At 41.6% G+C, this 222,776-nt stretch overlaps 18 protein-coding genes across 26 annotated transcripts; 8 read left to right on the top strand and 10 right to left on the bottom strand.

The window, feature by feature from the left end:
• Positions 1-4,986: 4,986 nt before the first annotated feature.
• On the bottom strand, positions 4,987-9,508 carry LOC6037590 (glycerophosphodiester phosphodiesterase 1). Its single transcript, XM_001847434.2, has 5 exons — positions 8,847-9,508; positions 8,612-8,784; positions 8,348-8,546; positions 5,520-5,704; positions 4,987-5,463 (listed from the first exon to the last, which is right to left on the bottom strand). Exons 1-5 carry the CDS (start codon positions 9,162-9,164, stop codon positions 5,301-5,303), a joined length of 1,038 nt encoding a protein of 345 aa, XP_001847486.2. The 5' UTR covers positions 9,165-9,508; the 3' UTR covers positions 4,987-5,300.
• Positions 9,509-16,493: 6,985 nt separating this feature from the next.
• On the top strand, positions 16,494-36,190 carry LOC6037589 (ATP-dependent DNA helicase Q5). Its single transcript, XM_038266080.1, has 5 exons — positions 16,494-17,614; positions 17,683-18,332; positions 18,395-19,474; positions 24,727-26,575; positions 35,505-36,190. Exons 1-5 carry the CDS (start codon positions 16,807-16,809, stop codon positions 35,585-35,587), a joined length of 4,470 nt encoding a protein of 1,489 aa, XP_038122008.1. The 5' UTR covers positions 16,494-16,806; the 3' UTR covers positions 35,588-36,190.
• LOC6037587 (bifunctional 3'-phosphoadenosine 5'-phosphosulfate synthase) lies at positions 36,114-65,286 on the bottom strand. Of its 2 annotated transcripts, none has more exons than XM_038266082.1 (4): positions 64,832-65,286; positions 43,155-44,637; positions 36,648-36,799; positions 36,114-36,587 (listed from the first exon to the last, which is right to left on the bottom strand). In XM_038266082.1, exons 1-4 carry the CDS (start codon positions 64,868-64,870, stop codon positions 36,372-36,374), a joined length of 1,890 nt encoding a protein of 629 aa, XP_038122010.1. In that variant the 5' UTR covers positions 64,871-65,286; the 3' UTR covers positions 36,114-36,371. The 2 variants fall into 2 exon arrangements, with proteins under 2 accessions (XP_038122010.1, XP_038122009.1); XM_038266081.1 differs by lacking the exon at positions 64,832-65,286 and adding an exon at positions 52,860-53,448.
• A 30,285-nt stretch (positions 65,287-95,571) lies between these two features.
• Positions 95,572-107,731, bottom strand: LOC6037586 (UTP--glucose-1-phosphate uridylyltransferase). 2 transcript variants are annotated; one of them, XM_001847430.2, is made up of 3 exons: positions 107,413-107,731; positions 96,828-97,453; positions 95,572-96,758 (listed from the first exon to the last, which is right to left on the bottom strand). In XM_001847430.2, the coding sequence occupies exons 1-3, from the start codon at positions 107,440-107,442 to the stop codon at positions 95,873-95,875; spliced, it is 1,542 nt and encodes a 513-aa protein (XP_001847482.1). In that variant the 5' UTR covers positions 107,443-107,731; the 3' UTR covers positions 95,572-95,872. The 2 variants fall into 2 exon arrangements, with proteins under 2 accessions (XP_001847482.1, XP_038122087.1); XM_038266159.1 differs by lacking the exon at positions 107,413-107,731 and adding an exon at positions 100,200-100,710.
• An 8,633-nt stretch (positions 107,732-116,364) lies between these two features.
• On the top strand, positions 116,365-119,679 carry LOC119768992. Its single transcript, XM_038260862.1, has 4 exons — positions 116,365-117,828; positions 117,880-117,951; positions 119,191-119,450; positions 119,676-119,679. The coding sequence occupies exons 1-4, from the start codon at positions 116,602-116,604 to the stop codon at positions 119,677-119,679; spliced, it is 1,563 nt and encodes a 520-aa protein (XP_038116790.1). The 5' UTR covers positions 116,365-116,601.
• Positions 119,680-121,944: 2,265 nt separating this feature from the next.
• Positions 121,945-125,371, bottom strand: LOC119770741. Its single transcript, XM_038266160.1, has 3 exons — positions 125,205-125,371; positions 122,614-122,784; positions 121,945-122,556 (listed from the first exon to the last, which is right to left on the bottom strand). The coding sequence occupies exons 1-3, from the start codon at positions 125,262-125,264 to the stop codon at positions 122,542-122,544; spliced, it is 246 nt and encodes an 81-aa protein (XP_038122088.1). The 5' UTR covers positions 125,265-125,371; the 3' UTR covers positions 121,945-122,541.
• A 78-nt stretch (positions 125,372-125,449) lies between these two features.
• Positions 125,450-126,826, top strand: LOC6037585 (ATP synthase subunit b, mitochondrial). Its single transcript, XM_001847429.2, has 3 exons — positions 125,450-125,610; positions 125,911-126,230; positions 126,302-126,826. The coding sequence occupies exons 1-3, from the start codon at positions 125,583-125,585 to the stop codon at positions 126,668-126,670; spliced, it is 717 nt and encodes a 238-aa protein (XP_001847481.1). The 5' UTR covers positions 125,450-125,582; the 3' UTR covers positions 126,671-126,826.
• A 3,665-nt stretch (positions 126,827-130,491) lies between these two features.
• On the top strand, positions 130,492-134,140 carry LOC6037583 (glutamic acid-rich protein). Its single transcript, XM_038263515.1, has 3 exons — positions 130,492-131,081; positions 132,552-132,608; positions 132,667-134,140. Exons 1-3 carry the CDS (start codon positions 130,637-130,639, stop codon positions 134,070-134,072), a joined length of 1,908 nt encoding a protein of 635 aa, XP_038119443.1. The 5' UTR covers positions 130,492-130,636; the 3' UTR covers positions 134,073-134,140.
• On the bottom strand, positions 131,079-132,595 carry LOC119769825. Its single transcript, XM_038263516.1, has 2 exons — positions 132,021-132,595; positions 131,079-131,970 (listed from the first exon to the last, which is right to left on the bottom strand). Exons 1-2 carry the CDS (start codon positions 132,521-132,523, stop codon positions 131,097-131,099), a joined length of 1,377 nt encoding a protein of 458 aa, XP_038119444.1. The 5' UTR covers positions 132,524-132,595; the 3' UTR covers positions 131,079-131,096.
• Positions 134,141-145,114: 10,974 nt separating the features above from the next.
• LOC6037582 (HEAT repeat-containing protein 5B) lies at positions 145,115-153,254 on the bottom strand. 4 transcript variants are annotated; one of them, XM_038260624.1, is made up of 8 exons: positions 153,094-153,254; positions 150,835-152,805; positions 150,504-150,777; positions 150,383-150,415; positions 146,949-150,087; positions 146,282-146,884; positions 145,865-145,879; positions 145,115-145,789 (listed from the first exon to the last, which is right to left on the bottom strand). In XM_038260624.1, exons 2-8 carry the CDS (start codon positions 152,793-152,795, stop codon positions 145,449-145,451), a joined length of 6,366 nt encoding a protein of 2,121 aa, XP_038116552.1. In that variant the 5' UTR covers positions 152,796-152,805; positions 153,094-153,254; the 3' UTR covers positions 145,115-145,448. The 4 variants fall into 4 exon arrangements, with proteins under 4 accessions (XP_038116552.1, XP_038116555.1, XP_038116553.1 ...); XM_038260627.1 differs by lacking the exon at positions 150,383-150,415; XM_038260625.1 differs by lacking the exon at positions 145,865-145,879.
• Positions 153,255-153,380: 126 nt separating this feature from the next.
• LOC6037581 (putative glutathione-specific gamma-glutamylcyclotransferase 2) lies at positions 153,381-154,237 on the top strand. The gene is made up of 2 exons (XM_001847425.2): positions 153,381-153,689; positions 153,745-154,237. Exons 1-2 carry the CDS (start codon positions 153,429-153,431, stop codon positions 154,198-154,200), a joined length of 717 nt encoding a protein of 238 aa, XP_001847477.2. The 5' UTR covers positions 153,381-153,428; the 3' UTR covers positions 154,201-154,237.
• Positions 154,238-158,285: 4,048 nt separating this feature from the next.
• Positions 158,286-166,320, bottom strand: LOC6037580 (serine/arginine repetitive matrix protein 1). Of its 2 annotated transcripts, none has more exons than XM_038260629.1 (5): positions 164,380-166,320; positions 164,236-164,287; positions 160,368-160,418; positions 159,080-160,286; positions 158,286-159,017 (listed from the first exon to the last, which is right to left on the bottom strand). In XM_038260629.1, exons 1-4 carry the CDS (start codon positions 166,102-166,104, stop codon positions 159,091-159,093), a joined length of 3,024 nt encoding a protein of 1,007 aa, XP_038116557.1. In that variant the 5' UTR covers positions 166,105-166,320; the 3' UTR covers positions 158,286-159,017; positions 159,080-159,090. The 2 variants fall into 2 exon arrangements, with proteins under 2 accessions (XP_038116557.1, XP_038116556.1); XM_038260628.1 differs by having other exon boundaries at positions 158,635-158,949.
• An 87-nt stretch (positions 166,321-166,407) lies between these two features.
• LOC6037578 (39S ribosomal protein L47, mitochondrial) lies at positions 166,408-167,427 on the top strand. Its single transcript, XM_001847422.2, has 2 exons — positions 166,408-166,610; positions 166,683-167,427. The coding sequence occupies exons 1-2, from the start codon at positions 166,516-166,518 to the stop codon at positions 167,383-167,385; spliced, it is 798 nt and encodes a 265-aa protein (XP_001847474.1). The 5' UTR covers positions 166,408-166,515; the 3' UTR covers positions 167,386-167,427.
• A 35-nt stretch (positions 167,428-167,462) lies between these two features.
• Positions 167,463-180,680, bottom strand: LOC6037577 (pyruvate dehydrogenase phosphatase regulatory subunit, mitochondrial). 2 transcript variants are annotated; one of them, XM_038260630.1, is made up of 4 exons: positions 179,224-180,680; positions 168,123-168,889; positions 167,871-168,061; positions 167,463-167,810 (listed from the first exon to the last, which is right to left on the bottom strand). In XM_038260630.1, the coding sequence occupies exons 1-4, from the start codon at positions 180,647-180,649 to the stop codon at positions 167,555-167,557; spliced, it is 2,640 nt and encodes an 879-aa protein (XP_038116558.1). In that variant the 5' UTR covers positions 180,650-180,680; the 3' UTR covers positions 167,463-167,554. The 2 variants fall into 2 exon arrangements, with proteins under 2 accessions (XP_038116558.1, XP_038116559.1); XM_038260631.1 differs by having other exon boundaries at positions 167,871-168,046; positions 168,111-168,889.
• A 391-nt stretch (positions 180,681-181,071) lies between these two features.
• LOC6037576 (lanC-like protein 3 homolog) lies at positions 181,072-182,508 on the bottom strand. Its single transcript, XM_001847420.2, has 2 exons — positions 182,247-182,508; positions 181,072-182,186 (listed from the first exon to the last, which is right to left on the bottom strand). Exons 1-2 carry the CDS (start codon positions 182,434-182,436, stop codon positions 181,111-181,113), a joined length of 1,266 nt encoding a protein of 421 aa, XP_001847472.2. The 5' UTR covers positions 182,437-182,508; the 3' UTR covers positions 181,072-181,110.
• Positions 182,509-182,629: 121 nt separating this feature from the next.
• Positions 182,630-183,777, top strand: LOC6037574 (mediator of RNA polymerase II transcription subunit 6). Its single transcript, XM_001847418.2, has 3 exons — positions 182,630-182,958; positions 183,015-183,295; positions 183,355-183,777. The coding sequence occupies exons 1-3, from the start codon at positions 182,765-182,767 to the stop codon at positions 183,729-183,731; spliced, it is 852 nt and encodes a 283-aa protein (XP_001847470.2). The 5' UTR covers positions 182,630-182,764; the 3' UTR covers positions 183,732-183,777.
• A 10,561-nt stretch (positions 183,778-194,338) lies between these two features.
• Positions 194,339-197,045, bottom strand: LOC6037573 (mucin-5AC). The gene is made up of 3 exons (XM_001847417.2): positions 195,310-197,045; positions 195,060-195,235; positions 194,339-195,005 (listed from the first exon to the last, which is right to left on the bottom strand). The coding sequence occupies exons 1-3, from the start codon at positions 196,703-196,705 to the stop codon at positions 194,880-194,882; spliced, it is 1,698 nt and encodes a 565-aa protein (XP_001847469.2). The 5' UTR covers positions 196,706-197,045; the 3' UTR covers positions 194,339-194,879.
• Positions 197,046-201,574: 4,529 nt separating this feature from the next.
• Positions 201,575-215,132, top strand: LOC6037572 (GTPase HRas). Of its 2 annotated transcripts, none has more exons than XM_038262082.1 (4): positions 201,575-201,908; positions 212,709-212,849; positions 212,926-213,041; positions 213,109-215,132. In XM_038262082.1, exons 1-4 carry the CDS (start codon positions 201,770-201,772, stop codon positions 213,283-213,285), a joined length of 573 nt encoding a protein of 190 aa, XP_038118010.1. In that variant the 5' UTR covers positions 201,575-201,769; the 3' UTR covers positions 213,286-215,132. The 2 variants fall into 2 exon arrangements, with proteins under 2 accessions (XP_038118010.1, XP_001847468.1); XM_001847416.2 differs by lacking the exon at positions 201,575-201,908 and adding an exon at positions 203,740-204,958.
• Positions 215,133-222,776: the final 7,644 nt, after the last annotated feature.

A 222,776-nucleotide genomic window follows, 5' to 3' on the forward strand; every position in this document is an offset into this window, starting at 1 on the left:
AAAAAAATATTGTTATTGCATTCGAAATATATGAAAAAATCCCGATCGATCGACACCCACATCGTAAAAACGAAAATTTTGAGTATTTTTTTTAGAAAAAACGTAGTTTTGTGAAAATGTTGAGTATTTTCAAAAAAATTGTTATTGCATTCGAAATGTATGAAAATATCACGATCGTTTGATACCAACATTGTAAAAAATGAAATTTTGAGTATTTTATTCGAAAATACGTAATTTTGTGAAAATTTTGAGTATTTTCTAAAAATGTTGTTTTTACATTCAAAATGTATGAAAAAAAACCTGATCATTTGATACCCATATTATAATAACAATATATTTTTGGTTTCTTTAGAGAAAAAAATGCATAAACCATGGATAATACAATATGAAGTTCAATAAAGAAAACGCAAACCAGTTTTAAGCGGTATACGCACTTTGAAAGGAACCGGACATGAAAAATTTCAAATGGTTAGAAGCGGCAGCGAAAGCAAGCCAAAGAGGGTGAAGAAAAGCCATAAAAAATATCCCACTCCTTAGTTCTGCTGTTCATAAAGCCGTTTTTAGACTCCTTTTCTTGGGAGGTGCATATTAGCGTTTAACTATTTTATTTTTAAATGTTTAAAATTCAGTAAATTTACGATGAAAAAACGCCACATAAAGTTAGCGAATTTTAAAATAATTTGGAATATTCCGGGTAATTATTTTTTGTTCTGTTTGGTTTAAAATATAATACACGTTGATTGATTTTTTTTATGGTTTTTTCCAGTTTTATGATTTTCTAGTATTATTAATACCAAAACTGGGAACTTTGCGTACACTTTTACTCAACACCACAGAAACATAACATTTTATTTCACTTATTATACTATTTCTATCGTTTGGTGAATTAAAAATGATCTTTTTGGGAGAGATTAGAGCAAACTATTCTGATGTTTGAATTTTTAAGTCTCAGCAGAACTGGGATAGCTGAATGGTGAATTTACGTGATGAAAATTTAGAAAAATTGTACTGATACAAAAATTGCACTGAAAATTTAGTGTCAGGGGGTAATATTTTGTATCTTGAAATATTTCTAATTCTCAATGTAACTTTCTTCTTACAATACTTTTAAAATAACTTATTTTTGCTTTTCCTCAAGCAGATTTTAAATTACTGCGAAATTACCGTGAAATTTCTATAGTTCATAATTGGCATTCAACGAAATTTGATGTTCGCTGTTCGCTTAAATAACCCATATTCATAAACAGTAAGCTTTTTTCCACACATAAGGATACGTTTGAAATTTTTGCGAAAAATACTGGATTTCCTCCTAAATTCTAGAGAAGAAAGTACTGCTACTGGCTAAAAATAGCTTATCTAGAAGAGCACATGCTACCCCATTAACTCAAAAATATTAAAATCAAGACATTTAAACTTGTTAACATTGCTTCTGTTCTCAATAATGTCCCATATGCATTTTCAACACTTGTGAGATAATGTTTGGTTCAAAATCGAGTACTCTTTCAGAAAAAAACTAAGAATATACAGTACTTTGGTCAACAAAACTGGAGAGAAACAAATAGCCTTATGTCTGGAAAAAACTTTCTTTGCCTTTTTCTCAGTTTGCTTCTTTTTCATGTGAGACACTTGCTGAAATGAAAAGATCAGTCGAAAATTGATTTAATAGTTAATTCAAGTATAAAAGAGAAAATCAACTTTGTTGTGAAAATGCGAGTGGCTAGTGGCTGATTTAAAATGTTATTTTGAGGAAAGGACAACTAGTACAACGTAGTATTAAGGCTCTGGAAGGCATCATCCCCAATCGACCATTTGGCGGCCATGTTTGTTTTAGAAAAAACATTCAAATCTTGATTCAGAATGTTTCAATCAAAAAAAGGTTTTCTTTTCAATTTCAATTCGGTTTTATTTGTGAATAATCAAATTACAATTTGTACATATTATGAACCTAACAGAGTTTTTGTGTTCATTTCAGCTGTGTGTTACGTCTTAATTCGGTTTAGAGCAATTATTACTGTTAATTAAATGCACAAACAAGAGTAAGAAAAAGTTTTCAAAAAACTTACGCAATTGCTAATGATAGGGGATAGGAATAGAAAAAGCTTACAACTAGATCACAGCAAAATTTAATCAATTATAGATGTGCTTGATCATCAGCTCCCCAAGGGCCAGGAATTGCTCCGCTTTGTTACGGCAGGTCCGGAACCGCGTCATCATCTCCCCCGCGAGAGCAAAGAACTCCGGCAGGGTAAAGAGATCTTCCCGGTGACTTCTTGCTGGGCCGCATTGCCGCTACCGGCAGCGACCACGCTGGCGAACGATCGACCCCATCCAGGAGGGAACGCTGGGTTGTCCGCTGGAACTGTACGATGACCAGCAGCCGGCACGGTTACGCTCGTACTTCGCTGAGGAGGGTGGGACGCTGCTGCTTGCTTTTTCCTCTTTACCTGCTCCTCGATGTAGGTTTTCCGTGCGCTGCATCCACGGTAGTTGCTGGTATGGTTACCTCCACAGTTGGCGCACTTGATGCGCGCCTTGGTTTGCTCTGCCTTGTCCCCCAAGTCCGCCTTGCACGGCAGTGCGCACGCCTCCGAGAGGTGTGTTTCACCGCACTTCACGCAGCGGGGCGGGAGGTTGCAGTTCCGCGAGCCGTGGCCAAATTTCTGGCAACGGTGGCATTGCGCTGCGTCCGTCGGGTTCTTTGAGTAAAACCGCCAGTTTACCCAAAGACCGTCCAACGCCTTAGTTTTCCGCAGGTCTTGAATTTTGACGGTGCCGCGGTCGAAGTACAACAGGTACAGTGTGTGTGTACCTGTGACCGTTGTCTTCCGCGAGAGGACTTTATGTCACGCGGCGTAATTCCAGCACCCGAGAGGTCCTTCTTTAGGTCGGAGATCGGGCGGTCTTGGTACCCCTGCAAGACGACCTTCACGGCAGTCTTCTGCACGGGATCGAATGTGTAGAACTTGAAGTTTTTATTCTTCAATTTCTCCACAACCAGGTCGAAGTTCTTGCTGTCAAATGTGTAGACTTGCACTGACGACTTACCGATTTTCAGACAATATCCGAGGCCTTCCAGCAACTCGTCAATATCGTCCGTCAACGTGTCCAAAACATAGATTGGAGGTGGTCTACGTTCCTTTGGAGAATTATTCGTTTTTGACGTCAACACTTTCTTCCGTGCACGTTCATCGTATTCGTCGTCGTCGGTAGTGCTGCTACCGTCGGTGTTGTTGTTGTTTTCTTCGTCGTCGCTCAGCATCTGGAACTCGTTCCTGATGGGAATGTTGGCGGATGTCGACGTGTTGGTCGCGGCACCGGAAGTACCGGAACGGGTTCGCACTGGTGATCTTGGAACATATCCGGGATGTAGTAACTTTTGTCGATGCCTTCTGCGCTCACGCTCCCTGCGCGATGGCGGTCGACACGGCGTTGGCTTGTTTACCTTTTGCACACGGCCGGTAGACGAACTTCGCGGGTTTTTCGAGGCCGCACTCGAACTGCCACGGCCACGGCCGGCCTTCGGCATGCTGCAGGAGCAAACTCGCGGGTAATCACGGTAGACTACGGCGGAAAATTTCGAAAAAACTATAGAGCACTGAGCACTTGACTGCTGCTTGCTCTCGTGCGTACACGGAGGTGAAAAAAAAAAAAAAAAAGGTTTTCTTTGTGTTGTTTGTAGAAGCATTTCACATATTGTGATTATTTTTTAATTTCAATTTACTACATATTTCTGGACCCTGAATTCAGAACCATCATTGACAGTCATTGCCCCAAAAGTGAAGGACACCATCTACCACCTTAACCACCCAGGCTCATATTTGGGGAAAGGTGTGTCAACTGGATACCTTTCTGCCATGTGTCTTATATATGGACTCTCCTTTGCAAAGTTATTCATAAATGTTTGCTCCAGGGGTGATGTACATCTAATATGTATGTATACGGTAAAAAAATGTACATCTAGGGCAGCGATTCTCAACCTTCTTCTTCTTCAATGATCTAGGCTCTAACTCGCGGGTAATCACGGTAGACTACGGCGGAAAATTTCGAAAAAACTATAGAGCACTGAGCACTTGACTGCTGCTTGCTCTCGTGCGTACACGGAGGAAAAAAAAAAAAAAAAAAAAAAAAGAAAGGGTTTTTGTGTTCTTTGTAGAAGCATTTCACATATTGTGATTATTTTTTAATTTCAATTTACTACATATTTCTGGACCCTGAATTCAGAACCATCATTGACAGTCATTGCCCCAAAAGTGAAGGACACCATCTACCACCTTAACCACCCAGGCTCATATTTGGGGAAAGGTGTGTCAACTGGATACCTTTCTGCCATGTGTCTTATATATGGACTCTCCTTTGCAAAGTTATTCATAAATGTTTGCTCCAGGGGTGATGTACATCTAATATGTATGTATACGGTAAAAAAATGTACATCTAGGGCAGCGATTCTCAACCTTCTTCTTCTTCAATGATCTAGGCTCTAACTTGTGTGTAAACCGTGTAAACTAAAAAAATGCGTTGCATACAATCTTGCATCAAATCCAGGGGTGTCTGATTGTTCTCCTCTCTTTTCAGCCCATGACACTTTGATATCTGCGCACAATATAATGATTTCGGATAAAGCAATGGAGAAAACAATACAATTATGAGATTGGTAAATCACTTTATTCATACATTTTGATACAAAACAAATGCGTGAAACTAGTTTTCGAAAATACGATAGCAAAATTGATTACAGTTTTATTTAATAATAGCTTACGTAAATGCTTGCAATCATGAGAAAATGAATCAATTGTTGTAAATTATTCGAAATATGTATAGCATTACTGAGTACGGTTTCGTTCGATTTCGAGTTACATAATAATCTACCGCAAAAAGTTCTGTTGAGATCCTGTCCACTTTAGCGGCAAGAGTATCGATACGAAATGCAATGAAAAACTAAACATGACGTGTTGAAATCTTATGACAATATAACCAAAACTTAAAATGTAAAAATAAATACGTATATTCTACAAAAAACATAGAATAATTTTAAACAAAAAAAGGAACACAAGAAAACTGCACATAAAGCTTCATGAAATGCAAAACCAGATGGCCTCTAGAACTATGCACATCGTCACACGGTTGGTTTTGTTCGACTAAATTACATCTTCTGATGCTGCTGCCATTTTTAGTATGTAACGTAAAATCCCTGCTGGAGACAACCCTCTTTTCTCCCTCCTTACTGCTACACTGCAAAATGACTAACACGCGGCGGTTGTGTATAAATATCGTTCGATGTCGTAATGCACTGCTGGCCAGCGCTAATGGCGCTTGGACTTGAAGATGATTTGCGGCTCGGAACGCAGCGAATCCGTCAGATATTGGGTTTTGGTAACCTGCTGGAAGTAGCGCTTCTCGTTCGGTGAATTGATCTTGTAGACTATCGGCCGCACCCCGACGTTGTGCCACAAGGTGGAGATTTGCCTGAAATGGGTTTAATTTTAAAACTCGTTTCTTGGTATAAAAATGAAATATCTTACGCGTTGAACTCATCCTTGTGGATAAACACGAGGCTGATGCCGATGACCGGTGCGATGATGTTCCGGAAAATGGCTCCGTAAACGGACATCAGGATGGTTGACGCACTAAAGTATTGCTGGGCACGTGACAGCGTCAGTTTGTCCATCCAGAGACCGCATACCAGATCCGGGCAGTGCTGGCGTAACTATAGGTGAATAGGTTTTAAGAAGGAATGTAAATTTTTAAATAACAATCATGAGCCAATCAGAACTAAAGCCTAAAAAGATGCAGTTGGTTTTCAAATAAAATTAAATTATTTGCTCTACAGCATTGCCTTGGCGTTCTCAATTGCGAGATTCCTACTCGAAACTTGGTGTTCGAAAGCTTGATTGTTGAGGCAATTGCAAACCTCTTTTTATACCTTAGCTTCCATTCACCCCGGGGTTCGAACTGACGACCTTTGAATTGTTAGTCCAACGCCTACCAGCGACTCCACCGAGACAGGACCCTGGGAGACGATTCCTAGACCTGGATATTTACTTCCCCGTCCAGAAAATCAAATTCCCCGCCCAGAAAATCAAATTTCCACTAAATTTCTGGAGTAAATGGGACGAAGGCCGTAAGAGCCCCTTTTCAAATGATGTTCCAGATTTTGCGATATGGACTAAACGGTAAGCGCACTTCAGAAGGAACCGGTCATGAAAATTTTCAAAATGGCAGCAGCAGCGATTGCAAGCCAGAGAGGGGGCGAAGAAAAGCCCCAAGAAATCGTTCCGCCTCCTTTGTTCTGCTGTTCGTAAAGTTATTTCCAGACCGCTTTTCTTGGGAGGTGTCAAATTTCGAACCAAAAAAACCGTATTGGCGTAAAACCTAATTGGTGTCATTGACACTGTCAAACCATCGGAGTTTCAGTGTATCATAAAATGCAATACAGAAAATACGATTCAAATAGGGCAAAACTATCTAAACAATTTTATGTAGAGTAAATAAAAATAAGAAAATAAACGGTAAGAAATTATGAAAAATTTAAATGGAAAATTAAGCTTGTCAACTAATTTAAACATATTTTGCAACGTTTTTTTCTAAAGTTTAGATCACCGATTGGAAAAAGTAAACAATCAATACTCAAAGATCCGCATAGATCTGCATGCTTCTAGACTTTTTGAAAGGTTTTGAGATTACCTAACTAACGATAAGTTGGATGATGAAACCGGGCATAATTTCCACACAGATACGGATCCGGCTCAAAAACGTACATAAATATCACATAAGTCGACGGTAACATTTCAAAAGGCATCATGTACATTTTGGCACTTTCTGGGTTATTGCATATTCTAAAAGTACTCCTAATAAGCTACCTCTCCACCAAAAATGAGCAAAAGTTACTTCAGTAAAGTCTGTTTAATCATGATTTTAAATAAAGTAACATAAACAAAATCTCTGCCATCAGCAGTCCCTGTTTATATAGCCCTGTCAACCTGTCAAACAAAAGGCTACATAAACCTCGTGACGAAAAAAAAGCAACATGAACAAAGCGCCATGTACATTCGGCGAAGAAAAACGAATCATAACAAAGCGCCCCCCTCAGTGACAGCAGGGTGATATCGACGTTGGTGATTTCAAAAGAAGTTATGTTTGTTTTTCTCAAATAAAATTATGGAATTAATGTTTTATTGAATTTGGATGATCAAGTATCAATAAAAGCAACGTTTTTCATCGTTTGTTATCATTAGAACATCTTATTTGGCTTTTATATTAAAATGGGAATTGAAAATGGATGCTCAACATTCAAATGCGTTTTTCTCAAAACGCATGGTTTGTACATGATGCTTTTTGAAATGTTGGCATCGAAGTGGTCATAACTTGGGACACGGTTGCCAAATCGACGGCAACATTTCAAAAGGCATCATGTACATTTTGACACTTTCTGGGTTATTGCATATTCTGAAAGTACTCCTAATAAGCTACCTCTCCACCAAAAATGAGCAAAAGCTACTTAAGTAAAGTTTGTTTAACAATGATTTTAAATAAAGTTACACAAACAAAATCTCTGGCACCAGCAGTGCCTGTTTATATAGCCCTGTCAACCAAACAAAAAAGTGTCCACGTGGTTTGTGGATGGTCTCTTTGGCATAGAGCTATCTAAGCCCTATCTCACGCACACTAGCTTACCGTTTGTTTTTGCTGGCGAGTACAAATTTTAACCTAAAAACCATTCGTGTACAAACACGCAATACATGCGCACGTAGATAACTGTATTCCCGGTAAAAATGCTTGTTTTTTTATAATGTACAGTGCCATCCCGTTTTTAGCAACACGAAATTTGCAAACATTTCTGTTTGCCAAAAATCAACGTCAATTTCGTAATTGTTCATTATTGTATGAAGTTCAAGAATGGTTTTCGGTCAACAATTTAAAAAAATGGAGTAGGTTGACGAGACGAGAAAAGGTGTCGAAAAGTCCTGTTGCCAAAACGGGATGACACTTTACGTGTTTAAAGTTCTGCTCTAAATCTGTCTGATCTCAACAGGATCCTGCCCTCAAACAACTTGCTATTCAACTCTTCAAAGCACTGAAAGAATTTTTGATCTAAATCAAATGCGTTTCAAAATTTATATAATTTTGTGGAACAATCATTGACGTCCTAGTTGGCAATCATTAATTAATGACAATTTTTATAACTTTACAAGGGATGGGATAATCGTTACCAAAAGGAATCAGCATGTGTAGGGCACTATTCTAAACAACTTGTTGAAGGAATTTTGTCAAAATATTGAAAGCGACGCAAAATTTATATCTTTGAACGAAAAATCATGACAATGATGAAAGTCTTCACGTTAAACCCTACCTGATAGATCGCCACCGGAGACGAGCAGCAGAACACAATTCGCTTGGTGAAGAGCGAGTTTTTACCGATGGCCTCCTGCAAGATTTCGACCATCTTTGCATTGGTGTGCGACGCCAGCAGGAACACGGTCAGCTCGTTCGTTTCCAGCAGCTTCAGCAACCGTTCAAACGTGAGAACCTTTTCCGGCTGAAAGTGCTGACTGTCGGAGAAAACGGAAGCTGGGTTAGTTTTTTGTTAAATACTCATTCCTAAGGGTCCACTAACCCCAGTGGGTGGTGTTCAGTGATGTTAAAGTTTTCGAGTGCATTCAGCTTGAGCCCGTGAACCGGCAGGTTGATGTTGGCCTTCTCCAGGGTCGATCGGTGCAGCACAACCAGGTGGCCGTCGTTTGTGATGCTTAGGTCGAGCAGTATGTTGAAGCATTTTTGCGAAAGGCACTGAGAAGGAAAGGTTTTCAGTAAGTGTGTCAAAGGTGAAACTTCAGCACAGTGAGTCATACATGGTTGATGGCGGCGAGAGAGTTCTCCGGTGCGTCGAAGGCCCCACCCAGAATTGGCCAGTATAGCACCTCGGACCCGACCTCCTTCTCGCTGCGGTGAAGCATCGATTGCACAACCTCTCCGGCAGGGCATTTCAGCTTGACAAACTTGGACGCAATGCAAACCAAAAAGAACAGCAACATCAACCACGGTATTCCGACCGAGGCAAAGTTACAGCACAGCCACAGTGCATTGAACAGAAAAGTGAAGCATGTCGTTAAGAACCAAAATAGCTGATAGATCATTTTCAACACTTTGACGATTGTCGTAAAATACATGTAGATTGGCGATGCCTCCTCATGAGATGCACCCTGATTGTTGGTAGCTTAAGCTAGCAGCTATGGCAAAATCGAATTTCGACTAACAAAGTCACCACATTTTTCACGACACTTTTTCCAGCACAGAAAAGTTTCGGAAAAAACACCTTTTCTTCTCGCCCCCTTAATCTATATGTACATACTGTTCGAACGACTCGGTGAATCTGTCATGGTTCACAGAAAAAAAAGAGACAGATTGTACCGCAATACTGCTCTTGCATGCCTGGAAGCATATCGAACCGATGAAGTCATTGCGCATGCTGCTGCTATCTTCACTTCCCATCACAGCCGTTCGTACATTTTGCACAATGTACGTATCGGTCGGATACACAGGCGGCTTTTGACAGGTCGAGCCAAGCTGAACATAGAGGTTGGTAGTGGGAGGTAGAAAGAGGAGAGGTCGTTTACAAACAACATATCCCATAGAGTACCGCTAAACGTCACCCACTGCGATGTTACGTTTATGCTCGTGCGATGTTTCTGATATGCTGTCAGCAGCATACACCCAAAGCGATCCAGAAAAAATATCATATTTGCCTCCTCTATAACAAACTTCACTCTCAAAACCTTCTATATCAAAACATCACTTTTAATTAAAGTTTTTTATGAAAACGTCTTAGACGGCAAAAAGGGCCAGGGCACCTGTGGAAATACAGTGTCCCATCCTCGAGGGTCCCGGGGCACCAAAACTTCTTAGCGTGGTGCTCCCAACGATTCATTGCTTTAATAACCCTTTCCTCCCCTGTAGATTCATTGAATGTTTTGTTGTTTGAACATTCGTGCTCAAACGCAATACATTTTAACGAATCATCTTTGCGGTTAACTGTACGCAGTTGGCCTGGCCGCTTCGACGCTTGTGATGTTTCAATGCATTCTAATGCAATGGCGCACTGCAAACGTTGATAATAGGTCTATTCCCGTACTTGCAGAATTGCAGAATTTCTGCAGCCAGCATAAGTCACTTTTTTGCAGCACGTTCCCGTACTTTTCAGCTCGCTCTCTTCATCTCTCTCTTTTGCAGAAGTTCTGCAAGGAGAGAAGCGGCAAAAATTTTGCCTGGGTAGCGCGTTTTAGTACTTTTTCTGCAACATTGTACACAGTTGAGTGGATTTACTCAAATTGGGTATTATTTTTTTAATTATTTCAAAATATTTAAAAAAAGATTGACAAAAAAGTAATTGAAAGAAGTTTACCTCTAGAACTGGGACATTATTGTTTTATGCAGCACAACATTTTATTTAAAAAATCAAGGATGTATTATTTATTAAATAACTAGAAATTAATTATGCTTAGCTAGAAATCATATATCAGAAACATTAGGTAAACAATTTAACAAATGAGAGTGGCAGGTAGGTTTAATAAATATGATGAAAAAAGACAAACAAAGGTTTTATATAGAAGGGACCATAAATACATGTTTAATAGCAGAATGTTTGAAAGATTATTCAGGATAATATAAATAAATTATGACTGGATGTCACATGAAAGAACAACGGTGACGCAATAAAATTGACAAATAAAGCAAATGATCACAAACTCAAAAATTTTGATACACATAAGTTAAGCAATCTGGAAATTAAGAAATCCACATCAAGAAACTAAAAAAAAACATCAAATTAGATATTTGAGAAATTTAAAATGCAAATAATTATATCAGAAAAATAAAAAGAAATAAATCACAAATTCAAAGCTTAAAAAATCATATAAATAAAAAAAATATTTCAAAATGATTAAAGTTCATAAAAATCTTAATTTAAAAAATTCAAAAAAAAGGTTGAAAAAAAATCGAAATAAGGTAACCAGAGTTTTTTTTAATATTTATTAGTTCAGAACACAACAAATTCAAAAGCTACAGTTAAAAATAATAAGATAGAAACTTAAAGAAATTATAATTTCAAATACAAGTAACATTAAAAAGTTTTGTAAATCAAAACTTTTAAAACTCAAATATAAATAAAATGGGAACGGTCAAACTTTCCAATCTCTAAATCCTCTTAATTTGAGTTTCTAACCTAAAATATGACTTCAAAAATGTGTATTTATTATGATTCAAGATGGCGTGGAAATTAAAGGTTCGAGAATTTAAGAATTTAAGAGTTTAACAATTTAAGAATTTATGAATTTGAGAATTTAAGAATTTTAATTTCGACAAAATAAATTTTTTTTATTCATATAAGAATACAAATTGGTAGCACCGTTAAAGGTATAATTTATTATTTGCCAAACAGTTTACCTGTTATTTAACACACATATTTAGTATATTCCGAGGTATATTCAAAAACAATTGAAGATCAAAAATTATTCCTAAACAAATATTTATTTGATATTATTAAACTCAAAAGAAATGTGTCTTTTAAAAGTTTTTAAAAACAATTTGTTTTTATAGTACAATTTTTTGTTGGGATACTAGCCGTGCTGTAATACTATTGCTTAAGTTATCAATTTTTTATCAGGTAAAAATATCAACACTAAAAAAATCGCTATATCATTTACATAAATGAACTAAGCCTGAAATCGTTAACATATAAAAAAAATCGTTCTCAATAAAACCAGACATAGAAAAACTACCCCAAAATCATTTGTTATTACAACTAAAATGCTCAATTTCACCAAACTTGCAGATTTTATGTAAGCGTGTAGTCAACATCCATCACACCAAATTGCAGTAACTTTTCAACAAGAAAGAGAAGAGAGAGCTTGCAGAAAAGTACGGGAACGGTTTTGCTGCAACTTCTACCTCTCTCACTGTAGAGGGATTTATCAAAATCCCTCAGAAGTTCTGCCTGAGAGAAAAGTTACTTTTGTTGCAGAAAAGTACGGGAACGCTCTGCTGCCGTTTTTGTGCAGAATTGGGTACTAAAGCCCTATGTAAATTTTTATGTACAACGGTAAAAAACACGATCAAAAACCATTTCTGATCACTTTTTTTTTCATTTTAATGCAAAAAAATAATAATGACAAGACAACATTTTTTCGATGGATCAACTATGGTCCCCTTGAAACGAGCTGTCAAGTAGGAGCTTTTCTGTCAAGAAGAACCGCGAGGTTAATTTTTCAAAATTGATTTTAAAATCCATTTTAAACTCTTTGTGGTCGTACAAACAAATATAATAACATAATCGATTTCACAATGACAAAATCCACCATGAAAAAACAGTTTTACAATCAAAGATAGATGTTCCCCCCTTGTAATTAGAAACTAAGCAACGATCATGTAGTCTACGTATGTTTGACGAATAAATAAATAAATAAAACGGTCATTGTACTCAGAAAAATAAGCATTATCACTGTAAACAATAATATTAGAAATCTAAGCTTCATTTTAGGACCCAATTGCAGAATTCTGCAGTACGAGAATATTCCTATTGTAATAAGGCCGAAGCCGTAGTGTAGACAAAGAGTCCATCTTGCTCTCGATCTTGCTCTTTCCTAACGTAAACTTAAACTGACGTGAGCAGGATAGACTCTTTGTTTACACTTCGGCTTCGGCCCTTTTTTTTTGTTTTGCTTGAAGTGCCAAACGAAAAAGTGACCAACCGCCTGGGGTCACGGTTACATCTGGGCTGGGACGGGACGGCTGGATAGAGTCTTCTTTTTGAATGTTTACGTATGTATTCTTCTTCAGTTTTTTTGCAAGAAAATTCGTGTTCGAATACAAATATCAAGCAATCTGTGATTCAGATAGCTTGACAATTCAAATTTTCTTGATGATGTTTTTCAACTCAGTGCTCAAGCATGTGGATGACTTTTTTTTGTTGAAATGTTGTTTAGTTTTTCCTCGAAGGTTTTTTTAATTTGGCTGTTAAAATTTGCGGTTGGACGTGGGTGGAGAATCCTGAGTTTATGTTCCATCGTTTTACGGTGGATACGTTCATAAGGAGCTGCCGGATACAAAACACTAGAAATGGTTGGCAAATCAAAGATGACTCGAGGTCACGCTCGATACGATCACGACAAGTCAAAAATGTTCACTTCTTCAATTTTTAATGTGTTTTTATATGAAAGATTTTAATTTTTGATTTGGATTTGAAAAATGCAATATGATTTAAATACGTTTTCTTACTTCAATCTAAAAAAAATCCTAAAAAGCCTGCAAGTCATTAAATGGGAGGGAAAGTTTTTTCTTATCTATAAATCTAGCAAAACAATGCCAAAGGGCCGTTGTGGGTTTGTAAACAAAGAGTGTGTCCCTTTCATGCCAGATGTAAACATCCTCTAGCGTGAGCAGGACACACTCTTTGTTTACAAACCCACAACAGCCCTTTGGCATTGTTTTGCTTGAAATCTGCTACTGTCGTTGTCCCGTTACGCAAAGAAAGTTAATAAATCTTTTTAAATCCAGTTCTACGATGTTGTTTCTTCACGCAAAATTTTAATTTCACGGGAAGCACAGGTTTAATATTGTTCAATGTAGATGACATTTCTATGTAACGCGCAAAAAAAATAACAATAGTAAAAACAATGGGCAAAATAATCGTCAGTTCATGAAATGTATTGTTTTTAAAAATGAAAATGTTGATAAGTCGACATTCGATGTACGATAGAAATAAATGCCTTTTAATAGAAAATATTTGAATCAATCTATTAATGCAATTGGGTACTAAAGTCCTATGCGAGGTCCTATGTCAATTTTTATGTACAACGGTAAAAAACACGATTAAAAACCATTTCTGATCACTTTTTTTCATTTTAATGCAATTTTTTTTTTGACAAAACAACATTTTTTCGATGGATCAACTATGGTCCCCTTGGAACGAGCTGTCAAGTAGGAGCTTTTCTGTCCCAGCATCTGGGATGGGATAAACAAAGAGAAAAAAACCTATTGTCAAACTAAACCACTTTCAACATGGCCGCTTCTGTCAACCTAAACCAGTTCTTTCTTATGAGGAGAAAATGAGAAGTATTGTAATTTGAGTTGAAAAAAAATAAAACAATTTTAAATCAATTTCACAAATGATTGTAAATTGGGTCCTAAAATGAAGCTTAGATTGCTGATATTATTGTTTACAGCGATAAAGCTTATTTTTCTGAGTGCAATGACCCTTTGTACGAGCACAAAGAGTTTAAAATGGATTTTTAAATCAATTTTGAAAAATTAACCTCGCGGTCCTTCTTGACAGAAAAGCTCCTACTTGACAGCTCGTTCCAAGGGGACCATAGTTGATCCATCGAAAAAATGTTGTCTTGTCAAAAAAAAAAATTGCATTAAAATGAAAAAAGTGATCAGAAATGGTTTTTAATCGTGTTTTTTACCGTTGTACATAAAAATTGACATAGGACCTCGCATAGGACTTTAGTACCCAATTGCATTAATAGATTGATTCAAATATTTTCTATTAAAAGGCATTTATTTCTATCGTACATCGAATGTCGACTTATCAACATTTTCATTTTTAAAAACAATACATTTCATGAACTGACGATTATTTTGCCCATTGTTTTTACTATTGTTATTTTTTTTGCGCGTTACATAGAAATGTCATCTACATTGAACAATATTAAACCTGTGCTTCCCGTGAAATTAAAATTTTGCGTGAAGAAACAACATCGTAGAACTGGATTTAAAAGATTTATTAACTTTCTTTGCGTAACGGGACAACGACAGTAGCAGATTTCAAGCAAAACAATGCCAAAGGGCTGTTGTGGGTTTGTAAACAAAGAGTGTGTCCTGCTCACGCTAGAGGATGTTTACATCTGGCATGAAAGGGACACACTCTTTGTTTACAAACCCACAACGGCCCTTTGGCATTGTTTTGCTAGATTTATAGATAAGAAAAACTTTCCTCCCATTTAATGACTTGCAGGCTTTTTAGGATTTTTTTAGATTGAAGTAAGAAAACGTATTTAAATCATATTGCATTTTTCAAATCCAAATCAAAAATTAAAAATCTTTCATATAAAAACACATTAAAAATTGAAGAAGTGAACATTTTTGACTTGTCGTGATCGTATCGAGCGTGACCTCGAGTCATCTTTGATTTGCCAACCATTTCTAGTGTTTTGTATCCGGCAGCTCCTTATGAACGTATCCACCGTAAAACGATGGAACATAAACTCAGGATTCTCCACCCACGTCCAACCGCAAATTTTAACAGCCAAATTAAAAAAAAACCTTCGAGGAAAAACTAAACAACATTTCAACAAAAGAAAAAGTCATCCACATGCTTGAGCACTGAGTTGAAAAACATCATCAAGAAAATTTGAATTGTCAAGCTATCTGAATCACAGATTGCTTGATATTTGTATTCGAACACGAATTTTCTTGCAAAAAAACTGAAGAAGAATACATACGTAAACATTCAAAAAGAAGACTCTATCCAGCCGTCCCGTCCCAGGGTTACATGACTGCCATCCACATACATACGAAGCGAATGAAGTCAAAATCGAACCAAGATCGAACCAAGTCGTATGCGCATCGAACATAATTTACATAAATAAAAACTTTTTCCGTTTTTTTTCTATAGAAAGATTTTAATCTCAAATTTGAACTAGGGGAACAGCATATAATTCCATCGAGAACCTAATATCAGCACTTTGGTGTTCAGTTATTGTGAAGGCAGACAAAAATCAAAATACGAGCGCAACCTGTCAAAGCCTGTTGCGCCACGGGCTGATGTACACGCTTACGACAAACCACTCAATTTTTGTATGGCGCAACAGATTTTTTTGCGGAACAGAAGAGATGCGCACTTCGGTTTGGTGGTGCGCGGATAATACAGCTAGTTTAAAGCATTTTCGACAGAAATTTAGTTATTATTCTAAAAGCGTAATTCATTTTAATACAACGGACAGGAAATATCAAACAAATTTCATTTTGTTTTAAAGAAACTGAAGCGTCCCGCCCGTGTGGATCAATCGGACCGCGCACTGGCTCACAATCCAGAGGTTGCTGGTTCGAATCCCGCAGCGGGCGCTCTTAAATTCTTTGTGTAAATATGGGTATTCGGCGCCGTCGCTCCGTGCCATACTCTAGTACACTTAGGAGCCCAGGGCGGCGAAGTCCTTGTAGTTAAAAAGGAAAACACTAGTGGTTGGTACTAGCAATGGTGGCCGACAGCTATAAAGTCAACTTCGTTTTTTCGAAGCTATTGTGTATTTATTTCATACGACCTTTTCAAAAACCATACGTAAACAATATTGACAGCGCCTCTGGTGGGGACTTCAGGAAACTGCATGCGTGTCAAATCCCTGCCGGGGGTTGAGTATTTTTTATCACGTAACCTTTGGACGACCCCATTTTCCCCTTCAATTCGTTATTAGGTCAAACTCGCTGGGCACCTCGAGCGCGCGCCATCTTTGTTTGGCAGTTTTGACAAGTGCGTGTGCGAGAGAAAAAATAAAGTTTTCCAGTTTTTGACGAGGGACGACGATATTCGTTTTGCGGGCCGCGAAATTCCGAGTGTTCCGGTCGCATTTCCGCCTTTTACGGGTCTCCAGAGACCAGGTGCAACCGGACCGGCTCGAGTTTTAATGGTTCCGGTGAATTTCGGCGCTGAAAAGTGTGGTAAATTTGCTCCTCTTCCCGGGGTCGCCGCAAAGAAGAGGGTTGTGAAAAAGAAGCTGCTCCGCGGTCCGGCAAACAAAAAATCCGTTTCGTGGGAAAATGTCGAGCGAATCTAACAGTACTGCTGACGAGGCAACCGACGAGTTGCGGAAGGAGGGCGAACCGGAGGAGAATGGAACCGGCGAGGGCAGTCCGAAGGAAGAGGTGAAGGAATCGGAGGAAACATTAGAAGACGCTGAAGTGAAGGAATCTGCTGCGGAAGAGGGAGAAGGTAAGGAGGAGGATAAGGTAGAGGCTTCACCGGTAAAAGAGGAACCACAGCATATGAAAGATGAAGATCTGTACGATAAGCTGAGCTGTAGTAGTCCGGAGCCGGGTGAACTGCCAGATGATGACGAACCGGTGGGATACAAACGGGAAAAGAAATACGAGCCAGTGCCAGCGGAGGGCAGTAGTTCCTGTGGGTATGATTCGGTGACAAGCCCGTACCAAACAAGCCGCGAACGGAAGCTGTCCGAGTTGGCGATGATGGACATAAAGCGCGAGTCCTACCGGAGTCCAGCGCTCGACGAAACTGACCGGATCGAGCGGCTCCGACATTCGACCTCCCGTGGGGCGAGCTACGATCGGGAAATCAAAAGTCCTGCGCTTCCCAAACAGGAGTACTACTCCGATCTGGACGATGACGACGACGAGGATCACACGCCGTCTGCCAGTCCCAAGATAAAGGTGACCGTCGATGAGGAGCCGCCGCCGGTTAAAAAGATGGCCAGCATTTTCGATAAGAAGGTTAAGAAAGAGGAAAGCAACTCGGACGGGATTCTGCAGGAGAAGCTAAAGCAGTACTTTGGCCACAACGACTTTAAGAGTCCGCTGCAGAAGGAAGCAATACAAACCATCATCTCGAGTAAGTTTCGATTCTATCATATGTAAGGTTGAAAAAAGGAACTCTGCTAATCTCCTACTCTTCCACAGGAACCCGCGACGTGTACGTCTCGATGCCGACCGGTTCCGGCAAATCGCTCTGCTTCCAGCTGCCCGGCGTCATGCAGGACAACCGGGTGACGATCGTGTTTTCGCCGCTGCTGGCGCTTATCAAAGATCAGCTGGACACGCTGGCCAAGCTGAAAATCCCGGCCGACTCCATCAACTCCAAGATGAGCAACAAGGACCGCGACCGGGTTCTGAACGACCTGAAGAGCATCCGCACGGACATTCGCTTTCTGTACATTACGCCGGAGCAGGCCAACACGGCCACCTTCAAGGAGCTGATGAAGCTGCTAGTCAAACACAAAAAGGTCGCGTACGTCGTCGTGGACGAGGCGCACTGCGTCAGCGAGTGGGGTCACGACTTCCGGCCGGACTATCTCAAGCTGGGATACCTGCGGACGGAGTACCCGTCGATTCCGTGGATCGCATTGACGGCGACCGCTTCAAAGCAGGTGGTGAGTGACATCTTTAAGAATCTGCGGCTGAAGGAGCCGGTGGCCAAGTTCAAGACGCCCTGCTTCCGCAAGAATCTCTTCTACGATGTGGTGTTCAAAAACTCGATCCAGGACGATTACATCCATTTGCGGGATTACATCGAGAGTATATTGGAGAAGGAGGACGTTGACGTTAAACCGGTGAGTTGTTGAATCGCTGCGGACAAGTTTTGCTCGAATCTAACCCATTCTTCGTCTTACAGAGCAAGAAAGCATGCGGCATCATCTACTGCCGAACGCGTGAAACGACGGAACGGGTCGCAAACAGTCTGTCCAAACTGGGACTGAAGGCGGCCGCCTACCACGCGGGCCTGAAGCAATCCGAGCGCGTGTCGGTGCAGGAAGATTGGATGGACGGCAAGTACCCGGTGATATCGGCCACGATCAGCTTCGGCATGGGCGTGGACAAGGGTTCGGTGCGGTTCGTCATCCATTGGGACATTCCTCAGAACGTGGCTTCCTACTACCAGGAATCGGGTCGAGCCGGCCGGGACGGGAAGAAATCCTACTGTCGCATTTACCACTGCCGGGAGCAGTGCAAATCCATCGATTTTCTGCTCCGGCAGGATCTCGGGAAGAGCAAAGACAAGGATGGCAAGGAGGACAAACACGACAAAGCAAAACTGGCTGTGAAGAACTTTGAGAAGATTGTTGATTTCTGCGAGAGTGCGTACTGCCGGCACAAGCTGTTTTCGGACTTTTTCGGCGACGATCCGCCGGACTGTAACGGAATGTGTGACGTGTGCACCGACCCGAAAAAGGTAGAAAAAGCCATCGAAACGTTCCAACAGCTGTCGGTGTCGGGCAAGCTCAAAACCAAAATCGGCTACGATGACAACTTTGCTGATCTGTACGAGGGCGGACGAAAGGGCTACGAAAACGACTACGCAGCCGGCAACGACGACGACAACGAAGACGACGGCGACGCACGGGAAAAGCGAGCCAAACGCGAAACGGAACTTCTCATCCAGAAGCAGTTTGCCCTGCGGAAGGCTTCCGCGGCCAAAGAGCTGGACATGCACAAAACCGCCTCCATCAGTCGGGTCAAGTTTGCGATGCAGACCACGGTGAAGGTTAACGGGTTGACGATTTCGTCGCGCGAGGCCAACCTCACGATGCTGGCGGATTTGCTCAAGAAGAATGTCGATGCATGCAAGGACACGGAACGGCCGGAGAACGAGCTCGTGTACAAGGACTTTGAGGATATTGGCGTGCAGATGGAGTACGAAGCGTTCACCACCAGCACCGTGGCCAGTTTGTACCGGAGGTCGATCGCCAAGCATGTAAGAGTTTTTTTTTCCATGATTTATCATCTAAATATGTTGTATTATTTATTCTTATCCGAGGTGAATTTTTAAGGGGGTTTGTTTAAGATTTCGATTCTGGGTTCGATTCCCATCTGCTGCAACCTTCCATCGGATGAGGAAGTAAAATGTCGGTCCCGGCCTTGGTTGTTAGGCCGTTAAGTCATTCCAGGTGTAGGAGTCGTCTCCATGCCATAAGTACAAACAACACACCAAACCAAGCCTACTCCGGTGGAATCGCTGGCGGCGGTTGGACTCGCAATCCAAAGGTCGTCAGTTCAAACACTGGGGTGGAAGGTTCCTTGGAGTAAAAAGAGGTTTGCGTGCTCTCCCCATTCAAGCCTTCGGACTCCTAGGTTCGAGCAGAAACTTGCAATAGAAACCACAAAAGACCCGGGGGTCGTTAATGTGGATGGTTTGATTTGATTTTTTTGTTTAAGATTTAAGCAAAGTTTGAGAAATAACGATTTTTGGGTCCTAAAATTTCAATTTCAGCTACAAATCCGGATAGTCCGGACTCAATCCAAAGGTCATTCAAAAAATTGTATCCAAAAATTTCAATCAAAATTCGTCGATCGTACAATTTGGAAGATCGTTTTTTTTATTCAAATTTAAAATATCAAAATATTGCTTTCTATTGCAATAATTGCTACTCGGCTCCATGCGACCTATCTCCTTTTTACTTCGAGATTCGAATGAAAAAAAAACGAAAAATCAGAAACTCTAAAATTTAAAAAAAAACTTTATATTCTAAAACTCTAAAATACTAAAATATTTTTTTCATATTCATAAATTACTTCTTCAATTTTCAATCCATAGATTACAGAAAATCACATAACTTTGGAGGATGTTTGGAGTCATATTTTAGAAAAGTAAATCATTAATGTACATCAATTTTTGGGCGCGCATAAATTTGTTTACTTTTTATTAAAAAAAAAAACATGTTTTGGAACACGAAAAAATGAGTTTCCTTGTATATATCAATTAAATAAACAGTTAAATAGTTGATAACAGATGCGTTAACGTATATTCAATCATTTTTATTGATTTTTGATAGACTTTCTTACCAATTTGTCCAAATTACTATCTTTTTCTAAATTTACAGTTTTCGCATAGAAAAATCAAACAAATATTGGAAAGTTGTACACCAAATTGTTGGAAATAATTTTTCTCATCCGAATCCGGCATAAGTTTTATAAAAATTGATTATGAAGGAAAAAACAAGTTTTTTCAAAAAAATCATCGGTTTACGCTATTTGTTCATAGGTGGCGACATGTGTCTTTTAGCTTTGCTGCAAATTCTCTATATTTAAATTTTCATAGATAACTGGCAAAGGGAGCGCGTGGTCGTTGAATGGTATTCGGAGTGAAAAGTGATTTTTTGTGTGCCTTTTGTCGTGAACTGTGTGTGTGTCGATTGCGGGCGGTGGGGCAACGCGCTTGCTTTACAGGATCGATCGTGTTTTTATGTGTCCTATTTCTTGCTAGCAATCATAATATCAGCCCTTCCTTTATCATCGTTGATCGGAGGGCACGCCGCCGGTTGAGGTTGTCGTAGTAATTGTGTTCCAAAGTAACAGGGTGTTTATTGTGTTTCCTGCTTTAGTTGATTGCGGGTGGCGATGCCACGCGCTTGCCTTACTGAATTATTTGTGTCTTGAGCATAATTTTCGTTGAGTTTTTGGTGTTTTTTGAAAGCATAATTAATTGTTTTGTGATTTTCAAAGCCCTTCCTATATCATCGTTGATCGGAAGGCACGGCGTCGGGTGGAAAATTGTGTTTAATTTTTTTTAATAATGTTTTATTTTTTACGGTGAAAAAGCCATTTCTATATAATGATCGAAAGACGCACTGACATTTTGGATCGTCGAAATTATAGTGGAGCAAAATAACTGTGTGTGAGTGATTTTGTGTGGTAACCAGAAAGACTTTCCCATAGCATCGTAGCTCGGGAGACATCGAAAAGCCAATACCTTATCCTACTAACCCAAAAAAATACAATCTCGTGATGCTTGAAGGAGATGCTGTGGATTCAACGGTCCCATGCGGTGTCAACAGGTATATATCGAAAAGTTATGTACTTGATGAGCCTGCAACTTCAACTATCGGACTAACATTCCTCGCTTTCGTTGAACTGCAGGCTTCTTGGGAGGGCGCCGGTGTTGACTAATAAAGTCGGGGTCTTTAGAGGTTAAACAGTGAATGGATGGTTGGCTCCCACTGATAATTTTTGATTCATTGTTTAACTTCAGCTGATATTTCAAAAACAAAGTGGCAGTCAATCATGCTCATGCTCAATATTTGAATTTTCATATTTTTGATGTGTTTAAATATTTTTTGTTTGTTCGAATTTTGGAATTATAATTATTTTAAAATTTCTTTGTTTTATACTTGTATTTTCATATTTCTGAACCTAATCTCTTATTAAGGAGGAATTATACTATGACAAACAAACTCGCATTTTTTGTCAGTTTGCCATTTTTGTTTGTTTGCCTGCATTTGTTTGCAGAATCGTTAGCCTGCATAAATTTTGCTTTGTTTGTGAGTTTGCGAGTTTACCAAACTGTCTAACACAAAAAGATGCGAGTTGGTTTGTCATAGTCTAATGCCACCTTAAAATGGTCGAAGGTAATGATTGAATTGTGACATGATGTTGAATTATCTGAAACTAGTTTGGCCGTTGCAAATATTTTTCAAAGTTTATGTGCCCCCCTCCTAAAAAAAGTCCAAAAAATCAGGGGGCAATTTTTGTTTTAAATTGAATTTTGATGAGCAGAGTGGCAGGTTGGTCGGATTTGTTCCGGAGAAAAACGCGTAGTTTACTTCAACTAAACTGGAGACTTTATTGAACCGCGTGCTTTTGTAACGGATGACGCAACACATTTGTTGTTGTTTTTGCAGCTCTGACAGCTGCCCGTGAGGTCGACAGGGGGTTCGGCCGACTTGTTCGACTCGATGACGACTACCCAAGTAACCGCGAAGCACTAAATAGCAGCATTAAATCAGCATTATATTGGCATTTAATACCAGCAAATAATGCTTCAAAACATTTAATCAGCACTTTTCCCTTGAGAAATATTTCAAGTGGCGCACAGTGATGCCGGTTTAATGCTTCGCCGAAAGCTCGAACAAAAACAAACTGCTTTATCGACGTCAAAGCTGGGGGAAAAAAAAAGAACAGCTGCTCCACTCACACTTGGTGGTGGGCCTCCTTTGTTTTTTTTCCTGTTCCATTTCATGTGTGAGTGTGACACTTTGATGTTATTCTTGCATTTTTCTCGTCGATCTCCAGGATGCGCGCCAGCCAACTGATGTATTCTGAAATGGGTGTTTGTTTTGAAAGTTTTAATCGATGTGGTTGATGCATCGAACATTAATTAAGACTTTCTTTCTGCTGTTTCGAGTTTACGTTGTCATTTCGTTGGATGGAAATTATCGATTATCACTCAGCAAATTGCGGCCATCCAGTCAAGTGCAGTACAATTAATTACGGGTTAAAAGGGACAAGCACTGGCTAACGGCTAACGGGAACTGCTTTCCGAGGAGTGCTAGGTCCACGGTTGGCAAAACTTCACAAAGTGTTTCAGACTTCCGGAAAGCAGCTTTTTGCTTGTGAGAAAAGTCATTCAATTTATCAGAGAACTTTTGATAATGTCCTTTGTGCTATGGGAATATGTTTTGAAAAATTTGGCTTCATTACAGGCTGCAGTTTTCCACAAAAAAAAACACTTCAATCAGCGGGAATTGAACCCAGTCCATGCAAAAATAAAACTGATGCACACTTGGGGAACTGCGCCTTAGCCCGCACGCTTATTGGAACGGTATGACGGGAGAAGGATTAAAGTCAATAAGAGCGTGCCTGGTTGAAATGTTTCCCGTATTGATGGGTTACTTTGTTGATAAACATCAAATGCTTTGAAGCACATTTTCAAGGTCTTAAATGGTGATTTAATACCAGTTGTAATGCTGCAAAGTTTTGGTACTTTGAAGCATTCGCAAAGCTTATTTACTACTTCAAAACATTCCAGTGCTGATTTAGTACTGATTTAATACATAAATTTAGTGCTTGTGGTTACTTGGGTACAGGGTTGTTCATCTCAACAAATTTTAATAAAAATAAAAGTCAAAGCAACTGAAAACAATCTAAAAAGCAAAAAAAAAACAAAATCAAACCATCCACATTAACGACCCCCGGGTCTTTTGTGGTCTCTATTGCAAGTTGCTGCTCGAACCTAGGAGTCCGAAGGCTTAAATGGGGAGAGCACCCAAACCTCTTTTACTCCAAGGAACCTTCCACCCCAGTGTTTGAACTGACGACCTTTGGATTGCGAGTCCAACAGCCGCCAGCGATTCCACCGGAGTAGGCTTGGTTTGGTGTGTTGTTTGTACTTATGGCATCGAGACGACTCCTACACCTGGAATGACTTAACGGCCTAACAACCAAGGCCGGGACCGACATTTTACTTCCTCATCCGATGGAAGGTTGCAGCAGATGGGAATCGAACCCAGAATCATCCGCTTACAAAGCGGACAGCGACGACGGCCTTAAACTTAAAAAAAAATAAACAAATAGTTACAAAAAAATATTTGAACAACACAAAACTTGGAAAAACACCATAAAAATCGTTCTGAAAAAGTTCAGTTCTGAAATATTAATTGAATTTAAAAAAAACTGAAGACTTTTTGAAGAATAGGCACCTAAGGGTTAAAAATCTTATTCTCGTGCCGCTGGGAGAAAACAAAATTGACGTTTTTTGCAGCTGTCAGCGCAGCTGTCAGCGCAGCTGTTTTTAATCCTTGTTGATAAGCTTTATCAACAGCGAAATTTTGGAATATTTAAAAATTAACAAAACCCAGTTAATTTTTAACAAATGGTTGCATAATTTCTATTTTCTTTGAAACAATTTGTAATTGAACTAGAAAAGACATTTAAATCTAACTTATTCACTTAAAGTAACAGCCTACTTTATTTTGGGTGAATATAGTTGCAAACGGGACTTATACGGGTTTCTTTTTGCGTAAGTTGAGTAATTATATACTTTATGTTAGTTTAAATTCCTTTTTTGATGTATAACGTGTAGAAAATGTAATTTAACATTGTACAATTGGAACCAGCATATTGACTCATAACCTCTGTAGAGTAATCCCGTTTGGAGCATTGGAAACAAACCTTTTGAAAACAAACTAATTTAATAAAAAAAATGAATAAAGTTGTCTTCTCCTCCCCCAGATATCCGCCATCAAAGCGGCCACGTCCTCGGGAATGCTGTACCCGGACCTGAAGCACCACGTGCCGCACGCCCGCAACTCGCACGGCGGCGAGTTCAAAACCATCGAGGCCGAGCTGAAGCGCAAGTATGGCAACGAAATTGTGGACGAGCTGCGCCAAGACGACGAGCGACGTCGCGGCGGGTCACCGGTGCATCGTGGCGGCGGAACCAACGGCAGACCGCGCGGCGGTGGTCGGTTTAACCACTCGCGGGACGGCATGAACCAAACGTCGATCAATTCGTTCTTTGGCAAGCAGCAGCAGCAGCTGGGTGGACGAGGAGGGGGTGGCATGGCAAGTCTGGCCACCTTGGACGACGGGGACATGTGGGACGATGGAGAGGATGGTGGAGGTGCGGCGGCGGCGGCGGCCCAAGCAGGGGCTGATGCAGAGTCGAAGCAGGTCGGGGAGAAGTGCGAGATTGAAGGGCGGAGGTCACCCTCGGTGGAGCTTGTTTCGAGTGACTCGTTTTCGCATCCCGCGAAGGACGACTGGGGAGAGCGGGAAGAGCGCAAGCACAAGAAAAGAAAGTCGAAAACGCGATCGCGGGATGCTTCGAGGGACCGATCTCCGGTGAGGCGCGAACGGTCGAGGGAAAAGTCCCGCGGCAAGTCGAGGTCGAAGAGCGGGCACAGATCGCGTGACAGGTCCAGATCGCACGAGAAACCAGCGTCGTATCGCTCGGGAAGATCGCAGTCGAGGGAGATCGAAGAAGGTCGACGGAAACACAGGAAATCCTGGAACAGACACGGCGACGAGGACGATCACTACGATAGTCGGCCGCGGAAAAGATACGCAGGCGAGTACGAATCGCAACCTGCGGTCAAGCGTCCACCATCTCCGCAAGAAGATTACAACTACTCCAAGCAAAAGTCACGCGTGTCCCACTACGATCGAGCGCCACCCGGCCCGTCGGAGTACAAGTCCTCGTACGGCGGCGGTAGAAACTATGGTGCTAGCAGCTACGACCGCTCGTCTTCTTCAATGGGCGCTGCCAACGCTTCGCTTCTCTCAACCGATGATATGTGGGACGAACCCGTGACGGCTGCCGCAAGCTCATCGAAAAAGGTCGATTCGGAAGAAGCCACCTCGAAATATACTCCTCCACCGCCCATGGTCAAATCACCTCCTCCACCACCCTCCATCGTTCCAGAGTCGAGCTACTCAACCGGCTACTCGATCTACAACCAACAAACGCTCCAATCGGTCGTCTATCCACCGGAACTCCCTCCCCCACCCCCACAAATTTCCCCCTCCAGGAAAAAGTCCTCTTCAAAGAAGAACTACGACTACCTTTTCGACGCTCCATCCTCGGACCACACCAAAAAGTCCTCCAGTACGCCCTCCTCCGCATCTTCGTCCGCCTCGTCCGTACCGGTCAACTCTCTGACCGCAGCCCAGTTCACCACGGCGGCCAAGATACACGCCACCATACAGAAATTGAACGCCGCCGTCAGCAGCGCCGCACGCAACGGCAACTCGTCCTCCTCCTCGTCCGCTTCATCGCTCTCGACGGCTGCGGCAGCCAACTCGTCCGCACCCGCACCGAAAAAATCTTCCAGCACCGCTTCCTCGACGGCGGCCGCCATTCCGGAGCCGGCGGCGGCAGCAGCAGTCGAGAAGCCAACGCAAGCAGCTGCTGCTGGTGGTGCCGTGGGTGAGCAGGAAAAGATTTCCAAGAAGAACCTGGCCGACGTCGTGATCCGCTTCCTGATGCCGTACTACCGCCAGCAGAAGATCAAATCGAAGGAGCTGTTCAAGGGGCTGGCGCGAGCCATTTCGCACAAGTTCTACGACGTGGAGGTTGTAGGTGAGTACTGCGTGGTGACTTCTGTTCAACGATTTATGGGATGGTCAGAAGAACCTGGAATTTTCATTTTAACCTTCCTGCGGTATCGGGGTCCTTTTCGGCCTTTTTGAAAATTAATTTTGTAACTTTTGCTATAAACATGCAAGAGCCTTGTAATTTTTTGACATTAAACTTATATGTAGTATAAATACACATTTCACAAAACAAATGAACTTCGGATGAGTGGAGCGTCCATAAAAAAAGTTACTTTAAAGGTATTGGGGTTCCCTTCAACCCAAAACTTTAAAAAATCTTCAAAAATTCCGAAACCGACCTGGAAAATTGGATTTGGTCACTGTGGCCATCGGGAATCGCCTACAACCAAAAAAAGACCATATGGAAAAGGAACACATCGTGCAAAAAAAGCAAAAACTGCTCGAGTGGTCCTTGACCTTGACGACCTTGTTAACCCGAATTGGGTCCTAAAATGAAGCTTAGATTGCTGATATTATTGTTTACAGCGATAAAGCTTATTTTTCTGAGTAGGGGAGAGAGGGGAGACTTGATCCCCTTTTTTTGTATCGCACATAACTCTCTCAATTTCTCACAAAACTATGATCTTTTTGCATGAATTGAAAGCTTAAACATTCAACTATGTTTGGCTGATAAGGGTATTTCATCAGATAAACTCTTCGAATAATGCCAAGCTTTTTAAAAAAATATTTTAAACCGGCATTTTCAAAATGTTGGGGGTAATTTGATCCCCCTTTCAACATTTTGAAGAAATCTTAAGCAAAATGTTTCTTATTAATCCAAACTTTTAATTTTCTATAAGATACAGCAATTTCACATTAAACCTGTACGTTTGTGTTCAAAATATAACAAGTTTAGCATGTGAAATATTTAAAAACTTAAAATTTTCTTTTTTAGACCAAAATTGAGCATGTTTACAAAAGCTGGTAATTTTTGTTTACAAAACTTTTGAAAAATGGTTCAAACTGCAGTTAGTTATGTACAACTATACTGAAGGAAACTATGTACGAAAACCCAGCCAAATTATTTAATCTTGAGGCTGATTCGAGTGACTGTAAAAATGCAGGGATCAAGTCTCACTAAACGCACTTTTTTAAACAATTGGTTGTAAAAATAGTATGACGATAAATTCAACGTCTTATGCGTAAGGGTTTTAGAGTTGATATGTTTATCAAACAATTCATGTCTAAAAAATATTTTTTTTAATAATTTTTGTGTGTTTTCTATACTTATCAAAACAAAGAAAAAAGATCTCTTGGAAGTTTTTTGCAGCATTTCTTCGAAATATGTGTGTAACTCAATCTGAACATTTTTTATTTTTTTTCTTTGTTTTCTACAATGAGTTTTAGTCAATTTCGCACAACTTTCTAGAACAAAGCTAATTGTTTTACCCACATGCTGACGAGATACAGGCTTGGGATCAAGTCTCCCCGGGGATCAAGTCTCCCCACTCTCCCCTACAATGACCCTTTGTACGACCACAAAGAGTTTAAAAGGGATTTTTAAATCAATTTTGAAAAATTAACCTCGGGACCATCCATAAACCACGTGGACAACTTAGGGGTTGGCGATTGTCCACGTTCCATACAAAAAGATTTTATTTGTATGGAAATTGTCCACGATAGGGGGGGGGGGGTATGAGATTTCCAAAAAATTGTCCACGTGGTTTGTGGATGCTCCCCTCGCGGTCCTTCTTGACAGAAAAGCACCTACTTGCCAGCTCGTTCCAAGGGGACCATAGTTGATCCATCAAACAAAAAGTTGTCTTGTCAACATTACAGCAATGCTGTAGGACGAATAATTTGATTTTTGTTTACAGCTCTAGAGTAATTTTTTTATAGGTCCTATAAACATGTGAAAGACAATAGCTTATAGGACCTTCTCAAAAAAATAGAGCTTTGGTGTAGATGCTGTAGTGGGGATCATTTGGAAATCACGTTACGCATTCTGTTTTTTCAGCACCCAAATTAAAAAAAAAATCCTAAGAAATTTAAAAATGCGAAATTCAAAAAAATCAAACATGCAAAGTTATAAAATTTAAAAGAGCTTTTTGATTGTTTTATTTTTGGTTTTGCCTTTTACACAAAAGAAAGGTATAGGCATATATCTGCATATAACGATTTAAAGAGCTAAATCTAAAAAACAGTTTAATTATCGCCCTAAAACGTTTTAAAGATCTGAAAAGTATCATTCCCTGCCGGGCATTTGGCGGCCATTTTTGTTTTAAAAAATCATCAAGTCTTGATGGGACCATCCATAAACCACTTCGACCACCAGTTTAGCGATTGTCCACGTTCCATACAAATACGAAAATTTTGTATGGAAATTGTTCACAAGGGGGGGAGGGAGGAGGTGGGTCTGAGATTTCAAAAAAAGTGTCCACGTGGTTTATGGATGGTCCCTAATCCAGAATGCACCATTCAAAAAATGGTTTTCAACATGGTGTTTGTAAAAGCATTTTACATATCGTAATATTTTTTTCATTGCAATTTACTATTTCTGGGCTCTTTATCCGCACCCATATTAACAGTCATTAATTTAACAGTGAATGCCACCATCCACGACCTTATTTGTTTTGTCTTCCTCACCTTACTGAGAAAATGCTATAAAATCACTCGAAAAATGAACTTCTTAATTCGACCTCCTAGCCCAACCTTCACGCAGCGATGGAAAAATCATCATTAAAAAAGAAAATCTTTTTTCGCTCATCAAGGGAAAAAATCAGAAAAGAACATGTATCTCCTCTCTTGCGCACGAAAGATCGGAAAAGGGAATTTCATAAAACCATCATCTTGATTATTCGGTGGAACATCTTTGCTTTTTGTAGCTGAGCAATGTGTGTAAACCAGGGGTGACCAAAGTATGGCCCGCGAGGTGATTTTTTGTGGCCCGCGGGCCTATTTTGAACGATCATGTAAAATGGCCCGTTGACCACAAGTAAAGTAATTTCATACTTATTTCAAAATTTAGGTTTATTTCAAACTTTTTTATGCTAATCCTTGAAAAAAAATATAAAAAAAACTTATATTTATTATTATTTTATCCTCATTTAAGGATTTTTTTTTAAATCTTAATAATTTAAATGATTTTACACGTTTTAATGTAAGTGGAACTAGTTAATATCGTCATAACTTTCATCAAACATTTTTGGAAATATTTATAAAACGTTTAAAGGCTGGTATGCTGATCGGAAGGAACGCAAAACTCCATATAAAAAAACGCCCAAGAAACGGTCAAGGAAAGGGTCACGAAAAGATTTTTCTTAAGCGGTACGCAGCTGAAAAGTAACAGAAACGGAAAGAAAGGAAGATTGCGTTTGACGTATCTTCGCACGGTGCTTATTTGCAATATGTGTTGATGAAAAAATCAAAGAATTGGCATTTTCTTTTTTGAATGCGACTGATAACTACAAACGTTTAAATAATTTTGTATTGGATATAATAATATTTAAAATTCCCGCCGAATCTCAAAATGCAGAATATTGAAATTTAAAGGACAGATTTAGTTTTTTGGTCGAAATGGAGTAAAAAAAAGAAGTTGTCTTTTTAGATGTCGGCCATCGTGTCATCAACTATTTATTGCTAGTACTCACCAGTACTCTATATTACGAGTCCCCTGCGCTGTCCGATTGATCCACACTCGCGGGACCAAAATGCAGTAAATCAGAGTGAAATTAAACATGACAATAATCATACAAATGTCTATGTTCTTACTGAAAATACAATAATAATCTGCAATTTTGAAATCCACCTAACAACAAATTCAAAAATATGAAAAATCAAACATTTCCGAAATTTCAAATAATTTTTTTTAAATAGTAAAGAAAATTTTAACAAAAATATGAAATTTGGAATGAATAATAATATTAATAATTTTAATATTAAAGTTTTTATAAATTCAATAGCTCAAAAATGTTAAAACTCGGAACGAATGTACAAGTCGAAATATCAAAAGTTTTAAAAATCCGAAACATAGAAATTCGTAATTACAAATTTAAGAAAACCTCGAAATTATAACAATCAAAAACTCTATTTCTTCCGAAATTAAAAAAATCTAGAATGAAAAATTAAGAATTTAAGAATTTAAAAATTTAGGAATTTAGGAATTTTAGAACTAAGGAATTTAGGAATTTAAGAATTTAAGAATTCAGGAAAAAAAAACTAAACATTTGTACCTAGATTTGTACCCAATTTGTACCAGCCTTTTTTAATAATTTCCAAATTTCCTGACTTCCGTATTTCCAAATTTACTAATTACCTTAACTTCCAAACTTCCTAAACTCCTAATTTCCTAGTTTCCTAATTTCCTAACTTCCTAATTTCCTAACTTCCTAATTTCCTTACGTCCTAATTTCCTAACTTCCTAACTTCTTAACTTCCTAATTTCCTAGTTTCCTTATTTAATTTCCTAACTTCCTTACTTCCTAATTTCAAAATTTTCTTATTTCCTAATTTCTTATTTTCCTTGTTTCCTTATTTCATAATTTCCTTATTTCCTAATTTTCTTTATTTTACTAATTTGCTAATATCATAATTTCCAAATTTCCTAATTCCCTGATTTCCTATTTTTTTAATTTCCTTATTTCATAATTACATATTTTTTAAATTATAGTTTTTCTTGTTTAAGAATTTAAGAATTTCTAATTTTTTGTTTTTTTTTTTAAAGAAATGTTCAATTATTGATTTCTTAATTTTGTTTATAATTGTTGTTAAAAGTTTTTGAATAAACATTTATAATCTATTTAACTTTTGAATATTTTTAATCTTTTTATTTTTTCCTCGAAACAACCTCAAGCGCGCACACCGTCAATCGCGCTCATACCGAACTGTCAACTTTTCTTGGGGGGGTCACGAAAAGAACACGCAACATTTCTTGACCGCGTTCCTTCCGATCAGCATACCGTACTTAAATGTGACTTAAGTAGAAATCTGAAATTATTGCAATAATATAAGTGTTAGCATTAGCATTAGCATTTGGAGGACGCCCCACCACCGGAAGGCTCCACAACGCTTATCCCACTGTTTGGTGTGGTTGTGTTAGACCCTCATCCGGAACAATAATCCAACACGGGAGATACCATGTCTTCATCTTTTGATGAGTGTGTAATACAGCCCAGCGCATAAGTGGGTCCTGGCCGGGTCCAAGCTACCTCAGGGATGGGGAGGATCGTTAGTAAACACCTATCTAAAGTGCCCAAGAACACCTACGTCACCTTAGTGGTATAGATGTTTGTAGGGAGGTTTTGGACTCAATGTTAGTAGGAGAGGTAGGCCGCTCCTTATTATTGCAATAATATAAGTGTTCTATATTAATTTGAAAGTTATAATGACCCTTTTATGAACTGACTCTCACAATTACTTTGCACTTAGAAAACTTACCTTGGGATTCGAAATCATGACAGTTGGATAACGAATCTGACTACCATCTGGTTCAGGCAGACAAAATGTTGAAATCGCATTAATAAGGCTGTTGCAAATATTTCACAAAGCTTTTGACAACCAACTGTCCCCTCCCCCTATTATTAAAAAATAGCACGACACAAAAAAATAATGGAAATTTAAGTGCAATCAGCTGAAATTAATTAAAGATGCATTGTTCTGCGTTTAGAATCATTCGACCATGTTCGGGTTTATTAAAAAAAAAATGAATTTTAGTGAATTTCTGATAAATAATAGTTTTTTCGCTGAAATGTTTTTTTTTTTGTCTAATCTTACATTTTTGTGCATTTTCTAACATGTTTTACATTGAAAATGTAGAAATTTTAGTTCTCAGCTATGTTTCATTAGTCATACTTACTTTGAAGATAAAAATACGATGTCAACAATACCGATAGTAAACTGCCATTTTGTGATTTCTGTTATTTTTAATTAACGAAAATGTCAATAAAATATCAAATATTTTTTGTGGTTTGGTTGAGCGTTTTAGCAGAATGCATTACTGTGAATACAAAGAGACGAGTTGTTCCTTTTAATTCCGCTATATATTTTAATATCTTGACAGATACGTATTTCGTCTACTACTTGCAGACTTCATCAGTGTTCTGTTCTCGACTCGAGTCGAGAACAGAACACTGATGAAGTCTGCAAGTAGTAGACGAAATACGTATCTGTCAAGATATTAAAATATATAGCGGAATTAAAAGGAACAACTCGTCTCTTTGTATTCAAAATAATTTTTAATAAAATCTATTTCGCTTATTTGGCCCGGCCTCCAAAAACTTGGAGCACCTTTGGTGTAAACAAAGTGAAATAAAAAATTTTATGTGGTGCTAACAAGGAAAATCACAAAAAGTCTTCTTTCTTTCCTGACCATAGAATAAAAAAAAATCAGAAAAAAGCTTTATAATTTTCATGAAAACAGAAGTTTAATCGACTGAAAGCAATTGAAAATGAGTTTATCAGCGTTTATAATCATATCTGCTCGAAGTACACGCCCCTGAACGAACCATCACAATCCGAGATGAGCGAACTCCGTGGATTACCCAGCAGATCAAGGCAGCCGTCGGGTTGAGAAACCTGGCCCTCAATCTCTACGCACGAAACCCGAACAGAAGAAGAGGAGACAACCAGTGGCTCGACTACGAACGCAAACGCGACCGTGCGAGCTCCCTTATCTTCGCAGCAAAGAAACGTTATGCAGAACTCCACTTCGCTCACGATCTTCCGGCAAAGAAACTTTGGTCCAATCTGAAGAGAGAGGGTATCCACAACACGACGAAACAGAGCTCATCAGCAGATATAAATGCAGACGAGTTGAACATCTTCTTTTCCGACGGACACCGCCGTCTGGGAAACGCCGCAACCCCCAGCCACCGCAACGCGCCAGCAGAACCATCTCACAGAACAGCAGTTGATCACGGTGCGAACGGATTCAGTTTTCGCCATACCAGCGTGGAGGAAATATGCAGGAAGATCTTCGAGATCGACACGAACGCAACCGGAACAGATGGTATCCCAATTTCGTTCCTGAAGATGCTGTGCCCGTTCATTCTGCCAGTACTCTGCCATCTGTTCGACGCCATCATCGAAACTCGGACTTTTCCTGCGCTGTGGAAAACGGCGATTGTCACCCCATCCCGAAAACGTCCAACCCAGTTCTGCCAAAAGATTACCGCCCTATCAGTGTTCTGCCCGCTGTTTCCAAAGTGCTGGAAAAGATCCTGCTCAACCAGATCACCGAACACCTGGATAACCCCAACAACCCCCTACTAGCGCGCAACCAATCCGGCTACAGAAAGGGCTACGGAACAACAACTGCTCTGGCAAAGGTCACCCACGACATCTACGGCAACCTGGATGCCGGACGCTGTACCGTCATGGTGCTGGTGGATTTTTCGCTGGCCTTTAACTGCGTGGATCATCAGCTGTTAGCCGCGAAGCTCAACCGAGAGTTCCGGTTCTCCAGACCTGCTTGTGAGCTGGTTTCGTCGTTCCTGGGAGAGAGAAAGCAATCGGTCCGGCATAGAAACGTGGTGTCTGCGGTGCGGGAGGTTACAGACGGTACTCCACAGGGGTCCTGTCTGAGTGCTCTTCTCTTCAGTCTGTACATCAACAGCCTACCTGCCTCTCTGAAGTGCAACTACCAGCTCTACGCAGACGACCTTCAAATCTATGTTTCTGGAGAAATCGGCGAAGTAGACAGACTGATCGGAACCATCAACATGGACCTCGAGGCAATCACGCACTGGGCTACTGAGAATCGACTGCACCCAAACCCGAAAAAAACCCAGGCCATCGTCTTCAGTAGATCTGGTAGAGTTGTGCCGCAATCGGATATCGTCTTCAAGGGTGAAGTTGTGCCTGTCGCAGAGAAGGTTACGAACCTGGGACTGGAGATGGACAGCGCCATGTCGTGGACGCACCAAGTGAACAGTGTCGTCCAAAAGGCCTACAACACTCTGCGGACCTTCCGACGATTCTCTGGAGTCCTCACTGGTGCCACAAAGCGGAAGCTGGTTCAGGCAGTAATAGTACCTATTTTCACCTATGGTGATATAGTGTACTACAGTGGGCTCACTGCCGCACTTAAACAACAACTACACCGGTGCTTCAAGTCTGCGGTACGGTTCGTGTACAATCTTCGTCGCCGAGACTCAACAGCAGCTGTAAGGCATTCAATTCTTGGACACGACCTTCCCGACAACTACAACCTGCGGACGTGCTGTTTCATCAAACGCGGATACGACGGCAACCTGCCCGAATACCTTCAGGAACACCTGGTTCACGGACAACACCAGCGCACGCGGTCGCTAATTGTCCCAAGGCACACAGCATCAAGCGGAAAGAGCATCATGATTGCCGGCGTTACCCTATGGAACAACCTGCCGATCGAGGCGAAGATGATACCAACACTATCGTCTTTCAAAAGTGCTCTGAAACGATCATTTCAAAATTAGTTATTAGGCCTTCTGCAATTTGTTTGATTTTATCTTTGGATCTTTTATAACCTCCTGTTGTTCCTTCCTTGACTTGATTTAAAGTGTTATGCTAACAAGTTGACGTGCCCAATAAAACAACAAATTACAAAATTAAAAAAAAAAAAAAAAAAATTTAGCATGTTTGGGCTTGTTTAAAAATATTTTGATTGTTTCTGAAATTCTGATGTTCGTCAAGGAGCTATTAGACTACGGCAAACAAACTCGCACTTTTTTGCACTTGACAGTTTGCCAAACTCGCAAACTTGTTTGCGACAAACTCGTGAACAAAGCCAAATGTATGCAGGCTGATGTTTCTACAAACAAATGCAGGCAAACAACCAAACTGTCAAATAGTTTGTTTGTCATAGTCTAATAGCTCCTTGATGATCCGATTGGTTTCATGTAAAATCAGAAGAAGCAGTTCCAGTAGTACCTTGACGGACAGATTTAAATGTTATCTTTTCAAAATAATTAATCTAACTTACTTTCCTTCCCTTGCAGTTGACCGAAAGGTGAAAAAATATATCGACGACCTGATGACGCACAAGGGTGTGATAAAGAGCGAGGCAGATTTCCCCCACTAGCTGCGCAACCCCGGCGGTGACGGCGACGACGTCGTCGGCCAATGTAAATATTAAATCGTCTTGCAAGGAGAAGATACCCGCAGCAGTAGTTTTACGAAGCAAACCAGTTGTCTGTAGTAGGATCCTAGTGCTTAAAAGTAGCAGAACAAACAGTTGAATTTCACGAACACACACACACTCACTCACAGCTTGCAGGAGACAGGTCTTGTTGAACAAGAAAAAGTGTAGCGTAGCGCACGAACAAGACAGAAGGGAGAGATTACTTACCAAGCTCACTCACGTAGGCCGTAGGAACCCAGATATTTATTGTTGATGAGTTTATTACTTTCTTGGAATTACACGATAAAACCTTTGAATAGTGTCACTAGAAGGGGAAAGCCGACCTTGGTTCGGCAACGAGAATGGTGATTTAGTTTCGGCAAATATCGCGATAAGATAGTGTTGTGGCAGTTGTGACTACTACCTGCATTTTTCCGAGTAGTAACAAATAAAAATTGAGGAATATATAAGTCAAAACAAAGCTCTGTACGGTTAGTATCCCCTTAAGGTTATATTTTTGTTTAATTCCGTTTATTCGTCCGAATAAACTTTGTTCTCGTACCACGATTAAATAATATAACAATATAAATCTGATCATCATTTTTTAAATTCTGAACACTACACAATAAATCAAACAAAGCTAAAACTAAAACACGAACGAATGACACGCACTCCAAGCCCGATATCACACGCCGTTGCCTAAAAAAAGAAGAAAACTTTTGTGCGCCCCACACTATCTCTCGCGTCAATTCGTCGAGCCGCTCTTCAGCGATTGGTAGTACTCGGCGAGGATCTTCCACGCTTTGGGTTCCATGAAGCCGAGCGGCGGATCCTGCCCGGTGCGGGCCAGCGTGCGCATCCGGGTGCCGGAGATGAAATCAAAGTCGCCCTTCCGGGCCGGATCGAAGAAGGCCATCTGCGAGACGGACTTGTCGTACGCGGCCACGCGGAATGGTAAGATCTGGAAGACGGTAGACGTGGTCAAATTCAATCAACACGGTAAGTTTGATAAAATATATACCTCAATACTGTCCAGTCCGGGGGCCATCTTGAGCACGCGCGCTCCGTGCGCACCGTCGTACAGATTGCCGTCCGGGTACATATTCTTGTCCGGGTGGGGCATCCCAGCGGGGTCGCGGCCAACGATGTAGAAGTTTGCACCAGCGTTCATTCCTAGTGGAGGGAGTAGAATTTTTGTGAAGGCAATTTTAGTTTTTTAATTCATCGTACTTTGGCATAGGAGTTTGTTGATTTTTTAAAGGTTTTTTTTATCAATTTAATTTATTTTATCTACCAAAAAAAAATTCAAAACGGACCTGAAATGGCGGAATGAATTCTGCCTTTCGAGTAATTCGACCACAGCAAAACCGTCCAACTCCAAGCGAAACTTACTTGGGGACACACCACCGTGGAGATTCTCCCTTGTCCCCTTAAAAAGTGGAGCATCAACACTTCACGTCTTCCAAATTTCCTTTTCTTGTCCCTGGTGCGCGATGGAGAAGGGAGCGGCCGGCAATCGACGGTGATAAAATCTGGTTCAGTCAATAATCAATTCTTGGGCAGCTTGGGCTCCACGCTCTACACTGGTAAACAGCATTACACTTTTTTCAGTTCACTTTTACACACTTGTATGGGATTTTTCAGTTCAAGTATGATTACACACTTTCATGTAATCATACTTGAACTGAAAAATCCCATACAAGTGTGTAAAAGTGAACTGAACAGTGTGTAATGTTGATTATCAGTGTATATAAAAAAGTTTTTTTTTTTTGTTGACGTTTCTGCAAACAAATGCAGGCAAAAAAACAAGGTAGGCAAACTGTCAACCTGTTCAAAAATTGCGAGTTTGTTTGTTAGTTTGTCATAGTGTAATACCTCCTTGACAGGCAATCAACCACTCAAATAGGGGTCGCAGAACTCGAATTTGATTTTAAATGCATGAAAATACAAACACACGAAAAAAAAATGTTCGTACAGCCGAAACTTTGGATAATTGTGTCTAAACTGTTTTTCTCTGACATTTTTCAAAACAGTAATTCTACAGAATTTCGTATTGTTTCTAAAGTTATAATGTTGGCTTATTTTGATTTGAATGAAATGTTGTCCTATTTATACCAAAAATGCGTGTGGATATTCATGAGAAGGGATTTTCTGATCGGTTTGGTGTTGTTTTTTTTATTAGAAGAAGTAAACCAGAGGAAAATGCCATAATAATAATTTAAAATTTCCCTCAGTTTCCATTCGTAAAATCTAAACGCAAAATTGAAACTTTTACTTTTCAAAAAAAAATCTAACCTTAAATATGGCTCTAAAAATGCTCCAAAGCTACCAGATTTGCTGTAATCTAAAATGGCGTCATTTAAGAATAACACTGACCTGCAATAATAAGGGCGGTTCGTCGCTGTTGCATACAACCCAAAAATTTCATGCAATATGTAGGAGAACCGAACAGCACTAATTCTCCATACAAGCTTTGGAGAAAAACCATTCGGCCCAGACAAACTATTTTTGAAAAATTTCAAAGTATACTTGATTCTGGGGATCCCAAACTTTATGCTTCCCCTCGAGTTGTGTCTGCGCAGAAATTTTGTTGGTCGGTGTTATTTCTAAAAAATTTATAAAAAATAAGAATCTCAATCTCAAGATTTTTTGAAACTTTTATTTTTGAATAAAGACTTTTTGAATTTTGACACCTTTAAGTTTTATTTAGAATTTAAAAAATATATATTTTTAAAATTGGAGAATTTTTAATTTTGAAGTGTTTGATAATTTATGAATAATTATTTTTATTCGGAAAAAAAATATCAAAAAGCTTTTAAGTTTTGAATAATACTTAATTTCTGAATAATACTTAACACCAAGTCGGGTATTTGTCCCTATTTTGGGCCTAGTACCTATTTTGGGTCTCCTAAACTTAATTCAACGAAATTGAGCAATTCACCAAAACTGGCACGAATCTGTCACTTGATAATGATACGTGCAGTCATTATCTTCATTTTGGTGGGCAAGAATAATTTACTTTTTCCTTCTAAATTAGAAATAAAGCAATAAAAATAGCACTCTTCACTATTTTCTTGGCAAATCGCTAATTGCCCATTAGGGCGAAAATTTTCACCACTTTTGCTTACCGCTTGTTGACACTCAGCGCCCGGCTTTCATCGCTCAGCACAGGAATGAGAGCCGTCGCCCGAATCTCCAACCACCTGCAATATATTTTTTTGTGGGTTGCACAATCCCGTTGAAAAAACAATCACCAAACTGCCACCAAATCAATAAAATAACTGATTAATAACTTCGTCCATTTCGGAGAGAATGGCAGTCCATTTGACACTTTTACAAATTGTGACAGTTAGAGAGCCTATATGGAGAGGCGAAATGTCACTTTCAGGGTTCCAATCGAACTGTCAAATCGGGGTTCCAATCGAGCAACAAGGTCATGTAAGAACAAGGTCGGAATCAATTTAAAATCATTTTGGCAAAAAAAACTAGACTTATAACAATCAAAAGTATCGTAAAACTGTTTTTTTTTTTTTTTTTGAAATTAAATATGTCTTTATTGAACATTCTTATAATAATTACATTTCTTTTACATGATAAGTGGTATGGCCTAATGCTCTTCATCTTTGTTATATTTTTCGTTTTCTTATTAACTGATCACATTTATTTATTTGCTTCAAATTGTTTTACATTATTGCATTGAATTGAATACATTTGGGTAAAAAAAAAAAAAAATCACTTTAACAACTAATCCTAACCTAAAACTAAAAAAAAAATAATCCATTGAAATATTCAAAATCACTAGAACGAGTAAACTACGAACTGTATTTTAAGATAAATCCTCCAAGCGTTCTTACTTGTTCCGCACGAGTTTTGCAACCACGCAGTGTTGTTGTCATCTCGATGAAAATGTTCAGAAGTTCTTGTGGTGAAAACAGATCACTGCTGCCTTCATCCGTTGATGCTGGTTGGTTTTCCCTCGATTGCTGACTGAAGCCAGGAGGTGTTGTGTTCTCTGCAACTTTTGCCGCTGATTCAACGGCAATGGCTGCAGATTTGGAACCACTCGAACAGATCCCACTCCAGGTGACGCCAAAGCAGGAAAATCCACGTCCGTGAAAGTTGGTGGTGTTTTGCGACGATTTGGTTGGTGCCTCGTCGTCGCTTGCTGCCGAATTTTCACAAACTCAGCTCGTTTTGGGCAGCTTCGATTCTTGGTCGAATGGTCGCCGCCGCAATTGAAGCATTTCGCTTCGATGTTCTCGTTGATTGTTTCGCAAGCTTGAGTTTTGTGCTCACCTCCGCAGGTTGCACAACGACTCTTGATGAAACAGTTCCTTCCACCATGCCCAAACTGCAAACAGTTCGAACACTGTGTCACGTCACGGTGCACTGGACGATAACGTTCCCAAGACACGATGATGTTGAAAATTGCCCGAACTGCCTTCAGCTCAGACGGCGTTGTCGATCCTTTCTCGAGATGAACCAGGTACAGTTGATCACGATACTTGATGTCCTTGTTGTGTCTCGTCATCTTGAAGACTTCGATCACGTTCAACTTCAGAGTTTTGAGCTCTTCTTTCAGCACACTTACATCCATGTCGTACAGGCCTCGGAGGACCTGTTTCATGGGGCGTTTACCTGGATCGTCATGGCTGTAGTATTCAATCTTTGTGTTGTTCAGGAAATCCCGAACGTAGTTGTAATCCTTTCTGGTAGGTAGCAGAATTTTGAGTCCATCAGCACACAAGCGAATGGAAGCTCGTAAAGCACCAGATTTGATAAATCCGGTCAGCCACTTTCGCACCGAATCCGATGACGATGTTTTCACAAAAATGGGTGGCAACTTTTCCCGTCGTTCAAATTCTTCCTTCTCGCTCACGTCCACAGGGAGGGTAGCAAACTGGTTTCCAGACGAATTTTGAGCGTCCTTGCTCAAACTGCCTGGCTTTGCAGGTAGCACTTCGGCATTCTTTAGCTTCTTCAAATCTGCCGATCCTGCTGGTGAGGACCGCCTCTTTTTCTTGCCGTGAGGCATTTTTTGCACTTTTTAGCACTCTTTTGGTTTGTGAGGGACACACGTCTGACTCGCTTCTCTGCTGATAGCAGACTAATCGTAAAACTGTTGTTGATAATAATCTGATAGTTTTTGTTATGTTTGTGCTTGTTCGGTACAAGAAAAGTGCCAGCACCAAAGAAAAACTACAAGTTTTTCAACCTTAAATTTGAATGACTTTGAGTGTTTGAAATTTCTCCCAGAACATTTCATTTCCCTACACTCAAAATCAGAAGTACCCTTCAAAAAGGGTTTTATCTACCCTTTATCTGTCATCCCAAAGAAAAAAAACCCTTTTTGAGGGTAACTTCCACCCTTTTTTTCAAGTTCACCCGTCGTCACCCTTTTGAAAAGGGTTACTACCGGTAAACTTGAAAAAAGGGTGGAAGTAACCCTCAAAAAGGGTTTTTTTTTCTATGGGATGACAGATAAAGGGTAGATAAAACCCTTTTTGAAGGGTACTTTTGATTTTGAGTGTATGTAGGTCCCTACCCTGACAGACGGACCGGGCCGACAACGGCCCGAAAACCGCCGGACGGCTCGACAAAACGGCCCGAATTCCGTCAGTTTGTCCGACGGAATTCGGGCCCTTTTCATGCGTATATGCAACACTTTGTCCGACGATCGTCGAAATCGACGTTTGAGAAAATCGACGTTGACGGGCCGTTGTCGGGCCGATTTCGGGCGACTTTGTTATTTAGATTGTCCTGCCATTGTCGGGTGCTCTCGTTTCGGATTTTCTGGGTTGATTTGATGAAAAATAAAAAACTTTTATTTGCAAACTATTCTTTTTTATTATAGTTGTCAAATGAAGGTAAGGGTAATATGTCACATTTAATTTTTCCACCTAAAGATTTGATTGAACAAATTCCAATATATTTGTGCAGGGATGGCCTTTTTTGTCTCGTAGTGCACAGATGCCAAGCTGGGAACTCGGGTTGGGTACATCCTTGGTCTTATCCTCGGTGGCCGTTTGTTTTTTTCAACTCCATCTAAAATAAAAATCTGGTTTAACAAAAAGTCTGAACAAACCATAATTTAAATATTCATTACCTCATTAGTTTATTGGTAGGTCTAGGTTCCATCCTGCCCAGAATCTGCTTTTTTCACAAAATATAATTTCACTACGAAAAAAAACTTATCACGTTGGAAACCCACGAAAATTTATCTGTCAATAATTTTTATCAACGCCTGCCAAGATTTTTACACGCACTAGATGTCGCCTTTTTGACATTCGATCAAAACGCACGACAAACGCTCGAAAATGGCAGGACTCAATCGACATCGAGTAGATAACGCTTCGAATCGCACGACCGCGGGACTGGCTACGCAACAAATATTTTATTATGTTTAAAACTCGTAAAGAATGATATAAATCATGTCCAAGCTAATTATGCACGTAATGCAAGTGAAATCAATCGTTCCAATGTTGATTTGTGGCTTAAAACATCACAATGATTGAGCAATGAGCATGTTTGTCGACCGAATTTGTGCGGCTGTATTGTGCGAGCTGGGGCTGAAGCGTACGTCAAAAAAGTTCGCCACGTGCTTCGAGATTTCAACCAATCAGAAGGTAGGCCGAAAATATGCACAAAGAAGGTCGTATGCTAGAAGCAATAATCAGAAGCAAATAGGGACAAAAAATTTTTCAGTTTCTCGGGCTTATGAGCAGCCTTTGAGAATACATCAAATAAAAAGTGCGCTCGGCTTAGTAGGCCCAAAATAGGGACAAATACCCTCTGTTTGTCCCATCGTTACACTTCTACGCATAATTGTCCCACCAAGTATTTTCTCTCATAGAATCACTAGTTCAACGAAGCATTATGCCTTGTTTACCTATTGTATAGCAAGAGGATCATAAATAGGAGTGATAAACTACTAACTGGGGCGATAAGGGACAAATAGGACGGATAGGAACCCACGAGATAATTATGCGTAGAAACACAAAAAAACGGTCGAAAAATTTCAATCGCGTTCTTCTCAGTTGCACTTTTTTGAACATAGAACAATTATGCGTAGAACGGCAGTAAGGCCGTTGCAAGTATTTTTTATGTTTATGTCCCTCGACTCTGACCAAAGTCCTAGGCATGGGGAGGGGGAGCGACATAAACTTTGAAAAATATTTGCAACGGCCTAACAACTTCTATGAAATCGATGTTTTTAAACTCATCTAAAAATTTCAATTATTTTAGAATTCCCTATAACATTTTTCCTTTATAACTTAATAGTAATTATATCCCTCTCAAAAACCAGCCCCGCCATCCGCGGCTGAACAAAAAAGTTATCCAGCAACTCCGCGCCGTCCGTAACAACCCTGCAGTCGTAAATTGAGGACGCTTTACGAACCACTATTCCACACCCGGCATTTATCGAACAAGGCCTGCTGAACTTTAAGCTTGATGGTTAGCTTAACAGTGGTCTTGATCCTTACACCATTTATGGACACTAGGGTGTACACAGAATCACAATACTCACTTGCTTTCGCATGCCACTGCACCTCGGTCGGACCGGCGTACATCATCGGAGACGGGAAAATGGCCAAAATGGTGTGTTCCCGTTTCAGCACTCCCGAATCTAGCACGGCCTGGTGTTGGGCCATCCGCACCGGCAGCGGCACGTCGTCGTCCTTGGTCCAACCCCCCAGTGGATGAAGCAGCAGAACCGGATTCTTGAAACCGCGCTCCACCAGCTGACGGCGACAGTCGCTCATCAGCAGCGCGTGTCCATTGTGGATGGGATTGCGCAGCTGAAAGGCAAATATGGCATCCGCTTTGATGTCCTGGAACTTTTTCCGCAGCTCGTTCGGCGTCAAACGATAGCTGTCCAGACCGTCGTTCCAAACGATACGCTCGAGCACTTCAACCTCGCCACCGACCAGATATTGGCCAGATTCCATGATCATCTTAATGTACGGATGGTCCCCGTTGGCGGTGCCAAATTGTCGCGCACATCGTTCCTCCTTTCGCTGAGCGTAAAACTCGGGCTTCCTCAAAATCGCCACCAACCGACCCTCGTACGATAACGACAGGGCACTGACTCCGTCTAGTTTGTTCTTATCACTTTCACTAACCGATAATACTATTGGAATGGACTGGTTTTCACGCATCGTTTCATCCTCGCTTAATACACAGTTGAAATGCAACGCCTGCAGATATTCCTTCTCGCGCATGAAACCCTTCAACGGGTGGGCCCAACCTTCGGCCAGCACTTGGAGCCACTGCAACTCAACGGTGCTGATTGGGATTGATGGCAGTGTTTTTGCTTCCGCCTCGACCTCAACTCTCAAGTGGTCCGCCACAAACAACTCCGGAATGGGTTCGTCTTCCTTGATGAACTTTGGTATAATGTTCTCGTCTTCAAGTAGCTTTATCAGCTTGTACGTCGACTGTCGTACCGTTACACCTTCCGTCGACACCGCCAAGTCCGGGCTCTCGGGTGCCTCGTACGCTTGCGTAACCCCCGTGAACCCTTGGATCGAACCCTGGCGAGCCTTCTTGTACAGCCCCTTAACATCCCGAGATTCGCACACCTCCAGCGGAGTATTGACGTGAATTTCAAAAAACTTCAAATCCGCATCTTTGTGAATCTTCCGCGCCATCTCCCGATCCTCGGCGAACGGCGACACAAAGCTGCAGATCGACACGACTCCACTGTCGGCAAACAGTTTCGCCACTTCGGCCACCCGACGAATGTTTTCCTCTCGATCGACCTGCGAAAAGCCCAGGTTCTTGTTCAACCCCGTTCGGATGTTGTCCCCGTCGAGGCCGTACGCAGGGATGCCCTTGGACACGAGGTAGGCTTCCAGCTCGAACGCGATCGACGTTTTGCCCGCTCCGCTGAGTCCCGTAAGCCAGAGCGTGCAGCCGCGGAAGCCCCGGCACAGACCGAGGTTCTGGCCACGCACCTCCCGGGTCACGTTGTGTTTCTGCTCGGTGACATTGGTGGCAACTTGCAGACACTGCAAAAGATGAGGAGAAGAAACATAACTTTAGTTTGCTACATTCGAAAAACCTTTCAAATTCGTGCGATCTTTGTTTTAAGTTGAAAGACGCTCCTCATACTGAGCCAATTAAGCATCAAAGTCTTAAATGTGCCTTCAACCTTGAAGAATCGTTAGAAGGGCTTCAACAAGCATGTGCATTACAAACACCACATGAGCTTTGAATGCAGGACTTGTTAATTTTGTGTTTCATCATCAGAAGGAACTTTGTTGTTTCAAATGTATACACCGGCATCAAAGGGTTACATTGCACAGTGTTCGGAATGGCAAAATTAAGTGGAATAAATTGATAACTCCTTTATTTGACGTCCTAGCCAAATGGTGTCTTCGGAAGAGTTGTTGTACTTGATAAGGGCTATCTTTTGAAGTTATTGACATACAGGGTGACGACCTTCCAGGGTGTCAACCAAGAACTAACTTTGTTGGATGACGTTGTAGGACTTTGGTGTCTTGGGCAAAGTTGTAGAGGAGAAAATTTCATGAAAGTTTGTCGAAGGCACCAAATTTGTAGCTCTTAATCTACTCGAGATATACGCCATTTTTGCAAAAATGGTTCAAAAAAGCACTTTTTTGGTGATAACTCAAAATGTTAGCATTTTAGCGGCCTACTATGTTCTAAAGAGTTGTTTATGACATAAAATTACACATCTTTGCCGAAGACAGCAAAATGTTTTGAGCCTTTATTGAAGAGTTATAACCATTTTTATGTGATTTTGAGCCTATTTTCAAGTTGCTATGTTTTCAAAATGGCGCATTTTGGCGCAAAACCGAACAATGCACCTGAAAGTACACACTTTCAACTACATTTCCTGAAAATATCTCCGTGTCTATCCGTGTCTATTTTTAGATATCTCGATTTGAATTTGACAGTTTTTAATCAATCAATACATTTTTTTTTCAAAAAAAAATAAAATTTCAATGGAAATTTAAGTGCAATCAGCTCAAATCAATTTAAAATGCATTCCCCTGCATTTAGAATAATTTTTAGCATGCTTGGGCTAGTTTGAAAATCTTTTGAATTTTTTGGAAATTTTCGATGTTTTATTAGGCCGTTGCAAACATTTTTCAAAGTTTATGTCGATTCTGAGTCGATATGTATACGTAAAGGTGGGCCTTTCTCACTAAGGTGAGGATGGCAAAAAGACTGCCTCTAATGTTAGATAACAGTCTTAAAGAGCCTTTTTTAATGTTTTTAAGATTTCAAAATCATAAATCGTCGCCGTCGTGCTAACTTGTCGTACGTGCATTTTGGGCCAAATTGAGTTAAGAACGCCATTTTGTGCATCTCACAATGCCACATCTTTTGACCTTCACAGATCCTCAAAATTCGATTTCAATCCTAAGATATTCAATGAAAACCAAAAAAGCTCCGAAAATTTTTGTCACTTTTTATATAAAAGTAGTTTTAATCTTGTCGTGCAATCTTGTCACTCCCTGAAAATTGATGTAAGTGCGACAAAAGGCCAAAGGGATTTCAACTTCAACCAAACTTCGGGACAATGCACAGAATGGTCAGCCAAACAAAACGTGTTTGTTATTGTTTACATTGCGTGCTCTCGTTTTTGTTTATTCAAGTTCAAACATTAAAACGCGTTTTTCTCGGAACGTCAAAATGACGGGTGCGACAAGATAGCACGACGACGACGAAATAAGAGTTGAATTTAGTATATTTTGCTTTTTTGAACCTAGTTGATACGGCCCTTAGTTGCTGAGATATTGCCATGCAAAGGTTTAAAAACATAAAAATTGATGTTTTCTAAGTCTCACCCAAACATCCCACCATTTTCTAATGTCGATATCTCAGTCACTAATGGTCCGATTTTCAATGTTAAAATATGAAACATTCGTGAAATTTGCCGATCTTTTCGAAAACAATATTTTCATTTTTTTAAATCAAGACTAGGCCAAACATTGAATATTACGCCCTTTTGAAATGTTAGCCTTGTTTTATTTTTTTGAATATATTGTTTTTTAAAAGATCGGAAAGTTAAATAAAAAATCACCATTTTTTTTACCGTGTATCATGTTTTTTCAGTGTAGTCTCTATCCATACCTACAACTCACTATGGGGTTTCAGGCGGCCATAAATCGAAAAGCCGACATACTCTAATTATTTTTTTTGGTATTTTTTTTTTCGAAAATAAACATTCTAACTAAGAAAAATCCGAAGTTTGAAAGTTGTAGGTTCAAAATTCACTGAATTGCAGACCTTCAAAGGCGAAAATGGTAAGAAAAAACATGTTTTTTGACAAAAAAAAATGATGATTTTATGTACTGTGTAGCTGTTTATGTATTTTTTCCTGCATCATTATATATATTCAGAAAGGTAATTGATTCAACTTTTCAATAACATTTTACAAAACACACTTTTACAGGCTAAAAAAAATAATAAAAATCAAAAAAGATGGATTTTTATTCAAAATTTAGTTTTTTTCAACTTTGTTAATGGAGTACTTTTTTTGTGTGCATTTGTGCGATCTGAAAATTTTGCAGCTTAAATTTTGAACCATGTCCTAACTTGTCTCCAAATTTCAAAGTGCACTTATGTGCACTTTTTGAGTTATGCCATTTTGAACATTTTGATTCATGCAAGAAAATTAATGATTTCGCGTATACGCTTGGTTAAAATCACATTATTTACCTGCGGAGGCAGAAATGACGTACCTGCTATGTATGTTTTGAAATTGATTTGATATTCATGACTTTGTTGGTACTTAGGTACGTTGAATAAAATTAGAAATTCCTATTCTAAGTATTTTACAGAAACGATTCGTCGAATATTCATATCAGTTCGTTGTTGTGTTCTTTTGAAAGTATGGATAATAATACCGTAGTGTCCCTGTACGATATAACGAAGCACTATTCTGAAAACGTGAGAACTGCTTTCGAGTATATTTGTAAGAATTACAACATTGCAGAACCATCACATGATCAACTCAGGAAAAACCACAGAGAAAAACTACGCATGCTGTTCTGTAGCTTCAAAACGAGGTATACAAAAGCCCATAGAAGAAGTTCATATTTTAAGTAATCTAACGACAATCGGTTACATAGTGATTTTGATTTAGAAGAATTTATCGTGGAAAACGTGAATTTTGCAAGTGGATCAACCAAAAACGTGGACGAGAATCCATACAATGTTCCATAAAATAAACCGTCTAAAATTCTAAAACACCGCATAAATCAAATTTTAATTGGGGGAGGGGGTCTTCAAAGAGAGGTGGATTTTAACTCAAGAAAAAGGGGAGGGAGATTGAACTTAAATCAGAAACTTTAACATAGCATAAACCGCCATTCCGTGCATCAAATAGACAGAGCAAGAATATTAAAATTCACCACTTTAATGCATGCGGCCTCAAATATATGAAAAAATCGAAAATTAAACTTTTTTTTTGAAAAATATCAAAATTCATTTGTTTTCATTATACTAAGTACAAACAACACAAAAAAGTCCCAAAAAAGCAAAAAAATATTTTTGGCCGCTCGCTTATATGGAAATACCCCATAGTGCAACTTAGCGGAAGACACCAAATCGACCAAAAAAATCCTTCAAAAGATACAGATTTTTGAATTTTCATACATCATTTTTGTATGGACAGTTGCCAAATTTGTATGGAATATTATATGGACAAACTAATTATGCACCCAAAGTTAAAGAACGAGAGGATAGTCCTAACGAAAAGAAACGTGAGGAAAGTGCTATTTTGCGAGAGTATAGTCCTCTCGCGTGTTCATTCGTTCATTGGAACAGTTCATCCTATTGAGTGGCTTATATGGACAAATGACCGCCACTTAGGCACCGAACCATGGTGGCCCATACGGCAAAGGCACGGTTCAATATGCCGAAGGTCTTAGGTTCGAGTCTCGGTGTCGGTACTTTTTTTGAAGATGAACCCATGAGTAAAGTACTCTCGGTAATTTCGGGATTTATCCTCTCCGTCCTCACACAGTACCATTTTACTACCGAATCGTGCTCTTTATCCTCTCGCATGCCGATGCCCAGTTCTGGGTGTGTAAAATGGCTTCTTTGGGCATACCGAAGGTACCAATAAAGTTTCAGCCGGATAAAAAAATGCAAACAAAAAATCGAATGACTGAAATCTGAGAGAATTTCTCATGTGGTCTAACCAAAATCACTCAGAAAGTCAAAAATATCAAAATATTAGGCTGCAACATTGTTATGACTCGGTCCTATTCAATATTGAAGTCATACTTGTTACAAATTTCATGTGATTTTTTTCTAAATGCCATCTTGACCCTAGGATGGTTGAATGGTTAGCATGTTTGCTTAGGTACCGTAAACCGGGGTGACTTTGATAGGATTTCAATTTGTTTTTGAAATATTTTCCAACAGGTAAGGTTTTTCTCAAGATTATTATTTTTAAAACATGTACTGGTAGGCCGTCCCAAAAAAATGAAAAGTTGTCAAATCTTCGGTGCTCACCCCTAGAATGATAGATTAGGATGTCAGGAACAATGTTTTCATACAACAAAAAATTCCCAAAAATGGTTTACAACGAAATGCGCGTAACAATCATACTAAAATCATTCAAATTTGGTCGCCTTGGGCTTCAAGTGATAGTTAAATGTCTCCTGAACAAATTCCTGTATAGACATAGTCCATAAAAGCTTGTGTCATCACCCCTTAAAACCAGTCAAAAAATTTGCAGCCAAAACTAATGCATTCAGCTTATAGGAAATTTTACGGAGATCATTTTGCTTTTTTTTACATTCAATTTATGTCCACGCAAAGCCGAGATATTTGCATTTTAGTGAACAAAAAGTGACGAATTTTCAAAATTCTTGGTATATAAGCGTTTTTAGCATAAAACATTGGCTACTATGATTACAAACGAGAAGGCATATATTTTGGATGTATTTATTTTGTTCGCTCAAAAACGATATTTGTTAATAAAATTTCATGAAAAAACCCGATTTAATCCCACCTGGGGTGAGATAGAGCCTTTCTTACAAAAGGAAGTTAACGGCAGTTGATTTTTTTTTTCAAAGAAATAGCAAAATAAAGAATGGTCCATTCATTAATCAATTCGAAACTCAACCATATTTTTTCATATAACTGAAAAGCGCTGGTTTTTGCCCCATTTGCCATGGCCGGTTGTAAGCTGTGCTCGCACACAAGCATTTTCGATTTTTAAAATCAGAACACATTGTTTTTGCGACAGAGATTTAGCTCACAATTTGCGGTGTTCATAATGTTTTCTGCATATCGCTAAATTGTTCGTATTCTCTGAGTGTTTTTTTTTTGCACTTTTCAAAATATTAAAAATTAACGAGAAAACAAAATAATTCCGTCTTGCTCCAGAGCGTTAAAGTGGTAACAAAATGACTGGCAGAAAGTGTTTCAACACCCGAGAATTTGACGTGTTGTAAACAACGATGTAACGGTAAAGCCGCATAAATGTTCTTGAAAGCTTTGAAACGCCTACTGTAATTCACTAAACTGTCATTTAGGCGTTAGGCAAAATTGTGAGCTTTCAATAAGCAAGCCAGAGTATGCATTTAGGCGTTTTTGGGATTGGGAAGCAAACAACGACTGAGCGCTCGGTGGGACTTCACTACGACAAACGCAAACGTACCGAATAAACCACCTTGGTGCGCTGGTACGATAAACAAAAATACTAATACACAAAAAGACTAGTACCGAAGCTAGAAAACCAAATCCGCGATGTGCATTGTCACTGGCACATGGGAAGCTTGGACGCTTCCCAGAAATTCGTTCGCCCAGATATCGATCAGAGAATGAGCAAAACAAAAAAGAAAGGCAAAAGAATGAGCATGAGGCTTCAGGACAGATAGCTGCTTGCGTCTAGTTTGCGTTCACTGAAGCTTAGCATAGAAAATAATGATAGGCGATGTGTGATGACCGAGCAATCGATAAAGCAACGTGCACTAAAAGGGGGTAATCTAGTATCAAAACTCTATACGCGCCAGCATTGCTCGCGTCTGCATGTGAAGCTCAACTTGACAACTTGTCGACGAAGCGACGAAAATCGATCGTCCATGATTTTTTGCAGATTTTTCGAATGAATATTGCTCGAGAAATGATTTGGGAATGAAGCTTGATTTGGCGTCGGAGCCAAAAGCAAATCCTATACCTTTCTTTAGTAAGAAAGGCAAAAATGGAAATTTTCTAAAATCTGAACGGTAAATCCGAATGAGGTCAAATTTGTTTCAGAACATCGAGTATGGTCTAGATTACGATGTGGAGAAAAAAAAATAGATAAAATGCCAAAGGAATAGTTTTGGCATTTGGTGAAAATTGGCTTTTACCTTTTTTAGGGGTTTTTCCCCCTCACAGTGAATTGGTCCACAAGCTGTAAATCAAGAACCACATTACCGACATGGATGAAAATTTGGGAGGATGTAGGGCTGGAAAAATGCAATTTTTTGGATAAATAAACGATTTCAATACTTCAATTTTCGACCGAATTTTTATTTGAAATCCGCCTGATTTGGTGAAAACACACTCCGAGTCCCCATAAAAAATGGATAAATTCAAATTTGGTATGGAACTGGTTCAGGTTCAGCACATCCCCTTTCAAATGCGCCCAAGAGAGCTTAAATCCATAATGTGGGCTCTGAGAAACCCCCTACCACAAAATTGAGCACTTTTTACCACACACGGACGTCACGCGTGCTTTACAGTAAATTAAGCGCCAAAATTCGGATATTGGAGGTAGACCAATTCTGTCATTGTCAATCGATCGGGCGTCGAAAATCGATCGTCCATGATTTTTTGCAGATTTTTCGAATGAATATTGCTCGAGAAATGATTTGGGAATGAAGCTTGATTTGGCGTCGGAGCCAAAAGCAAATCCTATACCTTTCTTTAGTAAGAAAGGCAAAACATGAGATTTTCTCACAATGTGACGTATGACAATGTGGGGAGTGATTTTTGAAATTTTTTGTCTAAAAAATACAAATTTTTCTCCCTAAAACGCCCTGCCATGCCCAAACACAAGCTTTTATGGACTATGTCTATACAGGAATTTGTTCAGGGGACATTAAACTATCACTTGAAGCCCAAGGCGACCAAATTTGAATGACTTTAGTATGATTGTTACGCGCATTTCTGATAAATACTCGAAAAATGCACTTTTTTCATTCAAGCTCCGCGCGCGAGTTGTAAACAATTTTTGGGATTTTTTTGTTGTATGAAAACATTGTTCCTGACATTCTAATCTATCATTCTAGGGGTGAGCACCGAAGATTTGACAACTTTTCATTTTTTTTGGGACGGCCTAATGTACTGGGGTAGGCCACACAAAGTCCATGCACTATTTTGGAAAAAAAAAGTTTTTTCAATAGTGTTTAGAAAAATAGTTACGTTAAAAATTCTTAGTTTAAATTCCGGGGTGACTTTGATAGTCATAGTTTTTCTTGTTAAAATCATATTTAAAGTGTTCAAACTTTATTTGTACGTTAATATACCATCACTAAAGTAGCTGATATAGTTTTAAAAAAAATCAATGTTTATATTTACGTATTTTAATTGTACTCTTCATTTTGCGGAAAAATCGCAAACCTATCAAAGTCACCCCGTTTTACGGTAACAATATCCAAAGGACAGGGGACCCATTCTAGAGCCTATTTGTCGTTTTTAAATTCATTTTCAATTTTTCAAATATTTCTTGGAAATAGATGGGTATCGAACCCAGAACCATGGCCGCTCGCTTCCCGCAGTAAAAGTTTTGGCAAATAGTTTTTTGCATTGTTTGTGCAATTTTGATTTTTTTATCTAGTTAAAAACTACAAACAAGTGCCTCGTAACATTTCCAAACAGAGGCAAAGGTGCACCACTAAAATCCATCAGCCGTCGTCAAAATCAATTGTACGGCGAACGTTCGAGCCGTGTTTTACCGGCACGTGGACCTGACGCAACAGTCACGCTCTTGGAGGTGCGTAAACACACGTTGACTCACTTTGCGTATAACAATATTGTACACGTTGCCCATCCCTCGAGCCCTGTTCGTATACAAGTGATTGCTTTAGTGTGGTCACTGGGAAAATTGCTGAATTTCAATTTAAAATTTGAATGTTGCAATTTACAGCAGATTAACTAAATTGCAACTCAAAGATAGATTCTGATACTAAACTGTATTTTTTTAAACAGTGCCCTCGTCCAAAAATGCAAAATAAGTTCAAATATCGCACATTACCTCACTTGTGCCGCCGTTGCAGTCTTTATGCTTGGTGCAGCGCAATTTTGCCACCTGCTGCTTCGGCTTCTCGTAGTTGGAGTTGTTCAAAATTTCGTTGTTGTTGGAGTTGGGGAACTTCCTTCGCTTGACAAACATTATTGCTTCCTTTCTCTCTACTCTTCGTCTCAACTGAGTGCGCGCGCACAAAAACACTTCTGAGGCTGCTGGAGCTGGAGCGCGATAAAGCACGAAAAACTCTCACTTTTATCAGGTCGCGTCGTCGTCGTGGAGATCACACACAGGCTTGTTTGCGGTCAGGCGCACACTTCCGGGAGGGTTTGAAAGGGAGTTCAACCAAGGGAGTTGAGCAGGGTTGCTGTCCCTTACGTAAGGCGTCCAATTATGGCAAAGGTGAAGATGCTGAGCTTACGCGAATCCCCCCCAAAAAAAAGACCGTTGAACACTTTGCTATTTCTGATCACGCGCAAAACCATCAGTAAAACAACTGAACCGATTCGCCCCAAGTCCGACACTAGACTAGTTGTGTTTACGACGAGACTCCAAAAACCCCGCACAAGAAGCAGCTCTCGAACAGTCGAACGCGAAGAAGAGCGGCGAGCGCGCGCGTGTGTACTTTCCAAATGAGGCCTTACCGACGACTAAGCCAAGTCTGGCCGCGCGAGAGATGCTTATAATCAGGCGCTTAAGCGCAACGACCGATGGGGTGACGATCGGGACGACACCTCCGTCGACCAGCGCCGTATGCATATTATTTTGTTCGAGTGGATCTAGCCAACAAACTTTGATGGACAGTTTGAAGAGGGCTACGCGGCAAGTACTCAAACTTTAATTATGTGAAAAAATGATGAAATTTTGGCCCCGGAACTTGGTGAAAATATGTGGTTACGTAAGGACGAAGATAACGATTTACTGCTCTACTGTTGTAACTTTTTTTAAGTTTCATATTAATAAATCACATTTAAAGTCAGCTGATTAAAGGTGCTAAGTTCAACTCCGTGAAAAAATGCATTGCAGACAAGTTTTTTTTGCAGACCATTGAATTCTGAATTATTCAACCACAATAATTTAAGGTGTTACTTATTTCGACATCAAAATTATGTCTCTGCTTTAAATTAAAAAAAAATCCAAAAAAATGTTCTATTTGAACCGAGACTTTTCAATTTGTAATGAAATAACTATAAAAATAAGGTGCTTTCTAGAATTAAAAATGCACAATTCAGACGAAGATTACAAAGACAATTATTGCTCTTGATTAGATAGCGACTGATTGTCAATAATGGTATCGTTTGTTCGTTGCCGCGGCTACTATTTTATACCGATTACATTAGTCAAAGTCTCCAACTTCTATTAAAATACAATCATCCCATTCGGAACACTCAAGGAGCTATTAGACTACGAAAAACAAACAAACAAAAAAACTCGCACTTTTTTGTGTTTGATAAGTTTGACAAATTCGCAAACAAAGCCAAATGCAGGCTTACGTTTCTGCAAACCAGTGTTGCGATTTTGAGGAGAAGCGCTACGTGAGCTAGCTCACGTTTGCTCCTGCTCATGTTTGCTCATATATTTTATGAGCGTAAATGCTCATCGCTCGCGCTCTCGCTCAGTTTTGCTCACTGAGCAAAATGAGCGGTAATTTTTCAACCTGTTACTTTTTTTCAGCAGAGCTTCGAATAGGCTCATGTTAATAATATTGGGAAAAGATATGTTTTTATAAATTATGTTTTTAGGCTTGGTGTCAGAGTTTAGGTGTCAAATCAGGATGTGAAATAATCCTATTAATAAAAACGTTACTTAATCCACCTTTAGGTGGTTGGTGCCTTCCTCATATTCATAAAGTCAATACATTCAGTAAAAATAGCAACATTCCTCCTTAACATGTTTAACAAATCAACTTTATTACTCATTTCTTTTGATATGGTTCGCAGACCTTCAATATTTCTGGCTCATCGGCAAGGTCTGATAAAAAACCTATCCAACGATAGTTCGCATGGAAGATTCAGACAATATTTTTATCACAATATCTGAAATCCAACCTCTAAAAATTTTATAAATAAAACTTAAGTGCCAATAACTTTTAATAGTGTTGTCAGATCCTTGATGTTTTACATCTATCTAACGATGGGTCGCATGATAGACCCGGACATCATTTTTACTGAAATATCTGAGATCCGTCCTCCAAAAAGTGTATAAATATCACTTAAGTGCCAATAGCTTTTGATAGGGTTGTCAGATCCTTGATGTTTTAGGCTCATTTGAAAGGTCTTTCGATTATCTAACTAACGATGGGTAGCATGATGGATCCGAACATCATTTTCATTGAAATATCTGAGATCCGGCCTCAAAAACGTGTATAAATAACACTTAAGTGCCAATAACTTATGATAGGGTTGTCAGATCCTTGATGTTATAGGCTCATTTGAAAGGTTTTTTGATTATCTAACTAACGATGGGTAGCATGATGGATCCGAACATCATTTTCATTGAAATATCTGAGATCCGGCCTCAAAAACGTGTATAAATAACACTTAAGTGCTAATAACGTTTGATAGGATTGTCAGATCGTCAATGTTTTGGGCTCATTGGAAAGGTCTTTTCAATACCTTTCTGAAAATGTATAACATGATAGGGTTTCTTGCAAAAACCACCATTTTTACAATCTTCCGGACATACGCCAAAATCGTTTTTTTAGCATAACTTTTGAAGTACTTAACTAAACTTGCTGATTTTAAATAGAGACCTATGGGACCCCAAGACGGATCGAATGAGACTATTACGGTTGAAATCCGTTCATCCAGTCCGGAGATAATCGAGTGACAATTTTTTTGTCCACCCTACACACATCCACACAGACATTTGCTCAGAACATGATTCTGAGTCGATAGGTATATGTGAAGGTGGGTCTACGAGGTCGAATTAAGAAGTTCATTTTTCAAGTGATTTTATAGCCTTTCCTCAGTAAGGTGAGGAAGGCAAAACTATTTAGTTAAGCTAAAAAAAGTATCCTTTAAGCAGGGTTACGAATGAGCGAGCGCTCACGGAAGGCATGCTCCTGAGCTGGTGAGCCGAAACAGGTAAAGCATATTTGCCACACATCTGTTTATGTTACAGGTACCTGTTTAATGGTCGTCGCTCCAAAGCAGAATGTGCAGAGTTGATCAACGTTGAATGGAAATGTCGCCGTTTGTTCTTTTTTTGTTTGATAAATTAAATTTTGTTGATGATTTTGTTTATTTGTGCCTCATCAACATAAAGAAGCATTCTGTTTTAAACTAAATTATAAAATCAAAAAATATTTGTTAAACCAATACATTAATAGAAATTGTTTGTAAAGAGTTTCAAGATTTGTTTCACCCACTAAATTAGGATTGAATGTATCAATGTTCCATTACTTTTAGTTTAAAAAAATATTTCATAGGTTAATGATAAGACTTTTTCATTTTTATTAAATGGTTTTGTAGCGGAAATAGGTGTAACAAATTCTTTAAATCTAATATGCGTCTTTCTTATCTATCTATCATCAATTATTGAGAGACTAAAATTATTCCTACAAAACAAATACAGAGCTTTTTACAAACTAACGTGAGCTATTTTTACATGTGATTTTAGCTTCTGTTGAATTTTGAAATTTTTACAATTGGAATTTTTCGATATTTTTTTACGTTTTTAATTTTTGAAACTAAGAACTTTAGAACTTTAAAATTAAAGAATTTTAGAAATTTGTAAATTTAAATTTTGGGAATTTTGAATTTTGGGAATTTTAAAATTTTAAAATTTTTAATTTTTGAATTGTAGAATTTAAGGATCTTAGAATTTTAGAATTTTAAGATATTTAAGTCAATTGTCAAAACAAGCATTTTGTTATTGGCTGAGAAAGCCATCCTGTTCGGATCACCAACAACGAGTTCTAGCTAAAAATATCCTAGGGAGCGCTCCATGAGCGAATTGTGAGCGCGAGCAAACGTGAGCTAGCTCTCGCAGCCAGGGATGCCACATGATTTTTTAAAATGTCTGTGAAAAAGTCTGTGTTTGTCTGTGCCTTTGTCTAAAATTCAAATATATCAATTTACAGTCACAGAAATCCATCAAAAAATGTGTTTTTAAGCATTTGAAGACTAACGAAATAATTATCGATTGATATTTTTACAAAATAACAATTTAATGAAGTTTTCAAAAAGTCTGTGCACCTCAAAACACGTCTGACATGAGCTCAAATGTCTGTGAAACACAGACAAATCTGTGTATCTGGCATCCCTGCTCGCAGCGCTAATCCTTACGAATGAGCGAAAAGCGAGCGCTCACGAGCGCGTCAGTGTCGCAACTCTGCTTTTAAGGAACACAACATGGTTTTTTTGTGATTTTTATTGCATCATGTTTTTATTTCGTGAACTCAACCTCAACCTGTAAATAATTCTGCATAATAAATGTCAAATCTGTGTTTAAGATGGATTGTACATCAGTTATCTCATTTATAGACTGGAGTCGATTTAAAATAAATAAATCAATAAATGAGCGTGCTCACAAGTAAAACCATTTTTTAATAATTAAAAAACGATTGCCTTTCTGTAAACAGCTTATTTATGACCCAAAAATTCCGTTCCTAGTTAAGTCTAAATTTGAAAGTTTAAATATAAAAAAGTAAATCTTTCCCAGTTCCTGAGGGGAACACCCTTGAAGAGTATCGGGCCCGGCATTTACAAAGCGGATTCAGTGGCAGTTTCATTCTCAACTTAATGTTAACATGTTAAGGTTAATGTTAAAGGAGCGGCCGTGGCTGACTGGTTACGGTGTTCGCTTTATAAGCGAATGGTTCTGGGTTCGATGCCCATCTGCTCCCAACGAGAAAGTTAAGAACACATGAATTTGAAATGATGAATGTGAACGAAAAATCAAAGTCGCTCGAGGCGGGGTTCGATCCTCCGTCCTTTGGATTGGTAAGCAAAAATGCTAACCACTAGGCCATGACGACTTGGTAAGCTTGGACTGGAATTAGGAATACTGTTACAGAGAGCGAGTTGTGGCGCTATTAGGTTTTACACCGTGACGTCATTTGACAGCTCGCGTGCACTGTTTACATAGACTTAGTCGCGTTCGAACGAAAAGTGCTGGGTATTTTTTTTATTCAAAATCGGCCGGAATTACAAAAGTCATGTGGTAAGTAAATTGTTAGTGAATTTATTTGCAAGATTTCAAGTTTTTTTTTTCAATTTATTGCAGGGAACTGCTCTCGGAGGTTTTCCGTTGTCGAAGGCCTGCGAAGCGGAACCACTCCAAAAGAAGCTAAAACGCTACCACCGCAACCCGCTCAGGCCTAGGAGGGTCTCCAGATTGTTAACGGATGTACCGGCGCAGAATGGAGTACGCGTATCGCAAGGAAGGACATGATCAAGCTGCTGTTTAAAAACATTCCGGAGAAGCCGCCGGAAATCGAAGAGCTGGGCGAGGAAAGAGTTAGAATCGTGCAGATGTGTGTCGGAGTTTCGGCGAATCCGTTTGCGGTGCGGAACTATTATCCTCCTCGTGGGCGATTCTTGACGTAGGCCTGACGGAAAAGGACAGTTTGTCCTTGGTTCAAATTAGTACGAACTGGTAGTTCGGTTCAACAAACAACTGGTCTACGGCACCTGGCAGCGAGGGTGCTTCAATCTACAACCAGCTAGAGACTTGTTCCTGGTTTCGAGTTTAATGTATGGACAGTAATGATATTATAAAGTTTTTGAGATGTTATTAACCTTGGAATGTTAAAATCCTGTTTGGCTTTTATTATAATCAGACGTTTTTATTTCTGACATATAAAATCAAACATTTTTTTAGTCAAAGAATTTATTTATCCTTAATAATTTAGCAGCTCCTTGATGACATGGTCCGCTAGACTGTAGTTGATTAGCATTCCGTTGTGGTCCTTCGGGTCAATCCGAATTGCAGGAAGGTCTTGGCGTTGGCCAACTACTTCATCTCGCTCGTTTTCCTGAAGCACCAGGATCATTTAGGGTGACCACTCAAGTCGGGAATTTGCCAAGATCCGCAAAAATCAGGAAAATGTCGAGAATTTGTATTTTTTTGTCAAAAAGTCGGGAATGCCAAGCACATAAGTGTCTTAACATTATTTTCTAACTCTTGAATAATTTTATAATATTTTGCACAGTTTTCAAATTTATTTCACTCAATTTGTCTTTTGCAACTTACTTTAAATTTAAGCTTTTAATATATATAGATACAGTCGACTCTCTGGTTGTCAATATCCAAGGGACCGTCGAGAAAAAGAATCATCAGTTTACAGAACGATGCAAAATGAAGACTCGATTGAAAATATTTTTTTCTTGATACCCAGCTATGGAAGAGAATCATGGCAACGTCCATCAAACAAAAACAAACTAATGTCAAACACCCTTCAAAGCTTCGTTTCGCCAAGAAAAATGTCTATGCAAGCCATGAGAAAATGAAATTATTGACAACCGGAAGATATTTTTAAAGCAAACAGAATCCAAGGGACCGTCGAGGAAGAGATCCTTCAAGCAAGGGAAAATATCGAGGAATGAAGATAATTGAAGTATGTAGATTGAAGGGACTGAAGAATTCATCGATAGATGGAGAATTATTGATATCGAGAAGATCGACAGCCAGAGAGTCGACTGTATTTTAATCTATTTCAGTATGAAAAGGCTATTTGAGATTATTATAATTGTGATTACTGTTGCAAAAATATTTTTTATTGTTTTTGTCACACACTAAAGGAATTCTGCCAACTTGAAACATTATAAAAAAAACAATTATAATTAACAAAAGTTTTTGAATTTTATAAAACACTGATTCATACCAAATAGCTTCATATATTTGATTAAATGGAGTTAAAACTCAATAAATGTGCCAACAATCAGTTTTAATTATCGTTTCGGATAAGATTTACATAGATATAGAATAGTTCGTTGAAGAAAAAATAAAGTGTATTTCTGAATACCCCTTGATTCAAGGACTGGTTTAGTTTATTGTAAGTTTAAGTTAGTTTTAGGTTTGATTATGTTTTCTTAACATTTAAATCACAAAAAGCAAACTAAAGCTGAAGGTGATCCACTTATTATGTAAATCAAATGTATTTATTATAAGAAAAATTCAATTAAGTATATTTAATTTTAAAAAAGTGAAAAAGCCCTAGGTTCTGGGTATATTCTAAAATTTGGTAAAATCTTATAAAAGGACATTATAGCCCAACTAATTCCAAATGAAATGACGATTTTTTGGAAGAAATATTATTATTTTCGCTAGCCTGTAATGTATGGCCATAATTTACTTTTACACCCCAGCATCAAACTTTTATGAATAACTTAAATTTTGTTAATAGTAGTTTATGCAACAAGTTGCAAAAAGAGGATTTTTTCAGCACGAGTCGTACATTTATCCAACGAGGTTCACCGAGTTAGATAAATACGAAGAGTGCTGAAAAAATCAAGTTTTGCAACGAGTTTCATACAACATTTTTTGCAATTCCAATAAACACCCATTGAGTGAAATTTTAAGTCAAATTTTCATGTATTTTGTCAATAAATCGTTTAAATAAAAAAAATGTTGAAAAGAGTTACTTTTCGAAACAAGTGCTGAAAAGTTCAACTTTTCAGCACCCATTTCAGTGCTGAAAAGTAGAACTTTTCAGCATTTATTTTGAAAAGTGTTGCTATACGATTAAGTTATTTTTGGTACAGAAAAGTAGGCTATTTCGTCGTTCAAGAATAACAGGAAAAGTAAGTAGTTTCACTACGGAATTGCAAAAAAGATATTTGAATCCGCTTAAACGAAAAAAAAAATCGATTAAAATCCAAACGTTTTTCGTTTAGAATGAGTTAAATTAATAACTTTTACGTATTAAAAATACGTGGCCGAATGGTTACGCTGTCCGCTTTGTAAGCGGATGATTCTGGGTTCGATTCCCATCTGCTGCAACCTTCCATCGGATGAGGAAGTAAAATGTCGGTCCCGGCCTTGGTTGTTAGGCCGTTAAGTCATTCCAGGTGTAGGAGTCGTCTCCATGCCATAAGTACAAACAACACACCAAACCAAGCCTACTCCGGTGGAATCGCTGGCGGCGGTTGGACTCGCAATCCAAAGGTCGTCAGTTCAAACACTGGGGTGGAAGGTTCCTTGGAGTAAAAAGAGGTTTGGGTGCTCTCCTCATTCAAGCCTTTGGACTCCTAGGTTCGAGCAGAAACTTGCAATAGAGACCACAAAAGACCCGGGGTCGTTAATGTGGATGGTTTGATTTTTTTGACGTATTAAAAATATTATGAATAATATTATAAGATTGCAATAAAATAAATGCAAAGAACATTGGATTAAGTTATTACAAATATGTATAAAGGATTTGCGTCTTCCAACATCAAATTAGTGGTAAATTAGTCTTATCAAAATAGGTTTTTCAATGAAGCGAAAACTCTATAGATCAACCGACGACGATCAACATTGATTCAAAACATTAAACATCAAAATTCACAAGATGGAAAAGGGAATCGGGTAAATTTTTTAAAGCGAATTCCTTAACACATTTTGAAGTTTTTTGATAACTAAAATCATGACAAATCAATAAGATTGAAAAAATTTCAATCTTTTTTCATAGCCAGTAAAAACAAAATCTTGATGTTTCTTTAAAAAAAAGTCTGATTCATAACAATGAAAGCTTTCCCCTTTGTAATATTTTTCACGAATTAATTGAAGTAATTTTTACTTAAATTGTCAAGAATTTTATATTTCATAAAAAATAATTTTAATCATTCTTTAGATAAAATTGGTAAGTATCTGGAAAAGTCAGGAAAAAGTAGGGAATTTGAAAATGAGATTTCAGTGGTCACCCTGGGCCTGGGATCACCTCCTCAACGCCAACGTGGCAGTCGATCGTCGACTGCATGTAACTTTGGCCACTCTTGGTAATCGCCACGGCAACCAGACGATCTCCATGATTCCAGAACTGGCGAAGAATGGGTGCCGGAGACCAGTTGTTTGTTGAACCGAACTACCAGTTCGTACTAATTTGAACCAAGGACAAACTGTCCTTTTCCGTCAGGCCTACGTCAAGAATCGCCCACGAGGAGGATAATAGTTCCGCACCGCAAACGGATTCGCCGAAACTCCGACACACATCTGCACGATTCTAACTCTTTCCTCGCCCAGCTCTTCGATTTCCGGCGGCTTCTCCGGAATGTTTTTAAACAGCAGCTTGATCATGTCCTTCCTTGCGATACGCGTACTCCATTCTGCGCCGGTACATCCGTTAACAATCTGGAGACCCTCCTAGGCCTGAGCGGGTTGCGGTGGTAGCGTTTTAGCTTCTTTTGGAGTGGTTCCGCTTCGCAGGCCTTCGACAACGGAAAACCTCCGAGAGCAGCTTCTTTTTCTTCTCAAACAGGACGATGAAGAGTCTGCCGGTGTTTTGCTGGTGGAGGAGGGCGAGGTTGCAGCGCTCGAGATTGAACTTGACCATGTCCTCGGGAGCTGGAGCTGGAGCACGGTGCGGTAGTTTCCTGGGACTTGCATGTCTTTGGTGATCGGTCCACTGTAGGTCATTCCAGGCAGAGCGTCGGAACAAGGCATTGCTTGACCATCTCCGCCAATAGCACGGCTTCGTTTTCGTTCGGGTTCAGCGAGCATGTAGACAAGTTTGCCGCCCACTTCGCCTTCGGTTCCCTGCAATAAATTTGAAAAAAAAAACTTGAAATCTTGCAAATAAATTCACTAACAATTTACTTACCACTTGACTTTTGTAATTCCGGCCGATTTTGAATTAAAAAAATACCCAGCACTTTTCGTTCGAACGCGACTAAGTCTATGTAAACAGTGCACGCGAGCTGTCAAACAGAAATACACGATTGAGGTTAGCCGCGACGGCGTAAAACCTAATAACCACGGCAAATAGTGTCCCGGGCATTCGTGGAAATACAATGTCCCATCCCAAAGGGTCCCGGAGTACCAAACCTTCTTAGCATGGTGCTCCCAACGAATACAACCAAATATCGGAGCGTATGGTGGTGTGTCCCCACGCTTCTTCCTCCCCTGTCGATTCAGAATTGTGTTGTTGTTCGAACACTCAGTGCTCAAACTCAACCCAATTACGAGTCATCTCTGCGATACGGCTTTACGCAGTAGGCCTGGCCGCTTTAACGCTTGTGATGTTTCAATGCATTTTCGATGCAATGGTGCACTACAAATGTTAATAAATGACAAGAAGAGTGCTAGGCGTCATCTAACCTAAGGCACTCTCCAGGATCCCTTCGAAAGATTGGCTGCGCTAGGGTCTGATTAGATTAGATTAGATTAGATTAGACATGTTAAGGTTAATGTTAACATTCCATAGGTCGCCTCCCTAAGGTGTCGTGATAAGGTCCAGTTTGTGACGATACACTACCTTCCCTTTACTAAGCAATCGATTCCAGAAGGGAAAAGATCACCAGTTGTGTTGGTCCGAGCCGGGATTTGAACCCCGATCTACCGCTTACGAGGCGGAAGCGTTACCACTGGGCTACGTGGCTCGTATGCTTTGTAAAAAGAGTGTCAGGAATTCTGAGCAAATGTGTCCAAATATTGTGAATCAGCCATTTTTCATTGATCGGGAATTTAATCAAATCTTTTAAATTATCAAACTCGACAAAATACTAAGCTGGCAACATTATATGAGTACATGCCCTATTTTCGTGATGAAATTATCGCAGGAATATGAAATGAGCTTCAAAAGTGGCAATCCAATCCAGAAATTAAAAATAGAAATGTGAGCCGGAAACATGGAGCGAAACTTTTACAGCTGTCATGGAATACTTCACAGCAGCTTGACAGAAAGTTTAGCTCCATGTTGCACTTTTGATTTCTCGATTGCCCTGTGCTAGATTCATCAACAATACTAAAAATCTACCTACATTGCTAATTAGTCACCTGTTAAGTCCTCATGCTCATGAATGAGCGAGCATAGCTTCTGGCTCGCATGTGCTCATTCAAATCACTAAAAAAGTGGCAAATCTGCAGAAATAAAAAAAAACTTTGAACTAAACGTGAATCCTTTTCAAATTTCAATTTTAAAGGACACTTTTTTAAATAACTTCGTGGTTTGATAATCAGAAAACATCTGTTCGGAGGAACTTAGCATCTAAACAAAAGGAAACCAAATTTAAAAATGCAAGAGGGCAAACCAACCGTAGACGCTTCTCCGTTCTTATCACTAGAACTCTTCAAACACGACGGCTTTATCATTTTTAAAACTAGAGCAAACGCACCAGGGTGAACGATAACCAACAATAAGTTGCACCCAACAAGACTAGTGCCATCGTTGAACAGCTTCATATAAATGTAGTTGAAACAGATGACTGCCAAATTTGTGCGGATCATGCAGATTCATCATTGCAAAAAGATTTATGATCTATTAATAATGCATGTTAGAATTTGTTCATTGTATGCAGTTAATTAAAAAAAAGTATTTTATTACCATTGACGATACTGTCAAGTGTTCCTGGGAAGCATTGTATGCATGGGCTAATTTCAAGTATCTTAAATGCAAAAGTTTTCAGGAAATTATCTTACACATTCTTATAAGCTACTACAACTGAGAAAAATAGCTTTGTAATATTTGTTTTGATTTTTTTATATTTACATACTACCCGCTACCAGAACCCAAAGGAATGTTCAATTCCATTTCTTGATTATTTTTTTTCCAGTCTGTTTTAGTGCAATACCAACATAACTTCAAATCTCTTTTTCTATCATCTTTTCGATCTATTTCGAACAAAACATCAAAATATACTTAAAAACCGCTCATAAGACAACATTGTACAAACATGGACTGAGTCAAACTAGAACACAGTGGTAGCATGTGCTCCCATATGGTGTTACGCGATTATCTGTACAGTACATAAATGCGAATTGAGTACGAACAATTCATGCTCATTCTATAATTTACCACTATTTATGCTAATGATTTGGTTCCATTAAAAGTAACTCACCGTTTTCTGCTTTTTGGTATCACTTCCGCTCGCAATCATAATTCTTGTTGATATGCTCCACCTGCTAAAGTCACTATTCTTGGAAATACTCTAGAAGCGTTGAATTAAAACCGTACAAAAAATAATTTCGATGTTCCACGTCTTCGCACTTTAGACAATCGCTCCTCTTCACTCTGAATGGGGCCACTTTTTTTTCTCTTCACTTCTGAAACCGGGAGGGACTCGCGTGCGAATTACACGTCGACGACGAATACTGACAGCGACGGTGGTGGTAATTAGCTTTCATTTACTGCCTCCAGTTTGATATTCCCCACAGTGTGATGGGACTATTCCGTCCTCGTCGTTGTCTCCCCACGCAGGTTCTTCCCCCAGGCCATTCACCACAGTTGGGAGTCAGCACACACGAGACGAGACGAGCCAAAACTGTGATAATGTAAACAAATCTCGGTCAAAAAGTGAAAATTTTTGACGTTTCACTTATTCCATGGTGCTGGGTGAGACCAGGAAGGTGCTGTGTCCTATCCCTCGCCTAGACCAGACCAAAATCATAGATTATTAATTACCTAGATGTCTCACTTCGGGATTTTGCCATACATCCATTTGGCGACACCCCTTTAGCGCTCCGAGCGCCACCACAGTCAAGTTACAGGTACTAATTTGGTTAAACGAATCATAGAGCTCTGTGACCGGTCAAAGTTTGTTTTGCTTTTGACATCGGCTAATGTCTTTCACTTTGCTTGCTTGATTGATTTTCGCGGCCGTAATCGAACTATCCCGAGTAGAGGCCACGGATGTGGTCTATTTCGCCGGCGAATTAAAAATTGTGCGTCGGCGATTCAAAACCGCCGTGTGCTTGCCATCCAACTCGTTTTTGTGTGATTTAATATTTGACGGAACGCTTCAACATTTAGTTCGGTGTGATGGTGGTGGATTTTATCTCTTTTTTCCAGCAGTTTTTTTTTTTTTTTTTTTTTTTTTTCAGGTAGTTTATTTAACAACAGTCGTACATTGTATACATAAAGCTATTCTCGACCCTACGCCTACAACTAAGCTAATTTAAGTCCCAATTCCTTTCTCTTTCCTAGTCCCGGTCCGAAAGAGCCCGGGGGGTAGTCCCTGTTCCACTCGGTCCAGACATGTGGTCAGGGGGGCCCCGGGGTTTCGGCACAATCGTGCACACTCATAATGATTCATCCAGGCGCCCCGGAGGAGCCGGAGGGTTGTCCCTGTTCCACTCAGACAAGACGTATGGTCAGGGGGGCCCCGGGTCCTCCGGGCGCGACAGTGGTGGAATCTCAGTTGAGTGCAACTTCAGCATACATAGAGCCATTTTCCGAATTGGGCTTTGAACCAAAGTTTGTTATTCCATCTAATTGTACTGATACTTTTCTTTAATTCAAATAGGCTACCTTTTGGAAATTTCTTTAACACAAAGGAAACTGCAAAACTAACTAGCCACAAAGCAGCTTTTTGCTTTTGGTCATTGGTTTGTATTTTCCAAGCAAGAATGTCTTCTGGGTCTGCGCAATTGATTTTTAAACGATTTGCTACGGTTTCTTTCAGCCATCTCCACACGTCCTGTGATGCGGCGCATTCCCTGAGCCGGTGGAAATTGTTGTCCTTTTTCCCACAGATTTCACAAATGTTGTCCGCAACTCGTCCTATCTTGTACTCGTGCAGTTTGTCCTTGTTCAACAGCAGATCGTTGTACAACAGGAACAAAGTGCTTCGGCTATCACTTGTGAGAAAATTGTGGCTCAGATTGTTCCACAGATTCTCCCAGTCCAGGTCGGTCAGCTTTTCTTCGATCTTAGGCACAGTTCTTCGTTGATCCACATGATAGCAATAGAGTAGTCGCACCGTGTTTAAGGTGTAGCTACTCCCCAGCTCTTCAGCTTCCACCAGCCAGTCCTTGGTGTTTCGTCCCAACACGTCCTTCTTGCCAAACTTCAGCAGCGAAAGATCCTTTTTCTCCTCGCCATCTTTTCCATACAGCACGTTTTTCTGAAACAGTGCCTTCGCTTTGGCTTCATGGTCTACTAAACACACGCCTCCTTTTCCTAGGTCCAGGTACAACTGATTCCTCTCGCACTTGAACACCTGACTCTGCCATAGAAAGGCGCCAACAGCTTTTCGAATCTCAGCAAGATGCTTGTTGTTCGGGGGGAACACCTGACACACGTACCACAACTTGGATAGAATAAACACGTTCAGCAGCCATGTCCTTTCCAACAAATTCAACTGTCGAACCCTATGTAGACTGATTCGAAACTTAATATCCCTTACAAGCTTAGCATAGTTGATATTGACGATGTCTTTCCAGCGCTCTGTAAACATCACTCCAAGGATTTTCAACTGTGTAACTTCTCGAAACTGCTGAGGTCCACATTTTGCTCCATTCAGCCGAAGGAAGCAAGATTTCTGTTTGTTCAGCTTAACACAGGAAGGTAGAGCGTAGGAATTGACAATTTGGAGGACCAAATCAAATTCAGCGTCATTCCTGACTAGGATCGCCAAATCGTCTGCGTACGCGATAACTCTAACGAACTGGTTGTCCATTAGAACGCCCTGGACGTTTTCAGCGATTCGCCGGATCAGGGGCTCAATATATAGTACAAAAAGTGCCATACTGAGCGGGCAACCCTGACGGACAGAGCTGCCAATAACGATTTCCTTTGTCATAAACCCGTTGAATATTACTCTGGATGTAGCCGGTTCATACAAATTCTTGATGCAGTCAATGAAAGCCTGCGGGATTCCAAACTTGTCCATAATTCGCCATAAAAACTTGTGGTTCACCTTATCTAACGCCTTTTCCAAATCTGTACTCAGGAGAAATGCTTTAAACCGTTTGGACTCAGCTGTCCTAAGCATAACTTTCCGCAGCTTTTTCAAGTTTTCTGCACAAGATCCGCTTTGCAGACATGCAGATTGTCCCTCTCCCAACAAATCACCAAGTACTGCATGCAACCTGTTGGCCAATATTTTGGTGAACAACTTGTAGTCCGTATTCAGCATTGAGATAGGGCGATACTTGTCCAGCGATGCCCCATCAGCTTCTTTTGGAATCAATGTTATAATTCCAGCCGAGAACTCTTTTGGAGGCTTCAAAGATCCATCCAAATACCCGTTGAACAGCTTCAGCAGGTCCTCCTTAACAATATCGAAATGAGTCAGATAAAACTCATACGAAAGTCCATCCGGCCCCGGAGACTTTTTCTTTGCTGCAGCCAGCGAAGTTGATTTCAACTCATCTTCGCTGATCGGTCGCAGCATCTGGTTGGCTTGTTCTACGGACAGAGTCTTGCTCACACTTCCTAAAGCCTCAGCAACAACACCTTCATCCGCCTGCAATGGATCGTTCCTGAAACAGTTCGAGTAAAATCCTTGAATGATGGCTTTCAATCGATCCTGGTCATCGGTTAGAGCTCCGTTATCCAGCAATTTGAAAGACGAAGACGCGCTGAACCGGTGGACCTGGTTGGAGACGTGGAAGATGTTCATCTTCTCATTCTCGATCAGCGACGTCCCAGAAAGTTTGTTCCCGAGGTACTGCAAACGTTGACACTCCATTTCCATGAGCCGTGATTTCACGATGGCGATTTCTGCCCGCACATCCAAACCATTACCTAGATCGACTGCCAATTCATTCAACTTCTGGTACTGAGTACTTTTAGCTGAGCTGATACGGCGGTTAAACAAACGACCTTGTTCTTGATAAAACCAAGTGATCTTTTTCTTCACAACATGATTCCACCAAATACTCCTATTCATCAAATGCACCGGTCTAGCTCTAAGCCCTTCGTACTCCACCAAAAATCGGTTGCTAATGCTGTCGTCCTTCAGGAAAGCTGGGTTTAGCTTCCAGTACCCTCTTCCACGCCTACACAGGTGTTGTGGGTCGACCTCGAATTTCAAAACAACGGCATGATGATCGGAGAAGGCAACAGCTACATTCTTCACCTCAAGTATCGTATCGAGGAAATCTCGTGACACGTAGAAGCGATCTAACCTTGATGCTGAATCGCATCGGTGAAAGGTGAAACCGGTGCAATCCTTTTCTTGGCCAGCGTCCTTCAACTGCAGCGCGCTCACCATGTCCTTAAGACCAGCTCCGATATTAGCCGAGCTATTTCGGCTGTCCTTTTTTGCCAAAACACAGTTGAAATCACCTCCAATGACTGTGTGGGAACACCCGGGTTTGACCACGTGGGCCGTGATACTATTACGGAACAAATCATCTCTTTCTTTGCGCTTGTCAGACCCAGAATGAGCGTATACATTGACGTAGTTGACGTCATTGCATACAATAGACACGATCCTGCCGCTCGGATCATAGATCAAATTTCTAAAATCTTGATTTTTACGGATCAAGATGGCAGTTCCTTTGTTCTGGCAACTAATATTAACGAAAGCTTTGTGGGACGAAATAAAACTAAAATCCTCAAAGTGAACCTCCTGACAGAATACAATATCAAGATCATTCAAGTGTACAAAATCATTGAGAAGTTGCTTGTTAACTTTTGTTTGGATGGCATTCAAATTGATCGTACCAACCTTCTTCGAAAACGTCATTTTGAATAATTACTTACGGTAGCACTTCTACGAAATCTGCGTCGCTCTCAGCGGTGACTTCCTGTTGATCTGATCTGGAAGCAGATCGGCTCTTGCCGGCCTGATCCTGTCCGGCGTTGTCATGTGGCCTCCGCTCACTCCTACTCCGTGATCGTAACTTCTGCACCAGGGTTACGCTGCCACCGGCTGGAACTTGCGGGATTGCTTCTCCTTTCCCTTCGGTACCTCTGCGGAACTTGTTCCGAGGTTTGCGTGCTGGACCATCCGGCAACACTGGCGCTTGAGGGGGGCCCATGGGCACTGGTGGACTGATCGGCAGTGAAGGTTGTGCCGGCGAGATCGGCAGTGACGGTTGAGCCGGCGAGGGCGACGGTGGCGGCGGTGTCAGCTGTACCGAAGTCGGTTCTGTTCCAGACACCCCGACGTCCATCGTGTCGCTGACAAGTTGCTGGTTCCGATTAGATTGCAGCAGCGTCATAATCATGGGCGGAGCACCATCACCTTTAGCGAAGGCAGGGAGAAGGCTCGTTCCAGCCAGGACCGAGCTGAAGCTCTTCCCGTTCCCATCCGATGGCTTAGCAAACTTCCGGGGACAGTTTGCCTTCACGTGCTCTGTGCTTTTGCAGATGAAACATTTGTTCACCAGTCCGTCGTAATATACGCGAGCCTGGAAATGTCTCACGCGGATTTGCGCTGGTAATTCCTTGGTAATTTCCATGTATGCTCCGCGCACGGTCGAGAAAACCGGGAAGCCCGTGTCCTCGTGATAGCGCTCGCGGATCTGCTGGCGAACAACGCCATACACCGACAGAACCTGGTGAATCTCCTTGTCCTCAATCTCTGGAGGTAGATTGAAGATGCGGACATATTTGAATGTCTCGTCCGCCTCCGACATCAACACATTGATGGATGTTCCGTTGCTGTAATTGAAGTTCATCACCGGCTGGAGCTTGTCCTTGACGGCCTTCATCTGCCGCTCGCTTTTGAACTTCACAAAGATTGCCTTTGCTTGGGTGTCTCGATGGATCGAGTAAATTTCGTTCGGTGGCATCTGCCATTCCCGGCAGAACCCGAACATTTCAGCATCCGACGGTTCCTGAGAGCCTTGTCCGAAGGCGAACTTCAGAGTATGAACTCTGACCTTGAATTCCGACATGGTTGTAAAACACATGTTCCGGTTGAGGTTAGATACGATTTTGGCACACTTTAGCCGCAGCGAGAAGCGGGCACCGATAGCATTGTCCAGTAGAACAAAAAGCGCTTTGTTGAGTGAAAAAGAACGAAATTAATCCGGGAACGAATTGAAAACACGTCTAACTGTGAGCACGACTGTTGCTCGAATGCAGTTGGGTTATCGGGCTCCATATTTGGGACGACGCGCTGGAAGGCTCCCCCCCCCCCCCCGTACCAAAATTCAGGCTACATTCCTGCGCGCTGGATGAAGAATATCAGCAGCGTGTTACATGATCTACTCTGCCTGAGCGCGCCAGCCAAGTATTGTTGGGAAGCGACTATGTTGCCATGAATTACTCCAGTTCTGTTTTGCAGCAACTTCCAGCTAAATTAATAAAACATTAGTATCAAAAGTGTCCCAGCATATCCCGGGCTTTGGGCTTAAGAAAGGACATAGACCTAGTGTACCCAGCATTTTGGCCCTGTTGGCTAAATTTGGGTTTTCTGTAGCGTTGGCTGGCACGATACACGGGGAAATATGAGTTCCTAAAATCGTGGTACGTTTTTTTCAAAATCATACCATAGGATTTGAACACTTTGTTCGTGGTTCCCTTTTTCATGAACGCTTGTTCACGATTTTGGGAACTCTGTTTTCTTCTTGTTTGTTTTATGTTAATTTTTAAAGTGATATGCTAAAAGAATAGTTTACGCCACATTTGCGCGTTTATCGTCCGTGTGAAACAGGTCGTTTCGAGGTGCTCCGTCTTTCAGCATTTGTTTGTCTATACAAGAGATGAACTCTTTCCAAATTCTAGCCCTCAACGACAAAGGGATTTGGGGTAAAACGGGATTTGATGTTTGAGGTTCGAAAATTTCGAAAAATCTTAACACTGATCGCATTTTCGTAAAACTTCTTTTCGTAAACATCAATTCCAACCCTCTTAGTTGCATTTGAAAGGTCTTTTGAAGTATTGCCATAAACGTCCAGGACTGGTTAGCTTTTGCCTATTTTCTGTTAAAAATTGATTTTTGAAATCCTTAATATCTTTTTGCAACAGCCTCCATAGGTTAGGGAATTTCATGCACTATATGCCTACGGAATTATTTTTTGACATTCGCTGTTTTTTTGCTTTTTTCGATTTTTCTATACCAAAATTCTTACAACGTTTGATTTTGCCCTGTAGGTCTACATGACAAATTAGATTGAAGTAGAAAAATGAACAAAGTCACATAGGTAGCTTTAAAAATTGATATTTTGTCTTTGATATTTTTCTATTCAATGTTTTTCAATTATCTATCTTAATTAAATATAAATGCCGTTTTATATAATATTTGTTTTATAATAAATAAATTGTAAATTTTCATTGTTATCAATGATTTTTCAATGCCTAGTGTCACTGAAATGCGAAATTTTGTTCTCATTTTATTTTCTCAATTACAGTATTTCTAAAAAGTGTGTACACAGTAAAAAATTGTGTAAATTTGGTAGTTGTAATTTTGGAGGGTTGAATATTACCTCTTTTATAATGTAATTTTACCTCATTTTAGACTGAAAAAGCGACATTTCAACAGAAAAGTGATAAAATTACACTTTTTCAGAGGAAAAATTACACACTTTTTCTGACATAAAAAATGGATCCTTGAGGAGTAGTGCGGTGCCTGTGTGGACGCGCAGTCCTGTTTTTTCGTGTTATTTTCCGTCTCTTTTATGTCGCTGTTCGAGTGCATGGGGTGACTGGTCATTATAATTAAATAATGGCATCAGTAGTGCGGTGCCTGTGTGGACGCGCAGTCCTGTTTTTTCGTGTTATTTTCCGTCTCTTTTATGTCGCTGTTCGAGTGCATGGGGTGATTGGTCATTATAATTAAATAATGGCATCAGTAGTGCGGTGCCTGTGTGGACGCGCAGTCCTGTTTTTCGTGTTATTTTCCGTCTCTTTTATGTCGCTGTTCGAGTGCATGGGGTGATTGGTCATTATAATTAAATAATGGCATCAGTAGTGCGGTGCCTGTGTGGACGCGCAGTCCTGTTTTTCGTGTTATTTTCCGTCTCTTTTATGTCGCTGTTCGAGTGCATGGGGTGATTGGTCATTATAATTAAATAATGGCATCAGTAGTGCGGTGCCTGTGTGGACGCGCAGTCCTGTTTTTCGTGTTATTTTCCGTCTCTTTTATGTCGCTGTTCGAGTGCATGGGGTGATTGGTCATTATAATTAAATAATGGCATCAGTAGTGCGGTGCCTGTGTGGACGCGCAGTCCTGTTTTTTCGTGTTATTTTCCGTCTCTTTTATGTCGCTGTTCGAGTGCATGGGGTGATTGGTCATTATAATTAAATAATGGCATCAGTAGTGCGGTGCCTATGTGGACGCGCAGTCCTGTTTTTCGTGTTATTTTCCGTCTCTTTTATGTCGCTGTTCGAGTGCATGGGGTGATTGGTCATTATAATTAAATAATGGCATCAGTAGTGCGGTGCCTATGTGGACGCGCAGTCCTGTTTTTCGTGTTATTTTCCGTCTCTTTTATGTCGCTGTTCGAGTGCATGGGGTGATTGGTCATTATAATTAAATAATGGCATCAGTAGTGCGGTGCCTGTGTGGACGCGCAGTCCTGTTTTTCGTGTTATTTTCCGTCTCTTTTATGTCGCTGTTCGAGTGCATGGGGTGATTGGTCATTATAATTAAATAATGGCATCAGTAGTGCGGTGCCTGTGTGGACGCGCAGTCCTGTTTTTTCGTGTTATTTTCCGTCTCTTTTATGTCGCTGTTCGAGTGCATGGGGTGATTGGTCATTATAATTAAATAATGGCATCAGTAGTGCGGTGCCTATGTGGACGCGCAGTCCTGTTTTTCGTGTTATTTTCCGTCTCTTTTATGTCGCTGTTCGAGTGCATGGGGTGATTGGTCATTATAATTAAATAATGGCATCAGTAGTGCGGTGCCTATGTGGACGCGCAGTCCTGTTTTTTCGTGTTATTTTCCGTCTCTTTTATGTCGCTGTTCGAGTGCATGGGGTGATTGGTCATTATAATTAAATAATGGCATCAGTAGTGCGGTGCCTGTGTGGACGCGCAGTCCTGTTTTTCGTGTTATTTTCCGTCTCTTTTATGTCGCTGTTCGAGTGCATGGGGTGATTGGTCATTATAATTAAATAATGGCATCAGTAGTGCGGTGCCTGTGTGGACGCGCAGTCCTGTTTTTCGTGTTATTTTCCGTCTCTTTTATGTCGCTGTTCGAGTGCATGGGGTGATTGGTCATTATAATTAAATAATGGCATCAGTAGTGCGGTGCCTGTGTGGACGCGCAGTCCTGTTTTTCGTGTTATTTTCCGTCTCTTTTATGTCGCTGTTCGAGTGCATGGGGTGATTGGTCATTATAATTAAATAATGGCATCAGTAGTGCGGTGCCTGTGTGGACGCGCAGTCCTGTTTTTTCGTGTTATTTTCCGTCTCTTTTATGTCGCTGTTCGAGTGCATGGGGTGATTGGTCATTATAATTAAATAATGGCATCAGTAGTGCGGTGCCTGTGTGGACGCGCAGTCCTGTTTTTTCGTGTTATTTTCCGTCTCTTTTATGTCGCTGTTCGAGTGCATGGGGTGATTGGTCATTATAATTAAATAATGGCATCAGTAGTGCGGTGCCTGTGTGGACGCGCAGTCCTGTTTTTCGTGTTATTTTCCGTCTCTTTTATGTCGCTGTTCGAGTGCATGGGGTGATTGGTCATTATAATTAAATAATGGCATCAGTAGTGCGGTGCCTGTGTGGACGCGCAGTCCTGTTTTTCGTGTTATTTTCCGTCTCTTTTATGTCGCTGTTCGAGTGCATGGGGTGATTGGTCATTATAATTAAATAATGGCATCAGTAGTGCGGTGCCTGTGTGGACGCGCAGTCCTGTTTTTCGTGTTATTTTCCGTCTCTTTTATGTCGCTGTTCGAGTGCATGGGGTGATTGGTCATTATAATTAAATAATGGCATCAGTAGTGCGGTGCCTGTGTGGACGCGCAGTCCTGTTTTTTCGTGTTATTTTCCGTCTCTTTTATGTCGCTGTTCGAGTGCATGGGGTGATTGGTCATTATAATTAAATAATGGCATCAGTAGTGCGGTGCCTGTGTGGACGCGCAGTCCTGTTTTTTCGTGTTATTTTCCGTCTCTTTTATGTCGCTGTTCGAGTGCATGGGGTGATTGGTCATTATAATTAAATAATGGCATCAGCAGTGCGGTGCCTGTGTGGACGCGCAGTCCTGTTTTTTCGTGTTATTTTCCGTCTCTTTTATGTCGCTGTTCGAGTGCATGGGGTGATTGGTCATTATAATTAAATAATGGCATCAGTAGTGCGGTGCCTGTGTGGACGCGCAGTCCTGTTTTTTCGTGTTATTTTCCGTCTCTTTTATGTCGCTGTTCGAGTGCATGGGGTGATTGGTCATTATAATTAAATAATGGCATCAGTAGTGCAGTGCCTGTGTGGACGCGCAGTCCTGTTTTTCGTGTTATTTTCCGTCTCTTTTATGTCGCTGTTCGAGTGCATGGGGTGATTGGTCATTATAATTAAATAATGGCATCAGTAGTGCGGTGCCTGTGTGGACGCGCAGTCCTGTTTTTTCGTGTTATTTTCCGTCTCTTTTATGTCGCTGTTCGAGTGCATGGGGTGATTGGTCATTATAATTAAATAATGGCATCAGTAGTGCGGTGCCTGTGTGGACGCGCAGTCCTGTTTTTCGTGTTATTTTCCGTCTCTTTTATGTCGCTGTTCGAGTGCATGGGGTGATTGGTCATTATAATTAAATAATGGCATCAGTAGTGCGGTGCCTGTGTGGACGCGCAGTCCTGTTTTTCGTGTTATTTTCCGTCTCTTTTATGTCGCTGTTCGAGTGCATGGGGTGATTGGTCATTATAATTAAATAATGGCATCAGTAGTGCGGTGCCTGTGTGGACGCGCAGTCCTGTTTTTCGTGTTATTTTCCGTCTCTTTTATGTCGCTGTTCGAGTGCATGGGGTGATTGGTCATTATAATTAAATAATGGCATCAGTAGTGCGGTGCCTGTGTGGACGCGCAGTCCTGTTTTTCGTGTTATTTTCCGTCTCTTTTATGTCGCTGTTCGAGTGCATGGGGTGATTGGTCATTATAATTAAATAATGGCATCAGTAGTGCGGTGCCTGTGTGGACGCGCAGTCCTGTTTTTCGTGTTATTTTCCGTCTCTTTTATGTCGCTGTTCGAGTGCATGGGGTGATTGGTCATTATAATTAAATAATGGCATCAGTAGTGCGGTGCCTGTGTGGACGCGCAGTCCTGTTTTTTCGTGTTATTTTCCGTCTCTTTTATGTCGCTGTTCGAGTGCATGGGGTGATTGGTCATTATAATTAAATAATGGCATCAGTAGTGCGGTGCCTGTGTGGACGCGCAGTCCTGTTTTTCGTGTTATTTTCCGTCTCTTTTATGTCGCTGTTCGAGTGCATGGGGTGATTGGTCATTATAATTAAATAATGGCATCAGTAGTGCGGTGCCTGTGTGGACGCGCAGTCCTGTTTTTCGTGTTATTTTCCGTCTCTTTTATGTCGCTGTTCGAGTGCATGGGGTGATTGGTCATTATAATTAAATAATGGCATCAGTAGTGCGGTGCCTGTGTGGACGCGCAGTCCTGTTTTTCGTGTTATTTTCCGTCTCTTTTATGTCGCTGTTCGAGTGCATGGGGTGATTGGTCATTATAATTAAATAATGGCATCAGTAGTGCGGTGCCTGTGTGGACGCGCAGTCCTGTTTTTTCGTGTTATTTTCCGTCTCTTTTATGTCGCTGTTCGAGTGCATGGGGTGATTGGTCATTATAATTAAATAATGGCATCAGTAGTGCGGTGCCTGTGTGGACGCGCAGTCCTGTTTTTCGTGTTATTTTCCGTCTCTTTTATGTCGCTGTTCGAGTGCATGGGGTGATTGGTCATTATAATTAAATAATGGCATCAGTAGTGCGGTGCCTGTGTGGACGCGCAGTCCTGTTTTTTCGTGTTATTTTCCGTCTCTTTTATGTCGCTGTTCGAGTGCATGGGGTGATTGGTCATTATAATTAAATAATGGCATCAGTAGTGCGGTGCCTGTGTGGACGCGCAGTCCTGTTTTTCGTGTTATTTTCCGTCTCTTTTATGTCGCTGTTCGAGTGCATGGGGTGATTGGTCATTATAATTAAATAATGGCATCAGTGGTGCGGTGCCTGTGTGGACGCGCAGTCCTGTTTTTCGTGTTATTTTCCGTCTCTTTTATGTCGCTGTTCGAGTGCATGGGGTGATTGGTCATTATAATTAAATAATGGCATCAGTAGTGCGGTGCCTGTGTGGACGCGCAGTCCTGTTTTTTCGTGTTATTTTCCGTCTCTTTTATGTCGCTGTTCGAGTGCATGGGGTGATTGGTCATTATAATTAAATAATGGCATCAGTAGTGCGGTGCCTGTGTGGACGCGCAGTCCTGTTTTTCGTGTTATTTTCCGTCTCTTTTATGTCGCTGTTCGAGTGCATGGGGTGATTGGTCATTATAATTAAATAATGGCATCAGTAGTGCGGTGCCTGTGTGGACGCGCAGTCCTGTTTTTTCGTGTTATTTTCCGTCTCTTTTATGTCGCTGTTCGAGTGCATGGGGTGATTGGTCATTATAATTAAATAATGGCATCAGTAGTGCGGTGCCTGTGTGGACGCGCAGTCCTGTTTTTCGTGTTATTTTCCGTCTCTTTTATGTCGCTGTTCGAGTGCATGGGGTGATTGGTCATTATAATTAAATAATGGCATCAGTAGTGCGGTGCCTGTGTGGACGCGCAGTCCTGTTTTTTCGTGTTATTTTCCGTCTCTTTTATGTCGCTGTTCGAGTGCATGGGGTGATTGGTCATTATAATTAAATAATGGCATCAGTAGTGCGGTGCCTGTGTGGACGCGCAGTCCTGTTTTTTCGTGTTATTTTCCGTCTCTTTTATGTCGCTGTTCGAGTGCATGGGGTGATTGGTCATTATAATTAAATAATGGCATCAGTAGTGCGGTGCCTGTGTGGACGCGCAGTCCTGTTTTTCGTGTTATTTTCCGTCTCTTTTATGTCGCTGTTCGAGTGCATGGGGTGATTGGTCATTATAATTAAATAATGGCATCAGTAGTGCGGTGCCTGTGTGGACGCGCAGTCCTGTTTTTTCGTGTTATTTTCCGTCTCTTTTATGTCGCTGTTCGAGTGCATGGGGTGATTGGTCATTATAATTAAATAATGGCATCAGTAGTGCGGTGCCTGTGTGGACGCGCAGTCCTGTTTTTTCGTGTTATTTTCCGTCTCTTTTATGTCGCTGTTCGAGTGCATGGGGTGATTGGTCATTATAATTAAATAATGGCATCAGTAGTGCGGTGCCTGTGTGGACGCGCAGTCCTGTTTTTTCGTGTTATTTTCCGTCTCTTTTATGTCGCTGTTCGAGTGCATGGGGTGATTGGTCATTATAATTAAATAATGGCATCAGTAGTGCGGTGCCTGTGTGGACGCGCAGTCCTGTTTTTCGTGTTATTTTCCGTCTCTTTTATGTCGCTGTTCGAGTGCATGGGGTGATTGGTCATTATAATTAAATAATGGCATCAGTAGTGCGGTGCCTGTGTGGACGCGCAGTCCTGTTTTTCGTGTTATTTTCCGTCTCTTTTATGTCGCTGTTCGAGTGCATGGGGTGATTGGTCATTATAATTAAATAATGGCATCAGTAGTGCGGTGCCTGTGTGGACGCGCAGTCCTGTTTTTTCGTGTTATTTTCCGTCTCTTTTATGTCGCTGTTCGAGTGCATGGGGTGATTGGTCATTATAATTAAATAATGGCATCAGTAGTGCGGTGCCTGTGTGGACGCGCAGTCCTGTTTTTTCGTGTTATTTTCCGTCTCTTTTATGTCGCTGTTCGAGTGCATGGGGTGATTGGTCATTATAATTAAATAATGGCATCAGTGGTGCGGTGCCTGTGTGGACGCGCAGTCCTGTTTTTTCGTGTTATTTTCCGTCTCTTTTATGTCGCTGTTCGAGTGCATGGGGTGATTGGTCATTATAATTAAATAATGGCATCAGTGGTGCGGTGCCTGTGTGGACGCGCAGTCCTGTTTTTCGTGTTATTTTCCGTCTCTTTTATGTCGCTGTTCGAGTGCATGGGGTGATTGGTCATTATAATTAAATAATGGCATCAGTAGTGCGGTGCCTGTGTGGACGCGCAGTCCTGTTTTTTCGTGTTATTTTCCGTCTCTTTTATGTCGCTGTTCGAGTGCATGGGGTGATTGGTCATTATAATTAAATAATGGCATCAGTAGTGCGGTGCCTGTGTGGACGCGCAGTCCTGTTTTTCGTGTTATTTTCCGTCTCTTTTATGTCGCTGTTCGAGTGCATGGGGTGATTGGTCATTATAATTAAATAATGGCATCAGTAGTGCGGTGCCTGTGTGGACGCGCAGTCCTGTTTTTCGTGTTATTTTCCGTCTCTTTTATGTCGCTGTTCGAGTGCATGGGGTGATTGGTCATTATAATTAAATAATGGCATCAGTAGTGCGGTGCCTGTGTGGACGCGCAGTCCTGTTTTTCGTGTTATTTTCCGTCTCTTTTATGTCGCTGTTCGAGTGCATGGGGTGATTGGTCATTATAATTAAATAATGGCATCAGTAGTGCGGTGCCTGTGTGGACGCGCAGTCCTGTTTTTTCGTGTTATTTTCCGTCTCTTTTATGTCGCTGTTCGAGTGCATGGGGTGATTGGTCATTATAATTAAAAAATGGCATCAGTGGTGCGGTGCCTGTGTGGACGCGCAGTCCTGTTTTTTCGTGTTATTTTCCGTCTCTTTTATGTCGCTGTTCGAGTGCATGGGGTGATTGGTCATTATAATTAAATAATGGCATCAGTAGTGCGGTGCCTGTGTGGACGCGCAGTCCTGTTTTTCGTGTTATTTTCCGTCTCTTTTATGTCGCTGTTCGAGTGCATGGGGTGATTGGTCATTATAATTAAATAATGGCATCAGTAGTGCGGTGCCTGTGTGGACGCGCAGTCCTGTTTTTTCGTGTTATTTTCCGTCTCTTTTATGTCGCTGTTCGAGTGCATGGGGTGATTGGTCATTATAATTAAATAATGGCATCAGTAGTGCGGTGCCTGTGTGGACGCGCAGTCCTGTTTTTCGTGTTATTTTCCGTCTCTTTTATGTCGCTGTTCGAGTGCATGGGGTGATTGGTCATTATAATTAAATAATGGCATCAGTGGTGCGGTGCCTGTGTGGACGCGCAGTCCTGTTTTTTCGTGTTATTTTCCGTCTCTTTTATGTCGCTGTTCGAGTGCATGGGGTGATTGGTCATTATAATTAAATAATGGCATCAGTAGTGCGGTGCCTGTGTGGACGCGCAGTCCTGTTTTTCGTGTTATTTTCCGTCTCTTTTATGTCGCTGTTCGAGTGCATGGGGTGATTGGTCATTATAATTAAATAATGGCATCAGTAGTGCGGTGCCTGTGTGGACGCGCAGTCCTGTTTTTTCGTGTTATTTTCCGTCTCTTTTATGTCGCTGTTCGAGTGCATGGGGTGATTGGTCATTATAATTAAATAATGGCATCAGTAGTGCGGTGCCTTTGTGGACGCGCAGTCCTGTTTTTTCGTGTTATTTTCCGTCTCTTTTATGTCGCTGTTCGAGTGCATGGGGTGATTGGTCATTATAATTAAATAATGGCATCAGTAGTGCGGTGCCTGTGTGGACGCGCAGTCCTGTTTTTTCGTGTTATTTTCCGTCTCTTTTATGTCGCTGTTCGAGTGCATGGGGTGATTGGTCATTATAATTAAATAATGGCATCAGTAGTGCGGTGCCTATGTGGACGCGCAGTCCTGTTTTTTCGTGTTATTTTCCGTCTCTTTTATGTCGCTGTTCGAGTGCATGGGGTGATTGGTCATTATAATTAAATAATGGCATCAGTAGTGCGGTGCCTGTGTGGACGCGCAGTCCTGTTTTTCGTGTTATTTTCCGTCTCTTTTATGTCGCTGTTCGAGTGCATGGGGTGATTGGTCATTATAATTAAATAATGGCATCAGTAGTGCGGTGCCTGTGTGGACGCGCAGTCCTGTTTTTTCGTGTTATTTTCCGTCTCTTTTATGTCGCTGTTCGAGTGCATGGGGTGATTGGTCATTATAATTAAATAATGGCATCAGTAGTGCGGTGCCTGTGTGGACGCGCAGTCCTGTTTTTTCGTGTTATTTTCCGTCTCTTTTATGTCGCTGTTCGAGTGCATGGGGTGATTGGTCATTATAATTAAATAATGGCATCAGTAGTGCGGTGCCTATGTGGACGCGCAGTCCTGTTTTTCGTGTTATTTTCCGTCTCTTTTATGTCGCTGTTCGAGTGCATGGGGTGATTGGTCATTATAATTAAATAATGGCATCAGTAGTGCGGTGCCTGTGTGGACGCGCAGTCCTGTTTTTTCGTGTTATTTTCCGTCTCTTTTATGTCGCTGTTCGAGTGCATGGGGTGATTGGTCATTATAATTAAATAATGGCATCAGTAGTGCGGTGCCTATGTGGACGCGCAGTCCTGTTTTTCGTGTTATTTTCCGTCTCTTTTATGTCGCTGTTCGAGTGCATGGGGTGATTGGTCATTATAATCAAATAATGGCATCAGTAGTGCGGTGCCTGTGTGGACGCGCAGTCCTGTTTTTTCGTGTTATTTTCCGTCTCTTTTATGTCGCTGTTCGAGTGCATGGGGTGATTGGTCATTATAATTAAATAATGGCATCAGTAGTGCGGTGCCTGTGTGGACGCGCAGTCCTGTTTTTTCGTGTTATTTTCCGTCTCTTTTATGTCGCTGTTCGAGTGCATGGGGTGATTGGTCATTATAATTAAATAATGGCATCAGTAGTGCGGTGCCTATGTGGACGCGCAGTCCTGTTTTTCGTGTTATTTTCCGTCTCTTTTATGTCGCTGTTCGAGTGCATGGGGTGATTGGTCATTATAATTAAATAATGGCATCAGTAGTGCGGTGCCTATGTGGACGCGCAGTCCTGTTTTTTCGTGTTATTTTCCGTCTCTTTTATGTCGCTGTTCGAGTGCATGGGGTGATTGGTCATTATAATTAAATAATGGCATCAGTAGTGCGGTGCCTGTGTGGACGCGCAGTCCTGTTTTTTCGTGTTATTTTCCGTCTCTTTTATGTCGCTGTTCGAGTGCATGGGGTGATTGGTCATTATAATTAAATAATGGCATCAGTAGTGCGGTGCCTATGTGGACGCGCAGTCCTGTTTTTTCGTGTTATTTTCCGTCTCTTTTATGTCGCTGTTCGAGTGCATGGGGTGATTGGTCATTATAATCAAATAATGGCATCAGTAGTGCGGTGCCTGTGTGGACGCGCAGTCCTGTTTTTTCGTGTTATTTTCCGTCTCTTTTATGTCGCTGTTCGAGTGCATGGGGTGATTGGTCATTATAATTAAATAATGGCATCAGTAGTGCGGTGCCTGTGTGGACGCGCAGTCCTGTTTTTTCGTGTTATTTTCCGTCTCTTTTATGTCGCTGTTCGAGTGCATGGGGTGATTGGTCATTACAGGGTGACCACTCAAATCCCATTTTCAAATTCCCGACTTTTTCCCGACTTTTTCGAGACTTTTGCAGAATGCACAAATCATACGCATTTCTTAGCTAAAGAATGATTTCAAACAAAAAACTTTCTATAAGAAAGGTCAATATTAACCACAAAAAAATAAATGAATTTAAAAATAATCCAAATACAGTCGACTCTCTGGTTGTCAATATCCAAGGGACCGTCGAGGAAGAGAATCATCAGTTTACAGAACGATGCAAAATGAAGACTCGATTGAAAATATGTTTTTCTCGGTACCCAGCTATGGGAGAGAATCATGGCAACGTCCAGCAAACAAAAACAAACTAATGTCAAACACCCTTCAAAGCTTCGTTTTGCAAAGAAAATGTCTATGCAAGCCATGAGATAGTGACAATATTGACAACCGGAAGAGATTTTAAAACAAACAGAATCCAAGGGACCGTCAAGGAAGAGATCCTTCAAGCAAGAGAAAATATCGAGGAATAAAGCCAATCGAAGTATGTAGTTTGAAGGGACTGAAGAATTCATCGATAGATGGAGCAATATTGATATCGAGAAGATCGACAGCCAGAGAGTCGACTGTATAGGCATAGGCGACTGTATAGGCAAAAATGGAATTTAATTATTATGATTCAGAGTAGAAACACAAACAACTAGCCTTTGAAAAAAATATCGAAAATCCAATAATACTTATAACTTGTACTTATAACTGTGGCAGTGCGTGGCCGAATGGTTACGCTGTCCGCTTTGTAAGTGGATGATTCTGGGTTCGATTCCCATCTGCTGCAACCTTCCATCGGATGAGGAAGTAAAATGTCGGTCCCGGCTTTGGTTGTTAGGCCGTTAAGTCATTCCAGGTGTAGGAGTTGTCTTCATGCCATAAGTACAAACAACACACCAAACCAAGCCTATCCCGGTGGAATCGCTGGCGGCGGTTGGACTCGCAATCCAAAGGTCGTCAGTTCAAACACTGGGATGGAAGGTTCCTTGGAGTAGAAAGAGGTTTGGGTGCTCTCCCCATTCAAACCTTCGGACTCCTAGGTTCGAGCAGAAACTTGCAATAGAGACCACAAAAGACCCGGGGGTCGTTAATGTGGATGGTTTGATTTTTTGAACTTCCTTGTATTTTTTTAAATTGGAAAAAGTATAGTTTTTGATACTTCGTTTCATCTGAAATGACAAAGGTCAAAGATAACTGAACTTAAAATTTCGTTCCTATTTTTTTTAAACTTCATCATCATTTTAAATCAGTCATCAGAATGATCAAAACATAATTGCTGATATTATTCATTCAAAGGAAAATGTCAAGGAATTTATAAAAAAATGTTTTTGCCATGTTCCCTTTTAAATTTTGTAATTTTTGATATATTTTTTTCAATTTTAATTAATCTAGTGGTCAGTATTTAACTGTTTTTTTTTTTTTTTTTTCAATGAACATTCAGTTTGATATGATTTTATGTTTTACCACTTATTTCAAGCAAAATGTTTGAAGAGACATTTTTTTTAACAGTTTCGTAATAACTCCAACTTTTTTGGATTATTTTTTTGCAATTTCAAAATTTTCTTTATGTTTTCAAAACGTAAAAAAGTTTTTAAATTTTGGATTTTATTTAAACAATTAAAAATATTTACCAAAAAAACCATTGCCAAACTCAAGTAGGAATCTGTTTTCAAATATTCAATCTATGTGACAAAATGAAATAGAATCATAACTCTAAGCTGGCTATTAGGCTCTATTTTTATATTAGTTTATCATTAACTTAACCTCTTGTTTGATAAACAAAAGTTAATAAAGATCATATGATTCATGAAAAATATTATGAAGATCTGTGTCAAAGACTCCAATACTAGTTAAGATTTTGAATGTTTTGAACAGCTTTTCCACATCAAATATATTGAAATAGTGAAAAGAACCTTAAATTTTATGTAAGTTACTAAAGTTGAATTGAGCGAATTCAAATTGAAAATTGCACAGAATATTACAAAATTATTCAAGAGTTAAAAAATAATTTTCAAACAAGTATGCTTAGAATTCCCGACTTTTCCCGACTTTTTGACAAAAAATCATAAATTCCCGACTTTTTCCCGATTTTTTGCGGATTTTGGCGAATTCCCGACTTTTTCCCGACTTTCCCGATTTCCCGACTTGAGTGGCCACCCTGTCATTATAATTAAATAATGGCATCAGTAGTGCGGTGCCTGTGTGGACGCGCAGTCCTGTTTTTTCGTGTTATTTTCCGTCTCTTTTATGTCGCTGTTCGAGTGCATGGGGTGATTGGTCATTATAATTAAATAATGGCATCAGTAGTGCGGTGCCTATGTGGACGCGCAGTCCTGTTTTTTCGTGTTATTTTCCGTCTCTTTTATGTCGCTGTTCGAGTGCATGGGGTGATTGGTCATTATAATTAAAAAATGGCATCAGTGGTGCGGTGCCTGTGTGGACGCGCAGTCCTGTTTTTTCGTGTTATTTTCCGTCTCTTTTATGTCGCTGTTCGAGTGCATGGGGTGATTGGTCATTATAATTTAATAATGGCATCAGTGGTGCGGTGCCTGTGTGGACGCGCAGTCCTGTTTTTTCGTGTTATTTTCCGTCTCTTTTATGTCGCTGTTCGAGTGCATGGGGTGATTGGTCATTATAATTAAATAATGGCATCAGTAGTGCGGTGCCTATGTGGACGCGCAGTCCTGTTTTTCGTGTTATTTTCCGTCTCTTTTATGTCGCTGTTCGAGTGCATGGGGTGATTGGTCATTATAATCAAATAATGGCATCAGTAGTGCGGTGCCTGTGTGGACGCGCAGTCCTGTTTTTTCGTGTTATTTTCCGTCTCTTTTATGTCGCTGTTCGAGTGCATGGGGTGATTGGTCATTATAATTTAATAATGGCATCAGTGGTGCGGTGCCTGTGTGGACGCGCAGTCCTGTTTTTTCGTGTTATTTTCCGTCTCTTTTATGTCGCTGTTCGAGTGCATGGGGTGATTGGTCATTATAATTAAATAATGGCATCAGTAGTGCGGTGCCTATAAGGACGCGCAGTCCTGTTTTTTCGTGTTATTTTCCGTCTCTTTTATGTCGCTATTTGTGTACATGGGGTGATTGGATTTCTTCTTCTTCTTTTTTCATTTATTTTTTGTTCACGCGTTCGTTGGCCGATGAATTTTATTTTTGTTCTCTTTATATAGTTTTCGATAGAAACGATCCGATTTTTGTTTTTGAGACAAGCAAGTCGTATTGCTGGATTAAGTCCTTTCCATATCATCGAGGATCGGAAGGCACGTCGACGGATATGTTTTAAGGCTTATGATATAAAATAATGTTAATGAATGAAGCCCTTCCTACATCACCGTTGATCGGAAGGCACGCCGACGGAGTTTTTCGGGAGAATTGCGGTCGAATTAATACTATATTTAAATCCCTAGATAGGTATCTTTCCGCAGCCGGCTGCCTAAGATTTTTAAAATTTCAACCCATAAACAAATTGCTCATGGTCGCATCACCTACCACAGTGAATCCTGACCTCATACCCATCTTACTAACCCCTCAAAACTCATGTGATACTTTGTCGGAGACGCAGTCGATTTGGCGGTCCCATCACTCAAGTATCGGACTAACATTCCCATCCACTTCCCCGTGTCTTACCACTGGTCGTGGCCGGCGTCGGTATTGATCAGCACGATAGGGACCTTTGAAAATTGCGAAGGGGTGATGATTGGTTCCTACTTTTCATCTGTGGTCCACGGAGCAATGTTTGGGGGTCCTGGTCAATAACGAAGTAGCAGCTACGGGTAGACACCAATGCTATGCATAAAAAATGGATCCTTGAGCTCCCTGCAAAATTCTTTTTAAATAAGATTTATTCATAACTTCTTTAGTTTGAATCTTTTATACTTTGTAATTAGCACACTTTATATCCAATACATTTTTTCTAAACTTGTCATGGAATTGAAATTTTACAAAATAAAGTTTTGATTAGTTTATTTATAATTTCTACAGTTTAGTTAGTTTAGGTAGCAAGTAAACTTTATATTGAAATATTTTTTTTAAACTTAGCTAATGATTTTGGGTTGAGACGTTCGAGTATTGGTGATTTATCAGCAAATAACTTTTTTTCAAACAAAATCGAAAGATGTACAACCATTTTTGACAGTTTTGAGTCAACTGGGTGTTTTGTGGAAATGTCTGCTATTTGTTTTCCACACAGCACAAAGCCATATTCATACTCGTTTTTCTGGTAAATTCATTCGGCTATCGGCTTGTATGACCGTACGTTACAATGAATGGTAAAGCAAATTCAAATTATTTTTTCATCGTTTTACAGAGAAACCTCCTTTTACGCATAGACGTAACGCATTTTGATTGGCCATACAACATTTTTGAAATCTTTGAAAAGCAATTTGTAGGTTTTGTTCAGATCAACAAAACGCCTTTTAAAACTTGCACAAATATTGTATGGTTTAAGAGAAATCGACCAAACAAAAAGCGTAACGACTTCACGTAAAAAGAGGTTTCTCTGTACAATAAATTAAGGCAAAGGTATTGTAAAATACCAACCCAAGTAGCCTAGTGGTAACACATCCGCCTTGTAAGCCGTAGATCGGGGTACAAATTTCAGCTCGGACCAACACAACTGGCGATTTTTTACCATCTGGATGCATTTGCTTAGCACACCCAAACGGCGGTCGCATTATTGTGATGCATGGCGGCATGAAAGTATATCAGAATCTGCATGAAAACTGTCCTCATGCATTTTTTGCGATATAGGGGTATGACATTTTTGCCCGTTACCGACAATTATCGACATTACCGACGGCTTTTTGGTTGTACTTCTCAAAAAAACATTAACAGAGCGAGGATTGAACCACCAACTTTTTGGTTATTGATCCGACACGCTACCACCGCGCCAAAGACGCTTGATAATTTTTGTGTGAAAGAGCACCAACATATTCTTCTCTTTGGAGTGTTGCTCAGGGACGGGCCAGCATTATATGTGTTTGTGAGAACTGCAGATCGCTGACATGTTTACACGCGGGCAAAAATGATCTACGGGCTTGCTGCAAAAAATGTTACAAAATGTGACATTTTCTGCAGCAAATCCGCTGTTGCAGATTTTGAGATATTTATTTCCTTTCGGTGCAATGAGAAGGTAGCTGCTGTGCTGTCCTACTTGCATAAGCCGGTCGTGCTGAAAACAATGTGAAGGTTCGTTTCTGCTTTTTTTCTAACAAATATTTGATAAATGAAACATGCTTTAAACCTTTAATCTTTAAGTGTATTTTATTTATTGCACAATATTTTTAATGATGTTTTAAAACGGATTTGAATGGAAAGAAGGAGGTTATCTGTTAATCAGCAAATCAAGTAATTCAAAAATTCAAAAAAAATCAGTGTGAACAAACGAAAAAAAAGTTACATGGAGAGAATGCAAGTTGTTGAAAACACGTGAAATTAAAACGTCTTCTTCTTCTTTTTGGTCTCATGATGCATCAAAGATGAATCCTCATATAACTGCGACAAGCGGGATATGTTAAGTTTTTTTTGACTTTTCATCTCTACGGCTTTTCTTTTTCTGTTCCATGTTTGCCTTGAACTGGTCATTCATCGTCCTGAGCTTCCCGCAGATGAGCATGTTGAAAAACTTCTCCGTAATCATCAATGCACACGGTGTGCAAAGGGTGTCCACAATCAGTCTTGTCGTAATTTCCGCTGAGAGTTCCGGAGGCTGGTTACTGCACGATGTGGGATAATCGAGTTGGTCGTTCCGATATGGTGAAGGGATTGCACAGAGAGTTTTAGTCTAAAAGTTGAATTGAGAATAACATAAATCGTTAGAAGTTTGAATTTAATGATTTTCAGTAATCGAAAACAAGAAAAAAAAAATAAAAAAAACGTTGCTTAATCCACCTTTAGGTGGTTGGTGGCTTCCTCGCATAATTTTATCAAAATATCTGAGATCCGGCCTCAAAAAAAGTTTATTTAAAACTCTAAAGTACTTATAACTTTTGATAGGGTTGTCAGATCTTCAATCTTTTGGGCTTGGAAAGGTCTTTTGATTACCTATCCAACGATGGGTCGCATGATAGAGATCCCCAAAGTTTTGCGATTTTCGTAATTTTTGTGCAACTGAAAACTTTACACGCATTTTTTTTATATACATGCGAATAAAAATTCATCAAAATATTTGAGATCCGACCTCAAAAAAGTGTATAAATAACACTTAAGTGTTTCTTACAAAAACCACCCTTTTTACAATCTTCCGGACTTTATTCGAAATCGTTTTTTTAGCATAACTTTTGAAGTACTTTTCTTAACTTCATAATATTAACTATGGTCTTGTGGGACCCCAAGATCTCTTGGAAGTTTTTTGCAGCTCGTTTTAGAAAAATGTGTGTGACTGAATCTAAACATTTTTTAATTTTTTTTCTTTGTTTTCTACAATGAGTTTTAGTTAATTTCGCACGACTTTCTAGAACAAAGCTAATTGTTTTACCCACATGCTGACGAGATACAGGCTTGGGATCAAGTGTCCCCGGGGATCAAGTCTCCCCACTTTCCCCTATACGTGAAGGTAGGTCTACGAGATCGAATAAAGAAGTTAATTTTTCGAATGATTTTATAGCCTTTCCTCATTGAGGTGAGGAAGGCAAACAGCTTTAAATTTTATCTCTATCATTTTTTGTTTCCGAGTTATGGCCGTTTGAAAAAAGGGGTTTTTGAAAAAAAACGAAAATCGCAAAACTTTGGGGCGGTGCCAAAAAAAAAGGTGGTCCAATTTGATTCAAAATCGGGATTCTAACATATTTTGATAGTATCAACAGCTCCACCAAATTTGACCTTGATCCAGACCTTGTGCCAGTTGGCACGAAATGACCCATAATTACTTTTCCATGGCATGCAGAATTTTCAATATTTTAGAAATAAAGAGTGAAACAGAAAATAATACATACAGAATTTGAAAAAAAATAATAAACATACCCTTGGGAATGGCAGCGAGGGTTGACAAAGTCGGTATCCAGAAAATGAGCACTGCAGATAACGGCATTTTTGGGAAAATCCTTCACCCCACAGATAGACTTCCATGCCTCCATATCCCGGTACCTGCAAAAACGGAAAAATTTTAAAAACAGAGCAATGAATAAAAAATATAAAACAGTACCTGTTTTTCGTGAACACTCTGAAAAACGTTTTTGTACTCGGTCCAAAAGAGCGGGTCGAACATCCGGGGAAAAAGCAATGTCGATATGCCATTTCGTGATACGCTACGCGAAGACTTAGAAAGAAGTCACGATCAGCACCTCACCCGACACGTACTCGAATCACCAGGCGCCCCCACGGCACGGCCGCCGGTGGGGATTTCTCGACGCATGCGGCACACGAGCGGCGAAATGGTTCGCTATTCCTCGACGCAATTCTTCGACCAGGCAATTCCTTCACGCGGTCTACACCTCACCCGACACGTCCCGAGGCCGATCCAGAGGCGAGTGGGGGATTCCTTGACGAGTGCGGCACACAATCGGCGAAAAGGTTCACTATTCCTCGACGCGATTCCTCCACGCGGTCAGCACCTCACAGAGGCGAGTTGGTCCACCGTACTCGAACCACCAGGCGCCCCCACTAAAAGCACGGCTGTGGGCGACCAGGCGGCTTCACTCAAAAATTCCCCGGTGGAAGTTGCTTTTACGCGGTGCGAACAAATTATTCTCCGGTTAAAAACAAAACTCGTGGGAAGCAAAAAAAACTCGAGCAATGTCGCGGGAGTTATGACAGTTAATAAACAAAGTTTAAAAGCATCAGTTGCTAAGACTAAAATGAGGGTATGGTTTTCATCACAGTAACGTTTGTCTGTGTCTCCATGCACAGGCAAATTTCCAAAGCAAAATTAGCGCCTGTGAATCGCCACCAGGGGGAATTATGGCGTGGCGGTAGCGTCACCAGCCCCAACAGCGGAGTGGCGTATCTATATATAATTAGTCTATGCCAAAATCCATGATAAACTGACAGACCAAATCTGTCAGACCAAGACTGTCAGACCAAAGAGCAAAAAGTAAACAATCTTGGTCTTCGACATAGGTGCACACAAATCAAGAAAAGAAAATTTGAAAAAGAATTTTATTTTTCTAATTCAATGACTGGGTTTGGACTGCAAAATTGAATGTACGTCAGAAAATGATTAAACAGTGCAGCGTCCTGTACACCGACAATTAAATAAGCAGTTAAAAGCCTTATTCTTCCACTTTAATTTTTGGTGGCGTTTTCGGTTTACACCTGAAAAATCTTGAAATTATTTATACGGATTTGTGATTCCTCTCTTTCCATCATTCCCTTGGGTGAGACGTGAGATGTGCAACTTGGTGAGGATTTGATAGGGACGTTCAATATGGTGCCTTGATGAAAGTTGATTAAAATGATTAAAATTTAATAAAAGTTGTATATGTCTGGAGTTTTTTTTGAAAAGGTCCAATAAACCAAATTTCCAGTTTTTGCATTTTGGGTGTTTTTGAAACCGCCTTGAGTCAGGGGTATTAAAAAACACCCAATATGCAAAAACTGAAAATTTGGTTTATAGGGCCCGAGGGGTGAGACACATGCCCTAATCAATTAAGATTATCGCCTAGTTGATTAGAAATTTCAGTTAGTTGATTAGCATTTACGCTAATCAATTAGCGCATTCCCACCATTCTCCCAAGTAACATTTTAGGCTTTATCAAAGCTGTCACAACCGCTATAAAACCTATCAGCCAAAACCAACATTAAAACCCCTTAGTCGTAACAAACTCCCCAGAACCTTGATAAACCCCATTTAAAACCCAAAAGGACCTCCGCAAAAGGTTGTTACGGCCTATTTATAAAACCTACATAGAAGTTCAAGGCTTTACAACTGAATCCTAACAACATCCTCAAAGCCTTGTTAAAACCTTTGTTAAAACCTAGTCAGGAGTTATGGAAAAATGACATTTCATACGTCTTCAAACGTCTTATGCCAAATAGGTTTTATTTTGGCAAAAATAAGTCTTCGTCTTGCCAAATGAAATTATGGAGATGGTTGTCAAAAATGGCGATGATAAATAATAGATATTAGAGGTAATCCAAATAATTTGAAAGCTTATTTCTCGCAATTGATGGCTCAAATTCAGCTGCGGTTGAAATTTTATTAATAAATGTAGGGGAGATAGAGCCAAAAAATTCAACTCGCTTCATCAAAAATCAATATTTTGCAATCATACTGTTTAATGTTAAAAAATATTTTATTGCAATTCTTTGAAAAAAATGTTCAACATATTTTTAATCATCTATCGCTATATTAATCATACCAAAAATTCAGCATAAATGTGTGTTTTCATCAAATTTAAATCAAATTTTTCAGTTTTTTATTTTTTTCAATCAAGATGGCGGTCAATCATATTCAATCAGAGCACGCGTTTAGCGCCATATTTATGCACTGCTATTTGGCCGCGATAAATGCTCTTTTAGGAGCTTATGGGTTTAAGTGAGCTTTTTACATGCCTAATGGCACTTGACAGCTACAACACCCTAGGTTTTAACAAAGCATGCGATAAAACCGTTTGGCATGGCATTGTCATCTGGTTTTCAAGCCTCTATTAAAACTTTCATAAAACCTTATTGAAAGCCAGTCGGCTTTTATTTCCACCCGGTTTTATGTCCGAGGCATAAAACCCTGTTAGAACCTATTAATTAGCTCTTGCTTGTTGGTTGCGGTGAATGCCCAAATAAAACTATTAAGCAATCAAGATGCTACAATAAAACCTCAATAAAACTTGGTGGTGGCTAGTTGGTTTAAAAATGTTACTTGGGCTGTGCATTGTCTCAACAGTTGAATGAAACATGTGTTTTAAAATGCATTTTACACTATTTTTCTTGTTTTGCAATTATTAGTTTTCCAACAATGTAAGAGTTGACGAAAACAAAAATTTTAGCGAAAAAGAACTTTTTGCTGTAATGCAGACGGTAATGTGATCCCCTAGGTGTACTGAGCCCGAATCCCAAATATGAGCTTGATTGGTTGCGACAGGACCTGGCGCTTTGATTTTGAAGTTTAAATGGGATTTAACTCGTAAAATCGGTGCCTTCTGGGTTTTGCCAGTTTTGAGCCCCTTAACGATTTTTGCATTAGTCTCTCGTGCTTATAGTTCGTGTTCCTTGGAACAACTTTGTCGAAGAGTGCGAAAAGATTCGACGAATTTTAAGAATGAATGATTTTTTTCTCAACTCACTTCTGGCAGCACTTGCTGCTACGGCAGAAAAGATACAGGGTACCCAGTCACGAAATATTCTAGCAGAGCTGGTTCTGCCAGAATCCTGCTAGAACGGTGGAACATTTTTGCTAGACTGCTGTAAGAATATCCAGCTCTATGAGAACTCTGCTACCCAGTCACGACGTTATAGCAAGATTCTAGCAGAATTCTTAGAGAGCTGGATATTCTTAGAGCATTCTAGCAAAAATGTTCCACCGTTCTAGCAGGATTCTGACAGAACCAGCTCTGCTAGAATATTTCGTGACTGGATAGAACGTCGTGACTGGGTAGGCGTCGCGATGCTCATGAAACCAAGCAAGCTAAGAGCTATAGGCCCCCAAAACCAAAGCTAAAAACTCTATTCGCCACCTACATTCGAGTAGGAGAACTTTGGTGCAAGGTTACGTTTACGGTTTTGCGCGATAAGTGCAAAGGGGAGTGAAAACTATTCTAAGATTTTTTAAAAGAAAATTGATTTTTTGGAATAAAATAAAGTTAGCAGGAGGTAAGAAATGAAAAGTTCTATCGTCTGACTTTTTGATTTTTTTGCTAAGTTGCTTTTTTCATTGAAAATTCTGAGATCCGGATTGAAAACGCGAGAATGAGGTTAGATTGCTAATTTTGAAAATCAATCCAATTATCATTTTTCAAGCAGATCTTTGCTTTTATGGTAGAAGTGACTTTTAAAAATAATTGTCCACTTGAATAATCTACATTCTCAATTGATTAGTTATGTTTTGGTTGATTAAAACATTCCTATATTTTGAATCAGATAATGAACAGGTTAAATCGACCATCACAAAAATATTTTCGTTTATATCAATTAAGCTAATTATTTCTTACCTGAAACTGGTATAATTTGCTATTAATGTCGATTTTATGATGAAATAAAACAATTTCAAATTTCAAACCAATTTACTCGCTGTAGGTTATAATGAAAACATCACCCCAAGTTTGAGCGCCCTCTAGTGGGGGGTAATTTTGACGTTTGATTGCCTATAAGAGCTTGACGAAAGGGTTGTATGGGGAGCTGGGGGTAAGACGGCCAGGCGGGGTAAGACGGCCACCCTACTGTTTTAATAAGTATACTAATGAATATTACTAAAATGTTTAGCAATACTGTTCCTCATGCTAAATAATGCATATGGAGTCACCTTTGTCAAAAATATGGTTTGAAATAGTATAAAAATAGCTCAAAATGAAGAAATAATTTTTGAACTTGAAACTGGATGTAATTTTCATGAATTACAACTTATGCATTTTTGTTAAATAACAATATGTTTTCCTGTCTTCAAATATTTTTTCATGTTAAATTGAAGTTTTCCCTAGATTATGTCCCTCGAAAAAGTTCAAAAAATGCGATGAACTGTTTACAAAAAATGTTTAAAAAAATAATTTATTTGGGGGCAAGACGGCCACCTCCTCCGGGTAAGACGGCCACCCGTAATTTGTAGATTTTATTTGATATAGGTTATATTTTTGACGGTTTTGACTATTAAGACATATTTGTAGATAAAGGAAAAGCATTTTCAATAAAACTATCCATTTTTAATCAAAATGCTGTTAACTACCGTTTCGACAACATTCTTTACTGTGATATAGCAAAACTCATTGAATAGTATGAAATCCTAGCAAACTTTTCACAAAAATCGCTTATTTAATATAGTTTACATAATTTTGATTTACTTATTCTAATCGAAATACACAAACTATTTTTATTGTACCAAATTGTGTTTGTTTTGTAGTAAAAATTCATAGTTTTTTATAAAATGTGGTCGCAATAATATGAAATTCACTGAGCCAAAATATGAAATTTTTTAAACAGCATTTTTCTTCACATTTGAAACCTGATTTTTTCCAACCAAAATAGTTATGATGTTCAGAGAAGTCTGTTGAACCAACCATGTAGGTGTTTGGGTGGATTTAGCAAAGTTATTAAGTTAATTTATAGGACTGGCCGTCTTACCCCACATGGGTGGCCGTCTTACCCCGCGTATTTCATATATATACGATTTCAATTATTTTTTTTTAAATTGCTGAAAGTATTGAAAATTGGTTTTTAGACCAACTAATTTATGTCATTTCTAAAATGGACTAGTAGTAGAACAATATGTACGTAATTTGAGATCAAAATAATCTGTTGTGTAAATTTTATTAGACTTCTCCCTTAGGGTGGCCGTCTTACCCCCATCTCCCCTAGTTTTCAGCGGCGATGTGATAAATTTGGTTGCTGGTTCGAATCCCGCGGCGGGCGCTCTAAAAATTCTAAGTGTAAATATGGGTATCCGGCGCCGTCGCTCCGTGCCGTACTCAAACACTTAGGAGCCCCGGGGCGACAAAGTCCTTGTATTTAAAAGAAAGGCACTAGTGGTTGATACTAGCGATGGTGGCCGACAGTTATTAAGTCAACTTCGTGTTATAAATACTGTAACATTCTTAAATACAGAGAAACCTCTTTTTACGCGGTGGCGTTACGCTTTTTGTTTCATTGATTTCTCTTAAACCATACAATATTTTTGCAAGCTTCAAAAAGCGTTTTGTAGATCTGTCCTAACCATCAGTCAAATCAGTCAAAACCTACAAATTGCTTTTAAAAGATTGCAAAAATGTTGCGTTGTTCTAGAGAAATCGACAAATTAGAAAAACGTAACGCACCGCGTAAAAAGAGGTTTCACTGTAATGTTTGACGAATCTTTTCGCACTCTTCGACAAAGTTGTTTCATGAAACACGAACTATGAGCTCGAGAGGAAAATGCAAAAATCGTTAAGGGGCTCAAAACTGGCAAAAACCAAATCGCACAGGTTTTGCGGGTGCGTTTAAACTTCAAAGTCATAGCGTCAGGCCCTGCCGCAATCAATCATGCTCATATTTAGGATTCGGGCTCAGTACACCTAGGGGATTATGCTCTGAAATAACCGCGAAATTCGACCATTTTGTTAAATCCTAAACATAAAAAAAAAGTCAATAAAACCAAACATTCTGAAAATGATTCTAAACGCAGAGAATGCATTTTAAATTGATTTCAACTTAATATTCATTGAATTTTGAAATTTTGAAAAAAGGTCTCCCTGATTTTAGGTGCCGTTATCTGGGGCAAATCGGGACACCGGCCATGTTATTGTAAAATATTCGTCATCATCTTCAAAAAAAATTGAGAGAAATCTCAGGAGTTTCGGATGTAATAAATCGACATGTTTTCACTACTATTATAGCAATCTTATTAACAATCAACAATTTCTATAAAATATGCCTTAAGACATGCAAGCAAAAACACAAAATATCAAATGTTGGTTTGTTTAAAACTTAAACCTAGTTAAACCCAATAATAATCTTTGATTTGTGGAGATGACACACCGTTTTGAACAGTTTTTAAATAAATTCGCAAATTCCATTCGGGAAACTCACACACACAAAATATTGCCAGAGACAGGTTCATCTACTTGCCCTACGAACGCCTCTAATCTACCGTGCATAAGATAGCGCGTGACGACCCGCTTAGTGATCCAGAATGCGCATATTACCGGATACGATCTTATTCTCCAGGATGGCTCCCGCAGGAATATCGATCCGATCACCATGGTTGGCAATGATAATGACCGTTCCACGCAACGACACTCCACGGCCGAACGTGACATCTCCCGAAACGGTCAAATGGTCCAGCTCGATCAAGTCGGGAATATTTGCGAAGCGTCCCAGGAACTCCTTGACCTTGCTGAAGTGATTGTCTCCCAGCTTGACCAAGGGCGTCGTGGGGAACATGCGCTGCGGCGACATGACAAGCGACCCGTACTTGAGGCTGTACAGATTGGACATGACCAGCAGCAGATCGGACGTTTTCTTGACCGGCAAGAAGCGTGACCGCGGAACGTTGATTCCGATTCCATCGTCGAAGCACTTCATCGCCGCACCGACGGCCGTCTCCAGCTGAATCACGCGCATGCCATTGTCCAGCGTTTTGTTGTTGACGATGATCTCCATGTTCATTGTGCGCGCATTCAGGACACGTTCGATCGACTCCAAACGGGCCCAGATATTGTTGGTGTTGAAGAACTTGAACGTCTTCACCGACTTGAAGTCATCGACGTGCTCTTTGGGGACCTGAGCGATTTCCAGCAGTCGCAGCTTGTGTTCGTACTGGATCAAGGTACCACCCTTAACGTCAGCCCGGGTCTTGTCGGTTACTTCCATCACGAACTCGATCGGCTTGTCCCCCTGGCGGTCGCTGCCGAGCAATCGGTTCAAAATGTTGATGTCAACCGTTGCGCCCAAGTTATCGATGTTGGACAGGAAGCAATAGTCGCGGCCTTCGTCGATGAACTTCTTTAGCAGACCCGAGTTCTGGAACGACTGGTAGAAATCACCGTGACCGGGAGGGTACCATCTGAAAAAATGATCAATCATTTTGTTACCAAATCTGCCCATAAAACACACTCTCCAGCAAACAACTTACGCCTCAATGTCAGCTTCGATGTTGAAATCCTTCGCCACCGGCAGCAGCGAGTCTCGGCTGATGCGCGGGTAGCAGCTCTGGTTAAAGGTATAAATCTGGACCTGGAATCCCTTGTACTTGCGGATGACCTTTTCGGTGTCCTCGTCGGTGTTGAACGAGTTCATCAGCACGAGCGGCACGTTGGCGCTGTACTTTTTGTTCAGGTGCTCAATCTGCTGCACGGTCAAATCCAGGAATGTAAGGTCGTTACGCACCGGAATGACGGACTTTGGTCCGTGGCAACCCATCGACGTTCCGAGACCACCGTTCAGCTTGACCACGACCAGTTTGTCCAGCATGGCACGAATCTCCGACTCCTGGGGCGTCTTCAGGCTGGAGTAATCCTTGACGGCATCCTGGGGCAGCTTCTCGATTTTGTCCCACTCGACCGACGGGCCGTCCTCCTGCAGGAAGCGATGGAACAGGGCCTCGAAGCCGCACATTTCCTTCTGGACGGTCGCCTTTTTGTCATCGTCCGCCGAGTGCAGCAGATTGTCCAAATCTTTGCGCAAACGGATCAACGCATCACGCTTGGTGGCCTCGTGGAACTCCTTCGTGTCGGACGGGACACGCTGGTGGCCGCGAACCTGGGTGGGTTAAAAAGGTGAAATTAAGAACATTAGTTGATTGCTTCAGCAGCAAATTAGGGCAAATTCGAGATTTTTTATGTTCTTTTGCATAACGTACATATTGCTGACTAATCTATTTTTTTTTTTTTCAAAATCGAAAAAAAACTTCAAATATGAGCATTTTCAAATTACTACATCTTAACTTGTGTTTGAAGTTTTGAGTAGTTGAATGATAGGTTTAGTTTTGGTGATTGATGTTAAAAAATATATTGAAAAACTGCTTTTACAATCCAGACCCGATTATCCGAAGGCCTTTGCAAAATTTCACTTCGGATAATTGAAACGCAAAAAAAATCTTTGTCTTATTTTTGATTGTCGAGCTTAAGTATGACCCCTAAACTACTCTTAACGTGAAGACTTCCATCATTGTCATGATTTTTCGTTAAAAGATATAAATTTTGCGTCGCTTTCAATATTTTGACAAAATTCCTTCAACAAGTTGTTTAGGATAGTGCCCTACACATGCTGATTCCTTTCGACTCCCAGACCATTACCTTTCACAACTACCAACTCCACGCGACGCTTACGCAGCCCTGTTGTTTAAACTCGATTAAATTTGGTCAAACGGTCAATTTGATCGAGTTCCACAATAGGGTTGGGAAAAAGAGCCTGCGGTTTCGCTACCTTTTTCCAAGTAAGTTAGCATCAACATTTCCCGTGCTCCAAATCCTTATTCCTACCCCGGTGAATGGTGGAGATGGGAGCGGCCGGCAATGGATGGCTTTCATGGTGCTGCTTGTCCTGTGCTGGTAGAATTGGTTTTAATTCCCTTTAATCAATATCTAAGCAACCTGTGCTGGACAATCATCATTTATACATGACGAAATCCAGTCTGCAACCCGCTAAGATCACCATCTCCATGCGAATGCGAATGCGAATGCCCTACACATGCTGATTCCTTTTGGTAACGATTATCCCATTCCTTGTAAAGTTATGGAAATCGTCATAAATCAATGATTGTCAACTAGGACGTTAATGATTGTACTACAAAATTATATAAATTTTGAAGCACATTTGATTTAGATCAATAATTCTTTCAGTGGCTTCAAAAAGGCAACAACCGGCACATGCTGATTCCTTTTGGTGCTGAAATTCGTTAAATTGAATTTAATACAGAATATTTTATAGTGATGATCAATTTTCTTCGAAAATGATCAACGGCTTCACCTTAAGTGATTTAGAAATTTTTAATTCAAGATGGCGACCAAAATGGCGGGGATGAAATCGATGCTAACATTTCAAAAAGCATCATGTACAAACCGTGCGTTTTGAGAAAAACGCATTTGAATGTTGATCATCGTTTTTCAATTCCCAATTTCTTTTATTGATACTTGATCAAGCTGGTACAAAATATATTTAAAGTTTAACGTAGAAAAAATCGAAAAAAATCGATTATCCAAAGTGCCATACAAATCTCGGATAATCGAGGCGGCGGAAAATCGAGTCTGGACTGTACTTAATTTGAAAATTGAAAAGGTTTACTTTCATTTAAAAAAAACGCTAAATAATTTATCACATTTAAAGTACATTCCATCACAAGTTTCTATGATTAATAATTCGTGCTTGCCATTTCATTAGGGCACATAACTTTTTTAACCAAGAGTGTGTCCCTTTCACACCTTATGTAAACTGTCATTTGAGTGAAAGGGATACACTATTGTTTACAAAAGTTATGTGCCCTTTTGAAATGTTAGGCTCCAAATTTATATCTATTCCATCGATTCTTTTATAATCTGTATCTAGCCTACTACTGTGCTGGTACTACCCCCTGTCATGGTATCCAAGTAGGCCGACACTTCCGTTGAGAATCGCTGCTTTATTTCAACATTTCCTTGGGAACGCCATTCAGACAGACCTTTTTCAACGTGATCTTGTGTTCATCTCATCCCCAGCGAGAGCGATATGCTTTCAATGACAAAAACTAAACAAATTATTTTAATTATGACCCAATCACGTGTGCCTACTTATCAATGCGCACTAGGGTGCCCAGAATATGGGACTTTTTTTCAAAACCTCGCTCCACAAGCTGAATATTGTTCCTTGACCTATTTTAGGACTCTGGGCCAAATTTGAGCAAAATCGGTTATCGTTTACCCATTGATACTCGGAGGTGAAGTTTATATGGGAAAAACCGAAAAAATGTATGGAAAACCCAAGTTTGTTACGGTTTGGTCTGCACGGTGCGCTACTTGCATCCAAATATTCTCAAAAGTGAGATTTTTATTGAAAATTTAATGCTCTACAATTTTGTAGAACATACAAAAACTGTAAAACTCGATCCTCAAAAGTTATTAGCGATTTAAAAAAGTCATTTTTGTATGAAAAACATTTTTTTCACCAACTTTAGGCTCGGGTATCAATGGGTTAATCTCATCGAATTTCGCTCAAAATTTACACAGATGCTTAAAATAACCCAAAAAACCGTTTTCTGCTTGTGGAGCAGGGGGTCATTTTTTCTGGGCACCCTAATGCGCACTTTATTCAATGCATCGCTCCATGTGACCTTTGCTCAAACCAACCCCGACTGACTATCATTGCATGAATATATTTTTTATTTTATTTTTCCTTCGCTCAGATTGCAATCTCTCACTGATCTCTAAACTATAAGCGGACATTACTGTGTGTTTGTCAACACTCTGATAATACTTTGAAAATAATAATATTATTAGGCTTTGTTGGTCGCAAAACATTAAAAAATACTAACGTGGACATCACCGTTGCCAAAGTGATTAAACGTCTTAAAGTGCCTCTCATTAACGTCCGTTAATCGGCAGCGCGCCTTCGAGTCCAGAACGACACACGAGTTCTGGAAGCCAAACATGGTCGCGGGATCACTCTGACCAAATCACGTTGCTCAAGTTCGATCCTTCTTCGATTGCTTCATTCACTTTCCTATAACTATAGCGCCACCCAAAGCAGAAAGAAGCACGAAATCACTCAACTGCAGTTATTATTGCTTTTGCAGATTGTCTAATTGCTTAATTATTTAAATTATACTTCCAGGCCCAGCCTGAACGGAGAGGCCACATAAACGTGGTCCAATAGAGCAATGAAAGCAGATTCACGAGCGCGCGCGCGCGACCTTATGGAAGTGCGCAAAAAATAACAAGTCGTTAGCGGCAACAGCAGCAGCAAAAACAGCAAAAGCAAAAGCAAGAAGCCCACGCGTATGATAACAGCAGCAACAACGAAAAGACGAACCACGCGCTTATTTGAACTCGACGAAATCACGAATCGTACTGATGTAATGCTCTCGACGGTGCATATGTTTTATAGAAACTCTTGCAATGCTGTGTTTGAAGTTTGAAGCGAGAAAATAAAAAAACAAGTGGATATTTCTAGAGCTGGAGTGCAGCTGGAGTGAACTCATCTTCGCCGTCTTGTGGAGATTTGCCAAGTTGTTCTAACGAACTATAACTTCATTTGTGGAGTTCAATAAAAACTACGATAAATTTACATGAAGCCAGCCTTTTAAAAATTTATTGATGATTGATCGTACTAAGTAATATGGCCAATGTTTTATGTTAAAAACGCGTATATATAAAGAATTTTGAAAATTCATCCCTTTTTGTTCCCTAAAATGCAAATATGTCGGCTTTGCGTAAACATAAAATGAATGTTAAATGTTCTCCGTGAAATTTCCTGTAAGCTGCATGCAATAGTTTTAGATGCAATTGATTTTTTGGCTCGTTTCGCGAAGTGATTTGTGATTTTTTTTTTTCACTGAAAAACACATTTTTTCCCTAAAAAGCCCTGCCATGCCAAAACGCAAGCTTTTATGGACATTGTCTATACAGGAATTTGTTCATAACTTGAAGCCCAAGGCGACCAAATTTGAATGGCTTTAGTATGTTTGTTGCGCGCATTTCTGAAAAAATACTCGAAAAAGGCACTTTTTTTATTCAAGCTTCGCGCGCGAATTGTAAACAATTTTCGGGAATTTTTCTCTCATTCTAGGGGTCAGTATCAAAATTTTGACCACCTTTAATTTTTTTTGGGACAGCCTAGTGGCCATCTTAAAAAATATTTTTTTTCAAAGAGTTCAGAAAATTTGCTATATAATTGTCTAAGAGACATTGCAGATTGATCTTCTGGTTGCTGAGATAGTAGAAGAAATAGGAAAATTGAGGTTTTCTAAGTCTAACCCAAACAACACTCATTTAAAAAAAAAAATCAAAAATGTTTCATTTTTTGACAATGAAAATCGGACCATTAGTTGTTGAGACATCGGCATTAGATGTCTCAACAACTAATAGTCCGATTTTCATTGTCAAAAAATGAAACATTTTTGATTTTTTTTTTTTTTGAAATGAGTGTTGTTTGGGTCAGACTTAGAAAACCTCAATTTTCCTATTTCTTCTACTATCTCAGCAACCAGAAGATCAATCTGCAATGTCTCTTAGACAATTATACAGCAAATTTTCTGAACTCCTTGAAAAATAAATATTTTTTAAGATGGTCACTAGGCTGTCCCAAAAAAAATTAAAAGTGGTCAAAATTTTGATACTCACCCCTAGAATGGGAGAAAAATTCCCAAAAATCTTCTTTTTTTAATTTCTAAAAAAGTATCCACTGGGTTTATCGGTTTGTTTTGTTGCTACACAGAAAAAACTATTTATCGTTAAATTTTTCTTTAACTCTTGAAAAAATAGCAAGGGGACAAATAAGTCATCCAGTGATATTATTTCTAGATTAAATTTTCAAAAGGTCCTATCTGATCTGTCAAAGTCAGAGTTCCCAAATGAACCGGTTAGGCTAGGTTCACCTATAAACTTGGTTCGGCTTAAGCCTCAATTTGTGGTTCAATCCTGGTTCAGTGAACCATGAACCATGGCTTAAGCCAGGCTAACCAGGCTAATGAGAACCATAGGAATAATGCACTGTGTAACAAATATTAGAGTGTAGCAATGTTACAATGTAACATTCATTATACCGTAACATCCGTTACACCGTAATATGATTACACCGTAACATTGTTACACCACAACATTCGTTACACCGTAACATTGTTACACCGTAACATTTTACACAGTAACATTATTACACCGTAACATTGTTACACCATAACATTGTTACACCATAACATTGTTACACTGTAACATTGTTACACCGTAACATTGCTACACCGTAACATTGTTACACCGTAACATTGTTACACCGTAACATTGTTACACCGTAACGTTGTTACACCGTAACATTCGTTACACCGTAGTTTGGTTACACCGTAACATTGTTATGCCATAGCAGTGTTACTACGTAACATTGTTACACCGCACCATTCGTTACACCGTACCATTCGTTACACCGTAGTTTGGTTACACCGCAACATGGTTACACCGCAACATTCGTTGCATCGTAGTTACGGTATAACAATGTTACGGTGTAATCATATTACGGTGTAACAATGTTACGGTGTAACAATGTTACGGTGTAACAATGTTACGGTGTAACAATGTTACGGGTTAATGAATGTTGCGGTGTAACAATGTTACGGTGTAACGAATGTTGTGGTGTAATAATGTTACGGTGTAATCATACTACGGTGTAGCGAATGTTACGGTTTGAGCATACTACGGTGTAACAAAGCTTGCCGTTTAGCCTAACATTCTTTGATCAGGTTCAAGCCAGGTTCAAGCCAATGGTTCATTTTGGCTAGCCTCGCCTGGTTTGAACCAAATGAACCATGGCTCACGGCACTCAGTGAGCCTGAGCCGACGGTGCTTGCCGACGTGTGGTGTGAACCTGAACCAAAAAAATGAACCTAGCCTAGCCGATGGCTTAGGCTCGTGGGAACACTAGTAAATGTGTTGCAGGGTCTTGTCTTAAAATGTACACTCAAAGTAAAAAGTATCCTTTTTTCAAGTTCACCCGTCGTCACCCTTTAAAAGGGTATCGAAAATGTACTGATTTTGACATACCCTTTTAAAAGGGTGACGCCGGATAAACTTATGAAAAGGATAGAAAGTATCCTTTTTGAGGATTGAAAGTACCCTTTTGAGGGATACTTCTGATTTTGAGTGTACAGGTTTAAGGCTAGTATGGAGATCGGAAGGAAAGGGGTCAAGAAACAGCTTTACGAACAGCAGAACAAAGGAGAGGGAGCGGTTTCTTGGGGCTTTTCTTCGCCCTATCTGGCTTGCTTTCGCTGCCGCTGCTGCCCATTTGACATTTTTCTTGACCGGTTCCTTCCGATGTGCATACACCGCTTTGAAAAAAAATCAATTTTCAAATTCCCGACTTTTTCCCATTTCGGGTTTCTTATCCAAATAACCCAAATAATAAATTTATAAAAAAAAACCTGTCGCAATTTTAGAATAATTTAAATTTAAGAGCGAGTTTTTCACCAATGTGTAACAGGTCGTATCGAGGTGCTCCAATTTGGATGAAACTTTCAGCGTTTGTTTGTCTATACATGAGATGAACTCATGCCAAATATGAGCCCTCTACGACAAAGGGAAGTGGGGTAAAACGGGCTTTGATGTTTGAGGTCCAAAAAACCTAAAAAATCTTAAAATTGCTCGCATTTCCGTAGAACTTCATCAATTCCAACTCTCTTAGATGCATTCGAAAGGTCTTTTGAAGCACTTCAAAATGTGCCATAGACATCCAGGATTGGTTCGACTTTTTCTCTTAGCTTTTGCAAATTACTGTCGAAAATGGATTTTTTTAAAACCTTAATATCTTTTTGCAACAGCCTCCAACACCCATACTCCAATAGGTCAAAAGATAGGTAATTACATGGACTAAAAGCCTACGGTGTTAACTTTTTGGCCAATCGCAGTTTTTCTCATAGTTTTTCGATTTTTCTAGAACAAACATTTTACAACGTTAGTTTTTGCCTTGTAGGCCGCCATAGCGGCACTTTTTGGTCTCAATTTTGTCATATTCGGAATCCTCGGAAAATTTCACGTAAGTTAGAAGTATTGGAGTTGTAAATTTGATTTAAAAAATACTTAAATAAAACATTTTTGAAAAAAGAAATAGATTTTATTTATCCTGTGATCAATACGTCAAATGCTGTATCAAGTAGGCGAAAATCTGTTTTACCCCTAATCCAACAAATTATTAAAAAATATTTTAATTCATTCTAAATGGCAATTTTTACAATCAAATTTACAACTCCAATACTTCTAACTTACGTGAAATTGTCCGAGGATTCCGAATATGACAAAATTGAGACCAAAAAGTGCCGCTACGGCGGCCTACAGGGCAAAAACTAACGTTGTAAAATGTTTATTCTAGAAAAATCGAAAAACTATGAGAAAAACTGCGATTGGCCAAAAAGTTAACACCGTAGGCTTATAGTCCATGTAATTACCTATCTTTTGACCTATGGGAGTTTGGGTGTTGGAGGCTGTTGCAAAAAGATATTAAGGTTTTAAAAAAATCCATTTTTGACAGTAATTTGCAAAAGCTAAGAGAAAAAGTCGATCCAATCCTGGATGTCTATGGCACATTTTGAAGTACTTCAAAAGACCTTTCGAATGCATCTAAGAGAGTTGGAATTGATGAAGTTCTACGGAAATGCGAGCAATTTTAAGATTTTTTTGGTTTTTTGGACCTCAAACTTTAAAGCCCGTTTTACCCCACTTCCCTTTGTCGTAGAGGGCTCATATTTGGCATGAGTTCATCTCATGTATAGACAAACACACGCTGAAAGTTTCATCCAAATCGGAGCACCTCGATACGACCTCTAGAACAAACCGAGCAATATTTACAAATACTGCCTCTTAATAACAAATTTGTCAAAAAATCTTCAATAATGGAAACAATCATAGTTTTGATTCAGCCATTTAATTTAATTTTATTAAAAGGAGTGAAACAAGTTAGAACATACTCTTAATTTATTAATTTTCAATTTCAATTCGTTTTTATTGGTGAATAATCAAGATACAATAAGTTCTTTTGAGGTACATAACAGAGTTTTGAAGTTCCTTACAGCTGTGTGTTACATCATAATCCATTTTGGAACAATTATTGCTTGTAAATAATGATGTCACCAAGAGTAAGCAAAAATTAAAAAAAAAACTTACTAAAATTGCAAGGGAAAGGAGATAGAAATAGAGAAAGCTTAAAACTAGATCACAGTTTATTATCCTTTATAGATATGCTTGATCATCAGCTCCCCAAGGGCCAGAAATTGCTCCGCCTTGTTACGGCAGGTCCAAAACCGCGTCATCATCTCCCCTTCGAGAGCAAAGAACTCCGGCAGGGTAAAGAGATCTTCCCCGGTAACTTCTTGCTGGGCCGTATTGCCACTACCGGTAGCGACCAGGTAGTTTTTCCGTACGCTGTATCCACGGTAGTTGCTGGTATGGTCACCTCCACAGTTGGCGCACTTAATGCGCGCCTTGGTTTGCTCTGCCTTGTCCCCCAAGTCCGCCTTGCACGACAGTGCACACGCCTCAGAGAGGTGTGACTCACCGCACTTCACACAGCGGGGCGGGAGGTTGCAGTTGCGCGGGCCGTGGCCGAAATTCTGGCAACGGTGGCATTGTGCTGCGTCCGACAGGTTCTTTGAGTAGAACCGTCAGTTTACCCAAAAACCGACGCCTTAGTTCGCCGCAGGTCTTGAATTTTGAGGCTGTGACTGTTGTCTTCCGCGAGAGGACCTTTATGTCACGCGGCGTTATTCCAGCACCCGAGAGGTCCTTTTTGTGGTCGGAGATCGGGCGGTCTTGGTACCCCTGCAAGACGACCTTAACGGCTGTCTTCTGCATGGGGTCGAATGTGTAAAACTTGAAGTTTTGACGCTTCATTTTTTCCGCAACCAGGTCGAAGTTCTTTTCGTCAAATGTGTAAACTTGCACTGACGACTTACCGATTTTCAGACAATATCCGAGGCCTTCCAGCAACTCGTCTACATCGTCCGCCAACGTGTCCAAAACAAAAATTGGAGGTGGTCTTCGTTCCGCTGGAGAGTTGTTCTTTTTAGTCGTCGACACTTTCTTCCGTGCACGACCATCGTCGTCGTCGTCGTCGGTAGTGCTGCTACCGTCGGTGTTGTTGTTTTCTTCATCGTCGCTCAGCATCTGGAACGCGTTCCTGATAGGGATGTTGGCGTATGGTGATGTGCCACTGGTCGTGGCACCAGAAATACCGGAACGGGTTCGCACTGGTGATCTCGGAACATATCCGGGATGTAGTAACATTTTGTCGATTCCATCTGCGCTCTCGCTCCCCTGCGCGATGGCGGCCGACACGGCGTTGGTTTGTTTACCTTTTTGCACACGGCCGGTAGACGAACTTCGCGGGTTTTTCGAGGCCGCACTCGAACTGTCACGGCCTTTGGCATGCTGGAGAAGCAAACTCGCGGGTAATCACAATCAACTACGGCGAAAAATTTCGAAAAAAGGGAAGAGCACAGAGCACATGACTGCTGCTTGCTCTTGTGCGTACACGAAGGTGATTTTTAATTTATTATATTTATCAAAAATCGTTTAAAAATGATAACAGTTATATAACATTCTTTAAAAAAATCTAAACATCTAAGATTGTATTCGTACATGTATTCGAACATTTAAAATGCAATTCCTCAACTAATTTCTGGGTTGTTTTCACGGTTTTATTGGCGCTTGGTTTTATTTATTACCAAACAAACATAATTACTTCTATTACTATCTTAATTGCGAAACGAAAACCAATCGGATCAATCCTTTATTTTTGCAATATAATTTGACTCACAAACAAGAGGAACTAAAGGAGGCACTTTAAAGATTTACATTAAACTACTCAACTTCCCCGTTTACAACCAGACACTCTGCGACTGTTTGGAAATTCTTATCTATTCTACCACTAATTCCGTGTCATCAAAACACTCTGCACTAATCTGCCGGGTGACTTTGGTTTAACCTTTCCGTCTTTTGTACATAGGTTTGAAATTTTTACTTTAAAAACTTAATTTCACCAGAACTTACTTTCAACAGTATGTCGATCGCCCCCGTCATCTTATCTGAATCAGTGTATTTTTGGGCTTTTCAACGTTCTGTTCCTTCCTACACACAGATGCTATCTCAGAACACGCGTTCGGCTAGTTTCGGGCTGCCGGTTGTAGGTACGGTGCGGGAGAATTGCAGGTAACTCGGAGAATGTAAACACTCTTGTCACACGTTGTTGCACCTGAGCCAACCTTAGTGGCAAAATCGCGCGCGCGCTCGGGTGAGAGAAAGAACGAGAGATAATTCGCGGTGACGATCCGAGCCCGAACACGATGGCGTTGCGCCTCAGCCCACGGCAAAAACTGGAATGAAGCTAATGATGAGCGCCGGGGTGCCCCGTTGGAACCGCCGTGTATTGATAATGGGCTGGCCGGGATGGGGCAAAAAGTAAACAATTTCGGTTCGGTTTGTGCCCTGTGTAGTGTGCAGCGTGTAATCATTGTTCTGTGTCAAATCTTGCTTATTGGTAATGACACGACACTAGTGTACTAGCAGCTGTAGCCTAGCTGAGTACGTGTGTATTGCACTGTACGGACGGGCTTAAGTTCTAAGTACGAGCGAGCATCCAAACCGAAACAACTGATAAGTAGGCTAGGCGCTTATCAATACTAGAGTACTTATTTTTGGTTCTTTCTTAGATTTATTTCAACTCAGAATGAGTTGGATGATGCTTGTAATTTTTACTTTTCCTTGTGTAAAGTCATCCACAATTAATAATTTTTAAAGGAAGAGAAATTCAAGAATGAAAAAGATAGATTTTGTCTGCCGATCAAAAAATCCAACTTGCTAATATCCCATTCCCATGGAAAATTGGCTTGACTCGGTGACGCACACTAACACGCATTTTTTCTCGGAATACCTAATATGTTTTTTTTTAATATCTAATGTGGTAATAATAGGGACCATCTATAATAGGATGTAACAAAAATGACTTTTTGGCGGGCATTCAGGGGTTTGTTCCGGTGGGCATACTGAGCCTAAATCCCAAATATGAGCTTGATTGGACGTAACAGGAGCTGGCGCTCCGCCCTTCAATTTTAAATGGGATTTAACCCGTAAAAAAGAATTTTTCAAAAATGTCACTTTTTGAGGCATTTTGGCCACCAATGCGTTTACCAAAAACATCACTGGCGTATAGGCCAGATCCTTGCGCATCTTTTGGTATATATAACATTGAAGTTTGGAGCATCCTGGAGCTCGGTACAGACCTTCAAAGTTTGGCATTTTTTCGAAAAATCGGCCCCGGCAAAAAAGATATGCGTCGCACCTCGCGACGCCCGAGACGCCATTTGATTTTGCTGGGACCGATTTTTCGAAAATATGCCAAATTTTGAAGGTCTGTACCGAGCACCAGGATGCTCCAAACTTCAATGTTATATATACCAAAAGATGCGCAAGGATCTGGCCTATACGCCAGTGATGTTTTTGGTAAACGCATTGGTGGCCAAAATGCCTCAAAAAGTGACATTTTTGAAAAATTCTTTTTTACGGGTTAAATCCCATTTAAAATTGAAGGGCGGAGCGCCAGCTCCTGTTACGTCCAATCAAGTTCATATTTGGGATTTAGGCTCAGTATGCCCACCTGAACAAACCCCTGAATGCCCGCCAAAAAGTCATTTTTGTTACACTCTAATCTATAAACCATGGGACATTTTTATGGCAATTAACCCACCGGCACTCGGCAGTCACATACGTGTACTTTGAACACACTTTGTAAGGATACTTGTAAGAAACGCCAAAACACGCGACTTATTAAGGGTAAAGGAGGTAGTAGTCTACGGCAAACAAACAAGCTCGCACTTTTTGAAAGTGTTGACAGTTTGTTTCCTTTGTTTGCCTGCATTTGTTTGCATAAACGTCAGCCTGCATGCATTTTGCCTTGTTTGCGAGTTTGTCGCAAACACGAAAAAGTGCGCGTTTGTTTGTTTGTCATAATCTAATACACTTTTTCTTTGACACTTTTTAGTTTGTACCCAGTTGGTTTTATCGAATAAAAAAAAAGATTTATTTTTAAACTTTGAAAACGTTTTACCTAAATATAGCCTATGCTAATATTCCAACAAAAAAACTATTTTTGACTGTTTTTTTTAACTCCTTCTTTTACAACAAAATTATGTCTCAAAATCAGAGCATCATTGAAAAAAAATCCACGGTGTCGGTGCCCCGAGCAGGAAAACGCGTAGTAGGGAAGGTGGGGCTAGAACGGCCATGCTCTTGACCATGCTAAACTTGATAATGATGAGCAGAGTGGCAGGTTGGTCGGATTTATTCCAGAGAAAAACGCGTGGTTTGCTAACTAAACTGGAGATCTATATTGAACGCGTGCTTTTTCAATGGATGACGCAACACATTTGCTGTTGTTGTTTTGCAGCTCTGACAGCTGCGCGTGAGGTCGACAGGGGGGTTCGGCCGACTAGGTCGACTCGATGACGACTACAGGGTTGTTCATCTCAACACCCCCGCTCAATCCTGGGAGTCGCCATGTCCCGCACGATGCCACCGGATCACAATGATCAGCCCCCGCTGAATCAGCACACCCACGACATCCGCCTGCTCCAGGCCGATTACCTCGATGATCTTCCTTCGGTCTTGCTTCGCAGCAGGTCACACCGGCTCCTTACCCGTGTCCTGCTCCACTCGCTCGTCGATGCCTCGCTCGCATCTTCGGAACCTCTGTTCTCAACTTCTCCTTGATCTTCGTTGCTGCAGGGACGCAGACTTCCAAAAACGTTTCTGCCGCTCCGCCATCCGGCTTCCGCGCAGAACCAGCAGTCTTCTTCCTCGATACGTCAGGCTGCTTCTCAATTTCCGACAACGCAACAGGGGTGAAGTCAGCTGCACTCAAGGCGAAGCCCGTGTACGCCTTCTTGTCCTGCTTCGGTTCTCGCTTGCTTCGGCCTCGTAGTTGTTCGGTTTTCTCCGCTTCGTCGCTTCCGCCCTCGAAGCATCCCTCCGGATCTTCAGGCACGCGACCTGGTCCACGTTCGTGTAGAACCAGCAGGTACAGCCTCCCCGGCTGCTTTCCGATCGCCACAGTTCTCTCCTCCTGCTTGATGCTCACTGTTCCCGAACTGAACACCACCTTCAGTCCGCGCTCGTCCAGTTTCCGAACCGACAACATGTTCGCGCTGGCTTCCGGGATGTACAGAACGTCCTTCAGCGCGATCGGGATCGTCTTTCCGTCCACGGCTGATTTCAGACGGATCACGATGCTCAGCAACGATCGACTTCCCCTTCTTGGCAACAGCTTTTGTCACCGGGTTCTTCAGCGGCACGAGTTCCTCGAACAACTCACGATCCTTGGCGATGTGTTCCGATGAACCAGAGTCCACGATCCAGCTCACCTCCCGCAGCTCCGAAAGCTTCTCCACGCCGACGAAGCACACCTCGTCGTCACTCGACCCGTAGCGTGCGCTCGCTTTCGTCGCGTCGGACTTCTTCTCCGGACAGTCTGCAGCTTTATGGCCCTCTTTTCCGCAAACAAAGCACTTGAACGCCTTCTTCTTTTTCTGCTGTTGCGACTTCAGCGCACTCGTTCCCGAGAAAGCCGCTTCCCCCGTCTTCACACCGACCGATTCGCTGGAGTTCTTCCGCGTCTCCTCGTCGAGTAAACGGCACTTGACGAATTCCAGCGATAAATCTCGCTCCGGAACCGTCTGAATGCTCGTCACCACCATCTCGAACCTCGGATTCACCGTCAACAGCAGGTGACAGATGACGTCGAGTTCATCGATGGTCGCTCCAGTAGATTTCAACTCACGAATGATCCGGTCAAACTTAGTGAAGTGCTCCCGTAGAGTGTCGCCCCCTGGCGCAGCAGAATCAGCTCCTGCTTCAGGTGCAAACGTTTCGCCAAACTTTGCCGCTCATACATCGCAGCCAGGGCCAGCCAAATCTCCCTCGGCGTCGACTTGTCCTGGACCTGCTCGACGTGGTCGTCATCCAGCCGCGAAAGCAGAAACGACCGGCACCGTTTTTCTTTCTTCTTCCTCTTCTCCGCCGCCTTCAACTTTACCTCCTTCTGCGCCGTTGTGTCCTCCTCCTTCACCTTCAGCTCCTCCACTTCCGCCGCCTCCTGCTGGATGCATTCTTCCAGCTCGTACTCGTCCAGCACGGCCAGCATCCGGCACTTCCACGACCGGTAGTTCGAACCAACGAAGAGTGGCACCCCCGCAACATCGCCGTTGGTCTCCATCCTCAATCCGTTCCACCAACTTCCAAACTTCACTCACTAAAACGCCGCGAAAAACAACTTTTCGGCACTCGCGCCACCTGGGCTCATAACCTGATGAGCAGAGTGGCAGGTTGGTCGGATTTATTCCAGAGAAAAACGCGTGGTTTGCTAACTAAACTGGAGATCTTTATTGAACGCGTGCTTTTTCAACAGATGACGCAACACATTTGTTGTTGTTGTTTTGCAGCTCTGACAGCTGCGCGTGAGGTCGACAGGGGGGTTCGGCCGACTAGGTCGACTCGATGACGACTACAGGGTTGTTCATCTCAACAGATAAAAGTTACCCAAATATCTAATGATATTGCACCTTATGCATAATAAATAATTTAGAGCAAAGCAAATTCAGAGGTTTGTTAACAAAATTATGATAAGTAAGATCTCTACACCCACACACGCATACATTTGCTCAGAACTTCATTCTGAGTTGACATGTATTCCTGAAGGTACATATAAAAAACTTCATTTTTCGAGTGATTTTATAACGTTTGGTACGGTATGTCCACGCATCTTTCCTCCCTGCGTTTAATGCTATGATAGCGTTCTTTTATTACGTTACGCAAAATTTGGGGGGGGGGGGATTTTTGATTCCCTCCCCCCCCCCCTTTCTTAACAAATCGTAACAGATGAGACCCCCCCCCCGCTCCCTATGCAGCGGGCCTGACCGTTTAAATGGTTGCGTTACATTTTTCAATCAAGTCCAGGGCGCTTTCTTCGGACTGGCTGCGCTTATAAGATCAGATTATATTAAAAGTTTTCTTTTTTTTTTTTTTCCTTGGATGGCCCACCTCTTACCCATACACATCTCTGTAGCATGGAAGGATTACGAGCAGATATCTTTCGATAATTCAATTGTCCGTATTTGAGAGTGTCCTAAATCTAACTCTACTTCCGTGTATGCCCATCCGTCTCTCTCATTTGTCATCTCAAGGCGCTCATACTTTCAAGAGTCTTTTTCATTTCACCAGATTGCTTACATCCACTTTGGGTACTGGAATCATTTCCTGTTCCACACACATATGAGCACATAGGGGTTTACCGCGCCCAGAATCGCGTTTCTTTGGACTGTTTCATATGCGGCCCAGTGACATCCTCATTAGGACGTGAACCGATATAGAGAAGCCGACCGTCATGACATGCTCTCCTTCACAGCCACACCTATGGGATGCCACTTCATTCCAAAGGTCTCTGCCTTACAAAAGGTCTACACAGTTTCTTGAACTCACGAAGATTAGTTGTCGCTCTCGTTGACTCCGGTAGCATGTTGAACAAGTTGTATCCTCTGTAGAATAGCGAGTTCTGTGTGCACGATTTCTTAAAATTCAGCAATCTGATATCTCCTGCTTGCCTAGTAAAATGTCGATGAACGTCTCTTCCGCACTGTACAGTTTTTGTCAAGTATTGTGGTGCCAATCCGTTAACAACTTTAAAAATAAACACTAATGTACTATACTCCACACGTTGCCTAATCGACATCCACTGCAGAGAGTCAAGCATCAAAATTCTTGGTGTCAATCTGTCACATCTAAGTATCATCCTCATAGCTTTACTCTGTACGATCTGCATCCTCTTCCGTTGCTGGTTCGTGGCAAGAAACAGAATTGAAGCGCAGTAGTCAAAATGTGGTGCAATCAGCGTTTTGTAGACCATAATTTTGTTGTCAAACGATAGGTAGCGATTGATTCTGCACAGGACACCCAACTTCCGAGCAGCTTTCCGAATAGTGTAGTCCACGTGTTCCGCAAAGAGAGCTTTTCGTCCAACATTACACCAAGGTACTTGATGGCATTAACCCGCTCGACCAATTCACCGTCGACAGATATTGTACAGTTACTTTCACTCCTCCTTGTTGTCACCACCATGTATTTTGTTTTGCTGACGTTCAGTTTCAGCTTCTTCCATTTCAGCCAATCCGCGAACACTGCCAGCTCGTTATTCATGATCTCGTAGCACTCGTCTAGTTTGTCTCCAGCAATATATATCACGGTGTCGTCAGCAAACAGGTTAACACATGCCCGCCTAAGTGCATTCGTCAGGTCGTTTATGTAAAGGATAAACAGTAGTGGTCCCAGCACGCTCCCTTGTGGAACACCTAACTCTACTGCTTCTGCTTCTGATACTGTGTTGTTATACCGTGTAATTTGGGTTCTGTACTCCAGATAGCTTTTAAACCACCTCCAAACGTCCCCTTTAATCCTGTTTCGCCGCAACACTTCCAACAACTTCCGCCGATCAATAGTTTCAAAAGCACGTTTCAAGTCAACAAACACCGCCAGGATAAACTTATTGTTCTCGATAGACTGCTTCCACTTCAGCATCAACAGGTTAAGTGCTGATTCACACGAGTGCTGCTTTCTGAATCCTGATTGTTCCTCGATAAGTAATCCGGCCCGATCAACGTACTCCACCAGCTGCTCCCTTACAACCGTCTCCAAAACCTTCTCGTAGATTGGCAGCATGTTTATTGGTCTCCGGTCTTCTGCACGCGTCGAGTTCGGTACCTTCGGAATCGGCACCACCACAGATTTCTTCCACTCTTGAGGGAAAACACCCAGGTTCAATGAACTGTTGATAATATCGAGCAGCTTATCTCCTACAACATCCATAGCGTCCTCCAACACACGTTTCGAGATGTTGTCGACTCCTGCACAGTTTTTCATCGCTGCTACAATCGTTCGAAGCTTTTCCATGGAAATGGGTTGGTTTTCTGATAAATTGATAAGTTTAGACATTTCCGTAGTAACAATCTGCGTTTGTAAACAAGCAGTCTATCCCCCTTTTATTTAACGTGAACTGTCACTTGAACAAAAGAGATAGACTGCTTGTTTACAAACGCAGATTCACCCTACACGGCGTGGCAGAAACAAAATATCGTAAATCGAAATACCTCTATCGGTGAAAATTGCGTTTTTAAAAATTTTAAGGTTTTAGATTTTTGGTACAGATTTTTAATTGGTCTGGCCTTATATGTGGATTGATCTTTACATATATTTTTTTTGTATAACAAATTTGTAGAAAAATCTCTCACCTTTACAACGCTGTTCAGGGACAAACCATATTTTAGCTGATTTTTGAGTGACAAACAGAGGTTCAAGATCAAACGAAGTTCGCATAAAAGACTCGGATCTTCTTGCACCCTTCAACAAAGCTATACTGCCGTTCTACGCATAATTGTCCCATGTTCAAAAAAGTGCAACTGAGAAAAACGCGATTGAAATTTTTTGACCGATTTTTGTGTTTCTACGCATAATTGTCCCGTGGGTTCCTATTAGCCCTATGTGTCCCTAATCGCCCCAGTTAGCAGTTTATCACACTTATTTGTGATACTCTTGCTATACAACAGGTAAACAAGACATAATGCTTAGTAAAACTAATGATTCCGTATAAGAAAATCCTTGGTGGTGATAGGTATCGCCCTATCATTAAAATGTCATTTGACTCTTTACTTGTAACGGTATTAGTGAAATGAATACTATGAAGGATGAATAAAAGAGCTCGCACCTCCGGCTGCGGCCCTTTTTTACGTGCTGAGCATCGAGACAAACAACAACTCCTGTTTTTACTCTTCCGAGTGGCTTACTCTTCCCTTCTACAAAAACTTGAGACAGTTTAGTTGGCGACGAGGAAACTGGACGCGGTCGTGGTGCGTGCAATAATTTATTTTTGTTTGGTTATAAAAAGTTCGTTTTTTCCTCGCGGAGAACGATTGGCCGGTGAGGCTTCCAAACACTGATAAAAAAAAAATTTGTGCGTCAGTCGGTCGTGAGAAGGAGGAGAATCTAAGCAAAACGCGGTGAATTTGTTGCTTGAAAAAGCCTCGTGCGGCGTTGGCAGCAGCCATTTTGTTTAACCTGCGGTGACGCCGGGTGTGTGTGTGCAGATCTCGCTGGTCGGTGGTTTGACGGCAGGTGCTGTGACGTAGCCGACGGGACCGAGAGCGCAAATCTTCCGGGAAGTTCCGGGTGCTGGAAATTTCGACCGGTGGGAGAATTCCGGCTGGATTCTGCTGTGTTGCGGCAGGGCGTTTTTGACCAGGGCCGGCAATTGCTGCTCGACGTGGTGGTAAGAAAAAAAAAGTAAAAGTGCTTTTTGTAATTTTGTGAAAGAGAAGCTATCTTCTTCTTGTTCCTGGCTTGTGCTAAAGCACATTTTCTTAGCCTTTTGTTTGTTCGACCAGCAGTTGGGAAAAAGTGAAAGTGAAATCTAAGGTAGTTGCACCATTATTGGGACTGCTTTTAAGAAAGATTATTTTTCTTTTGGTGAATTTAGGTTTAGTTGTGATCTTGCGGAGCTACGGAGGACCGGTTCGGGAAATTTCGAGCCTCGTTTGGATTTTGAGGTTAGGTGTCCATTCCACTTGTGGAGTACTAGCAAAAGCTGGCAAGGGCCGGGCACGTGGTCAGTGAGTATTACAAAAACTTTTGATCCCTGTACAGTGTGTAATAGAGCTTTTTCGTTGTTTTTTATTTCTTTATTTTTTTTCTATTTTTTGCCATTTAAAAAAAAAAAATTATTGGTAATCTAATTTGTAAAACTTTGTAAATTAGACATGGGTTCTAATGGAATTGCTACCTCTATTGAATCGTACAGAAAGGGTACGTCATTCACGGATTGGTCCGAAAGATTGGCTTATACTTTTCATGCCAATCAGGTTGCTGTTGATCGGCAAAAGTCGCATTTCATGACGATTTGCGGTTCGTTTCTTTTTTTCTCAATTAAAATTGCACTACAGCAAAGATGAGCTGGATAAGGCCACTTATGCTGATATTGTGTTAAAATTGAAACAAAAATTGGACAAAACGGAGCCGGACTTAGTCCAGCGCTTTCGTTTTAGTCAGCGAAACCAGCAACCTGATGAATCCAATGAGGATTTCGTGCAGGCGGTCAAGCTGCAGGCGGAATTCTGTGGTTTTGGTGCGTTTAGGGACGTGGCCATCATGGACAGGGTTCTGGCGGGTCTTCTTGACGGGAATCTCAAAGAGAATTTGCTGAAGGAGGAAAGTTTGACTTTGGACAAGATGGACAAGTTCATCACAACATGGAACATAGCAAAACAAAACGTTAAAGCATTAAACAATCAACCTGGAGAATCTCAATTGGGACAGTACAGTTACTTTACACCAGAACAAATTCATTACATTCAAAAGACAACAACACAAAGGCAAGGGTCTTCACGGTACGGAAATTACAGACAAAATGATGGGTTGCAAGGGCAAAATTTTCCAGAAAGGCGAAACAATTCCAGATTTCAGCCTTATAAAAACTACAATTCTGATTCTCAAGTTTACTCTAACCGAAGGTTCAATAACCAAACACAACAACAAAGGTATTTTGACAAAAGCTATGATAGGAGATATCCTCAGACTAAAATTTCGTGTGATTTTTGTGGGAAAATGGGTCATTCTAAGCAAAATTGCTTCAAACTTGATTACTTTAACAGACAATTTGTGAATTTCATGGGTGAGAGTACTGCAGATGATTATTCCTGCAATGAAGGTGGTGAAATTGAGTACGCAAATGCGGAAATGTTCAACCAAATAGAAAACTTTCAAGATAATAACGACCAATGCATGAAAATTTTTACTGTTTTGAACACAACTTATGTCAAATTGGATGAAACACAAATAGAGGACCAAATGGTTGATTTGGAAGTTGATGATAGTTGCTTGTTGAATGACAGCACATTTTCTATACCAATTGATGATGATAGTTATGTTGACGTTGATTTGAAAAGTTTGTTTACCCCGAATTGGGAGGATGATTCGATTTTGGATTTGAACGATTTGTTTGATAAGACTTGTTATAATATTGATGAAAATTGTGATGGTGCCCCAAATTGGGATGAAAATTTGTTTTGTGGTTTTGGATTTTTACAGGATGAGAACATGGAAGGTGGTGAATGTAAGAATGTAGGTTTTAATGAACTTTTGGCAGATGTCAGCGTGAGTTTTGAAGGTGCCCCAAATTGGGAAGAAAATGTTGTGTGTGGTTTGAATAACTTATTTTTGTATGACGATGTTTTGGATATGAAACAAGATATGATGTTGGTAAATAATGTGGGTTCGATGGAACATAATTTTGATAACAAAAGGAATATTTCAAGCAATGCAATAGCAGCAAATTTATATTATACCTCAAATTGGGAAGACAGTGACAATTTTGATTTGGAATGTTTATTTACCACTAATGATAACTCAAATCAAGCAAATCTTGATAACTGTGAGAGTTCGGACAAAAAGCTGCTGATTGGCAAGGATGGTTGTGGAATTGAGTGTTGTATTGATGATGTTCAGAATTTGATTTTAACCCCAATTTGGGGAATGTTTCAAGAAAGTTCGGAAAGTGTTTGTTTTGAAAAAGTATTATTTGACGAAGTTTCTGAGATGTCAGGGCGAAAAGGTAGTAGTTTGAGTTTAAAGCTATGTAAATCTAATTTGAAAAACGAGTATGATATGCAAAACATTGAATTGATGATAATATTTTTGATTATGATTGCTGTAATTGTTTGCCAAAATGGGTTTAAAGCTATACAAAATTCGTTGTTTCTGTACAAATTGATGACTGAAATTTTGACGAGCATTGCAAATTTGCAATTTATTTTGATTTTGAGTAAAGGATGTGCTAAAAAGTTAGACAATCGCTTTGTTGACAATTTTTGTGGTCGGCATGATCAAAAATTTGTGGACGATTGCTGGTTGTTAAATGACAAAGTTGGCAAACCGCTATTTTTTCAAAGCGGGAAATTGAAATGTTTACAAGTCATCTATGCCAAATCATTAAATCTGTTTTTGAAAAGTCATATTTGGTACACTATTGAGAAACAACAAATGTTGAACAGGAATCTTATTAAAAGCATCAAACCAAAACTGTTGGTTTGTTCGCTTGAATGTAATTGTGTGCTGGACAGTTTGGCAATAGTCATTGTGTCATTTATATTTTTGAGATTAATTTTCTCAATTTGTTTGCTAAGAAATCTTAATCGCGGGCTAACGAAAGTGACGAATGGAGAATTCCATAATTTTAGTTTGTTGGTCATTTGTTCAAATCTGTGCATTTATTTTATTCAAGACGATGATGGTCTGTCATGGAAATTTAGTTTAATTTCAAATAGTTGTGTGTGCAATGGTACATTGAATGAAAAGCAAATTATAAACAAGTTAAACTATAGCATACCTAAAACCAAAACTTTTCAAGAGAAGTGTTTGACAGATGATCAGATAGTAGATGTGGAAACTCAATGGTTTCAATGGAAACTTTTTGAAAGGGTGGTGAATGAGGTAGTCTCTTTAACTTGGGACATACCTAGCATATATTTTCATAAAATAGATCAGAATATCTTGACTCCATGCAGTGTTTGCATTAATTCACAATCGAAAATCCACAATAGTGATGAATTACTTGTTGTATCAAGGTCTATTGGCTTTGTTCACAGGCTGATATACAGGATTTCTGTCCTGAGTTTTAGATTTGCTATTACAGTTTTCATTATAAATGTCATAAAACAATTTTATTTGTATTTTAAACAGATACTCGTTCAACACGGTTCCCAGTGGAGCGAGGACAAGAAAACGCGATGGCGCCTAGTAGCACGAATCGTCGTGTTGTGGATTCGAAGAAGATCGGTGTCGACTGGAAGCGCGGTGTGGCTAGCGCATCGCGATCATCTTAAACCACATTACCAGCAACAAGACGAACGGCCGAACCTGATGACGCCGTTCGAGAAGTCTGCGCCGGACGCGGCAGTGGTGGATTTGGACGTTGAGATGCTGAATTTAGACGAAGATATGTTGGGGGCCGGATACGGCGGAAGCGGCTTGTTCCGGGGTTTCCCGGAAGCTGCAACGACACGATCCAAAAGCCGGAAGCGAGACGCATCCGCGGCAGAATTGCCGGTGGTCTGCCTTCGGCGCTCGAAGAGAATCAGGAAGCCTGTTTCAAATAGTGAATTTATCTATAGATACGATACGAGATTTTACGATTTCTGAACACTTATTTCTTTCTCATCATTTAGATAATTTGGAATATTTTCTGTGTAAATAACTACATTACGTTTGTAATTTCTTGAATGAATTTTCTTATCTTAAAACTATGTATTTTCTCTAAAGGGGGAAGAACTGATAGGTATCGCCCTATCATTAAAATGTCATTTGACTCTTTACTTGTAACGGTATTAGTGAAATGAATACTATGAAGGATGAATAAAAGAGCTCGCACCTCCGGCTGCGGCCCTTTTTTACGTGCTGAGCATCGAGACAAACAACAACTCCTGTTTTTACTCTTCCGAGTGGCTTACTCTTCCCTTCTACAAAAACTTGAGACAGTTTAGGTGGGACAATTATGCGTAGAATATTAACGCTGGGACAAACAGACTTGGTGTTGTTTTTAATGAGTTTCCGAATCTCACACCTGAACAATTTTGGGCGAAAAATACTGAAACGATGTTTTACTGCATACATTTTTGCGATTTTCCCCACGTAAACTTCAACCATAAAAAGCGATCCCTTAACCTTAACCGATTTGGCTCAAAATTGGCACAGTTATTTCGATCCACGGAATATCTCTTCAGATTAAAAAAAATGGCATCCTAGGTACATTAATACTAAGTTTCTACAGTTAACATTTTTAGCATCATGAATTAAGTAATAAAAGACGGCGACTCAAATGCGTATAAAATTTTAAAGTTGAGATCAAGTACAAAACGTGAAGATTCATCATGAGATGGCAAAATCATGTCATAGTGACGGCAGCATAATGAGTTAAAATTGTATTTCGCCTACATCACACAACGCTATCATAATTACTTTTATCAACGTCGTTCGATAGAGATAAGTATCATGAAGTTGCAATTTTTGCATTAAGTTACAAGATTACAAACGTGTTGCAGTCGAACTATATAACGTCGCTTTTAATCGGATTTATTGCATTGGTAAACGATTTTTAAACGCATCTGGTTTTAAAACGATATTTAATTTTAAAAGGTCTATTGATGATCTCAATTCTACAGCTTTTTCTCCCAGTATTCTTTAATTAAACATTACATAACTCGATCTATTCAAACGCAATAAAATTACCCCCTTTGCATGCCAAAGTCAATTTTGTGCTTCCATACAAATTAGGCAGCAAAGGCGCCACTATTAAACCGGCAATGACCTTCACTCGGGCTTCAGAACACAACACAAAACATCCCATCCACTCGAAAGAGCTCTCTCTCGCTGTCGGCGCAAACGAGATCAACACATTTCAAGGGCGATAAAGGTCATCCCGCAAGAATGTCTCCTGCTCTGTGCTAAGGCCATGCGATTTGTCTTTCTTTTTTTTCCCCTTGACGAGCGTCATTTAGTTCCGTGTATAAAACAGGCACTGTAAATCTCATGATTACTATTACTTTCTTATCAGCTAGAGGCTTATCACTTTCAAGCCAATGTCTCGCGCCACGCCGCTTACCTTCTTTTCACTGGTCTCGTTCGGAACGCCCAACATTTTGCTTTCTTCTCTGGTCGTCTGCGGCAGCACTTCCTGGCGGCGTGTCGGCACGAAGCTCACTGAGCCAACTGTCGAATTTCGGGTGACGACGAGACCTGCACGGTTCGGTTGGGCCAAGCAGCGGGAGATATCAAATTACCTACTCTCACGACTCAGACTTTGATTGGGGATAGATTTACTGCTGCCCAAAGAGCTAATGTTTACTGTACTTTCTCACTTGAATGCAATGTTAAACTAATGGAATACTGATCGGTTACAACTTTTATTCTTTATACAACGCGCGTATTAACGATTTAATTCGCGAATCTATTCTAATTTCACTATTTTGCACGCACTTTTGCACTGCGACCTTTTACCTTTTTTTGCTCTCGCGATTCGCGATGCCGCAACGTAAACACCACACGTCAAAACAACACAAACACATGTTTTATCGTTTTGCTCGTTTTGATGTCTTGTGCGTGTATCATGTGACCATGTGACATCACCCTTTCAGTCCCAGGAGGGCCTTGAAATGTTGCACATGAGTTTATAATACAGAGCGGATTCGTTGATTCGAATGGATCTGCACTAGAATGAGTAAATCCAAAGTTTGCTCGAGATCGGGCTTGGATAATTCTGTTGATTAGTCGTTAAAAAAATAAAGTAAAATAAAACAGAAAATAATGACGTAATGCTGGTATTAAGCTTTCATTTTACAAGAACCGGATTTATTGAAAGTTTAAATATTTCGAATATTCAAATGTGGGCTTACAATACACAGCTGTGAACAATATTTTCACAAATAAAAACACAAATTTATTGGATTATCAAAAGATTCAGTATATTTTTCCCATACAAAGAAAACAATGCCTTCATTCATCAAAAACAATTAGTTCAACACTAGTGAACTATCTCCATACAAAATAAATAAGCTGATATTGAATAGATTTAATGGTGCTGAAAATGCGCTGCAAAACATTTGGTGGAAAAAATGTTCTCCTACACTCAAACCCCGATGGTTTGACACCAACTGTTGTCAAACGAACGGGGTCACTTTTTAGTTTGACACCCCATTTACACGGAGTTCACGCACACTAGCAAACGTTTGTTTTGATAGTGTGCGTAAGCGCCGTGTAAAAAGTGACAGTTCATCATTTTTTAGTTTGACTTTGACCAACCAACGGGGTACAAACTAAAAAAGTGTCAAACGAAAAAGTGACCAACCACCGGGGTTTGAGTGTACTCCTTTCAACAAAACCTTGCATTAATATGCGATGAAAACTAAATAACAAAAGGTTGAGGAAAACAAAACAAACTTAGCCGGTAAACCAGAAACAATTCAAGCACTTCAAACGCTTCGTTCATTGGTCGAGTGTTAACTGAGACGTCGTGCCCACAGCGTTGGTAAATGGATCTTAATCTTGCGACCACTGAAAATACAAAACAGTTTAGTTAAAATAAAAATTCCCCATAGCTCTAGAGCATACCTTCAGCACGGGCTGGCCGCCACCCATCCGCGCCGCCTCCTGTTCGCGACGTTCCGTCTCCTGGGCTCGCTGCTGCATTCGACGTACCTTTTCCGGATCTTTTATGCCGCGGTTTTCGTTCTGTTGCTGACGTCGCTCGGCGGCCTCCAGCTGCTGCTGTCGGCGCATTTCCTGTTGAGTAATATAATAAGATTGTGTAAGCAAACAAGTTTAGGAACGCAGCTCCAAAGACAAGGGGTCAAAAAACAGCTTAATGAACAGCAGACCAAAGGAGAGGGAGCGATTTACTGAAGCTTTTTTTCATCCTTCTGACTTGCTTTCGCTGCCGCTGCTGCACATTTAAAATTGTCTTTGATCGGTTTCTAACCAAATGCGTACACTGCTTTAAGTGGTATACGTACTTCAAAAGGAATCGGTCAAGAAAAAAATCAAATGGGCAGCAGTAGCAGCGCAAGCGAGTCAGAGAGGGTGAAGAAAAGCCCCAAGAAATCGTCCGCTTTCCTTTGTTCTGCTGTTCGTAAAGCTGTTTCTTGACCCCTTTCCTTCCGATCTGCATACCAGCCTTTAAAGTGCAAAAGGTGAGTACGGAGCTCGGGAGGAACGAGTAATTGTAATTTTATTTGGTAACGATATCCTGTTAATGAGCAGGCTTATCTGAACGGTAACGTTGTTCGCTTTGTTAGCGCAAAATCATGGCTTCGATTCCTATCTGCTCTCCCCATTCAAGCCTTGGACTCCTAGGTACGAGCTAGGGCGTCCAATTTTCCCGGGTTTTGAATTTCCCGGGAAACGGGACAAATATTTTTCAAATCCCGGGAATTCCCGGGATCCCGGGAATTTTTTTTAACAGTCATAAAATCTATGTTTTCATTAAATTTGTTATGTTTTTAAAGCTTACAATCATAGAATTAGCTCATTACTGGTAATTGGTGATAATCTTTACTTCAATCTGAACAAGAATAGCAGTTTTGAGGTAGTTTAAAAAATATTAAAAATGTTTGTTTATTGTTCTTTGTTATGCTTTGGATTTTTAATGAATCATAATTTTTAATCCAATGTTAATAATCACAAAAATCTTATAAATATATTTCTTTAATTTTTTATATGAAATGACTACAAAGCTAAACAAATTTCATTGAAACTGCACTCCAAAAATGAGTTCGTGTAAACGTGAACAGAGTTCATGCCAACGGGAACCAGGAAGAAAACTGTTCAACTTTTATAGTGCATTGCACCATGAAAGTGAACAGTTTTCTTCCTGGTTCCCGTTGACATGAACTCTGTTCACGTTTACGCGAACTCATTTTTTTGAGTGTGTAAAAAAACAAGAAACGATAACAAATAAAATGAAATCCATCCAATGTAAAATTTTAGAAAAGTTTAGGATTTCATATATTATATAAAACATATTTTACAAACTATCTTCAAGTCACTACCGCCAACTGGGGTAAATCGGGACTGCAGTCTGAATAGGTGCAGGATTTTTTTGAGTAATAAATTTGAAAATGTGTGTACTAATTGTTATGTTAAATAAAAAAATATCAGAACATTATGCTGTCATACTTTGTTACTATTGTCCTAAATTGCTCCAAATGCCGATGTTTGATGAAAAATAATAAATTATGATTTTTTTTCAAGTTTAAAATCATCATTAAACGTAAATATTTAAAAAATAAATAAAATTTAATAAAAAATAAAATTTTAATAATTTTCCCTTATATATTTGGCTTAATGTTGATATATGCCGAATACAAATTTGCTAATACTTTAAAAATGTTATCCATTACTAAGTATTCAACTGCTCACCTATTTCCACAACCAAATCTGAGTTTCCTGACCAAAAAAAAATGATTTTTTTTTCAGTTTCAGGAATTCCCGGGACAAAATATCAAAAATCCCGGGATTCGGGAATTCCCGCTTTAGGGAAAATCCCGGGATTTTTGTCCCGGGAATTCCCGGGATGGACGCACTAGTACGAGCAAAAACTTGCAATAGAGACTACAAAAGACCTGTGGGTCGTTAAAGTAGATGGTTTGTTTTTTTTTTTATCCTGTTAGTTTTTACTTTGTATCAGGGCAAGGAAGGATTTTAGGAAATGGAGCACTTCCATTCGAGCAGTTTTTGCTTTTTTCTACAATGTATTTCTTATGGAGCGAACTGTCAAAAACTGCTCGATTGCGGGTGCTTCATTGGTCGTTTAGAGCCTGATATGGAACATTTCCATTCGAGCAGTTTTTTTTGCTTTTTTCTACAATGTATTCCTTATGGGAGAACTGTCATTTCTACCACTCGAATCCAGTGCTCCATTGTGGAGTCTGAAAATTGCAGTAAAATTGCGGTTAATTTAACTAAACAGGGATTTAGAACAATGGTATGACAGCTTCTTTATAGCGAAATTGAAAATTTGATTTCTAAAACTGCGACCTCTGTTGTCTGTGGCTAAATGTAGCACACAGTTCCGTTCCAGAGTGTACACGCAATGTTTTGTTGCACTGAGTCAGATGGGACATGTTGCACCAGCTCATGCAACATGTTAGCTTTTGCGTGGTTTCTTCACCAGCATCGGTCGGTGATCGTTTTATTTTACGTACCGCGCTCGGCTGCAGCAACTCCTCGGTGGATCCTTTGAAGCACGACGAGCACATCCCCATCTCGAAGAAAAAGTAATTATTTTCTATGTTGGAACCAAATTAAATCAATCTTTTCGCGGAGCACTTATACGATTGCACCTGCACTCGAATCGTGTTGCAGTGCCTTTGTTTTGACATGCCACTTGTTGCAAACGATAGGTTTTTTTTGCGTTGTCGCGACTCGTCCCCAAATCCATGCCTGGCCGAACGAACTGTCATCACCGCGTTTGACAGGACAGCAGCAGCAGAACGACCATCTTTCTCCTCTCGGGCAGGAAATAAGTGCGTGTGTTGAGGGAAAATTTTCTGGTTTATATTTTCCACCCTAAAATCTTCGAGATGCTTTCGAGGGCAGCACTCCTGACCGGTAAGTATCCGGAACGTGCCGGTGGGCCGGCGGGTAGGGCTTGGAATAAGGGAAAATCAGTGGTTGTGGGCGCCGCCGCTGGAATCGGAAGGACGGGTTTATGTAATCATTTTTTTTGCAAATGTCAGTCATTTTGAGACGTGAAATTCTTGCTGAAATTGTGATTTTCATAAAAATTATATCTGAGTGTTTATTACAAAAGTTATTGATTTGCAAATATAAAAATTATAATTTATTATAAATATGTGAAAATATAGTTCCAGAGTTCCTCGTACTAATCCACATAACCTCTCCTTCCAGCCGCCAAGAGACCCGCTGCGGTCGTTCTGGCCCGTGGCTCGGCCTCGGCCACCGATGCCAACCGCCCGGTGCGCGCTGACCAGCCCGGCAAGGTCCGCCTCGGATTCATCCCGGAGGAATGGTTCACCTTCTTTTACCCCAAGACCGGTGTCACCGGTCCGTACGTGTTCGGCGCCGGTATGCTGACCTACCTGTGCTCCAAGGAAATCTACGTCATGGAGCACGAGTACTACAACGGTCTGTCGCTGGCCATCATGGTCATCTACGCCGTCAAGAAGTTCGGACCGGCCGTTGCTGCCTACTGCGACAAGGAAATCGATGTACGGCCAACCACCAAAACCTTAAACTCTTTGAACCATGCTAACTTGTCTCAACTTCCCCCATTGCGCAGAGAATCGAGGGCGAGTGGAAGCAGGGTCGTGAGGACAACATTGCCCAGCTGAACCAGGCCATCGAGGACGAGAAGAAGGAGCAGTGGCGCGCCGAGGGCCAGACGCTGCTGATGCAGGCCAAGAAGGAGAACGTCGCCCTGCAGCTGGAGGCCGCGTACCGCGAACGGGCCATGACCGCGTACCGTGAGGTCAAGAAGCGTCTGGACTACCAGGTCGAGCGCCAGAACGTGGACCGTCGCATCTCCCAGAAGCACATGGTCGACTGGATCGTGAGCAACGTCGTCAAATCGATCACCCCCGACCAGGAGAAGGAAACGCTGAACAAATGCATTGCCGATCTGGGTGCCATCGCTGCCAGATCCAAGTAAATGTGTAAACGGCGGTGTTGAAACGGGAGGCGGGACGTGGTGCGAACGCGTAGTGAGTATCCGATTCCTGCGAGCCATTTTCCGAGGAATGTAAACAACTTATTGGGTAAAACGAAAATTAATAAACCGAAAGCGTTGTCTTGTTAGTGCGACAAACCACTGAGAGTAGATCTATGAGATGACTCGCCCTAATAATTATGAATTCTACCTTGTCAAAGAACGTCGCTTGTGTGCTACTTATGGCACATCTGATGTAAAAAGATGGGACGTATCACAAGATCCCACAAGAGTTTTAACATAGTTGGGTATTCTTACAACAGGATTCTGGCAGAACCAGCTCTGTTATAATATTTCGGGGGACTGGGATAGCACACAACCTATTTAGGATTGTGGTTTGGTTGAGCGTTTTAGCAGAATGCATTACTGTGAATACAAAGAGACGAGTTGTTCCTTTTAATTCCGCTATATATTTTTAATATCTTGACAGATACGTATTTCGTCTACTACTTGCAGACTTCATCAGTGTTCAGGAACAACTCGTCTCTTTGTATTCACACTATTTAGGATTTTAGAATTTTAGGTCCTAATTTGAAGAACTTATAAGATTCCAAGTATCTAGAAGCTGATTCAGCTAGAATCCTTCTAGATTTTTTCAGCTACAGCTACTCATTTAGAACACTGCTAGAATCCTGGCATAACGCAATGACGATTTTTTGACATTTCTGGAGATTTTTTCAAAGGTTGAATAACTTTTTTCTTTTTGCGATGTGACTCAAAATGTGATACACTCAACCCCCGGTGGTTGGTCACTTTTTCGTTTAACACTTTTCTAGTTTGTACCCCGTTGGTTGGTCAAAGTCAAACTAAAAAGTGTCACTTTTTACACGGCGCTCACGCACACTATCAAAAGAAACGTTTGGTAGCTTGTGTAAACTCCGTGAAGAAGGGGTGTCAAACTCAAAAGTGACCCCGTTTGGAGTTTGAATGTACCTGACTGAAATCTGAAACCCCGATGGTTGTCAAACGAACCAGGTCACTTTTCAGTTGGACACCCGCTTTACACAGAGCAGAGCTCACACTTACTACCAAACGTTCGGTTTGACAGTAAATGTGAGTCCCGTGTAAAAAGAGACAGTTCGTCACTTTTTACTTCGACTTTGACCAACCAACGGGGTACAAACTAAAAAAGTGTCAAACGAAAAAGTGGTCAACCAACGGGGGTTGAGTGTAAATGTAAATCAAGCAAAACATTAGGTCTATTCCCGTACTTGCAGAATTGCAGAATTTCTGCAGCTTCTGCAGAATTCTGCAGCCAGCATAAGTCACTTTTTTCCAGCACGTTCCCGTACTTTTCAGCTCGCTCTCTTCATCTCTCTCTTTTGCAGAAGTTCTGCAAGGAGAGAAGCCGCAAAACTTTTGCCTGGGTAGCGCGTTCCAGTACTTTTTCTGCAATATTGTACACAGTTGAGTGGATTTACTCAAATTGGGTATTGAAGTTTTTTTATTTATTTCAAAAGAATTAAAAAATGGATTGACAAAAATTGTAATTGAAAGAAGTTTACCTCTAGAACGGGGACTTATTTTTTATGCAAATCAACATTTTATCTAAAAAATCAAGCATGTACCATTTATTAAACTAGAAATTAATAATGCTTAGGTAGACATTTTATATTAGAAACAACTCAAAACTTTACATTAGGTAAACAATTTAAGAAATGAGAATGACAGGTACGTTTAACAAACATAAATAAAAAAAGAAAAAGGTTTAGAAGGTATATTTATATAGAGCATAAATACATGTTTTAATAGCAAAATGTATGAAAGATAACATAAATAAATTATGATTGGATTTCACATCGAAGAACAACGGTGACGCAGCGAAATTGACAAATAAAAAAAATGAATCACAAACTCTACAATTTTGAAACTCATAAATTTATAAATCTGAAAATAAAGAAATTCGTGATTAAAAATATAAAAAGAACTATTTTCAAATTGAGGAACTTTAAAAAAATAAATCAGATATTAGAGAAATTTAAAAATGCAAATATTTATTTCAGAAAAAAAACAATAAATCAGAAATTCAAAGCTTGAAAATTCAAACAATTAAAAATTAAACATTGAAAATTTCAAAAAAATCTTTATTTTCAAAATTCGAAATAAAAAATAAAGGCTTCTAACTTAAAAGTTCCTAAACTTAAAAATTCATATATTTTCAAATTCGAAATAAATGAATCAAAAATTTGAATATTTCAAAGTTCAGAACACCAAAAATTCAAAAGTTACAGTTTAAAAAAAATAATAAAAAATAAAAAAACTAGAAAAAAAACAAAAATAAGTAAAATTTTAAAATTCTGTACATAAAAAAAATTAAACTCAAATATTAAAAAAGTAAGAAAAAGTTCGTACTCTATTTTCCGAAGAACTCGTCAAAATGTCCAATCTCTAAATCCCCTAAACCTGATTTTCTAACGACTCCAAAAGTATGTACTTTTTGTGATTCGAGATGGCGCATTTAAGAATTTCCAAATTTTAGAATTTAAACTTCCTAAAATTTAAGAATTCGACTAAATTACATCACATTTTTTTATTCAAATAAGAATACAAATTGGTAGCACCGTTAAAGCGGTGTATGCACTTCGGATGGAATCGGTCAAGAAAAAAATCAAATGGGCAGCAGCGGCAGCGAAAGCAAGCCAGAGAGGGTGAAGAAAAGCCCAAAGAAATCTCTCCCTCTCATTTGTTCTGCTGTTCGTGAAGCTGTTTCTTGACCCCTTTCCTTCCGATCTGCATACCAGCCTTAAAGGTACAATTTATTATTTGGCAATTAAATTTACCTATTATTTAAACACACATATTTAGTCTATTCAAAAAGTTATCATTTAATACTAAAAAATATCGCTATATCATTTACATTAATGAACTAAGCATGAAATCGGTAACACAAAAAAATCGTTCTCAATAAAACCAGACATAAAAAAAACTAGCTACCCAAAAAATCCATCAATTTAAAATATACAAACGTCTCTTCAAAAGACTATTTCAATTTAGTAATAATAAAACAAAAAAAATGTTACAGCTAATAATAAAATGCTTGATTTCACCCAAATTGCAAACTTTATGTAAGCGTGTACTCAACATCCATCACACAAACTTGCAGTCACTTTTCAACAAGAAAGAAAAGAGAGAGCTTGCAGAAAAGTACGGGAACGGTTTTGCTGCAACTTCTGTCTCTCTCATTGCAGAAGTTCTGCCTGGGAAAAAAGTTACTTATGTTGCAGAAAAGTACGGGAACGCTCTGCTGCCGATTTCGTGCAGAATTGCAGAATTCTGCAGTACGGGAATAGACCTATTGTAATAGGGACGAAGCCGAAGTGTTAACAAAAAGTCTATCCTGCTCACGTCAGTTGATGTTTACATTAGTAACGAGCAGGATAGACGCTTTGTTTACACTTCGGCTTCGGCCCTATTACAATGTTTAGCAAGAATAATGTGTGAACATTTAGTCAACGTTCATAAATTTGGTTTTTTGGACTGAAAACTTCAGATTTGCTCAGTTTTTCACTGAATTGAACCCTTCACCCAGCAGTTTTTGCTTTCTTCTACAATGTATTTCTAATGGGAGAAACGTTATTTTTTTTGTTTATTTCGTTTTCATTCATTTCATTTTTTTATCATTCTTTCCTTTCAACAAAAAAATATATTTTTAACAGTGCACGCAGCTGATGCAACTGCTCGACCAACCAAAACTGCTCGAATCCCCGTCAGTTCTGCGAGTCCCACCTTTATGCAATAACCTCGCGCCTTTTTGACAGCTCCTCGTTTGCATCCTTCTCGAATTTGTTTTGTTGATGTTGTGCGAGCGCTTCTTCCGTCATCCGGCTCTCCGCGCGGAATCGGCTTCTGTGCGGTTCATCGAACATCCTGTGGGGCTAAAAATAGCCCTCGTTCGTTTTACAAACAACAATGCCAACGCAGAAGAAAAAGGCCAAACACCAGGAAGCCGTCAAACCGTCGGCGGCGACGGTCCCCACTGCTGTCCAAATCAAATCGGAACCGCTGGACATAAAACCGCTGAGCGCGTTCGTGGACGATCGGGTTGAGCTGATTCGGCAGGCCTTCATGTGCCTGAAGCCGAAAGAGATTACCTGTCTGGCGCCGGACGGCCTCCAGGGCAAGTCGATCGAGTTCATCCAGGAGCAGTGTCTGGACGAGGTTCTTGGTATTTCAACGAAGCGGCTGCTCTCGATCATCAACAGCACCCAGTGTCCGACGGATACGGACTCGTCGGACGATGAGGAGGAACAGACCGTCGAACACATCTCGCTGGACGAAATCTCGTCGGATTCGGAGGTTGAGGTGAAACCGCAGGTTAAATCGAAGAAGGCAGCTAAGAAGCTGAAGGGCGCAGGTTAGTCAACGGAGTTTATTGAAATAGCATGATGAAATCATCCGGAACGTAGCGCAGCTCCAGCCCTTGAATTCCGCTGTCGCCAAAGCCCGTAACCGTAAGATTTCCGACCTTGAGGAAGCCAAACTTTCGCCCGTACACGGTCGCGTATTTGATGAGCAGCCGCGTTGATTTAACGCCTTCCGGCACCAGTATCGGGAAGCAGTACTTGCGCAGCAGGAGATGTTGGATGGCTTCATCGTCGCTGGTCGTGACCAGCACCGGACAGGGAAGTTCCTTGCGCGACAGCCGTTCGGCGGCACACACGTTCTCCGTCGTGCACAGGATGATGGCGTTGGCTTTACAGTTTTTGCTGGCGTACTCGATGCACTTGTTCAGAACTGTTTTCTTGCGAGAGATTGTGGGATTCATTTGCTGTATGAGGGATTGATTGTGTTGTTTGAGTTTGCTTTTTAGTTCTTCGACGAGTTCAGGGGTCGTTATGATCGTATCGATTTGTTGCAGAGTTGCTTCATCTGGAAATTGTTCGCTATCATGGACTTCGTACAATATTGTCTTACAGTTGGTCCTGCAAAACTTCATCAGATTGGCATTGTCTGTTATTAGGCCAGATAGATGAGGAATGATCTGCTGGTATGCGATTTCAGTCGCTTGAGGCGCCATTGTGGCCAATATATGAACCGTTACGTCGTTTTCCTGGCTGTAGTTTCTCAAGACCCGTTCCACCTCATGCAATATCCTATGATTTTCCAAATCCGGAACAAGTATGAAGCGACAACCGTGCTGTAGAGCTAAATAACATTCCTCTGTGATTCGGTTGTCCGGAATCCATTTGCTGTTCGGATATCCAAACTGAACGCGCTCAAATGGGTGCACCAACGTTGGAAACCTGAAATGAAGTCACTTGTAACGAAAGATTCTCGCAAACTGCTCACTTACTCTTCTCCAAACACGTTCCTCACGCAGCACTCCACAAACTTGCCCTTGATCTTGCAAACCTTCAGCTCGGCCTGTCCAATTCGCACCAGGTCGCCCCTCTTCAGCTCGTCCAGGTACATCTCCAAACTCGTTACGTAGACCACGTTTTCAACCTTCTTGTCCTCGTACGTGTGATTGCTCGTAAGGAAGATTCTCCTCCCCAGCGCTAGCTGAATCGGACCCATCGCCCGACAGAACTTTACCCTTGGAATCATTCCACTCAGTTCGCACGCAATGCCAACGACCGGTTTCCACGGGGACAGCTCGGAAGCAAACTGTTCGATGGCCTCGTTGACCGTGGCCAACAGCTTCCGGCTTTCCGGCGTTGAATGTAGACCAAATCGGATCAGCAAGACTTTGACGTCTGCTCGCAGCAATCTTACGACGGATTCCACCGTGTCGGATAACCTGAGTTCAACGGCCAATTTTTGCCACAGAAAACAATTTTCCGCAATGAATGTCATGCTTTACAGTGATTTTTACTCTTTGCAGATGGAAAAAAGACCGGAACTTCAACGGCGGCCGCCAGCAAAAACGGTGACAAGAAGAGTAAGTTGACGGAAGTGGCTCGTTCGCTTGCTTTGGTTTAACAAAACTTTCATTACAGGTGAAAAGGAAATGACCGTCCTGGAGCTGCTGGAACTGCAAGCACGCGCCCGTGCGATCCGCTCACAACTGGCCCAAGAACCGGTCACTAAAATCGAGCTCGACTCCGACGAGGAAGCTGACAAGGTAGCACCGACGAGCAAGAAACCGACCACCAATAGCGTCCCGCCAGCGGATGCCGCCAAGCCGTCGTCCAAAAGCAGCAAGACCACTTCGCCGGCCAAGAACCAGCCGAAGCGGGTTCGCCTGAAGCGTAATTTCCGCGTGCGTCAGGTTGGCGACGAAGAACCACCCGAAGAAGACGGTGAGCAACAAGCTGCCGAACAGGTGCAGAAGAGCGTGAGTCGTCGAGAGTCGAGAAGCAAATCGAAGGAAAAGGTGGCGGAGGCAAAGCCGAGTGAGGAAACGAAAGAGGAGTCAGCGAAGAGCCGGGACAGTTCACCGGAGGTCATTCCGGTGATTCCGAGTCCGGAAACGTTGTGCATATCTTCGGATTCGGAAGAGGAGAAGGAGCGCAAGCGGAAGGCTTCCATTTTCGTTGATAACATAGAGGAGCTGGACCGGCAGGCCAAGGAGAAGGCTAAACAACTGGAGGCGAAGAAGGCGCAAGAAGAAAACGACGACACTGAAGAGGGCGAGATATCGGAGGGGGAGCGGTCACGGAAGGAATCGATCGGTAGCGTTAAAGCGAGCGAGGAGAAAAGGGATTCCCCTAGGAAGGACGCCAAGTTGGACAACGAAGAAGAGCTCGACTACGACGAAGTGAAAGAGCTATCCGACTCGGAACCAGACACGAGCGTTCCAGCAATTCAACCCGACAAACAACCGGAACCGAAAGCAACCTCCGCCGATGAAAAGGCCAGCGTCTCGAGCGACAGCGAAGCGGAAAGTAGCAGCGACAGCAGCAGCGAAGGCGAACCGGAAGTCGTCAAACAGCAGCCAGACAAGAAAAAACCTGCTGACGAAATCGAAGACGACGACGAGGACGACGACCCGGATATCGTGGAGATTCACGACTCGGACGACGAAACGCTGCTCGATCAGAAGCTAGCGGAAGATGGAGACGAGCCGGAAAAGTCGTGGGGCTCGCGCTGGCTCGAGAGCAACCGGGTGGCCAAGGTGATGGCGGCCTCCCGGCTGGGCAACAAGGTGCGCGACAAGCTCAAGAAAAAGAAGAAAAAGCAAAAGCAGGACGAGGAGGACGCGGTGGCGGCGGCGGCAGCCGAAGCAGTAAGGCAAGCCGAGGAAAAGGAAGCCGAAGCGAAGGCGGCGGAGGAGCAGCAGCCGGTGTCGACGGCGGAGGTCGGCTCCGTTGAGCACTACAATGAGCTGTTGTCCAAGGTGGGGCCAGCGGAGACGGCGGCGGCAAAAGAGGGAGATAAGGGCGAGGCGGAGAAGGCGGAATGAGGAGGAGGTGAGTACGTACGACAGTATTCCTTTACTTCATGGAAATGTAATCTGATGGAAATTATGGAGATGTCGCATTCTCAGTTGGAAAGAAAAGTCCCTGTCGTTGGAAACCCGGCGTTCAAGAAGTTGTTGCTTTACAGTGTATTTCTTATGGAATAACTACCATTTCTTCCACTCGAACCCACTCCTCCTTGTAAAGTCACTGGGACTGTCGTCGAAAAAGGCAGAGTAGAGTAGAACATGTTCAACAACAACCAATAAATCCTCGAGAACGGGAAATCGCATTTGGTGCATAGAACAGCTGCCTACTGACTGGTTTGACGGGCTCATCATACCAATCTACAAGAAAGGGCAAAGACTCGATTGTGCCAACATCGAGGCATCACAATCCTCAACTCAGCGTACAAAGTACTATCCCGAATTCTGTGGAGCAAGCTGAGACCGTTGACCGAGACCTTTGTCGGCGAATACCAGTGCGATTTTCGAGCGGGTCGGTCAACGACGGATCAGATGTTCACTCTGCGACAAATTCTCGACTAGTTCCGGGAGTACAACCTGCAAACACACCATTTGTTCATCGACTTCAAGGAGGCGTACGATTCAGAAACGCACTTTGGGAGATTACGCTCGTCGGAGCAAAATCAAGCGTGCGAATAGCTAACGAGACATCTGAAGCTTTCGTTACGTTGGATGGATTGAAGCAGGGCGATGCTCTCTCGAACCTCCTGTCCATCATAGCGTTGGAGGGTGCTGCTCGAAGGGCAGGCGTGCAAATAAACGGAACACTCATCACCAATCCGCACATGCTGCTTGGATACGCTAATGACATCGACATAATTGGTATCTAAAGGCAGTAGGTCTTGTAGGTTCGAGTGATAGACAACGAATGAATAGTTTTATTGCTGCACTCCAAGTCATAGCCTATTCTAATTAATAATTAATTCAACGGTTGCTTCGCCAACATCCCCCCTCAACCGTGAATTCCGAGAGCCTTCCGTGCTTCAACAAATTTCGCAACAGCTACCGGCTTCGTGAACACGTCCGCCTTCTGCGCCTCCGTTGCGACGTGCTCCAGCTTGATCAGCTTCTCCTCGACGTTCTCGCGCACAAAGTGGTGCCGAATATCGATGTGCTTGCTTCGGGCGAGTAGCCGATCTCCTTCTCCGCCAGGTACACCGCGCTCATGTTGTCACAGTGGATCGTGACCGGTTGAGCGACACCAAACAGCTCCTTCAGCAGTCCGCGCCACCACAGTGCCTCTTGAGTAGCAGCTGAGACGGCCATGTATTCCGCTTCCATCGTCGATAGCGCCACCGTGGTCTGCTTCCTGCAGCTCCATGAGATCGAACCACCAGCCTCCATGTAGACGTAGCCAGTGATAGATCGACGGGTCTCGGGATCGTTTCCCCAGTCCGCATCGCTGTATCCGACGAAGCCCTGGTCTCCGTGCTTCGAGTAGGTCAGCTTCATCGTCTTGGTCCCCTTCAGGTACCGCAGCACTCGCTTGGCCGCAATCCAGTGTGCCTTCCCTGGGTTGCTGCTGAACTGGCTGACCGCGTTCACCGCGTAGCAGATATCTGGCCGGGTTGATAGCGCCAAATACTGCAGTCCGCCTACCAGTTCACGGAACGGAACTTTCGCCATCTGCTCCCGTTCCTCGACAGTGCTCGGGCACATCTCCTTGGTCAGCTTCTGAGTCGGATCAGCAGGCGTCGAGACGGCATTACACTCGGCCACGTTGAATCGCTGCAGCAACTCGTTGATGTACTGCTCCTGGTCCAACATCACCTTGCCGTCGCCTCTGGTCACTCGCATGCCAAGAACTTTACTCGCCATGCCCAAGTCTTTCATCCGGAATCGCGCCATCAGGTCCTTCTTCAGCTTGGTCACCCACTGCTGGTTGTTCGAGAACACCAACAAATCGTCCACGTAAACGGCAACAATAAGGACCGTGTTGCCCTCCAGCTTGAAGTAGACGCACGTGTCGTACGCCGAACGCTTCAGCCCAGTTCGCTTCAGCTCGGCATCCAGCTTCTGGTTCCATACCCGGCTGGCTTGTTTCAGACCGTACAGCGCCTTCCGCAGCTTACAGACTTTCGTGGGGGCACCTGATTCCGTGAAGCCTTCCGGCTGCTCCATGTAGATCTCCTCTTCTCCCAGGTCACCCTGCAGAAACGCCGTCACTGCATCCATCTGGTGCACCTTGAGATCCAACTTGGCTGCCAACGACATCAGGTATCGGACGGTAGCGTACCGGACTACAGGTGAGAACGTCTCACTGTAGTCGACGCCCTTGATCTGCGAATAGCCTTTGATCACCAAGCGGGCTTTGTAGCGCTCGACAGATCCATCCGAGTTCGTCTTGAGTTTGTAGACCCACTTGCAGCGTAGAGCTTTCCTCCCCTTCGGCAGATCGGTTAGTTCCCACGTCCGATTCTCCACCAGCGCTCCGAACTCCGCATGCATCGCACGTTTCCACTGGTCGCTGTCGTCTCGAGCAATCGCCTCACGGTACGTGTCAGGCTCGACCATCATCAGGGTGAAACGGTTCTGTCTGGGTTGGGAATCTTTTTCAGGTAGGGTACTGCACACATAATCTTTATACTTGCCTGGGGGCACGTGCTCCCTACCACTGCGCCTTACCAACACTTGTGGGTCCTCTGGTTGTGGAGGGAGCACCAACGGTTCTTCCTCCGCCTCAACCAGCAAATCGGCATCGCCTTCGACCGACTCGTAATCGCTGAAGTCCGACTCGTCTTCTTCGAGCTCAGCTTCCTCTTCAGCAGCTGGACCGACCTGGATCGGAATACTTGGCACGATCAGCTCCATTTCTTCATCTCCGACCGCAGGCTCCGTCAAAGCAACGTCAGTCCCGGTCGACTTCTCGTCCAGGAAGATGACGTCTCGGCTTGTCACAACAGACTTGGTCCTCTGGCTGTAGACCCTGTACGCCTTCGAGTTGTCGCTGTAGCCGACGAAAATGCAAGGTTCCGACTTCTTGTCCCACTTTCGTCGTCGCTCCTTCGGTACGTGCGCCATGCACTTGGTCCCGAACACGCGGAGATGCGACAGATCCGGTCGCTTGCCCGTGAACTTCTCCTCCGGTGTCACCGACAGTCCCTTCGCCGGTGATCGGTTGATCACGTGCGACGCAGTTGCCACTGCTTCCGCCCAAAATCTCTTGTCCAGGCCAGCGTCGAACAGCATGCTTCTCGCTCTCTCGACATACGTGCGGTTGCGTCTCTCAGCCAGACCGTTCTGTTCCGGATTGTACGGAACGGTCTTCTCGTGGTGGATACCAGACTTGCGCAGGAATTCTTCCATCTCGCGGTTCACGTACTCACGACCGTTGTCGGTACGAATCCGCTTGATCCGCTCACCTGTCTGGTTCTCCGCAAACGCTTTGAAGTTTTGAAATGCTTCCAGCACCTCAGTCTTCGACTTCAGAAAGTACACGACGGTCTTGCGGCTGCCATCGTCAATGAAGGTCAAAAAGTAGCGTCTGCCTCCGATCGACTCCGTCTCCATCGGGCCGCACAAGTCCGAGTGGACCAGTTCCAGGACTCGCTCCGCTCTCTGCCCTCGCGCGTTGAACGGTTGACGCTGGTGCTTGCCCTCGATGCACGGTACACACTGCAGCCCGTCCTTCACGTCGAACTGCGCGCCAGTCGTCATCTCTCGTAATCGCTTCATTCCGCTAGCAGAAAGATGTCCCATCCGGCGATGCCACAGCTCGAACTGGTCGTCTGCTTGCACCAGATTCGCACGAGATCGCTTGGTTTCTGTGAGCTTGTAGAGACCGTCCGTCTCTCGACCAATCGCTACCACCGTGTCACTCGCGTCCAGCACCGCACACGCGTCCTTCGTGAACTCCACACGAAAACCTTTCTTGCACACTTTACTTACAGAAAGCAGGTTAATCGCCAGGTCCGGAACGCACATCACGTCAGTCATCGTCAGATCCCGGTTTTCTCCATCACAGTCAGCTTCCAGCTTGACAGAACCCTTTGCGACGACGGCGACCTCTGCGTTGTTGGCCACATTGATCTTGGCCGACACACTCGATGGGTTCTGCAGGATTGCTTCGTTCCGGCACATATGAGTTGTCGCACCGGAATCAATGATCCAGTCACCACCGGCTCCTGCCGGTGACTCCACCGCGTTGAACGCAGCAAAGAACGAAGTCACGTTCCCCTTGTGGTTACCAGACTTCTCCTTGCTTTTCGCGCTCGTCCCGTTCGTGCACTCCGACGCATAGTGTCCCAGCCTCTTGCAACGGTAACACTTCACATCGCACTTCTCGACGGGCTTCTTGAACTTCTGCTGCCGCTGCTTGCTGTAGAAGGCACCCTCGCTCTCGCTCGAGCCCGATCCAGCCTCGACCTTCACCTCCTGCATGATCGTGGCCTTCACTTTCTCCGCCGTCAGCTTGACCCCGGACGACTCCAGTCCGAGAATCATCGGCGCGTACTTCTTGGGCAGACCCTTCAGCAGCAAACTCGACACCCAATCATCGTCGACCTTGAAGCCGACTTCCGCCAGCTGGTTGCAGGTCACCATGACCTCGCTCACATACTCCTGGGTCGACTGGCAGATGATTTCCTCCACCTTCTCAGCTCCCACCAACCGAATCCCGGTCAGTTTTCTCAGGAGACCGATCCTCCGGGTGGAACCGCTGTCCTCAAACGTGTTGCGTAAGATGTCCCAAGCTTCCTTGCCGTTGCCGCATTCTGGACCATGCCACGTAGGCCCCGGTCCATGCTGAGGCAGATAGTCGCCAGTGCTTGCTCCGAGGTATCCGCGTCCACTTCCGGTTCTCCTTCTACAGGATCCCGTACGGCGCGCCAGGTCCGTTCCTTGATCAGGACCATCTTCGTGGCAAACGCCCAGGAGTTGTAGTTCTCCGAACCACGCAGCACCTCCTTCACCGGCAGCGAAACGGAACTTCCGGGTAGCCTTTGACCGCCAGGTTGAACCGCCGCCACGCCTCGTCCAGCGCCAGGAACTCGGACTTCTTCATCGGCCATCGTTTCAGGACAAACTTCTTCCAAATTCTTCAGTTAACTTCTTGAGTGAAAAATTTTCTTCCAAACTGTTATTTTCTCCAAACAGCCGTTGCTACGGACTGTCTGGGCCCATAACCTAAAGGCAGTAGGTCTTGTAGGTTCGAGTGATAGACAACGAATGAATAGTTTTATTGCTGCACTACAAGTCATAGCCTATTCTAATTAATAATTAATTCAACGGTTGCTTCGCCAACAGTATCAACCGTCGTTCAGTGGAGGAGACGTTCGTCCTTTTCAAGCTGTGAATATCGGACTGACCATCAACACTGCCAAGACCAAGTATCTGGTTGCTGGCAGAGCGCGTGGCAGTGCAGGTGAAGGTGTTTCGGAGGTGGAAATAGATGGGTAGAGATACGAGGTGGTGGATGAATTTGTATAGGTATCTTGTGACGTGCGACAACGATGTGAGCTGCGAAGTGAAACGGCGGATTAGTGCTGCAAACGTAGTCAGCCAGGGATGGTATTTTCTCATTTCCTCGCCGATGGCCGAGGGCTTTTAGATATCGTCCCTCGCTCAAATCATCAAATTTTCGGCGTTCTCCCAAAACTGCATCAAGAGAGCGAAGCGAAAACGACGCCGATGAAATAGCGAGCAACGAACAAACCGATGCGTAAGACGGAAAAAAATCTCTCACACAGCCAGTCCCCTCGCTCAAAAAGCAAGAGAAAGAGCAATCGTGAAATTCTCTCGCCCGTAAGCCCTGTAGAAATGAGTTCATTTGTGTGCGTGAGCTCCAGTGTATGTATACAGCAATTTCGTGTGCGTGTCTCTCCGGTTGGAACGATAGTTTCATCGGAGCCAGCGAGAGAGTATTTCTCGTCGATGTGATGGGCTTTCGATATTCGCGACAGCAAGCCGACCATCACTCGGCTGCGAAAGAGAAGAGAAGTTTTAAGAGACGAGGAACGCACCGAAATATGCATCAATGATAGTGCGATGGTGATGGTTTACCTACCCTGTAGTCAGCTAAGGTCCAGCAGCCCAGTTGGCAATTACTTCTCGCGGGCACCAGACGTGTTGCTCTGCTGTGCTGTTATTGTTTGCAAATACAATCGTCGCGTGGTGCAGACTCAGCAAAATGAGTGCTGACCAAAAACACAAGCTCATTGTGGACTTCAGCGTCCTCCCGGAACGTCCGAAACTGGATGTCGTGCAGCGGTTTGTGGGGAATAGTTCCCTCCGACCTGCGCAGCATCCAGCTGCATAACATCCGCCATTGCGTGCTAATCGAGATGGCGGACCCAGCTGCCGCTATCAAGATTGCAGATGATTACCACCTCAAGTACGCGTTCAAGAACAACCCGACCATCAAGATCCCGGTTTACATCGACGACAACACCGTAGATGTCCGGGTTCACGATCTCCCGCTGGACCTGCCAAATGCCAAAATCATCGATGCCATGCGTGAGTACGGAGAAGTGCTGACCATCAGGGACGAGGTTTGGAGGAACTTCTTCGCCGGTGTGCCTAATGGTGTGCGGGTGGTGAAGATGAAGCTATCCAAACCCGTCCCCTCATTCATCACCGTGTGCGAGCTGAGTAGCCTAGCCACATATACTGGTCAAACGGCCACGTGTCGACGCTGCGGGGAGAATCGACACGTGTCTAAGAGCTGTGCCGAAGCAGCGAAGAAAAATCGCCTCAACAAGCCCCAACATCAATCAAGCAAAACAAACCCGCCCGTTCCGTTACCGCAAGAAGAAGCATCAGCAGAAAAAAGAAGCTGCGTGGATGAGGAGAACAACACACCGATTTCTGGAACGAACAGTGCAACGACCCTGGACAACGAGAGACTCAACCGAAAATAATCACGCCGAAGAGAAGACAGTGGAAGCCTGCAGTTTGACGTGGGACTGCGCCAGTCGCATTTATTTTAAATAAATATAATTGAATTGTAAAAAAAAAGAAAAAGGTAAAACTTGGATAAACTATGATAACAGAGGCCAGATAGTTAAATAAACAAAAAAAAAAGGTCCAGCAGCCTAAGAACGTCTACAAAAATTACGCTGTACAGGACCTTGATACTGTTTGTTGCTCTTCACGAGCAGAGAGCACTTGGGGTCTGAGAATCCTGCGTTCTATCTTCGGTAGTAAGGTTGTAGGAGACAGGTGCCGTAGGCGTATGAACTTCAAGTTGTACCAAGACTACAAACATGCTGATATCGTGAAAGTCATCAAGCACGACAGGCTGAAGCTGGCTGAACATGTAGCCAGAATGTCGGACGAGCGGGCGTCTAAAACAATATTCAGCAGCGAACCAAGGCCAGATGCAAAAATTGTAAGGGTTCTCACAACACTGACAAGTGTAAATCCAAAGAAACTGGAGGCAATGGGTACTAGCTACCCCAAACGCGCCGAATCAAACAGCAATCCTCGAAACCGAAGCCACCAGTGCGGAAGACAAACAAACGGAGTCCGGCGGTTTTCCTCCGCCGAAGGAAGTAGCCAAGCAAACACAAACTACAGCTCGGAGGAACTGTGGAGTATCTTCACCGAGTTCAGTGCAAAGTTGAACTGCTCGGACCAAGTAAAAGTTGTCGGTACATAGTTTGCAAGTCCGGTTCAAAATCACGCTAGCCAGCGTTCATTTTTGTTAATTTCAATTCTCGGCATCTAAACTGCCGCTCTAATCTAGTCCGTCCCATATGTAAAAAGTGGATGCTGAGATAACGATGTGAGAAGGCCAAAAAATGTTGCACCATTTTTCACATTTCCAATCAATATTTTTTTGCTCAATTTCTATACAATTATTTCAATATTAGTTCAACAAATATTTCTAACATGAATTTGTTTCATTAATCTTAAAATTTAGAGATAAATTTATATATTTTCATACTAGAACTGACTTGCCTTTATTTTTCTATAAATAAAGGCAAATCAGTCAATGATATCAAGGTAGGCTTGAACATTTTCACCAGAAGTTAAACTGTCATTTCAAGGTTTGTTTGGGTAATTTTCAAGTGATTTTCTCAAATGTTATAAAATGAAGTTTTTTATGTTTATTTCAGATTCATTCATATATAGTTAAGTTCATAACAATGAAATTGTAATCATAAAAGAGACGAAAATACTACAGAGGCAACAGATATTTGAATGCGTGTCTCTACGTCTGGACCGTTGAAATTTAGTGATCCACAGTCTACGTTTACCGGAAGCAGAATCTCTTTCAGAACTAGGACCAGGGCAGTTCATTCAAGATTGAATAGAACTTATTTTACTATATTATTACTCATAATGGTATGTAGTTTCTTGTTTTCTCATGGTTGTCCCTTGCATGAAAAAAACACAAATGGTTTAAAATATTACGCATCAAAATTTATAAACATTCTTGCAAATATGAACTATTTATAATCTTTACTTAAGTTCTGCGGGTTCATAGAAACATTGTCCTTGAAATTTAAATGGTTCCACGTTTATTCAATCGATTCATGATACATTTCTTTAGAAGGAACTGACTCTGACTCAACAGCTGCTACAAAAGGATGAGTAGACAGTGTCATGCCGATCACGAAGTACGTACCCAGAAGAAACTCAAGTCTAACCCGAAAGGATTTTGGAAGTACATCAACGAGCAGCGGAAAGAAATCGGGTTACCGTCATCTATGTTCCTAGGAGACGAAACAGCATCGAATACGGAGGAGATCTGCCAGCTGTTCGCCGAGAAATTTTCGAGCGTGTTTACGCTAGAGGACCTGCAACCAGAACAAGTCACCGCCGCCGCCAGCAACGTCCCAACAAACGGTCTGGGTCTGAACAGCATTAGAATCGATCGCTCCAAGATTCTGGAAGCCGCAGCCAAGCTCAAGATATCCAACACGACAGGCCCGGACGGAGTTCCATCGATCGTCCTGAAAAAATGCATCGACGGGCTCCTGGAGCCTCTCTATCTCCTCTTCAATCTATCCCTCTCTATTGGATCATTTCCGAAGCTCTGGAAGCACGCCTTCATGTTTCCGGTACACAAGAAAGGTGATAAACGGAACGTGGACAACTATCGTGGAATATCAGCACTGTGCGCCGTCTCGAAACTTTTCGAGCTAGCGGTCATGGCTCCAGTTTTCTTCTTCTGCAAAAACCTGATCAGCGAGGACCAGCACGGGTTTATGCCATCGCGGTCAACAACGACGAATCTACTCACGTTTACGACGTTCGTGACCGACAGCTTCACCGCCAGATCGCAAACCGACGCGGTGTACACCGACCTGTCGGCAGCGTTCGACAAGCTGAATCACGCTATTGCGATCGCAAAACTGGAAAGGATGGGAATCGGCGGGACTCTCCTCAGTTGGTTCCAGTCCTATCTGGCCGACCGGAAAATCAACGTCAAGATTGGAGACTGCTTGTCGGCTGCCTTGATGGCCTTTTCAGGTATCGCACAGGGAAGTCATCTCGGACCACTCGTCTTCCTTCTATACTACAACGACTGCAACCACTCCTCTCTGGACCGCGTCTGTCCTACGCAGACGACATGAAGATCTACTGTCAAGTGAATAATGCAGCCGACGCTCAAGCCCTCCAACAGGATCTGAACATCTTCGCGGACTGGTGTGAAACAAATCGAATGGTCGTCAACCCCACCAAGTGCTCTGTCATCACCTTCTCCAAGAAACGCAACCCAATCAAGTTTGACTACCAGATCTGCGGCACATTAATTCCCGGGAGAACTGTGTCAAGGACCTCGGCGTGCTTCTTGACACGGAACTCACATACAAGCAGCACATATCATACATGATTTCCAAAGCCTCGCGACAGCTCGGCTTCATCTTCCGTGCAGCAAAAGGTTTTACAGATGTCTACTGTTTGAAGGCTCTGTACTGCGCTCTGGTCCGTTCAACGCTGGAGTATTGTTCTGCCGTATGGAGCCCCTACTACGAAAACAGTGCGGTGCGGATTGAGAGTGTGCAGCGAAGATTTATCCGGTTCGCGCTCCGTCGACTCCCCTGGCGGGATCCATTTCATCTGCCTAGTTACGAAAGCCGCTGTAAACTGATCAACCTTGACACCTTAGCAGTGCGTAGAAATGTCAGCCGTGCACTCGTAATCTCCGACGCTCTGACTTCTAGATTGCAGTGCCCAGCCATTCTTCGAGGACTAGACATTATGGCCCCGCTTCGAACGCTTCGTAACACTCCGTTCTTGCGTGTTCCTGTTCGCCGGACGAACTATGCTATGCATAGCGCGTTGACGGGACTACACAGAGCATTCAATTTTGTAGCTTCTTTGTTCGATTTTAATCTGTCCCGTGACGTCATCAAAAATAAGTTTTTATTGTTTTTTAGGCGATAATTTGTGTACATGTACTTAGTTTTAAGCACACCATTTGGGCATGTGGTGCCTGTTGGTGTTAAACAAATAAACAAAATAAACAAACGGTTCACTGAGCTGATGTCAATTGTTGCCCAACTGGAACCGGCTCCGCTGCCCCGTAGGACTTAACCATGTCAATTATTTTTGCAGGATGATGTATTAGGATGATGCCTTGTAGTTTCGCATCATTTCCGTAATTTTTCTGTTGAAAAGTTTTTATTATATTGGCCAAATACCCATATAAGAGGGCCGAGGTACCCCAACAGAATCCGGAATATCTCCGGTAAAAATGGACCAAATTTGTCCCCCATCTGGCAGTTCAAAATATAGACAAATCTGGATCTTTTGCAACCAAAAGCATCCAAATTGGTCAATTCTATCAAAAGTTATGGGATTTCTAAGAAAAAAAATAGGGGTCAAATGACTACCCGAGCGTTTGAGTGTTAAATTGGCTCAAAGTACATGTAAAAACAATACTTTTGCTATGATTATCTAAAAAATGACCAAAATACATATGGGACGGACTAGATTAGAGCGGCAGTAAAGGACCACATAGTAAAAACTAGAGATAACAAAAAACTAGCTAGTCGAAAATTGGGCCACTCGTGTCAATGCTCGCTTTTCGAGCGAAGGTGATTTCTCAAAAATAAGCTACATTGATCGTGTAGGTGAGTATGAGTATAATAGTAGTATAATACTTTATTGTTCAGCAGAATTACAGGATTTTGTTTTCAACAGTAAAGTTAGCTTTTAATAGGATGTAAATAAAGTTCTACAGAGTTTTGCTTTAGTACCTGGTAGGATGAAGTCCTTTTAAAACATGCAGGAAATAAACAGCCGATATTATATTCCACTTGTCAAATTACGGTTTTGCTACTTGATTAGGCGTTTAATAATTAAGAACTTGTTTCAAGATAATTCCTATTAATCTGTTAGATATCAATTAGATTGTTCCATAAATATATGCATAATATTCGGTTGCGCGCGCCCACCCTTTCCTTAGGTCGTCGTGCCAAAGTTGCTAAAGTCCGTCTTGAGCTGTATCGTGGGCTTCTGCTGCTCCTTGACGCTGGCGCGGGCCGCCGCTTCGCTCTTGTTCTTCGCCTGCATCTGGCTGCTTGCCTGGTTACGCTTGATGGCCGACTCCAGCCGGGCGCGCAGCTCCGGCGATTGGCCCATGAAGGTTTTAAACTCGTGCGGGTACTTGGGACCGATCTTCATCAGCCACTGGAGCGACTGCTCGTGCAGCTGGACGCACTGCTTCGGCCGGGCCCGGAGCTGGTCCGGCTCGAGCAGGTAGTTGATGAGAATCGGTACGAGCAGGGTGAGCATTTGGATGCCTGGAAAGGGAGGGGAAGTCGTTAGATAGATGTAGAATAGGAACATGGATATTTGAAAATCTAGATTAAGGTTACCTTGCATTAATTCCTCTGGGCAGGTTAAGGTTGGAAGTGGTTTTCGAAACATTTAGTTAGGTAGTGTAAGATAGGAGTTCGACAAGAGAGTATTGACACGGTTGGCACGATTTTCAACAATTAAGTTCTGCTACTTGACAAATGCTCTTCAATAGTCTTCAATGAGCACCTAACCAAATTTCTGGCACCTGATCTGAAGACGGTCAGGAAGGATTTCAGGTAGCTGAAGAACAACAGGGCTGTCGGCAATGATCGGTTACAACGGTTACAACATTTCAACATCTGTTTTAAGGAAATTGTGCGAAAAGTAGAGCCAGCCGACTACAAAAAAAAGAGATCCGAACTAGTGCTGAAGACCGTGCCTACCATACGATCACGAAAAATCCTCACAACCAAGTCAACTCTCGATCTACTTACGATTCTGTGGCTCGGCCAACGTAATCAGCGCCTCCAGCGTAGTGATCCCCTCCAAAATGCAGGCCAGCTCAACGTCGTTCTGCGGGCATCGATTCGCCTCGTCGAACAGCGTCTCAATGAGCCGCGGTGCGAGCGCGTGAATGTACGGCGTGGACACCTTCAGGTCCGCGTTCACAAAGATCGAGCGCATCGTTTGGACGCACTTGAGCCGCACCATCGGCGACCCGTTCAGGAAGCCCTGCCGGAAGTGGTTGATGCACGGATACTGCAGATTCGGCACCGACACCAGCGCCGACGGCGTGTGCAGGAGGAACACGGCAATCGCCAGCATCATGGTGACCTCGTCCAGCTTGGTCTCGTCCGAGCCCGTCTTGGTGAGATCGATTATTTTTCCGAGAGCACTTTGCAGCAGCTTGCGCCACTCGTCACAGGACGCTTCGTGTTTGCTGTAGCGATCCGTGGCCAGCAGCTTCAGCAGCTGCAACGCGGCCTGAATGACGCTGGAGTTGGCGATGATCGTTTCGTCGTTGGCGGATTTGGTGGCCACCTCCTTGATGACACCGGTCGTGAGGTACAGCATTGTCGGTAGGATTGAAACGGCGCCTGAAAAAAAAGGAAGTCGATTCAGTCAGCACTGCAAGGTCGTGCCAAGAATGAGGTTCCCTACCTGTGGGCGAGCACAGTTTCGTGAGGTCCGACATGCTCTGGATGGCGATGGCTACCAGCAGGCTGTTGTCCTCGGACAGTTTGAAGAGCCCGTTTCTCGCCTGTCGTTGCAGCTGTTCGTTGGCGACTCGCGCACTTTGCGATGGGTTCATCGCTGGAATTTGGCGCGCCAGCAAGCACAAAACAACCTCCATCGCTGCGTAGACGTGTGACTTTCCGGGCAGGATCTCCCCCTCTTCACCGCCCTCGCCGAGGTTATCAATGTCCGGATTTTCATCGTTGCCGTTGTCCGTCTTGTTGGTGGCCCCTTCTTCAGCTAGTTTGTCCTGCTTTTCCACTTCCAGAGATTCGTTCGCCGCAGTGATGGTTTGTTTGAGGATCAAAATGCACAGGTACTGCACCTCGATGCTGTCCCGGGTCAAAATGAGCCGGTGAAGCACGTTACACAGCTCAACGGGAAGCGACTTGTTCTTGGTCAGCATCAGTCGCGACCACTTGGAGTCAAACATCGTGTACAGCGACTGCAGGCAGGCAATCACACTGTCCAGCTTTTCGTTTGTTCTAGTGCTGCAGAGGGCTTCCATGCAAATGCCGAACATTAGGTGGAACCGGTCGGCGCTCAAACTGCCGTGGGAGATTGCACTGGAGGTGGTCGTTCCGCCGCCGCCGGACACGTTCTGATTCATCTTGTCTATGGCTTTGATGCTGTCAACGTCGTTGGCGTTTGCCTTGTCCTCTTCCGTGGCCGCAGAGGCTTCATTTTCACTCCGTGCAAATCCTTCGGCATTGAGCCATAGGGCGGCCGCGTACAGGATCGGTGGCCAGGACGTCAAGTAGTGCGGTTTGGCCAGATTCATGGTGTCGTTTGTGTAGAACGATCCACCGTCGTGCGGCAGCTGACTAGCGTATTCCGTGGGTAGCGAGAGCAGGGCGTAGTCCTTGAGGGCGGCCAGCCAGTGCGTTGAAAGGTTGTCCAGCTCGGGTTGTACCAACGACAGCAGACTTTCTCCGCGACTCTCGAAATCGCCAAATTCTTCGTCCAGCTCGTTTGCAATCGGTGCCATGTTGGTCGACGAGGAAGAGAGCGTTTTCAGCATCAGACTAGCCGGTGCCGTTCCGTTTCCCATCATTGCCATGATGTACACTTGTCCCCAGGCCTTCAGGATGCTTAGTTTCTCCAGCGTGGCCATGCTTTCGTTGTACAGCTGAGTGCTGGAAGTTTTATCGTTCAGTTTGCTCAAGTTCGACACCAGCAGCTGGTGAACCCGTCGCAAATCGTTGAGATCTCGCGCAACACCGGATCCGATCCAAGCGGAACACACTTCACAAGCGGCCGCCGTAACGTGGGATGGAGTATCAGCGGAAAAGGCCGGTCTCAGCGCAGCTCCAACTTGGGCTTGGAATTGCTCCAGCAGCAGGTGACCTGGGAACTCTGGCTCCGGCACGCGAGCAAACTTGTCGATAATCTCCTGCAGTGTCTTGAGTCCCTCGAGCCGTAGCTGATCGGAATCGCTAGTCGCTGCCATAAAGGCCATCCGGATGAGATCGGACAGATGCAACACCAGGTAGTCGCCTCGAGATTTCGTGATTTGCATTTCTTTTGCGACCAACAGGTCGAAGTGGGCCGCACTCGCGTTTTCACAGGTGGAGATAATCTTGCGGACACACTCGGCAGCAAACACGCGCGTTGGCCAACGTGGCTGCACGGCCGGATGCGTGGATTGGTTGTCCTCCGGATGGAACTCGATGTTGTCGTCGTCGGCTTCGTTGTCTTCCGCATCTTCGGGCTCTTCCTTGACCGTGATGGCCTCGGCAGGACCTGCATTCAACGCGGCTTCCGATGCCACCGTTAGGACGTTCTTGCACATGCTCAACCACTGGGACAGGTTGTCGGCGGCCAAAATTTGCAACATCGACGTGATGGTGTCGTGGATGTTTTTGATCATCACGACGTCGCTCTCGGTGTCCAGCATTCCAAACAGCACTCCCGGTAGACCGTAATCCGAGAGGGCGAATTTGTCGTCGTCGCTGACCAGGGTCAACGCGTGTTCGCACACTTCCTTCGCTTCACGGGTTGTTAATTGACGGAGACACGAGATGGCCGCCTTGCGGAGCATCAAATAGTTACTGCTCAGATTCTGACACAGATTAGGAACCAAAGTTGACAAAATTACGTGGCGAGGTGCGAAAAGATGCAGCTGCTGCAGACATCCCGTGGCTTCGGCCTGCACCAGCGGATCCGAGTGACTTTGCATAATCGCGGCGGCGCACAGGAACGACGACCGTGCTGTGCTAATCGAAGTTCCGTTGCCTTGCAATTCCGGTCCAATGGTGGTGATGAGTGCGCTCAGAACGCGGCCAATACACTGGTGCACGTCCACGTGCGATTGTGGCACAGACAGGAGCAACTTCAGCGCCAACGACAGCGTAGGTTCCACGTACCCTCGGAACATCGGGCCACCGGAATCGGCAATCAGTGCCAGCGCATACAGCGACCAAACCTGCACCACCGGCGAGCTTCCATCCTGGGCCAAAGCCAGCAAAATCGACACGCTCGTGTTCAAGTGCTGCGACGATCCCATTCCTCCGACGTAACGATGCAAACAGCCCAACGCCAGCGAGTGTCCCGTCCTCGTCACGACATCCCGCGCCGACTTCAACCGATCGAAACTCGTTTGTGCCAACTCTGCCGTAATGCGTGAATCTCCCACGACCTGGGCGATCCTCCCCAGCGCTTCCCCAGCGGCACACCGCAGAATCGGATTCGCACAAATGAGCGCGTTGATAATCAACTCCGTGGCGGTCTTCCGCACATCGTCCTGCCCAATAACGGACTTGGACTCGGTCAGACTCTTCAGCCCGCTCAGCAGCGCCGTAAAGATGTTCATCTGCACAGCCTCCTGGCGCGAACTCTTCGCGTGCTTGATGCACTCGCCAAAGTGGCCCAACATCTGCTGCCGGTGCTTGTTCGCGACCTTCGGGAAGATCAACCCGAACAGCGTCACGGACATGTCGATGACGGCAACGCCCAGCGGCAACGGGCCCGGACACTGGTCTCCGTTGACACCGGCCACCGCCCGGTACAGACTGCACGGGTCATGCTCCAGGGCGCCGGATCCCGCCGCACTGTTCGGTTGCAGCTGAAAGGGTTAGGAGAGGAAGTTAGTGGCGTGTTGGATGGTCGAAGGCAAGGTTTGGGATTAAAGCATCGAATGTGGTTGTTCCAGAGGAGATAACACACAAACACCAAACTATGAGAAGGAAAAAAAAGATGCAAATCAATTGGCTAGCGAAAGCTCTCTCTGTTTTGTGAGCTCTTTTGTGGTTTTGTGCTTATTCGCTTGATCGCGCAAAGTATTAGAAAATGAATTTACGGTGAAAAGCGTAAATTTGCTAGCTTTGTTGAAAAGTGATGATCACGAACTAATGACTTACATATTCACCATCGGCTTTCCGATTTGGTTCCATCTTAAGGTTTTAAGAGTAAAAAAAAAGTATTGGGAAACAATAGGAAGTCACGTTTTGTACGACCCACCCGGACATGTACGCAACTCACCTGGTCCTCGATCGTACGGTGGTCGGTTTCCTGGAGCCACGTGCCAAGGATGATGGAGTCGTCGGCGTGGCACATCTGGCGCAGCAGCGACGTCGTGGTGTTGGCCGGATTCTCCGTCAGCGTAAACTCCGACACCAGCATGCGGAGGAGGTGCGTGTAGGACGACTCGAGGGCGTTCGCCGGGAGCAGCGAGAGGGTTTCGTACAGCCGGAGGCGCACCATGGCCGTCGGCGCTTTCAGGTGCTGGCCGTAGCTTTTGAGCACGGACGTTATGCTGGAATGAGAAGGAATTTAGATTGAGATTTGAATGGCTTTTCAAAGTACGACTCACTTGATCAGCATTGCCAGCGCGCTTTCGATCGGAGTTAGCAGGCGGCGCGTGATGTCGTCCGTGACGAGTTCGGGGCAGTGCAGCAGGAAGCTGTACATGACGGACAGTGCGCCGGCTCTGCCTTCGAGGGTCACCTGCCAGGTGAAGGCGTCACCGCGTGCCTTTTCCGATTCAAGTTCCTTGGTTGAACGTGGGAAGGCATTTCGCCAGAGGAGTAGCATTCGCGGCAGTAGCCCCTTGACCACGGGGACTCCGAGGGTCATGATGGCTCCGATGAGCAGCCAACCGGCTTGGGTTCGGTTCAGCGACAGCCGGCTGTTTTGGCTGGCGGTTCGCAGCAGTTCTTCGGCCGTGTTGAAGATAACCTTGCCCCGGGTGTGGGGAATTCCGAGCGGAGAGTAACGGACACCACCCAGGACGGCCGCCAGGGCACCGCTGTATCCGGAGATGGCATCTGGAGAAGTTCGCATCTTTTCGATGGCCTCGATGAAGCGATCAATCAGCGGAGTTATCTGGCTGGGCACGGCGACGCAAACGCACCGGAGGCACCAAGCGGCGGCCAGGCGAGCTGCCATGCACGGATGGACCAGAACGGCGCAGGTTGCATCGATAAAGTTGAGCGATTGATCGGTAAGGAGGATTTGTGCGGTCGTTCCAAGTAGAAGCACTAAACTGCCGAGTTCTTGCAGCGCACAAACGAGCAGGTGTTGGCTGAACAGCGTTTCCTGGTTGGAATCCTTGGCATTCTCGGGGTTAAAATCGATCGAGTTCATCTGTTTGGCTATGATGTGGATCAGCTCTTTGCACGCGGAGGTTTGTGCCTTCTCGCCGAGCATTTTCCCGATGACCGAGCGTAGGATAAAGTTGATGCACTTCCGGGAGTACACTGCGTCAACGTGGGACGAGGCGGCTTTTGGATTTGCGACCAGGTCAAGCACGTGCCCCAGAAAGGCTTGCAAGTTGCGCTCGAACCACAAACCGCCCATCGTTTGGACAAACACGACGTACGCGTGGGTGACGCCGACGCGGACCTCCCGATTGACGCCCGAACTGCCTTTGATGATTTCTCCGGTTCCTTTGAGGAACGAGACACCACCCCGTAGGAAGCCGGACATGAGCACGCCCAGCGCATCATCCAGCGAAATTGGACGCAGCGATTTGGCACTGGAAGCCGACGATGTCATGTTGGTGAAGTTCTTCAGACTTCCATTCTGCGTGCAGGCGATCAACGTACCGAGCAGTTTTGCGACGGCGCAACGAACCTCGTAGTTGCAGCTATCGAACGCACGGAAGCAGAGCGAGGCCAAACTCTCCAGTTCGGTTGTGTACAGGAACGGAGCGTGCTTGGTCATCTCGAGCAGACAGTTTGAGGCCGCCACGCGTACAGCCATCACGCGATCGGTCAAACAGTAACGCACGGCCTTATAGATGTCCTTGTGCACGTTGGAGATCGCGGTGCCCATTCCGGCGCAGACCTTCTCCAGCGTCAGCATGATCTCGATCCGCACCTGGGACTCGGCATTCTTCAACGATTTGATCAAGATCTGTACGGTTTCCTCGTACGAACGACCCATCATCCGGCCGAGCTTCTCGTACATGCAGCCGACGACGCAGATGGCCGCCAGCCGGGTCGCCAGATAACTCGGCGAATCGTCCTTGTTCTTGAGGATGTCATTGCACTTGTTGACGGTCTCAAACAGCAGGAACGTATCTCCGACGGAAAACAGGGTCGCCAGACATCGTGCGATTAGCTTCCTCGTTGGCGGTCCCGGCGATCCCTGGATGTGCGCGGTCAGCTGTTCGACCAGCTTCTTCTGGCAGCCCTTGATGTCGGACTTTTGCGCCGCTACCAGCACCTTGTCCAGGAAGCGGAGCCACTCGAAGATAAACACCGGCCGCTTCTGCTCCGGGATCTGCTTGAGGGCATCCTCGTTCAAGGTCAGACTGTGCGAGAGTTCCATTTTGGCCAATCTGCGAATAGATAGAAGAGCACGAACATTAACATTACCAGCTGTCCTTGGGCGCACCATAAACAGATCAACAAGACGAGAACCAAACTTTTCTCTTTGAGTCCGACGATGGTCGACCGAATCGATAATTTACTAGGGCCCTGGAAAAAATCAACTCGGCGACGACGACGACGAGTGATATCACCAAAAATGGGTCACAAATCCCCTGTCGCGATGGTTGGTTGGAAAGTTTCGCAATCCTATGTTCTGCGTCGTCACTTTTACCTCTGCAAACGAACGAAGCACGTACCTTGCGTCTAGATGTTCATAGTTTGCTGCACTCGGAGGAGAAATTTGCAGCGAAACTTGCAAAATTTAGCAAATTTAAACTTTTTATCAATGAAAACTCCAGCCAGTCACTAACTTTTCAATGCATGATCAATGAAGTGTCAAAAACGTCGTCCCTTCTAGACCAAGGTTGCTAGAGAAAAGTGCAGCGTGGTGCATCCAAAAAAATATTCGAGCAGCTCGATGTCGAGCTGCACCGAGCGGGGACGACCCCCTTTTGGTAAATAAACACTTTTCGCACACCATCAAAGCAATCATATGTTCCGCGTACAGGTTTGATTCTTTTTCTCGACATCAATGATAGCAGCTAAATTTGCCGTGTCGCTTAGAAAATTTAAATTATTGAACAGTATTAGCAAAAAAAATCTCGTAAACATGAGTAGTAACGCGCTAAGCGTCTGTGATAGTAAAAACGAGGAAGAAACCTGGATTTTCGGCTATGGATCGCTGGTTTGGAAGGCAGACTTTCCCTTCGAGGAGCAACGAACCGGGTTCGTGAAGGGATTCTGCCGTAGATTCTACCAGAACAGCATCGACCACCGGGGGACGCACGACAAGGTTCGTACAAACTCCGCCGCACACTGTCCACCCTTTAATCAACCATCCCATTCAGCCCGGTCGCGTGGTCACCCTAATCCAATCCAAAGACCCGGACGCCAAGGTGTGGGGCATGGGATACCGCATCGGCAGCGCGGACACCCAGCGCGTGCTGTGCCACCTGGACCACCGCGAGAAGAACGGCTACGACCGGCACCGGGTGCTGTTCTATCCGTATCCACCGAGCGACGCGCAAACCAACGACCCGAAGAACATTCTGCTGTACGTGGCCACCGTGGACAATCCTTCGTTTGCCGGCCAGAGCGACAGTTTGGAGGCGATTGCGGGACAAATTTTGGGCGCGGCCGGCGAGAGTGGGAAGAACCCGGAGTACGTGTACAAGCTGGCCGAGGCCATGCGGCAGCTGTACCCGGGCGAGGAGGACGAGCATCTGTTTGAGCTGGAGCGGATTTTGAGAGCGATGGATACGGGCGATGGAACCGGGGATCGGTCGGTTAGTGGAAGTAATTAGCGCCGGAGGGCCGAATAAAATTGTTAGCGAAAAAGAATATTGAGATTTTGTTTTATTGTTTTTGCCTTATTGTTTAATTCCGTTTTGTTTTGCCTTATTGTTTAATTCCGAACGATTACAACACATTTACGTTTACGGGAATGGTGATATAAAAGCTAAAGAAGAGTGGCTTTGTTGAGCGATGATTTAATGAGATTTATTTATTTAATGTACAGTAAATGCAAAGTTCATATAATTCAGATACACCTAATATGGCAAAGGTTCTATGTTTAACCAATTAAATATCTCACATAAAATCTAAACAAGTAGGTACTTACACTAGCTTTCTCAACTAGTCAATCAGACAAATGAGCAATTGTCTACGAAATCGGTATTTTTTCTTAAATTTTAATTTTTGTATTTTTTAATCCGACTGAAACTTTTTCGGTATGCCCAAAGAAGCCATTTTGCAACATTAGTTTGTCCATGGAAGGCCGATGCCAATATTTAAAAAAGTTTTTGTCAAGGGGGTTTTAAAATGCATTTTACACTACTTCAGTTGTTTTGCAATCATTAGTTTTCAAAAAATCTAAGATCTGACAAAAACAAAAATTGTATCGAAAAAAAAATTTTGCATCGAAAATTTTCAAAAAATCTTAAGATTTTTTAATAAACCCAAACATGCTAAAAATGATTTTAAACGCAGAAGAATGTATTTTAATTTGATTTCAGCTGGTTGCACCTGAATTTTGATTGAAATTTTGAAGTTTATTGTAAAAAAATTTTTTTGCCCCCTGATTTTTCGGGCCAATTTTGAAGGGGGTGACAAAAATGATGTATGAAGATTCAAAAATCTGTATCTTTTGAAGGAATTTTTTTTTATCGATTTGGTGTCTTCGGCAAAGTATGGATACAGACTACACTGGGAAAAAATGATACACGGTAAAAAAATTGTGGTGATTTTTCATTTAATTTTTTGTCACTTAAACTTGATTTGCATAAAAACACTTTTTTTTAATATCTATATGTTTAAGAGGACATCAAATACCAACTTTTCAGAAATTTCCAGGTTGTGCAAAAAATCTTTGGCCGAAAAATCGAAATATTGGTCGCAAAAATTTTTCAACTTAATTTTTCGATGTAAAATCAAATTTGCAATCAAAAAGTACTTAAGTGAAATTTTCATAAAGTTCACCGTTTTCAAGTTAAATCCATTTTAAGGTGACTTTTTTGAAAATAGTCGCAGTTTTTTATTTTTTTAAATTAGTGCACATGTTTGCCCACTTTAGAAAAAAATATTTTTGAAAAGCATTTCAAAAGGGCCAAACATTCAATATTATGCTCTTTTAAAATGTTAGTCTTGGTTAAAAAAATTTGAAAATATTTTTTTCGCGAAGATCGGAAAATTTCACGAATGTTTCATATTTTAACATTGAAAATCGGACCATTTGTTGCTGAGATATCGACATTAGAAAATGGTGGGATGTTTGGGTGAGACTTAAAAAACACAAATATTCCTGTTTTTAAACCTTTGCATGGCAATATCTCAGCAACTAAGGGTCGTAGCAACAAAGTTCAAAAAAGCAAAATATTGAGAATTTTCTCAAAACAATTTTTTTTCAAAAGTGGGCAAACATGTGCGCTAATTTCAAAAAATAAAAAACTGCGACTATTTTCAAAAAAATCACCTTAAAATGGTTTTAACTTGAAAACGGTGCACTTTATGAAAATTTCACTTCAGTACTTTTTGATTGCAAATTTGATTTTACATCGAAAAATTAAGTTGAAAATTTTTTGCGACCAATTTTGTGATTTTTTGAAAAAATCAGTATTGATTCAAAAATTCATAACTCGGTTAAAGATTTTTTGCACAACCTGGAAATGTCTGAAAAGTTGGCATGTGATGTCCTCTAGAACATATCAAAAAATTAAAAAAAATAAAATAGTGTTTTTTTGCAAATCAAGTTTTAGTGACAAAAAGTTAAACTAAAAATCACCAAAAAAAATTATCCGTGTATAATTTTTTCCAGTGTAGTCCGTATCCATACCTACAACTTTGCCGAAGACACCAAATCGATCAAAAAATCCTTCAAAAGATACAGATTTTTGAATTTTCATACATCATTTTTGTTTGGCCAGCTGCCAAATTTGTATGAAAAATTATATGGACAAACTAATGATGCAAAATGGCTTCTTTGGGCATACCGAAGGCACCCAAATAGTTTCAGTCGGATTAAAAAAAAATCGAACGACCGAAATCTGAGAGAACTGCTCATATTCCAACAATTAAAATCGATGTAATCACAGTATAGCCAGAAAGTCTCGGAGTAGTTAGATGTATAGATTTTTTTGATTAAAAAAAACGAACTTTTTCAACCTTATTGTTTATAAGATACAGGAACGTATTTATAATATTCTTCGAAACGTGTCATCACAAGTTTAAACAAATTTGATATATTTTATTATTAGAATTTGGGTTGAAATTTATAAACAAAGCTTTCATTTTTTAACCACTTGTGGACCATTGTCCATGCACAATGAATCTTTTTTGTATGGAGCGTGGACAGTCGCAAAACCAAATGTTTGTGAAACACGATTTTTTTAGCACTCGTCGTATTTATCCAACTCGGTAAACCCTTTGGATCAATGTACGAAACGTGCTGAAAAAAATCTTCATTGTGCAACTGGTTGCAAATTTTAAGCTCAAATAGGCTTGCGGGCCAAATGTGGAAAATTAAAAAAAAAATTTGTTTTATTACACAATAACATAATCTCTCAGTTGAAGTTTACTATATTTCAGCTATTTTTGGAAATTTTCAATCATGAAATTTATTTAAATCAACAAATTTAAAAAAGCCAAAATAAAACATAATATTCATAAGCTTCAGATTTGGCTGACGACAATCTTAATTTCACAAATATAATAAAAATGGAAAAGAAATCCAAAGTTTTTTTTTTTTTTAAAAAAAAGGACCTATAAGCAATTGTCTTTCAGATGTTTATAATGCCCATGTTCGCATAAATGTCCCATATGCAAAAACAGCAAGCTAAGAAAAACGCATTTGAAGTTTGTCCCATACATAAGGCTACGTGTTAAGTTTTCGCGAAAAAACTGGATTTCCTCCTGATTTCTAAAACAAAGTACTGGATGTTATAAGCTCTTTTGAAAGAGCACACGATTTTGAACCAAACTGTATCAAAAACTCGAAATCGATGAAAATGCATATGGGACATTTATGCGATCAGGGGCAGTATACTGCCGCTCAAAGCTAGTCCGTCCCATATGTAATTTCGTCGATTTTGAGGTAATGATGCAGTTTAGTTCAAAATCATGTAAACTATCAGAAAAACCAATAAAATGTAGTACTTTGTTCTAGAAAGCCGGAGAAAATCGTTTTTTTTTTCGTGAAATTCTAACACGTAGCCTTATGGGCGGGACAACTTTGACACGCGTTTTTCTCGGCTTGCTGTTTTTACATATGGGACGGACACGATTAGAGCGGCAGTATAGGACCTAATAAAAAAAAAACTCTAGAAATGTCTTTTTAACGCACTTGTGTTTTCATTGAAATTTTAAAAGCTTTGATTTTTTTTTTGGAAAAGTTGATATAAACACATTAATATTTTTTTAATTTTTTTTAAATGAAGTTTGGTCTGCCTGAATCTTATTCATCTTATTATGGTAGTCCCTAAGATATGCAAACTAAACGTCATGAGATCGAATCCTAAGGCTGGAGTTTTTTTAAGAGCAAAATATATTTAAGGCCCAGTTCATAAGAAAATGGCAAATTTGAACGTTTAAAAACCCATTTCAAAATATATTTCATGAACATTTCGTCGCCTACCTTGAACCATTTCTGTCGTAGCAGCAAGTGCTGCCAGAAGAGAGTGAAGATCTCATATTGGGCATTTGAACTCAGTACACAAAAGGGATCATGCCCGCAAAATTACCATTTTCAAAAACTCCTTAACTCTTCATATTTTTTTATTATGAATTTTTCTTGTTTTATGTAACTTTGCAAATATTGTATTTTTTTGGTCACGATTGGCCGCTTCTTCTTATCAGCCGTCATTATCTATTTTTTTAATTCAGTGGGTACAAAACAGAGTTTTCAGTCATTATGTATTATTTGTTTTTGGTTTTCGGATATTGCGAGTTTTTTTTATTATAAGTTTCTAATGTACTCAATAGTTACATAATGCATACATAAATTTGAAAAAAAAAACGGTTGATTGGTTTTTACAGCATTTCAACACACCTATTTTAACGTTGTTCTTAAAGCTTAAATTATCCAAGCGAGTAATATCTGGAGGAACCAGCTGCCAGCTGCATCCGCCAAGGCCAAGATTTTTGTTGCGTTCGTCCTTTCAATCCACAGCACGTGCTCCGCTGATATTATTCTGGTCTTGTTGTCTGCTCACTTGAGGGATATGCGTCATCAATGGAAACGAACGTTTACATTCACTAATTTATTTTATTCTTAAATCTACGATTCTACATTATGCCACAGTATTGCATCTCAAAATCGTGCTGCAATTCTTGAGTTGTATTTTAACAAATTTTTCACGGTTTTTGTTTTGTGTTTTATTAACATAAATCCATACAGTCAAAGGTGACCTTACAATCATTTGCAGCAGATTTGAACTCCGTCCGTCCAACGTTGAAGGAACCATCCATCTGCGGCAAAGGGCCTTCCCAAGTCAGTCCAAGAGGGGTTTTTTCCGTGCGGCGTCCTGCGTGTCCATTCCTCAGTGCACTGCATGCTATCGCTGGTGGTTCATATTTAAGGAAACAGAGAGAAAACGTTGTACATTTGCTTCTTTATTTTTGCTTTTCGCTAGGAAAGGTGAATAAAATTGAGAAACAAGTCTAAGGACAAAGCAAGTTACATTTTAGTACCATATTTAAATCTATTTCCAGTTGGCCGGTTTGGGATGGCCACCGCGTGCGTTCTTCTTGCCGCCTCCTCGTCCTCGGCCTCCCCGGGGCTGGGTGAACTTTCCCCGCCCGGCAGCTGCAGTGCCGCCGCCCCGTCCACGGAGTCCACCTCCGGCATGCTGCATTGTCCCGGCATAGCTGTACGGCGCCAGCGGGTTGTTCTGGAAACTGCTCTTCGGGTCCTGGTACTGGGCGGGGGCGCTGCTGGGAGGTTGGCCAAACATCTGTCCCCTTCCGCCGCCGGCAGCCGCGTGCTCGGAGTCCCCGCCGAAGGTTTTGTGATATTTTTCGTACTCGTCGTCCACGTCATCGTCCCAGTTTTCCTCGTTGGTTCCGTCGTTGTCGTCTTCGTAGATGATGTCCTCAATCGGGGGTTCGTCGATGGCTTCCAGGATTTGCTGGGGTGCCGCCGACGGTGGGGCTGGGACGATTCGGTTGTTCTTGTGCTCGACCATGGCGTCAAAGTACTGATAGGCGTTGCGTAGATCGCTGTTGACGGAGTACATCTGTTTGGTGAGCATCGAGTTGCGCATTTCTTCGACGGATCCGGTGGTGGCAGTGAGCTTTATGTACCGGATCAGTTCGCTAACGGCGCGAACCTGGTTCGGGGTGAGTTCAGTTATCGATCCAAACTCGCTGACCGTCTGCACCGGCATCGGGTTCGTTTGGACGACCGAATCGGTGGTCAAAATGGGCGCGGTTTGCGTTTCGGCTGTCGCTCGGAATTTGAGCTTGCGAATCAGACACTCCGTGCAGACGGTCGGATCGGTTTGGGTGGTCTTCTGCAGCTGAGCCTTTGGCACGTTGGACGCCATCGCACGCTTCTTGCGCTCGTCCATTTCTTGCTTCTTTTTCTTGAGTGTTGCAGCCAGCTGTTGCTTCCGGGTGCGCAAAAAGATATGCTCGGAGATCCTGCCCTCGTCCAGGCAAAGCGTCTTGATGACCGGTTTGATGTTTTTCGGGATGTTGCCGAACGGATCGTTACATTCGCCCGGTGGAGCGTTGAACGCGTACCTCGGGTTGTTCGGGCCCTGCAACATCGGTGACCGATTCTCGTCGATGTTGTTCTCGTAGTAGGTCTGCGAGCGGTACATGAACTTGCCGGACCTTTGAACAGAATGTTCCATGTCATCCAGCAGTTCGATCGCCTGGGAAACACGCGTTTTCACTAGAATGGGTGTGTCGGAACAATTGAACAGAACATTAGAACGAGTGAACAATAGCATAGGCGCGTGGGGGAGCGACTCACCGTCACCTCGCCAAACGAAACCTTTCTCCAGCGCGGGTTCCGGCTGAGATCCTAGTGATATATGAAGAAGAATGCGTTACTAGTTGGTCTGTTCGTTTGGTTTTAGTGGGGCCACGTGACGTGGTAATTTAAAGTTTGTAAATTCTGTGGATTGAGAAAAGAACGCCATTTTGTGCAGCTCACAATGCCTCACCTTTCGACCTTCACAGATCCCCAAAACTCGATTTCAATCCTAAGATTTTCAATAAAAACCGGCAAACTCCGGGCATTGTTGTTACTTTTCATATGAATAGTTTCAGTCTTATCTTGAAGAGTTGCGCTTAAAACTTTTGGAGCGGCCGTGGCTGACTGGTTACGGTGTTCGCTTTGTAAGCGAATGGTTCTGGGTTCGATTCCCATCTGCTCCCAACGAGAACGTTAAGAACACATAAATTTGAAATGATGAATATGAACGAAAAATCTAAGTCGCTCGAGGTAAGCAAAAATGCTAACCACTAGGCCATGACGACTTGGTGAGCGTGGACTGGAATTAGGAATACTGTTACAGAGAGCGAGTTGCGGCGCTATAACCACGGAAAATAGTGTCCATGGGCATTAGTGGAAATACAATGTCCCATCCCAGAGGATTTTTTTTTTATCCCAGAGGATCCCGGAGTACCAAACCTTCTTAGCATGGTGCTCCCAACGAATACAACCAAAATCACGGAGCGTATGGTGGGGTGTCCCCACGCTTCTTCCTCCCCTGTCGATTCAGAATTGTGTTGTTGTTCGAACACTCAGTGCTCAAACTCAACCCAATTACGAGTCATCTCTGCGATACGGCTTTACGCAGTAGGCCTGGCCACTTTAACGCTTGTGATGTTTCAATGCATTCCAATGCAATGGCGCACTACAAATGTTAATAAATGACAAGAAGAGTGCTAGGCGTCATCTAACCTAAGGCACTCTTCAGGATCCCTTCGAAAGATTGGCTGCGCTAGGGTCTGATTAGATTAGATTAGATTAGAATAGTTTCAGTCTTATCTTGACAAATCCTGGAAATTGCTGTCAGTGCGACAACCGACCAACTGGATTTCAGGGCAGAACGCGTTTGACATACGTACATGCCGGACTACCGCAACTATTTTTTATTTTAACTCAGGACTTCGGCAACCAATTTGCACAGAATATTCAACAAAACAAAACGTGTTTGTTATTGTTTACTTAGCTCTATTCTATTGTTGTTTTTTTTTCAAGGTCAAAACGTGAATCTTTTGCCGTTTCCATGCAAATGCGAATTCGAGCGCGGATGAGTAAAACTCAATGAATTACGGTTTGATCTTAAAAAAAATCTTTGAGAAGAAGAAGTACACTCAAACCCCGATGGTTTGACACCATCTGTTGTCAAACGAACGGGGTCACTTTTTAGTTTGACACCCCTTTTACACCAAGTTTTACACGGAGTTCACACACACTACCAAACGTTTGTTTTGACAGTGTTGGTGAGCGCCGTGTAAAAAGTGACAGTTCGTCACTTTTTAGTTTGTCTTTGACCAACCAACGGGGTACAAACTAAAAAAGTGCCAAACGAAAAAGTGACCAACCACCGGGGGTTGAGTGTATTCAATCAAATTTAAACGTTTGAAAACTCTGTTTTAAGGCAAATTAGGTATACATTTCCCTGTCCAACGTTGTTTGATTCTTGAATGCATCTCGTAGACAGTCCTAGAAATCACCCAGCGATAGTTTTTTTTTAAATGTTTTGCCCACCTCACTTAAGGACGTAATAAGGAGGTATTAAATTATGGCAAACAAACAGTTTGCCAATGTTTGTTTGACAGTTTGCCAAACTCGCAAACTTGTATGCAACATCAAGAAAAAACTACTTGAAACAGGTGGGATTAGAACACGGATTGGTGGTGGTGTGGGACGCAAACACGTCAGCAATCAGAAGGTTTATAGGTGCTCTTGGGAGTGATTTGATCCGTAGTCATGTGCCTGACGGGACTGGAATTCTAAATATAGATCGTAGATGCTTCTGGTGTTAGTTACATTGTAGAAGCGTGCCCAACGTCTTCGGAATTGGACCGCATTCGGAAATAATCCTATTCAGACACAGAACATACTTTCCCATAGAGCTACGTGCGCATGTATTGCGTGTACGTACATGAAGGGTGTTTAGGTTAAAATTTGTACCCGCCAGAAAAAAAACACTACCCTTTTAGTTTGACACCCCTTTTACATGGAGTTCACAAATACTATCAAAAGTGTGTTTTGACAGTGTTCGTGAGCGCCGTGTAAAAAGTGACAGTTCGCCATTTTTTAGTTTGACTTTGACCAACCAACGGGTTACGAAATAAAAAAGTGTCAAACCCAGCCTGATGGCAAGATTGTCAAATTGTATGTATGGGCCGCGATACTCACATTTGTTGGACCGTGGACCCCGCTATTCGGTCGCTTTACCCCTCTGACGCTAAATATAGGGTAAAGAGCCAGCAAATGTGCAATTGAAAAAAAGTTTTTTTTGTGAAAAATTATTTTAAATTTTGTTTTTGATGAATAGTTTTGAATATTTTTTGTAAAAAAATAAATAACTAGAAAAAATAAAATATTATCCAGGACGAAGTCAATCGTTCACATTTTTTAATGTTAGCTTATACACATATTTTAGTGTTAAATGTCAATATTCCAAGAAGATAATGTCCAGCTTGTGACGATAAACTACTTTTCCTTTACAGTCATGCCACATATTCGGAACACCCACAAATTCGGAACACTTTTATGATAATTTGTCAATAGCATGCCAAAAGTAGCTTTTGTGTCGAACTTACTGTTTTTAGAACCTTCATTTGTACATTATCTTGCTATTTCACTAGTAAAAGTAGTACTTTTTGAACAAAATACTTCATTCCAAGACTCTGTCCAGAGCAGCAAAACACTGCCTCCAAATGGCCTGTTTCATAATTGTGGGATGTTATTGTGCCTCCCACAATTGTGGAACACCTGAATTTAACTGTTATTTTCACAAAAAAAAAGTTATCAAACCATGTATAAAACATCACTAAGCTTGAGTTTCATTGGTTTCAGTGTGTGGAGTCATTATTTGGTAATAAATATGTACTCCTGGAGGGATCCAAAGTTTGTTTACATTCGTAAGAAAAACGTGTTCCGAATTTGTGGATTTCAAGGGTCAAAGTAATTCTTCAAAATCTTCATATAAAAGTTAAAATTTGCAGATGTTCGATACAGCATTCGAAAGATCGCAAGAAAAGCTTTCAAATGAAGGTAAAAGCGAATCATTAAGTTCAATTATCGATTTGCTATGATTTTTTGAACACTGGCCGATCTGGAAACCGTTCCGAATATGTGGGATGACTGTACTTAGAAATCGAATCCAGAAGGGAAACGATAACCTGCTATGTTGGTCCGCACCGGGTTCTGAACTCCCATTTACGAGTCGGAAGCGTTGCCGCATGGCTCGGTCTTAACAAAAAAATTAACCTGACAATAAATAACAATTTCAAATTACAAATCTAAATATTAAATAAACTTATTTTCGAATTTACTCATAAATGGTTTGGCGTCAAACGAAAAAGTGACCAACCACGGGGGGTTGAGTGTATTGATTATTTTATAAATAAGTCCGAATATTACCCCGGAATCAGTAGAGGTATTCCCGTACCTGCAGAATTTCGTTGAATTTCACATTGAAATCCCAGATAGCATAATCTGCTTGACATCGACTATTGAACATAGCAACCCTTATAGATTGTCGGGCTGACAGATTAAGGGAAAATTCAACTGGTGCAAAGTTCGACCGATAATTATTTTTTAATACTGTTGAAAAAAACAACAAAAACTTTGCCGTTCGTCCCAAAAACAAACTTACCAAGATTCGATGCCTGGCTCATCAACAGGTCCGAAACTGCAACTTGATTTTCCTGAGAATGTCAATTCACGTTAACAAGGTTTCAACGCTTATCGCGAGCCTCATCGCCAGTGTTTGCACACCTCTAAATCATCGTACACTTACCGGCATGATGGTTTCGATCGAAGAACTCGGCCCGCTGGTCCCCTTCATACTGGCCATAATGTCCTCCAGTGGAATCATCGTGGGCGGACTCGGTTTGGCCGGAGCGGGTGAAACAATGGGATAACCCACCAAGGGTGGACTCTCCACGTACTCGGGGGCTCCCATAGAGTACGACATGTCGTACATGCTTCCACCGCCCATCCCCATTGACATTCCCATCCCCGGAGGCGGCGGTGGCGCGTAGGCACCAACACCACAACCCGGAACGTGCTCGAGCGAGCGTGGCATGTACGAGCTGCCGGAGCCAAACTGACTGTTAATTTCGCACCGATACTGCTCCAACTCGGGGAACTCCTTGCCCTCTTGCGCAAACTTGACGGCCAAATCGTCCAGGAAGCTTTTCTTCGCCAATAGAGCCTTCGGATTGGCCCCGCGGTCCGACGAGAGCCTGGAGCGACTGCGCGACCGACGCCGGACCGGACTGCGAGACCGTCTCGGAGGGCTGTACCTCCGGGAGGGGGCCCGATAGCTGCGCGCATAGGTCGATGGACTGCGCCGGTAGCGGGGCGATCGCGATCGGTTTCGCACAGGCGAGCGACTCCTACGTCTGGACACCTCCCGCGAGCGGGACCGTCTTCTCGGTGGTGACCGGCGGTCCGACTGGTAGCGATTGCCACGTCCGCGGACGCTTTTGTGCCGGGTTGACCAGGGGGGAGTAGGCGACCGATCGCGACTCCGCTTTTCCTTGTCTTTGGAGCTTGGTTTGTCCTTGTCTTTAGAAGCTGGTCTTTCCTTTTCTTGAGAATTTCGTTTTTCCTTGTCTGGAGAAGTTCGGGTTTCCTTTTCCGCGGAAGGTTCTTTGTCATTTTCGTGGTCCTCGGACAGAACTTGCCACTCTTCTGGCGGTTCCTGTTTAACTGCTACCGCACCAATATCATCAGTGCTGGTTCCAAAGTCTCGCGTAATGTCCCACTCTACACCATCGTTGATGGTCACTTTGGGCCTTTTGTTTTTCTTTTTCTTTGGCTTAGCTGCCGCCCCCTCCGTCGGAGTTCCTTCTGGTTGTTCCGGATCCTTCTTGACCTCCGTCTGAGCGTCCACCTTATCCGAGTCCTTGCTCTTGTCGTCCTTAGTCTTATCTGTTATCTCATCCTTCTTCTCTTCCGGTTTGGAGTCCTTCTTTTCATTCGGTTTCGAATCCTTCTTGCCGTCGTCCCCGCGTGACGATTTCGTCCCATTCCTGCTCGGCTCATCCCTGTCCCGGTTAGACGTTCCCCTTCTCCTGTCATCTTCCTCCCTTCTGGACCGATAACTTCTGCTAGAATCATCTCTCCGATCGTACCCTCTACGGTGATCATCCCGTCTATCGCTACCGGATGTCCTCCGGCTATCCCCAGAAGAGGACACCTTTCTCGAGTCGTCCTTCCTGTCCCCACCGGATCTGCTCGATTGACCATCCTTCTTCTCATCAGCGCTCTTTTTAGGCTCATCCTTCTTGCTCGACGCACTTCCGGAGGCAACCTTCTTCGCTGGTTCCTCCTTCTTACTCTTCGGATCTTCCTTGCCCTTCCCGGCTTCCTCTACCTTCTTCTTGTCGCCATCGCCCTCCGTGCCGGGCTCTTTCTTGATCTTAACCTCCTCGACCTTCTCGGTGGATTCGGCCCCCTCGCTCGCCTTCCGGGCGTCCGCCAGCTTCTGGTCGATGGCCTTTTCCAGCTCACTCATCGCCGCTTCTGCAGTGAACTACACACTTCCGGAACGAGCAACTTTCGGCTTCAATATCTATTGGCTAGATAACGACTGAAGGTTGCGGCATCGATTGGTCACTTTTTTACTGCACAAAACCACGGATTTGCCGAGGAAATCTTCGAAATTTGTCGCAAATTTTGCACTAACCGTGATGGCGGCTTGGAAAAACGCGAACGACAGGCAATTTTATTTTGACAGAAACACGTTGAGGTGCACTGGGTAAGTTTTTCATACACGGCAAAGATCCAACTTTTAAAAAATAAGTAACTTTTCGTAAACGTACAGGACCACAGTTCGATTTGACGTTTCGAGCGAGTTTGCTTGAAATCGTGCGCGGCGATCCTCGTCGATGTTTTGAAAATAAAATCAATAGTTTTCTACGCAAAAATGAACGTTTTACAGCGGCTTTTCCATGTTTCCAAACAAGCCGGAAGATTCCCGGGGGCTATAGCATCAAATTTGCTCACAACCTGCAGCAGTAGGTAAGTCTTCCTACTGTTTCACAACCCCACTCGACTTGTTTTGATTACATCACGCGTTCGCTTGCGTTCAAGGGTCCTCCAACACCGGCAAGCTGTTCCGGCACAGTGTTTCTCGCTTTCATCGCGCCGGTACGATCTGGCCGAGTTCTTCGAGGACAAGAAAAACCTGGGCGAAAACGAGGTCAAACATGGTCGCGCCTGGAACAAGGACGAACTGCGCATCAAATCCAACGCGGACCTGCACAAGCTGTGGTTCGTGCTGCTCAAGGAACGGAACATGCTGCTGACGATGGAGCACGAGTGCAACGAGAAGATGGAGCTGTTCCCCAGCCCGGAGCGGTTGGACAAGGTGAACGAATCGATGACCAACCTGGAGGACGTGGTGCGGGAACGAAACCGCGCCTACTTCGAGCTTGAGACGGGCGAAACCGGCGAACGACCCGCCAAGTTGGTCACGAACCAGCTCGGGCTCAAGTTCTACTACCGGATGTTCGAGCACGTCATCCCGAAGTATGCCAACCGCAAGTGGAAGGAAACGCACCAGTTCCACTACCGCGGGTCGGCCGTGCACAAGTTCCTGCGGATGTACCGCGAGAAGCTGTACAACGTGAAGCGAAAGCAGCGCAACCGCGAGCGCAACGAGGTGATGCATCTGCTGAAACGGTTCCCCGGTATGGACCGGGTGGCGCTGGCCGAAAAGTATCCTTCTGTGGACGTCGAGAAGCTGTACAAGCTGGACAAGATTCGGGGCAATTACGTGCCGGCAAAGGTGTAGACGTTTGGTAATGTACAATGCAACGAGGGGTTAGAAGAGTAAGGATTGTTCTTTTTTCTTTGCTTCGAGATCCGAACTTCCTGTGAGATAAAACATTTATTGACTAGCTGAGAAAGGGTATCACATCGCGTTACTATATCTACTAGAATGTCATGGACTGTTGAGACGTTTAGGTTTCGAATTGCTTCTTGAACTTGACCACGGTGGGTCGATATGTTTTGCTTGCCTCACGCTCGGCCAGGGCCTGACCGAGGGCCGCCTTCGGATGGATGTGCTGCGTGAGACGGAACAACCGCCCGGCAATGTCAATGTGGTACACGGCGCTCTTGTCCATGATGTACTCGTTGGTTATGATCTTGGACGTGTCCCGCGTTGACCGGTTGATGTACCCCAGGCAGACCAGCTTTTCCGACGCGAATCCGTACCTTAAAGAAAAAAACAAAGTTCAGTCTAAACTTGGCTTCTATCCTGGTTCAAAAACTCACCCCGCCGAGGTCACCGTTCCGCAGTATTCCCCGTTGCGATAAAGTGGTTCACCACCCCATGGCCACACGTCCTTGTCGACGTCAATGTCCTCCAGGTGGAACAGAACCAGCCGCTTGGTTAGCCCCTGCTGCTTCTGCTGCTCGAGGGCCGCCCGCCCGATAAAGTTTGCTTTTTTCTTCAATTGTGAAATCTGTAAATGACGGGTCTCAAAACACAGACAACACGCACACAGTACTCACATCCAGTCGTACCGAATACACCACTCCGGCCTCGAACGGCGTCGTCAGACTCGTCAGCTCGTCGCCCCAGAACGGGATAAACTTGTCGATTCGCAGATACCGCTGCGTCAGCGTGCCCACATCCCGTGCGCCGTAATCCCGCCCGATGGTCATCAACCGATTGTAAACGTGCAGCGCGTACTCCGACGGAACGTACAAACAATAACCAGGCATCCCGGTGTGGGTAAAGGTCATGATCATCACATCGCTGGCATATCCCACGTTCAGCTTCTTGTAGATAAACGGCTGCAGCTTTAAGTTCGAGTTGGACAGCTCGCTCATCAACTGCGTCGCCTTCGGCCCAACCACGTTGATGACGGTGTACATGGACGTTACGTCGTTCAGCTTGACACTGGCGTCCGCAAACAGATTCCGCGACATCCAGTCATAAATCCGCGTCTGCTGCGACGACGGCGAAATCATAAAGTAATGATCCCGGCTCTGTCGGATCAACATGCAATCGTTCTCGTAGCCACCCCGCTCGTTCAGCATTCCCGTGTGGACGATGTGCCCGATCTCGATGTCCACATCGTTGGCGCACATCTTCTGCAGGTATTCCAGCACGCTGTTCCGGTTGCTGTCGCCGCTCCGGACGCCTGGTTTTATTTCAATCTTCGAGAAGGAGGAGATATCGATGATGCCAACGTGGTGGGCACACGCGTAATACTCCTTCTGCATGTGCTTGAAGAACTTTGGCTTGTAGAAGCTGCCGGGTGGCATCGTTGGGAGGGGGGAACCACCTGGAAAAAAAATCACAGAATTATTAGCCTTTAAGCTGAAACCGGAAGCTTGCCTCGACTCGAGTTTTTGGAGGCACGATCCTCGTCTGCTGCCGTCACCTAAATTGTCGTTCTACGCATAATTGTCCCATGTCAGTTTTTGACGATTTTGACTTTATGCCATTTTTAAGTTTAGTCTGACAGTTCGTTGACAGCTACCAACCAGTCAACATCGTTGAGTAATCGCTCTCGGGCTTGTTTACTTTCAAAATCGTCGATCGTAAATCGCGGGTCGTAATCTCGCGCGGTTTCCCTACCGAATATGGGAAAAAAGAAACCAAAGCCCCCACCGGATGGTGTTCCGGGTGTGAAAAAGACGACTCAGCATACGTTCGATCGGCGGGACTACGGTCCGAAGCTGAAAACTAACCCAACTTTGGACACCGAAGTGAAAAAACTCGCAGCAGCTGGTCACGGCTATTCACTCCGGCGAAGGGCGTCTTACTCGGATTTGACCACCACGCAAAACGAAAATACCTGGGCCGGCGCGTCCACCCAGCCAATCCCACTTTCCAACGGGTTTGATCCTCTCCAGTCGATGGAAGACGATGAGTTCAGCAGCATCAGTGGTGACAGCATCCCGGGAGTTGTTAACATCCGCGTCACGAAAACTGCTAAAACCCGATGCCCCCCAATAACGGTGCGGAATAAGTCGGCGATCGAAATCAACAAGCTGATTTCACGTCTTGGAGGTGGCGGAGGCAGCTACAGCCTACGCAATTTTGAGAAAGCTGTCCAGATCAAGGTAAAGTGCGCGGAACTCCACCAGAAAATTACCACCGAACTGAAGCAGAGCAATGCGGAGTTTTTCACCCACGCTAGGCCGGAGGACGCGATGGTGAAAATTGTCCTCTCGGGTCTTCCCTTATTCGAAGTCGATGATCTGATCGAGGAACTGGAAAAGAACGACATCTTCCCGCGGGATGTCAAAGTGCTTTTCAAATCGGATGATGGAAATCGAGCGCTTTACCTTCTCAACTTTGCGAAGGGTTCGGTAAAGCTGACTCAACTGCGCGAAGTGAAGTGCATCATGAACGTTGTGGTCTGGTGGCGATTCTACACCCGGAAAACGGAAGTGATGCAATGTTTCCGCTGCCAAGGGTTCGGCCATGGCAGCCGTTACTGCAACATGGCGCCACGCTGTGTTAAGTGTGGAGACACACATGGATCAAACGAATGCCAGCTCCCAACGAAGGCCGAACTAGAGAAGGCTCCGGAGGACGTCCGCCAGAAGATCAGATGTGCCAACTGTAAACTCAACCACACGGCCAACTTCAAGGACTGCTCCGCTCGCAAAGACTATCTCAAGCACCAGGAGAAGAAAAAACCTCGCAAAGCACCCCCGCAGGCTGAGAAAGTATCACCTTCGCCACGAAAGTTCACCTCGAACGTGGTGGCACCTGGACTGTCTTTCGCAAACATCGCTGCTGGTCCGAGCACTGGAGCTCGCGGATCGGCTGAACAAAAAGAGGGCTCTCAGGATGATTTGTTTACAGTAACCGAGTTTTTGGGCTTGGCGAGGGAAATGTACGCTCGGCTCAGCAAGTGTACGACAAGAGAGGAACAGTTCTTCGCTCTACACGAGCTTATGGTGAAGTACATTTACGTTCACTAGCTTGAACAAACTAAAAGTTTTGAACTGGAACGGACGATCCGTTCCGAAGAAGGCACTTGAACTCTCTGAGTTGATTGTGTCGCAGAAAATTGATGTTGCCGTTATTACTGAAACGTGGCTCCAGGAAAACGTTTCGTTCTTCATCGATGGCTACTCAGTTGTACGACTGGATCGATCATCGGAAATTGCCGAAAGAGGAGGCGGAGTTGCTGTTCTGGTCAAAAGGGGAATTGACTTCAAGCCGATGGACGATCTACGGACGAAGGTGATTGAAGCTGTTGGCGTTCGGGTTCAAACAATGGACGTTCCAATCAACATAATTGCTGCTTACTTCCCGGGAGGACGCAGCAAAGCAGATCGAATCAACTTCAAACGAGACATCGGGTCCCTGACGAGGCAAAGTGAAGCTTACTTCATCGTGGGGGATCTCAACTCACGCCATAGGATGTGGAACTGCTCGCGGGCGAACCAGACTGGAAACATTCTGATGAACCTATTTCGCACATCTGACTTCTTCATCCATGCACCCACAACGCCGACGTACATCCCGCGTGGTCGTGCACGCCCATCGATCATCGATCTGGTTCTGTCCAATAATCGGGTCAACATGTCAGTTCCAAAAACTCACCAAGAGCTTTCGTCAGATCACTTGCCCGTGACATTTGAGATCGACTGCAACATCCAGGTGGAGTCACAAGCAAAACGAATTCGCTGCTACGACCGAGCAAACTGGGTCCGATTCCAGCGGGAAGTTGGCGGAAAGCTGGACGGAACGGCTGAGGCGCTAAACAGCATCCAGTCAACAGCCGAAATTGACGCCTCTATTCGCCTATTCACGACTGCTGTGCTAGAAGCTGAAGACGTTGCAGTCCCCTGGGTGGAGCACAATCCGCAGAAAGTGGTCCTACCGGATGGGATTAAGCTATTGATTACACTGCGGAACACCCGCCGAAGGCAGTTCATCCGTTCGCGAGATCCTGTTCTGGGCCTGATCGTCGAAACGCTGAACCAACGGATCCAAAAAGAGTGCAGCGAACTGAAGTACAAAAATTTCGGCGATACGGTCCGCGATATCGCCAATGGCCACAAAAAGTTCTGGAAAATCTCCAAGCTCGTACGGAACAAAGTTAAACACAATCCTCCTTTTCGTATTGATGATGGCCTGGTCATCTCCCCTGCGGAGAAAGCCAGAGTGCTTGCTGAATGTTTCGCAAGGGCACACGACAACACCCTGCCGGGAGACCCTTCCGTGCACGATGAGGTAGCGCGTTCGATGTCGCTGGTGACAGAGGCGAACGAAAGCAACGACGACTGGTTCACATACACAAAGCCAAGTGAGATCAAAGCTATCTTCCGGAAGCTGAAAAACAGGAAAGCACCAGGTCAAGACGGTCTGCGGAACATAACGCTGAAGCACCTTCCACGAAAAGGACTAATCTACCTCACAAAAATCTACAATGCCTGCCTGAAGCTGACCTACTTTCCTGCTGCGTGGAAACACGCGTTGGTGGTAGCTGTACCAAAGCCGAATAAGGACATCACGCAACCCGGAAACTATCGTCCCATAAGCCTGCTGAGTACGCTCAGTAAGGTCCTGGAACGGATAATACTCGCACGAATGAACCGACACTTGGACAACAACCGCATCGTCCCCGACGAGCAATTCGGATTCAGGCGAGCGCATTCGACGAACCACCAGCTCGTGAGGATCGCGCAAGCAGTCAAGAATGGATTTGCTTCGAAGAAATCTACGGGCATGCTGATGCTGGACGTAGAGAAAGCTTATGACACGGTGTGGCAGGAAGCTATTGTCCACAAGCTGGTAGTAGCCAACTTCCCACTGTATCTTGTCAAAATGTTGCACTCCTTCCTGAAGGGCAGAAGTTTTCAAGTGAACGTCAACGGTGCAATGTCGGCCATCCACGGAATACCTTGTGGCGTGCCCCAAGGCTCGGTTCTAAGCCCAACGCTGTACAACATCTTCACTGCTGATGTACTGATGATTGACGGAGTGTCGTATGCGTTCTTTGCTGACGATACTGGCTTCTTTGCAACAGACAACGATCCGAAAATCGTCACAATCAAACTTCAAGCTGCTCAGAACCGTCTGGAGGAGTTTCAAAAAGTGGAGGATTAAAATCAACCCTTCCAAGACGCAAGCCATCTACTTTACGCGCCGAAGAGCGCCCAAGTACCTCCCGAGTTCCAAGGTTAAAGTCTGTGGATTGGAGGTGGACTGGTCCAAAGAGGCCAAGTATCTAGGCTTTGTCCTAGACACCGGGCTTCGCTACGACAAGCACATCGACCAGACGCTCAAAAAGTGCAAAAACCTGACGAAGGCTCTCTACTCGCTGGTGAACCGACGCTCTCGATTACAACTCCACAACAAGCTGTTGCTCTACAAGTGCGTTTTCCGTGCAGTCCTGACGTACGGATCTCCAATGTGGAAAACTTGCGCAGCTACCCACCGCAAAAAGCTTCAAAGGATGCAGAACAAATTGCTGAAGATGATCCACAACCTCAATCCGTGGCACCCCACCGATGATCTCCACCAGCTTGCCGAACTGGAGACGATCGACCAGTTTATCTATCGCCTGTTCCAGAAGTTCCGGACCAGCTGCCAGATGTCGGACAACCCACTGATAGAAGCCATCCTTCCCCTGTAATGGAGCAGAACTCGACCCCACCACTCTTCTGTGATATTAGTTTTAAGGAACCCCAAGTTACGATCTCACTAGGTTTTTTTGGCCAAATTTTCCCTAGTTTTTGACTATTTGCATTTAAAGAACCTTCTGTTACCAAGCGGTAAATGAAAAAGAAATAGTTGCAAGGAACACCATATCTCTATGAACCAGCCAATCGCACAAGATGTAAAATTGTTATTTCGGTAAATAAAATGAATTGAATTGAAAAAAAGTTTAGTCTGATGTGTACTTTAAGAAAAACACATAAAATCTGATACTTTGTTCGGAAACTCACCAAAAACAACACCAAGTCTGTTTGTCCCATCGTTGAACTTCTACGCATAATTCTAGCAAAACAATGCAAAAGCAAAACAATGGTCCCACCAAGTATTTTCTTACACGGAATTCTTAGTTTTACTAAGCATTATGCCTTGTTTACCTGTTGTATAGCAAGAGGATCACAAATAAAGGTGATAAACTGCTAACTGGGGTGATTAGGGACACATAGGGCGAATAGGAACCCACGGGACAATTATGCGTAGAAACACAGAAATCGATCGAAAAATTTCAATCGCGTTTTTCTCAGTTGCACTTTTTTGAACATGGGACAATTATGCGTAGAACGGTAGCGTACCAGTTTAAAAAGAAAGGTCTCTACGGCGTTCTCTATAATAAAGTGGATAGAACACCCGTAATTACACGTAATGTTATAGACAAATCCAGTTTGAAATAGCCGCTAGGTGACCAATGGTGTTAGAAATGACAGCTTCCATGTATTTGAATATGGGAGCTCAGGAAAACTCCATTTTTAAGCAATAAAATGATTATTTATGATAAAAGTATTGATTGATTAGGTGCACAAAATGTGTCTAGAATATTATTAAAATAAAAACTGTTCGAAAAATGTTCTATCGAGATAAGTACACCATTCGATTCAGCAGGAATTTTGGGCATTAAAAATATATAGTTTTCATATGTTAAGTATTTTATTTTAAAAGAAAATTAACAAAAAGTATGAAAATCGAGACATTTAGTATGGGAGCTGTCAAATCTCTCACCATCAAAAAGCAGCGTTGAGCTTTCGCTGGATTTGTCTATTATGTTAACATAGTTTAGGTTTGTTTAGTTCAAATGTTTTGCATTCTAGGTACTTGAAGTACACGTCCCTAAGGGCATCTCCAGCGCTGGGATGCAAATCAAATTTGCACCCGGCTCATGAATACCGAGATCAAATTTGCCACCTTGAAAAAACTCGGCATCCCCACCGCTAGGGTAGCAAATTTGCCACCGAAACAAGCCCATCACGGGGGGCAAATAAGGGGTTTTAATCATTTTTGCTCTCGTTTATCTTCAAAATCAATAATTATATGTTGATTCATACCTAGAAATGCTAAAAGTTTATTAAACTTTTTAATCCTATTGAAAAATTCGAAGAATTTCATTTTTTGAAAATGTCGAAAGTTAAACTATTTGCTACCCGATTCGATTCCCACCAAATTTGCTCTCGAGTTTGCCCCCGAGTCTCCCACCGCGCGTAGCAAAGCAGGTATCAAATTTGATCTCAAGTTCATCTGTAGAAGAAAAATATGTGTCGGTACCTGTCGGGTACTCATTTTCTGATACCCGACAAGTACCGGCAAGCCAAGTTTTGAATGCGTGTATCTGAGATTTTTGTATGTCTGCTCTTGTGTATGATACAAAAATTCAGAAATTCATAAATTCAAAAATTTAAAGATTCCAAAATTCAAAAACTTAAAAATTTAAAAATTCAAAAAATCTAAAATTCAAAACTTTAAAAATTTAAAAAATCAATAATTCAAAAATTTAAAAACTCAGGAATTCAAAAAATTCTTAAATTAAAAAAATCGAAAATTCTAAAAAACGTTTAAATAGCTTAATTTTTTTTAAAAAGGTTAAAAATTCGAAAATTTTTAAATTAAAAAATACAAATATACAAAAATTTAGAAACGCGTTTAAATAGCTTAATTTTTGTTATTTTGTTAGTTAAAATAGCATTTTTTTCATTTTTTTCAATTTTTTTAATCTTTTATATTTTTTCCAATTTTTTTTAAATATTTTTTAATTTTTTTAAAATTTTGCTTAATTTTTAATTTTTTTTTGAATTTTTAAATTGCTTTGTTTTTATTTTTTTTTTGTTTTTTTGAATGTTTTTAATTTTTTTTAAATTTTTGATTTTTTTTGTTTAAATTTTTTAATTTTTATTACATTTTATTTTTTTTTATTTATTTTTTTAGCCTTCTTAATTTTTTAAAATTTTCTTGTATTTTTTTATTTTTTTTTAAATTTTTTTTGTTAGATTTTTTTTTAATTTTAATTTTTTTTAAAATTTTCTTAAATCTTTTGATTTTTTTTTCACATTTTTAATTTTTTTATTTTTTTTTAAATTTTTTTTATATATACAGGGTGACCACTCAAATCCCATTTTAAAATTCCCGACTTTTTCCAGACTTTTCCAGAATGCTCAAATAATACGCATTTCTTATCTAAAGAATGATTTCAAACAAAAAACTTTCTATAAGAAAAATCAATATTTATTACCGAAAAAATAAATAAATTATTTTGAAAATAATCCAAATATAGGCATTTTTGTAAATACAGAACAATTGAAAAAACTTCACAAATGGAACTTCATTTTTATGATTCAGAGTAGAAACACAAACAATTAGTCTTTGAAAAAAATATCGAAAGTTCAACAATACTTATAACATTCATGTTATTTTTTAAATTGGCAAAAGTATAGTTTTTGATACTTCGTTTCAACTGGAAATGACAAAAAGTTAAAGATAACTGAACTTAAAATTTCGTTCCTAGTTTTTTTAAACTTCATCATCATTTTAAATCAAAGAATGATTAAAACATAATTGCTGAAATTATTCATTCAAAGGATTTAGAAAAATGTCAAGAAATTCTTTAAAAAATTTGCCTGATTCCCTTTTTAATTTTGTAATTTTTGATATTGTTTTTTTTAAATCAATGTTTATCTAGTGGTCAGTATTTAACTGTATATTTTTTCAGTGAACATTCAGTTAGATATGATTTTATGTTTTACCACTTTTTTAAGCAAAATGTTTGAAGAGACAATTTTTAAACAGTTTTGCAATAACTCGAAATTTCTTGGATTATTTTTTTGCAATTTCAAAATTTTCTTTATGTTTTCAAAACGTAAAAAAGTTTTTATATTTTGGATTTTATTCGATATTTAAGTTTTCCGAAAACTGAAAATCAAGCTGGGTAATTCTCCGCCAACTCACACAGCAGTTGCCCCGACCCCTCTTCGATTTGCGTGAAACTTTGTCCTAAGGGGTAACTTTTGTCCCTGATCACGAATCCGAGGTCCATTTTTTGATATCTCGTGACGGAGGGGCGGTACGACCTTCCATTTTTGAACATGCGAAAAAGAGTGTTTTTCAAAATTTGCAGCCTGAAACGGTGATGAGATAGAAATCTGGTGTCAAAGGGACTTTTATGTAAAATTAGACGCCCGATTTGATGGCGTACTCAGAATTCCGAAAACGTATTTTCATCGAAAAAACACTAAAAAGTTTTAAAATTCTCCCATTTTCCGTTACTCGACTGTAAAAATTTTGGAACATGTCATTTTATGGGAAATTTAATGTACTTTTCGAATCTACATTGTCCCAGAAGGGTCATTTTTTCATTTAAAATTTTTTTGTTTTTTCAGGGTTATTTTTAGAGTGTAACAATGTTCTACAAAGTTGTAGAGCAGACAATTACAAAAATTTTGATATATAGACATAAGGGGTTTGCTTATAAACATCACGAGTTATCGCGATTTTACGAAAAAAAGTTTTGAAAAAGTTGGTCGTCATCGATCATGGCCGTTCATGGTCACTCGCGACAGACACGGACGACGAAACAAAGAGAAACGCAAAAAGTAACTTTTTCAAAACTTTTTTTCGTAAAATCGCGATAACTTGTGATGTTTATAAGCAAACCCCTTATGTCTATATATCAAAATTTTTGTAATTGTCTGCTCTACAACTTTGTAGAACATTGTTACACTCTAAAAAATAACCCTGCAAAGTTAGAAAAACACGAAATTTTAAAATGAAAATTTTGTTCTAAATGAAAAATGACCCTTCTGGGACAATGTAGATTCGAAAAGTACATTAAATTTCCAATAAAATGACATGTTCCAAAATTTTTTACAGTCGAGTAACGGAAAATGGGAGAATTTTTAAAACTTTTTTAGTGTTTTTTTCGATGAAAAATACGTTTTTTCGGAATTCTGAGTACGCCATCAAATCGGGCGTCTAATTTTACATAAAAGTCCCTTTGACACCAGATTTCTATCTCATCACCGTTTCAGGCTGCAAATTTTGAAAAACACCTCTTTTTCGCATGTTCAAAATGGAAGGGGTCGTACCGCCCTCCGTCACGAGATATCAAAAAACGGACCTCGGATTCGTGATCAGGGACAAAAGTTACCCCTTAGGACAAAGTTTCACGCAAATCGAAGAGGGGTCGGGGCAACTTTTCCCGATTTCGTGTGAGTTGGTAGAGAATTACCCAGCTAATTTAACCATACTCACAAAAAAAGTGTAACGGCAACATAAAAAAACATATTTAAATTACTTAATGAATTTAGTTAAACAATTAAAAATATTTACCAAAAAACCATTGCCAAACTCAAGTTGGAATCTGTTTTCAAATATTCAATCTATGTGACAAAATGAAATAGAATCATAATTCTAAGCTGGCCATTAGGCTCTATTTTTATATTAGTTTTTCATTAACTTTACCTCTTGTATGATAAACAAAAATTTATAGAGATCATATGATTCATGAAAAATATTATGAAGATCTGCGTCAAAGACTCCAATATTAATTCGGATTTTGAATGTCTTAAACAGCTTTTCCATACTCAAATATATTGAAGTAGTGAAAAGAACCTTAAATTTAAAGTAAGTTATTAAAGCAGAATTGAGTGAATTCAATTTGAGAATTGTACAAAATATTACAAAATTATTCAAGAGTTAAAAAATAATTTTCAATCAAGCATGCTTAGGGACCATCCATAAACCACGTGGACAATTTTTTGGGAATCTGTTACCCCCTCTTGGACAATTGTCCATACAAAAAAAAAACTTTTGTGTATGGATCGTGGACAATCGCCATACTCCCCCCCCTCAAGTGTCCACGTGGTTTATGGATGGTCCCTTATAATTCCCGACTTTTTGACAAAAAATCATAAATTCCCGACTTTTTCCCGATTTTTGCGGATTTTGGCGAATTCCCGACTTGAGTGGCCACCCTGTATATATTTTTGATTTTTTTTAATATTTTTATTTTTTTATACATAAAAAAATAATAAAAAAAAATTCCGTGCATGATTCAGTTTTCCGTGCATCATTCCATTTGCCACAGTAGCAAACAAGCAGAATAGCGGACAGCAAAGTGAAATCCCGAAGAACTGAGAGCAAATTTGATTTGCTTCGATGTTTGCTACCCGCGCTGGAGATGCACTTAGGGAAGCAATTTTTCGATGGTATATTTTTGTGGTTTCAATTTAGTTGAATTTTTTCACGCGGGGGTGTGCATATCGTGTAGAACCCACCCTTGGTAGCAGCCTGTGCTAACTAACATTCCCGTCCCATCCCCTCGAGATCTACAAACTGACATGGCGGGCGCCGTTGATGGTCTACGACTGTTGCCTATTTGCACACATTCGTGTTTCAGTGACCTTGGTGTTTTATCTTTTCGGCGCATTCATGAATGCTGTTGATAAGGGAAACACCACTAGATCGTTGAAGCGTTTGATTGGTTGTGCTGATAGCAAACAAATATTTTGGCAACGTTAAAAAATATAAAATTGCTGAATATATTGCAAATCGAATGCCATTTCGATTTAATGGATTGCGATGAACTGACCTTCATCATCGATGAGAACTCGGTTCTACAACCTATGAGACTCGCGGGGAAGAAGGACACCGCATATGCACAGCTTTACTTACGCTCATAATCCGAATCAAAGTACAGCGCCCGCTCGTAGGCCATCTTCGTTCCGAACACGGCCCCGCGCGTTTCCAGCTCGCTGTACAGCGGCGAGCATCGCAACTGGCGGGCAAATTTGTACTCGCTCTGGTTCGGATAGAGAATCGCGTACTGCCGGCCGACGACTTCGCGAATGCGGTGCTGCAGATACTGCCGGTTGTTGTGCAGATCCAGGAAGCGCTGAATGTTGAACGGCAGCATCTCGATGGTCGGCGTTCCGTTCACGATCCACTCGGCCAGTGCTTTGCCGACTCCGCCGGAACCTTGCAGCGGGTTTCCGTTCATGCCGCATGCCACGTAGTAATTTTTCACCTCGGCAGTTTCGCCGAAGATCCAGCGCCCGTCCGGGGTGAAGTTATCCGGACTGTTGGTGATTGTTGGTGCGCCGGAATCTGTGAGCAGTGGAATCCGGTCCACCGCCTTGTCCCACAGTGGTTCCCAATGGTTGGGCGCGCTGTCCTCGATGTGTTCCTTCCAGTTTTTCGGGATATCTTTGATGTTTTCGAAGGCGGGTTTGGCCGCTTTCTCGAACCAACCGACCATCATCTCGCTGCCGAGTTGTCTCGCGTACATGTTCGAGTCGTAGTCTCGGACACAGGGCAGTAGTTTCGCCTCGGGGAGGTTGAGACCTGCTGTGACGGCGAAGAAATGTTGCGCCGGGTAGGCTGGGATGCGCACGGGTCGTTTGCAGCGTAGGCCAAGCTCGCGGGACCACATGCCGGTGCAGTTGATGAAGTATTCACACTTGATAGTGCCGATGTCCGTTTCGAGGCTTTCGACGCGTCCGCCTTTGGTGTTGACGAACTCGACGCGACAATTTTCAAAGTACTTGACGCCCGCCTGTTTGGAGAGTTTGGCTAGAACTTCTAGCACTAGGGCCGGATCGGCGATGCAATCTTTCGGCACGTAGACCGCTCCCTGGATGTCGTCAACGTTTAGCAGCGGATGCAAGTTTCGGACCGTCTCCGCGTCAATCAGCTCGCAGTACAGCCCGGCGGGCATGTTGTACGCGATTCTTCGCTTGAGCGCGACAACGCGGTCGTGCGTTTGGGCTAGGTTCAGGCTGCCACAGCGCTTAAGGCCCACGTTGTGGCCAGCTCGTTGCAGTCGTTCGTACAATTTGACGCTTTCCAGGATTATGTTCCGCTCGGGGCTGGGTTTGAACAGTCCGATGGTTCCACTGCCAAAATCCGACGTCCCGCTGCCGATGGTGCGTTGGTCCAGCACAATCACGTTGTTCCAGCCATTCTGCGTCAGATGGTAAGCCACCGAGTTGCCCAACAGGCCGGCACCGGCGATGACGACCCGGGCTGCGGTCTGGGACACCGCTGCCGTGCCGCTGAAATGCCTGCAGCAGGCCGACCGCGTGCACGTAATATAATTCATCCGAGGAGGTCGTATCAATTATCCAGCGACGATGCTCAGCTCACCTCAGCCCGTACTAATTAGTGCTCGGTGCCCACTTATGTAAGATTTGCTTTTGTTCGCCACTTGATTCACTGCGAATCGATCGGCTAGTTGTTTACCGATGCAACGCTGATAGTGCACTACTTTTGCTTTCGTTCCGCTGTGAGCAATTAAAGGAGAGTGCATGCACCAGCGTGGATCGATTTTGCTGGTGCTCTCTACCTGCACATGCAGCGTGTGATTGTGGGTGTGGCGCCAAACGGCGTTCTTCGAACGAACACTAGTAAGATTTGTTTACCAAACAGCTACAGCATAATTGAAGCCGGGCTAGGGCACATGCGCCAACAACAGGTGTACCGACCAGCCGGATATTTCGAAACATTTTAATTGACTACGTACGAGAGATGCAATTTTGGAGCGAGAGATAAAGTATTCTATTTTTACTCATCGCCGGCGTATTTCACACCAAACACGTCCATAAATGGGAACGAAGCTTGACTGGGTTCCAGCAAGTCCGCGAGATAGCAAACCGTTCCAGCGAGTCCTTCGTACAAACTGAAGGGACGATCCGGCGTGCGAGCGTTTGCGACAAAACATTCGGCACTTAAAAATTCCGCAAACTTCCCCGCACGGTACAGGTAACGCTTCTCCCCGGTCAATCGATACATCAGCAGGAAGGCATATCCGTTGCCGGCAACTCCGTGGCAAATACCCGGGCCCTTGTACAGCAAACCGTGGCGCCAGATCGAATCGGCACACTTGCGACAACCGGCGAGGTACTTCTCCTCCTTAAACACCAGATAAGCCTTGGCCAGCAAGTAGATCGCTCCGGAACATCCGTGGCACCAGTGGATCAACTTTTTGTCGGAACCAACCAGTCGCGTAGGGAAATTGCCATTCTCGTCCTGAATCTCGAGGAACGCCTCAACGGATCCGCGAATGTCGGCCAGCTTCGTTTCAGAAGCGCCCGATCCTTCACCGAACCACGGCGACTCCAGCAGCATGTGAAGAATCGAACACAACCCGTGAGCGGCACCCAAATAGTCACTCTCGTGGTACTCGTACATCAGCGGAACGGCAAACCGCTTAGCCTTGGCGTACTCTCGGCCACGTTTCAACAAAACCACACAAATAGCCTCAATCTCCGCTCGCTTGATCGGCTTCTCCGGCAGAACCTGGTTCAACCAGAACGCCCCACTCAAGTAGCCAGCGCGGCCAACCAAAATCTCGTCCGCGTCGTAACCACCGGACACGGCTACCGAGTGACCCTCGCAGAACCCGTGCAGCTCTCGCTGCGCTTCGTCCTGCTCGCCCAGGTCGTGTGCGATGACCGCAGAAACGGCGGCAACTCCCGCGTTCCCGCACAGGAATGCCACCCGGGAAGTTCTGCTGCTCTTGCTGGAAGCGGCGGCGATTTCCTTGGCGCGTTGAATGAAGTGGCGCGCGTGACCCAGATATGGAAACAGGTCCTTCAACTCCGTTGAGCGGCTCAGCTTCCAGAACATGTAGGCGATTCCTGGTAGGAATTTTGAAATTATAAGGAAATTTTTTAAGGCTTCACCTGAGTTAAACTCACCGGCTTCTCCGACGTACAGATCCGCGCGCAGCTTGTAGTCACTTCTGCCACTACCGGCGAGTATCCTTTCGACGTAGTCCTTGACCAGCTTCAGGATGAGCGGTTTATCGAGCAGGGTTGTTTCGTCGGCTCCACCGTGCTTTGAAGCATCGTAATCCTCAAACGGATTGTCGAAGTGGCGTGAGGACATCGTTGCGGCAGAAAATTCAGGGATGTTCAGCAGGACCTTCTTGAACAAATAGATGTAAACATTATAGGTGGTCACATTTCACATTTTATTTGAACGATGATACACTTTCATCTGGACTGACTCATTTAATGTTCCACTACTTTGGCTACACACTCATTGTTCCTAATTTAAAGCATTTCGAGTCTTTTTCCAATAATCGTGTTCACAATTTTGTTGACATCAACAAACTTTAGGAGCTCGTTCGTTTGTGGGCAGGAGTTGATTTTTTTGTGAATTTCTGTGCTGCCTGGTCAAAAACCCGTAGACGCTGCAGCTACTGCCGCCGCCGATGATGCCAGGAAGATTGGGCCCAATGCCGCAGGACAACCCGCTGTGGATCTCCTGGCACGACTCCAACTGGATCCCGATTCTGAACCCGGCCAACGTGATGGAGTACTTTTCGGAAAAATCGAACCCGTTTTACGACCGCACCTGCAACAACGAAATCGTCCGGATGCAGCGCCAAACGCTAGATTTGCTCAAGTAAGACTTAAGATCTGCTGGCGACTGCAGTTTTCACCTTATGTCCCTTGTTACAGCAACATGACCGGCGTCGAGTACATCCTGCTGCACGTTCAAGATCCGATTCTGTACGTAATCCGCAAGCAGCACCGGCACACGCCGACGGAAGCGACTCCGCTGGCGGACTACTACATCATCGCGGGAACCGTCTATCAGGCGCCAGATCTGGCCAGCGTGTTCAACTCGCGGATGCTGTCCACCGTGCACCATCTGCAGAGTGCCTTCGAAGAGTCCAGCTCGTTCGCAAGGTATCACCCCAGCAAGGGTTATTCGTGGGACTTTTCCTCCAACAAAGCGAGTAAGCGAGTCAAACTTCTTAACTATTTCAACATTCAAAAGTTAATTCCCCCTCCAAAGTCGCCGAAAACAACAAAACCGACAAGAGCAAGGAGGTGGCCGCCAAGGAGGAACCGAGTTCGCTGTTCCAGCGGCAACGGGTGGACATGTTGCTGGGCGATTTGCTGCGCAAGTTTCCCCTGCCGATTCCGCAGGCCTACCAGCATGGATCCGGGCAGCAGCAGCAGCAGAATCAGAACGGTTCGTCGGCTGCCAACAACAACAGCGGAGGAGGCGGTGGTGATGGTGGCGACCATGGATCGGAGGTGGCCAGCATCAAGCAGGAACCCGGCGAGCACGGATCGAACGATATGGGCGGAAGTTTGCTCATGCAAGGTATTAAGGAGGAGGGCGGAAGCGATATGAAACCACCGCCGGAGAAGAAGATGAAAATGTAATTTTATCAATAAACTTATTCTACTCAAATGAAATTAAGTACATACATATGACCAACTTTTTTTTTGTATATACACTAGAAGGCTCCTAAGATCAGGTTCAATAACACTGACCAACAAATCTGGAGTTTTTTTTTAAATGTCCAATAAATCAAATTTCCAGTTGTTGCTTTTTGAGTGTTTTTTAAACCGCCTTGAGTCAGTGGTATTAAAAAACACCCAAAAAGCAAAAACTGGAAATTTGGTTTATTGGACATTAAAAAAAACTCCAGAAATGTTCTGTCAGCTTTAACCTTTTTGGTCATTCGCTGCCCTGGATCCGAAGTGAGATCCGGGTTAAATAAGGTACATAAATATCACTCAAGTGGTCATAACTTGAGACAGGGTTGCCAGATCCTCAATGCTTTGGACGTTTGGACTCATTGGAATGGTCTTTCAATTAGCTATCCAACACATTTGTATACATAACTTTTTAACTACTTATCAAAACTGGTGGAACTGTTTCATCAAGAGTCGTTGTGCAACCTGTGGAGGTGAGCACAAAACTAAAGCTTGCAACACAATCAACGAGAACATCGAAGCCAAAATGCTTCAATTGCGGTGGCGACCATTCGACCAAGAATCGGAGCTGCCCAAAACGAGCTGAGTTTGTAAAAAAATTTCTATTCTATTTTCTATTCTATTTTCTGGACATGATATGCTTTGGAAAAATGTATCCTGACTACCGGATATGTTTCAGGATTCCAACATATCTTTCGCCATTAAATCAAGTTTTAAAATTTTCCTACTGGTATACTAGCCCGGAGAATGTGTCTTATAAACACAGGGAAATGTATTTTAATGTTGAGTTTATTGCACTCCTATTTTCAAGACAACTCTGATTTTTATTACAAAAAATGATTTACTATAATTTGTTAGGTACCCTATTTAGAAAAAATGGCAACATTAACATTGAATTTATGTGTATTACATAAAAAATATGTCCACAGTCTTATTCCCATCATTGATGTAAAATTTGATAAACCTTCATAATACATATAATATTACTTAAATGACATTTGCAACGTTTTCAAGTGGTCAATAGTCGAAATTTTTTATCTTGCGAATGAACTATTCGATTGATTTGGTGTTTTCGGAAATGCATTACCTGCCCAGCTGTTTTGCAATCATTAGTTTTAAAAATATTTTGCAGTAATGTACAACGGAAATTCACTAAAAATCAAAATATTTTTTTTGCAATTCCGTCGTGAAACTACTTACTTTTCCTGTCATTCTTGAACGACGAAATAGCCTACTTTTCTGTACCAAAAATAACAGAATTGAATAGCAACACTTTTCTAAATAAATGCTGAAAAGTTCTACTTTTCAGCACTGAAATGGATGCTGAAAAGTTGAACTTTTCAGCACTTGTTTCGAAAAGTAACACTTTTCAAAAATTTTTTGATTTCAACGATTTATTGACAAAATACATGAAAATTCGACTTTAAATTTCACTCAATGGGTGTTTTTCGAAATTGCAAAAAATGTTGTATGGAACTCGTTGCAAAACTTGATTTTTTCAGCACTCGTCGTATTTATCCAACTCGGTGAACCTCGTTGGATAAATTTACGACTCGTGCTGAAAAAATCCTCTTTTTGCAACTTGTTGCATAAACTACTATTAATCGATCGCAGGCATGCTATATATGATTTTTAACTCTAACAAAAAATAAACATTTTTATAATTAACTTTTGAATTACCAAAATTTGCATTTAAATTTTTCCAAAAAAACGTATGTTTGGCCGTGACTTATACAATTTTCACACAAATTTTAAACATTTTCAACTGCATTTTTGAAAGTAGAATCGAAAAGCAGTTTTTAGAAATTTTGATAAAGATTTTAAAATGAAAAATTTTTCTTCATAAGTGTCCATTTCTTTTATTTTTTTTTTTTTTAGTTTTTATTTAGGTACAATTTTTTTATAAAATCGTCTAAAAAAACATTGTAGGTTTGTCTTTTCGTTCTTGCGATACAGCCACTTAAATATAAAAAATAAAAAAGATAGTTTTTAAAATGTCACCCGAACAACACGATTTTTTTTATTCAAGATGGCCCTTTCATTCATTAAATATTATCTAAATTTAGAAAATTTTAAATTTTCCGCAAATGCTTAGCCAGGGCTACCTAACTTCCGGCAGCGAAGGCATTTTATCTGGCCTACGGCGGTTTTCGAAAATTATTTGTGTAGACCGTTCATGAAAATTATATTAATGTCATAAATTAAAAAAATAATCAATTATATGGAGCAATTCCAGCTCAAATCAGGAATTTTTCTGGTACTTTTGTACACGACCCTCTCCGATTCCAATGAAACTTTGTAGACATGTTATCCTAGGCCTATATAAGCCATTTTTGTGTATATGGAGCCAATAGTACTCGAAAATCACATTTAAGAAGGGCGTAGGGTATTTAAATATTTTTGTATTTTGTAATTTAAAAATTACTGTATCTCGAAGCCGTTACGTCGTATCAAAAAGTGGTCAAAGACAAACTTGTAGGAAATTGGACGGGCTTTCTGAAAAAAATACACTGAAACAAAAATACACGCCATATCTATGGGATTTTTTGATTTTTAAGTCTAAAACTTAAATTTAAAGGTGATGTCACGATTTTTTTTCGTTCAAAATTTTTGAGGAAATAGCCTAAAAAGTTAACAAAAGACTGACGAAAAATGCAGGATGGTATGTCTCTCCTAAAAAAATACAAAAATCATTTACTAAAACTGTTTTTTTGAAAAGTGGTCTAAACGTCAAAATTTTTGAAAACTGGTAGTGGGAATCGATTCTCCAGACAATTTTAAATAAAAGTCTCCATATTGACCATTGTCCTAAGTCCAATCCTTGGGAAGATACAGCGATTTTAAAAATACAAATGTTGAAAAAACGTTTTTTTTGTGGTTTTTGACAATTTCTATATGACAGACTTGGTTTTTCAGTCTCGAAAATATTTTTACCGGAAAGCTCGTCCAATTTCCCATAAGATTGCCTGTGACAGCTTTTCAATTGGATGTATGGGCTTACAGATATAAGCTTTATTACATTGCTAATAACTGAAAATAGAATATTTTTCTCAGTGTGGTAGAAACCAGGATAGTAAATTTGCTTACGTAAATATAAAAACGATATAGGGAGCGTTCTTTTATTACGTAACGCAGTAGGGGAGGGGGTCGGAGGCCGTGTTACGCTCCATACAAAATTTTTAAAATTTGTATGGAAATTTTGTTACGAGGGGGGGGGGAGGGGGTCTAAAAGTCCGATTTTTCGCGTTACGTAATAAAAGAACGCTCCCATAAATCAAAAAGCTGTCAAAGGCAATCTTATGGGAAATTGGACGAGCTTTCCGTTAAAAATATTTTCGAGACTGAAAAACCAAGTCTGTCATATAGAAATTGTCAAAAACCACAAAAAAACCCGTTTTTTCAACATTTTTATTTTTAAAACCGCTGTATCTTCCCAAGGATTGGACTTAGGACAATGGTCAATATGGAGACTTTTATGTAAAATTGTCTGGAGAATCGATTCCCACTACCGATTTTCAAAAATTTTGACGTTTAGACCACTTTTCAAAAAAACAGTTTTAGTAAATGATTTTTGTATTTTTTTAGGAGAGACATACCATCCTGCATTTTTCGTCAGTCTTTTGTTAACTTTTTAGGCTATTTCCTCAAAAATTTTGAACGAAAAAAAATCGTGACATCACCTTTAAATTTAAGTTTTAGACTTAAAAATCAAAAAATCTCATAGATGTGGCGTGTATTTTTGTTTCAGTGTATTTTTTTCAGAAAGCCCGTCCAATTTCCTACCAGTTTGTCTTTGACCACTTTTTGATACGACGTAACGGCTTCGATATACAGTAATTTTTAAATTACAAAATACAAAAATATTTAAATACCTTACGCCCTTCTTAAATGTTATTTTCGAGTACTATTGGCTCCATATACACAAAAATGGCTTATATAGGCCTAGGATAACATGTCTACAAAGTTTCATTGAAATCGGAGAGGGTCGGGTACAAAAGTACCAGAAAAATTCCTGATTTGAGCTGGAATTGCTCTATGATAAAAATTTTTAACATTTTTAACAAAACATTTATTGAAACATTTATATGAATTTTGTTTTTATCTTTTTTATGTACAAAAAAAAATCAGGGACGTGCTGGTATGGAGAAAAGTTACAAAATGTCTATATATTTTTTTTAGTTTTTACATGGATTTCAGGTTGTGGGATATTACAGCGTTATTTTGCCAAAATTAACACATTTGAGCAATTCTCTACGGAATCGGTCTTTTTCTTTAATTTTATTTTTGTATTTTTAATCCGGCTGAAACTTTATTGGTGCCTTCGGTATGCCCAAAAGCCATGTTGCATCATTAGTTCGCTCATATAATTTTCCATACAAATTTGTCAGCTGTCCATACAAAAATGATTTATGAAAATTCGAAAATCTGTATCTTTGGAAGGAATTTTTTAATCGATTTGGTGTCTTCGGCAAAGTTGTAGGTATGGATAAGTTCGACACTGAAAAAATATGGTAGTTGGTAAAAAAAATTTAGTGATTTTCTACTTCACTTTTTGTCATTAAAACATGACTTGCAAAAAACATTATTTTTTTCTGATATGTTTTAGGGGACATCAAATGCTAACTCTTCAGAAATTTCCAAAATTCGATCAAAAAATTCCTTCCAAAGATAAAGATTTTCGAATTTTCATAAATTATTTTTGTATGGACAGCTGCCAAATTTGTATGGAAAATTATATGGACAAACTATTTATGCAAAATGGCTTCTTTGGGCATACCAAAGGCACCAAAAAAGTTTCAGCCGGATTAAAAAATACAAAAAAAAAATCGAATGATCGAAATCTCAGAGAATTGCTCATTTACCATATTAATGCTCTGGACATATCTCGAAGCAAATTTGGTTTTAGTTATTAAGAAATATAGAAATAATAAAATTTATAAACAAAAATATTTTTATAGGTGGTTTGAAAAATATTTTTTCTTAGTTTTGTTTAAAATCTTTCAATTTTAAATCAATTTGATTTCACAAATAAATAATTAAATAAAAAAGCATTAATTTTGTTTTGATTATAAAATTAATTTAAAAAAACAGATTCAATGTTTGATTTTTAAATTGTATTTTGAATTTCATATCAAAAAGTAGAAAATAGAAACTAGAAATTAAATCATCGATTTGAAAATACTGCAACAAGAAAACTGACTTAGGATTTTTTTATCAACCTGTTTACTACGGGAAACATTAAGGAGGGCGCAAAATTGATGCTTCGCCAAGGGCCCCTTGGACCCAAGGTGCATCCCTGAAGAAAAGTGACATTTTTCGTAGAGCAAAAGTTACTAAAAATGACCTCATGAACACGCGAAAAAAATATGTGGAATTTTCACTTGTAACCTTTTCTTAGAGAAAGTTACTCAAAACCCTATACAATATTCCTATGCTCAATTTTTGTTAAAGTTTTTGATCCGGAGAATAACTAAGTATAACATCGCAAAGCGCTAGGAGTTAACTCCGAAAAGAAACAGGATGTTTTGGGATTTTTTTGTTTCTTGGGCCCAATACACACCACATGTTCCAATTTCAATCCAAATTAGCCTTTTAACTCAAATCCGAAATGTCAAAATCGCGCAAGAGCACCAACATTAGAAAAAATGCGGCTGTCATGCCATGGCACACTTTTTCGTAATGTTGGTACCACTGCGTGATTTTGACATTTCAGGCGTTCACCATTCGAACGCCAAAAGCTGGATAAGCTGCACTGGATTTCAGCCATCGCCTCATTTCTCCCATTTCTCCTAAACGACTTTTCATTTTAACGTTCCTCAAAACTTCTTCTCTAAAACAGATTGTTCAAAACGTTTTCATAAAGCATTTTTATCACGCAAAAATATAATTTCACGTCCTTCATACAATTATCAGCCAGCATGAAAATCCGTAGATTTTGGAGATCAATCCGTAGATCCGTAGAAATGGCTGAAATCCGTAGATCTACGGAGAAATCCGTAGATATGGCATCCCTGGGTCCAATAAACCAAATTTTAATTTTTCGCTTTTTGGGTGTTTTTCAATACCCCTGAATCAATGTGGTTTCAGGGCCTCGTGACGCGGTGGTTAGCGGCTTCGGCCGCCGATCCCTAAGTTGCTATGGGGCGTGGGTTCGATTCCCGCCTTATCCTCCTGGCCGGATGGGAGAGAGAGTTAAAACAAAAACGAACGTTTTTTAATTTTATTTTTTTAAAGCTATGTATTGTCTTTCATATGTTTATAGGACCCTTAAAAAAATTAAAAGAATTTTAATTTCAATAATTTCAAAATCCATAAAAAATCAAAAGTAAAAAATAACAAAAATTAAAAAAAAGTATGTGTCTTTATCTCAAAATCGAATAAAACTAAAAAATAAATTATTCAAACATTTAAAAACAAATCAAAAGGGTAATAAACCCACAACTTTTTTTAAATCAGCAACTTTTTTTAAAATAAATTCAAAAAGTTAAAAAAAAAAACAAAAACACAAAAAACGTACAATTTTTTTTTGAAAACTATGAAATTTAAACAAATTGTAACGTTTCAAGAATTTAAACAAATTATGAATGTTTGAATTATAAATTTGAAATCATTCAACCTTAAAAAGAAAACAAAAAGGTAAAATTTACAAATATTAAAACACAAAAAATTAAGAAAATAATAATTTGAAATTTCAAAATTTGATTTTGTTTTCAATTTTTTTTCCAAAATCAAATTTTTCGCTCTACAGCATTGCCTTGGCGTTCTCGATTGCGAGATAGACAAATCCAGCGAAAGCTCAACGCTGCTTTATGGTGAGAGATTTGACAGCTCCCATACTAAATGTCTCGATTTTCATACTTTTTGTTAATTTTCTTTTAAATTAAAATACTTAACATATGAAAACTATATATTTTTGGTGCCCAAAATTCCTGCTGAATCGAATGGTGTACTCATCTCGATTGCAAATTTTTCGAACAGTTTTTATTTTAATAATATTCTAGACACATTTTGTGCACCTAACCAATCAATACTTTTATCATAAATAATCATTTTATTGCTTAAAAATTGAGTTTTCCTGAGCTCATATATTCAAATACATGGAAGCTGTCATTTCTAACACCATTGGGCACCTAGCGGCCATTTCAAACTGGATTCGTTTATTCCTACTCAAAACTAGGTGTCCGAAGGTTTGATTGTTGAGGATATTGCAACCCTCTTTTTACACCGAAGCTTCCATCCACCCCGGGAGACGACTCCTACTACACCTGGGCTGAGCTAACGACCTAACATCTCTAGGTTAGACCGGGGTCAACATTTACTTCCCCGTCCGATGGAAGGCGTGATCAGACAAATCTCGCCTCGATAAATGCCACCGGGACCTTCTGGGATCGAACCCAGGCCGACTGGGTGAGGGGCAACCACGCTTACCCCTACACCATGGGTCGGTTTTATCCCTTATTCCCGAATCCCATATCCCCGAAAATCATTTCCCCGAAAATTCCACATTCCCGAAAATCATTTCCCCGAAAGTGCCATTTCCCCGAAAATCATTTTCCCGAAAATTCCATATCCCCGAATGTCATTTACCTGAATGGCCATTTTACCGAAATGTCGTTTTCGCGAATTTACACATACCCGAATGGTTATTTCCCCGAAAGTTCCATTTTCCCGAATGATATTAATTTGGATATAAACTAAATTGTTTTTAAGGGATATTTTTACAAAAGTTTGACCTTAATATTAAACTTTCCTAGGTGTGTTGAAATATGAAAAAAAAAAAAACAAATAACCGAAGAAGGCCATTCATAAACCACGCGAAAACTTCAAGTAAGCGTTCAATAAAAAAGATTTTTTTTGTGTAGGCAATTTTCAGCAAAGCACAATTTTCCAAAATGGTATCCACGTGGTAAGGATTGCACAGCAACGATATCTTTAAGCGACGACTTGAAGGGCAGGAATCAGTTTGTTCTAGATTTAGTTTAACTTTTTAGTTAAATCTAAATACACTCAACCCTCGGTGGTTGGTCACTTTTTCGTTTGACACTTTTTTAGTTTGTACCCCGCTGGTTGGTCAAAGTCAAACTAAAAAGTGACGAACTGTCACTTTTTACACGGCGCTCACGCACACTATCAACACAAACGTTTGGTAGTAAGTGTAAGCTCTGTGTAAAGAGGGTGTCAAACTAAAAAGTGACCCCGTTCGTTTGACAACAGTTGGTGTCAAACCATCGGGGTTTGAGTGTAGTTGATTATTGAATTACAAAATGCAGTTTTTTAAATATTTCATCACCGCCATTTTGGGTTTAAAATTACTAAATCACTTTAAAGTAGTAGTTTAGGGGTTATTACCCGAAGTGATCTTTTGACAAGGCCTTTGGATAACCGAGTCTGGACTGTATTTTGATTTTCAACTAAATGCAAAAAAGCGAAATGATCAATGTATCAAATCGACGCTGTCGTGCTATATTGTCGTTTGTCGCTTTTTGACGTTCCGAGAAAAACGCGTGTTAGTGTTTGACCTTGAATAAACGAAAAATAGAGCACGCTATGTAAACAATAACAAACACGTTTTATTTGGTTGACCATTCGGTCCTGAAATTTGTTTGAATTTGGTTGCTGAGGTCCCGAGTTATAATTACGAACGTTCACGGCAGTCGGGCATGTACGTGTGTCAAACGCATTCTGATCTGAAACCTCTTTGGCCTGTTGTCGCACCTACAGCAATTTTCAGAGTGTGTCAAGTTAGCACGAGACGACATTTTTCGGTTTTTATTGAATATCTCAGAATTGAAATCGAATTTTGGGTATCTATGTAGGTCAAAAGATGAGGCATTGTGAGCTGCACAAAATGGCTTTCTTAATTCAATTTGGCCCAAAATCGACGTATGACAAGTTAGCATCACGCAGCTATTTAGATTTGTTCATGAGAAATATGTACTCGGCTCAAGATGTTCTCCTTTTCTACATCATTTGTCATAGTCGGAGTTTTTGTTGGATTCGGCGGAGTCAGTTCTTTTTGAAAGGCAGTTGGAGTAACTTAATCTCAGAATCCGGAATTCGAATCCTTTAACTTCACAAACCAGGAAAATATTCAAAATTTAAGTGAAGCTGGAATAAAACGCTCGTAAAAAAACTCTGAATTTTTTGAACGTTCAATTGTGGACATGATACTTCATTGATCGCGCGCGGTTCTGGACAACGGGCATACCCGCCTGACCGGGTTCGGGGAAGTGGCGTTAGGGGAAATGGCCGTTCGGGGATATGGTCATTCGGGGAAATGATTTTCGGGGATGTGGAAAATTAGGGAAAGTGGCCATTCGGGAAAATGGTTTTTAGGGGAAGTCGTCATTCGGGGATGTGGCCATTCGGGGAAATGGATTGTTCGGGGAAATGATTTTCGGGTATATGACATTTCGGGAAAGTGTCTTTTCGGAGATGTGGCATTCGGGGAAATGTCTTTTCGGGAATGTGGGTTTCGGGGAAATGTCATAGATTCCATGGGTCCCGGCATATTGTTTTTTAGATGTTTGTTTTGTTTTGTTTTTTTTTTTTTTATTGAGGAGCAGCCGGGTGTTCGCTTTGTAAGCGAATGGTCCTGGGTTCGATTCCCATCTGCTCCCAGCGAGAAAGTTAAGAACATAGAAAGTTGAAAAACTGAAAACTGAAAAAAAATCAGGCAAGACAATGAAAATGGGCCAATAGAGTTATCTACGTGCGCATGTATTGCGTGTACGTACACGAAAAAGATTGAGGTTAAATTTTGTTTGGCCAGCAAAATCAAATGGTGCGCTAGTGTGTGTACGCGAAACGTCATAAAGCTCTATGCCGAAGTGTAAATGAAGAGTCTATCTTGCTCACGCCAGTTCATGTTCACATTTGAAACGAGTAAGATAGAATCTTTAGCCGGGATCCATGGTAAGCGTGGTTGCCTCTCATCCAGTCGGCCTGGGTTTGATCCCAGAAGGTCCCGGTGGCATTCTTCGAGACAAGATTTGTCTGATCACGCCTTCCGTCGGACGGGGAAGTAAATGTTGACCCCGGTCTAACCTAAGAGGTCGTTATGTCAGTCTAGGTGTACGAGTCGTCTCCCTGGGCCCTTTCTCGGTGGAAAGGTCGTCAGTTCGAATCCCGGGGTGGATGGTTGGAAGCTTAGGCGAAAAAAGAGGTTTCCAAGCCTAGGAAGCTTCGAACACCTAGTAGTTTCGAGAAGGAATCTCGCAACCGAGAACGCCAAGGCAATGCTGTAGAGCGAATAATTTGATTTTGTTTTGAGGATAGACTCTTTGTTTCACGATGATGATTTTTTGCCGTGTTTAACTATTTTTTTAAAGTTCCAATCATAACCTGAAATCTTGCCGAAAACACCAAATCGATCTTAAATTGTTTTCTTTTGACATAGGGAATGGACAAAGCCTCAACGAAAAAAAATGATCTAAAAAAAATGAGAAATTATAGCGAATTACAAAAATGATTAAATTAGCTATCTTTGGGATAACTAAATTTTAATTTATTTGTCTAGGAAGTTTCGGAAAGCAGTTCAACAGTAGATCTAGAATGGATAGGTAATTTTATTGTTCATTCGATAAAGGGGCTATCTTTTGTTGTATGCACCGAAAACTCATAATAAATAAGAATATATAAAGAGCATTCTTCTCCGGAGCGAGCCAAACGCTTCTACATAACAGAAATCTACTCACCAGAGTTAGTAGTATTCATGGGATGGGAGAAACACAACCAGTATTAATTACACTAACAACTGGCGATCAAACGAACGAAACTGAGTACCTTGAAGTTATTTGCTGATGCTGCGCGCTGCTGTGGCTGCTTGAACTCGAACAAAAATATCTCCGTGCCGAGACAAACACACGACGCAATCTACAGATTTTTTTATTGCGACTAAGGCATTGGAAAAAGCAAAGCATATAAGTTTTATCGTGTTATTGTAAATTTAAAATAGTTTGCTACAATCATTTTGGTTTACGGCTCTCGTCGCTTTTTCTCTGTCTGCATCAAAGTCGAACAGTTACCCCTTTCTGCTTTCATCACCAACCGCAAAAAAACCGCTTTCGTTCATCGCTGCTCGCATAAATACTACGATATCAAATAGTCCAACGCTTTGTGTTTGTTGTTGCCAAACTTGACGAGCGCCTCGGAGATTTTCTCCTCCTCAAATCCCAGATCCAGCAGCTCGCTCAGCGGTATCAAATGTTCTACAATCTGTCGAAATACGTCGTTAAGGTTTTGTAATTTACTAGTCACGCTGAACGTTACCTTTTTATCGTCGCTTCCGAGTCGCTTTAGCACCGCCGCAACGCGCTCCAACGGGAATCCCATCGAGCCGATGCGTTTCACTAGATTCTGCTCTCCGGCGGACAGCTGGTTGTACAGGGTGAAATCGGTCCGCGTGTTGCTGGACGTTGTGACCGCCGGCGTGTGAACCGTTGGCTCTGAAAAGTAAAAAAAAAAAAAATAATTTACTACATTTTTTTTGAACGATTCCACAACGAACTGTTGCATTTACCGTCGTCTTCCAGTCGCCGCTCGGCGGTCGATTGACTATTGTTCCGGGTGCGTCGCAGGGCCGAATCCTGAACCTCCTCGTCGAGCTGGCGCACGATGTCGGGGACGCTTTTCGACTTGGATCGCATGCTGGAGGCTTCATCCACCGGAGTGGCCGACTGCCCTGCCGGATAGTTGTAGTAGGACGCAGCAGCGGCAGCGTTGTTGTAGAGATAGTTGTGAGCATAGGTTGGCTGAGTCGCGGGTGAGTTGGCGGCCGTGGCCGCACTCGTGTACGGGTAGTAGCTGTACTGTGCCGCCGTCGGTTGGTACTGATACTGCGTGCTGGGCGAGTGGTACGGAACGGTTGCGGCGGCACCGGAAGTTGGCGTGTAACAACTTGTCGCGGTCGAAGTCGATGTCGGGGTGTACGCGCAATAGTTGTAATGGTAACTGTTGTAGGACTTGTAGTAATCGTTCGAGGAAGGCGGCTGGGTTGGCATCGAGTACGTTCCGGGCTGATATTGTTGGGCCGTTTGACCGTAGCTATACTGTGGCTGTTGAACCGTGGGAACGGTTGCTTGCTCTATCGTCGTCGTCGTTGTTGCCGCCGCTTCTTCAATGGGCTTGGGCTTCGAGTCGTTCGTCTCTTCCGGACTTCGTTCCGAGCCCGAGCTTGGCGCGTTTAGGTTCAAAACTTGCGCTAGGATATCTAAATCGTTCATAGTTTTCAGTTCCATGTTATCGAACGGACTGGAAGTATCATTCTCAAAGTCTGAATAATTGATCTTGTTGTAGTTATTGTTATTTAGTAAGTTAGTGCTCTTTGGAATGTGGACATTGTTGGTGATCAAACCACCGCCAGAAGTAATGAGTTCATCGCTAGCGCTAGTTTTGTTCGCTGTGGCAAGTTCCGGCAGCACCGTCGGAATCAGAATCGTATCAAATTTATTAAACTGACTATACTGGTCTGCCGACGTCCTAATCTGGGCAACCTGCTCTTCCGACGATCCGGATGGTATCGATTCATCGTTCTCCTCGGAAACCTCGTCTTCCCCATCTTCCTCGCTAGCACTCGACAAATCGTCCGTTTCCGGATAACAAATCTGGTTCAACTTACGCTTCTGCTCCTCGTCCGCAAGTCTGGCCAGCTCCAGCTCCTTCCGCCGGATTCGCTCTCCCCGCTCGTAAAGTTGCTTGTCCTTGGCCGCACGCCACTCGCCAATCCTCTTAAGTACGGTCTCCTCCAGCTCAAAGTCGTAACTGGGAACGGTCCGGGATGACGACCCACCACCTCCATCTACCTGCGCCAGTCGATTGATCACACTCTGCGGCAGTGTGACCTTCGGGGGAGGACGAAAGCGCTCCGAAATTTTCACCGGGACCCCCTCCATGTAATTCGGTGGACTCTGAGACATCCTACGGCGAGGGTAGCCAACATCCGCGGCGACGACAACGAAAGCAATGAGCTCATCAAGGGGCGACAATTGGATTAACACGTCCTTCGAGCTTTCGCCCAGTCATGGCCAAACTGGAAGGAAGCGATCCCTCCTCCAATTGGGCGCTAATCGCACCGCTAGCCCCAGAGTAAACACTCAAAACAATCCCCTGCTCCTCGTTTTAACAAAAAGAAACACAAACCGCGATCGCAATCGCAGCAATTTTGTCGCGAAAAATATTTTTCCGTCTTATTTCCCTAAAAATCTGACATAAAAATGATTGAGTTCGAAACACTGACGGAAAGAGGAACACAAACGAAAATAACGAGAAACGTCAAACTGGACGTCAAGGTCGGCGAGGGATTGCCCGTTCGTGGTGAACCGGTTCAAAATTGAACGCGACGAAGGGTCCACCAAAGTGGAGGTTACAATGATTATTGTTCACGCAGAAAAATATTTTGTAGAATCAGCCTGCATGTACGATGTTTGATTCAACAAATGGTACGTTCGTTTGAGGGCTAGTTCCGCACTGAGTGCCGCACTCAGAGCTGTCAAAGTGTTTGTTTGAAGAAACTCGCGCTAGTTCCGCACGAGTATCGCCGCCATCTTGGAACTGAAACTCTAGTGCCGCACTCGATATTTTTTCAGTTTCATGCGAGTTCCATGTTGAATATCTGGAGTTTTTTTTAAAAAGGTCCTATAAACCAAATTTTCATTTTTTTGCTTTTTGGGTGTTTTTGAATACCCCTGACTCAAGACGGTTCTAAAACAGCCAAAAAGCAAAAATTTAAAATTTGGTTTATAGATCCTTTTCAACAAAAAACTCCAGATACAATCAACAAACCTTGATTTTCTTAATTCCACAAAAATCTTTTGTTGTTTTGAAAAAGTTGCTTTGAAGTTTAGCGTTGATTCAACAAAAATCTTGATTTTCAAATCAACAAAACGTTTTGTTGATTCAAATATGCCTTATTTTTCTACGTGTTTAAAGTATACAGAGCGGATCCATTAATTCGAATTTCGCTATTGGAATGTCCGCTAATTCAAACGTATTTGAATTAAAAAACACTCATCCGTCAAAACAACAGATTGTCAAGGAAAACAGATTGGCCGATGCAAAATAAATTGGCACTGGCAACGTATGTTTTGCGCTCGGTCCCACCCAAACAACACACCATTTTCTAATGTCGATATCTCAGCAACTAATAGTCCGATTTTCAATGTTAAAATATGAAACATTCGTAAATTTTTTTGATCTTTTCGGAAAAAATATTTTCAAATTTTTAGCGACCAATTTTTCGATTTTTTGAAAAAAATCAGTATTGATTCAAAAATTCATAACTCGCTCAAAGATTTTTTTGCACAACCTGGAAATTTCTGAAAAGTTGTCATTTGATGTCCTCTAAAACATATCAAAAAATAAAAAATAGTGTTTTTTTGCAAATCAAGTTTAAGTGACAAAAAGTCAAATAAAAAATCACCAAATTTTTTTTACCCTGTATCATTATTTTTCCAGTGTAGTCCATATCCATACCTACAACTTTGCCCAATACACCAAATCGATCAAAAAATTCCTTCAAAAGATACAGATTTTTGAATTTTCAAACATCATTTTTGTATGGCCAGCTGCCAAATTTGTATGGAAAATTATATGGACAAACTTATGATGCAAAATGGCTTCTTTGGGCATACCGAAGGCACCAAAAAAGTTTCAGTCGGATTAAAAAATACAAAAATTAAAATTAAAGAAAAAAGACCGATTTCGTAGAGAATTCGACGGTAACATTTCAAAAGGCATCATGTACATTTTGACACTTTCTGGGTTATTGTATATTCTGAAAGTACTTCTAATAGGCTACCTCTCCACCAAAAATGAGCAAAAGTTACTTCAGTAAAGTCTGTTTAATCATGATTTTAAATAAAGTAACATAAACAAAATCTCTGCCATCAGCAGTCCCTGTTTATATAGCCCTGTCAACCTGTCAAACAAAAGGCTACATAAACCTCGTGACGAAAAAAAAAGCAACACGAAAAAAGCGCCATGTACATTCGGCGAAGAAAAACGAATCATAACAAAGCGCCCCCCACGGTGACAGCAGGGTGATATCGACGTTGGTGATTTCAAAAGAAGTTATGTTTGTTTTTCTCAAATAAAATTACGGAAATAATGTTTTATTGAATATGGATGATTAAGTATCAATAAAAGCAACGTTTTTCATCGTTTGTTATCATTAGAACATCTTATTTTGCTTTTATATAAAAATGGTAATTGAAAATGGATGCTCAACATTCAACTGCGTTTTACTCAAAACGCATGGTTTGTACATGATGCTTTTTGAAATGTTGCCATCGAATTGCTCAAAAGTAACTCGACGGCAACATTTCAAAAGGCATTTCTAAATACATTCTGACACTTTCTGGATTATTGCATATAGAGTTATCTACGTGCGCATGTATTGCGTATACGTACACAAAAAAGATTGAGGTTAAATTTTGTACCCGCCAGCAAAACAAATGATGCGCAAGTGTGCGTGAGAGCGGGCTTATAAGCCTATAGATAACTCTATTCTGAAAGTACTCCTAATAAGCTACCTCTCCACCAAATATGAGCAAAAGTTACTTCAGTAAAGTGTGTTCAATAATGATAAGTAACATAAACAAAATCTCTGGCATCAGCAGTGCCTGTTTATATAGGCAATCAAACGTCAAAATTACTCACCACTAGAGAGCGCTGAACTAGGCGCTGAAACTTGGGGTGATGTTTTCATTATAGCCCACAGCGAGTAAATTGGTTTGAAATTGTTTTATCTCATCATAAAATTGACATTAATAGCAAATTATACCATTTTCAGATAAGAAATAAATAGCTTAATTGATATAAACGAAAATATTTTTGTGATGGCCGATTTGACCTGTTTATTATCTGATTCAAAATAAGGGAATGTTTTAATCAACCAAAACCTTACTAATCAATTGAGAATGCAGATTATTCAAGTGGACAAATATTTTCTAAAGTCACTTCTATCATAAAAGCAAAGCCCTGCTTGAAAAATGGTGATTGGAATGATTTTAAAAATTAGCAATCTAACCTCAAATCTTCGATTAGTTCAGCGTTGGGTCGATAGACCTGTTGCTGATAAAGTAAAGTAAAGTAAGTAATCTAACCTCATTCTCGAGTTTTCAATCCGGATCCTAAAATTTCCAATGAAAAAGGCAACTTAGCAAACAAATCAAAAAGTTAGTCGATAGAACTTTTTATTTCTTACCTCATGTTAACTTTATTTTATTCCAAAAGATCAATTTTCTTTTAAAAAACCTTGAAATAGTTTTCACTCCCCTTTGCACTTATCGCGCAAAAACGTTAACGTAACCTTGCACCAAAGTTCTCCTACTCGAATGTAGGTGGCGAATCGAGTTTTTAGCTTTGGTTTTGGGGGCCTATAGCCCTGTCAACCTGTCAAATAAAAGACGACATGAACCTCGTGACGAAAACAAAAGCATCATGAAAAAGACGCCATGCACATTTGCAACGAAAAGCGAATCATAACAAAACATCCCCTTCACTTGCAAAAGGCGCCATGTACAGTCGGCGAAGAAAAACGAATCATTACAAAGCTTCCCCTCCAAAGACAGCAGGATGATGTCGTGCTTGCCATTTCATTAGGGCACATAACTTTTTTAAACAAGAGTGTGCCCTCGAGTGTGCCCCTTTCACACCTTATGTAAACTGTCATTTGAGTAAAAGATATACACTATTGTTTACAAAAGTTAAGTGCCCTTTTGAAATGTTAGGCTCCATATAGGGGAAATATATGTATTCTAATCAAACACCTATCTTCGCCATATGGAGAGTTTGTTGCTCGATTAAAGCTTCAAAAATTGTGTTTTCACTGTAATATACCAACCAAACGATCAAAGACGAGTAAGCACGCAGTCTGGTAAATGTTTCAGAGCCAAAAGTAAGCTATTTTAACTAAAATTAGCGAAAAACATGATTGTGATCGATTTTTCCTTTGTCTGGAAAGCATCGATTAGGCAGGTTTGAAAATAACTTTTGATCGCTTAAGCACAGTCTTTTGGAACCCATCATTTTGTTTTCATTATTTCTCACTTATTTTAACACACTTCACAACTTTTTTCGACGCTAACGTCTAAAGAATCATTTCCACATTTACACTGAAATATATTTTTTCATGAAAATGTTAGTTTTTAGTAAGAAAATTCACTTTAAAAAATATTCAAAAACACCAGCTGCAATTGTATTTTCATCAAACTTCGGCATTCTTTCAAGCTGGCACAAACACTAACATATTTACAGTGTTGCCAAACGAGAACACATTATTTTTCTTGTTTTTCTATGACTCCTAAATCTTTTCCTCCCATGCAACCCAAGTTTGCCACGAATCTGGCAACTCATGCGTCATTTTCAACTTGAAAACTGATTAGACCCTTTGTAAAATTGGTTGACAGTTCAGCAGTGTCAACATTGTGAAAATTGTCGTGGCGTGTTGTTTTTTTTTTATTTCTGGTGAGTTAAAAAAAGGTAATTTTGCAGCAAATAATAAATTTTTTAAATCTTTTGTTTCAGAACCCGAAGAAATCCCTCCGGATTTGTCCATTCCGGGCTGTGAAAGCAACCAGGACAACAATCCTCGTCGGCGTTGTTTATTCCAAGCAACTCTACCACTTGACCTCCGGAATAACAAAAAACAACCAGTGACTGCCGGCCCACATGACGACATCGGCGCTTTGGAGGAGAACGCGACGTTCCTCAAGAACAACCCGCCCGGAGGCGGTCCCGGATCCTACGCCACCAACAGAAACAGCAACTAAGTGCATTGCACACATAATCAACATAATCAAAGAACGGAGAAGAGAGCCCCCTCGAGGCCAAAGTCATCCAGCAACAACAACAACAAAGGGTGAAGCAAAGGGGGATTTGGCGTTGCATGGTGCCGGAGTCCGCCGCCGTGGCCAGCCCGTAGCGTAACCCCATTCCCGGAAAGCAACGTTAAACGACAGACAGACGGGCAGGCAACAAAAATGACCGAGTACAAACTGGTGGTGGTCGGTGCCGGAGGCGTTGGCAAGTCCGCCCTTACGATACAGCTCATCCAGAACCACTTTGTGGACGAGTACGATCCGACCATCGAGGACTCCTACCGGAAGCAGGTGGTGATTGGTGAGTAGTGTTTTTTTAGTTGTAAATTTTGGTGGTTAAAACTTGCTTTCGAAAGACTGGAAAGAGCAATAATTTAGTTTAAAAATAGCAAATTATTCAGGATTTTTTGTTGCTTTACATGTTTATCAACAGTATTTATCCAAATTTAAATTTCTGGTTTGTACATCTCCTGTGAAAGCAACCAGGACAACAATCCTCGTCGGCGTTGTTTATTCCAAGCAACTCTACCACTTGACCTCCGGAATAACAAAAAACAACCAGTGACTGCCGGCCCACATGACGACATCGGCGCTTTGGAGGAGAACGCGACGTTCCTCAAGAACAACCCGCCCGGAGGCGGTCCCGGATCCTACGCCACCAACAGAAACAGCAACTAAGTGCATTGCTGCACCGGGGTTGAAACTGGTGTTCCTTGAGACTAACCCGCCAGGAGGCGGCCCCAGAACCTACACCACCAGCAGATTCAGAATCAACTTCGTAAAGCCGATGATTTCGCGAAAAAAAAAACTTGGTGGGACAATTTTGCATAGAAGTAAAACGATTTAACAGACTTGATGTTGTTTTTAATGGGTTTGCGAATAAAGTACTAGATTTTATGTCTTTTTCTTTAAGTATACGTTGAACTAAACATAAAAAAATGCCAAAAACTCAAAATTGTCAAAAAAATACATGACACAATTATGGCAGTTAACTCCCAAGCACTTATAAAATAATAAAATTTTGTACAGGATATTCAATCTTTTCTTGAACATGGGTATTAAAGTGTTATTTTCAAACAAGTGGTTGGAACGATTTTCATTGTTTTAAGTGCTTCGGCTGTGTCCGATTTCAGCTGTTCAAAAAGATCGGAATCCTTCGATATGGATCTTTTGAATTGATTTTCTGAATATTCGCTGTTATAGTATTTGGATATATTTTCTTGCTCTTTTTGTAATATGTATTAAATTACAATAAAATCTAGTCAGTTTTGTCCCTATTTACCCCAGATTGCAGTTCTATTAAAATTACGCTGCTTGATTTTGAAAAAAATATGTCGTTTATTATTTCCAAAATAACGGTCATTTTGAAAACAAATTTTAAAACTGTCTCAGTTTTCACAGGCCCTTTGCAATTCGAGATTATGGCTTTCATGCAGATTTTCTTTGTAGTGGTGCTTAAAAGGCGTTGATTAGAATAGGTATCTGGGAGTGATTATAATAGGTTGATTAGGCTGAATATACAAATTTGATGAAGTGAATTAAAAATGATTTTAAAAATAGATAAAATAACTGAAGTTCATATTATTTTATATTAAAATGTTCAGGAAGAGTTGCTCTTTTCAATAAACATAAAAACTTGATGATTTAATTGAGAATAGCTGAGAAATTCTTAAAGAAATCAAGAGTCGCCGCCGAGGTCGCCGCTAAATAGGCTGAAAATAGGCATAATTCCCCTAGACATTTGTGATTTCAAAAGAAGTTATGTTTGTTTTTCTTAAATATAATGACGGAAATATTTTTTTTTTAATATTGATGATCAAGCATCAATAAAAGCAACGTTTTTCATCGTTTGTTATCATCAGAACATCATCTTTGGCTTTTATATTAATATGGAAATTGAAAAATAATGCTCAATATGCAAATGCGTTTTTCTCAAAACGCACGGTTTATACATAATACTTTTTGAAATGTTGGCGTCGATTTCATAAAAAAAACCGTCCAGCCGAGGGGTCCACTTTGTTCTCTGTCCCTCTCAAATCTGTAACCCCTAAATATCTAACGTCAACGCGCGATGACAGCCCGAACCGGTTCGCCTGCAGTGCTGCCAAACTCCGTAGAACCGCTTCCCATCGTCAAAGTCAGGGAGGCTGCTGGCCCTAGCCAAAAAGAACAACCAAAAAGAATCGCTCGCGATCGTCATCACTGTCAGACCACACAAATAGGAAAGGAAAAAAAGGAGTGCTTGTGACTTTCAGCAGGGACAACGAAATCTGGCTCCGGGAAAGTGGTGTCTATTATCCTGCGCGCGAGGGGAGAAAGGAATTCGGAGTGAAAAGTGATTCGGCTTTTGAGCTTGAGGAAGAAAAACAACGCGCATCGGGCCTCGAAGAAAACGCCCTGCGATTGGGGCTCTCCTCTTGGCAGCAGCAGCAGCACAAAGTACTGTCAGCAGCACACAAGAAAGAGAAGAGACCGGAAAATTTTCAAAGCAAGAAGCACAAAAAGTGAACAAGTGGATTTTCAATGTTTTTTTTCGCTTCTCCGTTTTTTCTCTGCGCGTTGGATTTTTGAGCTTTGAACCGATGAGTTGGTGCTGCTAGAGCGTGTGAATTTCCGGGTGGAGGACCGCGTTCCGGATTTGGACTGGTCATCGGGAGCAGGAGAGCAGGGAGGCGGATTTTGTTGATGTGATTTGTGCATGAGTCACTGCCCTGTCGGAGGAGGAAGAGCAGCGCAGCAGCTTTGTGTCCTCCCATCTTCTCAGTAAACACGGCAAGAGGGGAGACCGGGGAAGGTTAGCTGCTTCACTTTTGGCAAATTGTTAAGTAATTAACTCCTTCCTACTCGCGACGCAAGAGTGCTGTGTGTGTGTGTGCGTTCGCGCGAGTGTGTATGTGTGTGCAACAGTATTTGACGACGACGACGACAAGGAGCGTCCGGGATTAATCAAACACACAAAAAAAGAAGAAAGAAAAAAGCACAAAAGAACGCGAAGAAACGACGTCGAGCGTACACATAATCAACATAATCAAAGAACGGAGAAGAGAGCCCCCTCGAGGCCAAAGTCATCCAGCACCAACAACAACAAAGGGTGAAGCAAAGGGGGTTTTGGCGTTGCATGGTGCCGGAGTCCGCCGCCGTGGCCAACCCGTAGCGTAACCCCATTCCCGGAAAGCAACGTTAAACGACAGACAGACGGGCAGGCAACAAAAATGACCGAGTACAAACTGGTGGTGGTCGGTGCCGGAGGCGTTGGCAAGTCCGCCCTCACGATACAGCTCATCCAGAACCACTTTGTGGACGAGTACGATCCGACCATCGAGGACTCCTACCGGAAGCAGGTGGTGATTGGTGAGTAGTGTTTTTTTTGTTGTAAATTTTGGTGGTTAAAACTTGCTTTTGAAATACTGGAAAGAGCAATAATTTAGTTTAAAAATAGCAAATTATTCAGGATTTTTTGTTGCTTTACATGTTTATCAACAGTATTTATCCAAATTTAAATTTCTGGTTTGTACACCTCCTTGCCCTGATAAAATGTTTGACCAACAGGGTATTGTAGCCAAATAAAACTACAAAAAATCTTGCAGACCTAACCTGGTTGCAGCACTTATTTCTGGAAAGTTAGATTAAAAAAAACCCTTAATCGTGAACCACTCTAATTTTCGACCAAGCCAAAGGTTCTCTCTTCTCAAGTTGCAAAAGGCTCTAGGCTCCCACCAACTCAAGAGACTGATCCTCAGGGCGGAACCGCTGTCCTCGAACTTGTTGCGGTAAGCTTCGCTCGCTGTTTTCGCATTCTGGGCCAAACTGCCGAGGCAGATAGTCGCCAATGCTCGCTCCAGTTCTTTGTCTACAGGATCCTGTACGGCTGGCTGAGCCTCGTACTGCGCCAAGAACTTGGACTTCATCATCGGTTGTCGTTTCACAAATTTTTGAGTTGAACATTTTCTTCAAACAGCCGTTGCTACGGAACTGTTTGGGTCTCGGTCTGGGTCCAAAGGCTAGAGGCAGTAGGTTCGAGTGTTAGCCAACGAATGACTTACAAAAAAGCTTAATCAACTCATTAACTCATTCAACGGCTTTTCCAACAGAACCGGCAACTGGCAGTCCTTGGCAAAATGTCTGTTTCGATGGCAACGCTTGCACTTCGGTCTTTTCGCAGATACGGGGTTCGTACGACGAACGCAGTCTTCTCCGACACCGAATACATTTCCTGCAGTAACTTTGTCTTGATACTGTCCCCGGGGTAACGGTCCAGGGATATCAATTTTTGCTTAGAATCCTCCAGAAGATCAGGAATAGACATCATCGCTGATGTCAAATCTAACGCCGCGGTGTTGATGGGCGGTGGACACGATTTCATTCAAGAACCACATGCCGCAAGGGTCGTCGTAATCAACTACATACCGTAGCAGATCTACATCCACCAATTATCCCGGACGGTTGTTAAACGACGAGAGACTGTATTAGGATGGCTCGAGATGGTCGATTTTTTAGAACATGTTTTTGCCTTCCTCACCTCAATGAGGAAAGGCTTTAAAATCACTCGAAAAATTAACTTCTTTATTATACCTCGTAGACCCACCTTCACGTATATCCACCGACTCAGAATCAAATTCTGAACAAATATCTGTGCGTGTGTCTGGATGTGAGTCCGTGCACCGAAAAAAATGCACACGATGATCTCCGGATTGGCTGAACTGATTTCGACCGTTTTGGTCTCATTCGATCCGTCTTGGGGTCCCACAAGACCCTAGTTAATGTTATGAAGTTTAGTAAAGTAATCCAAAAGTTATGCTATAAATTTTTAAAAAGGTATTTAAAAGACCTTTCCAACAAGCCCAAACGTTGAAGATTTGAAAATCCTTTCAAAAGTTATAAGCAGCTTAAGTGTTATTTATTCACTTTTTGGAGGCCGGATCTCAAATATTTTGATGAAAACGTTGTCCGGATCCACCATGCGACCTGTCATTTGTATAGGTAATCAAAAGACCTTTCCAATGAGCCTAAAACGTTGAAGATCTGACAACCCTATCAAAAGTTATAACCACATAAGTGTTATTTATACGCTTTTTTAGGCCGGATCTCTGACATTTTATTATTTTTATTTTAAGTTTTTTGTATACTATCAGAAAACACATAAAATCTAGTACTTTATTCAGAAAATCATTGAAAACAATAACAAGTCTGTTTGTCCCATCGTTGAACTTCTAAGCATAATTGTCCCACCAAGTATTTTCTATCACAAAATCATGAGTTTTACGAAGCATCTTGTTTACCTGTTTACCCGCAAGAGGCAGGCCAAGAATTGATACCTAAGAGCATGCAATGGCACTGATCTTGTTGCGGTCTCTTCGGTTGACGTCCAGCTAAGGAACATCCTGGAAGGAAAGCAACTAACTACATCCGTAGTTCTGTTGGATCATCCGAATTATCTTGATCAGTACAGTATAGCCGAGCTCCTGTGGTCTAATGGTTACAGGTTTCGCTTTATGAGCGGAAGGTCGTGGTTTCAAACCCACATGGCTCGGCACATCCTTTCCCCTGTACTCTTCACATGTATAAGGACCAACTGTTCTCTGTATAATTGCCCTGCAGAGCTCCACGGCCCGATCGCAAAAAGTGCTTTGAAGGGACGAGTTTTTCAGAAACCAGAATTTAAGGGCTAGCTGGGTATAAATAAACGTAAAAATGTGCACTTCGGTTCTAGCGATACATTTGGACAGTACAGAGTGGAAAAGGCAGAGCCAAAGAGGATTGAAAAAACATTCAAACCTCTTCGGCGGCGAAGTTACGGCAGTGGATCGCTCGACACACTCGCTCAACAATAGCGTGTGTGCGTGTCCCATCTGCCTAATAACAGAAGAAGCCTTTGTGGTTCTATAAATAGAATTGCAAGTCCGCAATAGATCTAATTCCTGGTCGCAGTGGATAGTGGCATCGAAAAAAAAAAAAAATAGCTCTGGTTCCTTGCAAGTGTCCTATTTTCTTACCTCCACGTTGGCTTGGTTTTCATGATGACCTAGCTGGTGGCCTGTGGAAACGGATCGTAAACCTTTGACCACCGCGGGTCAAAGTCGAGACGGCTAAAAGAAAGGGGCGCGACAATGTGGGAAAGGGAAGTAATTTGTGATTGTAGACGGTATTGTTTTGATTCGCAGTATGTTGAGTCAACTGCTGTGGATGTGGATTTTAATTTTACTAACTTTTGATTTCTTATCTCTCAAAGCTTTTCCACTCTTTTTTTACCAACTGATACTGCTGTAACAAACTTGTTTTTTTTCCTTAAAAAATATACTTTTCTTTAATGTACTAGTTAATATCAAGTCTATTTATCATTTGTCTAATCTTTGATTTTATTGCGAATCTTTTTATTTGAATAATTCTTTATCTGTCCTACAAATAATCATTACTATAATAAAAGCTTGTTTTTAATCTCTATTTATTAACTATTGTCTAATTTTACATTTACTACATCCAGCTTCTCAGTTTTATTCTTTAAAATACAATCATCATTCTCTTACTATTGATTCTTGATTTTTTTTTATAAAATATATTCTCTTTTACTGTCTATTGTTTTCAATCTTCACCCCTTTCTTCTAACAAGTAAGGTTTGAGCCCTTACTCAATTTAACATAAATATTACTATTGAGCAATTCCAGCCCAAAACAAGATTTTTTTATGTACATTTTTCTGGACCCTCTCCGATTTCAACGAAACTTTGTAGACATGTTATCCGAGGCATATATAAACCATTTTTGTGTATATGGAGCCAGTTACACTCGATAATGACATTTGAGAAGGGCGTAAGTGTTTCAAATATTCTTGTATTTCTTAATTTAAATATTTATGTATCTCGAAGCCGTTGCATCGTATCAAAAAAATACACTGAAAGAAAAAAACACTCCACTTTTGAGCAGTTCTCTACGAAATCGGTCCTTTTTCTTCAATTTTAGTTTTTGTATTTTTTAATCCGTCTGAAACTTTTTTGGTGCCTTCGGTATGCCTAAAGAAGCCATTTTGCATCATTAGTTTGTCCATAATATTTTCCATACAAATTTGGCAGCTGTCCATACAAAAATGATGTATGAAAATTCAAAAATCTGTATCTTTTAAAGGAATTTTTTGATCGATTTGGTGTCTTCGGCAAAGTTGTAGGTATGGATACGAACTACACTGAAAAAAAATGATACACTGTAAAAAAAAATTGGTGATTTTTTATTTAACTTTTTATCACTAAAACTTGATTTGCAAAAAAACACTATATTATTTTTTTTTATTTTTTGATATGTTTTAGAGGACATAAAATGCCAACTTTTCAGAAATTTCCAGGTTGTGAAAAAAATCTTTGATCGAGTTATGAATTTTTTAATCAATACTGATTTAAAAAAAAAAACGAAATATTGGTCGCAAAAAAATTTCAACTTCATTTTTCGATGTAAAATCAAATTTGCAATCAAAAAGTACTTTAGTGAAATTTTGATAAAGTGCACCGTTTTCAAAATAAATCCATTTTTAGGTAACTTTTTTGAAAATTGTCGCAGTTTTTCATTTTTTTAAAATAGTGCACATGTTTGCACACTTTTGGAAAAAATATTTTTGAAAAGCTGAGAAAATTCTCTATATTTTGCTTTTTCGGACTTTGTTGATGCGACCTTTAGTTGCTGAGATATTGCAATGCAAAGGTTTAAAAACAGGAAAATTGATGTTTTCTAAGTCTCACCCAAACAATCCACCATTTTTTATTGTCGATATCTCAGCAACAAATGGTCCGATTTTCAATGTTAATATATGAAACATTTGTGAAATTTTCCGATCTTTTCGAAAACAATATTTTCAAAATTTTTAAATCAAGACTAACATTTCAAAAGGGCCAAACATTCAATATTACGCCCTTTTAAAATGTTAGTCTTGATTTGAAAATTTTGAAAATATTGTTTTCGAAAAGATCAGAAAATTTCACAAATGTTTCATATTTTAACATTGAAAATCGGACCATTAGTTGCTGAGATATAGACATTGAAAAATGGTGGGCTGTTTGGGTGAGACTTAGAAAACATCAATTTTCCTGTTTTTAAATCTTTGCATTGCAATATCTCAGCAACTAAAGGTCGTAACAACAAAGTCCGAAGAAGCAAAATATAGAGAATTTTCTCAGCTTTTCAAAAATATTTTTTTCAAAAGTTGGCAAACATGTGCACTATTTTAAAAAAATGAAAAACGTTGACAATTTTTAAAAAAGTGACTAAAATATTGATTTAACTTGAAAACGGTGCAATTTATCAAAATTTTACTAAAGTACTTTTTGATTGCAAATTTGATTTAACATCGAAAAATGAAGTTGAAATTTTTTTGCGACCAATATTTCGATTTTTTGAAAAAATCAGTATTGATTTAAAAAATTCATAACTCGGTCAATAATTTTTTTGCACAACCTGGAAATTTCTAAAAAATTGGCATTTTTTGTCCTCTAAAACAGCGATTCTCAACGGGGGTACCGGGCCTACTTGATTTACATGGCAGGGGGTACCAGCCTAGAAGAAGGTTGAGAATCGCTGCTCTAAAACATATCAAAAAAAAATAAAAAAATAAAAATAGAGTTTTTTTGCAAATCAAGTTTTAATGATAAAAAGTTAAATAAAAAATCACCATTTTTTTACAGTGTACCATTTTTTCAGTGTAATCTGTATCCATACCTACAACTTTGCCGAAGACACCAAATCGATCAAAAAATTCCTTTAAAAGATACAGATTTTTGAATTATCATACATCATTTTTGTATGGACAGCTGCCAAATTTGTATGGAAAATTTTATGGACAAACTAATGATGCAAAATGGCTTCTTTAGGCATACCGAAGGCACCAAAAAAGTTTCAGTCGGATTAAAAAATACAAAAAAATCGAATGACCGAAATCCTAGAGAACTGCTCTTTTATGAGATTTTATGATTTTTAAGTTTAAAAGTCAAATTTGAAGGTGAGCCCACGATTTTTTTTCGTTCAAAATTTTTGTGAAAATAGCCTAAGGTGTTACAAAAAGAATCACGAATAATGCAGGATGGAGCAACTCACCTAAAAAAATACAAAAATTATTTACTGAAACGTCAAAATTTTCAAAAACCGAATACGAGAGTCGATTCTCCAGACAATTTTACACAAAAGACTCCATATTGACCATTGCCCTAAGTCCAATCCTTGTAAAGTTACAGCGGTTTTAAAATGACAAATGTTGAAAAAATAGGTTTTTTGATGTTTTTTGGCAATTTCTATATGACAGACTTGATTTTTCAGTCTCGAAAATATTTTTACCGGAAAGCTCGACCGATTTCCCATAAGTTTGTTTTTGACCACATTTCAATTGGATGTATGGGCTTACAGATATAAGCAAATTAAATTGCTCTTAAATGAAAACATAATATTTTTTCAGTGTAGTACACTGCCCATGTTCGCATAAATGTCCCATATGCAAAAACAGCAAGCTGAGAAAAACGTATTTGAAGTTTGTCCCATACATAAGGCTACGTGTCAAGTTTTCGCGAAAAATCTGGGTGTCCTCCTGATTTCTAGAACAAAGTACTGGATGTTATAGGCTCTTTTGAAAGAGCACACGATTTTGAACCAAACTGCATCAAAAACTCGAAATCGATGAAAATGCATATGGGACATTTATGCGATCAGGGGCAGTACTAGATAGTAAATTGATTTTTTTTTCGGAAAGCCCGTCAAAATTCCTACAAGTTTGTCTTTGACCACTTTTTGATACGATGCAACGGCTTCGAGATACAGCAATATTTAAATTACGAAATACAACAATATTTAAAACACAAACGCCCTTATCAAATGTCATTATCGAGTGTAACTGGCTTCATATACACAAAAATGGCTTATATAAGCGTAGGATAACATGTCTACAAAGTTTCATTGAAATCGGAGAGGGTCGGATACAACCGATTCCCTATTTGAAATGGAATTGCTCCATTAGGTTTTACGCCGACTCGATTTTTAGGTTAGAAATTTGACAGCTTGACTGCACTGTTTACATTTTTTGCACGTGTGTCTCAGTTAAAATGTGTGTTCGTGCGCGCTCGTGACGTCACGCTGTAAAACCTAATTGTACTTTTGGTAAACTTTATGACATGCTCAGGACCAAAAATTGTAACAAAACACCGCGACAAAAGAAATAGCAACATATAAACACAACTCAACACTAGGAAAGATTTCAGGAGAAAACAAAACACAGTAAATAACAATTAGTTTTTAAATTCAAACTAAAAATAAAAAAGTTTTTGCTTTAATGACAGTTAATAGGCACACTATAAATGGTTAATCGTTTATACTTACATCAAACCCTGCGCAATGTACCACCCCCGGCCGAGTTAAAATGCGTAACCGGAAAAGAAGGTGTGCAATCAAAGCGTGTTCTAGCGTGCTGCTCGTACTGACTCAGAGCAAAGGTGAGATGTAGGTGTAAGGGCAGTGCGTGTTCGTCGGGAACCTGGTGCATAAGATCGGTCAAGGCCCGTTCTTACACGGAAAATTGCGAATCGCGAATTGCCTTCTAAGATTTTTGCACGCTCTTGATGAGCGCTCAAAACGGACGACAAACGCTCGAAAATGGCAGGACTCAATCGATATCGAAGGATAACGCTTCGAATCGCACGACCGCCGGACTTCAGTCTAACAGGGGCACTTAAACATCACACACGTCAATGCGGCCAGGCCTACTGCGTGAAGTTAACCGCAGAGTTGCTTCGTTGAAATGGGTTGAGTTTAAGCACGGAGTGTTCAAAACAACAACACAATTCTGAATCTACAGGGGAGGAAGAAGCGTGGGGACACACCATTGGATTTTGGTTTTCTGGCAATTATTCGTTGAGAGCACCATGCTCAGAAGTTTCAGTACTCCGGGACCCTCTGGACAATGTGTCAGTGCATAACGTTGTACCGAACAAAGGTTAAAGCGGCCAGGCCTACTGCGTAAAGAGTTTGTCGCAGATATGATTCGTTTAACTGGGGTTAACTTAAACAAAACTGTTCTCCGGGGTAAAACAAAGATAATACTCAGCATGGTTTTACTTTTTTTTTATTGCCACGCAACCCAGACGGTGAAACGTGTTTGTTGGACATCCTGGATACGGCCGGTCAGGAGGAATACTCAGCCATGCGAGACCAGTACATGCGAACCGGGGAAGGCTTTCTGCTGGTGTTTGCAGTAAACAGTGCCAAAAGTTTCGAAGATATAGGTAAGTTGTGGGTTTGCAGGGATCATTTGGGGAATGAAATTTGAACGGTTTTCTTGGAATCATTTTTTTTTCTCAGGAACGTATCGAGAGCAAATTAAGCGCGTCAAGGATGCCGAAGAAGTCCCCATGGTTCTCGTTGGCAACAAATGTGATCTCCAGGCATGGGCCGTCGATATGAATCAGGCGAGAGATGTGAGTCTTAGCGTGATTTGTAATATGAAATGATTGTTCTAATTGTTTTATGCTTTTTCTTTTGTAGGTGGCGAAGCAGTACGGGGTACCATTTGTCGAAACGTCCGCCAAGACCAGAATGGGAGTCGATGATGCCTTTTACACGCTCGTTCGCGAGATTCGCAAGGACAAGGAAAGAGGGAAGAAAAACAAGAAGCACAACAAGCTTGGCTCGAGCCGTCGATTCAAGTGTCGGTTGCTGTAATTTTTTCAAATCTATTTTATTTTTTCTTGTGAAAATCAAGTGCTGCCCAATAATCACGTTTTACATCATGATCTACGACGCAAATGAAAAAGAAAAGAAAAATTAAAAAAAAAAAACAAGAAAGTAACGGTTTGCAATGAAATTGGCTAACCTTTTCCAAGACCGCACAAACTAACACTCAGATATGCAGTGTTGTTACCGCCTCTTTGTAATACTTTGCGGGGAAAGATCATGGAATGCATGAAAAGCGTGGTAACAAACGGAAGATTTAATCTACATTTGTCTGCTAATACTTTAGATTTTTGCTATTACTGTATCGAAATTATATTCTTGTTACGCAAAACAATAGAGCGAGCTAGACGCGCGCCCGTGCGCAGAACGAGAGAACGAATCCTGTGCAAGAGAAACGCGCACAGGAAGAAAGCAAAAAGAGACGTAAATGATAAGTGAAAATTAGCTTTAGACAGAGACAGTAATGCTTTTATTTTTATTTTTCTACACTATGCAATGTATTTTAACTTTTATCATTTTTTATCAATCAATAGCGCTAAACATTATCGGTAACTTAACCGACAGTCGAAGGATAATCTGCAGTCACAATCGTTTATCTGTTTTTCTGTAGTTGCAATTGTTTTGTCTAAATAAATCTCCTGACAAAAAAACGGGAGCAACCAATTCTCATGAGCAATCCTTTAAAAACCAACACAGACAGTACCCATTTCAGCAACTTCCGCTCACATTGTTCTCTCAAAATACCGTTTACACACACATACACAAGTGATAGGGATTGTTTCGTTGATGATCGTTTGAACGAGTTGCTTTTTATCAGTTTCTACTAAATTGTTTTACACCGTATTATAAACTATGTGAATAATTATAACAAAACCGTGAATTCGCATGCACAACAATTCTTATAAACAGTATCAAATCCAATAAACATTTGCTTATAAGCACCTAAAAACATTCAAAATGTTTGCTATCCTATAATCCAGTTCTAGCATCAATCAGGAAGCGCCGATTGCAACCAGAACAGTGTTGTATTCGATCTGCTTTTTACACGCAAAAAAAAACATCAGATGGTACCATCTTAAAAATGCCATCTTCCACAACCTCGCTAACGCTAGAGGAGCAGACATGTCTATCCTCTAGCGTTAGAGAGAGAGAAAAAGCCCAAACTGAAAGTTTACTCAACACACTAACACTCAAAACCAAGTCTAAATCGTGAGTATCATTGTATGTTGTCAAAATTAATAAAAGCGAAAGCACATTTCGATTATGGATCGGCTGTTTAAACACAAAACCGCGCGCAAAACAAAACAAAAAAAGAAAATGCAACTCGGGGTAATGAAATGAAAGATGAAACGAAAAGAAACAAAAAAACATAAATTGATGAGACAAAAAATTCCAAAACTTTCACACATCCATTTGAAATGAAATGAAGAAAACAAAACTAAGGAAACAAAAGCAGGCATATTTTAGTAAAAAGATTCAATCGGGAAAAAGTGAAGAAAGCAAGAAATAAAAGGGATGAACCTGTTTAGTAATTATTACAGAAAACAAACTAATCTAGGGGAACGAACAGTACAGCGTTCTACTTAAGCATTGGTGGTCTACGATGATGCACTACTCTCGACGACTGCCTCTACAATTCAACTAAAAAAAAAACTACATCAAAGAGCTTTGCAGTTATCGAAAACAAGTACTGTACGTGAGAAAAATACAACTATATTAACAACCCGCGCGAGCGCATAAGGTAGACCCTACTGATGATTAAGCAAATCACTGTAAAACGACGAATGTAGCAAAAATATTGAATAAATAAAATTGATGAAACATATTCAATCTAACAAGACTGTGGACTTGCCTTTTCTATCTGAATTTCCTTTTCAAGACGATTGATTGAGCTCAAACTCAACCCAATTCAACGAATCAACTCTGCGGTAAACTAACGACAGTATGCCTGGCCGTATCAACACCTCAACACGCAGCCATCAAATAAATTCATGAAATTTGTATGTAGGGACCAGTACGTAGCTCCAAAAGAAAGGGGTCAAGAAACAACATTACGAATAGCAGAACAAAGGAGAGGGAGAGATTTCTTGTGGCTTTTCTTCACCCTCTCTGCTGCTGCCCGTTTGAAATTTTCCTTAACAGGTTCCTTATATCAAGTGCGTACTTTACATCAAAATAAACGTGAGCAATTCTCTACCAAAACCGGAAATGGATTTTATTTGTATTTTTTGATTTGGCTCAAACTTTGTGGGGACCTTCCCGACGAACAAATAAACTATTTTGTGTGATTGGTTCATCCATACAAGTCTCCATACAATTTTGGCTGCTGTCCATACAAAAATGGTATGTAAATATTCAAACAGCAGCTTTCTTATCAATTTGGTGTCTTCGACAAAGTTGTAGGTATTGTTGAGGACTTTTGAGAAAAAATAGGTACACGGAAAAAAATTGCAGATTTTTTAATCAACTTTTTTTTCACTAAAACTCAATTTCCCAAAATACGTATTTTTTGATTTTCGAGATTTTTTTATTTGTTTTAGGGGACAGAAATCCGCAACTTTTGAGCCATAGAGAAACATGGTTAAAAAATCTGCCGCCGAGTTATGATTTTTTGAAAAAAAAACAGTGATTTTTGGAAAAAATCGAAGCTTCATGCAAAACCAAGTTTGACATGATTTTTTAATGCAAAATAGAATTTGCATCGAAAAGTACTCTACAGATTTTTTGAAAAGGGCTCCGTTTTCAAGATATAGCCACCGAAAGTTGGATTTTAGCGAAATATTTGTTTTTCAATTTTCAAAAATAGTGAACGATCACTCATTCGTTTCTAAAAATATTTTTTTTTTGAAAAGTTCAGGAAATTTGCTATAAAATTGTCAAAGAGACTTTGAAGATTGGACCTCGGGTTGCTGAGATAGAGCCGCTTTAAGAAAAAGAAACACGAAAATTGAAGTTTTCTTAATCTCACCAAAACAACCCACCATTTTCTTTTGACCATATAATGGTCCGATTTTCAATTTTAATACATGAAAAATTCGTGAAATTTTCCGATCTTTTAGATTTTTTTTTTATTTTTTAAATCGAGACAAGCATTTTAAATGGGCGTAATATTCAATGTTTGGCCCTTTTAAAATGTTAGTCTTGATTTAAAAATTTCAAAATAACATAATTTAAATAATTAAAAAATTTCATTAACATTGATAATCGGACCATTAGTTGCTGAGATATCGTCATTAGAAAATAGTGGGTTATTTTGGTGAGATTAAGAAAACTTCAATTTTCGTGTTTCTTTTTCTTAAAGCGGCTCTATCTCAGCAACCCGAGGTCCAATCTTCAAAGTCTCTTAGACAATTTTATAGCAAATTTTCTGAACTTTTCAAAAAAAAAAAAAATAGAAATGGTCACTTATGGTCACTATTTTTAAAAATAAAAAAACTGCAAATATTTCGCTAAAATCAAACTTTCGGTGGCTATATCTTGAAAACGGAGCCCTTTATCAAAAAATCTGTAAAGTACTTTTCGATTGCAAATTCAATTTTGCATTAAATAATAATGTCAAACTTGTTTTTGCATGAAACTTCGATTTTTTTTCCAAAAATCACAGTTTTTTTCAAAAATTTATATCTCGGTAGCAGATTTTTTGACCATGTTTCTCTATGGCTCAAAAGTTGCGGATTTTTGTCCCCTGAAACATATCACAAAATCTCGAAAATCAAAAAATACGAATTTTGGGAAATTGAGTTTTAGTGAAAAAAAAGTTGATTAAAAAATCTGCAATTTTTTTCCGTGTACCTATTTTTTCTCAAAAGTCCTCAACAATTCCTACAACTTTGCCGAAGACACCAAATTGATAAGAAAGCTGCTGTTTGAATATTTACATACCATTTTTGTATGGACAGCAGCCAAAATTGTATGGAGACTTGTATGGGTGAACCAATGACGCAAAATAGCTTATTTGGTCATAGAGAAGGTCCCCACAAAAAAAAAAAAAAAAAAAAAATACAAAAAATAAAAATGGTCGAAATCGGCCGATTTCGTAGAGAGTTGCTCACGTTAGTCAATGTATCCTAAATAATTGTGTCACGTTTTCCAGAAAATCATTCCCCAGAATAGTTCCTTGTGCGAAAAATATTAGGAATGGAGTCGCTAAGTAAATTAAAAAAATGATTATTTTCAGAATATTTCAAAAATATAAATTAAGACAGCGTAATTTTTCCTTCTTTTTGACAATGATTCTTGAGAAAATAATAGAAAATATAAAATCATCATCATGAATTGTTCCCTTCTTTTCAAGTCATGTTAAAATTGTCGTGAAAGCTATTTTATTTTCCAACAAAGGTAAATTATAGGTAGGTTAAAATTTAAATTGGATTATGGGTGTCGTTTGGCACTGTTTCGCATAATTCCATTTGACATAATGGCAAGTATAATGGATCTTTGGCGTAATGCTCATTCTGCATAATGATTTAAACTTTCAACAAAAAATATTATAGCCGATTCAGAGAAAATTTTCCGCAATTTGCAAGGAATTAAGGGTTGAGTTGAGACATTTTTCTCTGTTATGGCAATATTAGAATCGCTGTCAAGAAGGCATTCTAAGCGGGTTTTAAAGTGACAAAAACTGATTTTTCATTTTTGATAGAGCGCGTGGCTAACTGGAACGGACGATCCGTTCACAACAAGAAGCTCGAATTTTTCGACTTCCTACTGCGGCACGAGGTGGACGTGGGAATCGTGACCGAAACCTGGCTACACGAAGAACTCGCCTTCTACCATCCAAAGTTCTCCTGTGTGCGCTTCGATCGTGACTCAGCCGATGCCGAAAGAGGCGGCGGCGTCCTGATAGCGGTTCGAAAGGGCATCGCGTATAAGGAACTCGACTTTTCGACCAAGGTCATCGAGATTGTTGGTATTTCCATCAGCACGGCGGACGGAAACGTACACATCACCGCAGCTTACTTTCCCGGTGCGAGACGCAGTTCGGTATGGACGCAATTCCGTCGCGACATCTCCACAATTACGCGTGGGCACGAGCCGTTCTTTGTTGTCGGTGATCTCAACGCTCGCCATCGTTCCTGGAACTGTGCTCGTGCGAACAAAGCGGGGACAATCCTGTGCCAGGAAGCAGCCAGCCGCAATTTTTTTGTTCATTTTCCTGACGCATTTACCTTCCACCCGTCGGGCCGCGGTCGGCCTTCAACGTTGGACCTGGCGCTGTCCAACAACCTGTTGGACATGACGAAACCGATCGCCCTGAACGAATTGTCGTCGGACCATCGGCCAGTGCTGTTTGACGTCAGTCTATCAGCCCCTGTCGAACGGTCAACTCCAAAATTTCGCTGCTATGCACGAGCTGACTGGCCTCGCTTCCGAAGGGAGATAAGTGAGAAACTCGACCTGTTTATAAAACTTGTAAACTACTGCAGAGACGGATCGGTTTTGAAAATAAAAGTCTTCTTGTTCGTATGATGTTCCAAATGGAAAAAGGGGCTCGACACACGGTCGTAGCTTTATTTATAGTTTCATTACATTTGTTTGTATTCGTGAGCTCCAATTGCTAAAACGTCAAACTGACAATTAAACCTAAATGTCGAGGGATATGACACTGTTGAATCCCGAAATTACCACTCTCAATACGGAAGCCGATGTTGACACAGCTGTCGAGTTTTTGACCACAGTCTTGTTGGATGCGGAAGCCGTTTCAGTACCTGAAGTCCATCAACGAACCTACCAACCCGCTACGATCCCGGAAAACACCCGTAAGCTGATTGTGCTGCGCAACACGCGACGTCGTCAGTGGTACAGGAGACGGGACCCGATCTACCAGGACATCGTGTCGTCCCTGAACCGGCGAATCCGAGAAGAATGCAACCAGGCAAACTTCAACAAGTTCAAGGAAACACTTCGCACGATGCACGATAATCGGGACACACTCTGGCGAATCACCAAGGCGCTGAGAAAGACAACCAAGTACAGTCCTCCTCTGCGCCAGGGCGACAATATCATCGCCTCCTCATCCGAGAAGGCACAACTACTGGCGGCAAGCTTCGCTCGTGCACACAACAACCAGATGCCAGATGATCCAACGACTGTCGCAGAGGTGAACAACTCCGTTGATTTCATCGATCGGACCCCGCTGGCGGACGGCCATTCGTGGCTGGTTCGTCCCAAGGAAGTGGCACAGCTCATCCGAAGACTCAAGGCCAAAAAAACCCCTGGCAAGGACCAATTGCGGAACATCTTGCTGAAGCGGCTTCCCCGGAAGGCGCACATATTCATTGCAAAAGTATTCTCCGCCTGTGTCCGACTCGGATACTTCCCAGCCGCGTGGAAACATGCGGTGGTGATAGGCATTCCGAAGCCAAACAAAGACGCCACAAACCCTTCGAACTACCGGCCGATCAGCCTGCTGCCAACCCTCAGCAAACTCCTGGAACGGTTGATTCTGGGGCGCATCGAGCTACACCTGGAGAACACAAGGATTATTCCGGACGCTCAGTTCGGGTTCAAGCGAGGACACTTCACCAACCATCAACTCGTTCGACTTGTTAAGGAGGTGCGCGCGAACTTCGCGCGACGCAGATCCGCCGGTTTGGTGCTCCTAGACGTCGAGAAGGCATACGATTCGGTGTGGCAAGAAGCGATCTTGCACAAGATGCACCGAGCTGACTTCCCGCTGTACGTCCTGAAGATTGTCCGATCGTTTCTTCAACACCGCTCGTACCACGTTGCGGTGAACGGACACGTGTCGGACCGGCACGAAGTTCTCTACGGCGTCCCGCAAGGCGCTGTTTTAAGTCCTACGCTCTACAACATCTTCACGGCGGACCTAGCAATGATCGACGGTGTCAGCTACTTCCTCTTCGCCGACGACACGGGGTACCTCGCGTCGGACTCCGACCCGGTCATCGTAGTCACCAAGCTGCAAGCTGCTCAAAACGCCATCGAACGCTACCAGAAGAAGTGGAAGGTGAAAACAAACGCCGAGAAGTCCCAAGCGATATTCTTTACCCGAAAGCGAAGTCCACGCAACCTGCCCCGCAGGGAGGTGTCGGTGTGGGGTAGCGAGGTGCCATGGTTGGATGAAGTCAAGTATCTGGGGCCTCCTGGACAAGAAGCTGACTCTCGCCAAGCACATCCAGAACGCCACGATCAAATGCGGTAAGATCACCAAGATGCTCTATTCTCTCGTTAACCGGCGGTCCCACCTGGATATCAACTCTAAGCTGCTGCTCTACAAGACGGTGTTCAAGCCGGCGATGACGTACGGTTACCCGGCGTGGTACGACTGTGCCGCTTCCCACCGGAAGAAACTTCAAGTCAAGCAGAACCGGCTGTTGAAGATGATGCTAAACCTGGATCCTTTCCACCCGACTGACGACGTCCACAGGATGGCTAAGATGGAGTTGATCGACGATTGGCTCCAGCGAGTGCTACCGAAGTTCTGGATGGGGTGCGCCACCTCACACTGAAAATATGCCACACTTTTTATTCAAGTGCCCAAACACTTGAATGATTGAATAAAGTCACATCGTAGATCTAATTGGTTTGTGTTTCAACATCAATCCAAACCACTATCAAATGCAAGTTTTTGGGCGGTTGACTTTTTGGTATTTTTTAACATGTTATTTTCATTCGGGTGGCTCAAGCTTTTCAATTGTTTGCTCATGAATTTGTCCCACCTTCTTGAACTATTCAAAATGATGAGCAAAACACTTGAAAATGATCTTAAGATCTACCCAAAACAGGCACTATTCAAAGTCAACGTGATTATCCACATGAATTTAATGTGTTTCACTGATTGATTTTTGCGCGACTTTCATCGAAGGCTAGAAGCGAGGCAAGAACCAATAGCACAAAAAACACTCCCATCTTCAACTGGCCGGCCGGCGCAGTGGTAGCGTGCATGACTAGCAAGCGAGAACCTGTGAATCGCTTGACGTACTTTTTTTTTTCAACACCATTTAAAATTCAAGTGTTTGGCTATTGACATTATTTCATGGCCAATCGCCGAAATTTCAAGTGTTTTGCGATTGATATTTGAGTGCTCTGTACAGCAGGGCCAGATCATGTGTAGAACACTTCGTTGAGCTGTGTAAGTTTTGCTCAGTGCAGTCAACCCCTGCCAGAGCTGAAAATGTCAGGGGTCCTGACGCGAAAATCGATGACGCATACACGATTTTTTCAGATTCATTCACTGAACCGCAAAACCGTGACATAAACAAACCCGACTCAGTCGTGAGTGCCCTAGCTCACTGAGCAGCTGCAATGCGAGGCAGTAGTCGACCAACGCTCATTCGACGTTGCACGCACACACATAAAGAAACAAGTTTTTACACAAAAAGTTGGTATTTATGCGTGGAAATGTAATTTTGAATATAAGTTATGGTTGTTTTAAGTGTTTTGCACAGTCTAGAACCATTCAATTGTTTAAAAATAGTCAAAATAGTGTTTAGAAAGGATTTTACGAGTCAGTCATACGACACGAATTGAGTGAGTGTAGCTCATTTTTTCACGTCTCTCATTCTCCAGCAGCCGACCGGCACGAGTCAGGCGGCAGTGGTTGAACGGACACAGTAGGCTTACAGTCACATGCTAGCAGTGAACTGACATTTTGGTTTGCTTCATGTGTACGCTGGGTTGGAAACATTTTGCAGGCCTGACCCCTGCTGCAGCGGTTGTCCCCTTGAGCTGTGATTTTAGAATAAGTAACACCTCCTTTCCTCTAACTATCCCACATCTATTAGCTATTTCGAAGGTTATTTTCGCATTTTTTTTCCTTCTCTGTCCAATTCGTTCTCCTTAGTAAGAGTAAACTCTATCCTCATTAAGAACAAATCAGCTGTTGAAAGGTACATGTACATGTAGTCCATATCTCAGCTCAGGATAACAACTGCACCAATGTATTTGTTAAAGCAACCAAATAAATGAAATGAAATTTTTGATAGAGAGGACAACTCTCTTGACTTAAATACAATAACTGCTGACACAAGATTAATTTTCCCTTATATAACACTTGAAAACTCAAGCTTGAGAAAAAGGAGGAATTTTCATACAAATTTCCCTTTTTCCCGAGCTTGGGAGTTTGGGTGTTAAAGAAGGTTTGATTTCCGAAAAAAAAGTGTCCACGTGGGTTATGGATGGTCCTGATTTTGACATCCCTTTTTGAAAGGGTGACGCCGGGTGAACTTGAAAAAAAAACTGATAGAAACAAGGGGGTGGTGTCAGAACAAAGTGACAGTAGACTCGTCCGTCACCAAAACCTTACTAGCCCACGCAGTTGTATTCGTGAGTAGCCCCTGTCTGGAACTAGTCCATGGGTTAGTATTTGTGAGTAGCCCCTGTCGAAATTTTCTGGTGTTTAGTAGTGTTGGTAATGTTTTGGTTTCATTAAAATGGCAGCCTTAACACAGACCTGGATAGAAAGTATTCTTTTGAGGGATAACTCTGATTTTGAGTGTACAGTGCAGTACACCCTG

Source organism: Culex quinquefasciatus, chromosome 3 (genome assembly GCF_015732765.1).
Source record: "Culex quinquefasciatus strain JHB chromosome 3, VPISU_Cqui_1.0_pri_paternal, whole genome shotgun sequence".
NCBI lineage: Eukaryota > Metazoa > Arthropoda > Insecta > Diptera > Culicidae > Culex > Culex quinquefasciatus.

Excerpts from the sequence above, each read along its gene's own strand:
- LOC6037590 (XM_001847434.2), bottom strand. The coding sequence starts at position 9,164 with ATGTATTTTACGACAATCGTCAAAGTGTTGAAAATGATCTATCAGCTA. Across the intron at positions 8,785-8,846 it reads CTCTCGCCGCCATCAACCAT|TGCCTTTCGCAAAAATGCTT; the intron begins GTATGACTCACT and ends TTTCCTTCTCAG. Across the intron at positions 5,464-5,519 it reads CACAAGGATGAGTTCAACGC|GCAAATCTCCACCTTGTGGC; the intron begins GTAAGATATTTC and ends AACCCATTTCAG.
- LOC6037589 (XM_038266080.1), top strand. The coding sequence starts at position 16,807 with ATGTCGAGCGAATCTAACAGTACTGCTGACGAGGCAACCGACGAGTTG. Across the intron at positions 18,333-18,394 it reads AGGACGTTGACGTTAAACCG|AGCAAGAAAGCATGCGGCAT; the intron begins GTGAGTTGTTGA and ends TTCGTCTTACAG. Across the intron at positions 26,576-35,504 it reads CTACGACGTGGAGGTTGTAG|TTGACCGAAAGGTGAAAAAA; the intron begins GTGAGTACTGCG and ends CTTCCCTTGCAG.
- LOC6037587 (XM_038266081.1), bottom strand. The coding sequence starts at position 52,997 with ATGTTTGTCAAGCGAAGGAAGTTCCCCAACTCCAACAACAACGAAATT. Across the intron at positions 44,638-52,859 it reads GCAACGGCGGCACAAGTGAG|TGTCTGCAAGTTGCCACCAA; the intron begins GTAATGTGCGAT and ends CATCTTTTGCAG. Across the intron at positions 36,800-43,154 it reads GCAGTGGCATGCGAAAGCAA|GAATGAACGCTGGTGCAAAC; the intron begins GTGAGTATTGTG and ends TCCCTCCACTAG.
- LOC6037586 (XM_038266159.1), bottom strand. The coding sequence starts at position 100,316 with ATGTTTGGCTTCCAGAACTCGTGTGTCGTTCTGGACTCGAAGGCGCGC. Across the intron at positions 97,454-100,199 it reads TTGGCAACGGTGATGTCCAC|GTTCGCGGCCACCAGCGTGT; the intron begins GTTAGTATTTTT and ends TAACCCACCCAG. Across the intron at positions 96,759-96,827 it reads ATCGAAGCTGACATTGAGGC|ATGGTACCCTCCCGGTCACG; the intron begins GTAAGTTGTTTG and ends TCATTTTTTCAG.
- LOC119768992 (XM_038260862.1), top strand. The coding sequence starts at position 116,602 with ATGGACAGGGTTCTGGCGGGTCTTCTTGACGGGAATCTCAAAGAGAAT. Across the intron at positions 117,829-117,879 it reads AAGACAGTGACAATTTTGAT|AACTGTGAGAGTTCGGACAA; the intron begins TTGGAATGTTTA and ends GCAAATCTTGAT. Across the intron at positions 117,952-119,190 it reads TTGAGTGTTGTATTGATGAT|ATACTCGTTCAACACGGTTC; the intron begins GTTCAGAATTTG and ends TATTTTAAACAG.
- LOC119770741 (XM_038266160.1), bottom strand. The coding sequence starts at position 125,264 with ATGGGGATGTGCTCGTCGTGCTTCAAAGGATCCACCGAGGAGTTGCTG. Across the intron at positions 122,785-125,204 it reads AGTTGCTGCAGCCGAGCGCG|GAAATGCGCCGACAGCAGCA; the intron begins GTACGTAAAATA and ends ATTACTCAACAG.
- LOC6037585 (XM_001847429.2), top strand. The coding sequence starts at position 125,583 with ATGCTTTCGAGGGCAGCACTCCTGACCG. Across the intron at positions 125,611-125,910 it reads GAGGGCAGCACTCCTGACCG|CCGCCAAGAGACCCGCTGCG; the intron begins GTAAGTATCCGG and ends CTCTCCTTCCAG. Across the intron at positions 126,231-126,301 it reads ACTGCGACAAGGAAATCGAT|AGAATCGAGGGCGAGTGGAA; the intron begins GTACGGCCAACC and ends CCCATTGCGCAG.
- LOC6037583 (XM_038263515.1), top strand. The coding sequence starts at position 130,637 with ATGCCAACGCAGAAGAAAAAGGCCAAACACCAGGAAGCCGTCAAACCG. Across the intron at positions 131,082-132,551 it reads TAAGAAGCTGAAGGGCGCAG|ATGGAAAAAAGACCGGAACT; the intron begins GTTAGTCAACGG and ends TACTCTTTGCAG. Across the intron at positions 132,609-132,666 it reads CAAAAACGGTGACAAGAAGA|GTGAAAAGGAAATGACCGTC; the intron begins GTAAGTTGACGG and ends CTTTCATTACAG.
- LOC119769825 (XM_038263516.1), bottom strand. The coding sequence starts at position 132,523 with ATGACATTCATTGCGGAAAATTGTTTTCTGTGGCAAAAATTGGCCGTT. Across the intron at positions 131,971-132,020 it reads AGGAACGTGTTTGGAGAAGA|GTTTCCAACGTTGGTGCACC; the intron begins GTAAGTGAGCAG and ends ACTTCATTTCAG.
- LOC6037582 (XM_038260624.1), bottom strand. The coding sequence starts at position 152,795 with ATGGAACTCTCGCACAGTCTGACCTTGAACGAGGATGCCCTCAAGCAG. Across the intron at positions 150,416-150,503 it reads ACCGTACGATCGAGGACCAG|ATGGAACCAAATCGGAAAGC; the intron begins GTGAGTTGCGTA and ends TAAAACCTTAAG. Across the intron at positions 146,885-146,948 it reads GAAACTGTGCTCGCCCACAG|GCGCCGTTTCAATCCTACCG; the intron begins GTAGGGAACCTC and ends CTTTTTTTTCAG.
- LOC6037581 (XM_001847425.2), top strand. The coding sequence starts at position 153,429 with ATGATAGCAGCTAAATTTGCCGTGTCGCTTAGAAAATTTAAATTATTG. Across the intron at positions 153,690-153,744 it reads ACCGGGGGACGCACGACAAG|CCCGGTCGCGTGGTCACCCT; the intron begins GTTCGTACAAAC and ends CATCCCATTCAG.
- LOC6037580 (XM_038260629.1), bottom strand. The coding sequence starts at position 166,104 with ATGAGTGAGCTGGAAAAGGCCATCGACCAGAAGCTGGCGGACGCCCGG. Across the intron at positions 164,288-164,379 it reads CGATCGAAACCATCATGCCG|GAAAATCAAGTTGCAGTTTC; the intron begins GTAAGTGTACGA and ends TGACATTCTCAG. Across the intron at positions 160,287-160,367 it reads TTTCGTTTGGCGAGGTGACG|TGAAAACGCGTGTTTCCCAG; the intron begins GTGAGTCGCTCC and ends CACCCATTCTAG.
- LOC6037578 (XM_001847422.2), top strand. The coding sequence starts at position 166,516 with ATGAACGTTTTACAGCGGCTTTTCCATGTTTCCAAACAAGCCGGAAGA. Across the intron at positions 166,611-166,682 it reads CTCACAACCTGCAGCAGTAG|GGTCCTCCAACACCGGCAAG; the intron begins GTAAGTCTTCCT and ends CTTGCGTTCAAG.
- LOC6037577 (XM_038260630.1), bottom strand. The coding sequence starts at position 180,649 with ATGAATTATATTACGTGCACGCGGTCGGCCTGCTGCAGGCATTTCAGC. Across the intron at positions 168,890-179,223 it reads CTTTGATTCGGATTATGAGC|GTGGTTCCCCCCTCCCAACG; the intron begins GTAAGTAAAGCT and ends TTTTTTTTCCAG. Across the intron at positions 167,811-167,870 it reads GGAACGGTGACCTCGGCGGG|GTACGGATTCGCGTCGGAAA; the intron begins GTGAGTTTTTGA and ends TTTTTCTTTAAG.
- LOC6037576 (XM_001847420.2), bottom strand. The coding sequence starts at position 182,436 with ATGTCCTCACGCCACTTCGACAATCCGTTTGAGGATTACGATGCTTCA. Across the intron at positions 182,187-182,246 it reads TCTGTACGTCGGAGAAGCCG|GAATCGCCTACATGTTCTGG; the intron begins GTGAGTTTAACT and ends AATTCCTACCAG.
- LOC6037574 (XM_001847418.2), top strand. The coding sequence starts at position 182,765 with ATGATGCCAGGAAGATTGGGCCCAATGCCGCAGGACAACCCGCTGTGG. Across the intron at positions 182,959-183,014 it reads CAAACGCTAGATTTGCTCAA|CAACATGACCGGCGTCGAGT; the intron begins GTAAGACTTAAG and ends CCCTTGTTACAG. Across the intron at positions 183,296-183,354 it reads CTTTTCCTCCAACAAAGCGA|TCGCCGAAAACAACAAAACC; the intron begins GTAAGCGAGTCA and ends CCCCCTCCAAAG.
- LOC6037573 (XM_001847417.2), bottom strand. The coding sequence starts at position 196,705 with ATGTCTCAGAGTCCACCGAATTACATGGAGGGGGTCCCGGTGAAAATT. Across the intron at positions 195,236-195,309 it reads GCGGCGACTGGAAGACGACG|AGCCAACGGTTCACACGCCG; the intron begins GTAAATGCAACA and ends TTTACTTTTCAG. Across the intron at positions 195,006-195,059 it reads TCGGAAGCGACGATAAAAAG|ATTGTAGAACATTTGATACC; the intron begins GTAACGTTCAGC and ends GTATTTCGACAG.
- LOC6037572 (XM_038262082.1), top strand. The coding sequence starts at position 201,770 with ATGACCGAGTACAAACTGGTGGTGGTCGGTGCCGGAGGCGTTGGCAAG. Across the intron at positions 201,909-212,708 it reads CCGGAAGCAGGTGGTGATTG|ACGGTGAAACGTGTTTGTTG; the intron begins GTGAGTAGTGTT and ends CACGCAACCCAG. Across the intron at positions 213,042-213,108 it reads ATATGAATCAGGCGAGAGAT|GTGGCGAAGCAGTACGGGGT; the intron begins GTGAGTCTTAGC and ends TTTCTTTTGTAG.